Genomic DNA, 287,246 nt, shown 5'->3' on the forward strand with positions numbered 1-287,246 from the left:
TGCTTCCCTAAGTATACAGCACCGGATGTCCCAATTTCCACAAATAAAACCCTTCATTTCTTCCAGGTTTGAATAGTCAAAGGATGCTTCCCTGGAGACAGCTCTGCTAATTTTTTTTTTTTTTTTTTTTTTTTTGCAGGCATTAGAACACTATTTAAGGAGTGTACATTTTCCAGTAAAGCAAATGATAAAAACTTTTTTCCCCACAAAGTGTGAGATGTTGGCCATGTGAAGATGTGGGGAGAGACAGGATGCTGTGAGGGAGAACAAACACCCTATATAAGGTGCTTGCAACAGCCTTGGGGAAATATATAGAATTTAACACTTTGGAAACAAAAGAAAACTTCGTTGATGATAATTCCAGGAAGGGTGGTTTAAAAGCCAAAACTTAGTGCAAATAAAAATCCCTGGACCAGCTCCTCTGGAGCCCACAGTCCCTGCACAGGCAAATCAGTTTCAACAAATATATTGTGCGTCTCTTGTCTGCTGTGCAGCTAACCTTCACCTCAAATTCACTCTTGGCCAAGGATTGTACAAAGTGCCTTGCATTATCTCATTTAGTCCTCTCAACAACCCTTTGAAGGAGGTACGATTATCATCCTGGTTTTATTGATGAGGAAACAAAGGACAAAAAAAATTCAGTAACGTCCCCAAAGTCACACAGGGCATAGGTTAGCAGAGAAAGGACTTGACCCCAGATGTAGTGCAGAAACCAAGTCTGATTTTTCTTCTCCATGGCTGCAGCTGTAGACTCTCTTGAACTGGCCCAGGTTACTAAGAAGAGCAATTCACATTGGAGATTCACTGGGGAATGAGTTCAGCCTTAGGTAAAGAAGACCACAGTGGTGGTGGAGGGGGGCGAGTTTTTCCTACTAGGTCAGGAACAGAAAAACTGTGTCCATTGCCATCTGTAGTGAGGTTTCTTGTGTTTGTGTGATATGCTGGGAGGCATTTCTACTTCTGACCCCTGAGCATCTCAAATGACAGCATTTCGTTGTAAAGAACCCTCAGTGCGATTCTGCTGGAAAACTATGTACGTTTTATGCTGTTGAAATGGATTTTAATAGGTTGATTCTTAGGGAGTAAGGGCAAAAGCCTTTGTCTAAACCAGTAATGTAAGTCCTGAAACCTAGGATGGACTTGCTTGCCCAAGAGAATATGGTGGAAGCGGGGTTCTGGAACATCCGAGGTATGCGGGCCTCTCACTGTTGTGGCCTCTCCCGTTGCGGAGCACAGGCTCCGGACGCGCAGGCTCAGCGGCCATGGCTTACGGGCCCAGCCGCTCCGCGGCATGTGGGATCTTCCCGGACCGGGGCACGAACCTGTGTCCCCTGCATCGGCAGGCGGACTCTCACCCACTGCGCCACCAGGGAAGCCCCACAGCAGGGTTATTCTTAATAAGCAAAACAACCCAAATGCTCATCAGAAGGAGGATGGACAGATGACGGAATTCACCAACAAGAACGAAAAGACAGCAAAGATGCGGCTTCCCTGGTGGTGCAGTGGTTGGGGGTCTGCCTGCCAATGCGGGGGACGTGGGTTCATGCCCCGGTCCGGGAGGATCCCATGTGCCGCAGAGCGGCTGGGCCCGTGAGCCATGGCCGCTGGGCCTGCGCGTCCGGAGCCTGTGCTCCGCAGCTGGAGAGGCCACGGCGGTGAGAGGCCCACATACTGCAGAAGGAAAACAAAACAAAACAAAACAAACAAAAAAAAGACAGCAAGGATTAGTCTCAAAACCCTAATGTGGAGCAAAGAAAGCCAGACACAGAAGATGGCGAACTGCAGCGTCCACCAGTAAAAATCTGCAGTAACATGGATGGACCCAGAGAATATTATGCTTAGTGAAATAACAGAGAAAGACAATACTATATGATATCACTTACATGTGGAATCTAAAAAATAATACAAATGAATGTATATACAAACAGAAACAGACTCACAGACATAGAAAATGAACTCATGGTTACCAATGGGGAGAGGAAGGTGGGGAGGGATAAATTAGGGGTATGAGATTAACAGATACAAACTACTGTACATAAAATAGATAAGCAACAAGGATTTACTGTATAGCACAGAGAATTATACCCAATATCTTATAATAACCTAAAATGGAATGTAATCTGCAAAAATCTGAATCACTATGCTGTATACCTGAAACTAACATGATATTATAAATCAACCGTACTTCAATTTTTTAAAAAAAAGTTCAGAAGCCATCTATGAAGTTTAAAATTCATAAGTTCAAAAACACTTCTTTCTATGACAGAAGTCAGGATAGTGGACAGCTTTGGAGAGAGGTGGTGGATGGAAAGGGACATGGGGGTTCTCTGGGGTGCTCGTCATGTTATGATTCTTTTGTGGGTCTGATTATACAAGTGTTTATTCACTCTGTGATAATTCACTAATTTGTGCATTTTCTGGGTGTATGTTCAATAAAGTGTTCAAAAATAAAAGTGCTGCTCTGCCTCCTGCCAAAACACTTTTTCACACACTCTTGCTCTACCCGGAATTCTCTACCCTCTCTTAGTCTTTCTCTGGTTAATTCCTGTTCAGATCTAGCCCAGACCTTCCGTCATTAGGAAACCCTTTTCCTATTGTATCAGTCAGTCCTGGCTGTGTAACAAACCACCTGAAAATGTGGTGACTTAAAGCAACAATCAGTAATGAGCCCATGACTCTGTAGTTGCCAATTTGGGTCGGTCTAGTGCTGGTCTCCCCTGGGCTCACTCATGTAATCTGCAGTTAACTGGCACCTTGGCTGGGCTGGCTGCCCCAGGGTGGCCTCCTGTGTGTGGCAGTTGTCACACTGTTGCTGGGAGCGTCTCAGTCCTCCTCCATGTGGCCTCTCCAGCAGGCTCGCTTGGGCTCGTCACATCATGATCTCAGGATTCCAAGGGCCACAAAAGAGGGCACGCCTCAACACACAAGAGCTTCTTAAGTCTCTGCGTGTGTCACATTGGCTAATGTCCACTGGCGAAAGCAAGTCACATGACCAAGTTCAGATTCAAGAGGTGAAGAAATAAACTCCACCTCTGGATGGGAAGAGTCATGGCCATACCTTCTAAACAATCTGCCCTGCCCTCACCCCACACAGAGAACAGCTTCCCTGTTATATACTCTCACACTCCCTGAACTTGCCCTCAGTGGGGCTCATCCCCCTGTAATTGACTATTTTTACAGTGAGTTGTTCATGACCTTCCTCTCCCACTTCCCTGTAACTCCGTTCAGGCAGGGGCTGGTGTGTGGTCACCGTGGCCGGCACAGTGGCTGGGACACGATGGATACTAATAAATATTTGGAAAAGGAAGTAAAAAGAAGAGAAGGAAATAAGGGAGAGAGGGAGGGAGGGAAGAGGAAAGGGTGGAGCATAAGACAGAGGAAGGGAGGGAGGGAGGAAGTCTTGGGGAAATGGAAGCATTTCTGTGGCAGAGGACAGACTGGACCATCTCTGGGAGGCTGGGCACCATACGTATCCCTCCAACTCGCTCTTCTCAGGTCAGCCTCTGCATCTTGGTTCATCCTCTTCCGCCCATCAGCTGCCCTCCCACCTTCTCTCTTCTGCTTTCTTAGCCCTTGGTTCCTTCAACGGCTCAAGGGCCCCCACCCAATCCGAGCAACTTTCCACTCCGTCCCTTCTGAATATCTGCATGGCTCAAGTGATCCCTGGCATTCACCGCCCTCACTGTCACGAACACGTGCCTCTTCACAATCTCAGTTCAGTATCCGACCAGCCCCAGGAGGAATCTAGGATGACCGTATCGATATTTCCATTAAATGGATGACAGCAAGGGGCTCGGGGAAGCTCTACATCCATGGTCACCTGCCAGGAAGAGGCGATGTGGGGATTCAGTGTAGGCCAGTTTGGCTCAAGGCCCCCCAAACTGTGATGCCCTCAGTGAGACCGCATGCCCCTGAAGGAAGAGGCTTCTTCCTCTGTCTGCATGGGACTGGGTTCATTGCTGGGCGAGGCCCCGAGCTGGGAGACTGGGGCTCGAGCAGTTTGCCCTCATGGATGCTGGAGCTGGAGGACCTGGGCTCTGCCCTCTGGGTGATAGCAGATGGAGGGCAGCCAACAGGAGGAAGGAGGGGTGCTGAGATGAAAGGGCACTGGGGCAGACCTACAGCTCCCTGGGCAATGCCCTGTGGGCGGTGAGCAACCTTGTCTCAGTTGGAGTGTCAGAGGGAGCCCAGTGGCTTGTTCAGAGAAGAGGTGAACTTGATTCTCGAGAGGGGAAAAGGCTTCCAAGGCCACACAGCAAATTAGGGCAGTCTGGGAATCCCTGATCGGGGCCAGGGCTTTCCTGTCACGCCCTACCCTTCCTTACTGCTTTCCCAGCTCCTCCTCCCTGCCCCCACACCCAGCTTCCAGCTAGGCTTGCAACCAGCCCAGGGGATGAGACTAGTTATTTTTGTTTGTTTGTTTGTTTGTTTTTCGTTAAACTTTATTTTTTAATATTTGCTTTTGGTTGAGATATAATTAACAGATAACACTATTGATTTTAGGTGTACAATGTAATGATTTGATACATGTATATATTGCAAAATGATGACTACCAAATTTAGTTAACATCCATCACCACGCATGGTTACATATTTTTTTCCTTGTGCTGAGAACTTCTGTTTTATTCTCTTAATGATTTTCAAATGTACAATGTAGTAGCATTAACTCACTTTAGTTTTCTGAACATAGTTATAACAGCTGCTTTGAAGTTTTTGTGATAATCTAACATCTGGGGTCCGTAAGAGACGGTTTCTATGGACTGTTACTTTCTTGTGTATCTGGCCACACTTTCCCCTTTCTGTGCACATCTCATCATCTTTTGTTGATTACTGGATATTTTAGGTAATGTTGCAAATCTGGATTCCGATCCCAAGAATGGCATTTGTTGCTGTTTGCTTATCTGTTTAGTGACTTGCCTGGACTAATCATTCTTTGGGCTCTCTTTTCCTGCATTAATAGGCACAATGTATTAACATTTTTGTTTTCATTTTTAAGACTTGTTTCTTAGAGATCTCCCTGGATCAGCATAGCTTGTTGGTTAGCCGATGAATGGTTAAAGGTTAGCCAATGATTGGTTAAAGGTTGAGCTTAAACACTTTGAGCCGTTAAGTCTTCCATCCCTTTTTTTAAAAACATCTTTAGCGGAGTATAATTGCTTTACAATGTTGTGTTTGTTAGTTTCTGCAGTATGGAAGCAACCTAAGTGTCCATCGACAGATGAATGGATAAAGAAGATGTGGTACATATATACAATGGAATATTACTCAGCCATAAAAAGAAACAAAATTGAGTTATTTGTAGTGAGGTGGATGGACCTAGAGTCTGTCATACAGAGTGAAGTAAGTCAGAAAGAGAAAAATACCATATGCTAATGCATATATATGGGATCTAAGAAAAAAAAATGGTTCTGATGAACCTAGTGGCAAGACAGGAATAAAGACACAGACGTAGAGAATGGACTTGAGGACACGGGGAGGGGGAAGGGTAAGCTGGGACGAAGTGAGAGAGCGGCATGGACATATATACACTACCAAATGTAAAACAGATAGCTAGTGGGAAGCAGCTGCATTGCACGGGGAGATCAGCTCGGTGCTTTGTGACCACCTAGAGGGGTGGGAGGGAGACGCAAGAGGGAGTGGATATGGGAATGTATGTATACGTATAGCTGATTTACTTTGTTCTACAGCAGAGACTGGTTGTTGAAAGAGTCAGTTCCTGAGACACAGGACAGAGGGGAGAGGCAGAGGCAGCAGGTGGACGCTGCCAGGATCGATTCCATAATAAGCCTTTGTGGCAGGTCTGTGGCCATCTTTAGAGCTGAGCTTCGGTATAACCTGCTGGAGGAGTACAGGTGTGCTGGTTAACCCTAACCTGCGCCCTGGGGCAGGTCATCAAAGTAACATAACCTGGAATCGTGCTCCACGGAACAGCAAGCCTCAAATAGGGTTTGTTGAATTGGTACCGAAGGTTTTAGCTAATTAGCAGAGGAGCTGTTGCAAATGCTCTCTCACTGGTGAGATTCTCAGTGTGCAAGAAATTCGTTTACTGACTGACATCACACGGGTCCCTCCTCTCTGCATGAACCAAGTTCAAGGATCCTGTGAGCCCAGAGGCCTCATACCTTCAGAGGTGCGCTCAGGCCACAGCTCCAACTGGGCCCGTGCCACTTGCTGGACAGGAACTCTGAGATCACTAGGAACCTCGGATCCTACCTTCCCTCGAGGTCCAGCTTTCAGAAGAGGGTCAGACATGCCTCAGGGCCACTCTGCCCTGTAGGGCACTTGACAGATGCTCCAAAGGACAGTAAGTGGTCCTCACTCTGTGCCTGTGATGTGCCAGGAACCGCTCTCCATGCTGTTTATGTGTTACTTTGTTGAAAACTCACCATGGTGAGTGGATAAGCTGTGGTCCATCCAGACGACGGAATATTATTCAGCACTAAGAAAGAAATGAGCTATCATGCCTTGAAAAGACATGGGGAAACTTATGTATTACTAGGTGAAAGAAACCTATCTGAAAAGGCTGCACAATGTAGGATTCCAACTATGTGACAGTCTGGAAAAGGCAAAATTATGGGGATGGTAAAATGATCAGTGGTTGCCAGGGGTTAGGGACTTGGAGGGATAAATAGGTGGAATGCAGGGGGTTTTTAGGACAGTGAAACTAGTCTGTATGACATTACGATGACGGATGCATGTCATTATACGTTTGTCCAAACCCATGGAATGTATAACATCAAGAGTAGATCCTAGTATAAAGTATCTGCTTTCGATGATGTTGATGTGTCAGTGTGGGTTCATTGATTGAAATGAATGGGCCACTTGGTGGGGAGGGGCTGTAGATAACGGGGGAGCTGTGCATGTGTGGAGGCAAAGGTTATATGGGAAATCTCTGTACTTTCCACTCAATTTTGCCATGAATCTAAAACTCCTTTTAAAAAATTTCTATTAAAAAAAACAAACAGGGCTTCCCTGGTGGCGCAGTGGTTGAGAGTCCGCCTGCCGATGCAGGGGACACGGGTTCGTGCCCCAGTCCGGGAGGATCCCACATGCCGCGGAGCGGCTGGACCCGTGAGCCATGGCCGCTGAGCCTGCGGGTCCGGGGCCTGTGCTCCGCAGCGGGAGAGGCCACGGCGGTGAGAGGCCCGCGTACCGCAAAAACAAACAAACAAACAAACAGCAACTCACTGTGACACTATGACACCCCATGTCACAAAGGAAGAAGTTAAGGTACAGAGTAAGTCCCTTCCGCAAGACCTCACAGTGAGGAGGGGATGGGGCTGGGATTTGAACCCGGCTGTACCGTCTGCTGGCCGAGGCTGTGCTGCGGACCATGACATGGGGCAGCCTCCATCCTGCAGCTGGGAGCTGGAGGCCTGTGCAAAAGCAGGCTTAGGTGGCTGAGTTTGGAAAAGACCTACAAATGTCCCTCCTTGACTTCCTACCCTCCGTGGCTCTGGCGCTGAAGACCGGTTCCTGCCCTCACCAGGCCCTCCAGCCTTAGCCCCCATCTCTCATGCTTGCTCCCTGCCACGCTGGGCTCCTGGACCACACCAGGCACTTACACACCTACCATCTCTGCTCATCTGACTCGCCCTCTGCTGCCCTTCCCACCTCTGCAGCCACGGCCCAGTAGGTAAACACCTACTCAGGTCTCATGACCTCTGCAAAAGGAGTGAGACTGGACAGCCTATGCCCTTTGGGACAGACTGGCCTGAGGTCCTCCCTCACTTGGCCTCACTTTGCTGTGTGACCTTGGACAAGTGACCCAACTTCTCTGAACCTCAGTTTTTTTCATCTGCAAAGCAGGACAATGATGCTCACCTCGTGGTCGTTGTATGGGTTAAAGAAAATACACATCAAACACCTGACAGAGCTTCTGCTACATAATAGGAGTCCCAAAAATTGTACTTATTTTCAGGAAACTTTTCCTGCCCCATTTCCCCAGGAAAACTGGACTCCATACACATGTATCTCTACCTGTAACATCTGTGTGCATTAACCTGCAATAAGAAACCCACTACTATCTCACTACCCTGGGTCTTTCTTTGTTAGCACTTTTAATGGGCTGGTGCGATTTATTTGCTTCTGTTTGTCTTCTCTCTCCTCCGTACCCTTGGTGCTGCAATCCCGGAGGCGCAGCTCCTTGGGGGCAGGGATCTTGTCTGCCCTGCTCATCGCTGGATCCCAGTGCTTAGAAAGCTGCCTGGCATTTGGTAGCCCCTCAATTAAAGTTCATCGGGGAAATGAATGAATGAATGAATGAATGAAGAAATGAATCCATGCTCATCTCCTGCATTCTTCTTATTTCTGCATCTGTCCCCAGGTCTTGGCACCATGACTAGCATGGCTGTCCCACTGTGAATGTAGAATGACTCTTCTTATCAATACTTTATTTTTGCATTTATAAAATACAGCGATCTAACCAAGGCATCTGATCAACATGAACGAAGCCTTCCATGGAACTTAAACAGGACTGATGGGCATGGTATGACCATTCCCTTTCTCCATTCCTTACTTGCTAGAAACTCATCCATCTCTTCCCTCGGCCTCAGCAAATCTTTGGTAAAGAGATTGGCAGAGACCTTGCAGTCCAAGAGGCCTGGGTCTCCCTTCAAATGTTCAACTTTGATTTTACAAGTTGCCATTCGCATGCTTCCAACTCTGTTTGATTGCTGGAAATGCACACGGTCATGAAATAACACCTGAGAAAGGACATTATATGAGGGGGATTTGTGGTTGGGGGAGGGATTATCATGTTTCCAAGATTTTCTAGGTGAGACCTCAGGACCAGAAAAATCTGTAGCTCACTCCTGACCTACAGCCCTTTACAACTGAGTGGAAGGAATATTATTGCCGCAGAATATCTTTGCCAGGAGGTACCGTGAAGTGATAGAGGCTGCCACCCCACGCACCCGTGCCTAATTTGGGAAGGACAAGAATGCAGACACACGAGAAGGGGTGACCTTTTCCAGCTAGGGCATATGGGCAAACTTTGGTACCACCTCTCCATTAAAATTGATGTCCGTCTTAATCGGCAGTGATAGGGGGATTTTTCTTAAACGCTGCTAAATACAAAGAAGGGCCCACAAAGAACGCCCACTGTGATGTTGCACAGCCGGAAAGGGTTTCTGGCAGCCCCTACCTGCGAGGAGAGCCCATTTCCTGACGTTGGTTGACGGGCATCTGGAAACCAAGAGTTGTCTGCACATTGCCTATACGTGTCGTCCTGGCCCCAGAACCATTATTTTTTAAGAAAATCAAAACTTAAAGCTTCATCCCTCTCAGGAAGAGTGAGGGGGAGGCCGCGAGCCAGCATCTGGGAACTTGCTCACCCCCCAAAAACGACTTCAAGTGAATCCACATAATACTCTTTCAGAGGATGAACAGAACCGTCTGTAGGGCCCAGGGAGCCTCACTGAGGAACTCCACACGACGTCCTCCTGGAGGGATGCGGTGGCCCCGTCGGTGCCAGTGAGTCAGGCTGCTTACCTGGGACGTGCAGCACAGCCCCTGAGCTGTGACTGCCGTCGCCACTGCGGAGCCACGCACACCTGAGTCGGATCCAGTAGTGAGCACCACTAGTGAGCCGTTTAGGTTCTCTGCGACTTGGGTCCCATGTGGAAAATAGACTGGCCGTGAGGATTGTGTGAGAATGAATATCCCTATGGCTCACCTCTTTCTTCCTGGAAGGAAATACCTTCTGGACTCAAACAAGCAGCCATGAACACCTAGCCCTTATCTAGTCCCAGATGCACAGCCATCCAGCTGTCGTCTGCATGAGGGATGGTCACAGTATCGTGCGACACCCTGTGGGCTGTTTACCTTGTGCGGGGCACACACAGCTACTCTGTTTGTTTGTTTGTTTTTAAATTTTAAATTCATTTAAAATTTTTTAGCCACGCTGTGTGGCATGTGGGATCCTAGTTCCCCAGCCAGGGATCGAACGCATGCCCCCTGCATTGGAAATGCAGGAAATGCAGGGTCTTAACCACTGGGCCACCAGGGAAGTCCCATGCACAGCTACGCTGAATCAGCACCACCTTCCAGTTAGAGGGGTATCATTGTCTCCATTGTACAGATGCGGAAACTGAGACTCCAGAGGGGAAGTGTAGTAGACGTGAGTTGATTTTTTCTGACCAACATCGCTTCCCACTCCTTCTCATAGTGGTACCCTGACTTCTCTGGGAGGAACTGCCTCTTCTGGGAGGAAATGTGCTGGCTGGTGGGATTATCAATGAAGGGACCCACATCCTCTGGCCAAGGTCCTTTGGCCAAAGTCTTGCCCTGGTCTGGCTCAGCCCATCAGAGGCTCTCTCTCTCTCAATCCCTGGAGTTTCTATCTCAAAACCTGAAAATGGCTGAGGCTGAAACAGCCCAGAGAGGAGGGTGGGGTAGCCTGCCAGGGAGACACTCTTGCTGGTTCCTGATGCTTGGAGTCCCATGGAGCCCCATCCCCACCCTGGGCAACCTTATCCTGCCTTCACAGTCTGGTCCTTCACTTTCCTTTTAATTCTGAAACCCTCTCAGTCCTGCCCTTTTTTGCCTAAGGTAGCCAGATGGCTTTCTGTTGCTTGCATCCCCCAGACTCTGGCTGACACGGGAAGTGAGTCCTGAGGGTCACGCAGTGGATTAGTAGCAGAGTCAAGACAAGGACCCACGTTGCCAGGCTGCCAGGCCAGTGAGCTTCCCACCATGCCGCATGGCTGGCCTTGGGGAGACCCTTCTGTGAGTGGTGGGTGGGGATGGCATCAGCAAAGGGTGGTAATGGGAACACACGTGAGCTCACTGTCATGGGCCTGTCGTGGAGGCCAATGTGCTGGGGCAGAGCTTTGAAGGCATCCAGTGGAAGCAGACTTGGGAAGCCCCAAAGCTCCCGTCACCACACCTTCTTTTATCATCTTTTCATGGAACATCTTTACTGCTCCTGTCAGCAAAGTACTTTGCTATTCAAGTCCTCAGCTCATCACAAATTTTTTTTTTTTTTTTTGCAGTACACGGGCCTCTCGCTGTTGTGGCCTCTCCCGTTGCAGAGCACAGGCTCCGGACGTGCAGGCTCAGCAGCCATGGCTCACGGGCCCAGCCGCTCCGCGGCGTGTGGGATCCTCCTGGACCGGGGCACGAACCCGTGTCCCCTGCATCGGCAGGCGGACTCTCAACCACTGCGCCACCAGGGAAGCCCCATCACAAATTTTTGAAAGCAAAAGTGGAGACCTTCCTGAGACAGGTTTCCTCGTTTTACTTAACAGTGGGGCGATGTTGACTAAGCTCTAGCATTCTGAACATTCCCTCACATCCTTCCTGGTTTGGAGTCCTGCCCTGGCCCCCACCCCTCAGGCAAGTCACCTGAACTTTCTCACCCTCGGCATGTCCTGGACCAGCCACGGGCTGTGACAGAGGCTTTGGAATCAGAGAAATTCCTGTTCACTGTTCTCACCCTTACACTTACTTCACTTACCATGTGACACAGGACAATTTACTTGAGGCTGTGAGTCTCAGCTTCCGAATCAGCAGAAAGTGAGACTAACACCATCTGTCGCGTAGTTTGGGGTGAGAACGATGAATTGTGTTCGGGAACGCGACACGTGGTGTTTGCTTGGCCTCCATTCAGTGCCCCGTGCCCCTTCCTTTGGCCAGTGGACCTGAACTCCTTACAGCTGATGACCCACCAGCCAGAAGCAGATCCAGGTCACAGGAGCTGGCTTTGAAGAGCAATTCCCATACCCGCCTGTGGCCTACACTGTTGATTGTCTACACAGCAGCTGCTGCCAGCCTTTTCTTCCCTGCCCACTTCCTCTTCCAGTAGCCGGAAATCCTAGATACTCCCTTTCCCAGACTCCTTTGTGGCTATGAGTGGCCACATGAGCTGGTTTGGCCAATGAGATGACAGAAGTTTCCCTTTCATCTCATTGGCCTCTAGGGGGCCTCAGGGAAATACTTATTTCCCCTAAAAAAGTGAGAGGCTGTGGGAAAAGCCCCTTTTCTTCCTACCTGTGGGTGTCTTCAGGTGAAGATGCTAGGGGCAGAGCCCAGGCCAGGGCTGGCTTCGAGGGTGTGTGGTCACTGCAGTCACTTTGAAGAGCCCCGTGCTTGGGGTTTCATACTCTGGTTGCCGTCCTAAAATTCTGAATAATTTTATCTTTGAGTTTGTGTTTTGTAAGTGAAGTCTGAAGGGACAGTGGTGCATGTGCTGGAGGCTTGGTTTCCCCATTCCCACTGCCTTCCCAGGGGGAGTCTTGGCTGCCTGTTCCCCACCTCCTGCTGCTTCATGTCCCAGCTGGTCACCAAATGTCAGTCTATGGTTGGGGGAGAGGACCCTGGCAGTCAGTGTGTCCAGCTGCAGGGCAGGACCCCCAGTCACCCTTGCGCCCTCATGAGGAAGCACAGCATTAAGTAGCAAATAAAAACGCCAAGACAGGTTGAGAAAGAGACTATGAAAGAAAGGAAAACGTTTTATATTGTGGTATACTTTACAGTACTTTTTTTTCCTGCTTTTTAAATAAGGGGCCCTGCATTTCCATTGCACTGGGCTACAAAAACTACATAGCTGGCACTGGCTGAGACAGCAGGGTGGAGATGGCAGAGACTGAGGATAGAAAGGAACTGGATTCCTGATGTGTTGAGCTGTTAAACCAGCCCCCTCAGCTGCTGACTGAGATAATCATCTTCATTGTTTAAGCCACTGTCAAGTAGGCATCTTGTTACTTGCAGCCCAAAGCCATTTCATTTTTTACTCTCGGGATGATGCATTCAATCCTCTTTGACCGGCTGACTGATAGCACGAGAAGCAGCAGAGTCTGTGTGTTTCTTATAGACAGTGAGGGCACCGCTCAGATCACCAAGCAGCCCTTAGACTCGGACCTTTCATTAGCAGCAATAATAATTTCATGATTCATATTATGGTGCCGTCTTGTACGATTCTGTTGTCAGTATTATTTTGCTCACTTTTCACATGTGGAATCAGAGGCTCAGAGAGGTTAGGTAACTTGCTTAAGGTCACACAGCTCATAGGTGTTAGAGGCAGAGATCAGATCCATGATGTTTCATGTCTAGAAAGATGACAGTCTTTCCACTATGTCCAGCCTTGAAGGAGTTATTTGCTCCTGTACCATTCCCTTGTCCCTGGTACCTGCTGGAATTCTGATACATACCCCACACTGCTCTAGGGTTCACTCTCTGGCTGCCCATCTACCCCAGGACCTTCTCCCCAAAGCCACTGCCAGGACCAGAAGGCAGTGAGGCGGCATCAGACACCAGCAGGGCCCTATACCTTTGTTCAGGCTCCTGTAACCTATCAAGGTCCCCTTTGCTTTGTTCTCATGCCTGAAGCGAGGCCTTCCTCTGGCACAACATTTACAGCCGTGCCTTCTGGTCAGGACCCCGGGGCAGAGGGCTGATGCCCACCTCTCTGGCGAGGCACAGCTGCAGCCGATGGAGACAGAGTCCAGAGCCCACAGTTATTTTCCTTGCTGGGCACTAGAACTCAGCTTCTCTCCCCACATATTTTTCCAGGACCTCCACTTCCTATTTGTCCAGAGAACATTTCCAGATTCCCCTTTGCTTGTCTCTGGGTCAGCAATCCGTGCTGAAGCCTGAAGTGTGGTAGGTGGACACCTTGGGATTCTCTTGGGTCTCCCCCCAGCCCTGCCAGGATGCTCTTACGCGCGCTGTCAGAAATGCGCTTCCACGGCAGTTTGGGGGAAGCCAGGCAGCCCTTAATGGTAATAGCTGTAACTGCGGCCAATTTGGGGTAATTGATGGCATTTGCCAGGGAATTCCTGCCTGTCACAGCAGCTCCTTCATGCTGCCTTTGATCTCTACCAGTCTCCGTGAGACACGAAATATTGTTGTGTCATCTTCAATTACTCCAGGGGGCAGCGTGGCCTTGACCTTGCCTCCAGACGTCCCCAGCCCACAGGAGGCAGCAGCAGCCACGGAGGAAGGCTGGGTGGTGAGCCCGGGGAGTCCCGGGGGCCCATACCTGGGGACCGGGCCCGCTGGAAACTCAACTGATGCCATGTGCTAAGATGGGACTCCAGAGCTGAGGGTCCGGGGGAGGGAAACGTGCTGGCAAATCATAAAAAGCACAGGGCGCTGAGCACCTCTTTGTGCAAAGCACCTCTCCTTTCTTTAAATCTCTCCGCGTCTTCTCCGCCGGGACATATAATTACCCCTGGTTTATATAGAGGAGGAGCCTGAGGCTCTGAGATCATCGTAGAGCAGGGAAAAGCCAAGGCCGGGTGGGGAGGGGAGAGGGGATGGTGCGGGGAGAGGGTCCGGTCCAGGTTTGCCTGGCTCAGGGCCGGAGATCTTTCCACATTGCACAGCTCCCTGTATCTGTGGGTGAGATACCAGCTCCATCTTCCCTACCAGGCTGTGAGCTCATTGAGGACAGAAATTGGGTCTCATTCAAATCCGTGCCCTCCCACAGCTGCTAGTACAAAGCCAGGCTCAGCTTAGTGTAGTCAAGCCCTGGGATCAGTTCCCTGGTTTTCTTTTTTCCATCACACTCACTTCTTGGTGATCTAATGCAGGCTCCTGGCTTTAATATATCAGCTTTACCCTGACGACGCCCACATTTATGTCTCGTAGATCCAACTGCCTACTTGATATCTCTTCTTGATGTCTAACAGACATCTCAAATTCAACATGTCCCAGGCTGACTTTCTTGTTTTTCCTCCAAAACTGGCTCCCCCAACAGTCTTCCAGATCTCAGTATTTGGGTACTCTCTCTGTACCTAGGACACCCTGTCAGTTTTACTAAAAAATAAAAATGAAAAAAAATAAAATTCCACCACCCAGCCATTTCTCCCCACCTTCCATGCCTCCATCCTCGCACTGAGATTATTACAGTTGCTTCTGGACTAGTCTCCTTGTGTCTGTCCTTGCTCGCCCACGGCAGACTAGGCTCCGTCCAGCAGCTGAACGGCTCCTGTTGTCCAGATGTCGATGTTTTTCTGCTCCAACGATCCTGTGGCTTCTCACTCCGCCAGGGGAAGATTCGTGAAGGTCACTGACACAGCGCCTAGCATCTGTGTAAAGGGAGTACCACCATCAGTGGAGTGATAAAGGCCACGGCATGAGCCTTGGACGCACAGGGCAGGGGGATTCATTCTGACTAGTGTGGATGGGCAAGCTTCCAGGACGAGATGTCATTGGCCTTGAACCTTGAATCATTTGATGGTACCATCAGGAGTTTACGACTGGCAGATAGCAGAGTCCTCGGGGCTGCATGCTGACCAGAGTCCACTGAGGGTTGATCCCATCAGAGAGTCTGACCCAGCCCCTGAGTGTACGCATGTTCACACCCACAAGCCTTTCCTGCACTCCTGCTGTGTGCCGGCCCTGGGCAGGTTCTCAGCACGCAGCCCAGGACTCAGCATCCTCACTCCCCAGCATCATGGAGCCTCTGTTCCCCCCTGGGGTAGACAAATAACGAACAATACACAAATGGGAAGGCTCTTTGCGAGCGGCACAAGGATTATTATTATTTACGTGCAATAATAAATAAATACCTGCACCAGCTCTTAGCCACTGCCCTGGGTCACCAAACGGAAAGGCCTGCAGAGCCACAAAGAGGTCACAGGCGGATTTCCTACTTTCAGGGCTGATTCAGGACCCACCGCTTCTCGCCTCCCAGGCCGGTGAGCACTGACCTCGATTGCCTGTTCTAGTGAGTTTGTCCTGCTTCTCCCGACACACCACCCGCGCACTGCCCACTGCTGCCCTCCGGGCTGAGGTGTGCTGGGCATACACCAAGAGACCTTTGCACTGCACTTGGGAAAGTTATTTGATGAGAAACTTTTTGCGTTTTTCTTTTCTTCTTGCCACAGACTTCTGTATACATAGCTCTGCAAACTGCTGGCTAGTTCCTTGTAGAAGCCTAGGTAATTTTTATTCTCTGCCTTCCTTCTATGTCAACTCCTTCTAAATAGTTCTAGGGCCACTTCCTCCTTTCTTTTTTTCCAATTGTACATCTTTATAACTATGTCTGCACCTGTGTTTATAGGCGTTATGTAGGTGTCACTCCCTCACCTTTATTTAAGCATTTCAAGAGGAGGCTGGGATCTGAAGCGACAAGTGAGAATTGTCTGTTTATCTACTTAAGACCTCAAAAATAATTCAGAGTGAGCAGGTCAGGGTCAAGGTGATGCTTCCACAAAATCGAATTCCAGACCGAGGAACGTGCGGTTAAGAATATCAAAGTGCTGACTCTAAAACTCTGGGAGCTCAGATGCTGGCCCTGAATTTCACCAGCTGAGAGCATTCACCCAACCCACTTTGTGCGGAAGGACTGGGTAATGTGGTGGAGACCCCATGGGCTTTGGCCTTGGCCAGATTGGGGTTCAAATCCTTGCTCTGCCAGTTTCCCTGGACTAGCTCTTTAACCACCCTGGCTGTGGTTTCCTTGGTAAATAGTAATGATGATGAAATTTACCCGGCAAGGTCTTGGGAAGATTGTGTCATAAAGCTCACAAAGAACCTAGCACAGGGCCAGACACATAGCTGGCACTCAATCCCCTTTATGGCCCGTGGCTGGACTCTGGAAATATCAGGCATGTGGGTGGCGTTGGGCAAATGCACAGCGCTGCATTGATGGGTTGCAGTTTCCTGCCTGGGGCATGTTGTCTTGCAGAGAAAGGGCTCTGGGAAGGATGGACTGAGAAATTGGGCTCCCTGGGCACCCACTAGCTCACACCCAATCACCATCATGATGGATGAGTTTTCCCAGGGCCTGGCGTGACAGCTTGTGAATTTTGCAGAAGTTTTGCTTCGGTTTTTTTCCTTCCACTAACCTAATGGCTGGTCACTTTGCATTTCTGTGCCAGCCCTACTTTGGTAAGCAGAGGAAAGAACGTGGCATTTGGGTCAGTTTCTTCAGATGGTAGAAACACTGTGGGTGAGCATAAGAGAAAGGACACAGATTCCTTTGCTCAATCAACACGTATTTATGGAGTTCCTAGTAAGTGCCAGACACTGTTCCAGGCACTGGGGATATAGTAATGAACGGGATGAAGACTCTGCCCTCGCGGAGCTTACATTCTTTTATGGAAGGCCGAATGAACAAATACATAAGTAGTTAATAAAATATTGGGTAGCAATAAGTGCTAGGAAGAAATACGAAGCAGGGCAAGAGGTTGGAGAGGAATGAGGGAATGGAATGGGGCTGTTTTAGGTAGAATAGGTAGGGAAGGGCCCTCTGCAGAAGTGCATTTGAACAAAGACAAGAATAAGGATATGAACCATGTGAGTATTTGGGGAACAAACTTTTCTGGCAGAAGGTAATGACCATGAGGTGCTGTATTAGTCAGCTACCGCTACAATGATGTTGCATAACAAACACACCCCCCAACTCAGTGGCTTAAGACAACAATTATTGATTCTTGATGATGTCTCTGCAGATCTGCTAGTAGGTGGCTGATCTAGGGTGGCCTCAGCTGGGCTTGGCTCTAAGGTACATATCTGTGTCTCTCATCCTCTTTGGATCAGCAGGCTAAGGAGGGCATGTTCTTAAGTTGGAGGCAGGAGAGCAATAGGATGAGCAGAAAGAGATGAGTTCTCGTAGAGTCTAGCTTTGGAACTGGCGCACTGTGGCTTCTACCCATATTCTATTGATCAAAGCACATCACATGGTCATGGTTAACATTAATGGGGCAGAGAAATATACTAAATACACTTTAACTCTAGTGGAAGCAACTGCAAAGTCACATCCAAAGGGCATGAATAGAGAGAAGGTGAAGAATTGGGAACAGTGATGCTATTTGCCACAAGCGAGAAATAGTTTTGTGTGTTTGAGTATCAGCCACAAGGTCAGTGTAGCTAGAATGGAGTAAATGAGGTGGAGAGAGGTAGAATTTAAGGTCAGTGACCCGGGCAGGGCCAATCATATACAGCCTTGGCAAGAATTTGGACTTCTGAGTAAGATGGGAAGCCACTAGAGGGCTGTTTGTCTTTCTTTTAAGTTTAATCAAGGTATATCACATACTATGAATTATACAAATATTAAGAAAACACATCAGTCGGGACTTCCCTGGTGGCACAGTGGTTGGGAATCCACCTGCCAATGCAGGGGACATGGGTTCGAGCCCTGGTCCGGGGAGATCCCACATGCCACGGAGCAACTAAGCCCGTGCGCCACAACTATTGAGCCTGTGCTCTAGAGCCCGGGAGCCACAACTACTGAGCCCACGTGCCACAACTGGTGAAGCTCACATGCCTAGAGCCCGTGCTCCACAACAAGAGAAGCCACCACAATAAGAAGCCCGTGCACCACAATGAAGAGTAGCCCCCACTCGCCTCAACTAGAGAAAGCCTGCATGCAGCAACAAAGACCCAAGGCAGCCAAAAATAAATAAAAATTAAAAAATAAAGAAAGAAAACACATCAGTGATAAGTTTTTACAAAGTGAAAGGTAGTTTCGCCTATTTTTAAACTTTATATAAATGGAAATATACAGTACATATTTCTTTGTGCCTATCTTCTTTTGACAAACCTTGTCTATGAGATTTATACACATTCATATATATAGTAATTAGGTCCTTTTTTCCCCCATCACTATATATTTTTCTATTATATAACTATAATTTATTTATCCATTCTATTGTTGCTAGTCATTTGGGTAGTTTCCAGTTTGGAGCTATTAGGAATAATCCTGCTAACAATGTTTTTGTTCATGTTTCTTGATGCACGTATGTAAGCATTTCTGTTAGGTATGTATCCAAGAATATGTAGTATGAGTTCATAGTATATTTGTATGGTCAACTTTAGTAGATATGGCCCAAAAAAATGTCATTATTAGACATAACTATCACAAGTATCTTCTCCCATTTTATGGCTTGCCTTCAGACTCTCAAAAATATCTTCCAGTGAACAGAAGTTCTTGATTTTAATGTAATTCAAGTTATCAGTCTTTTCCTTCATGGTTAGTGCTTCTTATATTAATTTAAAGAAGTCTTTGCCTAAACAATTTAAATAAATTTTTGCCTACACAAAGATCATGAAGATATTCTATGTTTTCTTCTAGAAACTTTATTGTATTAGTTTCAACATTTAAAGACTCATATTGAAAACGTTTAATGAACTCATACAAATCAATGACAGACAAACCTATTTTTAAAATGAGTAAAATTCTTGGATAGGATCTTCACAACAGAGTGCTTCCAAGTGGCCAATAAGCACATGAAAATATGTTCAACATCATTAGTCATCAGGGAAATGTCAATTCAGACTATCTGAAATTCCACTACACATCCACCTGAATGACTAAAATTAAACAAAACAGAAAATACCAAGTGTTTACGAGAATGTGCAGTAAACTGTCGGTGGGAAGGCATACTAAATGCAAACATTTTGGAAAACTTTTTGATGGTTTCTACTAAAGCTGAACACACAATATATCCTATCAATAAACACATCAGGTGGGCCCAGGTTGAGGGTCATCCCACAGAATTGTTGAGGACATAAAAGATAGAAAAGAATGAGAACCCATTTCAGATCAGAGGAGACTGCAGCTAAATGACAACAAAATGCAGCTTGAGGTTTTTCATGATCAGACTCTATCATGATGGTTTTGCTTCTTCTTTTACAATCTTAATATATTTTTCTTGCTTTATTGCATTGGTGAGGACATCACCTGAGAGTTGTAAACAAAGGAGTGGCATGATATTATTTATTGTTGTGAAAGATCATATTGGCTGCTGTGTGGAGAACAAATGGGACATAGTGGACCAGCAAGGAGGCCAGTTACGAGACTCTTGAAATAATCCAGGCAAGAGATCACAGTGACATGGACCAGGGCAGGAGCAGGGAGGAGACAAGTAGTCAGATGCCAGAAATGTTTTAAAGACGTCACCAACAGAATTTGCCAATGTGGGTATAAGGGGGAGAAAAAAGGTAAGACTGACAATGTGAGGTTATTGGCCTGGATGAACAACGCTGTCATTTACTGAGATGAACAAGGCCGGGAGACCTTAATGTGGTTAGATGAGAAGTGAGAATCAAGAGTCTAAAGTTTGAGATATCCAAGGTGGGGAGATATCAAATAAGCAGTTGGCTTTGTGAAGCTCAGAAGAGAGAGCAGGGCTGGAGATAAATATTTTAGAGTCATCAATGTAAAAAGATATTTAATGCCTTGAGAATGGACAAGGTAACTAAGGGTGTGGATGTAGGAAGAGGAGAGGAAAAGAGAGAAGAGAGGAGAGGGGAGGGGTGGTGAGGGAAGGGAAGGGAAAAGAAAGGAAAGACCAGAGGAGGACAGAATCTGGAATTAGAAGCCAGATAAGTGGGAGGAAAGTGTGAAATGAAAGTGTGGTGTCTGAGAAAGTGTTTCAAGATGGAGGAAATAGTGATCAACCATGTTAAATACTGCCCGGAAGATGAGGGTGAAAACTGACCAGTGGATTTGGCAAATTGAAAGTGTGGTGTCTGAGAAAGTGTTTCAAGATGGAGGAAATAGTGATCAACCATGTTAAATACTGCCCGGAAGATGAGGGTGAAAACTGACCAGTGGATTTGGCAAATTGGAAGTTCTAAAGACTTGACTAAAAGTAAGACTAGGTAAGTGAATTTCCTTGTCAAACGGTCAAGGATCAATGTCAGATGCAGAGCTCATAATCACAGTCACTAGTACTCTACAGGGAGTAGGTCCCCCACACCTCTTGACTCACAAGAATGGTGACCCCAGTGAAAAGTGAAGGAGCGACCATCACACCTCAAAGCACCGACTGTAATAGTCTCGGAACCTTGGGACTTGCCAGACTCAGGGCACCTGGATGCTTTGCTGTGAAGACCTGAGATGAACCACACCCTTGCTCCCACTCACCAGTCTATATTTCTGGGTGAATGGGGTAGTGAAATCTAGATACAATTTTATGCAGAGAAAATCCCCAAGCCTTATTTGGCCACCAAGTCCTCATTCAAATGCTCAGCAGGGGTGGTAACTTAGGGCAAAATTCTTTGAGGAAAATTTCACTTCTTCTCCTATCACATTGATGGATGGATGGATGGATTGGTGTTTTGACTCTCTGATGTATCCATTCTACATTCACTCATCAATCATTCATTCAAGAATCCTTGCTAAGTACAGGCCCACTAGAGCTATGTTAATGCATAAGCCATGGTTCCAAATCCTCTGTGTGAGTGTGTGTGTGTGTGTGTGTGTGTGTGTGTGTGTGTGTGTGTACATGTGGGGGGCATGACATCAGGTGAAGGCCATGCAACGGGTGGGATTAGTGCCAGGATAAAGGCAGATTAGATGCTGCAGGGAGCATCAGAATAAGAGAGGGGTCAGCTTCATCTGGGGAGGTTGAACAGTCTGCCAGTGTGGCCATGGGTTGACAAGGGCTAGAAGGAAGGCGTTAATTCTCCAGACTGAGAGTGGGATGAGAAGGCATCCAGGGGAGATGAAACAGCACGGGCAAAGGCAAGAAACTGCAAGGCATTTGGAAAGCTTCAACCATAAACGGAGAGCAGCAGAGAGAAACTTTGCAAGAGCTGAGCCTGGCCAGGTCATGATAGTAATTATTAGTAATAATAATAGCCCTGGCTAACATTTATTCACTTAGCTGAATAGCAGAACTTGTTGCGTGGTTGCTGTGCACTAGGCCCTTTTAAATGGAGAGAACATTATATCCTGTAGTGTTTACGCAGAACTATTTTATTCTCTGTTTTTATCAAGGCCCTGAGATGATGGGTCCAAGGAATAGACTCCCGCATTCTAAAGGGGATCCCAGACCACCTAGGCGGAGCTTGCCAGGCAGCGGGCCGACAACTGATGTTGTGACCTCTGTACGCTCGTCCACCCCAGAACAGAAAGGAAAAGCCAGGAAATTGGAGTTCTTCAATGAAGAAGTCCCTGTGCATGAAGCCCCCTCCCACCTCCACACTCCTAACCCCTCCTCCAATCAGGAGAAGCGGGTGGTGCTTTCCTCTCATCTAAGGCTAGTCAGGAGGGGCTTTGAGGAGATCTCAGAGAGCATGACATGTCTGACAACTTCAGGGACACCGTGGGCTGGTGTCTGACTCGACCTTATGAAACCTCAAGGGCTTTAAGAGGCTGCTTGAAGTGGCTTTGGCAACAGAGGAGGGGACAGTTCAACTGTACTTGTGTCGATAATGGGACAAAGGATGCAGAAGCGTTCCCCAGGGAACACAGTGCTTCCAGCCCTTCATTCCCTGCATCAGGCCCTAGCCAAAGCAGGGAGAAGCTTTAACTTTGAATGAAGTTAAAAGTTTTGACTATTATATTGAATGAACATAATATTTACCAAAATGAGACCAGGAGACCACTGTGACCCTCAGATTGTTATCAGTAGTGGTATTATCCAAGAGGGAACAGATAAGCCACAAGGACTGCCCAAGATTTCATCCAGTGGCAGGAACAAGCCCCCAAGAGTAGGTTTGAACGAGGCTGTAGAAGGGGTGATGGAGTGGCTTAATAATTACACCTTCAAGTTCTGCCAGGTCATGGCACAGTTACAGGCCTTCCAGCAGTGAGATGAGGTGGGACCTATTATTATTTTACACATGAGGAAACTGAGGCACAAGGGTGTTGAGAGGATAGACTGGAGGTGGTAGAGGGCTTATGGCAGCTCCAGAACTTCAACATAGGACAAATTGATGGGTCTTCCTGAGAATGGAGGGATGAGATACTTGTATTAAAGCTGTTCGCATGACAAGCAGGCTGTTTTCCTCCTGGATTGATGTGGAGTGGCTTGGGAGGGATGAGGCTGGTGGAGACTGGAGGTGGAGATAGTTAAGGCCCCCCACAAAGCTGGCTTTGGGGCTCCCACTGGGTGAGACCCAGGGCAGTGCAACAGTCCTGGGGTGGGTCTGGGTACACAGACCCTGCACTTGGGATGGAGGTGCCAGGAGGAATTCAGCAGATGCAAAATGTTGGAAATTTACCCTGGAGTGGGGCTGGAGAGAAGAGATTGCAGAAAGAGCCTCAGATTTCTGCTTCTGAAAAGAAGCAAAAAGAAGCAAATTTCATGTAGGCGCAGAGAAAAAGCCAAACAACCACATGTCCAGCAGCCTTAGAGGTACAGGGGGAAACTAACAAGGTAGAGGGGGAAACTAACAAGGTAGAGGGGGAAACTAACAAGGTACAGGGGGAAACTAACAAGGTACGGGGGAAACTAACAAGGTACGGGGGAAGCTAACAAGGTATAGGGGGAAACTAACAAGGTATGGGGGAAACTAACAAGGCATCTAGAAACAGAAGCCCCTGGGAAATGGAGACTGGGCGCTTTTGTCATCTGCACGGCCTGGGGGACAGAGGCAGGAGCTGGGGAGATGGCACACAGTGGGAAATCTTCAGCCGCAGCCCCTTCTCATCAGTACCCCCTCCTCCTAGAACAAGTTTCCTTCCAGCTGTGTCACCCTAAGAAACACTATCTGGCCTTAAGACAGCTTTCAGATGTTTACACAGGTTTGGAGAGGAAACCAAAGGCCCACCCCTAGAAGCTCACCCCCCCCCCCCCACCAAGGGCTGCTGCTTTGAGCTCCTTTACAGCAGAAGGGGTAACCCCGCCCCTCCATCAGACCTGCTTGGCCAGAACTCCAGGAAATGACCTATAGATTCTAAAGATAGTCCTTATTTGTTTAACATTTTACTCGCCCCACCTGGCTCCAGGGATATTTACAAGTGACCATTATATGGCGCGCGCACGCGCGCGCCCCCCCCCCCATGTCCCAACTAAGCCTACAGCGTCTACAGCAATTTTGCACATCAGCCTCCCAACCAGAGGGGAACTTCGGAATCTGGTGCAGCCCAAAGGCTTGGAGGACAAAGATGCGGGCAGGTCTGGAGTCCCAGCTGTGTCCATGACTGCGGGTCCTTGGGCAAGTCACTACTTCCCTCTGACAAACGACTTTCCCTTCTGTGAAATGGGCATGCGATTCTCACCCTGGGGTCTTAGGAGGTGGTTATGAAGATCAAATGAGACAAGGGGTAGGGCTTTACAAGTGGTGAAGTGCACGTTCAGGTAAAGACGTGGATATTGTCCTAAACCTACGAGTACCTCCCTCTCCTCTTAATAGTTTATGATGGTTCTAGAGTCTGCGTGAATGGGTGCTGCAGCTGGTGTGGGTGTAGGACCAGAGCACAGTAGGGAGGTGTTCTTGGGACCCTCCTGGCTAGCTGTTCTGGTTCCCAGGGGCCAGGTGAGGGAAGGTGGCTGGGTCAGCAGAAGCGACACTCAGAGCAGATCTGCTAAGGTGCCTTTGTGCTTGCGCTGAGACCTGCGTGCTCTGCTCCAATCCTCCAGCGCCCTGCGCAGGGCGGTTGCGTGGGAAATGCTTCGTTCAGACACAGGCAGCTGGTAAGTAGCAGAGCTGGGATTTCAGTTCGGCTTCCCTTCAGTCCCGGCTCCTGCTTCTGCCCCCCACTTTTGCAGCATCACACCTGTGATGTGCGGGATGCCACCCCAGCAGGTGGAGCACGTGGCTCTGGCAATCCAGAAGCATCATGTTCGAGAGTCAGCCTCCACAGACATTTACTTCCCAGATAACTGACAGTTCCTTTAAAACCTTGACCATCTTGTAAGTCTTTTTGGTTAAAAACTTTCTAAATCATATCATATGTGTCTCTACTGCTTCAATAGAATACAGACAACCCTCAAGTTTATAATACACTTCATTTCCAATGCAAAGATACTGCCTTGAAATAACATCCACCGAATCTGATTTCTCTGTAGAAACAATGTCATAATGATGGGCTACATCCCTCACCAAGGACCCAAGGCCCACTCTTTGATAAGAATGAACAAATGATCAAATTCAATTCACCACTAATTAATGCAATTAGCTATTGTATCTCCAATACCTAGCACAGTGCCTGACAGTAGATGCTCAGTAAACTTTTGCTGAATTAATGAGGGAATAAATATAGGTGAGATAGAGCTATAAAATAAAATGCGATCAATAACAACATTTACTTACTATATCCCCCAGAGGAGGGGCTGAATGCCAGGGAACACTGAGATGCAAGATGTACTTACAGAGTCTGGAGAAGTTATCGGAAGCCCGTAGCCAGAGGGAAAGGGAGCTGCGTGCAACATCAGGACCAAATAATTTCAGCTTTTCTATTTCTTCTTGATCAGTTTCAATAGTTTCACTTTTTGAGTAATTACGCATTTCCTCTAAGCCGTCCAATTCATTGGCATAACGTTATTCATTATTATCCATTTAACGTTTATAGCATCTGTAGCAATGCTCCCTTTTTCATTCTTGATATTGATAAATTGTGTTGGTTTCTTCCTCTCACTATTTTCTTTATCAATCTAGCTGGGGATTTATATGTTTTATTAATTTTTCAAGGAAACAACTTTTGACCTTGTTGACTTCTGTTATTGTTTGTTTGCTGTCTATTTCTTTGGTTTTGACTCATTTTTATAATTAAATTTCTGCTAAAGTTTAATTTGCTCTTTTCCCCTTAGACTGTTAACCTGAAAGCATAGATCATGGACTTTAAAACGTTATTCTTTTTATAATATAAGCATTTATAGATGTACATTTTCCTCTAAGTGTTTCAGCTGCATCCCTCCAACCTTACTATGATATATCTCATTATCATCCAGTTTGAAATATTTTCTAACGCCCTTTGTGACTTCTTCTGACTCATGGAAAGAGGAAAATATAAAAACATTAAAGAAGAATCAATGGAGGTGCTTTTCGGAGCCATACTGGAGCCCGAGGCAAAAGGAGAAATCAGGAACACTGATGTTGTCATTATTTGAAATTTTGATGTTTCGTTCCTTGTGGATTTTTTTAAATATTGCCTTAAAATACCATTTACCTTGATTACAGAGTTTCTTGGTGCCCCTTAAATTTTGCACCAAAGGTGAATGCCTCACTTGCCTTTCCCTACTCCTGGCCCTGGTTCTATGAGTTCCTGGTCAAATAATTGTTAAAACCTCCAACTATGATTGTGGTTTTGCCTACTTCTCCCTTTTATTCTTTGAATTTTTGCTTCACTTGTTTTGAAGCTCTATTACCCATACATATACATTGAAGGTTGTTATGATTTTTTTATGAATTGATGGTTTTAACACGAGATGTTCCTCTTTTTCTCTGGCAATACATCTTAAACTTGACTTTGTCTGCTATTATATTCACACTAGCTTTTTTGTGCTTAATGTTTTCATGTTATGTACTTTTTCTCTCATTAGACTTTCAGATCTGTTTTCTTCATTATATTGCAAGTTCTATCTTGTCGACAGCATGGAGTTGGGTCTTGCTTTAATTTTTTATTGTTTTTACTCTTTAATCTAATCTGACAGCTGCTGTCTTTTAATTAGAGTGTTTATTTTATATGTAAAGTAATTATTGATATGGTTGGGTGTAAGCCTTCATTTTCTACTTGTTTTCTTTTTTGTCTCTTTTCCTCTTTGTTTCTTTATTGCTCCTTTCAGTCTTTCTTTTGGGATAATAGAGTATTTTTTAGCGTTCCATTTTCTCCCCTCTAATTTACACTTTAGGATTTATACTATTTTTTAGTGGTTACCTTAGGTATTATAATATGTACCCTGAACTTATCACAGTTTACATTGAATTAATATTTTACCATTTCACGTAAAATGCAAGAACTACAATGGCATAAATTCATTTATTTTCTTGTCCTTCTGTGCTTTTCTTTCAACTATTTTACTTCTACATAAGTTATAAACCCTACAGTACATTTAAATATTTTTTGCTTTAAATGTTTAATCATATTTTAAAGAAATTTTTTTTAAGAATAGTCATTTATGTTTACCCACATATTTAACATTCTCAGCGCTTTTTTTCTTCCTTTAGATTTGTATTTCCATCTGTGTCAGTTCTCTTTTTTTTTTTTGCGGTACGCGGGCCTCTCACTGTTGTGGCCTCTCCTGCTGCGGAGCACAGGCTCCGGACGCGCAGGCTCAGCGGCCATGGCTCACGGGCCCAGCCGCTCCGCGGCATGTGGGATCTTCCCGGACCGGGGCACGAACCCGTGTCCCCTGCATCGGCAGGCGGACTCTCAACCACTGCGCCACCAGGGAAGTCCTGAAAAGCCTCTTTTGCTTACTCCTTGGAAGCAGTGTGATGTAATGAAATGGAGGCAGGCCACAGAGTCTGACTTGCTCTAGGTAAAAATCCTGACTCTGCCGCCTGGCAGTTTCATGAGCTTGGTAACGTACCTTACCTCTATGGACTCAATTTCCTGGAGAACGGGGCTGACCTGAATCTCCAGATGACTGTAGGGATGAAAGTGCCCTGCACGTCTCCTGGCACATGGTAGGTGCTCACCACGAATGACTTTCCCTCCCCCTCTTCTTTTCCTCCTGTGTGGAGAACAGCGGTCAGCTTAAGGTACCTCTAGATAACAAAGTAGGATGTTTCTAAGTGTTAATACACACTGAGCCAATTTGCTTCTTAATTTTTCTTCCATTGTATACGCTCTTAACAAATTATGAAGGCATCAGAGATTCTGTTGAATATTGCAAACACTTCTCTTGTATGTCCACTTTGTAGTATACACTCAGGGTGAGTGTCTGGGAGTGTACCAAATAACAGAACGGGCAGGATCTTGTTTATGGGTTAATGAAGTCCATCCATTTACTCTCAGGAGACTGTGTAAAGGCTGGGGCACCATCTGACATCCTTTATGGGCAGCACTGGGGCAGATGTGTGGAGGGTTCACCTGCCTTCAGTGCAGTATGGCGTCCAGCAGACCAAGCACCGTGCAGCTGCCTTCTGCTAGATAGTTGGGTGATTCCACAAAAGGAACATCGGACTTCCCAGCTTCTGGCCTCAGAGCTGACTCTTCCTCACATCTGCCTGCTTCACTGCCCTTCCCCTGAAAACTTAATTTAAAATCGAGCAGGGCTAGGGAGTTGCTGCTCTGGAGTGCTTTCAGGAATTATCACAGACTCTTTTCAAAGTGTATAATGTTCTTAAACTGAGAGGATAAAGGGATTAAAATTCTATACATTCTAGAATCCAGGCTTGGAAACTCTCCTGAGAAGAGAAAAGCCTGGTTGGTGGAAGAGAAAACCCTGTTGTAATATCTGGCAGGTGTCTTCAAAGGCCAGCACACTGCCCATTCACATCCAGGCGTCCACTCATTTATTTTTTCATTCATTCATTCATTCATGCACGTTTATTCATTCAACTGTTTGTTCACTCATCAAACAAATATTCCTTGAGCGCCTATTATGTGCCAGTCATCGAGGCAGGTACTGGGATTGCTAAGGTGCATGAGGTGACCCAGCTTTGCCTGCTCAGTACTCACGCCCCATTCTTTTGTTTAGGGAACAGACCCAGCTAATGGATACAGCCTTGGTGGGGCTGTCATCCAGGTGGGTCTGTCCTTCTGTGACCCAAGAGTTTTCCCCTGGAATTTGCATACGGAGCAGAGTGACTTGAAGCTGACAAAGGGCTATTGTTTATTTATGGCCTTGGCACCTAAGAAGACTCTCCATGGGCTTCCCTGGTGGCGCAGTGGTTGAGAGTCCGCCTGCCGATGCAGGGGACACGGGTTCGTGCCCCGGTCCGGGAGGATCCCACATGCCGCGGAGCGGCTGGGTCCGTGAGCCATGGCCGCTGAGCCTGTGCGTTCTCCACATGTCCCTGCAGCCTCGAGCTCCCTCACTCCTCTCTGAATCCAGTTTTAGATTTTATTGGGATTCTTCAAGCTCTCCCAAATTCTCCCGATCAACTTGTTTTTACATAAGTAAACCAGTGTTTGTCTCTGTTGTTAGCAACCCCAGAATCCTAACATCCTCCCTGCCCTCCAGGAGCTCACAGTCTAGTGAGAGAGACAAGTAAACAAATGGTTTAGGTTCAGGGTACTCTGCTTGTGATCATATTGGAGGCTCTGGGAGCCCAGAGGAGGGGCCCTGATTAATTTCCCATCCTTAGTTCTCTTTAACCAAAGAGCCCTGAAAGCTACTCCCAGGGGTTCTGGTTATCCATTGCGGTACATAACTAACCATCCACAGTTTGTGGCTTAAAATAGTGACGCATCTCTCATGATTTGACTGGGCTCAGCTGGTTGGTTCTTGCTTAGGGTCTCTCATGCTGTTTGCATATCAGAATTTGGCTGGGGTTGGAATTATCTGCAGACTTTACCTTGCAGATGTCCAAGATGGCTTACACAGCGTGATGACATGCTGGCTGTCAGCTGGGAGAGCAGTTAGGGCACCCCAAAATGGGCTCTCCATGCGGGGACTTCTTACAGTGTGGTGGTTGTGTCCTGAGAGAGATCACTCCCAGATCAATCCAAGAGGCCCCAGTGGATGCCACATGGTTTCTTATGACCTAGTTCTAGATCCCAGACACATTCCATGGGTCAAGCAAGTCAGAAAGGCCAGGCCAGATTCAGAGAGAGGGGAACTAGACTCCACATCCTGATGGGAGAGTGGAAGAGTCACACTATAGCGAAGCATGTGGAATGGGAGATACTGTTGTGACCACCTTTGGAAAGTAAGATCTGTCTCACCAGGCAGTCCTCCTAGAACATTCCCTGGGCCACTGACATGACCCAGATAGGTGGTGGATCCTTGGTGTTTGATCTCAAGTCTCTCCCAGATGTCAGATGTGACTCATCATTTTGGAAACACCAGTCCTCAGAGTCTCCTGGCATCATCGTGAAGCTTGGTAACAGTGTCAGGCCAAACTTCAAAGTTTTAAATCCATACTCTTGGGGACTTCCCTGGTGGCACAGTGGTTAAGAATCCGCCTGCCAATGCAGGGGACACAGGTCCGAGCCCTGGTCTGGGAAGATCCCACATGCTGCGTAGCAACTAAGCCCGTGTGCCACAACTACTGAGCCTGAGCTCTGGAGCCCGCGAGCCACAACTGCTGAAGCCCACGAGCCTAGAGCCCGTGATCCGCAACAAGAGAAGCCGACGCACCACACTGAAGAGTAGCCCCTGCTCACCTCAACTAGAGAAAGCCCAGGCGCAGCAAGCAACAAAGACCCGACGAAGCCATAAATAAATAAAAATAAATCTTTTAAATAAATAAATAAATCCATGCTCTTTCTATACTTCACTCTGCCGCTATTGTCGTAAGGCAGGTAGCATTACAAGTGAGGAAACAAGCTCAAATAAATTTCTTATTCCAGTCACTTGCTGTGAGATTTGAACCCAGATCTTTGAGCCGCAAGGCCTGGATTGCTTCCCTAGGAGTTGCTTTTGCATTGCTATGGAAACTGGAAGGGCTTGGGGTGAAGACTCAACAGATCTTGGCTTAGGTACTCCATAAATGCCAGTTGAATTGAAAGAATGATGGATGAATTAACGCATGAACTAATGAACCACCAGGCACTCTGCTCAGGATACTTTCTGGACCTTTGAAAACTCAACAGCATCTCTTATCGTTCTCATATTATGTACTTTCCTGCAGTTCAAGGAGATGAAATTCGCGTTGGCTTCCGATTGAGATTGCCAGGAAAGTGAGCAGGCCTCCCGTTCTGTTCCTCTAGCACTTGGTCACGCTCTATTAGGGTGCCCGCCTCCCTCCCTCTCTCCTTTTCTCCAAGCTTCCTCCACCTGCCTTTCTCCACTGAACACACCGAACCAGGCGCTGCCCTTGCACTTAAGAGTGTGGACGTGGCCGCGGTGTCTTGCCATATGTCATCTTATCTGTTTACACTGCTGTGATAACTTGACGCAGACGTCACGTCTTACTCCCTGCTTAGGTAACCCCCATGCCTTGAACTGGGTCTGAGCCACAGGACAGTGGCCAGTATTTATTGGACGGATAAACAAATGCACAAACGTTCAGAGTGAATGACTTTGGAAAGCCCGCAAGTGCTGTTCCGGTTCAGTGAAAAGCAAACATTTGGCCTCAGCTGGGGGTTCCTTCCGCCTTGGGTTCCTGGGTCATTTCAGTTCAGGGCTCCGTTAAGGAATGTGGGGTTTTGCCTGTGCTGGGCAGGGTTGCCCTCTCTGTTTGAGAGCAGTCAGCCAGCGATGGGTGCCTTAATTAGGGCTGGCGAGGGGCCCGGGAAGGCTTTCTTTGTGGAAGTCCCCACGGCCCAGGGCCTGAGACAAACGCGCGCCCCAGGCACGACCTTGATCACGGACCCACAGCGGCTGCGTCTGGCCTCGGACAATGCACAATGCGCGCTCGCGGGGCCACAGGCGCTGCATTGAGCCGGCTCCGGGCACCCCGGAGGCGGGTGGAGAGCGCAGAGCTATGAGGATTCTTTGTTCAGGGGCAGCTACTCAGCCGCCCACACAAATATGCAAGGACTCCCTCACCCTGGCGGTGGATAAAACCCACCCGCGCACCCCAGAACCAGAACCAGAACTGCCGCTACCAAGGAGGGCTGGGAAGAGGGGACAGAGCCAGGTTGGTCCTCGGCTGGGGGCGGAACCACGCACGTGTGATCTCATTCCTTAGAGGGGTCCTGCAGGCACCGGCCTTGGAGTCTGTTTTAAGGTGGGGAAATTGAGGCTCAGAGACTCCAGAGCGCTTGGTCAAGGCCAAATGAGGGCGGCTGATCCTAAGAAGGACTGGAACGTCCGCAAACGACAGGAGCGCAATGATTATGACCCTAAGAGCAACGGTGATGAAGATCCCGGAAGGATACTTTCCCTTGTTTTAGAAAACAAGGCTGCTGTGTTTCTGATGGGAGCTCTGCCTGAGGCAGGCCAGGTAATGCAGAGAATGTGGGCTTTGAAGCCAAAGTCCTAGATTCAACTCCCTGCTCTGTTTGCTATAGCTGTGTGACCCTGGGCTGGTTGTCTAACCTCTCTGTGCTTGGTTTATATTAGTACCTACTTCACAAGCTGCTTGTGAGGATTAAATGAGATAACACATGCCCAGCCTGCACACAGAGCCAGGAACATGGGCTCCTGGTCATGGCTTCGTTGCCCAGGTTATATGGGGACCCACACAGGGACTCTCAGAACTGACACATGTGGGCCTCAACATAGCCAGGTCAGGCCTCTCCCCCTCTAAGCTTCAGTTTCCCCATCAGTAAAATATTAGAAGGCAGAAGAGCTGGACTAGCACGGGCTTCTCACACTCAGCAAGATGGACATCTTAGTTCAAGTACAAAGGCCAGGTCGTTCTTTGTGGTGGGTGCTGTCCTGTGCGTTGTAGGATGTTGAGAGAATCCCTGGCTTCTACCCACTAGATGCCGGTAGTACCCTCTACCCCTGCCATCTGTGACAATGAAAAATGTGCCCAGATGTTGCCATATGTTTCCTGGAGCAGAAGATGATGTTCTCTCCTCTGCCTATCAGAGCAGGTGAGGAGAAGGCAGTGCCTACCTGCACCCAAGGCTCTGCTGGGGACTGCAGGTGGCATGATCACAGGGACCTCATCTTCAGATTGGAAACACTCAATAAGCATTCACACAAGAACCAAATTCTGCAGGCCTTCACCAAGTGACTTCTCCAGGCCAGACCCTAGTGGGTCCTGAGGTCCAAGGTGAGGCGTCACCCCCTCCAGGAAGCCACCTGGATTCTTCAGGCTAAGTTAAAGTCCTTCCTCTGTGCTTCCAGACATCATCTCCCTGGCCTCCCAACAATCCTTGGAGATGATTTTTGCAGATGGGGGATTTGAAGCTCCGTCAGAGATGGGGCATGACTTGCCCAAGGTCATGCTGCCACTTAGAACCTGGCCTCTCCCCAGTAGGGCCCAGAATCTGCATGACTCTATTTGGGGGTGCTGTTGAAGGCTGGGCCAGCCAGTCAAGGAAACCCTGGATCCTAGGGGAGAGGCAGCCCAGCTGGAATGACAGGATATGAGGCTGTGCGGGTCAGTGGAAGGAGCCGGGACCTGGGATACAGAACCCCAGCTCTGATGCTCATTGTACTGTGTGGCCTCTGAGCCTTTCGCATCTGTCAAATGGGCATAATTATGCCTAACCCAGAGGCTTCCTGTGAAGTTTTGGTGAAGTAACACAGTTAAAGCGCCTGGCACACAGTAGGTGCTCAGTAAACAGCCACTGTAATGATGGTTACTGTTATCATCCCTAAGGATGCAGGGCTGCTAGGGAGGCCTGGCCTGGGCAGCCTGCAAGTACCAGCTCCCTGAGTCTGCTGCAGGGCTGGAGACAGGGCCCCACCCCTGGGGAGTGCAGGGGCAGAGCCCACACAGAGGCAGGTGTTTGAGCTCCGCCAGTGTGGAGGCCACGGTGCCCTCTCCTGGAAAGTCTGCAGAGTTGGAGGGGCGCCCGGCCACCTTGGCATGGCTGGTGTCCCTGCAGGAGTGACCCGGGCCTGGCTGGCACCCCCACTGGCTGGCTTGGCAGATCCTTCCAGCCAAGGAGCCGCTCACAAAGGTCTTCCTGAGCTGGCCCCTTTCCCAGGTGAATCCTTTTGTCTCGGCCGGAGGAGCCGCATCCCGCCAAGGACTGCCTTTCTCGGTTCAACCCGGTTCATTCTCCCGTTTCTCTAACTTAATGCCAGCATCTCTCCTCTTGAGAACAAAAGTAGAGAAATCTGTTATCATCTGACCCATTGGCTCTATGTAATAAGCAGAGCAATGGCCTCCACGGGCACTGGGCAGGGGTCTGGGCACAGGCTCGTCTGCTGAGAAGTTCTTCATCACATAAAGGGGTAGTGTTCGTCTTTCTTCAAGTCCCTTTCAGCCAATATTTAACAAGCTTGTCATGGAGCAGACCTGAGCCTAGGCATCCAGCACTCAGAGAAGACTCGAGAAGGGCAAGTGTCCACCCAGCTAGAATTTCACTAGAAATGGTGACCTCTCTAGTCCCCTGGGCATTTCCACAGAAGGTGAGGGCAGCAATGGGACTCCTGGTGCGCTTGCTCTGATGTTAGGATGGCCAGTCAGGAAGTAGCCTTGACTCCTCTCCTGCTGTTTAATGAAACAAGCAAATGCGGTCCTCTGGCAGCCAGACTTTATCACCCAACATGGCTAGAAACACGATGGGATCTCCTGATCCCAGGAGTGACTTGCACGTGGTCTATGGTTTTCCAGGTCCAAAGGGCTGCTCCGTCAGACATCAGCTTCTGTCTGCGATCAATCAGTGATTTGCTAAGTCGAAAAGAGACGGGGAGAGAAGATGAGGGATGCAGTGGTTTCAGATGCCCTCATTCCAGGTCCATCCCCATCTGTGCATAATTGCAAGGAAGGGCTATGTGGTTGAGCCGCAGTCTGCAGCAGAGGACAAAGAGATGGGCCATGTGGGTTGCAGCCTGCCTTGACCCCTCCCGGCGCTGTGACTAGCTCAGTGTATGTAACGACTTCCTCTTCCCTTAACTGAGTGAGGAGAATGTCTGTCTCATGGGGTGTGCGAAGCTTCAGGGAGGCATAGAGCATTCACTAAGTGGACCTCTCTGCTCTCTTGATGACAAACTCAGTTCTAGTCACATCAGCTGATGGCTGCCAGGACGTCCCATCGCTGCTCTGAGCTTGGGGAGCTTTGACTAGCCAGACTCCAAGTCCCCCCAAGTCCTGCGACTGACACTTTCCTCTTCTTGCCACTCGGGGGCAGCGAGCACGGGTTTCCCAGCACCAGCGGATCCCAGCTCTGGCCCTCACCGGCTCCACCTTTCCAGTCTCCCTTTCTCATCCTTCCCCTGCAGATTTTCACGACAATTAATTTTCACCAGGTGCGTCCAGCCTCCGGCACACAGTGGATGTTCCATAAATGTCCGCTCCTTTCCTTCCCTCCCTCCCTCCCTCCTTATTTCCCCTCCCCCCCCTTTTCTGCCTCTGGTCCATTCTCTTAACTTTTAGTTTGCCTCAAGTGACATAAATAATAAATGACTCCTTCCCCCACCCTGTGCTTATCAGTCTTTAGGCAGATTACTTTCAGGTGGTAAGAATGATAAATATTACTTGCAAATTTCTCATCTTTTTTCTTAAAAGGTTTTAAAACCCTCACTAATATTAGAATTTCCCCCAGGAACTAAAAACTATATTCATTCAATCAAAAGCAGTATTCTCAAAAGGGGTGGGGAGTGTTTGCCCCACCAGGATGCATTTATTGTTGTCACAATTGGATGGATGGGTAGAGGTCATCTGGTGGGTAGAGGCCGGGATGCTGTTAAACATTCTACAATGCACAGGACAGCCTCCCAACAACAAAGAATTATCTGCTCTCAAATGCCAGTAGTGCCGAGGTTGAGAAACCCTGGTCTAAATTAGCAGCCACGAGGGACGAAGCATCTCCGCTGTAGGAGATGGTCACTGCTAAACCACCAGGGCTCCGGATCTCCCCATTTCCGGGATGATCCGTGGGAGGAAATTTGTATCTGCCACGTCCGGAAACAGAATTCCTGGGCAATCGAAGCCCTCTGCATCTTTCCCTGAGCATTTCCAGACCCTGTGGGCATCAGGGTTAGCTGGGCTTAGCGTCAGAGGCCAGCCACAAATGCTGCTTCTCTGCCCTCCAGCTGTGTGCCGCTGGGCAGGCCACTCAACATCCCAGGTCTTAAATATGAACCTGTCTGTTAGTGGTTCCCAAAGAGTGGGCTGACTCTGGAAGCCCAGGGGTGACTTGGGTGGCACAGGAGCTGTCGCTTTAAATAACACCAGACCACAACGCGAAATAACTTTTCCCTTTTGAGTTTGCTTTCAAGCCTCTGGTTAAGTCAAGGAGAGAGTCTCTGCTGGGTGATGCTCTGTCCCGAACACTTCTTTGACCTTCACTTATCTCCCTCTGGGAGCGGGCAGGCCCAAGTTCAGAGCCATGGGCAGGTGATGGCTCCTCAGGTTGGAATTGAATAAACCTCAGCTCCCTGTCATCCAATACTTTGTTAGGGCTGCAGTCTTTTCACAGCAGTAAAGCTTCCTCCGAAGGTGAATTTTAGTAAAGTCGCCAAGTAGATCTAAAGGAAAATATTTCGTTAATAGCAGCCTGGCTGATACACAGAAGTGGCGAGTTCATGCCAAGTGTCCAGGAAGGCCTGGGGTTTGGAGCCGCCAGAGGAGAAGGCGCTGTGCTCCATCCCGCAGCTGCAGGCTCAACTTCCTTCTATGAAAAGGGAAATAACCATCCGTTCCCTCCTGGGCCATGAGGATGTGTAACAATCCCGCAGCGTGGGGCAGGTGACAGCGCTGGTCCCTCGTCCCCGCACACCTGTGACAACCTCTGTGCAGTCGGTCCCCTGTCTCAGGGAGGAGGGCTGCAGCCGTGTGCTTATGCCCTCCTCGGGGCTGGGGCTCAGACGGGAACATTGCCCACGTGCCCCACCCCACCCCATCTCATTTAATCTCACAGTACATCTGCCAGGAAGGTCTTATGTACCCACACTTTATAACAAGGATTCTGTGGTTTAGGGCGAGGTAGTCCCAGCTCGAAGGCTGCGTTGGTGAATATATAATAAAGTCAGGATTCAGACCCAGCTCTGTTTCTCTTCAAAGCCTGTGCTTTTCCCATCACACCCCCCGTAGAATAGGCTGCCCTTGACCCCAACCACCTGTGATCACAGTGAGCAGAGGGTCACGGTTAGAGTCCCCAGCCAGGCCACGGGTCAGGACCGCTACTTAGAATGTCACCTGGAGCTCCCTCCGTGCCTGTACCTCCCCTTGACCTCTGTACACACATGTGGGGTGGAGCAGACAGTGCACCCTCTCTCCGACACACCCCTTTAATATTTACTGCTAAGTTCAGCACACGTGTTGCTGCTCTAGGCATTTGTGTTCTGGAAGAAACCCTGGTTTTGGAATGCTGAGCTCAAATCCCAGCTTTCCAGTTTCCGGCTGAAGGACTTCTTTGGATCCAGTCTCCTCTCTGTAAAATAGACATAACAATAGTAACTATCTCATATAGTTGATGTGAGATTTACCAGACTATAGAGTTGACATGTAATAGTTGATCCTCAATAAGTAATAGCATTTTATTAATAATTAAATAAAATGCAAGTGCAATTAAATGCAATTAAAAATAAAATGCAAGTAACCGTAGCTAACACAGTTCACACCAAAACCAGAGCCATGTCAGCTTAATCAACAGTGTGGAAAGTTGTTGGATGGAATTTTTCATTAGGATAATTCAAAGCTAAAATAATAGATGTGATTCGGATTAGCATCTGTTTTATTGGTACCATCACCTAAGAAATTAAATGCGTGTGTGTTTGGTTATTTTGTTTGTTTGTCTTTTGACCCTACTAATTTCTAGAGTTCCAAGAGATGCACCTTTATTCTCAACGGCTACCAATCAGCAGTCCGCTTTATTTCCTGTTTCAGCCAGCGTGGAAGGAATTTGCTGGTTTCTTCTGCAAAATAATCATAGCCACTGTTTCCCCTTCCTTTTCTGCTGACAGGATTGCCAAAGGAGGAGGCTGCCTGTATTTGCCCCTCTGAGTCACTCTCCTCCTCCTTGGCGCCTCAGTTTTTTCGTCTAGTAAAATGGGTGTGATAATTCTGGCTGGTTTCCACAAGTTTCTGTGGGGCTGATCACATGACTGAAGACTGTCTTTCCATCAGAGTCAGTGCACTGTCATTTTCATTCATTCAATGGTTCATTCATCTTACAGACACTTTTTAGGTTCCTCATCTGGGCCAAGTGCTGAAACCACAAAGGTGAGTACCAGAGCATTCCCATCTTTGTGTAGTTGAAGTCGGGAGGGCCAGACACAAGTGACCATAAAATTGCAGCAGTGTGAGAAATACTGTGATAGTCAGTTGTGTAGAAAATGATGGAACCCTATGGAGACAGAACTAATCTCTTCAAGGTCAGGCTGAATAGTGGTGGGGAAGAAGGCATTGGAGCAGGGTCTTTTATTTTTGGCTGTGTTGGGTCTTTGTTGCTGCACACCGATTTCCTCTAGTTGTGGCGAGTGGGGGCTACTCTTCATTGCGGTGTGCGGGCTTCTCATTGAGGTGGCTTCTCTTGTTGCAGAGCACAGGATCTAGGCACGTGGACTTACAGTAGTTGTGGCTTGCAGGCTCAGTAGTTGTGGCTCGCGGGCTCTAGAGCGCAGGCTCAGTAGTTGTGGCACATGGGCTTAGTTGCTCCGCGGCATGTGGGATCTTCCTGGACCAGGGCTCAAACCCACGTCCCCTGCATTGGCAGGCGGATTCTTAACCACTGCGCCACCAGGGAATTCCCCCCTGAGCTGGGTCTAAAAATTCAAATAGGAGTGAGTGTGATGCGTGAACAAGAAGAAGATTGGGAGGGGGTGGGGCTAAAGGTGAGTTTAGTAAGAATTTTTCAAACTGCAGGTTGGGATCTTCCTGAAATCAGTAATAGGTCATGATAAAATGGTAGATATTTTAAAGAATGGAATGGAATAGAATAGAATAGAATAGACTGTTTTAGGTGTGTTCGTGTGTGTGTATGTGTGTGTGGGCGGGGGGGTATGCACTACTTCCTGTTATAAAATATTCTTACTTACATAAATTAAAACCCTATGATCTAGATGGAAGTCTGGATGACCTCCATCAGTGGCGTGCTGGTAAATTTTTAACAATTGGCTCTCTAGGGAAAAAAAAGTATGCATACATTTATATATATATAAGTTTATTTTACATTTTACTGATACAAAGGATGTGTAGCACACGATTTACAAATAAGAAAGTATCTAATAACCCTTATTGTAAATTCTGTATATCCACTGGATTCCCACAGAATATTTTTGTTAATGTTGGCTGAACTTTTGTATCTGTAACCAATCTATGGTTACATTTCAATCATAATTTGATGAAACAGATCACAAGTAAATGTTTGAGTGTTATCCAGTTCAGTGAAAAAGTGGCTCACATCACTGATGAAGTAGTATAGTTCCCACATGAATGTTGGTTGATATTTTCATTTACCTTAATTAGTAAAACAAAAATAAAACAACGAGGGCTTCCCTGGTGGCGCAGTGGTTGAGAGTCCGCCTGCCAATGCAGGGGACACGGGTTCGTGCCCCGGTCCGGGAAGATCCCACATGCCGCGGAGCGGCTGGGCCCGTGAGCCATGGCCTCTGAGCCTGCGCGTCTGGAGCCTGTGCGTCTGGAGCCTGTGCTCCGCAACGGGAGAGGCCACGGCAGTGAGAGGCCCGCGTACCGCAAAAGAAAAAATAAATAAATAAAACAACGAGGCCGTGTCAGAACTAAACTCATTAATCAATGATGTAAGCCTCTCCTTTGCAGAAATAGATAATAGTTTTTGAATTCCAGAAAGGCATTTTCTCAGTTGTTTTGTGCTGTTCACAATGTAACAGCCACAGATGAAATGCACTTTTAATCTTGTCAGGAAAAATTGTGGGAGATTTTTAAATGGGTAAAAGAGATTATTGGATATTCTTTTTTGGGGGGAGGGATTGTCTCATCATACAGAGGTGTGTGCCTTTGCTTGTCTTTGTATTTTACGACTCAGCAGGTACATTAACCTGTAGAAAATGGAGAGTAATGCAAATGTTTTATGTCCGTGGCTATGCAAATAAATTTTGTTGGGTAGAAAATATAAATCACTGTAATGCAAATCTTCATGTGAACCAGTAATAGTAACTTCTTACTATTTCTTCACTAATTAATGAGTTAGGTAAAATATTTCACTGGTATTTATTTTATATCTAGATGAGGGTCATGATTTTATTTTTCTTGGAAAATCACCTTGTAACAATATTATTAACATTCTCTCCACCGCTTTCTTCAGTCTAGACCATGAATAAAGCAATAATTCAGACTCTCATTTTTAGCACTTACTGATTCCCATGGTGTAAATGTTCCTACAGTGTTGATCTCAAGCTCAGAACGTGAGTGACTTGATTGAACCTGAAGTTGGAAGTGATGTGAGTAGCACACGATTACATAACATCACCACCATACACCTACAATAAACTAACCCCAAGAGCATAGTAAAATGTAGTGGAATAATCAGAAAATGATGTCTTGAGTGTCTGTTACCAATATTTTAATATAATTATAAGCATATAAACTTAATTTTTATTGTATTTTGAGATTGTATCAACAATCTCAAAATTCCTAAAATTTAACAATGACCTCTCATGAGATCCCTATATACCAAAAAAGGAGTTTGTTTTGCAAAGCAAAAATTCCAAGCAGTGAATTTAAGTGAAGGAACTAGGTAAAGATCTATAAACAGCTGGATAATTCTTTGATTTCCACCTAATCGGAGCCTAGGGTAGTGTCATCCCAGGTCTTTACCTGCTGGGGAGGCTTCCCAAGGTGACATGGCCAAGTGGATCGTGTCCCACCGGTGCACCCCTGAGCCAGTGGGACTCACTCCTGCATAGCCCAGGGGCTGCGGGGTGGAGAGGGAAACAGAGTCCCGCCCTGGCCTGGGAGTCGGGAGAGCCGGGTCCCAGCCTTCACCTTGCTGTGGGCCCCCGTCTCTCTGGGACCCAGTGCCCTCTCCAGGGAGTCAGTCTTGAGTAGGAGCAGGCAGGTAACCTACGTAAGAGAATCCGCTGATCCTAAGATCTTAGGGGGTCGAGGGCATGGGTTGAAAATCAGAAGGGCACATGCCCTGCCTACGAGCATTCAAATTTAAGCATCTAAAAACTACTGTGAGCTGCTGACCAGCCAGACTTGGTCCGTAGGCTGCCAGTGTGAGACCCCACAACTAGATTCGTAGGGCCAGTCTGGGTTGACACCCACCGCCAGGTGAAGCCTCAACCTTCTCCCGCGCGCCCAGTCCTGGGTGTGGGTATGAAGCCCACCGTTCATACCCACACCCAGGACCAGGCTACGGAAGGGCTCAGGAAATGTTTGCAGGGGTGTAGCCATGGCACTAAATACATTATCTGGGGATACGCTCAGTGATTGGGAGCTTGCCAGCTGAGACCATTTTCAAAGGGGAAAAAAATGTCTTTGAATTAGACGGTCAGTTTCTCTGGACTCCAGAGGGTACAAATCAGCTTTTCCCCATTTCCCTTCAAACAAGTGTCTGTATCCGTGGTAAGCCGAGAATAAAGGAGCCGGCTTACATTTCAGAGTCATAGGGCAGAAAAATGGATATATTTAAACCCTAGAGGACCCCAGGATGACCAGCGCTCCCACCAGGAGGGGTGGCAGGGCTGAGATGGTGGAGGGAGCACAGATTTATGTCTCCCAACCAGAACTCACTTTTGCGAGGCCTGGTTCACTGGGTGGAATTGCAGGAAACACAAACGTGCCATTTACACGTGTTACTTCTCTCTCTGCAAGGCCCTGTCGATTGATTTGCAAGTTAAATGTATCCGGTTACAGCTGCACCATACAAGGCAAACAATCTTCCTTTTACAGAGTGTAACCAACTGCCTGTTAGGAGAACTTTTGAGGACGATCATGCTAATGATGTAATATAACATAACATAACATAGCATAACTTAGCATAATATCATATCATATAATATAATGTCTATTTTTGGCCTCATTACCAAAGATCCCCTTCTGTAGTCTCAAATGTCTCGTGCTACCCTAAATTTGAACACTCATGGACATGTAGGGCTGCCAGATAAAATACAGGACACCTATTTATGTTTGAATTGCAGGTAAACAATGAATAATTTTAGTCTAAGCATGTCCCATGCAACACTTGGGAATACTTATACCACAAAAGTCTTCATCGACTGTCTAAATTTCAAATGTAAGTGGGCATCCTATATATTTATTTGCTGACTCTGGTAACGCTACGTACACATAAATGCACACATTTGTGCTGTGACTCTGCACACAAAAACACCCACTCTGTGTACACAATATGTGCTCACGTACACATAGGACTGGTAGGTCCAGTGCCCATGTATTCAGATGTGCACGTGCACACGCACGCACACACACACACACACACGCATTTCATCCTCCTCTGTCGCTGAGCACATTTGGGTCCCCAGGGCGTCCTCAGAGTTGAGTTTACAACCACGGGGTCTCTGGTTGCTTCCTGAGGCCAGTTCCTCCCAACTTTCTCCAAGAACCTGCAGTTGCTGGGTCTTTACTCCTTCCTGAAGGTCCCCTGGATTTTACGGCTCTCGCCTGGTTTTGGAGCTGGGCCCGGGCAGGGCAGGCGGCTTCCCTTCCTGCTCGCTGACCTTGGCCTCTTTCCCTAATGGTGTCTCCATTACTTTCTGGCTTGTGGGCGGCTGGCTGGTGAGCCTTCTTGGGACAGGCCTCTTCCCTTCCAGCTCCCCAGCTGCTCATATCCTGGTTTATGGCCCCAGGGCCGAGCCTCGGGGCCTGCAGGCTGGATGTTCTGAGATTTTTATTGGCATCTACATCAAGACGAGGGCCATGAGGGTCCTTCGGGCCTTCCTGAGCCACTTTATGGGAGTCGGCCTTCCAGACACGCAGGGGAGCAGCGATTTCCAGGGGAATCTGGCTTCTCTGCTGGGCTCACACCCTGTTTCCTCTGTGTTTGTCTTGGCAGTGCTGGGCCTGGCCTGTTTTGATCCCCACCTCGTGTTGGACCCTTTGTGGCTGCAGGGGGATGAAGTGGCACGAGGTGACCCCCCTCCCCACAGCCCAGGGACAAGGGCAGGTGGAACAGAAAGCGCTCAGGTCCCTCCAGTGCTCTGGGGAAATGCTATGGAGTTTGAACACGTTAAAACACAAATAAAAGCCCCTCCAAACCATCTACACCTTGGGAACCCAAGCTCGCCTGTGAGGAGATTGAGTGTCCGGGTCTCAATGACTGTCAAGCCCTTTGGGATCCCAAACAGGAAAAAGAGGTGGGCAGGATTAGTATTCTGCAAGGGGATTTAAATTTTAAAACCCCACTGTGAGTTCGGGTCACTCTCAGCTCAGAGCAGCGGAGTGAAGGAAGTGCTGTGGGAGAGATTGCCCTTCCCAGAGGCTCCCTTGTAGGCCTTTCTCCATCTGGTGAAGCCCCAAACCAAATGGACAACCAGCCCACTCTTCCTAACAGATTCAAAGTTGGTATTAGGGACCAGACTGCATTCCCCTAAATTCATATGTTGAAATCCCATCCGCCAGGACCTCACAACGTGACTGTATTTGGAGATAGGGCCTTTAAAGAGGTGATGGAGTTTAAATGAGGTCCCAAGGATGTACCCTAGTCTAGTCTGGCAGGTGCCCTTGTAAGAAGAGGAGATTAGGACACAGACACACACGGGGAGACCACGTGAACACACAGCGGGAAGACGGCTGTCTGCAAGCCCAGGTGAGAGGCCTCAGAGGAAACCAACCCTGCCGACACTTTGGTCTTGGACCTCCAGCCTCCAGAACTGTGAGGAAGATAAATTTCTGTTGTTTAAGCTGCCCCAGCAAACGAATACAGTTAACAACGAGAAGGAAGTCATCAGGTAGAACTGATGGTGAGGGAGCCGCGTCTCAGCTGAGTGTGAGAGTGGGGATGCTCACGGGTCCGTCCAGTGCCCAAGGTGGTGAATTGTACCCGTCCACCCCAGATTTGCAGCTCATCCTGGCTGCCCTTTGCTTTCATCACTCACTCACTTGTGGTTTGGGTTCCCTGAGAGGTGGTCTCTGAGGCTTGGGTATAAGTGGCTTATTGGGAGGTGGTTCCAGGAAGCACGTGAGGGGATGGGGACAGGAGGAAAGCCCCAAATATGTGAGCTACTGAGTGGTTATTGTTTTAGACAATAAGAGGTCGATCCTGTTGGAGACCCTCTAAGATGCTATTTGGAGTACCCCTCAGAACCATCCCAGCAAGGGGCAGGAAGCTGGGGTGTCTTTCCAGCCATCCTGTCCCTCATTTGTGGACCCCCGTATATCTACCCCAGGGTTACTCCAGCTGCTGGAGAAGGTGGTCAGGCCAGAGATGCAGGAGACCACGGGGGGCAGGAAGTGTCTTCCCAGGGGGACTGAATGATGGATGGGGCACCAATGGCCTCCACTCATCGACCTGCATTCCCTCAGTCTCCCGTGATCTCACTGACCCTACCCTCAGAACCAGCCTCACCCTGGACCTTCTTGGTTCCACACTGGGCCCTTGGATCTGCCGACATCTGGTCTCTCCAGGACACCCCTGGACACTCCAGGGCACTCCTCCTCTTCTGCTGAGGACCCTCACACTTCCGGAGGGTGAGTGACCCCCCCATCACTCACCAGCCCTGTGTGACACTTGGTGTCGCCCTGAGGCTGTGAAGTTTCTCCAGGTTCAGCCTCTCACAGGGATACAGCTTTTCCCTCCCTCCCTCCTATATCTGTTGAGCACCTACTAAGCAGTGGACACTAAATGCCTGCTTTGTGCCCAGCAAGATGGCAGGGGACACTAAGAGAGTAACTCGGGCTCTCTCCCCTTTGAGGAGTTCCCAGTCTGATGGCGAGAGCCAGCTTTGCCCCCCTTGCTCTGCAAATAGCAGTCATCCCAGCCCAAACCACTCTTCCTCCTGAAAGTCTAGAGCTGCACTGTCAATTCAGTGGCCACGAGGGTCACGTGTCGGGGGAGGGAGCCGGCGGGTCAATGTTCCAGCTTTGCTTCCTTCAGGCAGAGTTCTGTGGGGTGTTACATACAGATGCCTCTCAGAGGGGCCCCTGGGATTGGGCCCGCACACCTATAGCAGCCACCTTGGGCAGGCTCCCTTGTTTAGGCCCCTCCTCCGTCCTGCCTCACTCTCCCCACCGTCTTCTCATCCCTGCTTCCCTGGATCGCCTCCCAAGTAAACTGCTTTCACCTAAGTCCATGTCTCAGGCTCTGCCATCAGAGATTCCAAATTAAGACCCCATCCCTCTGTGCCCAGTGCTGGAGTGTGATGTGTGTATGGTACGATTCGAGTGTATCTGCTTTGCCATCTTAGGCAGGGGATTAAGGACCCCAGCTGTGGTCACACGGCTTAGCTGCCTTCTTTAATCTGGCCATTTCAGTAATAAGCCTGGTTTTTTAAAAAACTCTGTCTGTCTGGTTCCTGGATCTATTTCTCAATTGTTTCTGAACACAAAGAGAAAAGAGGTATGATGAATTGGCATTTCCCCAAACCCCAATATTTATACGAATATGACTATCTTTTTACTTTGTTTTTTTAAATTTGATTGACATATAGTTGATTTACAGTGTTATGTTCATTTCTGCCGTACAGCAAAGTGACTCAGTTATACACATATATATTCTTTTTCATATTCTTTTCCATTATGGTTTATCACCATAAGGATTTCCAGTATTTCACCTCCTATCAAATCTTCAAGGTACTGAATATAGTTCCCCGTGCTATACAGTAGGACCTTGTTGTTCATCTATCCTATATATAATAGTTTGCATTTGCTAATCCCAAACTCCCAAGCCTTCCTTCACACTTACTTTGTTATTTTAAATCAATTTTACTGAAATATCCTTTTCATGCAATCAAATATACACTTTGACGAGTTTTGACAAAGTAGGTACCTCAGTGATCATGACCCCACGCATGACGGAGAATAGTTCCATCATCCCAGAAAGTTCCCCTCTACCCTATCTCAGCCAAACATTCACACCCACCCCAGCCAGGCAGCTTCTGATCGATTTCGATCTCTCTGGAATAGTTTTGCCTACATTGCAGGCTCATGTGCGTGGAAGCATATAGAGTATCCTCTTCTTTCACAGGTGTCCCTTCCTTTTTACCACCGAGTTGTATTCTATTGTAGAGGACTTTATGAAGTCATGTTTCATTTCTCTTGGGTAAATACCTAGGAGTAGAACTGATGAGACATATGGCAGGTTTATGTTTAACTTTACGAGAAATTCCCAAACTGTTTTCCAAAAGGGTTGGTCACTTTTACACTCCCAGCCCCCCCATGGACATTCCGGTTCCTCCTTGTCATCTCCAGCCCTTGGTGTTTTCAGAATTTAAAAGTTTAGCTGCTCTGGTGGACATGTAGTGGTATCTCATCTCTACTGTACATTCGTATCTTCTTTTGTGAAATGACTGCTCAAATATTTGCCTGTTTTTAAAATTAGGTTGTTTGTTTCTTTATGTTGTAAGAGTTCTCTATATTTTTTGGATGCAAGTCCTTTATCAGGTGGATGGATTGCAAATATCTTCTCCCAGTCTGTGCTTTGCCTTTTCAGTTCTTTCATGGAGTCTTCATTGTTGTTGTTGTTTTACAATTAAGAGAAAAAGGGCTTCCCTGGTGGCGCAGTGGTTAAGAATCCACCTGCCAACGCAGGGGACACGGATTCGAGCCCTGGTCTGGGAAGATCCCACATGCCGCGGAGCAACTAAGCCCGTGCACCACAACTACTGAGCCCGCGCTCTAGAGGCCACAAGCCACAACTACTGAAGCCCGCATGCCTAGAGTCCGTGCTCCGCAACAAGAGAAGCCACCACAATGAGAAGCCCGCGCACCGCAACGAAGAGTACCCCCACTCACCGCAACTAGACAAAGCCCGGTGCAGCAATGAAGACTCAGCACAGCCCAAAAATAAATAAATAAATGTTAAAAAAGCTCTATTTTCTTTTTTTTTTTGCCTTTTGTTTTTAAATTTATTAAATTTTATTGGAGTATAGTTGATTTATAACATTGTGTTAGTTTCAGATGTACAACAGAGTGATTCAGTTATACATATATATATATTCATTCTTTTTCAGATTCTTTACCCATATAGCTTATTACAGAATATTGAGCATGTTTTAAAGTGTTTAACAGCTTTATTGAGGTATAATTTATATACCATAAAATTCACTTGGTTTTGGTGCACATAAATGGTGTGCGGTTTTTTTTTTCCTTTCGCTATTCAAAAAGGATGGAAACTATTTACAGGTTCAATCCAATGTTCTTACCGATACTTTTTTTTTCTAGGGGAGTGGAGGATTGCTAGTTTTTTTAATGTGTGATTTCAATAGAAATATTTGTTCAAAATCATATAAGAAATATATGCTTCTTAAATACAAATGGTGTAGACAAAACTAAGTTAGAGATGCACCCAAGTTCACCTTCAGCCTTCTGGTAGTGGCCAAAATATGATGTTTGTCTTCAGCTTTGTCTTGGCCTTTGGAAACTCAGATAGTTGATGCCAACTTCAATATCATTTCTGGCATCGCTGAACTTGTGTGTGGCCAACAATCATGTGGTTGCATCACATCTAATCATCATAACAACAGCAGTGATATGAACAAGGCATGACATTCAGATTCATTCACCACTAAACATCCATCTTGAAATATAAACAAGACTTCTTGGTGCAACTTGGTGTGAGAATCTCTTTTGTGCTTTATATGTTGAAATTCTATCAATGAGTTGAAGTAAAAAACGTGTATTATTGTATAAATGTGCTCCAATAACTATGAGGGTGAAAGTTGTTAATTTTAGGCACAAAAATTATTCTGAACTTTCAAATAGTAAAATAAATAGGAGAGTAGCTGACAATGTGAGTGGTAGGAGAGACTATGTGAGCTAGACAACTTTAGGAAAAACACTATATCCTTATACCATTTTTGTGAGCCAAAATATTATAAAACCTACCTTGGTTGAATGCAAACATCTCTTCAGTGAGTTGGGGCCCCTCAGTAGAGGGACCACAAACATCTCATTAACTGATGGTTCCATCAACTGTTTCTGTCAGCACTTCAAATGTCACTGTAGTTTTAACAGAAAATTGTAACAAGTTTTTAGAGAAAATTATGCATGGCTTTGGCCTCCTCTTTGGCTGAAAAGATTCTTTAAATAGACTTTATTTTATTTTATTTATTTCATTTTTTGTGGTACGCGGGCCTCTCACTGCTGTGGCCTCTCCCGTTGCGGAGCACAGGCTCCGGACGCGCAGGCTCAGCGGCCATGGCTCACGGGCCCAGCCGCTCCGCGGCATGTGGGATCTTCCCGGACCAGGGCACGAACCCGTGTCCCCTGCATCGGCAGGTGGACTCACAACCACTGCGCCACCAGGCAAGCTCCTTAAAGTGGTTTTAATAGACTATGTCTTGGTGTTGGTTGTTCCTGGTCAATGTTCTTAGGTACACAGTGTGCTCTTTCAGTATGAAGCTTTCAATCTTTTTCTTTCAGGAATGTGGTCTTGAATTATGGTTTTTAGTATTTCTTCTATATTCTTGCTTTGGTTTTCTTTTGTAGGGTCTCCCATTATCTGTATATTGTACTTTCTTTGCCTATTTCCACTATTTCACCTCCTATCAAATCTTCTTTGCCTCTTTCTTCTTTTTCATATTTTAAAAATCTATCTGCATCTTATCTTCTATTTCCCTTAAGCCACGTTCTGGCATGTTGTTTGCTGTGGTTTCTCCCATTTTTGTCTTCATTTCTAAAATGGTTTTTCCTTCTATTTCCAATTCTTGAGTTCTGTCTCTTTTTTTTTTTGGTTTTTGAAATATAATTTATATATTTTTGTGTCTTGTATCATATTATGAATGACTTTTAGTTTTTTAAAAAATAATAGTAGGTTTCAGTTTTGACCTATTTTCTGAGCATGTCTTTCTTGTATGCTTCATTGTTTGTAGGTATATTGTTCTCCTTATTCTCTTTCTTCTTATATTAACTTGGTATAGGATTTTCCAAGATAATTTTTGATTGCTCATTTTAATGTTAATTTAGTTTCCATGAACTTTTTCAAGGGACTATGGTTCAGATAACTCTTCTCAATTTGCAGACCTTCTTCTTCTGTTGTTTTCATGTAATATTTTAAAATGTGGTATCCAGGGCTTCCCTGGTGGCTCAGTGGTTAAGAATCCACCTGCCAATGCTAGGGCACATGGGTTCGAGCCCTGGTCCGGGAAGATCCCACATGCTGCGGAGCAACTAAGCCCACGAGCCACAACTACTGAGCCCATGTACCACAACTACTGAAGCCTGCGCGCCAAGATCCCGTACTCCACAACAAGAGGAGCCACCCCAATGAGGAGCCCATGCACCGGAACAAAGAGTAGCCCCCGCTCGCCGCAACTAGAGAAAGCCCATGTGCAGCAACGAAGACCCAACAAAGCCCCCAAAAATAAATTAATTAAAAAAAAATGTATCCAGCTGTCTGAATTTTCTGACTGTTCCTCCCCCAACGTTTATCTGTCTTTCTCTTTCCATCACTCTGATTGTTCCAATATTACTGTTTTGATTCCCCTTCTAGCAATTTCTTCTCAGTGCAGATCCCAATCCTATGCTTTTTCTAATACACAACTAGAAATGAATAGATCCCTGACTTCGAACTTTTCCAAGGAATTTCGTAGAGTATTTCTGAAGGTGAGATGCCTACATGTAACTGACAAAGAACAAATTGGAGGCAGCGGCTTCCCTGTGTGTGTGATGTTCCTCAAATGAAAAGACAACTAACCCACAGTAGGGCGGCAAGTTTAGCCTAGATATGGGAGAGCCAGAGTTTGACTTGGGCTCTCATAGGAAATGAACAACTCCAAGTACTTTCCTTTGGGTGAATGTCTGTTCTGAAGCCCAGACGTACTGGACTTGAATTGTTTAGGGCTTTCCATTGACGTAGCGAGCGAAGTTCACTGTGAATCTAAAAGGGTGGCCAAACTGGTGATGATATTTATGATTGTGGCTTAATTCATTTAGTGGGCAAATACTGGGTGAGCCTCTACTGCGGGCAAGCCTTGTTTCGGGGGCTGGGGCATACAGGGACAAACAAGACAGATGGCGTCTGTTCAAGTGAACACTGTCCTCTTCTCCTATTCATAACATTAAAACTTTATGCACCTCTGTAAAATATCTCCAAGCCTCTAAACTCACGTTTTTGCTATTGGGAATAATGACTCCTGAGTTTAACCTTGTTGAAAGTAGAATCCTAACAGGAGGATATGTGCATTTCTTTCTTCTAAAATGCACACACAAAACCCAAACCAACAGAACAGAGTATGGTACTCATGTCTCAGTTTCTGGTTTTAATTTTCTCCTTTGGGGCCCAAATCAGATTTGAGTTTCTAAGGAAGTTTTATCAGTGGTGGAAGTGAAGTGGGGATTTTATATTGCATGGAACTCTCCCATTTGAAGCCCTTGTGATGAGTGGGTATCATCTTCTGCTTTTGAACACATGTTTCTATGATCTCCAAACCGGCCCATCAGTGAGGCCTGACTCTATCATGAAATGTGATAAGTGAGGCCAAAAGGTCACCTTTATTGTTCAAGGGAAGGCTAAAACTTCACAAGGAAAACATTTATTATCTGAGCACTTGCTGGCAGGATTTACAACTCTTGGGGAAGAGGAGAGGGTCATCAAAGTGCAGTATCTTGGTTTCCCTACAATTAGGGAAGCAGAAGCTTCCAAAATAGGATTAGTTTATCAAATTGTGTTCTCTGGGTGGTTTGTGTCCTGAGTCAATTCAATTCTCCCAGCATCATTCAGCTCCATCCCTGGACTGGGGACCAGACTGATTCTCCCGAGCCGAGACGGTCCCAGCTTTTAAAAGCAGGCCGAGGGGGAAGAGTAAACTAACATTCACTGGTCGCTTTCTCTGGACCTGGCCCAGGGCTTCAGTTTGTCTTTACAGCAACCCCAAGGGGGATGACAGGCGAGGGACTGGGAGCCCCAAGGGGTTGTGCAAGATCAAATGGGGTCAAGATAGGACTGGGCCAGTTCTGCCTGTGTCCATGGCTCCCACGTAGAAAAGAGGTAGGCAGGGGTGGTGGAAGCCTCATGTTCAGTCCTAGTTGTATGTGAAAGCTCTGGGGGAAGGGAACATCTCACAGCAGATCATCTGCTGCTTTTAGGAGTCTGAGCCATCCCACAGTTTTCATATGATTGAACAGATTGAGGGCTGGGGAGGCAGAAGAAAGAGTCTTGACCTGGCAGCAAGCATGGATTGCTCTGTAGCGAAAGGCAGAAGGCAATTTGCTGCTTTTAAGCACCAGGGAGCAGGACTCAGTTTCCCTTCTCTGCTTCCACCCGCCTCCACCCCCAGGCCCGGGCGTTTCAGAGCCAGGCTCTGTGTCTCCATCCTGCGCCTCTCCCACAGTAAGTCCGGCCCTGCCCTGGGCCGGTGTGTGTGCCAGGAGGGAGGAGAGTGTGTGCCAGGAGCGCCAGTGGACCCTCCAGCCGAACTGCGAGTCTGGCTCTGTGCCTTTAGAGTCCGAACTCAACGCTTCTCTCTCGCTGGGCTGTGGGAATAACCTCCTAACAGGGCCCCCCTCCACCCCCGCTGTTTCCCATCTTGCCCCTCCAGCTCGCCCTCCCCACCAGCAGCCACGGGGGCCTTGTCAAATCCCTGAACTGGCTCAGGCCTGGCGTGTGGAATCCGACCAGGCCGCTCCCTGCAGCCTACGAGGCCCCGTGCCACCTCCTGCCAGCCTTGCCAAGAACAAATCCTGGAGGCCCGTCACGTGCCAGGCACTGTGCCAGGCTCTGAGCTCTCACCACCGAACGGAACCAAGTCCCTGTCTTCCCGGGGGCTTACAGTGTAGCGGGAAGATAAAGGTAGCATCAGACGAACCTGTAGGGCAGGGGGTGACGGGAGCAATAAAGAAAACCCCAGCATGTCAGGGGTCTGCTGTGTGACGGTGGGGTGCTATTTGAGAAGGGGTGGCAGAAAGGCTGCTAGGACAAGGGGACAGTGGGGGAGGCCTGAGGGAGGAGAGGGCATGCGCCTGCTGGGCTGGGGACACAGGGCCCCAAGTCGCAGGCTTTCTGCTCTTCCTCACGTCTGCTAAGCTACGATCCCTTTCCCACTCCATCCCGCCCGGGCCTCTGCACACCTACAGCCCACGTCTAGTCTAGCAGTGGTCACTTGACCCCCACCTGCCCACTCACCTGTCTTAGCAGAAGAGACATCCCTCTTCTATTCTGGGGCCAATCTCCCCCTCTGTGCTCTGGATCTGTCCCCAGAAAGCAAATCAGCCAGCATCTCTGCTCCACAGGTACCTAAGATGGCAGTGCAGGCAAAAGGCCAGCAGGGGAGGGGAGGCGGCGGCTCTGGGAAGTACGGGTAGAGCTGGAGGCCTCACTGGATGACCAGCCGGCCTTTTTGTAAAGCTCCCCTTCCTGAGATTTATACCAAACAGCCCCAGGCAAGCCCAACCCCGCAGCCCCACTGGGGCGCCCAACCCTTCTTCCTTAGACGTCCGGGGGTCCCTGGGCCTAGAGACCTCCCGGATGGATATCCTTCCTACCAGCCCCACTGGGTTGAGCAGGACTTTCTCATGGTGGGTGGCAGAACCTTAGCTCAAACTGCTTAAAGTAAAGATGAAGGTGTATTGGCTTGTGTAACAGAGTCCATGAATGGGGCTGGCCTAGGGACTAAAATAATGTCCCTTCATCAGGCCTCCATTTCCCTCTGTCTCTCTCTTTGGGACACACACACACACACACACACACACACACACACGCACACCTGTGTGCTTCTCCTTGTATGGAACCTAGTTTTTCCACTCCAGGTGAGCTGCTCCGCCCAGTAGGAGGAACGGGTCGTAGCTGCAGAAACCTCCAGGTGAGAGTCATCCCGGCTCAGCCATCTTGAGGTAAAGGAGGCCTTTTCCCTCCCAGCCTTTGTATGGAGAATCCCAGCTGGGGACTGGTCAAACTGGGTCTCCTGCATTTCTTGTAGCATTACCCCAGGATGGCCAGAGAGATGGGAGGCACAGATTGCCCAGGTCTGGGTCACGTGCCCACCAGGAGCTGGTTGGCAGCTCTACTAGAATCACGTGCCTGGAGGACAGAGCAGTTCAAAGAAGGATGATCCTATTTTAATAAGACGTGGGGAGGGGAGACTTCCCTGGTGACGCAGTGGTTAAGAATCCGCCTGCCAATGCAGGAGACACGGGTTCGAGCCCTGGTCCAGGAAGATCCCACACGCCGCGGAGCAACTAAGCCCGTGCGCCACAACTACTGAGCCTGCGCTCTAGAGCCCGCGAGCCACAACTACTGAGCCCGCGAGCCACAACTACCGAAGCCTGTGTGCCTAGAGCCCGTGCTCCGCAACTAGAGAAGCCACCGCAACGAGAAGCCCGCGCACCTCAACGAAGAGTAGCCACAACTAGAGAAAGCCCGCGCGCAGCAAGAAAGACCCAATGCAGCCAAAAATAAATAAATTAAATAAATAAATGTTTAAAAAAAGAAGACGTGGGAAGGGAAGCTGGGCGAATAAAAATAGCAGCTGACCTCCTCGCCACCTCTCCTGCGGGTGGAGGTTGGCAGGACTCCTGGGTTTTCAGAGGTATTTATTCCCCCTCCTCATATTTCTAGTCTAGCTGTACTTTATCTGGCAGGTTCTTTTTCTATCTTATTGTCCGGTGAGTGCCCTGGTACCGCCATGAAAGGTATCAGAGTATAAATACACGCAGAAGTGCGATAGTGGACATTGTTGATTGGATTTCTCACTTGGGGTCAACGTGGCCTCCCTTTAGTCTGGGCTGGGAACATACATATCTCCCCACCTCTGTTTTCCTTTTTCTGAAGGTGGTTGAGTCCAGATTCCCTAAATATTAATTCAGCACCTACTAGATGCCCAGAGCTTTCACATCTAAGCCCTGCTTATAGCAGAGGGAGCAAAGCTGAGAGGTGAGTGCCGTTGTCTTAGTGTCTTGGGGCTGCTGTCACAAAGTACCACACGTGGGGGTGGATTAAAAGAACACAGATATATCCTCGTAGAGTTCAGAAGGCCAGAAGTTCAAAATTAGGGTGTCGGCAGGGCTGGTTTCTGCGGAGGGCTGCAAGGCAGAATCCGTTCTCTGCCTCTCTCCGAGCTTCTGGGAGTTTCCAGCATCCCTTGGCGTCCCTCAGCTTGTAGATGCCCGACTCCAACCTCTGCCTCCATCATCAAGGGCCATCTTCTTGTGTGTTCTCACATCGTCTTCTTATAGACAGCGGGCACACTGGCTTAAGAACACATCCTACCCCATCGTGAATGCATCTTAATTACATCGGCCACGACCCTATTTCCAAACAAAGGTAACATTCTGAGGTACGGAGGGTTAGGACTTCAACATGTATTTTAGGGGGCAGCATGATTTAACTCCTAAAACCCACTGAGTAGTGAAGCCAGCCTCAAACCCAGGTCTGACTGCAGAGCACAGGCTCTTTCGGCCTGAAGGTGCTAATAATGACAGCAGGCATTTTCAGGGTGCTGCTCTGTGTAGGCCATTCCTTACCTTTTGCCATTTTAAAATCACAACAGCCCTACCAGGTAGGCATGGGTCCATTTTCCAGGTGAGGAAGTTGAGGCATGGAGAGGCTAAATGTCCCAGGTCACACAACTTCTTAGGAGCAGAGTTGCGATTTGAGCTCATTGGCCTGGCTCCACCCTGCTGAGATAAGGGGCACAATATAAAGATTCGTAAAGTGCCCTGGGAAACCTGGGTGGATAAAGGCCTCGGCCGTCTGCAGATGGTTGCGGTGGGGCTGGCAGAGGGAAAACATCTTGAAATCCTTCCTGGAGGAAGTGACATTTTAACTGGGTCCAGAGAATGGGTCAGATTCGACTGTGCAGAGATGGCAGAGAAGGATGTTTTGGACAAGGCAATGAACAGAAGACCTAAAGGCAGGAGATTATTGGGGGGAACAAAGGGGGACCTCTGTCTGGCTAGTCGAGAGCCCAAATATTCCATGAGTATAAAAGGGAAGAGGGTATCTTTAATGGGGATGAGAACGGAGTGTCCGTGTTTACCCTCCAGATCCTGTTCTAATGGAAATCCACTTCCAAAGCTGCTTTCCACCCAAAAGCAGTGGAATCCCCAACAAACGGGGCCAGCTGAGGGGGCCCATTGCCCTCTCCTTTCCCCGTTCCCACCGTAACCCCACCCAAGCCCAGAAACCAGAGAGCTGTGGAGGGGCCAGTTCGGGCTCCGTCTCCAGAAGGCCGAGCTGAGATCTATTCTAATTCCCCAGAGAGAAAAGGTTTCCAGTGTGTTTATCCCGTTGCCATGGGTTTGCCTTCTGCGTCATGCGCTCTGTCTGTCAGACATGACAACTGAATAATATTTTTATTTTTAGGCATGGGTCACCGAGCCTTTTCATTCTACTGCCGGCTTCGCCCCCGCACCAGAACTCCAGGGAACTTGGCCCCTGGATGCCTGGGAAGCGAGTGGCGGCGGCAGCGTGCAGGGTGGGTGGTCGCTCTGTCTTGAGCCAGACACTGTGTCCTGCAGGGAGAAGATCCCGTCCTGGTGGGGGGTCTTTTCTGCGTCTGGGCAGAGCCTGGCGACTGCAGCTGGTCTTGCCAAGACCTGGGAGCAGCCGGGCCCGTGTGGCAAGGTTGGCACTGGGGGAGGGCAGGTGGGCTGGGAGGGGAGACACTGTGGGTGGTGAGAGGATATCCGCGTGATCCATGGCGTGCGATGAGGGTGACGGGGTGCAGGTGGCCATACGTGGAGGCAGGAATCAAAGCGGGGGACTCAGAAGTCAGACTGTCACACTAGGGACCGAGACGAGTCAGGCAGGGGAAGAGGTCCACGCCCTGGGCACTGTCAACATTCAAGGCCGGATCATTCTTTGTGGTGAGCCGCTGTCCTGTGCGTGGCAGAGCGTTTAGCAGCACCCCTGCCCTCCACGCACTAGATGCCCATAATAGTACATAATACGGTGGCCCCAGTCGTGACAACTAAAAATGTCTCCGGGTGGATATTGCCAAATGCTCCCAGGGCTGGGAGGGGCAAAATTGTCCCTGGTTGAGGCTCGGGGGACCTGGAGACTGAACAGGTTTGGGATCTTGGGGGCAGACCCACATGCTGCAGAGTCAACACAGATCCAATTATTGGAACAAGTGGCAGCTCCTCAGCTTGCCCCACACTGGTTAGGACCTCTGGTGGCAAACGACAGAAGTCAATTCTGGCTAACATTCCCCCAAAAGGCAACATATAGGTGGGATAGAGTAGGGGTGGAGGAACATTCCTTAAAAATAAGAAAAGGCTAGAAGATCTAGCTTAGAAATGGGCAGGAACCAAGGCAGCCTCAGTTTTGTGATCTGTATGATGGGCATAGTAACAGTGCCTGCCTCCCAGAGGCATTGTGGGGATTGACTGAGTTAATGACCTGACATATGGTGAGCACAATGAAAGAATTAGCTCTTCTATTACTGCTGTTGATTTCTGTTTGTCACTTCCCTATTCGTGACCTGGCCATTGTCTTTCTTTCCATTTCTATGTCTTGTCATCTTCTTGCCCCCAAAATGCCAGCCACCCCAAGGCAACTTCCCGTCTCTCAAAGGCTAAACCATTTCAAATTTCCACCCAGCTGAAGAAACTCCCGCGGAATTTGTTTCATGGTTCTGTTGCCGTCTTTCAAGTGTTTAGATGCAGGAGACAGGCCCCTTGAAATAGCAGGTTCCCCAGAAATAGTTCTCAGAGGAGGGGTTGCGTGTTAAATGCTAGAGAGCTTTCCCGAGAAATGATCTGTCACCTGCAACCATTTCATGGGCAGGTCAGGAAAAGCACCCCAGGCGGGCAAGACGCAGCCCTCCTGTGCAGGGCAGAGATGGGTGTCGTGCAAGGTGGCTGCCTCTCTTCTGCCCTGAACTTAGAAGAGGGAAAATCTAGGCAGAGTGTTCTAAGTGATGGAGAGAACCGTTCACAGTATTCCCAGAAACTTGCTGTTCGGGGAGCAATGGGGAGCAGGCAACGGCAGGAGAAAACCAGCGCCTCTCACCTCAGGCAGTGGGGGCTGTTTTCTCGAAGGGTCTTTCATAGCAAAGAGGTGAGAGGTTTTTTTGTTTTGTTTTTTTGCGTTACGCGGGCCTCTCACTGTTGTGGCCTCTCCCGTTGCGGAGCACAGGCTCCGGACGCGCAGGCTCAGCGGCCATGGCTCACGGGCCCAGCCGCTCCGCGGCATGTGGGATCTTCCCGGACCGGGGCACGAACCCGCGTCCCCTGCATCGGCAGGCGGACTCTCAACCACTGCGCCACCAGGGAAGCCCAAGAGGTGAGAGTTTTAACCTCGGGCCATTAGTGGTGTCAGAAGGCTGTAGACAGGTACCTGGCACTTCTCGTCACCTGGAAGCACCGTAGGTGAGGATGAAACGGTAAAAGGCTTCTTCTCTTCAGGGCGGACTGGGAAGCCAGTCTTGGAGGGAGGGCACAGCTGCCTTCAGCTAGGGAGGCACTGGACGTGGACCCAAGTGCTGTGTCTGTGTTAAGCCTACTTCATGTTGAATCTGGACTCCAAATTGTTACGCAAAGAGTAGTCACTGTAGGTAATTAAATATTTTTGCTTTTATTCAACAGCAATTTCCAGTTCAGTAAAGAAAGCCAACTTCATCAATCCCCTGACGCTTCTTCCTCTGTCCAGAGCAGGCCCAGCTTCAGGGGGGACCCAGAACAACACTTATCCCTGGTCCCCAGGGGTGGCCCCCAGAATGTCAGGCAGAGGGCGGGGCTGCACGGAGCCACCCCATGGTGGTGGGTGCTGACTGATGGAGAACCTACCTTTGACTGTCATGACACTTGGGTTCAAGTTCAGGCTCCACCTCAAACTCGCAAAAGTAACTTCACTGAGCCTCACTTCCCTCGTCTGTAAAATGGGCATGAGAATCTCTGTCTTGAAGGGAGGCTGTGAAGCTGAAATGAGATAATGAGTGTTAATGGTTCCCAGATATCAGGGTGCACAAGAATCAAAGGGAGAGATGGTTAAAATGCAGGTTCTCAGGCCCATTAGGTTTTTGTCTGTTTGTTTGTTTGTTTTCTCATTAAGTAAAACTAAACTGGGGCTCTGGGACATTCTGACAAGCTTCTAGGTGATTATCACCCAGGTGTGTCAGTAAGAAACACTGACGCTTAAAAAGGATTTAGTACCGAGCCCAGCATATAATAGTCCTCAGTCCATGTCATTGGGAGTTGCTGTAATTATTATTCTGTATCATCTATTACAACAATAATGGAATGTGACAAGCTATCCCCCAACTCCAGCTGCTCAGAACAATCAGCATGTATATGGCCGGTGAATAGGTGGGGTCAGCGACTTAGACTGGGCTCAGCTGGGTGGTCCTTCTAGTTTTGGCTAGGCTCACTCACAGGCCCAATGTCAGCTGACTGTCAGCTGGAACCACGCGGGACCCTGGCCGCAAGACTCTCATCCTCCTGCTGGCTAGCCTAGGCATGTTCCCGTGGAGATGGCAGAGGTTCAAGTACTTCAGGCCTCTGCTTACCATCGCGTCTGCCTCCATCCCAGTGGTCAAAACAGGTCACCTGGCCAAGCTGAGAACTGAGGCATGGACAGCAACCCAGCCAGAGTGGCAGTGGGAGGGTCCTGATAAGTGACATGCCCGAGGGAGAGGATAGAGGGAGAGTGATGATTCGGGACACTCAATCCATCTATAGCGAGTATTGTTTTAGAAAATAACAGAACTGCACCTTCTCTGTCTACCAGATTTGTTTCAATGATCATGCATTACATTTTTAATCAGAAAAAAAAAGTGTTATTTCCACTTTGAAACAAAAATAGTGCTTAGGAAACAAGAGAGGATTATTTTGAGGATTAAAGGTGATTTAAATATGTCAACGAAGGGCTTCCCTGGTGGCACAGTGGTTGAGAGTCCGCCTGTCGATGCAGGGGACACGGGTTCATGCGCCGGTCCGGGAAGATCCCACATTCCGCGGAGCGGCTGGGCCCGTGAGCCATGGCCGCTGAGCCTGCGCGTCCGGAGCCTGTGCTCCGCAGCGGGAGAGGCCACAACAGTGAGAGGCCCGCGTACCGCAAAAAAAAAAAAAAAAAAAAAAAAATATATATATATGTCAGCGCATGATGGAATGCGTTGTAAACTGCAGGGAGTGTGGAAGGATGGTTTGCCCAGAAAGAAGCCCCCCCGCAGAGTATGAAGAGTTCTTTTCTCCATCAGGCCTGCGAGCTGCTCTGGATCCGGCTGAGACGCTCAGGCATCACCCATGACATTAGGATAAGAGGATAAGGTGCCCCCTCACCCTTCTGTAGCCCTGGAGCTCCCAGGGCTAGTCTCAGGCGGCAGCGCTTACTCACCCTCAGGGCTTCTCTTTACCTTCCCTTTATCCAGGTCTTACCAAGTTATGCATGTGCTCTTGTCCCCCAGGCTGAGTGCACCTTGGAGGACAGCACGTCCTAAAAGTGGTAACGATAAAAACAAGAGAAACTATGTTTTGAGCACTTGCTATGTGTCAGGCACTGTGCTTTTTATATATTAGCTCACTTAATGCACCTGTGAGGTTGTGCTTTACTTTCCTATGGCTGCTGTAACAAACTACCACATACCTGGTGGCTTAAAATAAGACAGGTTTTTTATCTTAATAGTGGGCTTGATAATCTTACTAAAATTCAAGGTAAGTTTGAAAATTGGGCCAAAATCAAGGTGTCAGCAGGGCTGTGTTCCTTCTGAAGGCTGCAGAGGAGAGTCACTTCCTTTCCTTGTCCAGCTCCTAGAGGCCACGTGCATCCCTTGGCTCGTGGGCCCCTTCCAGCAATGGGGATAAAAGGCTGGCTGGCTGGCTGGACGGATGGATGGACATCCAGAACGTCTTTCGTCTCCTCGAAGTCTCGTCTCCAAGGCTGAAACAATTGCCAAGCTTCTCTCATCCCCGCCTCTACAGATGTCATTTTATTCTACCTTGCCAGCATCGGGAGGCGTCTCGCTGAGCTTTGTGGGCGAGAGCCCATTCTCTTTCCAAACCTCCCGAAGAAGCAGTCCTCTTCAGTTATGGGAAAATAACTACATTGTTTAATCACCAGTGATGTCAGTCAAGGAACCTTAAAGAGATTAGTTCTGCTTTTATTTGTTGAGACAATGGAGAGCATAAAATATTTAACAGCATCATAATGTGGAACAGATGGGAAAGATACTGCCTTTCAGGGCCTCCCTATGTCTCCCACCTTCCACCAACAGCCAAAACCAGGAGGCCATTTAGGACAATTTATGGGCTGGAAGGCAGCCAAGGGACTGCTTGCCCAGGGGCCTCTGGTACCCGCCCAGCCCTGATAAGGCCTACAGGGATATTCACTGAAGAGGATCGAGTTACAATCCTCTGAGCACTGGAAATGCACAGTGCATCCGGATGCGACTTTGGGTTCAAGTCTTTGCTAGCTTTGTGCTAGTTATCAAAGAGTGTTTTTCCACTAGTGCTGACTATGTCAGGGAATTTCCACCCAAAAAACCCAAAAGCTTGAAAAATCACCAAGGAGTAAGTTTTCATTTTGTTATGTGCTGTGCAACCTTGGGCAAATTTGTAACCTCTCTGAGCCTGTGTCTTCTGTCACAAAAAACGAGAGAGGGGCTAGCTGCAAGAGCCATTGTAGAGCTTGAGTGAAATAATGTTTGTAAAAGCTTGGTGATGGGCACGTAGTAGGTGCTCAAATTGATCTCAGGCCGAGTGGATGAGGGACCAGGTTTAGAACAATGGGTCCACTGAGAAATATGTCACATGCACATGGTCTGTGGATCTGCATTCCACACAGACTTTTAGAAGTTTTGAACTAAAAGGAATCTTTGGGACTATTTAGACCAAAGGATGCAAAGTGAAGTCTTGGGGCCACATCCAGATGAAAGACACACACACACACACACACACACACACACACACACACACAGTTTGCACAGGTATTTTTTAAGTATTCAGATTAATTGCCACTTAAAAATTGTATTTCTTTTTAAACATTAAAATCTGAAATCTTGAATGATCTCGAAACTGTCAGATGCAGGGACCCAAAGCTCGCATACCCACATGACAACAACTGGACAGCGTCCCCAAAACCTTCCTTCACGATATCTTTTACACTTTGTTTAGTCTCTCACTTGGGCTTCCTGTCTGGATTCTGCATGCACGTGAGTTTATGAGGCCAGATTGAGGGCAATCCCTTCACTTTTACAGGTAAAGAAACTAAGGCTTAAGAAAACAATGCAAATGTGAGTCCCCCCATCCCCTCCCATAACCAACGCCCCTCACCCCCCCCCATGAGATCTTGGAGGTCTTTGTTTAATTACACCCTCAGAGCCTTTCTTAACACAGTGCTTTGGGCAGTCATTCAAGTAACCTATCAGATACCTCTGGGCTAAGAGATTTTGTCCAAGATCCTCCAGTTCTGCCCTATTAACCTTAAGGTCTTGTTCTTTCTTCTACACCCAATAAATAGTCTTCGGGGTTAGACACAATAATACCTTTGACGTCTTTTGGAAGAACCAAATAATGTGTGTAAAGGTGTCAAGCAAAATGTGACTATTTCATTTTATTAAGCCTGGTATGCATGGCCCATCAAATAAAGGCCTCCCTCCCTCCCTTCCCCAACTCCTGCGTCAACTGGAGTTTTGACACGGGTTAAAATATAACTTGTGGGAGGTTTTCTAGCAACCTGACTACACGTTTTGTGTTTGGCCCCTTGAGCCCTTGGTCGGGGTTGGACATACCTTTCAGCAAAATCATGATTGTAAGATGTTTCTTTAATTAAATGCAATCTCTTTCTTTATAGTCCCTGCGTTTCTGACCCCCTCCCCGACCCCAGCAGGCAAGCTGGCGGGTGCTCACGGCTCTGATTGCTCCCGGACCCAACCCTCCAGACCTCGCCCATCAAAACGCTCCTTAACCCACACAGCAGTGTTTTTCTTTTCAAGCCCAGTTGTAAAAAAAAGAGACAGAAGTCCATTCATTCTCCTTTCCTTGCCCAGAGTAATCCTCAAATTATGCACAATATCCGGAACAGAGAAATGGCCCCAATTTTAATTTTCTGGTTTCTTGAAGAGCTGACTTAATTGGGCTGAGAGTCAAGGAGGGCTCCCCCCAAGGATGTGCCCCAGAACTGCAGTGGGGTTCCCACTTGAACGACCCATGAAAAGCCACGTGTGTCCATGTGGGTCTGTGCATCTGTTGGTGTGGTGTGTGCCTCTGTGCGTGGTGTGTGTCTGCATCTGTGTGTGTCTGTTTGTGGTGTGAGTGTATGTGTGCATCTAGGCATGTGTTTGGCGCGTGTGTGGTATGTGTATGCTGCCTGCAGGTGTGTGTGGCGTGTATGTGCAAGTGCGTGCATGTATCAAGGGTGTGTAGTGTGTGTGTGTGTGTACATGTGTGCCTGAGTGGCTCATCGTCCACGGCCCCGGCATGAAGGATGAATCGTGGGCTCCATCCGGAGGTTCTAGACTCTGCCTGGTGCCTTGTTCTCTCCGCGTGTTCCTTGTGATGATGTGAAGGGTGGTTTGAAGAGGTTGCCATGGGCGATCTCCAGAATCATTCACACCCAAATCTCCACTTGACAGGGAGGGGTCCGAGGAGCAGAGAGGCAACTTGAGTCGCCAAGAATCACAAAGCAAGTTGGTGGCCATCGCTGGGGCTGGAAGCAATTTCTCCTGATGCCCGATCCAATGTGCTTTCTCCCTGATCCCCTTCAGGGGGGTCAGGGCCAGCCTGCCAGGGAGCTGGTCTTACAGAAGGACGTGGGTGGGACTGGCAGGTGTGAACAGCTCAGATACGAGGAGTAGCTGGGCGGGAAATTGTGCAAGCAATACCATAAGCGTGAGTTGACAAATGCTTCTCTAAATTGCCAAATGGGAAATATTTTAGACTTTAACAGGCTAAGAGACACACTTGAAGATATTACATAGGTACTTACATAACCATTTAAACAGATAACCATTTAAAAATTTAAAAATCACTAACCGAAATTGACTCGCAGGCTAGCCCCTGTTTTGGAGGATAGAAGCATCAGAACTAATAGACGAATCTGAATTTATGGAACCAGAAACTGGACCAAAGACAACAGGGTCAGAGGCAGTGGAAGAGAGACGGGAACAGGGAACAAAGAACAAGGGTGGGCGTTGTGTGAGAAGGTGCAAAACAATGGTCACAAATTGGCTTCTGGAATTGGGAGGTCAGGCCCCTGGTGTAGGAGACTATCATGGAGTGTTTTCAGAGGAGGGGCTGCATCTCAGCATCACAAGATGAGTCAATGGAGAGAAATTCCATGGCGAGGCAGTGCTCAAGTGGCCATGAGCCCATCAGCTGCTTGTCCCACCTGTCCATCACACAATGTCTGATCCCAGTGCCATTGCCCAGTTGCTGGATGAGTGCCCAGGCCCAAAGTCCTTGCCCACTGTCCAATTTGGTCCCCCTATGAGCCCAATGCACATGTGATCCACACCCCAGGGCACCTACACCTGCACAGCCCTCTCTCCCTCAACCCACGCCCCTATGGCCTCACCTGGAGGCCCGTATGACCAGTTGTCTTTGGAGCAGAGAGTTTGGCCTTGGAAGATATGATGGAACCAGCCAGAAGTATAGTTCTATAGGATTATAACCCTGCTGGAGGGTGGTGATGAAAGAGAGTGGGGAAGGGAGAGCCCCACACACATGTTTCAGCTGCACCTTTTTTGTGGTCCCTTTTGCCTGGGAGAAGCGGCTGGGAGTACAAATTTACACGGATTGGTGGGCAGCAGCCTGCACTAGAAAGTAAGCTCCAGGAAGGCAGGAAGTTAATGTTTTGTTCACATTTATACCTGATATTTGGTAGGAGTTCAATAATATTCTTTCCTTCAATATTCTTTCCTTAATTCTTAACTTGACTTAAGGATGATCAAGGGCTTGAAAAGAATAAGATTAGGGATTGATAACAAAGAGGCTTGAGGAAGAGATTTGTGGGGAGCCCTTTAGGAGTGGATCTTGGGTGTAAGAGTGTGGGTGGTATCTAGAAACTTTCACCAAAAGTCTGTCCATGCAGAAGAGGTTCCTGATAGGTGGACAAGGCAGTCCATCCCATGGACATCACACGGTCTCTTTCCCCAGCTACCCCTGTGCCCACTCATGAACCATGTGGGCATGGTGGCAGGGATGGGGGTGCTTAAACTTTTAATTTAATTTGCAGACTTCAGGACATCAAGCCAAGACTGTGAATGAAACTGAAGAAAACTGATAGAGCGTAGAAATAAGAAAGCTGGCTAGTGATACATTGCTATGCATGTACCTGTTTGTACAGAGGTCGCTCCATTAGATGGAATGTGATCTTATTATTCGTGCTGTGGTTTCTATTTGGACGTTTAGATATGGAAATGGGAGTGTGCACAGATATTAAGTCTCCAGAGGGGTGGACTGCGGGGCATCGAATGGATGTTGCCCATTCATCACCCATTAAACTCCTTGCAAGATGCCTTCCTGTAATGCAGAAAGGGTAAAGATAAAATGACATTTCCTGACTCCTTTGCTGCCAATTCCAAATGTGACCTAGATTTCACCCACTCAGATTCTCCTGCACAACCCTCAGGATGGAAGGGAAGCACCAAGGAGACAGCCTGACATCAGGTATTTGTTTTGCTGCTGAGGATGGCCATGGAGACAATGAAGCTCTTCACTCAGCAGTTTCCTGGTCCGGCAGCTTCTTACCATGATGAGGGCCTCTTTCTCCCTCATGGACGAGGCAGAGTGGCTGTAGGGCCAGAGTTACTCCTGGAATCTCAGACGACAGCCTACTGCTTCAATCTTTTCCAACAATTTTGTAAGCCACCTGATACCTCATAATAAATCCTTTTCTCAGACTAGTTAGAGTGGATTCTGTTGTCTGCAACTGAACCCTGACTGATTCTAGAATCTCCCCCAAGTATCCCCAGGACACTTGCAAGCCCACAGGGGACACCCCAAACCCCTAGCAGTGCTTGCAAGGCAGTACTTTGGGATCAAATTAAGTATTCTAGAAACTCCAAGTTCAGATGGCTAAAACAAGACACTTCTGAACCTGCCTAGCATGACTGAGGAAGCCGCTGGGATGGGAGTTGAATAAATAGCTCCCACTGTTGTGTTTATTCTGTGCCAAGCCCTGTGCAAGCTCTTCAGTACTGTCTCATTCATCCTCACAACCACATCCCTTTGAATCATTCAGGAAGATTGAAGAACTTTCTCAAGGTCCATTATCTTGGAGATGCGGTTGCTGGGAGCCAAACATAGATCAGACTGACTCCAATTCTGCTCCTAGAACAGCTTCATCCCTATTTTAAGGCGGCAAGTTAAGGGCAAAATCAAACACTCATATTTTTTTTTCCAAGGCTATAAAAATCTACACTTTAAAAAATAAAATCTATTTAGGAATAATTTTAGAAAAATTGCAAAAAGAGCACAAAGTTCCCATACACCCTCCACCTGATCCCTTCTAAGGCTCCCATCTCACGTTACCACGGGACATTTGTCAAAACCAAGAAATTAACCCTGGCACGGATTTGTTAACAGGGCTGCAGACTTCATTTGCATTTCATCGTTTTTTTGGCCAATGTCCTCTGTTCTAGGATGCAGTCCAGGACACCAAATTCCATTTGGCTTCCTTTTTAAAAAATTTTTACTTTTTGTCTTCCCATCACCTCATTCCAAAGCAGAAGGACCTCCATTATTTGCAGATGCTCGAGGACGGGAACCACGCACTCTCCAAGTGAGAGGGACTGTGCGGCAGGACAATTTGAAACAATTTCCCTTGATGCCCATTGGTAGAGAAGCCCTCCTGTTAGAAACTGACAGCAGAAGCCACAGTGAAGACCAAGTGGAAGCCGGGAGCAGGGACCAGGATGCATGCCAGAGGGCAATGGCCGTACAAAATCCCAGCGATGGAAGCCCCAACAAGTGGACCCTCTTGATGCATGGCTGGGGGAAGCAGAGTGGAGAAAGGTCACTGCAGGAGCAGCTGGAGCCAGGGTTGGCGAGACAGTGACAGAAAAGGCCAAGGCCAAGTAGCTGAGTAACGTTCCCACCAAGGGGTTTCCACGAAAGATGATGAATCTCTCCTATTAAACATGTCACGGCTGGGCTTGGAAGACACAGATGAAAACAGAGGTAAGATAATTACTTCCATAGCATGCCTGGTTGTGAAAAAAAAAAAAAAAATCCATAGTCATAAAAAATGAGTTAATCACCCAGCCAGGAGTAGGAGAGAGAGCTCTGTAAAGATTTAGAAACCGTATGTGTGTTTAATATAACTTTCACAGTGGGCTGGATTCCCCCAAAGATGCGAAATTAAAACGAAGGAGACTGAATCTAGTTTTCCCACTGAGTCAGTGTTTTAACACTTGAAGTTTCTGACCCAAGATTTGATGTCTCCGTTGTAGAAAGAAACAGGTACACCGTGCTTAGTTACCATAGACAATGCCCGGCACACTGTTCCATTATACGAATCAAAGCTTAAAATCAGCTACACCGTGACCCATTCCATATTCACCTAAGGGGCAAGGGACCCCAGCAGGCAAAGTTCTGTCCCTTCAGAGGATATGCTTTAGTTTTTTGGACAACCAATTAGGAGGGAGGGGCCTCCGTATCCCCGGCCATTTGACTACAAGGATTCTTTGAGGGCATGTGGTATTACGCTGAGACTTTAGTCAATGGTCCTGAGATGTCTGGTGACTCCCTTCTTCCAGCTGTAAATTCCTTGTAGCAAACAAACATTGTTCTTGCTGCAGTCTGATCCTTTGATCTTTGTCTGCAGAAGTGCTCCACCAAGGAAAAACTCAGATGTATAGCACAGGGAACTAGACTCAGTACCTTGTAATAACTTACAATGGAAAAGAATCTAAAAAAGAATATGTGTGTGTGTGTGTGTGTGTGTGTATGTATGCATTATACTGGAATCGCTTTGCTGGACACCTGAAACCAACACAACATTGTAAATCAACTATATTTCAATAAAAAAGTTTTTAAAAAAGAAAAAATACATTTAAAGTAAGGTGTGTTAAGACAAAGAAAAAAAAACCCTCAGCTACTGATTTCAACAATGTCGAACTCCAGGGCATGTGCAGTGGAACCTGAATCTAGAAAGTTCCAAGTCTTTCTCACTCACAGTTCTGGATGCCGCTTAGGTTGAGGCAGAGTCTAGAACCTTGTTCTACCTTATCCCAGCATTTTAGGAGTACGGGGTTGCAGACACATCACTTCTCGCCTGAGGTGTCCTTCTCTCTCTCCTCCCAAAAGTGAGGAAGTTTTCTTAAGATAACAGATTAGAAAAAGTATTACATGCATTATTAAAACAATGGCAGTTTTTTTTTAACTTGGGGAATCCATTATGCAAGAGGCAGACCCTTTCTGTTTTCAAGCCTTCTTATGGAACGTGTTCTAGACTGAGGAGTGCACATCCGTGCCTTTGTCAGCGGATTCTGGACCTAAATTTTCCTTTTCTTGGCAAGCCAGGGCCCTAGTTAGGAGCCTTCATTAACTGGGTTCACTTGCTGGTTTCTTAGACCTTTCCTCGAACCTGGGCACGGGACTCCCCTTCTCCTGATTCTGCTGTCCCCTCTGCTGCAGCTTCCAATGCACTGTCGGTTGGGAAACCAGATCCCCAAACCTAAGAACAGTTTGTTAAACAAACCGTCACAGTGGGGTTTTGATCTGGGGAGACGGGCCTGCTGTTACCTCCCCGCAGCCTGGATCTGCCTGGGGCCATCTCTCTACTCAGAACGCATTTTGGAATTCCCACAATTTGCTTGGCCTGCCCTCACCCCTGAGACTGTGACCCAGGAGGTCTGGGGAGATGCTGCCAAAATTTATGAAGATGCTTCCCAGGTGATTTGATGCTCACATTGGATTGAGAGACACTATTGCCTTGAGTTCAACCCCTGAATAAACCGGGCCTCCATTCTGCCCGGAAGTCAGAATTTAACAATGAGTCGGCCTTAGCCACATGGCATCTTTCTCCTTATAATCTCTTCCGACAAACCGTTTTACCTCAGAAAAAGAACTTCCAAACCACACAATGTTTCATAGGCCAAAATAGAGATTTTTATTTCCAAACATAAAGTAGATACGTTTTAGAAAACATAAAGCAATAGCGAAAACGTCAAACCATCTTTGAGAACATGGCTACTTCCAACTTGAACAACAGAAAGGGGATGAAAACTTCACATGACTTTAAAACACAGCACTGACAAGAAACTAGAGTCCCTCCCCCCGCCGAGCAGGGAAGGCAGGGGAGGCTCTCGGCCGGCTTTGGACTTGATATGAACCAAGATAATACACACATGTTCCAAGACAGTCATTTGCTCCCACTCTGCTTGCCTTTCCAGAAAGCTTAACTTACTGCAAACGTGTGTTTTACAATCACAAATAATATGACGGGAGTGGATATGGTCCCTGTGTCTACTGTTTACATAACAGAACATTTTAAACAATGACAAAAATTTAGTTTGCTTTTGACAACAAAACCCACGGACACAGCATCAAACATACACACACACACACACACACACACACACACACACACACACTCCACCATGCCCTCGCCTGGCTCACCGTGCATTAACTAGACCAGTCCAGCCAACATGAATAGCTAGCTGGTCAGTACTAGGTTAGTGTCACCAGGTCTTCAAGAGCAAAGATGGGCTGACTTGGCCTCTGTGGACTTGACTGACGGCAGACAGACTGCAGGGAGGCAGTGATGCCTCCAGGTGGGGTTCTGAGGAGGTCTGGTGCCCTCTGGTTCCTGAGCCCTCCCTTTAGAGGGTGACGAGAGAAACTAACCAATCCACCAGGCTCACCTGCTTTGGAGTGAGAGGGCTGGTCTTCTGGAAATGGAGGGGAAAGTGGTCATTCCTCCAGAGCTGGTACTGGAAACTTGCCATTTTTCCTCCTTCTGGTACTTTAGGTGCTCAACAAATGCTATGAACATCACTAGTTTCTTTCTTCCTTCCTCTCTCCCTCCCTTCCTCCCTCTCCCTCTCTCTCTCTTTCTTGATTCTAGATGCAACTTTTAAAACTAGCCAATCCATTTACTGGTTAAAACTAGATTGTGTACATCAATAAACAGGTTATTTCTACCCTCACAATTCTTGTGTTGACCATGTATACATTCAAATCTTGCCTTAAACATTTTCTAAAAGAAAACATGCATGAATATAAATAAGCAAGTGAAAAGAATAAAAGCGGACACTTCCTCAGCGGAGTCCTACACCATCAAAGATAAATGAAAAGAGAATGCAGAGCTAGTAACTGCACGTTCATATATACTTAGATCATAAATGTTTTAAGAAACAGTGGTTGAGAGCAGAAAAATGGACAGAAACCAAGATATATTTATCCGCAAGCTGTTAAATGATCATTTCCTGGGTTTTTAGCATCTTTGAACGTCACTGGTTTCTAAAACACACAGACAGACACACAGAGCAAGAGAGAAATGGGCAAATTAGGACCCACTTAGCTAAGTCCTCCTCTAAGCGCAGGTTGCATGCTAGCCAGAGCAAAAGAGAGGGCATCGTTTTCCAAACCAGCCTGAGGGAGTTTCCAGATGGCAGAGATCTCAGGGGGTCAGCTGACCTTCCCTTTGTGTGGAGAACAGCCGGGGGAACAACCAGTTGCTTCTATAAGAGGCATAAAATGCTGGAACCTGGGGAAACATCCTGGGTCCAGCATGGTCACCCTGAGGTTCCCAGAGACCACAGGCTGGTGGTATCTGTTGCCCGGAAGCCCAGGGCTGGAAACAAGGGCTGCGTAGCTGTGCTTCTGGGTGGAGATGAACACGTAGTACACATACACACACATGCACATATATGTGTACACACACACACACACATTCACACAAAACTTCCTCTGTCCACCTCTTCCTCGCCTGTAAAACTCTAGAACATGCAAGGCCACTGCCTCTGGAGAGAAATGCCTCTTTTTTTCTCCAGTGGAAGGAATCAGAACAGCGACATCCCAAAGCCGGCTCTGCCCTCCAGCTGTCCTGCAAGAGGAGGTCTCTTTCTGCTTTTCCAGGGGATGGTAAGCACCCTGTCTCTGTTCCCCAGCACATCACCCTGGTGTTGTCAGCTCTCTGGGGCAGTGGGCATCAGAAGGAAGCCCTGCAACCCCTCCGCTGGAACATTACCCTCAACTAGCTAACCGGCTGCCCAAGTAGCAGCGGCCCAGGCCTGCCAAGGAAACGAAAAGTAGCTGGGGCTGAATTTCCACAGCGAGGCCTGGAGCCCATCACCCCGGGGCACAAGTCCCGAATCAACCACTCGCTCACAAGCTGGTTGCTTTTAGGCAGGCTGCTAACCCTCTCTGTGCTCTGGTTTCAGCATCTAAAAACAAGACCATGACTCCATGGTGAGGGTTTTGGAAGGAGTCAGGGCCATCTTGCAGGTCCTCAGTTTGTTTCTTCCCTCCCAATTCCGTCAGAATAGGAAGAGGGGCTGCCACCCTGTGCTCTGGTGGCTGAGCTTGGAAGTAAGCGTTCCTGAAAGGAAGCCTGGGACCCTTGGGGAAACTGAGGTTCCTCTGTATGACTACTGTCCCCTGACTGAACAAGCTGGTTGGGTACCAACCTGTAAGCAGCTGTCACATTACTATGACAACCAAAAGGCAGGCACTGGAGGATGCTGAACTGGCTGACTGTTCTTTCAGGCTCTGGGTGCTCTGATTTGAGATCTGTTTTTAAACCATGAGCTTTTGTCTTTTAAATTTCTTTTTAAAAATGAATTCCCCCTTTTGCTTACTTTGACGAATAGAAGGCCTTTCTCTTGTAATTGAAACCGAGGGAGAAATGATGATTTAAATCCTTTGAATCTGCTCCTCTGCTGGAGGCTCCGTCAGTCGGACGCTGGGAGCCACCTGTGGCTGTGTCCTCCCACGTTCCCTTTCCAGGCCTCAGCGGTTTGCTGGAAAATGGGGGGAAGGGGGGCAGCCTGGAAACGCTCAAGAGAGCCTCTCTTTCCAGGATTTGCACCCAGGAGTAACTCATGTTCCAGAAGAAATTAAAGCAACTACAAATTTCCTAGGCTGGATACAGACACACAAGTGTTAAAAAGCTTATCCCTGAGCCTACATGGCCAGGATGGGTGGCGCGTGGAGGGTTGCCCCTGCACACACTCTGGCCAAGCGGGGCACTTGATTTATTTTGGTTTATTTACCTGTTCCCAAGTCTTGCAAGAAGGTGGACCTAGAAGTGTCCTGAGCGTGGAGGGAATGGCTGTGACACCTTGGGGAGGGAGAGGGACTTGAAAAACTCAGGGACCCCCGTCACCAGGGGAGGCAGGTGGGGGGCAGTGGTGGAAGGTCATTTTCACCCCTCAATGATGAACACCCCCAAATTCTGCTGACAGAGCAGGAGACCAAGACATGGAGAGGGTCAGGGTGACTGGGGCCGAGACACCTAAGTGCCACCCCAATCCACTCTACCGCTCCTTGTCGCTAAGAGATGCCCATTTTGTTGGAGGATGTGTTTCCAGACTCCTGAGAGATGCAGGGGAACCATGTGACAGTTCTGACCAGTGAGATGTCGACAGACGTGTCTGGGTGGGGCTTCTGGGAAAGCTCCTGAAAAGAAGGGCCCATGTATTTAATGCTGGGCCTGTGCTCACAGCTCATGGCCCGACCACCTCTCCTCTGCTGCTGACCCAGACAGGTGACAATCCTACTGGGGTGAGAGAAGCAGGGGGAGACGCCACGCCATTCGCTGAGTTCCCAAGAGAGAGGGAATTAGGGTGCATTCCCGACTGGGCTGGGAACACAAGAGGCTTGCTGGGGGTCACTGTGCTGCCACCAGTGAGAGACACTCAGGTAACAGACTTCAAAGGAAGTCGCTGGCATCTCGGGATCCACAGAGCTAGCAGGGACCTCTCCCCATCTTCCCACTGCCCCAGACGTGGCCACCCTGGGGGAGGGGTGTCCCTCATCAGGGGAGACAGCTAAGGAGGGTGACAGCAGCTTTGATCAGGTTCACCTGTGTTTCTCTTTTCCTCCTCCCCTCCCCCTCCCCCTTCCTCCGTCTCTCTCCTCTCTCTCTCTCTCTGTCTCTGTCTCTCTCACACACACACATACACACACATGCACGCACACACCCCTGGGCTGGGCAGTGATGTTCACACTTCTTACCATCTCTCTCAGTCTGGGGGACAGAGGAAAAATAAACACACGAAGGTCCCCCTGCGACACCCTTCTAAGAAGGCACATTAAAGCTCTTCGAGGTTGGTGCTCAGGAAGCTAGAAAGTCATAAAAATCAGTTGTCTGCACCCACTTTAAGCAAGAGATGACACTTGAAAAGCACCAGTAAATGACGGTTATATCATATTGGCCCCGCATTTATATGAAAGTAATGAAAATATCCTCTTTTTTAAAAAAAGTTATGCCAACAAGCTCTATGGCATCACTGTCAAAGTTTAAAAAATATATGCAGACACTCCCACCCAGCAGCCCACACATTACACTTCTCCCCCGAGCCCACATGCAGGACACAATGGTGTTCACATCCTTCGAGCTTTTTCTTTCTGAAGTTACGGATGGGGTGGGGGGGATGGGGCGACCGCGAGCAGGGCGCCGCCTGGGGGTAGCGGTGACCAGGCTCAGCTCTGGCCTTGGCCACCTCTTGCTGTGTGGCTGTGGGTAAGTTGCTTCCCCTCTCTGGGCCGCTGCCTGCTCGCTGTGAAGTGGGAGAGTGGGAGAGGAGATGTTCAAAGGCCCTGGCCACAGCGCTGACCTTCTTGGGCTGGACCAATGCAACCCAGTGGGCATCTGGGCTCAGCTGCCTGGGCCTGAGGTCTTGGTTCACACAGCCCCTGATTTTCCAGTAAAGCGATCGCCTGTGGAGAATGGCTTTGTGGCTTGGTTTCTAAATATCTGGAGAAAAGTGTGCTTTCTGAGTCAGTGCTGAGAGCCCTTCTCGGTGACGCTGTTTTCCCGCCCTGTGGATGTCCAGCTCTTTCTAGTTACAGGGACGCCGGGGTCCCTGCGCTGAGAGCTGTGCTGAGGCTGGGCCTGCGCTGGAAAGGACGGGTCCGTGTGCTCCAGAGAGCAGGGGGCAGCGGCACGTGCTGGGGGTCTGGACCCTCTCGGGTCTTCGGTTTCCCCTCTGTTTAAAGGTCTTTCTTGGTCTATAACACTGTGATTTCAAAGGCCTGAGGAATCCCTTCTTGGTCTCCTATGCATAGCTGAACAGACAAAATCAATTTGTAAAGAGTGGGAACTAAGCATTTTTTAAAAAGGAAAATTTTGTGTTGATTTAGGGAAAATATGATCCAGTTATGAAGCGCTTAGGAACCATTCCAGAATTCCTCGGGGAGGAAGGGATGTATTTCCAGCCTCAGGCCCCAGGTGGTTCATGGGCCCGACTGCCAAGCCCCTGCAGAGGGGGCCTGGTGGGGCGCCTGGCCCCTGGGTCCCTTGTGGGCACATGTGTGGGACACAGGACCCACCTCTCTCCAAAGTCCCTTCTGGGAGGAGGAGGGAGAGCCCTTCAGACAGGCTGAGCTCCACGGCGGACCTCCACTCTCTACCTTGGACCCTTGATCTCTGGACCCTGGCGTGGCAGATGCTCCCCTCTGTCCCTTCAGCCCGAGTCATAGATGATGAAAAACCCAGCTTAAGAGCAACGGAGGTAACACATCTTCCCTGGCACTGTCAGGTGGGTGCTACACACAGAGTGCGCTCATCATTCTGCGTGGAAAGCTTAATAAGCTTCCTCTCCTTCATTTTCTCCCTGAACAGAGCAGAGAACACGTGGCATGATCTAACCATTCCCTGAAGACGCACTGTCCTGACCATGAACCTTCATCACTGGTCTGGGCTGTTCGGGCTCCTTGAGGTCCCCATTCTGCTGTGCTTTCTTTTTCTTTCTTTTTTTTTTTTTTTTTGCGGTACGCGGGCCTCTCAGTGCTATGGCCTCTCCCGTTGCGGAGCACAGGCTCCGGACACGCAGGCTCAGCGGCTATGGCTCACGCTCTGCGGCATGTGGGATCTTCCCGGACCGGGGCACGAACCCGCGTCCCCTGCATCGGCAGGCGGACTCCCAACCACCGCGCCACCAGGGAAGCCCTCTGCTGTGCTTTCTTAGTTCTGGGTCTGCTCTTCGGAGTTCTTCTTTTCCTCCCTTAATTTCACTCTATCACTTGCCACTTTTCATTGCTGCCATTGAGCCGGCCTGGGATCGGCACCCTTTCTGCTTCTAATCCACAGCATCTAATCTGCTGTCATTCTAAAACATAGACAAGCATGGTTGTTCTCACTGTACCTAGAGTTAAGAGTCACTGGGCTCTGAATGAGGGCCAGGGTTGCTCTTCTATGCTGACAGCTCAGAGTCCTCTTCATGAACATCTGGGTGTAGGGCTTGGCTTCTGGATAGGAGGTGGTCATAAAAGCGACCTGTTATTGTTCCTGCTTTCCAGGGCTGACTGCAGACCAAGGCCAAAATGCCACAAGATCCCACTGGACAAAAACACTGCTGGGAATTTTCCCAAAGACAAATAGAGGTCATATATGAAATCATACATACTGAGCATTTACATAGAGAGCATATAAAAATGCTATGCATTATTCCCTAGTCCCACATAGAACATGTTTAGTATAAATAGACGAAGACAACACTGTATAAAAAGTACTTTTGCTCTGGGAACATCAATACAGTATTTACATGGATGCAGCCCGGCAGGCTCTGGCCTGCCCCTGTTTCCAGTTTCCCCAGCATCTTCTGGAGGAGGCTGGGGCACATGGAAGTTTGGAGAAGAAAGTCCCCGGAGCGCCGCCAGGGGGCTAGGTGGGCGGGGGGCCGTCGTAGCGGAGAGTGAGCGTGAAGGAGCGGGCAAAGTTGTTGGCCAGCGTGCAGCTGCGGTCCGCCTCCCTGACGGGAAGCAGGAAGAGCAGCAGCAGGCAGAGCAGCAGCAGCAGCTGCAGGGGGAGCGCCACGCAGCACACCTTCCGGCAGAGGGAGCCGAGCCCTCGCCACCGCTGGGTCTGCAGAACCAAAGCAGGAGATGTGAGTGGGCTCCGGATGAGCGTGGGCTCGGGAGGAGAGGGCTGGGATGACGCAGGAGCAGCAGTGGCTCCGGGAGGACTCTCCAACCGCATGGGCCTCCGTTTTCCCATCTGTGAAGTGGGACTAATGTCAGTTCTGCCGGAAACAAAGATCTCTAGTTTTCTCAAACCACTCAGAAAGGAAGAGGATAAAAAAGTTACAGGCTTTGTCCATGATTACATAAATCTTTGCCAGGTTATAAGAGTTGCGGGTGTGAATCTTAAGAAGGTCACTCAATCTCGCTAAACTTCAGATTTCCATCTATAAATAGGGGGAATAATGGCACCTACCTGACAGAGTTGTTGTGAGGATTCAATGAGACAGAGCCTGGCACAGAGCAGGTCCTCAAAGCTGCTGCCATTATTATTAGGCATCATTACTACAATCACCATCTTTGGTGCATGTGTTTGGCCAATGCGGTGAAGCTACCATCTGTGGGATTATGACTAAAGACCTCTAAGTCAGAATCCCGCACAGGCAGAACCATGCAGCAGCACTGCAGGGCCCCAGTTGGCCAGTTCCCCTCTGTCCCCGCCACGTGCCCCAGTGTGGAGCCCCCCTCTTCCCAGGAAACAGGGGTGCTGGTGGAAAGGGTGCTGCCCCCTCACCCATTACAAGACACATTCATGGGGAATGTAAACCATTTGAAGATGACCTACTTCTGGGTCAGCGTTTCATAAGTAGCAGAGCAGCTCCCTTGCTGCAATCTACTGAACATCAGCCCTTGACACAGGGTTTGAAAAAATAACAATAAAAGAAAACAAAAACTATCACCATCTAAATCACGGTCACCACCGTCACCACCATAATCTCAATTTCTTCATCTCCTCCTCTTCCTCTTTCTTCTTCGTTTCCTCCCTCTCCTTGTTCATCATCAACACCCTCAATATCACCTGAATGCCAATCTCACAAGTCCAAACGTCTAATGGGTTTCTTTGCTGCGACGTCCATGAAAGCAGCCACAGGACATTTCCTAAATTCTAGAGGGACTGGCTGGGTTGCAACTTCACGGGAGTGCAGAGCCAAGAGCTGGCCACCCCGTAAAGCGGAGGCCCCACACTCAAGATACAGCACGGTGCAGGGCAGGGGCCCAGTTCTCAGGAGCTTGGCCGACTGGGCTCCAGTGAAGACTCTGTCACACACTAGCTATGTCAATACCTTCTCTAAGCCTCAGTTTCCTTCTCTGCAAAATGGGGATAAAACACCTACCCCCATTTTCCAGGTTGTGGTGAGGACTCAAAGCAAAGTACATTTATATACCAATTAAAAAGTATATACGCTCTTGGGACTTCCCTGGTGTTCCAGTGGGTAAGACTCCACGCTCCCAAGGCAGGGGGCCTGGGTTTGATCCCTAGTCCGGGAACTAGATCCCGCACGCGTGCCGCAACTAAGAAGTCCACATGCCACATCTAAGAGTCCACATGCCACAACTAAGAAGCCCGCATGCCGCGACGAAGATCCCGCGTGCCGCAACTAAGAGCTGGTACAGCCAAAATAAATAAATAAATACATAAATTTTTAAAAAAGTATATACGCTCTTATTACTAGTACTATTATTATAGAATATACCTACTGGCTCCCTGAAGAACCAAAGGTTCACTTTCCAGGGTACCAAGTCAAGTGATAGTGATAATGATGCTGGGGAGGATGGGCATGATGATAGTGATGCTGATGGTGGCGGGGATGATGCTGAGAGGAACTATGCAGGTGTTTCTGCGAGGTTCTGACCTGAGCACTCCTCTCTCTCTACCTCTCATACCTGAGTCATCTCACCCACTCTCCTGCCCCAACTATCTCCTCCAGCTTGATAACACTTGACCCTATGCCTCCAACTCCAGGTGTTCTCACTCACCAAAGGCCCTAGACACTGATTTTGTAGAAACAGACTTCTTATAACCCACACAATGGAGAAGCATTGCTGGCTGCATTTATCTCAGCAGTGACTTCAGGAGTGTGTGTGTGTGTGTGTGTGTCTGTGTGTGTGTGTGTGTGTGTGTGTGTGTGTGTGTGTGTGTGTGTGTGTGTGATAAGTCATTTAAATAGCTGAACGATGTCCACAGAGGAGACAGGATCTTCCCACAGCTGCCAGGCTGGGTCAGACCTGGCTGCCACGTGCTCTTACCCACCTACTCGACTCGTGTAGCAATGCCTCAGTCTCTGGGGGTCTAACTTGACTCTTTGACACTTCATGTTGACTTTGCCCGATTCCAAATCTCTGACCCACCCAGGAGAGGGAAAGAGGGCGAGGCAACATGTAGGCCCCCCCGCTAGCCTGGGTTCACACCACAACTGAAAACCTGTAATTAGTGGTCTCCCAAGTGGAGATCTGTGTCTAAGGGTCCTGTTTGCTTCTCCTTTCTCAGAGCTAACACTTTGCTTATTTAAGTGAGGAGTTGTGCCTTGGCCACGATCCGCTGGGGAAAACAACTCTGAAGGTCCAAAGCATGTTTGCATTTACAAGTGTTGACAAGGGGTGATCTTTTTCAAGGAGTCCTGCTGCCTGCCCCATGTCTATTCACACAGAGCTCACATCTTCGTTTTGAGGGACCCGAATTCTAAAATGCCCTTTAAAATAGAAGACACACTTTAATATGATTCTCAAATGCTTAGAAAACAAATGTGTGCACGCACACACACACACACACAAATAGGCATGAACTACTGTCTAAGAAGCCAACAAAGAAATTGACAATCTCAGCTCTTCCCAGATCTGGGAGATTCTCTGTGCCTCAGTTTCCCCATAGAAAGTACTACGTGTGTCCTGCTCTGTTAGAGCTATCCAAAGAGAGAAGGGGCTTCCTCGGGAAGTGATAAGCTCCCCATTCCTTAGGGTGTGGAAGCAGAGCGTTGATAGCACATGGTGGTGGGGAGGAAACAGGTGATGTTGTGGAGGGTGATGAAATGCTTGAGTCCTCCAATATCTCCCACGAACCTGAGACTCTGCAGTTTTGAGGAGTTCAGGCAAGATGAGTTTATCACAGTAAATGTGACTTAATCTTCTGCCATTGATGAAAAAGGATGTAGGGGAAAGAAAAGGCTTGGAGTCCTGGGTTCTAACCCTGGCCCTGTCACTTCCCAGCTGTGTGACCTAGGACAGGTCACTCAGCCTCTCTGAGCCTCAGTGCCTCCATCTGTCAAGGCAAAGGGAGACTGACACCTGCCTGCCAGAGTCATAAGCATAAACAGGGCAATGCAGCTTACGCTCAACATGCAAATGATGAGCCAACATGCCAATGGTCCTTGGCAAATACTCATTCCTTTACTCCTCCAACTGCCCAGGGCAGATGGGCAGCTTCTACTAGACCCCTAAGCTTCCCCCTGCACCCGGGGTGCCAAGAATCAGACACTATCAACCTCCTCAGCCCCATCAGAAAGGAAGACACTGCTCTCCCTAAACGCCATCTCTTGGCCCCTTAAAGGCCCTCAGATCCTCCTGCCACAGGGCCTTTGCACAGGTTATCCCTTCTGCTGGAAGACCCATTTCCCCCCTTTCTCCAATGCACCTGGTTAGCTCCTACTGATCATTCTAATCTCAACTTGTGAGTCGCTTCCTCTGGGGAACCTTCCCTGCCTCTAAACCAAAAAAAGGCCCATTCCACGTTCTCACGGCACCAATGCCTTTCCTCTGGGTTACCACTTAAAGTCTGTGTTGCCCTTGGCTCCTTGGAGGCAGGGTCTACATTAGTTTGGTTCATCGCTGTATCCTCAGCAATGTGCAGTAAATACCTACTGAATGAACGAAACAATGAATAAGAGGCTCTTTCCCTTCCTGTGCATCTGGCCATCTGCTCCTCCCTCGGTGCCTGTGGTGTGACCACGCAGACACTCACTGACCTGTCAGTGAACTGTCCACGCTGTCCTGATGGCTCCCCCAGAGCATCTGGGCTCCACACGTGAATGAACAACACTGAGCACACCCCAGCCCCGCGCTCAGCTCGTCTCCTCACTCACGGGCTTCCTGAGCTCCTGCCCAGCTCTGGGAGGTACCCTGTGCCCATTTCTCAGAAGAAGAAACTGAGCCCGCAGGAAATAACTAGCCCAAGGTCACATGGACAGGCTCAGATTGCCAGCATGGCTCCACAGCCAGGCTCTTCCCACCATCCCATGCGGCATTTCTCATAAGAAGCAGCAGCAACAATGACAAAAGTCCCCCTGGGCCTCTGTTGAAGCTGGTCCCACCCTGACCCGGGGCCCTGGGTATGGAAGTCCCACGGCAACACCACTTCGGCTTGCAGAGTCTTTCCCAGGAGCTAGTTCGGTCTCATTCTCCAGCACAAAGACGCTTCCAGGCCAGTGCCAAGAGCTCAAGGTGATGGGCAGGGGCCAGCTTTTTTCTGGCTATTCAAGATGGACCGGCACCAATGCCCCTCACTAGACTCTCACTTGGCAATGAGTTCAGTCCCTGAAGGTCCCTCTGACAGACGCCAAGCCACATGCTGGCTGGCTTGCTCCCACTGGCGTTCCTCGAGAACCCCCAGCAGGGGGCTGCGTCTCCTTGACTGGTACAGGGAGTCTCAGGACATCACAGATCTTGGGCTGGGTCCTGCCCACAGCACCTTGAATATCTTCGTCACCAAGTTCTTGGTGCCGAAGCACTGAGTCAGAGCCCAAACTCACTCCCCAGGATGCTCAGAGGCGGCGGAGAGCTCCCACCCAGGCACAGGAGGGCCGAGGCTGGGGAGGGGCGGGGTTAATGTTATCTCCTACTGGGCCAGCCCTGCATGCGATGGTCAGGCTACAGAACTGTGTTTTTCCAGCCCCCTGGCTTGGTTTGGGGGAGGATGAAGATGAGACGGTCTGAGCTGGCTTTTTGGAGGTGGTTTGGTGATTGATGGGAAGAACCTCTGGATGAAATGATCGGACTGAGGAGTGACCTTATTATTACTCAAGAGAGGACAGAGCCCCATTCAGCAGCAGATGTATGGACACAAGGCTCCCTTCCCTTCCCTTCCTTCCCTCATCTTTCCTCATCTGAGATCCATCCATGACCAGGCTCTTTTGAGTCTAGGACAGAACCCAGGTCAGGGAGGGTCTAGGGTGACCCAGAGGCATCCAGCTTGGGAGACTGGGTAGTGAGGATGCTTTGCTGATATGGGGAACGGGGTTTGGCTGGACACAGGGAATACGGCGAGGTCAGCTTTAGACATGCTGAGTCGAGGGGTCTCCCGGGTAAACATCCCACATCTAGCTTGGGCCTTGGCACTGAAGCTAGAAGGAGACCCAGACCAGAGGTGGACCAGAGAGAGAGAGAGGCCTAGAGTTGGGGAACAAAGCCACGGCAGGAAGGAACTGCTGCGGAGAGAGTGAGTCGTGAGAGGGAAAGAGGCCCCAGAGAACCCGGTGGATGTGACCATGTAAGAAAGAGGCGCTGTATTTCTAGGGTCTCTGAGCAGTTAGTTCTTATTAATTATAAAAGAAATGAGAGCAGTTTCACAGGCGAGAAATTTGACAGTCATCACCCTCATCACGTGATCAGAATCAGCATCACCAATATGGGGGTGTATCAACATCACATGTGCCCAATAAGATGCAGTGAGAACACAGCATCACTCTGGGATATGCCTTCCAGAAATGCAGAGCAGGGAAACACCGGGGAAACCCAAAGTGAGGGACATTCTACAGAATATCTGGCCTGTACTCAAGAAGGTCAAGGTCAAGAAAAACTGAGGACTGGTCCCAGCTTAGAGAGACTAAAGAGGTGTGATGACTGCATGTAACGTGTGATCCTAGGTTGGATCCTGGACTGCGGAAAAGGCTATAAAAGACTGTAAATGGTACATGCCTACAATGGAATGTTATTCTGTGTAAAGGGAAATGAAATATCAGCCACAAAAAGGCATGGAGGAAACTCTAGTGCATGTTGCTAAGTGAAAGAAGGAAGAAAATCAGTGGTTGCTGGGGCTCTGGGGGAGGGGAGAGGGATAAAGAGGAAGAGCTGAGAGAAGGTTAAGGCAGTGACACCATTCTGCGTGACACTGCAACGTCATCAGACATTTGTCAAAGCCCACAGAATGTGCAACACAAAAGGTGAACCCTAACGTTAACTATGAACTCTGGTTAATAGTGATGATTTTTTAAAACCATAGCTATTGAATGAATAATAAAGTGAACTAACAAATGAAAAGAAAAAAAAAGCATAGATATTGTGAGAGAAAGTTATTGCCTAACGTGGAAAACTCACTAAGAGATTTAGTGAGTTCTGAGATTTGGTCTTACAATATTTCTTCTGCTCTACCACGCTGAATGTAAGGTGCAGCACTATTTTACACACGGCTAAGAAAGAAAGAGACCCAACAACCAACATGGAGCGTCTGATTGGAGATCCCACCTAATGCCGGGGCCACACGGGGCTATGCGTTCAGGGTCAGGGGGAACCGAGGGTTCATCGCGCCCCACCGAAAGGGGAAGCAAGGAAATCCCAGGTCTTATCTTGGCACCGGGTGCGGGCAGGAAATAAAGTCTACCCTGAGAATTTGAACCTCAGTCCAGAGCTCCCAGAGGTGGGTCATCTAAATTGACACAATCAGTGTGGTCCAATGGAAAACAAAACTCAACCTCCAAGGAGAGATTTTAATTTAAAGAAATCTCAGGTGGAAAGTGTCCCGGGTGGCAGAAAAAAGTAAGCCCCAGTCTTCGCTGGAAAAACTAGATTGTAATAGGACACCCCATTCCCGAGAGGTGAAAATGTGAATAATTATGAGTCTAAAACCTGTGAATAAAATGCCACTCTCGAGCCTCTCACCATCTGGACCCGTCACCCAGAGGCCACAGCATGGGACGCCCGGGAGGAATCTGCTCTCCATGCCTGCACACGGGCATGTGGCCCCGCCCAGTGCACGCCGGCAAAGGCAAGCATTGGCAAATCTGCTCCTCAACTAACAGGCTGTCTCAGGTAGGACCCCTTCCCTGTACCAGCGCAGGAATTCAGTCGACTCACAGCCCAACAGCAGCTCGAAAAGCAATGACATTTCATGTGTCTGATTGCTTCAAGCAGACGTATCCGGTGGCACTGAGCTGGCCAGTGTGTAGGCAGCTGCAAATTTAATAAATCTTAATTATTCTGTTTATATAAACAAGCAGGCTGAAGCCACTGACGTAGTTGGAGCTTTCAGTGGCTTGGTGTGTAGAGAGAAAAAAAGTGTGGAGAGCCAACTGCTCATAAATAATCAGCTTTGGGGCAGGGTTTTCTTTTTTTTCCCCCCCTTCCCTTTGGACTAAAACTAATATATGGAATGTTTTTAAGTTGGCAAGATTACAACCTCGGAAAACAGCACCTATTTTCTACCTGTCAGACCTGCGTGTGTATGTGCGGAGCCCCACGCACGCATGTGCGCACCCCTCCCAGCCAAACAACACCAGAGCCGCACCAGCAGGAGGAGCCCCCCCACTGCTCCCCCCAGAAGCGGCACTATCCCTCTGCCATCGGGAAGGGAAGCAGAGGCAGTGACTGCAGACCCTCCTCGGTCCTCATTTACATGGCAATTAAGAATCTGCTGGTCTACGATAAGAACTATTAGTTCAGCGGACCCGCATTTTATTCCTTGGAAAACCCTGGTTAAGTGACTCGCCAACGGTCACACACACTGATGGTGGATCCTGGACTCAGATCCAGAGCGTACAGCAGCAGTTCTCAAAGTCTGGTCCCCGGGCCAGCAGCAACAGCGTCATCTGGGAGCTCGATGGACATGCAGATCCTAGGCACCCCCCCAGACCTAATGCATCAGAAACTCTGATGTGGGACCCAGAAATCTGTGCTGAAACAAGCTCGTGTGAAGGAACCCCAGATGCCCCTGCAGATCGGCTTCCCAGTTGCTTCCTTCTTCACAGGGGGCTCAGACCCACGAGCTCAAAAGCCAGCCAGCACTGAACTCAAACTTTCACACACCCATTTGTTTCTAAATGAAGCCTGAATAAGAAGATTTGTTTTAGCCATTTAGAGTCTGCCTGCTTTGCATATCCCACGAAACTGTGCCCAACGTGGGACAGTCATAGATAAGATCAACCCTGTAGCTGTAAAGACCTCAAGCCCCTGCTGTCCTTGGGCGGTCCCTGGCCAGAGACTCGACATCGTGCGGGCAACACCGGCTGTGGGTGTGAGCCTCTCTCCCAAACCCCTCCACCCAGCACTCCCCGAGCAGGCCTTTGCTCTGGTGAGCTATCCCCAGTACCTGAAACAGTGCTTGGTACAAAGTCAGTGCTCAGTACGTATCTGTGAAATGAACGAATGAGGAGCCGGTCAATGAACCTAGGGTGGTGAACATTCCACATGAACCTGCCAGGGACCTGAGTCTGCGCTGCAGGGCTGGTGTCAGCCAGCCAAGCGCCCCCCTACTCAAAAACACCACAGGACCCAGACATGGCTGCCCCTGGACTCTGGCCTGGAGCCACATAGATGGGGCTCCCAACCAGAGTGGCTTGAAGAGCAGGAGTTGGAGACAGCCTGGACACCGGGCCCTGAGCCCCCCTGTGCCACCAGGAGTCACAGGCTGGGCTGTGTGCGCCACCCTGCCTTCCTGCCCTCTGTTCTTCTAAATCAGGGGGGAAAACCAGGGCTTCCGGTCTCCTCTAAAGAACGAACAACAGTTCACATGATCTTCAAAGTTCGTTCATGAAGTAAATAAAGTCGGCACTGATGGTTCCATTTTACAGATGGGGAAAGTAAGCCCCAAGAGTCAAAGCAACTTGCCCGAGGCCGCAAAGCTGGTGGACGCCAGGCCCAGAGCGCAGCATTGGTCTTGTGACTGCCCCAGCCAGTCCCGGGGACACCTGCCGTCGCACAGATGGAGACATGAACACCAGCTGGAGACCAAGAAGTCCAGGTGGACAGAGCCCCTGGGAACACAGACTGCAGGGCCTGAGAGGTCTCGTGGCCGCCGGGCTCTTTGGAGCAGAGCGTGCTGCAGGCTCACGTCATGAGCCAACGCTTGTCAGGACAACAAGTGTGCTCTCAGAAAAGGTGGCGCTGGGGACACCAATTTACACGGGACTTTTCCAGAAGGGGGGAGAGCCTCCAGCCCCCAGGGATGCTTTCTCCAAGGCACAGAGTGGATGGTTACGTGTGGGCTTAGGAGGCAGAGGCCAGAGGGCACTCAGGAGCCGTGCGCCTTGACTGGACACGTCACTCCGATCTTGCCCTCCCTTGTTTGCCTCATGCTTAACATGGCGGTAGTGATGCCTGCTGGGTGTCTAGGGGACAGTTGAATGAAACGCCCTCACCGCGATTTGGCACAGAACCTGGCACACACTGGATGGGCAACACGTAGGATGTAGAGTAATAATTCTTATTCCTCGTTATTACCATGATTACTGCTGTTACTGTCGTTACTTTGGCCTTCAAGCCCCGCGGGAGGGGCTCTGAGTGCTTCACCCCTTCCTTTTTTGTCCCCCCCGGATGCCCGTCTACTACTCAGGTGGCCGCGAGCTCCAGTGACCCGGAGTGGTCCAGGTTTCCTGGGACCGTCCCAGTTTACGACTGCTGTCACAGCAGTGTCCTTGCTCACTCCTCCCGTGTCCTGTCACAGCTGAGAACACTGTGCATCCCTGACAGCAAGGACCCCCGGGGGCCCAGCACTGTGCAGCCCAGAGCCGATTCCCCAGAAACGTCCCTCAGACCTCATGGAACCTTCCAGAAAGCCCAGGGGTCCTGCCCCAGCATCACAGGCCCAGCAACCCTCCAAACGCCCTGCCCTCTAGCTGTGTGGAGCAGATGGCAGACACCATACCTTTTGGAATCCAGTCGGCTCCCCTGGAGAATTCTGCGTCTGTTATTTTAGGTAAGGAGAGGAAAAGGGAAAAAAAAAAAAAACGAAGTTAAGTGAGTGAAACTTAAATCCCAGCAGAGCCTGTAATGGAATATTCATTTTGTCAGGGGAGTGTTTCTTTAAAACTTGTGGTCATCTGGACAGGCTGAACCAGCAGGTGATTCAATTTAATGAGCTTTTTAACGCGCATGGGGCCCAGGTGGGGATCCTGTCTGGGAAGCCCTGGGCCAAGGCCACGGGCATGCTGACCTGGCTGGGGCTGGGGTGACACCTAGTGGCCGACATGGCTGTTTCAGGGCCAGAAAAGCTGCAGCCCCAAAGCTTGGAGTCTGGGGTCTGAGGGCCTAAAGGGCCCCAGGAGGCCACCCACCCTGTCCTTGGATTAACCTCCGTGCCTCAGTTTCCCTATCGGTTCTCAGGGACTAATAACGGTGCCGTAATGAGGACATAGCATTTAATAAAGACTGTTACGAGTTTAGCTATTGTTATTGTTTTGTGTGAGACCTGGGGGCGCCTAGGGGGAGGGTGCTTCCTCAATGTCACAAAGCAGGTTAGTGGAGGAGGGGGCCTAGATCGCAGGTCCCACTCCAGCGTTCCCTCTGTCATGCCTCCAACACCAGGGTGCGCTTAGTGCTGGCTTTGCCCCTTCCTAGCCATGTGGACTTGGGTGAGTTTTTTAACTCTCAGAGTCTCAGCCCCACTCTGGAGGCTGGAGCTGCAATTACTCCGGCAGAGGGCTGCTGTAAGCACGGAATGGGACGATGCACGTCACGGTTTCAGGTTGGTAAGTAGCAAAGCTGTCGTTATTGGAGCTCCAGCCTCCATGGGTGGCAGGAGGGCCAAATGACACATTGCAAGTCACGCGCCTAGGACCCCTGAGTCTCCGTCTCCTCTCTCTGGGTGGTCCCCTCAGCCTGGTCTGTGGAGGCATGGGGCAGAGCGGATGCGGGCCCAGCTGTGTCTCCCCAGGGCCTGGGACCTGTGCATCCTCAGCACGTACACGCAGGTGGCCGGAGTCCTTTAGTTTGGACTTGTAGAGCATCCACCGGTAGCGCAGATCCTCCAGCTTATCTGAGGACCCCCTCGCTGGCCTGAGACGAAGGAGGTTTTCAAAGAGATGCTGACCTTCTGGTACCCGAGCCTCCAGCTCCTAGAGGGAGAAAGACAGGGTCACGTGTGCCTTCCAAATGGCCGAGGAGGTCCCACCTGGTTGGTCCGGAGGAGCCATTCAGATTTCACTTAAGAGGCAGCCCACAGAATAAGGCCCTGCGTGATAAACTCGGGAGGTTGAACGCTACACTGAAATGTTTTCACTGGGGGAAGACAAGGTCATATTTAGGATTCTGAACGGTCACTCTGGCTACAGAATGAGCCATTACTGAGATGCGGACCCAACAGGAAGGAGGGAGGCCAGCTTGGAGGCTATTGTCATAGTCAAGGTCAAAAATGATAAATGCCTAGATTAAGACAGTGGTAGTGAGGAAACAAACGACAAAAACCCAGGGGGTGGAATCAAGCAGGGCTTGGCGACTAATTCGATGTGGGAGAAGGAGAAAGATTTGTGGTAGATGGATTAATCCTCCAGCCCCCTGCCACATCCACGCCTTTTGCAATATGACTTTGCAACATTTCCCATCAAGAGGTGGAGTCTATTTTCTCTCCCCTTGAATCTGAACAGGCCTCGTGACTTTCTTTGTCCAACAGAATGCAGGGGAAACGATGTTGTGCCAGTTTCTAGCCTAGGCCTGAAAAGGCCCTGCATGCCCCCACTCGCTCTCTCAGACCCTGCCTCTGTTCTGGGAAGCCCAGGCTGCCCTGCAGGAGGATAAGAGATGAGTGGTGCACCTCGTGCTCATCTCGAATAGCCCACCGAGCTCCAGAAGACAGCCACCCTGCTGGTCTACAAATATGGGCACCCAGCCAAGATCAGAAGCGATGCCCGCTGACCTCAGTCAGTCTGAACTGCCAAACTTCAGAATCATGAATTAAATAAACAGTTGTTCTCTTAAGCTACAAACTGTTGGAATGGCTTGTTCCATAGCAAGAGTTAACCGATAAAAGAATGGTGATTAGTGGTGATATTTTCCAAGTTGGGGACTACAGCAGTAGGCTGAATGAAGAGATGAACGAATGGATGGTTCTTCTAAAATATTGGAAGCAAAAAAGTTTTCTTCTTCTTTTTTTTTTTTTTTTTTACAAATTTATCTATGTATTTTTTGGCTGCGTTGGGTCTTCATTGCTGCACGCGGGTTTCTCATTGCGGTGGCTTCTCTTGTTGCGGATCACGGGCTCTAGGCGCGTGGGCTTCAATAGTTGTGGCTTGTGGGCTCTAGAGCGCAGGCTCAGTAGTTGTGGCACACGGGCTTAGTTGCTCCGCAGCCTGGGATCGAACCCTTGTCCCCTGCATTGGCAGGCAGATTCTTTACTGCGCTACCAGGGAAGCCCTGAGGCAAAAAAGTTTTAAAAACTATTATTTATACACAAGCCAGAACAGCTCAAGGGCTATGTATGTGCTCCTGTTTTTAGAACTCCCTGGCGACAAGCACATCTCTGGGGGCAAATCCTTCGGAAACAGGGCCTTTCCTTGGGAACAAACCTGCAGTTTTGTTTCTCTGGTCCTCAGGTCCTTGGCGGTGGCAGTTCTCATGGCGATGATTCTAACCAACTTGGAATTATCCACCTGCAACCAGTGCTCAAAGCTCCTCAGGAGCTGGGAGAAATCTTCACAGCTGTCTTTCTCCTCCTGAAGCACATTTGTCTGCGGGAAGGCACAGCACAACCAACACATCAGCGTTTTTGAAAACAGTCCACTAGCCACATGTCCTGGGGATTCCATCTGAGCAGAGGGGTGGGGCCAAGGATGCCCAAACGGTGATAAGAGACACCTAGGGGTCGGGGGGGGGGGGGGCGGGGATGAGGAATGCATCTCCACTCAATGTGGCCATGTTTAGGGGCCAAGGACATTCCTCACCGTCACCTCCCTGGTCTCCTGGAGACAGCCAGCATCATCCCTTACCAGAATGTCTATAACAGTGGTCACCTTCTGCCACTTTTGTCCCCCCCAGGCTATGCGGCCAGAGTGATCTATCTAAAATGCAAGGCCACTCAGCTGAGCCTCACTTATACACTTTAGTGGCCTCTCACACTCCTTGATGTGGCCTGAGAGCCTAGATTCCGGCTCTGCCTGGCTCTGCAGACCGTGCCACCTGCCCCATCCTCTGAGCTCTCGGCCCCTGGCGCCGGTGCCCTCTCCCTCGGTCTTTGCACACATGGCCTCCTCCGCGTGGGATGCACCCCCTCCACTCCTCTCCTCGACTCCCACTCGGCCGTGAGGATCCCCCGACATTTCCTTTCTCCCAGGAGGGCTTCGCTACCCCAGGTCACATCACTCTGCAACAGGCTGCCATAGCGCCTGGCCCCTCTGCCTCCGAGAAACGCATGTTCCGTAAACCCTTATTCTGTTGCCTTGTGGTTCCCACTTCCTTGCTCCTCAAAATGTGCTCCGAGGCCCAGGAGCCTAAGCATCTCCTGGGAGCTTGTAGAAATGCAGAATGACGGGCCCCAGCCCAGACCTGCTGAATCAGAATCTGCCTTTTAACACGACCTGGTGGCACATGACAATCTGAAAAGCTCTGTGCTGGATTCTACGTTCTCTGAGGGTTGGAAGTGTCTCTGTTTTATTGACAGCTGTGTCCCAACTCCAAGCACAGTCCTCAGAACATAGTAACAGTCAGAAGTGCTTTCTGGATGGGGAAATGAAAGAATGAATGGGAAAACAACTGAATGGACGTGTTGTCTTTGAAGAAAAAGGAATGGGTTTCTTTCCAATGTGGTTTCGTTTTTTAAAGCCACCCAAGGGAAGGGACGGATGATACTATGTAGGTAGGTTAGTTCTTTTGACAAAATACAGTTTAGGGCACAAAAAATACCCATCTTGTGTGCTTTCCGTTTGCATCTGGGGTCAGCAGGAAGCTTCCAACCCTGACACTCCTCCCTGCAAAGGCAGTAGCCGGGGTTTCTGAGGGTGAGGGCCTGTCTGCCCGAGGGATGCCTGGGACCTTCCCTAGTGGGGACCCCTGGGTCTGGGGTCTCAGAGTTCCTCTGTCCAGTGGCACAGGGAGCTCTTGTGCCACTACCGGACAGGCTCATCTGAGATGGGACATGGTCCAGTCCTGAGTGGAGCATGTGGCCCCAGGCAGGGAAGGGACTTTGCTGGAGACAGCTTCCCACCATCAATTGACTCGGGATCTGGTCCCTCCCCGGAAGCCCCACTAGACGGACTCACCTGACGGTGGTGTCGGAAAATAAGATCCATGGGGGTGATGAGAAACCCAGTCTTTGGGATGTTGTTGGTGAAAATCAGTTTCTTCCCCGAATCCACTTCCATCCTCTGCAGCTGCCGGTTTCTGATGAGGCTGAGAAGACAAACCAGCCCAGTCAACGTGGTGATGGGATGGGGACTCCCCGGGTCACAGGAGAAGGAACAGAATCAGGGCACCAGGCAGTGGGGGCCGACTTCTGGTCTTCCCAAGCCCACGCCTGTCCTTCGGGTTTGTCAGAACCTCCCCAGGCCATCTGCATCTCCAGTTTCCTGCTAGAGACTCACGTTACTGTCATCAAGGTGCATATACCCATCGATGCAGGTGAGGCCCAAGCCAGGAGGGGCTGGAGGCTAATTCCCGAGCTGAGGCGTTTCCTCGCTCTTAGTGCCTCTACTTAGAATTGCCTGGAGATGCCTGGAGGCAGCTGGGCCACGCCTGGCACCCAGACCCCAGCCTTCTGTTCTAGGAGCGCGGCTGAGCTCTCCCTGGCTGGGAAGGGGGCTGTCCAAGACCAGGCGCAGAGTCGGGAGCCCTCTCACCTCAGCAGGCTTCCCCTCAGCAGCCTCAGGGCCCCCCAAGACTCCACCAACTCCTGAAGCTCCTTCTGGACCACAGCAGCCCCCTCCGGAGAAGACTTCTCCATCACCAGCCGGCCGCGTGCTTCAATCAGGGGCAGCTGGGCCTCCTTCGCGGGGAATTCGTCCAGCAGCTTCTGAAGGACGGACACACACACACACACACACACACACACAGAGTAAGGTAATGGGGAGGCGGGAGGGTCTCTGCTCCCCAAACCTGCTTTTTTGGGATGCAGGGGACAGAATCTCTCTGTGGGGAGAGGCCTCTTACCTCGACATCGACCTCTCGGGACTGGGCATCCCATGGGCCCGTGTCCACGCGGTGGGCCTCCAGCTTCTGCGTGAGCATGGAGATCCACTGTCGCAGCTCCAAAACCTCGTGGCTGAAGGTGCAATGTTCCCGCACGCTCTGCCGGCACGTGTCCACAAGGTCCTGCAGCACAGCCCCGGGGGACCCAGGCTGAGACCTCACCCTGCAGGACCCTCAGCCCTGCCGGAGCCCCAGGGGAGGATGGCCCCCAGGGCTCCCCATCCAGCCAAGAACATGAGCGGTTGGTCTTCTCTTCTGCACAGCGCAAGGAATTTACCCCAGAAAGACCAACTCTGGTTTAAAGTGCTTATAAGCCTGTCCTACTTTTATGGAAAGTACCAGGTCTGGGTGAGGGTGTGGGCAATGGGAGCTCACGTCCGTCACGGGTTTGGGCGTAAACTGGTACAACCACTTGGGAAGACCGTAGATCTGTATCTACTGAAACCCAACACAGGCACCCCTATGACCCAACCGTTTCATTCCTGCATGTAACCCATCAGATGTGAACGTATCTTCACCAAAAGGCACGTGTGTGCTGTTACTGGTGAGAGCCCCAGACTGGAAACTACCCAAGTGCCTGTCAATGGTAGATGGATAACTGCATTGAGGTACATTTACAGGAGGGAATAGGTCACCTCCGCCGCAGCCGGAGTGAACAATCTACACAACAATCTAGTGTAACGTTATGGATGGATTTACAGCCATCGTGTGGAGACCTAGAAGCCAGAAACAAAATGAAATACGCTGTCTTCATTTGAAGTAACGTATAAAATCAGGCAAACCCAATCAATGCCGTGCCAAGTCGAAGGTCAGGGTTACTTGCAGGTGTCAGGCAGCGACTGGAGGGGGCACGAGGACAGGTATTGTTCTGTGCTGTGATCTGGGTGCTGGTAACGCAGATTTTTTTGTTTTTACAAATGCATTGAGCTGCATAATTAGATGTTCACTTTTCTGTATATGATTTACTTTGATAAAAAGTCTTTCAAATGGTCTTGCTTTGTTTCCCCTCCCGCGAGTCTGGGACCTTGTTCATCTCTGTCTCCACAAAAGGTGGGTGCTGTATCCAGCAGAGTAACCATTCTCTGTCCTCCTGGTCACGCAGCCTGAGACCCTCGAAGCCCCTCCCTCTCAGCCCACCACAGGCCAGTCAGACCCCAGGGTCTGTGGTCCCCTCTCTTGCTGTGATTCTCAGTTTAGGTCCTTGTGATTCTTTGCTGGGCCACCGCAGGGCCTGCCTTCCTGCATTCCAGACACTGGCTGACACCACTGGCTGCCACTAGAAGCTGGGGACTTCCCTGCACTGTCACTACTACCGTCTCCTCCTGTCCCCTGTGCACCAACATCAGACGCAATGCCTTACGCAATGGGGTATGTGCCCCCCAGGGGGACAGGAAGATCTCCTGGGCTACGGGGGAAGGACTTACTAGAACTTACTAGACTTAAAAAGCACCGAGCACCAAAATAATAAAAGAAGGGCAATACTTCTTTGAAGAAGCATTTAAACAATAAAGAAGTATGAGAGAAATGGAATATCACCACTTTGCAAGCCTTGCGATGCTCAGCTAATACTTCTTCTAATTATTATAACAATCCATTAGCTCATCGTTTGGATGTAGGCGTGAAAGCTGATGTCTGCTGCTTCTGTGGGCTCTGCGGGCCCCTGAAGAGCAAGCACAGTGATTCCTACCTATTTCTCTACTTTCCCGGCCCCAACCTTGAGACCACACGCTTTTAATTTATTAAGTGGAATTAAATGCATTCATCCAGACCTTATGCCTCGATTAAGACCAACAATGCAGAGCTAACCCACACCTCGCAAGGTCTTCTCATGTCCTACTGATGTCCACAGAGATGAAAAAGCTGTTTATCGTGACCCGAGCTTAGAGTCTTACTCCAGCACTCTCATCACTAGAGGCATTTGTAGCTGTTGCGTAGAGCGAGTGCGGTCTGACCACCTCCGATGTCTTTGGTGTAGCCTTCTTGGAGTACCTACTTCATCAAAAGGCATTATTTTATTTTATTTTTCTAAAAGGTTATTTTATGACACAGGCTTTTTTTTCTCTTTTAATGTATTTATTTATTTTTGGCTGCGTTGGGTCTTCGTTGCTGCATGCAGGCTTTCTCTAGTTGCAGCGAGCGGGGGCTACTCTTTGTTGCGGTGCGCGGGCTTCTCACTGCGGTGGCTTCTCTTATCGTGGAGCACGGGCTCTAGGCGCATGGGCTTCAGTGGTTGCAGCACGTGGGCTCAGTAGTTGTGGCTCGCGGGCTCTAGAGCGCAGGCTCAGTAGTTGTGGTGCAGGGGCTTAGTTGCTCCGCGGCATGTGGGATCTTCCCGGACCAGGGCTCAAATCCGTGTCCCCTGCATTGGCAGGTGGATTCTTAACCACTGCGCCACCAGTGGTTTATTTAAAAATAAATTTTATCTATTTTATAAATTGAAGTATAGTTGATATACAACGTTTCAGGTGTACAGCAAAGTGATTCAGTTATATGTACATATATATGTGTATATATATATATATATTCTTTTTCAGATTCTTTTCCATTACAGGTTATTATAAGGCATTATTTTATTATAATTACTCTCCTTTTATTTCTCTTTTTCATAATAGAAAAAGCGTTATATTAAATTTTAAAATTGTGCAGGTAACTCTGTGATTCAGGGTTGCAAAGAAGATGTCAGGAATATTTGTTATTAACATAGGGCATGCAGGGTCCGGAAGGGTGGAGAACCCTGCCTTAGACTAGCGTTCTTGAGCTGTGGCTGCCTGACAGCTGGCTTTGCACGCCGGGGGCACTTGTTACAAACGCAGACCCAGGACGCCATTTAAATCGGTGTCAGGGTGGGGCTGGAGCCTGCATTTCAACTTGTCCTCAGGCCAGTTTTGAAGGAGCCATCCCACTACCCACACCTACTGGCCGTCCCACCACCAAAGGGGCATCGATCCTGCGTGGACCCCAGCAAGATCCAGGTGGCCACTAGAGGGCACTGCATACGGGGCTTACGGCCACCAGGACCCACCTTTCAACCTGGCGTTACCGCCACAAACGTGACGGGGACTGCTGCGTGTGTGCAGCCTGGTCCGTGCTTTGGCTTCCTGGCACATGTGGAATGGTATGCTTAACTTGTTGCTGACTCCGTTGTTCATCTACCCACCAGAACTTAAACCCAGGAGAGCAGGGGCCTTGGCTGTCCTGCTCGTGCTGCCTCAATCCTTAGAGCCCAGAACACTGCCTGGCATACAGGAGGTGCTCAGTAATTGAGGTGCTCCTGAATGAATGAGGAAGGGAAGAAAGGAAGGGAGAAAGAAAAAGAAGGGTTGGAAGGAACAAAGGAAGAAAAGAGGGAGAAAGTCCCCAGGAGTGTCAGATGTCTCTGTCACAGCACAGACCCTCTGCTGGCCCCTTACCTCCAGAGACCTGTGCAGGGTCTGGTGGTCAGAGGAGAGCTGGTCCATTCTGTGGTGGTGGTGGGAGTTCCCCTGGACGAGAGGCCTCATGGCCTCCATCTGCACCCCCAGGTCCAGCCCCTCCTCCTGTAGCCCCTGCAGGAGAGGAAGGAATGAGTGGAGCGCGCTTTCCGCTTCTCCTTGTGGAAGCTGATCAGGGCGGGGGCTCCGAGTGGGAGAGACTGGGAGGGTCCCGGGACCGTGGGACTCCCCCTCTCCATCCGCTGCACCATATGGCTGTCTGATGGGCCCATTCTCAGGACTGGTGAGAATTTTAAAAATGAGATGAAAACATTCTGAGACACCATGAAAATAAACTGCTAAAGACCAGAAGGCATCTCTGGGGGACAAACTCACGTCTGGACTCAGACTTGATGACCACTTCTTAATATGAAAAATCACATCTCAGCTTTAGTTTTAAAGCCCCAAATGCATCATTTTTAATACCTTCCAAAGAACATTCCCAGTTATGTATGAGCTGTGCCTGGGTTTTAAAAAGATAATTGTTGTTTCACGTGCATTTTAAAAACCGGCAAGCTCCTCACGTAGCCAACAATTATTCATGATCAGCCTACGTACAGTCCAGTGTGTTTTCAAACATTTATTCTTAATCCCCAAATCATTTATTTAACTGAAGGCCTCTGGACTCATTAGGAACACTTAGTGAAGCAACTTTAAAAGTAAATATTCACGTTAGACTTTGGAACCATGGAGTAAGCAAAAGGACAGCCTATCATTTTGTTAGGCTCAAGAATCAGCCATTTGGAGGTGCTAAAGGCCTTGCTGAGGCCAGGAACCATCAGGTATATCAGCAGAGATTCATCTGAGATGAAAGGTCAGTTCTCAAGGGAGGGTCTAAATATCGGGCTGGCCGCTGCTTTGCTGGTTACTGTTACTGCAGGGGGCTGCTTCTAGGCACAGCTGAGTATCTGAGTAGAGGTGACTCAGGCCCGACAGACCTCTTACCTGCAACCTCGAAAGCTGGGCCTGTTTCCCAGGAAGGTCGCGCTGAAGCCCATTCTCAGCACGGACCCTGATTTGGAGGTCTGAGAGCCTTCTCTGCAGGGGATCAAAAGCAGCTCCGAAATCTTTGTGTTGAGCGAGTGAGCTCTGCGGAGACAGAACAGGCAGCACACAAATCAGCTTTCTTCTCAGGCTCCCAGTGGTACAACCTGACACTCACAGACTAGCTGCTCTATCTCCAGCCTTCTCCTGGCTGGCTCGTACTCACTCAGGCACCACCCCCTCCAGGAAGCCTTCCTGGAGCCCTTGAGGGTGTTTGACTCCCCTCCTTGAGGACCGTAGTGTCCTCACCTGACAGTTGTTCTGCCTCTAGAACAGGGGCTGGCAAACTACATCTCCTACCACACACCCCAAGTCCCAGCAGGGGTCTGTGTTTGTAAATAAAGTTTTATTGGAACACAGCCACACCCATTCGTTTACTTTCATGCTACAGCGGCAGAGTTGAGAAGCTGCAACAGAGACCACTTGCCCTGCGAACCCTCAAATGTTTGCTAAATGTTTGCTCCGTGGATTAGATCAGACCAGGGATGTAATGCTCTTAGCAGGTGCCAGGCCCCTGGTCAGTGCCCCAGAGACCATCTCTTTCATCATCATCATTATTAGATGCTCAGCAAACATTTGTTACCTAAAAGAAACTGGCCACAACATCCCATGTTATGTCTTTGATTTCGTGTGACCGTTTAGAAGTGTCCCTAATAATACTAGCTCCCAGCTCTCCAGTGGTTTAAAGTTTACAAGTGTTTTTCTCTGCGTCTTCTTATCTGACAGTCCCCAGCTCTTTGCAGAAAACAGTTCGACTTGATCAGTGAAGAAGGGAATTTGGGGGCAGAGGTGGGAGGCCGACAGGTGAGAAGGATCGCACCATAATCCTACCCAGATGATAGATGAGGGGCCTGAGGTCATGGGGGACAAAGCGATATGTCCAGGGCCACGTGGTGGCCAGAGGCAGAGCTGGGGTCAGGATGCAGGGTTGCCCTTCCTGGAGGGCCAGATCGACGGCTGAGGGCCGCCAGTGGCGCTCACCTGCAGTTTGCTCTTTCTCTGCAGAAGCCGGTTGTGCAGTAAGTCTCTGTCCCTCACGGAAGTTGCCACCTGCTCCAGCAGGGCCGTGGCTCTCTCCTGGCCAAAGATGCCGCCCAGCAGGTCTTTCTTCAGCTGCAGCATCGTCAGCTCCTCCTTCAGGCGGGAGCTTTCCGCCAGGGCCGCCTAGGGGAGACAGGGCCTCCGTGAGCCGCGGGGCAGGATGAGGCTGGAGATGGGGCCAGGGGCGCACCTGTCCTGGCTGTGCCTACTCAGGAGGCTGGGTCTTGGTGCTGGTTTCCAAGGAAACAGCAAACGTAAGGAGAAACGGGCTGGCAGGAGGGCGGTAGGAGGCCCTGAATGTCAGGGTCAATCTGATTCCTCTCTCACCTCCACATCCATCTTATTACCAAAGCCTGAGCAAGAATTCTACCTCCTACATGTTCCGGAAATCCGTCCCCTCTCCATCCCCCACCACTGACTGTGCTCACCTGAACCCCAGAAGCTCCTGACCGCCTGCTGCCTCCCAGCCGCCCCCCCAAATTGACCGTCCAAACTGCAGCCGAACCCCAAACTAACCAGTCTGATCCTCTACTCAGTGATCCTCTATCACCGACAGCAGTGGGCCATCCCCCAGTTGGTGTATGGGACATTTCGAAGGGGCTAAGGGCCTATGGGATCATGATTAGAGGAAATTCTGGAAGCCTTCCCAGAGGAGGTGGCACCTGAGTGAAGTCGTGATGTGTGGGAGCTCACCGGCCAGAGGGGGAGGAAAAGGGGACTCAGAAGCCCTGTGTAATGGACAGCTGGCTCCTAAGCAGGCAGCCTGAACTCTGCACAGCCCAGGCCCCACCTCCTCCAGGAAGCCTCCCCTGACCACATTCCCAGCCTACATGCACTCTTCCTGCCCCCAAAGCCTTGTTCCTCGCTTCAGGCTCCTGCTGATCAACAAGCTATTGGGGACAAATACCTCTTGCTTCTCTAACTGAGGGCACAGGGGCCCTGGAGGCCAGGGGTTTGGTCTTCAGCTGGCCAGAGTCCTTCCATTTGATATCTGATGATGTTACAGAGATGCTGAGCTGGGCACGGGGCTGGGAGAGGGAGAACTAAGACCCCAGCCCAGGTGTGTGGTTTGCAATTAGCTACACAGAGGTCAAGCTTCTAGCTGTAGGGAGTCACCTTCACCCCCTTTTCACCAGACTCAGACACAATATCATGAGGGTTAAGAATTCAGGCTGGGGAGTTGCAATCATGAGTTTGGATTCCATACTAACTGGGAGAATTTGGGCAATTCCAAGCCTCGGTTTCCTCATCGGTAAATTAGGGGTAGTCATACCCTAGCTCACGGGGCTGCCGTGAGGCTTAAATGCCCAGAAAGCATTTAACATACTGCAGGACCCAGAGTGAACACACCATAAAAGACAGATCTTCTCAGCCATTATTATTTAACCAACTGTTATGTGTTGAATTGTATCCTTCAAAAAAGATATGGTGGGAAAAAAAAAAGAAGACTCATGGGGAGAAGATGGCCACGTGATGACAGACACGGAGATCAGAGTGATGGACCTACAAGCCAGTGAACACCAGCGACTGCCAGCAAATACCAGAAGCTAGAAGAGGTAAAGGAGGATTCTCCCCTAGAGCCACTGGGAAGAGCAAGGCCCTCCTGACACCTTGACTTTGGACTTCCAGCTTCCAGAACTTTGAGAGAATGAACTTCTGTTGTTTGAAGCCACCAGTTTTTGGTGCTTTCTTGCAGCAGCCCCAGGGAACGAATACACCAGCCACGCCCAGGTTTTGGCTGGAGCTTTGCAGATGCACAGGCTGCTCCGAGGCTAGATGCAGGAGCTGAGTCAAGACAAGAGAGAGCTGGCAGCTCGAGCCCTGGCCTGTGAAATCCATCCCGCCCAGGTGGGCCGGTGGGAGTGATGAAAGACATACTTCCAGCCAGCAAACAGCGTCCAAACGTGAATAAACCAAAGTCCTGGCCCCGAGTGTTCCAACCCACTGCTCCGCGAAATTCCCGCACTGGGAGTCCTGGGTCATACTCGAGAAAGACGGGACCTCTATCCTGCTTCAAGGAGGTCCCGGTTTGCTTTCTGCCTTAGTGGGAAGGACAGGATGAAATATAGTTGTGATGCAGGTCAAAGCCAGCCCTGTCACTTAATGGCTGTGTCACATCGAGCAAGTGGCTTCCCCTCTGGGACATTTGTTTTTCTCAACAGTCAAATGATAATAAGTGTTCTGAATGCCTCGCAAACCTATTTTCAGGAGCCAGAGTGAAGACATGGATAAGAACATTAGACAAGAGTCTAGAACCCACCATTCTGCCCCCAGCTCTGCTCTCCTCAGCAGCCTGACCTTGAACAAGCTCCCTAACTTCTCCCTGGCCCCAGTCCCTCATCAGTAAAATGAGGAGAATGGTAGAAATGGAAACAAAAATCCATGTACATAGATAATCAACACGTGCTAATTATGGCAATGAAAACTGGAAAGAACCTAAACAATCTAAGTGCAGAAACTTTAAAAAAAAAATGACATGCCCCCAAGTGGAATATTCTGCAGCCATTTCAAGTGACAGCTTTACTGAACCATTTTAAAGGCCGCTGAGAAGAAGTTCGTATGTGTCAACTGAAAGTATCTGAATATACAACCATACAGCATGAGCTCAAATACACAGTGAGGATGCACACTTGCAGTGGTGGCACCCACCTTGGGGCCATGAAGGCAGACGTGGTTTAGAGCTGGAAAGAGCTTGGGTCCTGGAAGATACTGCTGAGCTATCAAGCCAGCTCTGGGACGACCTGAAAGTCTCCGTGTTTGTTTGTTTGTTTAATTATTTAATTTTTTGGGGGCCGCGTTGGATCTTCGTTGCTGCTCGCGGGCTTTCTCTAGTTGAGGTGAGCGGGGGCTACTCTTCGTTGCGGTGCACGGGTTTCTCATTGCGGTGGCCTCTCTTGTTGCAGAGCATGGGCTCTAGGCGCGTGGGCTCAGTAGTTGTGGCTCGCGGGCTCTAGAGCGCAGGCTCAGTAGTTGTGGCGCACGGGCTTAGTTGCTCTGTGGCATCTTCCAGAGCGGGGCTCGAACCCGTGTCCCCTGCGTTGGCAGGCGGATTCTTAACCGCTGTGCCACCAGGGAAGTCCCGTCTCTGTGTTTTAAGCCACCACTGATCAGGTTTTCTGTCACTTGTCACATGCATCCCAACTGACACACAATAAAGGTAATGGCCTGACACCCTGCTGTTTCTCAGCACTGCTCAGGCTTCCACCTGAGGACTGCCTGCAGCAGGGTCCTAAAGAGAAAGGCTGAGCGCAGATCTGTGCAGTCCTGGAGCCACACCAGGCACCAGGCTTCACCTCCTTCCCAAGAACTGACGGTGACTTTTGTCGCTGATAACTACAAGTGTTGACATTTCCTGTGCACTTAGAACTCACCAGACAGGGTACAGTGGGCTCCACCCAGACATCTGGAGGACCCAGAGACACGCCTGTCCCTGCGGGGGCGTCTGAAATGCTATGGTTGGCTGGTGGCCTCCCCCAGCTGCACCCATCAGCCCTCCCGACAGAGCCATGCAGACCTCAATCTGCGGCAGGAAGGTGTGGATGGAGGGCGGGTCCGGCAGGCTGGCGGTGACGTCCACGATCCTCTGGGCCAGAGCCCTCCACAGCTGCAGCTCCTGCAGGGGCCGCTGGAAATGCCGCCACAGGTCCACGCCCGCGGCATTACGTAGCCTGCTGCTCTTGGCTTTCATGCTGTGAGCACCGTGGAGGGGGAACCGAGAGAGGAGAGAGCGGGTCAGTATAGGAGCAAGGCCGCTGCCCAGAACCCAGAGCGCCCGGCTTGTGCTGCTTCCAGGGCGGGCACTCTCCTCTTCTACGGACTACTGGGCTGTCCACGGGACCCTGAGGCCTATGCTGTCCAGACAAAAGGGCACTGGAGGTAAGCCAGTCCTCGAATAGACTTGCATCCCAGCTTCTGGACCAGAGAAAGAGTCAAGCCTGGAAGAGGAATTATGGAGCCCCCAGGCTGGTACCGCCTGCCCCCAGGCACCTCGCGGAAGCAAAACAAAATACTTTCTTGAGTAGGATGCCATTACTTGAGGCCCAAATAATTTCTACAGATAATTTTTCCAATCTACTGTCCATTGTATAGCACAGGGAACTATATTCCATAACTTGTAATAACCTATAATGGAAAAGAATCTGAAAAAGAAACGATATATATGTATAACCGCATCACTTTGCTATACACCTGAAACGAACAAAACGCTGTAAATCAACTGCATTTCCAAAAAAATACATATATATATATGTACAGATGTAATGTCTAGCACCCAGTCATAGATAACCAGCACCTGCCCCCTCCACGAGAGCAACGAAGGGGAGGGAGACCTCGGCCACCCTCTCCCACGGCCACTTTATGCACAGGAGGTTCAGTCTCACCACCACCTCAGCATCTTGTGGAGGATCCAGGCCCTTGTTCTGCGTGTACACGTGTAGGGCCTGTGCACACCGTGGGGCGAGAGTCACCTGGCAAGGCAGGAGGTCCCTGAGTTCCTTCTCGAGGAAAACCCCTGCATCAGAGGCAGGAGGATGAGAAGTGCTACAGGGGCGGGGACAGCTGGGCTGTGTTCCAAACACGCCTGAGCCTCATGCAGTAAAAACAGGTAGCGATTCTGAATTTACACTGTGCCCAGCTCCACACAGGGTGGATATTTGAACTGCGGGTCTTTGCTGGGCTAAGAAGCTGGAGATCTAGCCGCGCCCGAACCCATGGGTGGACACGGAGGTAGCGGCTGGTCTGAAGTCAGGTCCAGCGCTTACATCAGCACAGCCGTCAGCAAGTGGGGCACAAGGCTGGCCTAGTGAAAAGCCCTCCCCTTCGGCCATTACATAGGGGACCCATCCCCCGTGCGAAGCTGCATAAGGAGACTTGATGGAAATAAGTGAAGAGGCCACATAGCACAGAGAAAAGCAAAGTTCAGGCCTCTTTCTGGGAGCAGAATGGAAAATACTTCGAAAAGGGGTCAGTACCTGAGTCCAGTGAGACCCTATAATGGCCAGTCATTGATAAGAACAAGAATTATTTGTTATCAGGCAGTAAGAGGTGCAAGCGCCTCTGCAGCTGGCGTCAGATGGGCAGAGGCCCTGAGCATGAGGTCCAGGACCACCCGCGGCCCGCCCGGTACCTCTGGTGCTCCTGGATGGCAGAGACCACGCTGCCCGCGAGAGGCTGCGGGTCCTCGGGGAACACGATGAGCTCCTTCAGCCGGGCCTGCAGACGGTCCACCCGAGGCTCCTCCGCGGCCAGTGCCGCCCGCGTGGCCTGCAGCAACAGACAACACCCGACGGGACAGGTGAGCTTCCGAGATGGGATGGCGGTGTGTGCGCACCGGGGTGAGCATATCCTGTGGAAGTGGGCCAGCCTGGGGGAAAATGGTCCCCCAGGGGAGGGACAGGGGCCCCGAGAGCTCAGCCCCTGCTCTCCCTTGCTCTCCCGCTCCGTGACCCCAAACACATTTGCTCTTTTTTTTTCTTTGTGGTACGCGGGCCTCTCACTGTTGTGGCCTCTTCCGTTGCGGAGCACAGGCCCCGGACACGCAGGCTCAGCGGCCATGGCTCATGGGCCCAGCCGCTCCGCGGCATGTGGGATCTTCCCAGACCAGCACACGAACCCGTGTCCCCTGCATCGGCAGGCAGACTCTCAACCACTGCACCACCAGGGAATCCCCTTGTTTGCTCTTGATGAGCAGGTTTTTCTCTTTATCATCACCTACCTCACAGCCTTGCCATCGACTAGCACCTAATCATACAAATAACTAATACTTAGGGAACAGTGATGACGTGCTGAGTGCCCTGTGGTCCCATTCATTGAAGCCTCGCCATGGTCCTAGACAGTAATTCTCTGTGTCCCCGTTTTATACACAAGGAAACTCTGGCCAAGAGTTTTCTGACAGTTGCAGAGCTGGGAAACGGTGGACCTGACATTGGAGCCGGGCCCTCTGGCCCTTAACCTGCCCCTTCAGCACTGAAGATGCTCTGTGAATCCACTTATTGTCGGCAAGAGGATATTTCCACCCAGCAGCCCAACCACTCCACTCAGCCACGTTCAGGCACTTCGGATGCGGCCTCTTCCTGCTATCCTGGGAAATGTGGAGTTTGATCCTGACCTTGACTCTGGCTGGTCCCATGCTCAGTAGGAGGCAGGGTGGGGGAGTGGAAAGCGCACGGGCTCTGGCAGGACACAGGCTGGCCTGGAAACCCACCTCCAGCCCTTCCCAGCTGCGCAGCCTTGAATCGGTCCTGGTCCCTCGGGGGTAAAACGGGGCCACCCCCGCTTGACAAGGCACCGGGTACAGGGCGGGAGCATTTCTCACTACATAAACGCTAGTTTAAGAACAGAGATCTTCGAACAAGTTCTGAAATTCCCCTTCACTGATTTCCGGTTAGTCATATCTTGGTCATAATTGACACTTGAACCGGGTGGGACAGGCAGCACCTGTAGGGATGTGGTCTGCCTCCTGCCTCGGGAAAGGCTTCCTGAAACATAGCCGGGCATGGCCAGGTGGCGGCTGTCGGGACACGGGAGTGTTGGCAGGGCTTTCCAGGCCTTACCCTCCCCAAACTCCATCCCTGCCAGTTTGCTTGCTTTGACCTTGGCCCTCACCTAGAACTCCTGCCAAGAGCCATATGTTCCCTGAGTCCCGATGCTATTGGCAGGTGCTGTTCTAAGCACTTTTGTTTTCACAGGTTCATAAGGAATGTGGAAGGCAGGTCTTATTATCATCACGTCCATGTCACATTTAACTGAGATTAAACGAATTCTCCCCGGGAATTCCCTGGCGGTCCAGTGGTTAGGACTCCGCGCTTTCACCAACGAGGGCCGGGGTTCAATCCGTGGTTGGGGGAACTAGGATCCTGCAAGCTGAGCGGTGTGGCCAAAAAAAAAAAGTAATTCTTCCAAAGCCAGCCAGTCGGCAAGGAGAGGAACCAAGACTCGAACCCGGGCAGTCTGATCCGAAAGTCCCCGCCCTTCACCACCGCACCACACCACCCCTGCCCTGTGCCAAGGCAGACAATCCTACAAGGGAAACAACTCCCTTTGTACAAAGTTGATCACTGCAGTGAACCTGGTCTCCTACAAGGCTGAGTGCTGTTAAAGAGCACGGATGCTTCGTTTCTACCTACACACAAATATTTCTGCATATGAGCAAACATTAGAAAGAAGAGGGGAAAAAACAGAACAATCTGGAGTGGAGGTAGGGCCTGGGGGCTTTCCTTTTAGATCTTTCCCCTAATGGAATTGACAAGCTAGCCCTTTGAGTTAATATAGTAAATAAAGGACTGCAGAAGGGTGTTAATCCTTATTTGAAAAATCTCTCTGTCCTCACGTCAAACCTCTTGTGAGTGTGCACATGGGTGGGGAAGTGGGAGGGTGCTCCGAATGGACACCGTGTCTGGGTTGGAGTGCCCCCACCCTCCCCAGGATGGGCATCATCTGCTGGGCCTCCTAAGAGCCCTGGTTATGTTTGTTCCTCATCTTCTCTACACTGAGAGCCTTGCCTCTGACCTCACACTCCCTGCTCTGTGCTCGGAAAGTGCTCACCACATCCTACCATCAGGCAAGCGAATGGCAAACTTAGAGCCGGTCCACCTCTTATTTACCCACCAACTCATCATGTGAGGCTGGGAATGTCGTGGGGGGGGGGGGTGGAAATCTCTCCAGGCCTCAGTTTCCTCATCCAGAAAACAGGTACAAACAACCAATTTGTCTACTGTGCTCGGGGCACTGAGATTATCAAAAATCCAGGAAGACCAGAGCCAGGGTGCTTGAGACTAAGCGTGATCCTCCCGCTGCACAGATGCCCCAAGGCACACACGGCACCGGGACTGGGCCGAGGCTTTGCCAAACACTGCTTACCGAGTAGCGTCTCCAGCGGGCCACCAGCTCGTCCTGGGTCCCTGCTTTGGCCGCGGGTTCCAGGTCCTCCTCCGCCAGCCTCTGAAGGCCCTTCCTGAACTCTGCCAGCTCGGCCTCCAGCTGCCTCTTCTGCTGCTCGTAGGCTTCCCTGGACCAGAGCAGGCCCCGCAGCCGCCCCTCCTCCCCCTCCCAGAGTGCACGCAGCTTCTCCAGAACATTCCGCATCTCCTCCAGTTCTCTGGTGATCTTCTCTGCACCCAGAGGGGAGCTGCTCTGGATGACGCCCCCGGCCTGCTCCTCCAGCCTCCGCAAAGACTCCTCGCCCCTGGGAAAGTCGCTGGCGATGTCCTAAAGCAGGGAGGCGGTGGGAAAGAAACCCGAGGGGAAAAAGAAAACACGTGCTGCGTCTCCCAGGACCGCTGGGAGCGTCATGCCCAACGGTAATTCCTATTCCCAGGCTAGACCCAAGGCACCTTTCCAAGGGGTGGACTGTCTGCCCTTGTAACATTCAGGATGTGATTCCGTTACCATGTCATTTACAAGCCGTGTGATTAAGTGAAGGGGAAAGTCTCTGCTGGGTGCTTCTCTGTCTTTAACTCTCGGACATTTGTTAATCTTTGCTTTTTTAACAGAGACGGAGGCAGCCTCAGGCTCGAAGCCTTCAGCTGCCAAAAGTATGGAGCAAATAGAACCTAACGACGCCATTTGGCCTCATTACATCTATTTGTATGGCTACCTACCAATTATGAATGAGTATTGGTATTCCATTTATGACAATGATATAAAATTTCTTTTTAAATCAGTGTTCATTGCCTTCTAATATTAAAAAAAAATTTTCGGTAAACACTTTTGTCTGTTTTATTTAAAATACCTCCAAAATATTTTTTTCACTTTTTTAGTGAAGTGCAACTTACATGGAGTACAGTACAGACTGTCCTTGACTTAAAATGGTTCGACTCACGATTTTTTTTACGCGGGTATGAGAGCAATATGCATTCAGTAGAAACTGTACTTTGCATTTTGAATTTTGATCTTTTCCCAGACTAGTGATATGCAGCACGAGGCTCTCTCGCGATGCTGGGCAGCGGCAGTGAGTGTAAACCAACATAGTTTTCACTTTCACTATGGTATTCAACAAATGACATGAGGTATTCAACACTTTATTATAAAACAGCCTTTGTGCTAGATGATTTTAGGCTAATGGAAGATGATCTGAGCACGCTTAAGGTGGGCTGGACTAAGCTATGATGTTTGGTAGGTTAGGTGTCTTAAATGCACTTTCGACTTACGATATTTTCAACTTACGATGGGTTTATTGGGACGTAGCCCTACTGTAAGTTGAGAAAATCTATATGTAGATCTTAAGTGTTACTGTTCAAAGAGTTCTGAGAAATATATATGCCCATGCAGTCCACACTGTTATCAAAATATAGCATTTCTAACATCCCAGAAGATTCTAGAACTTCATCTATTTGAAATCATAGAATATGTTATTTTTTGAAACTGGCTTCTTTCACTCAGCATAATGTTTTTTAGATTCTTCTCTGCTGTCGGGTATATCAGAACTTCATTCCTTTTCATTGACTAATATGTCTTTGTACATATATTCTATTCTATGACGTGTTTATCCAATACTCTGCGGATAAAAATCTGAGTTGCTTTCAGTTTAGGGCTGTTATGAATAAGGGTGCTGTGAACATTCTTTTACAGATACCCACACTTTTCAAAAGTTCAATTTAGGGCTTCCCTGGTGGCGCAGTGGTTGAGAGTCCGCCTGCCGATGCAGGGGACGCGGGTTCGTGCCCCGGTCCGGGAGGATCCCACGTGCCGCGGAGCGGCTGGGCCCGTGAGCCATGGCCACTGAGCCTGCGCGTCCGGAGCCTGTGCTCCGCAACGGGAGAGGCCATAACAGTGTATATCGCTTTGCTTTTACAGAAGACCTACAGTAGTACCTGTTTTCGCTACCTGAAAGAAATCCAAAGAGGATTTTAGCTTTTGCGAGAAAAGGTAATGACTTCTCCGCTTGTTTTCTGTTTGGTTTTCTTTTTAATTTTGTGGCCGTGCTGCACGGCATGTGGGATCTTAGTTCCCCAACCAGGGATCGAACCCGCCCCCCCCTGCAGAGGCAGCACAGAACCTTAACCACTGGACCGCCAGGGAAGTCCCACTTCTCTGCTACACACCATTTCGGCTCAAGAACAGTTCCATAGGAACACGACTTTCAGATAGTGGGGAAACTGCACAAGTCATACAAGATATTTTGTGGCCACTGTTCATTGGTTTTTTCAAAAGAGAGTCAATTTAAATACAAATATTAAATAAATGGTATAGGTGCTGTAGAGCTGTGTCAAAAATTATAAAGTGGTCCTTGAATTATTGAAGATAATCTACCCACTCACTTTACAGAGGGAGTCGGAAGCTCGTTCAGGATCACAGCAAGTCAGGAAGCCCAGAGTGGACCCAGCTTCTCCTGCAGGTTAGATGCTTACGCCAGGGTTCCTTACCTTCACATACTGACATGTGAGGTCAGATAACGCTTTGCTGTCGGGGGCTGTCCTGTGCACTGTAGGATGTGTAGCAGCACCTCTGGCCTCCATCCACTAGATGCCAGGAGCACCTCCACTCCCAGTTGTGACGACCAAAAATGTCTCCAGACATGGACAACGTCCCCCATTTGAGCCCAGCTGGTCTAGACCATGCTGCTGTGGCCCTGGGTTTCCAAATGCCCTGCTGGCTCAGAGACTTCCATAAAGCAGCTGAGGCCCCAAGCATGGGATCTACACCACATCCCATGCTTCTCCTCTTGTGGGGTCTGTGTACAGGGATGTTTGTATCTCCTGGGACCTCCCAGCCCCATCCTATTAAATAAACCCTAACAGAGACCCGCCAGCCATGAGCACTCCCTCCCCACTCTGGCTCCTAGCACCATCCTATTAAATAAACTCTAACAGAGACCCGCCAGCCATGAGCGCTCCCTCCCCACTCTCGCAGAGACTTGCCGGGGGTTGGTTACCTGCAGCGCGGAGAGACGGTCCTCGGTGCTCAGCCGGCACTTGCGCCCCATGCAGCCGTGCACCCGCTCCACCACCGCCTTCAGCCACAGCTGGAACTCATCCACGCTCAGCTGGAAATGTTCATGCTCCTGGGTCACCTGCTCCAGCAGGTCCACTCTGTTCTGTGGGAGGGGAGGAGAGTCACTGGCCGTAAAGGTCCCCAGCCCAGGCTGCCCCTCGCCTGGCCTCCCAGGCTTTAGAGACCAAAACATGCCAGCACTGGGCTTGTCAACCACACAGTGGGCTTTTCTTCCTGCCACGTCCTAGGAATGGCACTCAAGATGGGGCCGTGGTAACAACTACATAACACTACCATTTGAGCACTTCAAGGTGCCGGCGCTGCCCTAAGAACTTTGTGTACAAGATCATCTCACTGAATGCTCCTGACTGCCCCCATAATGTGGTACCATTATTATCCCAGTCTGATAGATGGGGAAACCAAGGCACGGAAAGTGAAATGACTTGCCCAAGGTCACCTGGCTAGGAAAGCACCAAGATTCCAACCTGGGAGGCAAGGCTGGGCCAACGCATCTCTGCTCCATTGCGACTATGTCCATGGGGTACGAGAGTAAACAGCAGGCTGCCCCCCATTTCCCCCCGAGTGTGGTGATTTGTCTGCATGTGTTGGAATTGCCTCTATTTTCAGACACTCCCACTGAAGCTCTAACCACACAGGGGCAAGATGGTGTCCTAAGGGTGGGTGACATTTGGGGAGATAACAGTGTCCTGCTATAAGACCTGCTGTGTGCCTAGAGATTCTGATTTTCAAAACACACCCCTGATTACAGCACCATCTCTTTAAACCCCTCCACTGCTCCCCACTGCCCCCAGGCCCAGGTCCAAGCATTGTAGCCTGGTGGTCAAGGGCAGGACCACACGATGCGGCTCTGCAGACCAGCGGTCAAGACCCTGGGCTTGGGAGCCCACTGCCTGGGGCTTCACCCTGGCCCCCCTCGAGCTTGTAATTAACCCCTCCGTATGGTGTGGTTGATAACAGTAACTGCCTCATCAGGGTGGCATTAACTGAGTCAGGGCTCGCACAACCCCAGAACAGCACCGGACAGCTAGTAAGAGCTTGAGAACTCTGAGCCATTGTTTATTGTCACCTGTGTCCCTCTGCTCTTGTCACACCCCACCAAGTGAGAGGTGCCCACGTGGCAATGCTAATCTCCAGGCCCCACCTGCTCTGAGGCTTTGCCCACTGCCCCAGGCTGTGGCTCTCCCCCAGCCTTGTCTACCGAATTGTCATCTGGTGGGGACCAAGCGCTCCCTAAGGACACGGGGGTTGATTTCATCTCCCTGGTCCCGCTCAGGGCAGGCTCTGAGACTAAGTGCTTCCTGAGTGGCCAGATGTAACTAAGTGTGGGGTGTGTGCCGGGGGAGGGATCTCTCCAAGGAGAGCCAAGAAAAAGGAACCAGGGGACCTTCGTTTAATAAGCACCTACTATGTACCTGGAAATAGACCGGCATTATCGTATTTAATATCTTCACAAGGATCCCAAACTGTCCCATTATGCGAGTATCCAAATGGGTGTCGGGAGGTAACATAACTCTTGCAGACAAGATTTAAACGCCAAGATCAGACTCCAGAATCACTGCTCAGGCCCAGCGGGTGGCAGATTCTCTCTTTCTCGCAGATGGTAGATACTCTGGGCTTTGCCTGCCACGTGGTTTCCGCTGCAACTTCTCCACCACTTGTGTGCTACTTACATTGTAGCACCCAAGTGGCAGCCACAGGCAGACACACAAAGAATGGCTGTATTCCAACCAAATGAATCATGGGCACTGAAATTTGAATTTCCTATCATTTTCACATGTCATGAAATAGTCTGCTTTTAATTTTCCCCCAACCATTGAAAAATATAAAAACTATTTTTGGTTTACAGGTCATAAAAAAGTCAGGAATTGGGCTGGACTGAACCTATGGGCAGTGGTTTGCTGACCTCAGCTCTCAGCCATGGAGTCAGGCCACGTTCAGGAAGGTCCTGACCTTCTACGAGGCTAAGTCAACCATTCTCAACTGGGAAGGGTAGACGGACACGTGGATTTGAAAAACCCCCCTGGCTATTTGTAGGTGCCTTCCCCTCCCGTGGAGAAGCCCCTCACCAAACCTAGAAACACCAATTCATTTAAACCTTTGCAACACCCATGGCAAGTAGGGGAAAATATCCCCATTTCAGAGATGGGGAAACCAAGGCACAAGATCAAGTCCTTCAGTGAAGAACTGAGAATCCTCTCACTATGGGAGGGAGGCTCAGCGCTTGACAGATGGGAAACACGGGGCTGCTTGAATTCAGAAAGTGGACCAAGGTCCAGTGACCACCTCCTTCACGTTTCCCCTGCTGCTCCCCGTCCCCCGCAGGGTTATTTGCATCCACCAGAATCCTCCCCGAGCTTCCTCCATCCACGAGAAGATTCATTTACGGAACAAAGTGGGTCAAGGATACTAAGCAGAGAATAGGGGCTGGGCCCCTGGTTGACACGGATGGTGATAAAGGTTGTAGTGCAGCAAACTCTCCAATAAAAGTGCCGGCTGGCGGCTCTGTGTGTGTGAAGAATGAGGTGCTGGCACTGGGGGAGATCCAGAGTAAATAAAAGCCTCTGTGACGGTGAGCAGGCGGCTAGGAGAGGAACGCGGCCGAGCAGGGCAGGCATCCAGCCGCGCTCTGTGCCAGGCGTAAAGAGATCACAGAACACAATTCAGCCACGGGCGGGCAGGGCACGTCGGAGGAATGTCGGTGACAAATGGGAGAGGGTTCCACCTCCTCTCGTTACACCAAACAATCAAACCATCTGTGTGGGCAGAGTTGTCAGGAATGTCAAAACCCAACCAATTAACAAGGGCGGGAGTGGATTTGTGCCTCTGCAAAGGGCTGCAGGAAGGGCTCTGATTCCTGGCCGAGATGCCAAACAAACACAGCCACAGAGGGAAGCAGGGAGGAGGAGGGTGCTACTATCTGCCTGGCCCTTCAGAAAACAATCATTGGATTAAAAACCATCAGGCAAAGTAAACAAGCAGGCCCCGCCCACGGGCAACCAGCCTGCTTTGTCTATTCTCGGCTTTCAGTGGCTTTCTGCTGGCTGTGCCACTGCTAATTCCCGGGCTTGGCCACTTTCCCTGATCAAGAATCTCCCTTCAGGGGGTGGTCACGAAGGATACAGTCCAGAGGTGACCCCCGCTGTGCTTCTGTGGTCCTGTCCCTGTCAACACCAGAGGCCTTGCTAATTAACATATTGGAAGTCAAAACTGGATTTTTAGAGGCAAAAGTAGTGGCTTGTTAACCAGCACAAGAAATGATGAAATGGGCTCTCCTCGGTGAAAGTTGAGATATTAATACATACGGTATCTCCTATGGCCTGAGATGCATCCTCCGCAAATTCACACGATGAAGCCCTAGCCCTCAATGTGATGGTGTTTGGGGGCAGGGCCTTTGGGAGGTGATTAGGGTTATATGAGGTCATGAGGGTGGGGCCCTCAGGATGGGATGAGTGCCCCTATAAGAACAGACACCAGAGAGCTTGCTGACCATCCCTCTCCAACATGTGAAGACACAGCAAGAAGGTTACCATCTTCAAGCCAAGAAGAGGCCCCTCACCAGGAACCAAATCTGCTGACACCTAGAGTTCGAGCTTCCCAGCCTCCAGAACTGTGAGAAACAAATTCCTGTTTTTTAAGCCACCAAGTCTATGGTATTCTGTTCTGTCCACCCGAGCAGACTAAGACAGTATCCCAGGGACGTTTCCCACCCTTTGAATAGTCCGGGACCTCTAGGGGTCCCTGCGTGGCTCTCCTGCTCTCACTGAGGTGGGAGGATTTCAGTTGCCTGCCTCAGGGTGGCTTTCTCGTCTGACTTTAGTGCAAGGTGAGACCTTCAATCAAATGTACAGAGCAGGTAACCAGGAGGCATCCGGGCTACCAAGAATCTCTGAGGACTACTGGACATGCAGTGTCCCTCACCCTGCTTAGGGTGGAGCCAGAGTGTCTTCCTTTCGTCTGGGGCTGGAAGGCCCAGTATGGGGTATGCCCCGGGAGGCTGACGTTGGGGAAGCTATATCCTATTTCACTAAAGAGGACCCTAAGGGTGATATAACAGTTTGCCCCTCTCAGTAGCTTCTGTCTCCTGAAGGTCAAGGCATCATCTGGAAGCTATGACTGTTCTCACCAACAAAATGCACATGCACATGACAGTTTGAGTATAACTTCAGAGGCTCTGTAGGGGCCTGCCCTGGCCTCTCCCTCTTACCGCCTTTCAATCTTCTACTGCCGGCTCTGGGAGAGACAAGAAACAGCTCCCCATTCACCACCCCTACCCCCAACCCCATCCCGAGAGCTAACCGGGCTCCCTGTGAGTTAGAACACAGCTCCCAAACCCCTGGCAGCCAGGAGCAGAAAACCAAGGGTCTGTGAGCTTCAGCCAACAGCTCAAAAGGCCAAACTGAACGGCCTTCTCTCATAGGGTCCAGTCACCCTGCACACCCCCCAGTTTCCACACTGAGGTCAAAATTCACCAGCCCGTCTGGCAACTCGGAGGGCTTCTGCCAGGGCGGCAGCTTCCCCCCACCCCTTCATCATAGGCAGAGCCCCCAGGCTCCTGCCCCCAGGACGCTGCCAGCTGGGCTCCGCCTCGGGAAAACCCTTGGAAACAACCTGCTCCCTCATCCAGGGGCTCGAAACCTCCCATGTACCACTGCGTCCACTTTCTGAGCTGGACCCGCAGGAGCTCTGGCGGCCCCTGATCTCCCCTGATGGACACAGGTGCAGCGACTCACCCAGGACCCGGGGAAACCACCAAAGGAGGACCCCACATAGGGAGTCGCCTAGGACTTCCGGTTCTTTCTGATGGGCCAGGGGTATCTGACCCTTAGATTATTATTATTTTTTTAATTAAAGTATAGTTGATTTACAATGTTGTGTTAATTTCTTCTGTATACAGCAGAGTGATTCAGTCATATAGATATATACATTCTTTTTCGTATTCTTTTCCATTGTAGTTTATCACAGGATACTGAATATAGTTCCCTGTGCTATACTGTAGGACCTTGTTGTTTATCTGTAGATTATTTTTTAAGTCAAAATTTTAAAAAAGGGCCCAGTCACACCTTCTCTACTTACCACATAAGAAGGTTGGGAGGCTCAAATGAGGTCAAAGCCATGAAGGGACTAGGAAAAGATAGCATTCGCCAATAAGAGTTGTGATTTCTATGAATTTTTGGATCCAGTGAGGGGAGGGTTCCCTGGAGGGACGATGAGAATCTCTGAGGTGATCATTTCTTAGAACTGGTGCTCACCGGTGCCCCAGGCATGCCCCTTCCACACACATGCGTGTACACATACACACACACACAAAACCACTTTCCATTTCCTGCACGAGGCGCTCTCTGCTGATTGGCACAAGCACCTGTTTCTTGTAAAGTCTCAGCAGCAAGGAGGCCATGGGCCAGGCACCTCCCCTGCCTGAGCCCGTGGGGCAGACCTGGAGAGAGAATTGCTGTTAAGCAGGCTCTAGACACTTGGATGCCGTGAGGGAGGACCAGCTGGCTACAGCTCTGAGAGCCAAGCTCCACCCCACCTGCCTGTCCTCCGAGCCTCCCAGCTGCAGGGGCGGGGTTCTCATTCATTCAATGAAGGGCTCAGAGCACCTGATACGTGGCAGACACCATTGTTGTCGCTATTTCTTCTCACTGCTACCGAGAGCACAAGTCATCCTTTATTCTGGGAAAATGCCTGCCAATTTCAAAGAGCTCACATGCAAACTCATTCAGTCCTACACCCTGGCTCCAGGTAGGGTGAGCACCCTGAGGCCACACAGCTGGGAAGCAGCAGAGCCTGGCTGGAACCCAGGTCCCTTTCCAAGCATTCTGGGGCCAGCGTCCTATTCCTACTCAAGGTTTCTCAGATCTCTGCTTATTATAGAACCATTTCCCATAACTTGAAGGACCCAGGAGACTTCCACCTCCAGCAACATGGGAGAGCTGAATACCCTTCCACCGTAGCCAGCCAGAAATGCTGGATAAAATGTAACAAGCATCATTTAAATGCAGAACCACGCACACACCGCACACACCAAGGTAAGAGATAGCCCGTGGACCAGATGCAAAGATGCTATGGAAACCACGATGCTAAACCCACATATGTGCTTGACGTCTTCTTGGGTTTAATGCTCAGGCTGGAGGAGGAGGTAAGACTCTGGGCCCAGGGCGGCAGAGACCACGGCAAAAAGGCAGAATACTCAGGGGACTCCCCCTCTGTCAAAGGGTGAACTAGAGAAAAAAACCTTCCCACCAGCGCAATACAAGACAGAAGCATATGTGTTTCAGCCTGGGGTCTGGCTGAAAAGACAAATGAAAAGATAGTCACCTTTCAGAGTATGGAGCCAGGAGCCTCTTGCATCATTTTGGCTTAGGGTTCAAGTGCAGAGAACCCACTTGATCTAGGAACCCCCAAAACATTTCAGTGACACTCAATGGGAACCCTGAAGGCAAATTCCCATGGTAGCCTGGCTGAAGAAAACACAAGCTCTCTGAGGGCCAGGCCCAGCCACGGGGTTCTGCAGATAAGGCCCCACATAGGATGAGCTCACAGCTCAGAATTACGAAGTCTCCAAGGAAATGATCCACCATGTCAGGAGACGCAACAGACGGCAGTATCAGGCCAGGAACTTCAGCTACTAGAGCAGCCTGACGATTATAAAATGTGTATGATTAAAATGACTACAGATAGAATCCGTACCTGAGAGGAGTGCCAAGTTTAAGAGAAAAAGGACAATGAAAAAAAGAGGGGCTTCCCTGGTGGCGCAGTGGTTAAGAATCCGTCTGCCAACGCAGGGGACACGGGTTCGAGCCCTGGTCTGGGAAGATCCCACGTGCCGCAGAGCAACTAAGCCTGTGCACCGCAACTACTGAAGCCCGCGCGTCTAGAGCCCGTGCTCTGCAACAAGAGAAGCCACTGCGATGAGAAGCCCACACACCGTAATGAAGAGTAGCCCTCGCTCACCGCAACTAGAGAAAGCCTGCGTGTAGCAACGAAGACCCAATGCACTAAAAAATAAATAAATAAAATAAGGAAATTTAAAAAAAAAAAAGAAGAAAGAAAGAAAAAAAATGAATGACGGATATAATACAAAACCAAATAGAATTTCTTGAAACAAAATTGAACTTAATAACTCAATGGACTGTTTAAACCAAGGCAAGAATGAGGTAAGAGACAGGGACAAAGAATGGGCAGAGGAATTGGGGGAAGGACAAAAGAGAGCAGAGGAGGAAAGCAAAGGAGAAGGACTAAAGGGCAGGAGGACGGAGGGAAGGAAGGAAAGAGGGAGGGAGAGGGGAGGGGAGCTGGGTGGAAGTGAACCTCAAAGTCCATCAGTCAGTCAGTCAACATACACTTACTACGTACCCACATGTGTATTAAGCATGAGCAACGCTGGCCATACAGATAGTAGATAATGTGTCAATGGGTGGATGGATAGTGGAGGGGTGGGTGAATGGGTAGGTGGAAGATTGACAGGTAGGTAGTTATATAATGCTTGGGTGAGTGGATAAGGGATGGGTGACAAGTAGATAGTGAGTAGGTAAGTGGGTGAAGGGGTTAACGGTGGGTAGTAGATAGTGGAGAGATGGATGAGTACATGGGTATGTGAAGAGTACATAGGTGGGTTGATGAGTAGGTGAATGAATAGATGGGTGGGTGATTAAGTGGCTGGAGAGAGGAATAGGAGATCTAGTTAGGTTAGTGGAGAGGTAGATGGGTGAGTGAGTAAACAGATGGACAGGAGGGTGGGGAGATGGATGGGTGGATGGGTAGGTAAGTGGATGGAGGGGTGACTGGGCAGATAGTACATAAGAGATTTGGTGGTTAGTTTAGAGGGGAAATAAATGGGTGAGTGGGTAGACAAATGGATAGCAGGGTGGGGAGATGGGTGGATGGATGTGTAGGTAAGTGGATGGAGGGGTGAGTGGGTAGATAGTAAATGAGGGATTTAGTAGTTAGTTTAGAGGGGAGATAGATGGGTGAGTGGGTAGACAGCTGGATAGGAGGGTGGGGAGATGGGTGGATGGTGGTGGGTGAGTGGTGTCGGGTGGGTGGATAGTAGATGGTGGGTAGATGGATGGATGGATAGATGGTGAGGGAGCAAACGAGTGGCTGGACGGGTAGATGGGAGCAGGTGACGGATGAAGGGTGAAGACAGCCCGCTGCCCGCACCCACCTGGGCTTTGGTCTTCACCGCGTCGTACTTGGCTTTCAGCTTCTTCTGCGCGGCTTCGTCCACGCTGGGGTCCCCGATCCTGTTGAACAGGGAGGCCGCCTCCTCCAGCAGCCGGTCCAGGAGCGTGGCCTGATTGTCCACGTTCTGAAGCAGCACCTGGGCGTGGCTCAGCTGCCAGCGCTTCTCCTTCAGGCCCAGCTGCAGCTCCACAGGGGGCTCGAGCACCACCGTCATCTTCTGGAACCAGCGGTAGAACTCATCCCGGGCCAGCAGGTACTCGCTCCAGTGCAGCCACACCCACTCAATACGGCTGTAGGCAGAGGCCACGGCCATGAGCATCCCCCCACCAGGCTCATGGGCGGGGAGGCCGTGCTGCTGCCCCCTCCCCAGTACTGGGGGGCTGTGGGAGGGGGACACAAGGACACCCTCTCGGGCCTCACCCCAGTCCTGGTAGACAAGACCCTCCCATCTGGGAGACAAGCTCCATGGGGCTAATGATCAGGGTGGCTCAGATTCCAGACCTGCTCTGAGAACCCCCAGCCTGCTGATGCCCTGAGCCACCAGGACCCCCAATTCCTATTAGTGATGCACGACGATGCCCACAGTTGTTTCTCTCTGGTGTTGGGACTCCACACACAGTCACCCTGGCTCTTACCACATGGGTGCCCACTAGCAGTCACGAGAAGACTGCCACGGGGAGTGTGTCTCTTAACTTGCAGAGTACAATAGGATCTGTGGGCTCGTCACTGCTCAGCGGGGACAGAGGGCTGGGGCCTGTGCACGGGTCCCAGGCGTGCCATGAACTCGCTGCATTACCCCGCCTCTGCACCCGCCTCAGTTTCCCCGTCTGTAACGTGGAGATGGCCCTATCGGTCCAGCCAACATCAAGCTATTCGTTTGGAATTCCAAGTGAAAGAGTTTGAAAAGCAGAAAACACTGAGTAAAGTCCCCCCAGTCCACTCAACATTCTGGTTTCATAAAGACGGAGAAGATGCTGGCAGCTCCTGCCCACTGAGGACCTCCTGTGTGCCAAGCGCTGTGCCTGGCTCTCGACATTTGCTATCCCCCGCCATCCTCCTAAAAACCTTCAAGAAACACTTGACTATACCCATTGTCCAGATGAGGCGCCTGAGGCTCAGGGGTCAAGTAACTTTCCCAAGGCCACACAGCAAGTAACCAGCAGAGCAAGAGGCGATCCCAGGTCAGGCAAAGCCCCCGCCCCTGACCTGGCTCCCTGGTACAAGCAGAGAATCTGGGCTAAAGCGCTAGCAAGGCAACAGGCCTTCTTACCCGCCGGGGCCATTTGGCCTTTCTGCTGGAGGATGCACACGCGGCAAGTCTACCAAGAATTAATTGTTGGCAAAACACGATGGGCTCCCACTGTCTATTACCCTCATTAAGCTTGATTATAATTAGAAAGAGGCAGGCAGGGTTGACTGACATCCCAAGAGAGCATCCTGTTCCCACTAATCCCAGGACCGAAGAAATGTCCCTTGGGCAGCGGCCCCAGGCCAGCGTGGTGGTGGGCACGGAGGGTCGGCAGCAGCCGCAGACAAAGGCCTGGAAAGGTACCCAGCCACCCTACCTGTGACAGTGGGTCATGTAGGTGACCGTCTCCTCCCACTGCGCTTTGACGTCCCTCAGCCGGGCCAGGATCTCGGGCTTCTGGTCCTCATGGCAGCATGCCAGGAGGGCTTCGGCCGCCCGCAGCACCATGTCCACCTTCACGCGGCCCTCTGGCTCTAGCTGGCATATTTTCTGTTGTGGACACAAAGCCAGTTCCCAGAAGTTAGACAACACGCCAACAGGCAGAGCCTTGGGAAGACAGTGGCAAGACATGGAAAGAGGCAGGACTTTGAGACCAGAGGAGCTGGGGTTCGAATCGCAGCCCCTGCCCCTCCTCCTGTGACCTTGGGCAGGCTGCTAAGGGCTCTGGGATGGGAGCGAGCGGCGATGGAGATTAATCAGCACAGAACCGCCCAGAGCTGTCTGATGATAGGAGTGCCCTCCCTTCCCCGATGGGCCTGTTTCCAGCTGTGTGAACCCAGAAAAGTTTCATTACTTCCCTGGCCTTGGTTTTCTTGTCTGTAAAGTGGGTGTATAGTAGTACTCAGCTCTCAAGATTTTTTTTTTTTTTTTCCAGAATTAACTGAGAAAATGCATGTAAAGTGCATGTCCCAGTGTGTGGCACCATGAGAATCTGCCTCTCAGGCCCACTGCAGGGAGTGGGCTTGGCCCAGGTCCCCAGCCGAGGCTCGGAATTATCTCTGAGTTTGCAGTTGGCACCAGGGCCTCGCTCCCTCAGCTGTTCCCACCAGTGACCAAACAGGAACACGAAGGCAGGCCCGTTACTACAGGACACTGGGCTCCTCTGATGGGTGACTGATTCGGGACACCCCACGGCCTTGCCAAATTCCCTGAGAACCACCCGGCAGCCCAAGATTCTCCCTGCTCTCCCGGACTCAGGGTCGGACCTGCGTTGGACTGACCGTGTCCCTCCCAGCCACCCCGGGTTCCCGTCCCATTTTCTCTCACAGATGGTTCCCTATTAAACGTCTTGCATATCTAACCTCACCTTGGCCTTGGCTTCTTGGAGGACCAAGGCTGATACACAATGCCTGGCAAATAGTAGGTTATCTGGTAACATTAGCTGTTGTCATTATTCACTGTTATTATTCTAGTTCTTTGGCAACCAAAGCTTGGTCTCTGCAGTCAAAATAAGATTAGACTCCAATTCCAGGGCTGGTCTCCACTACCTGTGTGACCTTTGTCATGGTACTTAAACTCTCCATGCCTATGAAATGGGGGAAGATAATGGTTAACGCCACCCAAGGTTATAGTGACATTGCGAGATACACTAGCACATGGCCTGGCCCACACTGCATCTCCCATCACTCCAAAATTGTTAACCGTTACCGCTATCTTTTGCTTACCTTCTGATTTTATTTACTGACAGCACAGCGTTTGCCTAAAGCTCCAGCTGTTCCCCAGCCTGTCTCCCTAAGGCTGGCAGTCAGTTTTCTTAGACTGATGTCCCAGTGGGCTGGCCGTCTGAGCCTTCACTGTGGGTGGGGTCGGGGAGGGGCTCCTGCCGTGTCCAGGGCTGCCCCACTGACAACTCTGTGGTCCCAGGCAGGTCACTCAGTCACTCAGAGATGGTGATAACAATCTCTGCTTTGTCTATCTCATAGGATTATAATATTACTTTTCAAAAACACTATTAATTAGAACATAGATATGTTAGTGTACTTTATAAACCACTGAGCGGTTATGCAGACCCTCCCCAACACGTGCAAACGGGCAATGGTCCCAGTCCTTTTTTGTTACCTCGTATGACAGTGGTTAACGATGATGATGACATCGATGATAGTACAGAGCAGCGGTCCCCAAGCTTTTGGGCACCAGGGACCGGTTTCGTGGAAGACAGTTTTTCCACGGGTGGTGGCAGGGTGGGAGGTGCTTCAGGTCGTCATGTGGGCAACGGGGAGAAGCAGATGAAGCTTCGCTCGTGTGCCTGCTATGCAGCCAGTTTCCTAACAGGCCACAGACGGGTACCGGTCCCCGGCCCAGGGCTTGGGGACCCCTGGTATAGAGGGACTTCCCTGCCTATGCGTGTTACCAAAGAGTGAGGTTAGAGAACCTCCTTACGAGGGCTGTCTCTGTGCTCTGAGTGGGGTGTAGAGAGGTAGCGTGAGGAGCAGGGAGGTTCCCCCAGAGAGGAAAAGAGCGTTGGTTTGGGGCTTAGGGCTGGGCCCAGCAGCAGGATTTGCCGGACCGTAGCAGGTGACGGGGACAGCAGGCGCCCAGCAGGGACCCCAAGTCCCGCTCAGCAGTGGGCAGCAAAGTGGCGGACAAAGGCACCACAGTGACGAGTGTGGACCAAAGACCCAGGGCCGCCGTGGAATGTTCTGGGCTGAGTAAGATTACCCACCCCCTGAACAGAACATTTCGCACCTCTCAGAAGAAGGGGTCCCCCAGCATGGCTGAGGATGAATTTCTTGCCATCCAGTGAGATTTAATTTGATTAGAACTAATAATAATAGGGCTTCCCTGATGGCGCAGTGGTTGGGAGTCCGCCTGCCGATGCAGGGGACACGGGTTCGTGGCCCGGTCCGGGAAGATCCCACATGCCGCGGAGCGGCTGGGCCCATGAGCCATGGCCGCTGAGCCTGCGCGTCCGGAGCCTGTGCTCCGCAGCGGGAGAGGCCATGATAGTGAGAGGCCCGCGTACCGCAAAAAAAAAAAGAAAAAGAAATAATAATAATTCAGGATCTGATGTCTCTGACACCCAGAGTTGTGGCGTAGACCCCATGCCCAACCCCCAAGCTGGCAAGATGGGCACCAGGGTGATTCCACTTTTACCAGTGGGGGCACCGGGGACCCACAGAAACCTTAGCTTTGCAGAACAATTCTCTGCAGCAGTTAGCGAGGCCTCCTCTACAGGGGCTGCCCAACTTAACCTCAGTCGGAATCCAGCTCCGTGAATGAAGGGAGACAGCAGCGTGGGGAAGAAACTAAATTCAGTCTCTCTCTGCCACACTCACAAGGAACCAGTCCAGGGTCCTGACGGTGTGACCTCCTCTAGGCCTCTGGACCTTTGCCCTCCTGATTCCTGGCCAGGGAAGCACAGGCTGGACCAGGGGAACATGGGAGATGGGGGGACCCACCGCTCTTTGCAGGGGAGTGAGCCTGTTGCTTCCCTGCAAAGAGAGAAGAGCTGGCCAGTCCCAAAGGCCGGCAGAACATGAGCCCCACCTGGCCTGAAGCAGAAACCCCTGCCCCCAAACCAAAACACTGACCAGAGGCATGTCTGCTGTGGGACCAGAGGCATGTCTGCTGTGGGACCAGAGGCTAGAGCTGAGCTGGCAAAGCCAACCTTCGAGAAGCAGATTCCACCCTCCTTCTCTGCCCTGATGATTCCGCTCTTTGGCTCGTGCGTGGTTCTCCTACAGCCCCACCCCAGCAAGGACGCAGTCCAGGAGTGCCTGGCAAGGGACACGAGCCAGCTGGGAAGGGGGTCATTGAACTGTAGCCACAAAGCAATTCTGATTCGAGGGAGCCAGTGAGGGCAAAAGTTAGGCGTGGTTTGGGTGGAGGGAAAACCTCAGCAGGGAGGAGAAGCAGTTCAGGAAGGCTGGAGGAATGTGGTGAGTCAGGGCTTTCCCTCAACGCAGTCACGGCCAGATGGGCGCTGTCCTGGGTAATATGCTGAGTACTGTGCTGAGTGCTCTGCTGGGTACCGAGCTGAGTACTGTGTTGGGTACTGTGCTGAGTACTGTGCTGGGTACTAGAGTCCAGGAGGAAAACAAACATGGCCCGATGCTTGCAGGCTGTAAGGGGGTCTGCAGACAAGGGCACAGATGACTGTGAAAGAGCCGTGAGAGACCCCAAACTGGGAGCTCTGAGGAGGGATGTGGGCAAACCAAGAAGGCCTCATGAGGAGGTGGCGGTGGCACCAGGCCTCAGTGCTGAGCAGACATTTGAGCCAGCAAAGCTAGGAAAACACGGCGTGTTCAGGGCATCCGGCTTTTGGAAGCCAAGTCCTAGGAAACGTGGCACGTCTCTGACCATAAAGAGGCTTGGAAACCAGTAAGGAAACAGCCTGGCCTAGACCCCAAGCGCAGAGCCGCGGAGGGCAAAGAGACAAGATGCTGCGACCTGGGAGACCAGCCGCTGTGGGCACCGGCGTGGGCTGGGAGAGTCCACAGGCTGGTGTCCCTGCATCGAAACCACGAGAAACAACCTTCTCCACTGGCTCTGCCAGCGTGCCCTGCACCTTGCCAAGTGCGCCAGTAAGTCATTGGCCTCAATCTTCCCACCCTCCTGCAAGGTGGCAACTAGCACTTTCCCCAGGAGTGAAGCTCAAAAGGCACTGGAAATTCTCCCCAGGTGCCACAGCCGGAGCGGGGATTCGAACCCAGGCCTGCAGGCCCCAGACCCCAGCTCTCCCCCTCCCCCAGGCTCCTCCCTCCCCTCCCCCTGGACCCCCATCCTGGCTAACTCCTCATTCAAGCCTCAGCAGTGAAGTCACTTGTCCCCAGAGGCCTTCTCTCAGTGACCGGTCCCTGCCGGGGGTTCTTCCTGCACTTCACAGCTGGGAAAATGAGGTGGCAGGAGGGCATGGGACCCGCTCCTGGCCACACAGCTACTAAGCTCCAGAGTTGGATCAGAACTCGTATCCTGGTCACTCGAGCCAACAGCCGCTTGGGACGTGCGTCACTGAGCTGGTGGAGGGATCGCATGGGAGACCCCAGCCCCAGGGGAGGTCCCACGGGCCAGCAGGTGGAGAAGGCTCTAGCTGCTCCCTTTCACCAGAGGACAAGGGTGAAATGTTTTCTTATTGCAAAACTGGTTTTGAAACATCAAAGCACACAGAAAACAAGCGGGTCTGAGCCCCGTAGGAGAGCACGGTGGTGGGGCACCCAGGACACGGCTCCCTTGACCTAGGCTCCAGGCCAAATCCCTGAGGGCTCACCTGATGGAAGTGCTCCCTCGGCTTCCAGAACCCGGTCACCTTGGCCTTGCCAACAGCTCTTCCTAAGGGCCGCCCTTGCCTTCGCCTAACGAAGCCAGACCCACCACCAGGGGGTAATGAGCTGTCAGCAAATGGTGCAAGGTCCAAAGGGATTAGCGCGCTAAGACAGCAAGTGCTGTGCAGGGCTGCCAGGAGCTGGGGCTGGGGCTGGCGGAAGGGGTTAGGAAAGACACGTGGATGAGGGGACGTTTCATTTCACATGCACACCCACACCCGAACGAAAGGGGGTTCCAACTAGAGGCAACAGCACACACAAAGGTTTGGTGATAGGAAATCTAGGAGGTTTTCTGCCAGCGGGAGAGGATGTGTGCCTGGGAGGTCGGCTGGAGGGGGAAGCTGAGGCTGGAGAAGAGGGTTGTGGCAGATAGGTAGTGGAGGACATTTGATGCCAGGTGAAGCTGGGTTTTCTCTCGCAGGCAATGGGGAGCCATAGAAGGTTTTAGAGGAGGAGAATAACTTCACGAGACCCATGTTAGGGATGCACCTCGTACATACTTGTGCGGCTGCAGGATTAGGTGTGTGCCTGTCCCCGTGATGCCGTGAACCCGAGCGTAGGGTGCGCCTCATCCCTTCCACCGCCCCAGGACCCCACACGGGGACGGTCAGTGATGCTCTGGACTCAGCCCTGGGTTCAAGCCCTAACAAGATCCATTCCTTCCATTCTGGCCCACCTCTGTGTCTAGGGATCCATTTCACTATTGAAAAGTGGGGACAATACACCACGATCACAGGGCTTTGGGGAAACTAAACATGAAAGCTGATAGTACAGGCTTGAGCACACAATAGTTGCTGAATGAATGTCAGCTCCCTTCTCTCAGTGACCAGGCAGAGTCATCTTTTGATAACGAATATTGGTGACAATAATAATGATGATGATGACAGAGGCCAAGACTGACAAGAGAAGGGGCTTTGGCTGTCAACTCCTCTCCTCACCAGGCTTGCCCCTGACCTTCCAAATCTCCAACCCATCACCCGCTCTGTTACAGAGGAGGGGTCCTCCTTGGCTCCCTGTTCCAGGCTCTGGAACCACTGACCCCTCCCCACCTCTCTGGCCCTGACCCCTGCTTCTCCCTGATGGTTGATGCTGTCCCAACACCAACATCGGGGGTGTCCCACATGTGCCCCCAGCTGTGCCCACCTCCAGGGATTTTCCTATTCTGTTTGCTCTGCCTGGAGCCCCTTCCCTCCCCTCCCCGTGGATCCCCGAGTCTGACTAACTCCTCATTCAAGCCTCAGCAGTAAAGACCCTTGTCCCCAGAGGCCTCTCTTGACCCTCTAGACTGGGGGACGTGACCTCCTCGGGGCTCCCCGTGTACCCTGGGTTCTCCACTCACTTCACCGTCCAGTTGAGAAGCCTCTGACCAGGCCACTCAAGAATGGTCACCCCTCCTTTCTGCCGTGACGGTCCCCTGGGCAGGGCTCTCATCAGCTGCATCAAGTATCTGCTCATGGTTGCTATAAAAGGACAAGTGGTCCAGGGTGGTGCGTGCTAGGATGGTGCCACACCAAGAGGGAGGCCGAGCAGGGATGGGGGGCCTTTCCCCCTGGGACAAGCGGGAGTCTCTGTGCCTACCTGGGAGGAGTTCCCTGAGGGCAGGGACCAGGCACCACCACCTGGCATCCCAAGGGTTCGAGGCCTGGCACAGGGGAGGCTGACGGAAATCGTGACTCAAAGTGGAGGGTCTCAGATCCTCTGGGGTCCGACCAATGAAGGACTGGGAAGGACTAATCTGAGGGCAACTGGGATGACAGGAAATGCCAGAAGACACTGGAGGGGACTGGGGGTGGGGGAGGGGGAATAGAGAGGGTGCCACTGTCACTGTCAACTCAGGTCATTTGCATCCAGCCTCACAGGCAGCACAGGGCTTTCTCTATGTTAACATCCATCAGCAACAAACGCCTCCTCAAGGCAGCTTGTGACCCACCCTCTCAAAGTCAGCATCCTGACACAATGAGCTTCACCTATTCTAGAAGGGAAGTGAAGAGAGGTCCAGCGGGGTCACAGGGCCAGCAGGAAGCAGAGCTAGGATTTGAACCCAGGACTTCCAGACTCCAAAGCCTGTCCTCTCTCTAGTCCAGTGAGCTGTTCTACTAAACAGAATGCCTGAGAAGCCACAACGCCCTGCACCCTGATGCTGGCAGAAGCACATGATGCTGTAGGGAAGCAGAAAGCAAATTTGAAAAGGAGTCAGAAGACCAGAATTCCGGGGTGGAGTGTCCTCCCCAGAGGCCTTTGCAACTTGAACAAGTCACCAGACCGCTCCAAGACCCAGTTTCCCCACTTTTAAAATGCAAACCCTGGGTCCTTCTTCATACTGTGTGGTGACACTTAAGCCGTTGGCCCTGAAAAGGTAATATCGATTCTTAATTTTAACTGTCCACTTCCAAAAAGAGCATTAGATATTTTCAATAAAATGTGCAAAATCAATAAGACAGCTCAAAAAAAAAAAAAAGGAGAAAGAAAGAAAAGACAAGATACAGGGACGTGGGTGTTGGGGTCAGCTCTGTTTCTAGCCTGTTGGGGGGTCAGTTTGTGCAGGAAGAGGTAAGCCTCCCCTTAAATAAAGCAACCATTGTTAGGTGATAAATTAGAATTGTGGCATATCCCAATGGATATGACCTGAGAGACGTTAAGTCAACTGCTTTACTTACAGATGGGAAACTGAGGCCCAGAGAGGGACAGGGATGTGGCCGAGGTCACACAGCACTTTAGATCAGCGTGGAGACTGCAACCCAGGTCTGACTCTTAGTCTAGAGTTCTTCCCCCGGCCCCTGGCCCAGAGCAGATGCCCTCAGGTGGGGGACACCACAGTGCTGGGCCAGGCACTGGGCATCGGCACTTCCGGTCAGGGTAGCACTGAGCCTCTGCCTTGTGCCAGGTCAGGGTACAGCTGGACTATGAGAGCCAAGGGAGGGGCCTCAGCTGCAGAGAAGCAGAGAAGGGGCAGGAAGCAGGGCCTGGGCCACCTGGGGGTGGAGACCATCCCGCTGCACGGTGCCCCCTTCCAGGATGGGAGAGTCAGACCCTTACAATGAAAGTATGATCCTAGGACCCCCAGCAAAGGTGTCACCGAGAGCACGTCAGAAATGTCACATCTCGGGTCCACCCCCAGCTCCTGGATCACAAGCTGCACTTAAACCCCAGGAGATTCAAAGACATCAGATTTTGAGAAACACCCGTCTAGTCCGCTCTGCTACGCAACAGCTGGGAAACCTGAGGCCTGAGAGGGAGGGACCGGGCCAAGGCCACAGGGTTATCAAGGCCATGGTCTCTGCATACCTCGGTCTCCCGCAGCCTGGCCTCCAGGGCTGTGCGGGGCCCCTGGGTGTTGTCATTGATCTGCAGCCGCTCCTGCACAGCCTTCATCCACTCCTGGGCGTCCCCCATGCTCCTGGCGAAGCCCTCCTGCGGTTGCTGAGTCATGGCACCTGCAGGGGCTGAAGACAGGACCACACGAGGTCAGGCGCACAGGTGAGGAGGGCGGGGGGAAGGCGAGCTGTGGAGAGAACCCAGCCAGCTGATGGCGGCGAGGGTCGGGGAGCCTGACCCTGGGAATGGGGCTCGCCCTCCACCCCCGGCACCCCTTCTGATGCTCCAGCTTCGGTGCCAACAGCCAGAGGCGATCGTGTTTGTCAGAGAGCCAAAGGACTGGAAATGGGCCGAGAAGGGAAACAGGTCTGGCCTCTCCGGGGGCTGGGCAGGGAGAGCGGGCCCAGGGTGCCCGGTTGGCAAAGACTCCCTTTGTCTCAGATTCCCTGCTCCCCTCTGACGCTAGCTTGGCACTCAGGGCCAACTGTCTCCTGTCTTTTTGGCTGGAAACCCCTCCAAAAGTGGATCCTAAAACACACACAGGCTGAGATGTCTGTGACAGACACTGAATCTTGATCTGAATGGATCAAAAAGCCTCAACCTAAGAAACACAGTTTTTGGGCATTGGCCAGGCTGACGCCAGCCCCTGAATCTCACCTGAAATTAATATCTCAGGTTGGGGGATGGCCCGGTGAGCCAGGTGTCTCGTGGCTACTTCTCCACCAAACCTGGGTCCCTGGCAGATGCTCCTAAGTGTTTCCACTGAGCTACGCACCACCTACCTCTTGGCAACCACTAACAATCAACTGACCTAGCATCTGAGCTGACACCCACTGCCTTCGGGGATGCCCGCTTCCTGGCATAGGTCTCCCAGCTAAACCAACCGCTTTGCTATCCCGTCCCTCCTCTCTTTCCCTTACCTTCTAGCTGCGGATACAAGGTCTCAGATTTTCTCATGTAACTTTCTTAAAATCCCATTAAGCCCAAGAAAAACTCTTCTGTATTTCAGTTCTAGTTGTCTGCTTACGGCAACTATAACCGGCTTTGGATTAAAGTTATTTATATCTGCATCTTAGGTGAAAGGATTGTGTCTAGTTTATCCTCAAATCTCCCACAATGCCTAGCACAGAGTAAACCCTCTGCCGATGCTGAAATAGCCCAGCGTTGGCATAAAGCGTCATGCACCCAAAACCAACCACAGCATTTGTTAAAAAGGCAAAACAAAACAAAACTAGGAACAACCCAAATGCCCAACAATAGGAAATTAGTTAAGGAAAGTATCACACACTTGCACTTCAGAATATTATGCAGCCCGGGCTTCCCTGGTGGCGCAGTGGTTGAGAGTCCGGCTGCCGATGCAGGGGACACGGGTTCGTGCCCCGGTCCGGGAGGATCCCACGTGCCGCGGAGCAGCTGGGCCCGTGAGCCATGGTCGCTGAGCCTGCGCGTCCGGAGCCTGTGCTCCGCAGCGGGAGAGGCCACGACAGTGAGAGGCCCGCGTACCGCAAAAAAAAAAAAAAAAAAAAAAAAGAATATTATGCAGCCAATAAAAAGTAGGATTGAAATGAATTTGTGATGGAGAACACTTGGGCTCTAATGATAATATCAAAAAATGCAACAAAATTTATACTTAGTAGCCCCAGTTCTACAGCTAATAAAAACAAAACAAAACAACCACAAAAAAAACATGCTCATAGAAAAAGGCTGGGAAATCTCGCCATTACGATGCCCATGTAGGGACTTCCCTGGCGGTCCAGTGGTTAGGACTCCGCACTTAAACTGCAGGGGGCATGGGTTTGATCCCTGGTCATGGAACTAAGATCCCGCAAGCCACGTGAAGTGGTCCAAACAAACAAACAAAAGCCAATGCCCGTGTGATGAAGCGGAGAGAGGGGTGTGGGCAAGTGGCTGAAAGCATCCCACGTGACCTCGGGCCTCTCTTTTCCTGGCACGGTGTCTTCGGAGGCCACGTGGCTAAGGACCATTGTCTGGTTGGTGGAATCACAGTTGGAAGTTCTTCTGTTTCCCTATTTTTCCTCTTAGGCACTTTTTGAATTTTCCAGAAAGGGCAACCGTTACTTTAAAATAAAAAAAACCAAATAATGTCTTAACATTGGCTGAATTGTCTGTTGGCCCTTTTTTCTCAATCATCAGTTGGTTGTACAACAGGCGTTGACTGGGAATGTGGGCATCCCGCCCTTCACCTCTACCCCTGCACTGGCAGCTCTGCGATCAGATTGCGCGATGCACGCTGGGAGAGGGGAAGGACGCCACCAGCGAGGGGAAGGGAGTGGGTGACCCAGGGTGGGCTTCCCTCTGGGACCTCGGTCCTCAGAGCTCAGTCTCCCAATTTTCTTCCCGAGATGTTTTGATGTTTTTCTAACAACTAAATACGTTCCCTGCAGCCACTCCCTGCCTTTGAATGCTTCGTTTGAAAAGCACGTTAGAATGCGCAGGCATTTAAATTGGTTCATTGTGGCTTTAATCTCTCGTCTAGTGTGTGACTTGATTGGCTTCCAAAAGCTCAGCTTTTATTTTTTACAAAGCGATGAATGGGAGGAGCCGAAACTAGCTCCCAGGGTTTCGGATGACAGGATGCGGAGCGGGGTGGATGCTCTAAACACCCAGAGGCAGCGAGGTTTGGAGAACCCTTCTTGCAGTTGGAAATGCCCAGGGCCTGGGAGGTGTGATGGTTTGGAGACCCCAAGGTACTCAAATGGAACACTAGGGGTCCGGCAGGGTGGGGCGGGACTCGGGTGGACCTCAGACCCACGGATCAGCCTCAGATGGGGGCTTCTAACCTTGGAGGGGGGACCACTAACTGTCAGCTTGGTGAAGCTGCCGGCAGAGTTCAAGAGACCAGGGCCTCTTGGCCTGTGCTACCAAACCACTTCATTCCAGGTCAGTGAAACACACAGGAATTAAACACGCATTTCTAGCTAAGCCAGATGCTACAACCACAGAAGCGAATAAGTGGGCACCACCTCTGCCTCAAGAAGCTTCCAGGGGGCTTCCCTGGTGGCGCAGTGGTTGAGAGTCCGCCTGCTGATGCAGGGGACACAGGTTCGTGCCCCGGTCCGGGAAGATCCCACATGCCGCGGAGCGGCTGGGCCCATGAGCCATGGCCGCTGAGCCTGCGCGTCCGGAGCCTGTGCTCCGCAACTGGAGAGGCCACAACAGTGAGAGGCCCGCATATCGCAAAAAAAAAAAAAAAAAAGAAGCTTCCAGAAGAGAAGCTGCACATTGAACACCTGTGTGGGCTGCAGATGGATGAACTGCAAACCAGGGTGGGGGATTTGAGGGGAGGGGGATGGAATTCTACTGTGGACCCCTTCTTGGAATAAAGTCTTTAAATGCTGAGAATAAACTGCAAGAATTACAAAGGAAACCAATCATATTAAAACATAGTTATCAAAATATCAAAAATCGAATTTATCACACACACCACACACTACCTTACTAACACATTAAATCACAAGATCTAATGACAATGGGTCTAATAACTACTGGAATTTTGAAATACTGATGGGCATAAAATACACTTCAAGAAATCTACAATGACTGCAGTGCAACATAAAAATATATGTGACGAAGTTACAGCCACTGCTGATAACAGAGTAGGCTTTGATTTTGTTTTGCGTCCTGCATAACTGAAGAAATTGCCATTAGTTAGAGGTCAGTAGCAATTCTATCCATAGCCCCCTGTCAGTACATGGACCTGGGTTAGAATCCACAACTGATGGAAAGGAGAGCCTGCTTCCTTACACAAGTTTAAAAGTTTAAAGTTAAAAAGCAAATGAGCAGCTCAAGAAAAGCCCACTCACAATTGGTTTATGGACCAGGAAGACATCCCTCCTTCGCATCCCTCACCAGGAACATCATGGATTTCCCTCCGTTTCCTCAATGGACTGCAACAGCTTCCGGCCCCTCTTCCCATCCCTTCTCCGGGCGGGAACCAGAGCGGGCTTCCTAAAACACAAATCCAGCTGACCATTGCCCTGTTTAAAAGATGCGTTGCAGCGGTCTTCCGACCGACCCCCAAGCCCTGAGCGTGACCCTGTTTCCAGCCTTGCTTCCTGCCATGTCTCCTCACAGCCAACCCCAGGGCAGATGTGCAGTTCTTAGCGCCTCTCTGACACAGCCAAGACAATGACCTCTGTTCCCTCTTCTAGAAGCGAGCCCCCTCCCCCAAGCATTGCTGTCCGGCGTGGAACCCCAGAGCACCGTGACCACCAACTATATTTTCTGGGCAGGCCACCTCCTCTCCTGCTGCCTTTCCACCTCTGCACCCCAGTGCTGGAGCATCAAGTTACCAGCCCTTCGTTAATGTCGACTGAAAGAACAAATAAGCCAAGGAGATGACCCATAGTACTGGGCTGAGCAGGGTGGGAAGCCTTCCACAATGTGACAGGGAAGGTAGGAGAAAGAGCCCTGGGCGTGGAATCTGCACATTTGCCCTGAGCACGCCTTTGCCTCTCTGGGCCTCAGTTTCCCCATCTGCACACTGTGAGTGTTGAACAGAGGGTCTGTGAGGGTCTTTGAGGTTGTGGGTTGGAAGGGTCCGTATTACTGAGCTCTCTGTGAGCCACGCCAGCTGGGGCCTAGGCATCAGCCTCCGCCCTCAGACTGTCATCCTGGTCTGGGCCCTGGTCCCCTTCTCTCCCCACGGACCCCCCTCCTCGGCCAGTTCAGAGCACCCCTTCCAGCATCGTGGCCCCTCTAAGGCAGGCCGAGGTGAGTAGCCTCCCAGGGCCACGTGGAGACTCCGAAGGAGGTGGTCCTGGGGACCTTTTATACAGTGGTGGGCACACTTTTTTTATAAAGGGTCAGGTAGTGACTATCTTTATACTTTATCTATATACTTATAGTATATACTCTGCAGGTCATATACAGTCTCTGTTGCATATTCTTCTTTGATTTTACAGCCCTTAAAAAAGGTAAAACCCATTTCACATTCACTGCACCAAAACAGACGACTAGCCCAATGTGGCCTATGGGCCACAGTTTGCCAACTTCAGCTGTAGATGCCCCAAGGCTGTAACCAGCAGCTGCAGGGAGCCACAGCGGCCAGCAGGCAGAGTGAGCGGCTAAGTGACCCACAGGCATGTGTCCTGGGATTGGACAGATGTTGAGGCCAGAAGGACTTATAATTGGTCCTGGTGGTCTTGGGCCCGCTATTCACGAGCCGTGTGACATCTGGCCAGTCAGTTAACTTCTCTGAGTCCCCATCTCCTCACCTGGAAATGGGGTTTAGTCCTTTTGGGATGCTATAATAAAATATCACAGACCAGGTGGCTTACAAACAGCAGAAATTTACTTTTCACAGTTCTGGAGGCTGGAAGTCTGAGATCAGGGAGCCAGCACAGTCACGGGAGACCTGGTTGCAGACTTCTCATTGTATCTTCATGTGGAAGAAGGGGTTAGGGAGCTCTGTAGGGTCTCTTTTATAAGGGCACTAATCCCATTCATGAGGGCTCCACCCTCATGCTAGAACAGGATTAGAATCACCTCCCAGATGCCCTAACTCCTGACACCATCACATTGGGGGTCAGGATTCCAACAGGTGAATTCTGAGGGAACACAAATATGCAGACCATGGCATGGGGACAACACCTAGATTTGGTTAATGAAAAAACCTCCTACCCAGCACCTGGAACACATTCCATACTTGGAAGCAGTTCTGTTTTTACCCCAAATTCCTCTGGGGTCAGGTGGAGGGCTTTCCTTCTTTAGAAACCTGCATCCAGACGGAGGCTCTCACACCATCCCAAAGGTGGGTGTGGGGTAGGAATGGGGGTTACTAGCCATAGACTAATGCATCTGTGCATCTTAACAGCTGCTGGGTGCTCAGGCTTCAGAGACGAACCAGGTAAGGCTCTGGCCCATGGGGCTCCGTGTCCGGTGAGGGGTCCAAAGTGAGCTTTGAGAGAGGGGAGTGCAAGCTGAGTGGGAGGTGCTGCAAGGATGCTGGGGAGGCTCTCGACACACTGGGGGATGGGGAGGCTGGAGCTTGAGGATGGGGGGAGGCAATGAAGGAAGCAAGGGTCAGATCAGAGCCCCAGAGCCATGTCCAGGAGGCTGGGCTGGTCCCTGGGGGCAATCGGGAGCCAACATGGGCTCAGGTGGGAGTGACAACACTGATTGAGGTTCAGGCGAGTCACCCTGGCTGGGGTGGGCGCAGAAGGGAAGCCCTCGCCAAGGGGGTGGGGGGAGGGGGTCAGCGCAGACACGGGCAGCTGCATGAGGCCAAGGACCAGGCGGGAAGGCTGCAGGAGCGAGCATGGCAGGCACGCCTCTCTGGGAGGGAGGGGGACTCTCATCGTCCATGAGTTTGTCCTTCTTGGATTGGTTGAGTGGACACAGGATTTTAAAAAAATGGAACAATGCATTTTCCAAACATTTTGGCAAAAAAAAAAAAAAAAAAAAATGCTCAGGCCTTTTTTAAAAAGCTGTTTCCATTTCCAAGTCCCTTCTTGGGTAGCAGCCCTGGGGTGCTGCTGCAGGCAGCAAGGGAGTGGGGCTCCAGATGCACCTCTGGGCTGTCCCTGAGGAACCAGAGACAGGATGCAGGCCCTTTCTGGTTCAGGCCGGCGCTGGTCTGCTGCAGGAGATGGTTAGAAAGGAAGCAGCCTTGGTTTTCAGCGTCCCGTGTGGTTATCACAAATGACAGCCAGAAGAGAAATGATCTTTTTTCCTTGATGACAGACAAGCCAGGGCAGGGCAGATGACAGAGCAGAGGAGCAGACTCAAGAAAGAGCATGTGTTCCGATGCAACCCGGGTGAAAAGGCACCAGCCTGGGAGACTGACGCGTCCACAGGAGGTGACCGGGGACACAGCTCTCCCAGAAATGGACTGTGAGGCTGTACTTCAGGGGAGGCCAAGAAGGTTCCAGAATCTGAGCTCCAGGCCTGAGCCATCGAGTCAAAAGGGGAGAGCTCAGTTAGAGTCACAAGGAGGCCTCAGGGTGAACGCGCAGGCAGAAGTGCTATAAAGCAGTGTGCGGTTGGATGGAGCGGCGGGGGGGGGGGACGACGTGATGCAGACTTGGAAAAAAAAAGCCAACCAGGGAAGAGAAAAGGGTGCTGACATTTCCACCATGAAAGGCCTACGTCTGTGCTAAGCACTTGTCTACAAGTCATCCATTTGGTCCTTGAGGGTGGGTCACACAGGAGGGAGCAGAGGTAGGGCAGCAGGGCATCCTCTCAGGCAGAGAGCTTCTGCTGATTGGCAGAGGGACCTCAGAAGAACTTCCTCCCCCCCCCACACCGACCAGCACCTTCCTCTTAGAATATTGGGGGCCTCATCAGGCACCTGCTCAGAACCAGTGCTCAGTGGGCAAGGCTGCCGTCACCTTCCGCAATCGCAGACAAGAACACTGAGGCTGGAGTGTCCAGGGCACAGGGCCATCAGGGCAGCACTGAGATTTGAACTTTGTTCTGTCAGATTCCAAAGCCCAAAGACCGTGAGTCTGGTTGGACAGGGTTCAACCAGGCAGAGTGAATCCACTCTGAGTCCAGCTGTGAACCAGAGGGACCCGGCTCCATGGGGGTGAAGGAGCTGAGAAGCTGCCAGGAGACAAAAGGGAACCCAGAGATCGGCTACTTCCACACCTTGGCTGGAGGGGGCAAAGGAGGAGGTGATGTTACCAGACCCGGGCTGGGAGCCTCTAAGCGGCAGGAACTGGAGCCCCAAGGGAGGCATCACCCCAGCCAGGGCGGAAAGGCTGCTGTGGGCGAAATCCCTGGGCCAGCACAGGGGAACCTGAGCGATGCAGCCCGCAGGGGTCAACCCTCCTGTGACCCAGGGGACGGGAAGGAAGGTCTCCCAGCCCCGGCCTGCGAAGGCTGCCCATCTGTAGATGGAGAAGGACACCAGTTCCCTTTGCCCTGATTCCGGGCTGCCTGAGCAATGGGCCAAGCTGCAACTTGGTCTGCGGGGGACCAGCCTTGCAGGACAAAGGACAAGTTACTGGCACTGACACTGACCATTTGCCGGGTTGACCTTGAGGGGGAGTCCACGGGAAATAAATCAGGGCTCAGAACCCTGTGTCCTGGGGGCGGCGGGATTAGAGCCCTCCGTCCTCTCCCTTCCCCTTCCTGGGCCTGGGAAGCTGAGGCTGCAGGATGGAGGGCCCTACTTGGCTCTGTGGTGCCAGTGGTAAGGGTCAGACACCCCATAAGGACCAGGTTGGGACAGCTCCCCGCTCCAGCCCCTCCAACACCATAACGGCAATGTAAAACATTCTCTGGGAATGTGCAGACACTCTAATACCGCGTGCCATTCAATGATCTAGACACTCCAAGAATCCCGCTTAAGACGTAACCAAACCCCATTAGGGAATGCCCCTAAAACACGACACCAAATCCCTCCCAAGCACAGAGAGGGGCAAAGTCAGGTTCAAAGAGTGACTATTATGTGGCTGACATTATTAGTACCATTTTATAAGGACGTAAACTGAGACTCAGAAAAGCAAACAGCCGGCCAGAAAGTGGTGGATCCAGGATTAACAATAATAATTCTAACAGCCCACGGGCATCTTGCATTCTGTACGTGCCTGACTCCGTGATAAAGGGCTGACAGCTATTAACTTATTTATCCTACAAAGACTAATGAGACACTTATCCCTATTTTATGGTTGAGAAAACTGAGGACCAATGATACTAAGAACACTGCTCGAAAGTCAGATGGATGTTAAGTAACGGGGACAGGACTGGAACACAGGATGGCCTGAGTCCAGAGCCTTTGCTCTTAAACACCACGGTGCTACCCGGCTTCCACGCCCCCGCCTGTACCCCCCAGAACCCACTGAGAGCCGTCCACGCCTCCTGTGGGTCGTCTTCTATGAGCATCCGAGCTCCAGGAAGGTGCGCAGGGTGTCAACCTGGGGCTCCGCTCGAGAATCTAGAATTGGATTTAATAAACTGAGGCCCCGGCTGCCGGGCCGTCTCAGTCCTACGGTGTTCAGCCACCCTGGCCCTCTGCCAACCCAGCTGCCCCCTGGCATTTTGCTCTAGAACTCAGAACCTTCAGGATCCAGAACCAAGCAAACCCCAGCTCCCACGGCAGGCCCTACAGGCAAGTGCGCTTGCCCCTCCAACCTGGCCAGGGGCCCACACACACAGACGGACACAGCGCCCCGGCACGGGGCACACTCCCTTTCCCGCGACACGCTCGCCTTTCCTGTGACTCACTCCTGCGCTGCCACACACAGTTTCCACCCTTACTCACTCCCACTGCTCTCCCGTACACAGATGGGATTTCAGGAACCACGCAGCTGGTTTTAATCCCAAAGCCTATTCCAAGTGAATTCTGGGAACTCTTTTTTGTTTACTTATTGCAGATAATGTTACGGAGAAGCCACAGCTCAGAGCATCGTTCAGAGCGCCAGGATGGTCCTGGGCCGTGCTCTCTCATCTGGCATTCACAGAAGGTGATTTTGAGAGCAAAGTATGTAAGAAGCAGGGACCGGCACCCTCCGCAGCATCTTAATGGGTCATTGGACCAGGAACTCTCACACCATCGTATTTAATCTTACAACAGCCCTCCCAGGTTGCTGCATCTGGAGTTGGGAACAATTACTGGGGCTCTATCCCGTCAGAGATAACCACAGGCTTGCAGGGATTAAGGGACTGAACCAAAGCCACACAAACTACAGGGCACCACAACCCACCCTCTGTCCATGGGCTCGTCAATGTTCATACAAGAAACCCCGCTTAGTAACAGGGTTCTGGGGTCCACTTTACAATTGTAGCCACAAAGGGGACTGCTTTCAAGACGAGTGCTCTGAGAGGGATTCTCACATCAGCTTTGCCATCACTGACAAATGGTATTTGGTAGTGAAAGCCCACTGTGCTCTGGCCCACCTCCTTTCCCAGATAGCTGACTATAAAACAGCATTTCCAGTCACTCTGAAATTAACTAAACCCAAGCTCTCCGTCAAAAGGCACAGCGTGGAGGACGCTAGGATTTCTACCCGGGAAACGCTGGCCTTGCAAAGCACAGTCAAATATGGATGTCTGGGAGAGGGAGAGAATGCAAAGTGCAACTCTAAGAGAATGGGGTACCAAAGGCCCGACCTCCCAACTAGGACAGGGGCATCCCTTGGGCAAGGCAAGTGGCTCCAAGGTGCGGGGCCTCGGCTCCTTGGGCCAGGTGTGATTGGCTCAGGCTGCCGGGAGGGCAGCCAATTAGAGGGCACGAAGCGGAGGGCTCCCTGAGGGGGTTCTGAGAAGCATCCTACCAGCAGCCCTGGTCGCGTAGTCCCAGCCGGCTGCTGGGAGTGTGGCTAGGGGCGATCAGAGGCCGGGGAGGCAGGGACTGGCCATCAGTCGCGGGTCAGAGAGCAGCAGTGAGCAAGGCATCACACTAGTCCAGGACTGGGTGGGACACCGAGTGCTGCGGAGCGCAGGCGTGAGTCTGGGCAGACCAGTTAACGCTGCCCAGCCTACTGCTGATTCGGAAACGGGAGCTCTAGGTCGGTTTTGGTTTTTCACACTGTGGGTCGTGGCCCAACCCCATGCCTTGGCAGTGAAAGCACCCGCCGCACTCCCAAGTACCCTGTAGATGAAATCTCCAAGGTCTCGTCCCACCAGCGAGGGTTCCATCTGCCGTGTGGCAAGGCCCATCCCAGGTCCTGCTGAAGAAGATCTGGCCAAGGGGGTGGAGCTTCGGATGGATGTTGGCCCCTTGTCCCTGCGCCTTCCCTCCTCTCCCTTCCCCAGCAGCCCAAGGCAGCGTCTTCCGTGACAGCATGGCAGTGACAGATGTCCTCACACCTCCTCCCCAGGCCTCTCTCTTATTGGCCCTGGGAATCAGGGGCCCATGCCAGGCCCCCAGCGCCTCATACCTTCTCCTCAGGTGGGAATCTTCCCTGCAGAGGGGTGATTCCAACAGTCACCCCTGAACCCACCAGACCTGCTTTACCTTCCTGAACATCTCCCATGGAAGCAGTGCCCCTTCCCTGGACTGTCTGCACCACAGCCCAAGGGAGCGGGTTCAACCACAATGACCACACACACCTCCTGTGGCCCTCAAACCTGAATTACACATGAACAGACATAAATGTCCTTTGACAGATGAATGGGTAAAGAAGATGTGGTACATATATCTATATGTATATCTAGATATGCAATGGAATATTACTCAGCCATGAAAAAGAATGAAATCATGCCATTTGCAGCAACATAGATGGACCTAGAGATTATCATACTAAGTGATGTCAGATAGAAAAAGACAAATATCATATGATATCACTTATATGTGGAATCTCAAATATAACACAAATGAACCTATCTATGAAACAAAAACAGACTCACAGACATAGAGAACAGACTTGTGGTTGCCAAGGAAGGGAGGGTGGCCAAGGGAGTTTGGGGTTAGCAGATGCAAACTATTATATATAGAATGGATAAACAACAAGGCCCTACTGTATAGCACAGGGAACTATATTCTATACCCTGAGATAAACCATGAGAGAAAAGAATATTAAAAAATGTATGTATAGGGCTTCCCTGGTGGTGCAGTGGTTGAGAGTCCGCCTGCCGATGCACGGGACACAGGTTCGTGCCCCTGTCCGGGAAGATCTCACATGCCATGGAGCGGCTGGGCCCGTGAGCCATGGCCGCTGAGCCTGCGCGTCCAGAGCCTGTGCTCTGCAACGGAAGCGGCCACAACAGTGAGAGGCCCGAATACCGAAAAAAAAAAAAAAAAAAAAAAGTACATATATAACTGAATCACTTTGCTGTACAGCAGAAACTAACCCAACACTGTAAATCCACTATACTTCAATTAAAGAAAAAATATAGTTGTGAAAAGAAAAAGAAAAGAAAATTATGGCTGCACAATAATATACTTTCAGAACCACTCTTATCAAGAAGACTTCAGAAATGAGAGCTTTCTACTAGATGAAAACATCTTTGTATTCAAAAGCATTGCATCAAGATATAGGGTTTTTATTTTTTTGTTTGTCTTTATTAGATAAAAATTTCAAAACTTCTCATAGAACTCATGGTCTTGGGGCTCCCCTGGAGGTCCAGTGGTTAAGACTCCGCACTTCCATTGCAAGGGGCACGGGTTCGATCCCTCGTCCAGGAACTAGGATCCCACATGCCGCTCGGTGAAGCCAAAAAAAAACACCTCATGGTCTCCAGAGAAATCCTCCTCATACCCCAATCTGAGAAACCCTGGCCTGGAGGATGAAGGGGACTCCTCAGGGACCCTCAAGGATGAGGCTCCTACCTAACCTACAGCCCTGACTCACCAAGGTGCCCCTGGTCCCTGCACGCCAGCTGTACCACACTGCTGAAGTTTCTAGAAGCTTAGAATCTTGAGTGCTGCCTCCCTAGCCTAGTTCTGCCTGGTGAGCCTCCCCTACCCCAATACACACCTCCTTCTAGCAGACTCTTCCCTGTTCTTTCAAGATTCAGTTCACTCACAGGGGAAACCCTTCCAGCTTCCTTCCCCCCATAGTAACAGCTCCTCCCTTCCTTGGGTGCCCACGGGACCCTGTGCATGTTACCACTTACTATCCGTTCACTAAACACTCTGAATTTTCCCATGGTCTCCATCCAACAACCCCAGGAGGAAGGTACTACTATCAGTTCCATCCCACAGTGAGAAAACTGGAGTTTAGGGAGGCAAGGTGAGTAGCCATGAATCCAAGACGGAACCCAGAAGATTGACCCCACACTTCATGCTTTGTTGTTCGTATCTGTTGACACAAACAAGTTCTCTGAAGGAGGGCAGGGTCAGATTCATCTTACTGATTGACTGGAGATGGGGTGGCCTTTGTTTTTAACAGGTTTATTTGGGGGTAAAATTGATAAACAATAAACACATTTCAACTGCAGAGTTCGACAAGTTTTAACATATATACCTACAAAACCATCACCCCAATCAAGATAATGAACACACCCATTACCCCAAAAGTTTCCTGATTCCACTTCTAATCCTTCCCTCCTGCCCACACCCTGACCCAGTCAACCGCTGATGTGCTTACTGTCTCTAGAGGTTAGTTTGCATTTTCTGGAGATTTTTACGTAAATGGAATTTTATATATATATATATCCACACATGTATATATACACATACATATATATACACATATATGTATATACATGGGGGGCAGGTGATGTGGTCCTGGCTTCTTCCACTCAGCATAATTAGTCTGAGATTCATCCACGTTGTTGCCTGTATCAGTGGTCCATTCCTTTCCATTGCTGCGTAATATTCCATAGTGGGTGGAGACCCGCCGATGGACAGTTTTTGGCTATTACAAATAAAGCTGCTCTAAACGCTTGTGTGTGGACATACACTTTCATTTCTCTTGCAAAAATACCTAAGAGTGGGACTTCCCTGCTGGCGCAATGGTTAAGAATCTGCCTGACAATTCGGGGGACACTGGTTCGATCCCTGGTCCGGGAAGATCCCACATGTCGCGGAGCAAGTAAACCCGTGAGCCACAACTACTGAGCCTGCGCTCTAGAGGCCGTGCTCCCCAACAAGAGAAGCCACCGCAATGAGAAGCCCGCGCACCGCAACGAAGAGTATCCGCTGCTCGCCACAACTAGAGAAAGCCCGCGCGCAGCAACGAAGACCCAACGCAGCCAAAAAAAACAGAAAATAAAAAAAATAAAAATACCTAGGAGTGGAGTGGCTGGATCAGATGGTAGGTGTATGTTTACATTCACACTATTTTCCAAAGCAGCCACGCCACTTTTCATTCCCACCAGCAGTGGATGAGAGTTCCCGTTCCCACACGGCCCTCTATGGTCAGTCTTTTTAATCTTAGCCCTTTTAACCAGTGAGTAATGAAATCTCATTGTGGTTTTAATTTGCAGTCCCTAACGGCGAACCGTCTGATTGCCTTTGCGTTTGTACTTTAGGACAAGTTACTAAGCTCCAGAGTGCGCTCAGCACTTCCCAGGCTCCTCCTCCTTTAAGGCTACCGTGCTCAGTGCGGGCCCGGTAGGCTGGAGGCTAAGGGAGTGAGGAGGTGAGTGATGGGGAGACAGCCAGCAGGAAGTTGCTCCAATTTCGAGGGCGCTGCCGGCTGACTCCTTGAACCAACAGCCAGGAGTGTGTAAAAACAGATAAATGGAGTCCCTCACGTGTGCGTGGGGCTCTCGGAGCTCCCAAAGAGCAGTGCCATGGGGCCCTTATCCATGCTCCTGCGGGCCCCTGGTTCAGTAGGGACCTGGATGTCTGCTCAACAAGTCGTGCGGCTGCCACGGGGTCTCCCAGCGTCCAGGATGGAAATCAACAACTTCCGAGTCAGTAGTCCAGCACCACTGAACTCAGCCTGCTGTTCTCATTTGAATGTGAACTGCCCATCTTGATCACTGCTACCTTGATCAAGGTACCTGAGACAGACACTGACACACAGTAAGTGCTCACAAATGTTCACGGGTGGATAGATAAATCTGGAAAATACAAAGAATAATATTTACCCCCATTGGCATTTAGTAGGTACTTGATAATTGTTAGTTCTGGTCTTTTTATAAATTTAATTAATTGATTAATTGATTAATTTTTGGCCATGCCCCGTGGCTTGCGGGATCATAGTTCCCCGACCAGGGATTGAACCCAGGTCCCGGCAATGAAGGCGCTGAGTCCTAACCACTGGACCGCCAGGGAACTCCCTGGTCTTTTTTATTAAAAGGAATATGTGTGAAGCCAGAAGGAGCATCTTACCAGCCTTATTTGGTCCTCAATATACACAAGCTGCAGGTTCAGGGAACCTTGAGAAAGGCAGGGATGGGGGAAGGGTGGACACCAGCACAGACTCTGTTAACCCCCAAATCAGAGTCTTCCTTCAGGCCATGGGTTGGGGGCAGAGCAGGCCCCAAAATGGAATTAGGGAGCATGGGGTCCAGCGCAGGCTCTGCCACTAACCAGCTCCAAACACCAGTCTCTTTGGTCAAATGAGAGCAAGAATTTCTGCCTGACCTCCTCTCTGAGATGGGGGAGCTTTAAACGGGAAGATTGTTTTGAAGGGAAGGGGCACATCCGATTCACCTCCGGGCTTTTTTTTTTTTTAAACAGAACAGCTGTTAGGAAGGGACGTATACACTGCGGAGAAGCTCTGCTTTATTCAAAGGCACAGAACCGTAATGATCATCAGGCAACCTATAGGCTAATTGTACCATGTTCCCATGTCACACCGTGTAATAGCCATGGGCTATAGTAACCAACTGTGTAGCAGGCCTAACACTGGGGTCAGTGCTACACCGTTCCAAGCTACAATTCCAACCTGTAATAACCAGAGACCTTAATAAGAGCTGGCTCCTTGTACCAGGCCATGTTCCTAGAGCACCTTATAGTGCTTTAGAAACAAATAGGCTACCGGGTAGGTGCTAATATAAAACCCCATATTAGAAGGTAAGGAAGCAAAGCACAGAGATGTTAAATGACTTTCCCCAAAGCGTGCAAAGCAGGGACTGAAACTCGGGCAGCTTGGCTCCAGAGCCTTTTCCTTAACCACAGCGCCTTGCCCGGAGACAAGAGGTCAGTAGTCGCCTGGTCAGTGCATTAGGGCTGGTTAAATGCAAGTTAAGAAGGAGCTGCTGCTGGACGGCATGTGGAAGAGCTGTGAAATATACTACACAGCTCACCCGACCATTCTTCAGATACTGCCCAGAGCAAGCGCTCACATTTGGGCCAGGCCTATGGCCCTACCAGCAATGCCGAGTTTTGCCATCTGCCCCCCTCCCCCTGCACCTGCAGCCCTTGGGACACAGTGCCAACCAGAACACACCACTCAGCTCCACGACTGTTATTGACGTGTCTGTCTTCCCATTAGACTGTTGCTCTCAAGGGCAGAGGCTGTGTCTCATCTGCTCTGTATACCCAGGCCTGGAGCACAGCCAGCCTGGAGGAGGATGGCGGTGTTGCTTACTAAGTGAGCACAACACTAATATTCTTGGAAAAGCAGGGCTGGCTCCCATGGGGCCAGGCCAGGGTAGGGAGTTCCTGAAACTGCCCACAGGTTTCAGACTGGCTCCAGATCTCAGGCTGCAGGGCTAGGCCTCATGGGACACCCCCAGGAGCCAGTGAAAAGTACTGCGGAAACCTCCCTACATTTCCGCATGTAACAATTGGACCAGGACTTCCCCAGCGGTCCAGTGGTTAAGACTCCATGCTTCCACTGCAGGGGCTCGGGTTTGATCCCTGGTCAGGGAACTAAGATCCCACATGTCATGCAACTCGGACAAAAACAGACAAACAAACAACAACAAAAACAATTGGACCCCCTCTCAGGAATCTTCTTATCTAGCTGTGCCATTTTACAGATGGGGAGACTGAGGCTTAGAGAAGGCGAGAGACCCACCCAAGATCTTGCAGCAGCTCAGTGGCAGAGCTATGGCCAGGACTCATCTTGGTATAAAAACATCTCTGCCTCTGAAGGAAAGCATTACATTTCTTCAAAATAACCCACGGATAAGAAACAATCAACTCTCATATTTATAGACAATTAATTTTCAACAAGCGTGCCAAGACAATTTAACGGGAAAAGAATAGTCTTTTTAACAAATGGTGCTGGGACAACTGGATATCCACGTGCAAAAGAATGAACTTGGACCACTACCCCACACTATATACAAAAATTAACTCAAAATAGATCAAAGGCCAAATTGTAAGAGCCAAAACTATAAAACTCATTGAAGAAAACGTAGGTGCAAATGTTCCTGACCTTGGGTTAGGCACTGATTTCTTAGATGTGACACCAAAAGCACAAGCAACAAAAGAAAAAAAGAAAGATAAACTGGACTTTATCAAAATTAAAAACGTTTGTGTTTCAAAGGACACCATCGAGAAAGTGAAACAACAACCCACAGAACGGAAGAAAATTTTGCACATCATTTACCCACTAAGGGACTTATATCTAGAAAGACAAAAACCCAATTATAAAATTGGCAAAAGATCTGAATAGACAGTTCTTCAAAGACGACGTACATACGAATAGCCAATAAGCACATGAAAAGATGCTCAACGTCATTAGCCATCAGGGAAATGCAAATTAAAACCAAAAGGAGATGCCACTTCCCATACATAAGGATGGCTATAATCAAAACAACAGACAATAACAAAGTATCGGTGAAGATGTGGAGAAAGGGGAACGCTCTTATGCTGCTGGTGAGAATATAAAAAGTATAGCCACTTTGAAAAGCAGCCTGGCAGTTCCTCAAATGATTAAACACAGAGTTACCACATGATCCAGCGATTCCACTCCTAGGTATATTCCAAGAGAAATGAAAACATATGTCCACACAAAAACTTATACACAAATGTTCATGAGAGCCGAAAAAGTGGAAACAACCCAAATGTCTGTCAACTTATGAACGGATAAATAAAATATGTTACATCCATACCATGGAATATTACTCAGCAATAAAAAGGAATGAAGTAGTGATGCGGTTACAACATGTAAGAACCTTGAAAACATGATGCTAAGTGAAAGAAGCCAATCACAAAGGGCCACATCTTGTATGGTTCCACTTACACGCAATGTGTAGAACAGGCGGGTCTGTAGAGACAGAAGGGAAATGGGTGGTGCCCAGGGCTGGGGTGAGTGCATGGGTGGACCGGGGATTGTGCGGGTTTGGGGTGGGGTAGTAAAAATGCTCTAAAAATGACTGGGGTGATGTTTTTACAACTCTGTGAATATACAAAAAGGCATGGAATTGTACACTTTAAATGCACCCATTTAAATGGTATACTGTGAATTATAGCTCAATAAAACTTTTTCTGTAAAAGAAATAATCAAAATCTCCAAACTAAGAGGGCCCTTCAAACAGACCTAATTTAAGCACCCATTCCTGTGAGAAACAGACCCACCCCCGTGAGAAGTTACTCAATTCAATTGACAGCATTTGCTGAGTTAACACTAAAAATATTTTTTATACTTGAGAGGCAGGTCTTTTTTTTTTTTTTTAGACAAAATAATTTAAATGTTCTTAAATATTAAGAACATAAAATATCCAAAAACTATGACAATATTTCTGTTTTACATTATGGACAATTACAGAGAGAGAGATCAGAGACATAGATTTATGTTAACATTAAGAGTGACAAAAAGAATTCAAGACACAAAAATGACAGGGGAGAGCCAGTGAGAGGCAGGTCTTAATGCTCATTCCCATTTTACAGACGAGGGCACTGAGATGGAGCAGTTTCGTGCTCTGCCCAAGGTCCCAGAGCTACTAGTTAGGAGATAAGGAGTCAAATCCAAGACCAGTCGGCTTTAACATCCAGATGTACACAGCGGTGAGCCAGGCGCAGGCCGCGGGTTATAAACACGGTCTGCGTGACCGCAGACTCTGAGGCTCTTATATGCTCAAATGGAGCGGCACATGAGAAACTCTCGGAGCCTAGAGAGTGGAGCAATGATGCTGATTAGGGGATCCAGGGAGGGGTTCACAGACGAGGGGACACATTGACTGAGATGGAAGGATGAGCAGGGTCTGGATAAGATGACAAGTGCGAAAGGGTATAACAAGCTGTTGGAGCAGCATAAGCAAAAGCTGGGAAAGTGCAACGCCAAGTTCACGCTGCAGAGTGGGCTTGGGAATTGTTAAAGGAAGCTGTGACGGACAGGCAGGCAGGGGAGTGAGAGGGGTGCACTGACTTCCCTCTGTGGGCACTAGGGAACCAGCGAGGGTCTGTAAGCAAGGGAGTGGCGTGCTCTGATCAGTGACAGACCCACAGGCAGGGAGGGCAGCGCCTGACCAATTGTCTGGAAACAATGTTGCACTGAAAAGGGTCCAGGCAACCTGGAACCTTCAATCACCTGCTAGGAAATGCTTTGTAAAGTGCTGTTTGACCCCAAGGCATTCTTTTTATTGGAAACCTGCTCTTCCACAAAGAAACCAGAGTTCAAGTCCAAGGATCTTTTCTCCACTGCTGACTGAATGTGCAAATATCTGATCAGCTGTGGGGAGCGGCTGTCATTCCTCCCCACGGTGTCTGCCCTTGAAGCTAGTCCCCACGACCCCCTCCCAGCAAAGCCCCCAGCCTCGCACCCCAGCCTCGCACCCCAGCCAACACTGTTTGGTGGGTAACGAGTGTTCTGCCTGCTCCTACCCTGTCCCCACCCCAGGTCATCTGTGACCTTATGATTGCCCTGGGTGAGTGTCAAGGTCATCATGAGTCTTAACTTTTGTATGCCAAAGGAGGCCCCTGTGGGTTGGGGAAAATGTCACCCAGAGTTCCCATGTATGAGGCTACCTGCTGGGTGCCAGGTGCTGGGCAGGTGCGGTGCATCCATTACCACCAACCACCAAGGCAGGGGCGACCGCGTCACCTTACAGATGGGGAAACTGAGGCTCAGAAGGGCCAGCTCTCCTGCCCAGGTCAGACAGCTACCGAGGCGCAGTCAGGGGCAGGCCCGGATCTGCTGGGCTCCAGCGCCCATGCCGTGCTGCAAGACGGCCAGCAAAAGGAGGAAGTGAGTCAGGAAGGCAGAAGAAGGAGGGTTCCTTTTTGAGTCAGAACAGGATGTCCCATCCCATAGCCGACTGATACAGAGGCCGGGGGTGGGGGGGCAGATGAACCCCTGCAGGTCAGACTGACGAGGTGCCCAGGCCAAGTCCTCTGCAGGGAGCGTGCCTGAGATGGGGGACTAGCTGAGAGGCATGCCCAGTTTGGGCGGGACTGCGATGGGCCCAGTGATGCCAGGCCTCTCAGTGTATGGCTCGAAATGAATCAGGCCAGATGGGGCACCAACCAGGCTGTGGAGGCCCGACCTGGGTTTCCAGGAACTGACGGCCGAGAAAAACCCAGCTCACCCTCACTTCTCTCCCTCTGTGCCTCTCACTCCATCCAGCCGCCAGGCCAGGTGATGATGAAGGGCGTGCCCTCCAAGGACCCGTGTGAACAGGCAGAGAGAGGGGCCCATCTCACCTTCTAACCCAGAGCCACACCAGGGCCAACTTCCCTCTGTTCCAGAGCTTGGGAGACGCTTTATTCATTTAATGACAGATCTTGTTGCAACGCCTGCTCCGTACCAGATGCTGTGGTTGGTGAAGATCAGAGAGGTGAACAGGACCGACCAGATCCTGCACCCTTGGGTCACCTGACAGCTCAGGCTCCCTTCCTTCTGCTGGAAGGTGGACACAGTGTTCAGAGTCTTCTCAACACCCTCCCGGCCCCCGCAGTCTCTACAATACGGCATTTCTTGACCTGAGACCTTCTGGTATCCACTAGCTCACCTCACAAGTGTCCCGTGGGTAGCACTCACTAAATTCACTTTTCAAAATGTGTCTGTGACGACTTCCCTGGTGGCGCAGTGATTAAGAATCCGCCTGCCAATGCAAGGGACGCTGGTTCGAGCCCTGGCCCGGGAAGATCCCACATGCCACAGAGCCATTAAGCCCGTGGGCCACAACCGCTGAGCCTGAGCTCTAGAGCCCACGAGCCACAACTACTGAGTCCACGTGCCACAACTACTGAAGCCTGCGTGCCTAGAACCCGTGCTCCGCAACAAGAGAAGCCATGACAATCCGCACTGCAACGAAGAGTAGCCCCCGCTCACCGCGACTAGAGAAAGCCCGCGCACGGCAACAAAGACCCAACACAGCCAAAAATAAATAAATGTATTAAAAAAACACAAAATGTCTCTGTGGACCAGGGGTTTTAACCTGCCCGCCTCCCCGACAATGGGTGAGACCCCCTGGATTAGGCTATGAGGGCTCCCAGAGCCTCCTGACATCTTATGCAGCATCTTGTGTGTAGGCTTATTCTCCTGGCAAGGTCTGCAGGTCTCATCAGCTTCCCGAAGGCCCCCTGACTAGCGCTACACCAGACTCATGGTGTTAATTATCAACATTTCTCCTTGTAAATGACCCAGAATATTCCCTGGGGTGGATGTCACAAACTTTCCTTAATCATTTCCATTTTGCTGGACAGTTATGTCACATTTTTGTTGTTTTTCTCAGTTCGGCTAGAACATTTGCAAACTTATGACTGATTTAACATTTGAGCAAGATGTGTACCCCCCTGGCCACAAAGCAGAGCCCTAACCTACTTTAGTATTATCCCGCCCAAGAGGTCTTTTTCTGACCGGGAGAATTCATTTTTCTCTTCGGCATCAGCAGCTGGCCTTCTTTTCAGGGCTGTTTTCCACAAAGAAACAAAGTTTGTGGTCACATGGCTGAAGCTGCCTGGTGTGTAACAAGGAGGACCAGAGACTAACCAAATCTGGGTGATGTTGGGTGGTTAGGCTGGGCTGGGCAGGGCGGGGCTCACTCCTGGTGAGTCACTGCGCTGGACACCCTCCGCCCACCACATGCACACGCGCGCGCACACACACACACACACACACACACAGTCACGGTCACAAAGGCCTGCCTCTTCCAGGACACTTCCTAACAGCTGCTAAGCATTTAGACCCTAGAGCCAACTGGCTGAGCAGATTCAGGCCTAACTTTGCTGCTGAAAAACAATGAGGCCTCAGTCAAGTGGATTCAACTCCTCTGACTTCACTTTCTCATCTGTAAAATGGAAGTAATAATAGTATGAACTTCTTTTCACTGATCTGATTAAGTGAGTTATACTGGTAAACGGTGCCGGTAACCAGTAGGTGCTATATAAATGTTTTAGATAAATATTGAGAAAAAAAAGATGCCACTTAACTGTCCAGCAAAAAGAAAATGGTTAAGGAAAGTTGATGACATCCATCCCGTGGAATATCCTGGGCCATTTACACTGAGAAACGTGATGATTAACACCATGGAATAATGCTGTGTCTGAAGAGAAAAAAGAGCACGTTGCACACTATTTATAATAGCCAAGACATGGAAGCAACCTAGATGTCGATCGACAGATGAATGGATAAAGAAGATGTGGTATACACACACATACACACACACACACACACACACACAGTGGAATACTACTCAGCCATAAAAAAGAATGAAATAATGCCATTTGCAGCAACATGGATGGACCCAGAGATTATCATACTAAGTGAAGTAAGTCAGACAGAGAAAGACAAATAGCATGTGATATCACTTACATGAGGACTCTAAAATATGACATAAATGAACTTACAAGACAGAAACAGACTCACAGACATAAAAAACAAACTTATGGTTACCAAAGAGGAAAGGGGGGAGAGGGATAAATTAGGAGTTTGGGATTAGCAGATACAAACTGCTATATATAAAATAGATAATCAACAAGGTCCTACTGTATAGCACAGGGAACTACTATTCACTATCGTGTAATAAACTATAATGGAAAAGAATATGAAAAAGCATAATGAATCACCTGGCTGTACACCTGAAACTAACACAACATTGTAAATCAACTACACTTCAATTAAAACTCTTTGCCCTCTAGACCAACGGTTGAAAAGTTTTTCTGGAATGGGTCCGACAGTAAATATTTTAGGCTTTGTAAGCCAGATGGTCTCTGTCACAACTATTCAAATCTGTAGCTGTAGCGTGAAAACAGCCATAGGCAGTATGTAAATGATGAGCATGGCGGTGTTCCAGTAAAACCTTGTTTACAAAATCATGTGGCATTTGGGCTGTGGGCTGCAGTTTGCCAACTCCTCTTGTGCAAATTATACAAAAACTGTGTGAGAAAAGATAAAGATTGAAAGGAACACAGGAAAAAGTAGAAGGTTCTCTTAGAGCACTGGAATCACAGGCACATTGTTTAAATGTCAATTTCTTTAAGGTGGTAGTAGTAGTTTTTTAAAAAATTAAAGTACTTTAAGACTGCGTACATTCTAATAACAAATTAAGAGATCTCACAGTTCCATTCGACTTTTTAAAATAAGTTAGAATTAGGAAGCCCAGCTTTCACATTATGCTGTATAGAAAACGTAGTCCATGAAGTATGGCCAGCGTGGGACTGAATCTGGCTTCTTTATCTACTAGCTGTGTGACCCCAGGCAAGTTTATTAACCTCTCTGTTCCTCAGTTTCCTTGTTTGTAAAGTGAGGATACCAATGGCACCAGCAAGCATACAAAGGCCCGGCACTGGGCTTCCCTGGTGGCGCAATGGTTAAGAATCCGCCTGCCAATGCAGGGAACACGGGTTCGAGCCCTGGTCCGGGAAGATCCCACATGCTGCAGAGCAGCTAAGCCCGTGCGCCACAACTACTGAGCCCACGTGCCACAACTACTGAAGCCCACGAGCCTAGATCCCATACTCCACAACAAGAGAGAAGCCACCGCAACTAGAGAAAGCCTGCACACCGCAACGAAGACCCAACGCGGCCAAAAATAAATAAATAAATTTAAAACAAAACAAAAAAAACGAACAAAGGCTTGGTGCTGAGCCTGGGGTACAGTAGGCCCTCAATACAAAGACGTGCCTTTCAGACCTACAGGACCCACAGGACCCACACAGGCAGGATCTTGCTGACCCTGGGTCTGTGTCATCACCAGGATCAAAGCAGACTAGAAAACCCAGCACGCTTTACTTCTCACCTAAGAAAAATACCCTCCTATGGTTTTCAGGTTTGGTTTATAAAAGGATACAGAGCAACTTGAACCCCACTTTCATTTAATAAATGGCACCCCAGCTGTGAGAAGAACAGCCAGAAGAAGGCAGGGTTTGTTCCAAATGGGAGTTTTCGGAGCAAGGGAGTTCTCGGGGCTGCCCTGGCCGAACCCCTGGGGAGATCCACGTCCCCACAGGGGCTCAGGCCCAGCGTGCTTCTTCCTGGGGCCTGAGCCCCTGGGCCCTGAGTCTTGAGGAGGCAGAGGGAACAGAGTCCTCTCTTTTTGGCAGAAAGGGGCACTTAGGGTTCAGAGTCAAAGGCCCTTCTGACTTAATCCCTCCAAGGCTCCACAGCCCGTACCTGAGAAAGTCCACAACGTGTCCCAGGACAGTTGAGGTCCTTCTCCATCTATCTATGCAGCCTCACCTCCCACCGATTCCCACCTCCTCTTCCTGAACCAGAGCTCCCTGGGGCTCCCTGTACATAGCATGTGGCTTCCCCCCTCAGTGCTCTTCTTTGCCTGCCCACATTCATTCATCAGTTCTGGCACCACTGCCTCCAGGGAGCCCTCCAGGATTTTTCAGGGTGTACCGGGCTGGGAACTAACACTGTTAAGCATGTACCAGGTGGCAGTCCCCATGTTAGGTGTTTACACACAGCTTATTGAGGTCTCTCACCTCTTGTTAAGTAGGAATGATTGTCTTCTTTATATAAAGAAATCAAAGTGGTTCAGTGACCTGCCCAAGGTCATACAGAAGGTATCCTGCTGCCTTGTTCTCCCCAACAGCCCCTTAGCAGAGCCCAAGAGGTTTAAAACTGTCCGCACTCTGCTGGAGCTGCAAGGTGGTATCCACTGAGCTATCCAGAAGAGTTCATCCTCCTTATCTCGATGCCGTGCCTGATATCTGGAAGCCTCAGAGCACCACTAAGCCTTCCCCCAGGAGCCTTCACCTCCCAGGAGTCCAAGGTCAATCGGTAACAGGCTGTGCAGATTATAATTAGCACATGCCAGTTCCTTCCCAGGCTTCAAGACGCCAGTTTTACGATGTGTCTGTGTGAAGCCAAGGGCAGCGGCCTTGGGGACTGATTAAGTCTTCAGTCCTTGCCCTCTGGGGTGGGGGGCAACATGAGGGGGTCACCAGCAGGGGTGAGTCACGTCCTTGCAGACACAGAGGTGCCACCCAAGCCCCTTGGACCTCAGGACCAGGGGCTACCAGTACTCAGGCAGCAGGGAGATGCCACCTGGGGCTCTGGGGAGCAGCGTGTTTCCCGGGCATGGGGCACTTGGCCCTGCCAGACTCCACTCCTCCCTCCCGGAGGGGACTGTGTCCAGGGCTGAGCTCCCCGTCAGTCCCAGCAGACAATAGCTTACTGTTGTGTGCAGCGCTTGGAAGCTGACCAAGCGCATCCCCCTCCTTATCCCCCTGATGGGAGGGAGTTTAATCCCTTTCCTCCTGGAGGAATCTGGGCTCCCCAACAATCCCTTAGCAGAGCCCATGGCCCTCCTGCTGCTGCCCAGCAAGGTCACCGCGCAGTTGGGGGAGAGAGGCGGTCAGCATGTGAGCCCCATTCTTTGCACTCCCGCCCTGGGGACTGGGGTCAGACACACGGGGCCTCCCACACCCGGCACAAACAGCACATGACCTCCTAAAATGTGTTTTTCCCCTCCTGTTGCACAATGCTAGCTTTAGTGGATTTTCTTGCAAGGACTGATGGCCTACAAGATTTGCATGAAAGGCAAATGTCACCCTCCCCGAGCTGACCGCACTCAACAGTAGGGCCGCCACCACTCAGGGGAAGGTGTGTCCATTCTGCATGTACAGGAGGGGAGCCACACGTGCTGGGCCTGAATCACTTCCCCTCCACGGAACTGCAACCTCCAGCCTGGCAGCAACTGGCCAGGACATGTGACCTTCGGATACGGTCTGTTTACTTATTGCTTGCTTGTTGAAGCTAGATGATTCTAGAACCTTCTAGAATATAAGTTCCATCAGAGCAAAAGTGTTGCCAGTCGTGTCCACTGCTCCCGTCCCTCTGCCTAGAATAGCGCCTGGCATGTGGTAGTCCCTCGGCAAGGAGTTGGTGAGTGAATGAATGAATCGCTGCTCTACATATTCAGCGCCACTCATTTGTTCAAGAAACCTTTACAGCTGCCAAGTGCAGCTGAGAAAATACGAAGCTGGGACCTTCCCTTGAGGAGCTCATCGTGTCGGGGGTGGGAGGGGAAGACGAATGAACAGAGAAGGCCAGTTAGAGTTAAGGTTCAGCTCAGAGCGGACACAGCGTGGTGAGAGACTGCCAAGGGAGGGAAGGGCATGCAGGACGGGGAACAGCATGTGCAAAGTAGCAAAGCATGAATTGGCATCTGAGTCATTTGTCCCCAGCACGGAGGAAATGGAGGCGGAGACCCTCAACCCTCATTCCTTCATCCTATAGCATTTACTACCTGCTCTGTGCTCAGGGACAGGCAGAGGCTGGCCCGAGGACAGGGTGGTTTCTGTCTTCACGCGCTCACAGACTCGGGGGACAGCAGAGCCAGTGATTCTGCGTGCACAGGGGCTCTGGGAGCTCAGAGGAGGGGCAATCAAGTCTGAGGGGGCACTGAGGCTCAGGGGGCAGGTGACCCCTCTTACACTGTCCATTGTGACCCAGACTGCCCAGCGCCACGGTCAGGATGGCAAGACTCTGACTAACTAGGGTGACCCAAGTGTCTTGGTTTGCCCGGGGCTTCCCCAGTTTTAGCTCCAAAAGTCCTGTGTCCCAGGAGACCCCTCAGTCTTGGGCAAACTGGGAACAACTGGTCACACTTACTTCCACCTGCATGTCCCCTCCCAACACCCCTCCCCCGCCAACCTCTCAGCCACTCACAGGTGAGGGCTGGATTTTTAGCAGCCAGTGTCCAGGGCAGCTTTTCCCCGGGTAACCGAGTGGGAACAGAGGGCACAGCGATGGGTGAGTCTAATGCCTGTGTTCCTCGCTTCTCTGGTTAAGTCTTCAGACAAGTGCAGGGGCACAGAAAACACTGGCTCGGCCGCCTTCCCAGGCTGCTGCAGGCTCCCTGGTCCCTTCACTGTTTCCCTTGTCTGAGTTTTGCCTCCCGAGGCCTCCCCTATCCAAGGTCAGGCTTCCTCCCCAGACTTCCTTTGTGTGTTCAGAGTGAGACCCATTGCAGGCGTCCAACACACACGTGCTGGGCTCAAGAAACAGGCAGCTAATGACGACTTTTCCATCTCCATTATACAGAAGAGAAAACCAAGGCATAAAACTGGTCAGGAATCCACCTCTGCTATTTATTTCCCAAGATCCTGATGATTCCATTACTCGAAAGCAGCTGACTTAAATCCTGCCTTCTAGAACCCTCCCTACTAGCCCTGCAGAGACACACACCGCAGACGTTCTCTCCCAGGAGGACTCAGAAAAACTTAAAATCTTGTCCAGATGCCTGTTTCCACGCTGGGGCTTCTAATCCAGAGCTCCATGCAGAGCAACAAAGTTCCCCCTAAAATATTCACAGAAACCCCTCAGCCTGGTGCCTCCCCAAGCTGCTAGAGGGCTGTGAGGTCCCCCAAAGGATGCTGGTCTCCCCAAGAACCTGAGGCACAGCATGCAGGAGTTATAAGAGCCTGGCTCTAGAGGAAAAGACCATTAAATTAACCACCTCCACAAGTCCCTAGAGAAACTAGATTTATTCTCCTGTCTGGCTGTCTGCAAGGGCATCACATAGAGAAGGCTAGGTCTTTCAAGTCACAGTCTTCAAGCTCTACCATTTTTTTCTAGCTTGTGTCCTTGGTCAAGCTCTGTAACTTCTCTGGGCCTCTTTCTCCATAAAGTGCTAAATAAGATCTACTGTGCAGGGTTGCTGGATAAAGGGATAAAGCATCCCTGTACTCTCGAACTCTATGGAAGTGAGAGGAAATAGCTGACCTTCGTGAAGGGTGTGCTATGTGCCAGAAGTGAACTGTCTGGCATTGATTTGATCGGTCCCACTATTACTGCCTCTACAGATGAAAGAACTGAGACTCAGAGAGGCTAAGCCATCTGCCCAAGGCTCCACAGCCAGCCCAGGACCAGTGTTCTCCCTCCGTCTTCACCACTAGACCTAATATTTGTTGATAAATGAACTAAGTACAGTAACTAATACTAGGTTCTACTTTAACTAACAGACATGAGACTCAGACCTGTTTCAGCGCCCTATTTGTAAGAACTGAAATGATTAGAACAGTGACTTACATCTTTAAGGTCCACCCTCCACTGCAGAGAAGGTTTCTAGAGCAGGGGACTGCTAAACCGTGGCCCACTGCCTGTTTCTGTACAGCTCTCCAGCTGAGTGATGTTTTCATTTTTAAATGGTTGGAAAAAAATCAAAAGAAGAGTAATATTTCATGACAGGTGAAAATTACATGCAGTGCAAATTCCAAGTAGTTTTATCGGAACACAGCCCGCCCATTCATTTCCAAAGTGTCTACGGCTGCTTTCTAGATACAATGGAAAAACTGAATAATTGCGATGGAGACCAAATGGTCCATGAAGCTAAAAATATTTACCATCTGTCCCTTTACAGAAAAAGTTTGCTGACCTCTGTTCTATCAGCTCAAGGGAAATACCTCACCCCAACCCTACCTATCAGCATAGCATTCTTCCAGGTCTGAGAATCCAGAGGACTCCTTACTACTCCTTTCAGGAAATATAATAGTAGGCAGTCCCTGATATCCAGAATGGGCTGATCAGGCAAAGTTTTCCAAATGCTGAGAGCCGTGTCTTCAGCAGTTTTCCCTCTGGAGCTCCCCTTACTTAGAGACACTCAGGTAGTGTTTGTCACTAAGGTGAGGTCTTCCCAGCACCGTCAGGGACATTGTTGGAGCCACCTACCCATGCCCTTCAAGACGGTACCGGAATCATACCTGGATCCTGGATTGGGTTCCACCCTCCCCAGGGGCTGCCATGGCCTGAATCCCTAGAAGACAGTTCAAAGACAACAGGAACCTCACAATCACTCTGAAAGAAGGCACACAGGCCAGCTCTCCAGTGATAATAGGTAGGGGCCCCGGCACACAAGCAGAAAAAGCCGGCTGGGGTCAGGCAGGGTCTGTTCACCTGAAATTCTCTTTCTGTTTCGCTTCGGGAGAGTTTAAAGGGCAGCTGTGGTGAGCACTCCTTGGCTCCATCAGGAAGCCAGGCTTTGAGGGGCCCTTGGAAGTCATCTAGTTCCATGTTTTTACACACTTTGGCCATTTGTGCATCATCACATCCATGATTTTTTTTTTTTTTTGCGGTACGCGGGCCTCTCACTGCTGTGGCCTCTCCCGTTGCGGAGCACAGGCTCCGGACGCACAGGCTCAGCGGCCATGGCTCGCGGGCCCAGCCGCTCCGCGGCATGTGGGATCCTCCCAGACCGGGGCACGAACCCGCGTCCCCTGCATCGGCAGGCAGACTCTCAACCACTGCGCCACCAGGGAAGCCCACATCCATGATCTGGGCCACATCTGGGGACACCTGCACTATTATTTTTTCTCGTTCGTTTGTAAGAAATTCAACCCGTTGAAACTTAAATTTATTTTAAGAGGAGACCTTTTATTTTTACCTTAAATAGAAAGCCAGGGTGAGGATCGTTTGCCGTGTATAGAACATCAAAAGGAATAAATGCAATGACTATAAACGCCATTTATTTATCTCTATCTGGTGGTCAGCACATAAAGAGAGATGGGCGTGTGTCAGAGAGGTGTCAGACCAGATTAGCTCCACACGGAGACAGTCTCTGCACAAAATCCTGTGCTTCGCAACCATCCCTGTGCACCGAGAACCACCTGGGGAGCTTTGACAAAATACAGATAAGCAGTCCCAGGTCCAGAGACTCACCCTTTAGCCGAAGGCGGCGCCCAGGTGATTATGAGAACACAGGATAATCAGAAGGATTAAAAAGAAAAAGTCCGGGCTTTCCTGGTGGCACAGTGGTTGAGAGTCCGCCTGCCGATGCAGGGGACACAGGTCCGGGAGGATCCCACATGCCGTGTAGCGGCTGGGCCTGTGAGCCATGGCCGCTGAGCCTGTGCGTCCGGAGCCTGTGCTCCGCAACGGCAGAGTCCATAACAGTGAGAAGCCCGCGTACCGCAAAAAAAAAAAAAGAAAAAGTCCAAAGGAAGATGGAGAGGAAGACAGAAGGGAGTTATGTCACCTGTGCTCTCACTTAGCGCACCGCAGTCATCCTGTCAGTTACTAGTAGCCGCCTGGTCCAAACTCAGAGCTCTGACCTAGTTTAAGCTCCCTGACTGTATTGAAAAGGACCCCAAGGCCAGACTGGGAGTCAGACAATAGGGCCTGGAGTGGTGACATTGACTTTTTTCCCATAATTAATTCTATGAAAGAACAAAATTGCATTGGCCATTAGGGATGGCTGGGACCTTGGGAAGGAAACGAATGACTGAGGTATGCGGTCTGCACCCTGTATACCCCAATAAGAGTCCTCCAAAGGGGACAGGCTTAGGCTGGGTCGACTCCAGCCCATCACGCCCCCCCTGGACGGGCCTCGGCCAAGAACACCTGAGCCTGGGCTGACTCACCAGCAGCTGCGCTGGACCCAACAAGTCCAGTGCTGGGGCCGAGGCAGGCGGAAGTGCCGAGCTCCCTTCCAAGTGACCCGAATTGTCACCAAAGTCACCTCCCAGCTAGGGAGCGCCTCGGGGGAACGGGGAGCGCTCGGGAAGGCTGGAGAAGGAAGAGACCGGAACTGGACCAAGCACCTGCTTGGAGCTGGGAATGCCTCGTAAACCTGGGATCACATCTGCCCCTCACACCAGCTCTGCAGGGAAGGTGTGACCAGACCCCCTGAACCGGCGAGTTGTCCAGGCCCGTAGAGCTTATGTGACTTGCCAAGACCCCACTGCAGGTGGCAGAATCAGGGTCTCAGCCCAGGTCTGTCTGACGTCACCATTCCAGGCTGCCGGCTCCACACCTCAGGCCCAGGAGCAGAGAAAAATCAGGCAAAGTAGAAGGTCTGTCCTTTGCATAGGAAGACAGGTGACACCTTGCTCTGTGGGCTACACTAGCGTTTAACAATCCCTTAGCTCCAGGCGGGGTTTTGTGGCTTGCGATACCCGCTCACACATACCAAGCGCGGTGAAGAGTGTAGCACGTGTGCCCCGCAACTTTGCAGAGAAGGGAACTGAGGCCCAAAAGGACAAAATTAAAGGGTCCATCATGGGGCCTCTCCCAGCAGCCTGGGAGCTGAGCCATAGTCCCTGGGATGGGACAGTCTGTTTAAAGCATCCACCTCCCCCCACCAGACTGCTCCCATCCAGGGCAGGGACATGTCCATCTCAGTCAGCGCATTGAAGGAATGCGGCTGCCCAAGGAGAGCAGCTTCCAGGGTGGAAGGGCCCAGATCTCTGGCACAAACGTGTGCCTCTACGGCTCCCGAAGCAAAGTTGGCTCCAGCCAGGAGCCGATTCCAATAGGAGACAAATATAGGAGACCTCTCCTCCCTTCCCCAAGGGAGTAAGCAGCAACGAGCAAAGACTTAATCTTTCAGGAGGTTTTATCCAGAAGGAAATGGGGATGAGACACCACAAGATGGACTTTTTAAAAAATCCATTTTCTAAAATTATTTCTGAGCAAAGTTGAGTTTGAAATCAACAAACCGATAAACAGGCCAATTACGTAAACCAGGCTCGACGGCTGCCTGGCTCTGAGGAAAGGAATGTAACCTGGCAACCCCAACTGGCTCACATCCAACCTACAACCACCGGCTCGTGGTCACCAAGTTCGGACAGCTGGTGAGCCAGCCGCAGGTGGAGATCCTTGGGTCCGAGCTAGCAAATGGCGTGTGCAGGGCAGGATGCTCCAGGGTGGGCCCCAGCTCTGGGGAACCCGTGGCATTCCTGAACCCCTATGACACTAGCCACACAGAGAGGATTTCCTTTGAGGAATGGCCTGGCAGTGTGAGAGCCTTTGGGGATTGCAGAGAAAGAACTAGAAGCCTAGTAAGGAGGCCTGAGTCCTGGGTCTGACTCACCGCGTCCTGCCCAGTGCACTCCCAGCACGGAAAGGCCAGTGTAGACCTGCATGAGCTCTGGGATAAATTAGTCTGAGTTCAGTTCTTAACTTCACTGGGAGCTAGCTGAGGACAGGTGAGTTAACCTCGCTGTAAACAGGACTGTCAGAGCACACGTCATGGAATCGTTGTGAAGGTAAAGAGAGAAAATGCAGAGAAGCTTCAGTAAGGGCTGAACAGATGTTAACTGACATGACAAACCAGGCAAGGGGGCTCACGGCGTCCCATCCAGCCCATCAGCTTAGACATTTTCATTCATTCATTGATCCATTCATTCTTGCGTTCCGTAACTACGTGTTGAGCAGCTACTATGGCCAGGCTGCTCTGGGGACAGAAAAACAATCTCACCCTCCTGGAGTTTTCAGGTAGATGAGACAGAAGCTAAACTCATTGTAAATAAATAACTAAGATAATTTCAGGTAGTGTTAAGTGCTAGAGAGACAATAAAATAGGGAGATAAGGACATGGTAGAGAGGGGCAGGGGATGGAATGGGCATTACTGGTGGGCAGGATGACCCCCTGGAGGCTGTGACTGTGAGGTGAGATTTCCAGGAAAAGAAGGAGCAGCACGGAAAGGAAAGGCCTGGGGGAGGCACGCTTCACGCAGGGGTAGGAGCAAGAAGGAAGACCGCCGAACGCTGGGCGTGAACAGGAGAGAACAGACGGCAGGTCTGAGTCCCAGAGAGGCCGAGAGACGTGTCCAGAGGTCCAGGGCCGGCCCGCGGAGAGTCCAGAAAAATGGACGGTTCTCCAAGGAGAAAGTCCCCTGAAGAGGGCCACAAAGGGAGAGAAGGCGTGGGGCACCTTCTCTCCCCAGCCTCGGGTCACCTTTCTCCTCTGTGTCCTGGGAATTATTAGGATGTACCCTGACTGCTACACTCAGGGGTGGTGTGAACATCAGCTCCCCTCAAGTTTGTAAGATCCTGTTTTAAACCGTAAAGGCTTTTCGCTAAATAATAATAATGAAAATAATAATAAGCTCTTTCTGGTTGGGATGTGAGAATAAATAATCCTCTATCCCTGCCCTCCAGGAGGTCATAATCTAGCAGGAAATCAACACGAAAACTGAAAACTACCTATCACTTGCAAAGCGCAATGAGACCATGAAAACAGAATCACCAACCCTGACCGGGTAGTTGAGGAAGACTTCTAGGAGGAGGTGATGTCTGCCAGGTGTTGGTGGGGAGGCAACAGCGGGGCAGAGGTAACCTCTGGAGCACAGTCTGGAGGTGGGAAACATGAGCCTCCTCCCAGGCTGGAGGCTTGGGACTTAATCCTTAGAGCAAGGGGGCGGGGGCATTGGAGGTAGATAAACAGGGAATCAGCTGATTAAGTGACCTGACCCCTCCTGGGAGGGGCAGGGGGGCAGACTGCAGCGGCCAGACTGAAGGTCCCCGAATACCTACTGTGAGGCTGTGGTTCCTGGATGAGAGGAAACATTCAGACTTCAAGGCACCTTAGAGATCTCCTAATTCCAACCTCCCTTTTTAAAGGGCAGGAAACGGAGACCCGCCCAGGTGAAGGTCAAACAGGTCTGTGAATGAGGGCGCCTCCTAGCATCACAGAAAGGCCAGCTCTTTGCAGCAGCAAGGAAAGGGTCTCCCCCAGTGAGTCAGCCCTGCTGCATTATTTCAGCAAATGTCACTTGGGAGGGGCTCAGCCCTTTCCAGATCTCAAATAAAACTCTTGACTTAAGAGTTCAACCAGCGGCCACGGTGGGCTTCGGCATCTGAGGAGTGAAGGGTGTGCTCACAGCACACTTAAAACAGTCTCTCGTCTCTTTAGTACTCCCTTGGGGTGAAAATCCTGCCTCATCAATTACCTGTCACGTGATTTGGGGCAAGCCGGTGAACCTCTCTGAACGTGTTTCCCCGACTGAAAACTGGGGATCACCACATCCATGGCACAAAATTGCTTTGATAACTTATAAATATATCCAGCATGCCCCACAAAGAGTAGGAGGAACCCTAAGAGGGCTTCCAGGAGGAAAGGCACTGCTTGTATGTTTCTGTCCGCGTAAGTCCTGGAAGTGCTGTGGTCACCGCTTCTTGTAGCTCTCTTCTGACTTTTTAAAATTGAAACGATCGCATCAGTTTAATCTCAGGTATACCACCCATTTCCCTGCCTTGTAGTACTAGTAGGAGTAGCAGCACAGGTGTGGTGGGTGGTGTCCTGATGAGAGTCACGTATGTGTAGCAGCACAGAGCGAACTGTCTTCTCTAACTACCTGCCTCACATTCCCTCGGCCGTAAAGCCAGCGGATGGGTCCAGGGGACCTGAGGTTCCTCCCAGCTCAAATACGTCAGGATTTTCTGATTTCAGAAGCATAAATCATGAGGCCAGGACTTAAAAAACCCTGTTGAATCATCTGAGATGGTGGAGTGTGAAAGTCACTCTCTTGTTATGACTTCAGAAGAGGGAGATTACCTCTACTGAATGAGGAACCATGTGTCTGTTATACAACACGATTTGTGTTGGTTCCATTTTTTAAACCCAGGCAGATTAACATTTGAATCTCTGGGAAGAGTGTGATTTTCTAAGACAGCTTTGTGAAAATGCTCTATATTACCTTCTAATTTTACCTGTATGTACGATTTGATATATAAACAATGGAATATATATTGTATTACATTATATATGTATTACATCTACATATTATATACATTGTATATATATATATGTTTCTTATTTGCAAGTGATGAAGCATAAAAATATTTTTAAATAATGCCCACGAGCCCACAGAAACAGTGGAGCCCACTGAGAATGGAGCAGGCTGACCCTGCACCCTCTCCCCCACCAAAGATGGCCACCTTGGTTTTGCATTATCATTCCCTTGCCTTTTTTTTTTTTTTAAACCTGCTTAACTTTATGAAACAGGATCTAGGTATAGAGGGGTGCATGAAACATACCTGTACTCACAAGTAATTACAAGGTGAATTCCCTCATAACCCCGCACCCCCCACCATGACCCTCTCAATCCCAGTCTCCTCTCCCCCCAGCCCAAGGTGACACTTGACTTTTATTTAAGGTAATCACCTTCCTGCTTTCTGCCACCATTTTACATCTCATGTATATATTACATGGGATGTATATATGTTAATCAACTCATGTCAGTGTGCTCGTGTTTTGACCTTTCGAATTTCCTGAGCAGCCTCTGCCTTTCCCCTGAGTCTTTCAAAGTTTTCTGGGTATGCTAGGATTCCCTTTGCCAGATCTGCGGCCTAGAAATCCAGGCAAGAGGTGCAGGCCACGCTACATTGTTGCAGCGACATTAGGAGGATTAGTAACAATAAAACCATGATAGCGCCTCTTTCTGGTGTGTCCCCACCATGCTGGGCAGTCTGCTGAGTGTTGTCCCCAGTTGTCTCATTTATCCTCCCAGCAACCCCACAGGAAGGTGTTGGGGCCTCTTAACTCTGTTTGGTTTTTTTTTGCGGTACGCGGGCCTCTCACTGTTGTGGCCTCTCCCGTTGCGGAGCACAGGCTCCAGACGCGCAGGCTCCGCGGCACGTGGGATCTTCCCGGACCGAGGCACGAACCCGTGTCCCCTGCATCGGCAGGCGGACTCTCAACCACTGCGCCACCAGGGAAGCCCTTAACTCTGTTTTGATGATGACAAAATCAAGGCTTCTGCTGCCAGGACCGCCCGTCCCCCCATCTCCTTCCTGGCTTCTCACTGCCAGGGAATTCATCCTTAAGTCTTGAAGCAAAGATTCCTTGGACGGTGGGTAGGGGCCGAGAGGGTGGACAGACAGTTCCCCAACTTCCATCGGCTCCTCCCAGGTTCCTCTCTCTGTGATCCAGCTGGGCTACTGTTAGATATTACAGGAAAAAAAAAAAAAAGTTTGGAATCCACTTCTTCCAGCAAATGCCAATGTCTTAATGTTGATTGGATCCTGCCTCATCAGTACTGTCCTCCTGATAATTGACGTATAACACTGTCCTTGTATTGTCTGAGACAGGCAGTGTGGTGGAGTGAAGAGCATCAAGTCAAAAGCCCTGAGTTCAAGACCTGTGGTTGCCAGGGGGGAGGGGGCTAGGGAAAGGATGGAGTGGGGGCTGGGGTTAGGACATGTAAGCTATTATATATGGAATGGATAAACAGCAAGGTACTACTGTATAGCACAGAGAACTATATTCAGTATCCTATGATAAACCATAATGGAAAAGAATATTAAAAAAAAGAATATATATATAGGACCTCCCTGGTGGTTCAGTGGTTAAGAATCCACCTGTCAATGCAGGGGACACGGGTTCGAGCTCTGACCCGGGAAGATCCCACATGCCACAAAGCAACTAAGCCCGTGTGCCACAACTACTGAGCCTGTGCTCTAGAGACCGTGAGCCACAACTGCTGAGCCCTCGTGCCACAGCTACTAAAGCCCACGTGCCTAGAGCCCGTGCTCCGCAACAAGAAAAGCCACTGCAATGAGAAGACCGCGCACCGCAACGAAGAGTAGCCCCCGCTCACTGCAACTAGAGAAAGCCCGCGCGCAGCAACAAAGACCCAATGCAGCCAAAATTAAATAAATAAAATTTTTTAAAAAAGAGTACATATATATGTATAACTGAATCACTTTGCTGTACGGCAAAAATTAACACAACATTGTAAATCAACTATACTTCAATTAAAAACAGGAAGAGGAAGAAGGGGAAGGAGGAAAGAAAAGGAATGAAAAATAAAGCCCCGAGTTCAAATCCTGCCTCCACCACTCCCGGCCTCTGAATCTCTCTCCTCATTTGTCGCTGGGCCAGGAGTGGCAGCCTTGCCTGCGGTCAGAATCCTAGGAGGTGAGAGACAGGAAATGCTGCCTAAGAGCCCGGAGTCCCCTGTAGTCCCCTGCTGGTGCCTCTCAAATCTCTGCCTGGGTCAAGGACCAGCTTTCAGTGCCAGAAGAGCTCGGAGGGAGATGATCAAGGCCACCTGCCATTTGACAGACATGGGGACATCAAGACAGGGGGAGAGGGTGGAACTGAGGGGGAGGAAACTTAGGTGTCCTAACCAGACCCCATCACCCCAAACTGTGACACCTGCTCCCATGTGCTGAGGCTGACACCGCACGGAACACTGTTGAAGGGAAGTCCCATTTCATTCTCTCAGCGGGCGCTATGGTCATCCCTTCTCGTGGGGAGGCAAATTGAAGCTCTGAAAGGGGAAGTAACGTTTCCACGATCACCCAGCTGGGAAAAGGCTAAGGCAGGGCTGGAACAGCTAGTCTGACGTCCACCCTCATTTCTAACAGCGGAGCAATAGGGGAGGCCCTACTGCCCACTGGGCACCCAGGGGCTCCAGGGCGCTTTGGAGGTTGTGCTGGACCTGCCCGGTCTTGCCTCCCCAGAATGGAGGTCACCCTGCAGCTAAGCCACGTTCCCCCAACAGTCGCCGCCCCAGGTTTCTGCGTCACAAGGCAGAGTGGCCACCCAGGCAAGGACAGGTCCCTGGCTGTGGGAAAACATGCAAAACACCCGGGCTAGAGGTTTGTTCCCGAGGAGACAGAAGGAACTCAAACTTCCCCTGAAGGGTGCCTGCGTGGGCGAGAGGCCAGCCTGCACCCTGGGGCAGAAACCTGAGCCCAGATTCCCACCACTCCCCTCAGTGCCGCCAGCAAATCCTCGGGTCCCCTCCTCAGGAACCCCAGCGAGAGGAATGAGTTCCAGAAATAAGCCCTCGCAGCCCACACCCCCTCCAGCTGCCCTCCAAGGGGCCTCTCTGGCTGCAAATGATGCCCCAGGGCCAGCAGGCTTGGCACAGCTGTGGCCGGCTGCCTGAGGAATGCACAGACCCACACGTGTCAGAGAGCTCCGCTGGGGCATGGTTACAGGAAACAGGGCAAAACAGCCTGTTGGCACAGTGCACTCCCCCTCTGCCTCCCAGCTCCTGACCTCTGATAGCTGTTGACTGTCCCGGCTGTGCAGGAGGCAGGGCTGGACCCTTCAAGAGACAAGTTCTGTTTTTGGCTGTGTGGCTCTGGGCAAATCACTCCCCCTCTCTGGACCAATCACTCCCCCTCTCTGGACCTGTTTCCTCTGGATGAAGGAGGCTGTCCTGTCAGGCTCAGAAGGGCAACGATTTTGTGACATGCTCCCTTTACTGGGAGGACAGTCACTTTTCCCCACTGTCTCCTCCTGCCCTTCTTCATGTGAAACGAGGCATGCCCCCCGCCCTCCACCCCGGGCACATCAGGCTCCCCCACTGGCAGCCCTTGGCTGTAAAAGGCCCCTCATTAGTGCCGGGAGGAACCTGGGAGAGGGTCCCAGGGCAGCCTTGGGCCAGAGCTTCAGGGCCAAAGTGATAAAACAATAACATTTATTATCACCCCACCGCAGCTGGAGTTCCCCGCCTTAGAGTTTTGAAGCGGAGGTCAGTGGGCTGCACTGGGCACTCACTGCTCCTGGGATGACCGACAGGCCACGTCCACCAGATCCACTGTTTGGAGTCAAGATCTGAAGATTCTAAGAAGAGTCAGCGTCCCTTCGGGGCTCCTTCATGCCCTACAAGAGGTTTCTGCCCTCACTCTCCCCTTCTTTAGAGATGTGGGATGAGGCCCAGAGAGGCTGAGAAGCTTGCGCAAGGCTGCACAGCCGGGGGTTCTGAAGGAAACTGATCCTGCCTGCGGTGCGACTTCCTCTTCCTACCGTGGGCTCTGGGCTCTCTCAGGCACTACGGAGCGAGCTCGTGGTCGCCCGGAGCGGCTATTCCCGCCGGCGTTTACCGCCCGGTCCGGGGACACGCGGCGGCGCGAGCCCTTAGCGACAGGTCCGCTCGCCCCAAGCGGAGGCAGAGCAAAGATTGGAGGCGGCGCCCGGCCCTCCGGGGACGCGCTGCCCTGGACTTAAGGGCTTTTTCTTGGGGACCGAACCTCCAGGGTTGCGGAGCAGAAAGGCTAGGGGATTTCGCAGGCGGCAGGAAACGGTTGGGTTTAAACTAAAAATACCCGCCCGCCCGCAGCTGTCACGCCAGGGCCCCCGCCCCCGAGCCGGGCGCGCCTCCCCGGGTCCCCTTGACTTTCAGCGACCCCGATCCCTGAGGGACGCGCCACGGCTGGGCCGGGGGGTTGAGGACCCGACCCTCTCGGTCCCCGTCCCGGCCTCCCGGCCCGAGCCACTTACCCGGCCGGGAGCTTGCAGGAGCGCGGTGCCGCGGGCACTCCGGGCAGAACCGCCCTACCCCTCCCTGCGTCCGGAGAGGCTCCGGGCTGGGCGGGGCCGGGGCGGGACCCGGACACTCGCCCCCGCCCCGCCCAGTCCTCTGGGGACCCGCCAAGGGAGCCGCCCCCAGGCCCCGCCAAAGTGGCGGGACGAGAGAGGGACGCGCCGGGCTCCGCGCGCTCGGCGGAGGCCCCCGAGGCTCGGCCCCAGTCCGGCGGGCGGAAGGAGCGCTGCCGTGGGGGGTCGCCACTCTCACCCCAGGCCTCGCGCCCGGGGCTGCCCTCTCCGGCTCGGGAGCCGCCCCGAGCCCCGCCCCGCGCCTGCCTCCGCCCGGGTCTCATCCTTGGGGCTGGCGCGGAGCTGCCGCGCCCCGGGGGAAAGTTCGCTCTGCGGACTTCCTCTGTGCGTCAAGCCTTGGGGAGGAGGCTGGGGACCTGGGAGGGCTTGCCCTCTGGGAGCCGAGATGGGAGCAAAGGCAGGGGCACCCCTCCCGGAGGCGCGAAATCCGAGGAGGAAGTGACACTTATCAGCCAGCCTGACAGAGGGGGCGCCCCATCCGGCCCCTCCCACCCCACAGTCCCAGAAGCCACCGTGCGAGGGATCTTCGCGCCCCCGGCTCGGACGGGAGACCCCCAGGATGCCGAGGGGAGGCGAGGGGGGTGAGTCACGAGGAATGTGAATCCCACCCATAAACAACCTCCTATAAACCCGAGGCGCTAGAATGTGCCTCCCCTCGGTCTCCCCGCGCGACCCGCCCCCCAGCGGACACTTCCTCCCACGCGTTCGCAAACCCCTGATCCAGGGACTCCAAGTCTTTAACCTTACAGCAGAGTCTAAATCTTATCTGCCTCTGACTTTGTGCTGCCAGCACATTCAGGCCTTTGGACTGTCCCCCACCTCAGCGCCGATCTTTATCCGAGTAATCACAGGTTTGCACGATCGGGTCCGCCTCCTTTGGATGGGGATGAGAGCCGCTCACGAAGGCTACAACTTGCAGAACTCTGTACCACGTGGACTCCAGTCTTCACAATTCAGGTGTGGCTACGCCCATTTTGCAGATGAAGAGTTAAGTAAATGTCCCAAATCTAATGCTTCCCAGAGGGTGTTTTCCTCTTTGGTTCCTTAGTGAGGCTGGCCAGCCCTCTATCAATGTTTGTTGAATAAATCAGTGTAGAAATCAACGTCCTAAGAGAAAGATTAAATTGTAAAGCAGGACCAGATAGTAAGAGTGAGTGTGTGTGTGTGTGTGTGTGTGTGTGTGTGTGTGTGTGTTTTCCAAATGCAGGGCAACGTAGAAGGATGCCAAAGCTCAGCGTTAACGCTGGGAAGACCTAGCCTGAGCTGAATGCCTGAGTGTCAGCCACACTTCCTTAACTCAGAACCCATTCACTCAGTTATAATTATTCACAGGGTCAGAGGAGATAACACACAAAGGGCCTCTTTCATCCTTGCCCTTTGATTGTTCGAGGTGTCCAGTTATGTTTGTCGTTATCATCCTGACTCCAGCTGATACGCTGCTGCAGGCTTTGGGGTTGCAGCAGTCTAGCTGAAGGTACAGACAGCGGTCAACAATTATTATAATACTGGGCATCTGGATAATGTGCTTTGCTTTTCCAAATGCGGTCATATGTATCTGCTCGTGAAATCTCTGCAAAGATCTCCCAGGTAATTAAGAAAAGTTTCCTGAGTTCTCTCATGATGGAAACAGGTCAGGTGATGTGCACGAGGATGAAGACGGATCCACCAACGCTCCTGAAAGGGTGAGGCCCTTCAAGTCAGTTTCCTGCAGTGAGAGACAGTTTGACGCAGTGGGGAGTCAAGAGCTCAGGCTCTGGTGCCAAACTGCCCAAGTTAACGACTTTCAGCTCATTACTCAACTTTAGCTTCCTCTTCTGTTAAATGGGTCTAATAGTAACAACCTCTCTTGAATGGTTTTGTGCCTGGTATTGTGAGCACCCAGCTCACGTGAACTGCTCTGGAGATAGTAGGATCACTGTGGTTCCTGGGAAACAGCTATTTAGTCTTTTTTTTTTTTTTTTTTTTTTTGCTGAGCCATGTGGCTTGTGGGATCTTAGTTCCCCAACCAGGGATTGAACCTGGGCCCCCAGCAGTGGAAGCTCAGAGTCCTAACCACTGGACCGCCAGGGAATTCCCTATTCAGTCTTTCATCAGACATTTCCTGAGCGCCTACTATGTGCTAGTCCCTGGGAATATGGAGAAGAATGAGTCATTCTTTCGGACGATCACCCGAAAGGAGGTCACAGGGCAGTGATTCTGTGTCCAAGGGGCTGTAGCCTGAACAGGGTAGTGTGGTACACAGATGGACTGTTCTTCTCACTACAGAGCACCTGTCAGAGCTGAGAGACCCAAATCCCAGGCCCAGCTCTGCTGCTTGACTGAGGGAACCTTAGCAAGCCGGGTAACCTCTTAGAACCTTGGTTTTCCCATCCGTTAAATGGCGATAGCAATAACATTTCATAGGTGAGAATACATGGGATAAAAATATTGTATAAACTGCAAAATACCATGCAGACGTTACTAGTTTTATTATTAGCTTGACCCTTACAGGGCCTAGTGCTTTCAGTATAGTCCTCCATTGCTTTCCTTAAGCCTGACATAAAAACAGGAGCTTCCTTTTTGTTCATTAGATGGCAGTCTTTCGTCTGTCTTTTCCCCCTCCAGTCCTACTGTGTGCTCGTAGGGTGAGCGGATGCACCAGCCTGGTTTGTCAACCTCTCTGAGTCGGCTGCCTTCCCCACTGGCAGCTGCCACCCAGTAACTGAGTTGAGGCACCCCTGCCGGATGGCAGTCATCTCAAGCACTAAGTCCATGTGGAAGGGAAAAAAGTTGAATAAACAATGCGGGAGAATGGGGGAGTTTGCAAGTAGGAAGGCTATAAAAACTTCGTCTTCAGCATTACCCACTGCTACAGAAAGGAGTGGAAATGAAAGCTTATCTGGAAAGAACATTCTGGCAAAGGCAGGCGGGAGAGCCCCTCTGTCATCTCTGCAATTGAGCACAGGAAACCCCACCCAGCCTCCCTTTCAGACGTGGCCCAGAGAAGGAGCCACAAGGAGGCCCTAAAATGATGCCGTTTGGAAACTGACTCATTTGGCGATGGGGGTTGTTTGTGCAACGTTTGAAAAGTCTCCCCAAGAGTGAAATTTTTTGTTCTTTCTCCACGTCTCTCCCCTGTGGCCAGCATCTCTACCACCACTCACCTGGAAGCAGGGGCCAATTTAAAAGGCCTGGGGAGGTTATTCAGGTCTGTTTCACATTTGCCTTGGCTAGCTAGCTTCAACAGCAATCCTCAAGTCTTAGTTTGTGTGATTCTTAGTTGTTTGTGTGTTCAGTCTCTACAGAAAGATAACAAGGAAATGGCTCTTCTGACTAATTCAACCCCTCATGTGCGAATGGGTAAACTGAGGCAAGAGGGCAGGAAGGAAGGACCCTGCCCAGGGTCCAAGGGTGGTCATTGGTGTTCTGGAAATTTATGTTTCCATTTCTCCATCCCTAGCCTGGCTTCCCCCTTGGTGACGACTTACCTAGTGCTCTTGGCTAAGCATAGATGAAAAGCTTGCACTGGGGTAGCCATTTCTGTGACGCCTCATCAGAGATATCCCAATCTGGGCGTGGACAGCTGGTTCTCATCCTGGCTCTGCTCTCATTTGCTTCCTTCTTTGTTTCCTCCTTTGCCAATTCTCCTAGTGTTAGTCTGTCTTTTCCCCCTCCAGTCCTACTGTGTGCTCGTAGGGTGAGCGGATGCACCAGCCTGGTTTGTCAACCTTTCTGAGTCGGCTGCCTTCCCCACTGGCAGCTGCCACCCAGTAACTGAGTAGGGGCACCCCTGCCGGATGGCAGTCATCTCAAGCACTGAGCACGGTAACTGGAGTAATTCAGGCTATTCCGCTACATACACGAATTATGCTGCTGCTTTAAAAATTAATTTTATTTAAGTATAGTTGATTTACAACGTGTTAATTTCTGCTGTACAGCAAGGTGATTCAGTTATACATATATATATACATTCTTTTTCATATTCCTTTCCATCATGGTTTCTCACAGGATACTGAATATCGTTCCCTGTGCTATACAGTAGGACCTTGTTGTTTATCCATTCTATACATAGCAGTTTGCATCTGCTAATCCCAAACTCCCAATCCACCCCTCCCCCATCCCCCCTTGGCAACCACAAGTCTGTTCTTTATGCTTGTGGGTCTGTTTCTGTTTTTTTTAAAAAATAAATTTATTTATTTTTGGCGGCGTTGGGTCTTTGTTGCTGCGCGCGGGCTTTCTCTAGTTGAGGCGAGCGGGGGCTACTCTTTGTTGCGCTGCGCGGGCTTCTCATTGCAGTGGCTTCTCTTGTTGCAGAGCTCGGGCTCTAGGCGCGCGGGCTTCAGTAGCTGTGGCACGTGGGCTCAGTAGTTGTGGCCTGCAGGCTCTAGAGCACAGGCTCAGTAGTTGTGGCGCACGGGCTTACTTGCTCTGCGGCATGTGGGATCTTCCCGGACCAGGGCTCGAACCCGTGTCCCCTGCGTTGGCAGGCAGATTCTTAACCACTGCGCCACCAGGGAAGCCCCCTGTTTATGTTTTGTAGATAAATTCATTTGTAGCATATTTTAGGTTCCACATATAAGTGATATCATATGGTATTTGTCTCTCTCTTTCTGAATTGTGCTGCTTTTATAAAATAAAAATATGACGTGCGTCGGAAGCACAGGACTGGATCCTGGGTTGACTGGGTTCTAGCCCTTGTTAATGCTGCTAATTAGCTGTGTAACTTTGGGTCACTTCTGAGTCTCTGAATCTGTGAAATGAGAGAACTGGAAAAGATCACCTCTAAGTTACTCCTCCCAATTTAAAAAACAATGTGAAAAAAAAAAAAAAAAACAATGTGAATCTTGATTGTACTGGATAATAATGTCATTTAGCATGACTGTTAAACACTACTATTATTATACTCCAAGGAATGAGTAATAACAGAAATAAAAATGTTAAGGTAAAGTCGCCATCTTTATTCCTAAAAAATAAAATCCTTCTGAAAGAGCCTTGCTATATTCCGCTCATCAGTGAGCGGGCCCATCTATTCTCTCTGCTTTTGCTTAAGGAACATCTTAAGTGGTTTTTAATTAATTAGATATTGTAGATTATAGAGGTAATCGTAGATTATTGTAATTGTGAGGTAATTGTAGATTATAAAGTTGTATTAAATTATACAGAGAGAGTCCCCTGTGCCTTTTACCTCGTTTACACCAATGGTAACATCTTGCAAAAGTAGCTGGTACAATATCATAACTAGGATATTGACACTGATGCCATCAAGATGCGGAGTATTTCCATCGCCACAGGATCTCTCATGCGGCTCCCCCCTCCTGCCCTCATCCCCTCCTTAACCCCTGGCAACCATTAACCTGTTCTCATTTCTACAATTCTGCCGTTTCAAGGATGTTATATAAATGGAATCATTTATAACCTTGGAATCATGTGTAATCTTTTGGGACTGGCTATTTTCACTCAGTGTAATTCACTGCTGATTCATCCAGGTTGTCACTGTATCAAGAGTTCATATCTCTTTATTGCTGAGTAGTATTCCATAGTATAGATGGATCATAGTTTGTCTAGCCGTTTACCTGCTGAAGGACCTCAAGATTGCTTTCAGCTTGGGTTCTATTGTGAATAAAACAGCTATAAACATTTAGTACAGGTTTTTGGTTCAAGGTAAGTCATTACACTTAAGTTTTAACTGTTAGTTATAGTACCTGTATACAATACCACACCACCAGAATTTTTCCTATTTATTTGTAGTGATGAACACACTTCAAGGATGTTGAAGTGTCTAGTAACTGCCCAGGACCAGGAAGTTGTGAGCTGTGGAAATTCAACAAAAGCAAACTACATGGTTCCTACCATCAGGAATTTACAATCTATTGGGGAAGCAACATTAAGACTGAAACATTTGAAATAACATTGAAATAACAAGGCAGCACTGCAGGTCATCAGATGCTAGACAGCACGGTACAAAATTGACTCTTAGTGGAATCCAGAAACGGGAGAGAGGAGTGAAGGCTCGAGTGTTTGGGGAGGGCATTGTGGATAAGGTGAGATGTGAGCTACATCTTGAATGATGGACAATAATAATGATATTTACCATCTATTACGGGATTACTGTGTGCCAAGCACTGTCCTCTGACTTTACTTATATTAACTCATTTAGTCCTCATCAAGGTAGCTACTATTATCTAATTTTACAAATGAGGGAACAGAGAGGGTAATAACTGGCTCATCATCACACAGCTATCACATGACTGCCCTGGGGTACAAACCCAGGCACTCTGCCTTCAGCCCACACTCGTATTAATAATCACTGCCCCTTCCGTCTGCCTGGTAGCAATAGCAGAGGGCCATTTTCTGGTCATGATTAAATTCCAATCTGTGTCTTAGGTTATATTTTTACACAGAGCCACAATGAACCCCAAACATTACAGCTCTGGCTTCATTATTGTGATGCGTTCCTTATGGGTCAAGGTTACTGATGAGAAATTAGAAGTACTTTGCAAAGAACAGCACCAGCCTTAGTAACGGAAGAGAAAGTCTGCACATAATGAAGAGGACCAGCCTGGAGGTCTGTTGTGTGTGCGTGTGTGTGTGTGTGTGTGTGTATCAGGGCGTGTAAACAGCAGGATTGAGCCCTCCAGTTACACTGATCACCTGCACATGCAGTGAGAAAAACATCAGAGCTTGTTTCGTATGTACCATGAAACACGCAGGGCTGGCTGAGCTCATCTCGTATGATGACTGTGGTTTTGAGTTCTCTGAACTGCTCTGTACTAGGGAAGTCACAGGCACGCTCAGCGATTTCCTTGGTGCTGAACACGTGAGATGTGTGATTACTCTTCTGTCACAGCCTTGACAGCTGCTCGGCTTTCCAGCTTCACTGTTTTGCCTTAAACAATGGCACGGGGCACACTAGGAACCTGGCTTATTTGTTTGATTTTGTTTTGAAACCTGAATGCAGCCGTGATAATGTCAGCGTTGCGAAGCCAGGGGTGGGTGGGGTGCGGGGGTGGGGGGGGAGAGAGGGGCATGGGGAGGGGGGAGGTGTCGCAGAGTGAAAAGCTCATTGGATGGAAATCTCCTGACGTGGTACCTCCGGGGCTAGGCATTCCCCAGCTGGCTGAGGGCAGGGCAGGTCATCACCCCTCCACATCTACAAAATGGGGCCAGTTCGTGCCCTGGGATCCCCGTAGGAGCTGTCATGAGGATCGCAGAGAATAAGGACCGTGAGAATGTGCTACAAACTTGAAGTTCTGTGCAAATGTGTGCTATCTTGGGAAATGAAACCCTCCAATGACTAGGCTTGCCAACCAAAGTTCATGGCAGACCAACTCAGGAAGAGGCTGTGGGTAAGGAAGACGTCTCCATTAAGGAAGAGAAATCTTTTCTTGTTTTTGCTCCCTGGAGACATGTTTTGGAAATCTGCTGAAACGTTCTCTCCTTGCTTTCGGCAGCCTTGGCTATTCTGAACATGTGATAATATTAGAAGCTCAGTGTGATAGGCAGAGTGCCCAGGATGGGCAGCGGGGGCTCTGCACCCAAGTTAGGGCAAGAGAACTGTGCAGGGCATTTGTGCCACTCCCATCACCATGCAATCGGCTGGGCTCTGCTCGGGGGAAACCCACACTTGGGGCATGGCTGGCCCCTCTACTGGACTGGCGAGGCTTGTGTCAAATAGATCCGCACACCTGTATGAAACCTGTTGCTCTCGATGACAATTCTTGGTGTTTCCCCAGCAGAGGCCATTTCACTGCAGGAGCTTCTTTCCAGCAAACCTTAGAATCTTGCTGCAAACTGGCCCCAGACACAGGCAGCACAAACGCTTTTCGAACTGACTGCCACAAGTCCTTGCACTGCGAGACCCCGGCACCTGGCCTGGAATCTTATAGAACTTTAATCCTCATTTTCTTCTTTGATGCTGTCGAGTTGGTGTGCAGAGAAAAACGGCAAGTACCACCAAATGCACCTGCTGGCTCTTCAAATCGGTACTCAGCAGACAGAAGCAGCCCCCGTGAACAGGCAGGAGAGAGCAGCACGCACACCCTGTGTCCTTGGGTATTTCAAAGGTCCTTGCTGATGCTGCGCCAGCGGGATTAATTCACCTGCTTCAGCAATCAGGGCTGTTTCATCATCCCAGCTGAAATGTTTGTTTGTGTCACTGGCAAATCTGGGCAAAGGACTGGACCCTGTCCGCTCAGTTTACACTCTAAGATGGCCTGAAACACAGGTGCACGCCCACAGATAGCAGCCTGAAGACACTATATCCACTGGCCCAGCTCCTTCATGCTCCAGAGACTCGAGAGGTTCAGGGAGCTGCCCAAGGCTGGGGAACACCCTCATTGCCCAGCCCACAGCCATGCTTCGCTTACCTCCACTGCCAAACCCAGGGGACACTTGGGTCCTTACCTGGCCTCTCTCGGCTTCTGACAGCCCTGACGGGGCTTCTCTCCTGCAAGTGCTTGCTCATTTCTCCTGCCTCCTTTCTCGTCTTCGGGCCTGTCCTTCCCTAACTGCACACATCCCCCAGCTTTCATCCCTGGTTTTTCCTTTTTCTTGCTCTCCCTGCCCGAATCTCTTTTACCATCAGGTCCAGACCTGCCCGGGCAATCATCTCCCCCAGTATTTCAGACATAACCTAATGATTTAGATAGATGCCCCTCAGATTCCTGGAAACTCAGAATGTTCAGAAGTAACCCATGACTCACCCCTTCAACCCTCCCTCCTCCTCCCCCAGTATTTCCCATATTCCTCAGCAGGCAGGAGCTCTAGCGGCTAAGCCAGAACCTGGGAGTAAGCCTGAGTCCTGCCCGCTTCTTCCCAGCCTCGTCCCCACATGCACCAGCCACCAGATGCTGTCAATCCTCCCATCAAAGTGTGGAACGTGGCTTTTGCACTGCTGCCCTTCACCCCTAGCACACTAGCCAGAGCGTGGGAATCGTTCCATCTTACAGGGGTCTCCGGACTGGCCTCCCTCGGTCAGTCTGGGCCACCTGCAATTCACCAACATTCCTACCAGGCTCATCTCTCAAGAACTCTGCTGCTTACACTCTGTGATCTTCTCTCAACCCAAGGACAAAATCCTACTGCCTGGTGTGCCCCCAGAGCACGCCTGGGCCTTCATGCCTTTGCCCTGGCTGTTTCCTCTCCCTGGAATGTCCTTCTCTTTCTCTTCATTTTTTTTTGTCCTTCCCTTTTAAATAGCAGCTCTTTACCTCTTCGTCAACACTCAGTTCAAACACCAGCCCCTCTACCGACTGGCTCTGACCCCTGAGGCCCTGACTGGCTGTGTTGGGGCCCACACCCTCAGCCCTCTCCAGTACTTAGTGACATTCTTGCATCTGTCCTCATCATAAGATGGTGAGGTCCCGGGCAGTGGGAGTGTCTTACTCCACTCCATGTCCTGCTTAGCACAAGCTCTACGGCCAAATGTTTCTCTCCCTCCTATGGCATCTGCGGTCAGTATTGTGAGTTTCACGCAGTTTGGGGTTTCTGAGATACTGTCCTATATTGCTTACCATGTCACGTGTTCTCCATTCAGGAGTTATGCATTGAGCACATACTAAGTGCCAGGCGTAGTACTAAGGACCAGGGGTGAAAAAATGAGTTCTGTTGGACTAGAAGCTGATGGTCTAGTGGGCGGTAGGGCATAAAATTAAACTGTGATACACAGAAAACCCCTAAAGGGTTTCCGTCCCCAAAAGTAGTAAAATGGGGCTGAGTGGTAGGACGCACAGTGGTTATATTCTTTGATGACTGTGTATCCAGGGTTTGCAGAACTGCTTTATGCGCAGCTGTCTCCAGGCCTGATGGTAGCTGAGCTCTCAAGCCCTAACTGATTCATACAGTTTAGAAAAACCCAACTTTATGCCCATATTATTCAACACCTCACCACCTAATTAAATGTGTTAAGTATTTCTAAGTGCTCATCATGGGCTAATATGAGACACATAACAGAAGTAGAATAGGGACTTCCCTGGTGGTCCAGTGGCTAAGACTCCGTGCGCCCAATGCAGGGGGCCCGGGTTTGATCCCTGGTCAGGAAACGAGATCCCACGTGCCGCAACGAAAGATCCTGTATGCCTCAGCGAAGATCCTGAGTGCTGCAACTAAGACCCGGCACAGCCAAATAAATAAAGACATAAAAATATATTTTAAAAAAAGTAGAAATAAAACTCTGTTTATCTGTCATAATGAGGGAAGAAAGTATTCCTCTGAAATTTATTTAACACAACCCCCTTAGGCCATGAGTCTGTATAATTTTTGTTGGCAATCTAATATATACTACGTTTCCTTGACTTCTTAACCAAAGCACATGAAATACCATTTCCTTTTCTGGATGATTTAGAATTACTACACAGGGCTCTAATGCTCAAGGAACTGTGACATGTGAGGGATGTTTCCCCTGCTTACACCAAACGCTTCCAGAATGTGACTTTTCAAAAAAAAAAAAGAGGAAAATCCTCAAATATCTGCTTCTCAATTTAAAAAAATCTCCTGTTAACCTGTTAGTCGTTGCTTCTTCCTGCTTTTAGTGCTAGCCTTTTAAATTTACTGCTCCTAATCTGCTGTGGCTGTAATATTAGAAAACTGAGAGAGTAAACCATTCCCTAAAGTTAGAACAGGACTTGGACGGGAACTGAGAGCCGTTTCCTAGAAACCGGCTAGACACTGTGTGCACTGAACCGACAGCACTTACTGGCTCTTGCTGCCCCTGCTTCCTAAGTAAGACAGACTAGTGCCCCCTACCTGTCTCGTGGGGTAAGGCAGAGACTCATTATGAAATGCTCCAAGTTTCTCAAAATACAGAATGATTTTGAAAGATGATGGGTTATTTTTCAAGAAGGGATTAAAAAATCCCTTCAAGGGCTTCCCTGGTGGCGCAGTGGTTGAGTCCGCCTGCCGATGCAGGGGACGCGGGTTCGTGCCCCGGTCCGGGAAGATCCCACATGCCGCGGAGCGGCTAGGCCCGTGAGCCATGGCCACTGAGCCTGCGCGTCCGGAGCCTGTGCTCCGCAACGGGAGAGGCCGCAACAGTGAGAGGCCCGCGTACCGAAAAAAAAAAAAAATTTAAAAAATCCCTTCAAGTAGGAGGGTATTATTGGCCCTGTTCCCCACCAGCCGGCAGTATGCATGAACCATCACAGAGCCGCAGCTGAGCAGTATGAAGAGATGAACCAATGGGAATAGCTCACCAAGTGGACTGACATGTGCTTAGTTACCCTAAGTGCAGGCCACTGGATGTCTGGAGAGGGGAGAAAGCCTGCAAGTATGTCACCTTCTCAAGGCTTTTGATACAAAATTTTCTTGGTGACTCAATTTTGCAAGTGCAGCCTATGCAAAATGCTCCTCCCTTCTTTTATTTATTTATTTATTTATTACAGTGTAACTGGTTTATAATACAGTCTTTTATTAAAACTCCAAAACTCTGGCTCACAGAAATTTGGTATCAATTAATTCTATCTCAGTAGAGTACACTTTCAAAAAGTGTAAAGTTTAGAATTAGCAAGTGGGATTTTTCTGGCCATAAGAGTAGGAAAAAATATTTTTTAAAATCCTCCAGTTTTTTTCCTGCAAAGGAAAATGAACAGTTAATGTCAGCCCATTTCCAACCCACTCCCCCAATCCGTGAAACTGGGGTCCTTCGCTAGCTACTTTGTTGAAGTAGGCTAGAGCAGTGGATTTCCATGACAGCAAGATTTAATTTTTAAGCCTGAGATTATGAAGGCTCAAAGGCTGAAGTGTGAAATGAAATTCTGACTCAACATAATGAATATTTATGGCCTTGGCAATACATCTTAGCCATCATTCAAAGGAAAACAATAAAATTTTCTCAGTGTTCGTCTGGCCGCAATCTCAGTGATTATCAGAGGAAGACACAGACTCCTGCCAACAGATAAATCTTCCTAGCAAGTGTGACACACAACAGTACTGGCTCCTTGCTTTCTGAATTCTGTGGTCTGGGCACCTTCTCAGAAGTCGCTGGAAATGTAATAACAGTTTGAATCATGGAATCTATCTGCTTGCAAAAAAAAAAAAAAACATAACACAAAACATTAAAATCTTTCACTAAACAGACAGTTGAGGAAAATTCAACAATTCTTTTATCACCTTAAGTCTTAACATGTTTTATGATTACCACTTAATTCTTAATATTACCTGACAGGAGATATGATTTGGGCTCTTTCCCTCGAAATAAAGTTCTCAATAGAACAAAATCCAGCAGATGTCTGAGTTTAAAAGCCTATATATAGCCAGAGACTTCAGGCCTCACTGAGAAAAAGCAGCATGGGGACAAAAGAGAATGAAACTTCCAGAAGTGAAAAGCTATGGGTTATTTGTTTCCTTGGAGTTTTGCATTGAAATTGTTGTCAGTTTAGTTTCACAAAGCATAAAAATCACATCTGTATCCAATACATACATACCCTGGAGATAATTCAGGAATATTTAATTTTCTGTGGGACTTGCTGGCTTTGCTACGATTCCACAGTAAGATTTAAGAAGTGCTTGTGAAGGTAAAAAGAGGAACCCAAAGTGCTCAAGTCTGTCAAAAAGATGTTATTAACAATCTTTCTTTTTTTACTTCTGGTTCATTCTTTTTTTAAAAAAATAAATTTATTTATTTTTATTTTTGGCTGAGTTGGATTTTTGTTGCTGTGCACGGGCTTCTCATCGCGGTGGCTTCTCTTGCTGCGGAGCACGGGCTCTAGGCGCGTGGGCTTCAGTAGTTGTGGCTTGTGGGCTCTAGAGTGCAGGCTCAGTAGTTGTGGTGCACGGGCTTAGTTGCTCCACAGTATGTGGGATCTTTTAGTGAAAAGAGAACTTAATTTAGGGACCAAAATGCCAGAGAACTATTATCCTAGGGCTAATGCAAGTTTCAAATGAATTCATGTACACAAAACCAGTTTGTTGCACTACACATGCATGCCAATATTTTGGGGGTAAATGTCTAGGAGCAGAGGAATAGAGTACAAAGTGATTCACTAAAACTCTGCAATCCTTAGATAAAGACATCTTGAAATAGGCATTACCTTTTGCAGATGTCACAAAGACATTTTTCACAAATCCAGGAAGGGGAAGATGTAAGGGGCAGAAAATTCCAAGGAAAATCCAAAAGAGCTTGTAAGTGATGCTTAGGACTGAAGCCAGGCCTCACACCTCTACAGTCCAAATCCCAGAACAGAATCAGGCTCTGCTGTGACATCCAGGCTTTTCGTAAGTGCCTCTTCAGGAATCCATTTTCACCTGTATCTCCCACAGTGTGTTCTAGACTGAACTAAATTTACAGGACATCATTTCTCTTCATTCTACCCAGAGGAGGAGAGCCGGACCTTTGTGATAGAGTGGAAGGGGGCCCGAATGAGGTCTCCCTTCCTGCCTCTAGGCTGAGCCCACATGATGTGAGAACCTGCGATTAGCAAAACTGAGGCCACTCCCATGGCCAGAGAAGTATTTATAAACCCAGCTGTCTTGTCAGATAGAGGAAGTGAAGATCCCAAAGGCATTTCTTTTCTTTTCTTTTAATATTTATTTATTTGGTTACTCTGGGTCTTAGTTGTGGCAGGTGGGGTCCTTAGTTGTGGCATGTGAACTCTTAGTTGCGGCATGCACATGGGATCTATTTCCCTGGCCAGGGATGGAACCTGGGTCCCCAGCATTGGGAGTGTGGAGTCTTAACCACTGCGCCCCCAGGAAGTCCCTGCAAAGGCATTTCTATCTTTGCATTACGGGTCAGCAAACATTTTCTCAGGGGCTGGGCACTGCCTCGGTTTCTCACACATAACAATTACTTCTTAGGGAATCACGTTAATTCCAGGGTTGCAGTGATGCTCTAAAATTACTGAATAGCTAAGGGGCACCACAGAGAACGGTCTCAAGCTTCAGCTTGGGTCTATGGAAATCTGGGTCTCGAATGCCATTTCAGCTCAGGAATGTTTGGTGGCTCAACCTGTTGTACAACACCTGCAGCCACTCTTCTCTTAAAATGACACTCACAGAATGCTCTGGCCAGCTCAGACCTAGACACTTCTGGGTCATGTGCCCTATGCACAACCACCACACCCTGTCAGAATGCAGCGTGACCTTTAGGACTGAAGTTAGGGTACGAAAACACTGACATGCTAAGTGTTCAAACAAAGTTTCATCTTAGGCTCAATAATCCTGACTCTTCATTTAGAGCTGATATATAGAAAGAAATGATCTCAAATTTATAAGGTTTTAATTATGGGTTCAACAGTGAATTTGCTTTTGGTGGAGTGGGGAGAAAGGAGAAATTTTACTAAATATAGTAAAGGCTTATCTATAAATAAGCACAGGGAAGAAAAACATTTTTAGGATGCCTGAGTCAGCATGTTTACATGGTATGATTATTTAGTTTGGGGTCTAATTACACTTTGTGACCCCAAATCCTAGGATTCTCCTAAGTTTCCTGTACTTCCCACCCCTACCTCCCCATTAATGTCCACATGGGAGATCACAAACTGTGATAAAGATGGTGACTTCCATGTTCAAAACACCCAAATGGGGCTTCCCTGGTGGCGCGGTGGTTGAGTCCGCCTGCCGATGCAGGGGACACGGGTTTGTGCCCCGGTCCAGGAAGATCCCACATGCCGTGGAGCGGCTGGGCCCGTGAGCCATGGCCGCTGAGCCTGCGCGTCCGGAGCCTGTGCTCCGCAACGGGAGAGGCCACAACAGTGAGAAGCCCGCGTACCGCAACAAACAAACAAAAAAACACCCTAATGCATTTGAGCATAAATGCAGATTTCTTACAACTGTTTAAGAAGTGTATTTTTATCATACTTTCTCACTACAGAATTTCTAATGAGAAAGCTCGTAACTCAAATGCCACATCATATATAAGAAGTTGGTGCTTTGGAAGAAATATTTTGAACACTATTTTCTTCGATTCTTTAAGTCACTGATGTTTGGTGCTAATACTTGATGAGTGGTTTTAAGTCAAAGACAGAAAGCAGTATGTTCAACACATACAACATTTTGCATTTTAGGTTGCTTTATTAGAAACTTAAATTTAGGTGCATTGTTTCAATTTCTCTGGTCTAGATACATGATCTTTTTTCCTGGCCTTGGTCAATACTATCAAAGCCATCCCACTTAGCTCCCTGAAAGAGCCCCGACTTGCTTTCCTTGCATTTCATGGATGTCCTTATCATACTCGACTGTACACAGCAACTCTATTATAAATTTGGAGAACACAGGCTTTGTATTCTTCCTGCTGAAGGACTACTCTTAACCTTTAATGACAGCTGTATTTTCTCAATTTAATAAAATGTCTGCCAACTGTACTGGCAAAGCCAGTATCACACACTAGATAAGTTACATGACACTCCCCATGACTAGCACTACGTCTCTGGATCCTCACATCGTAAGTTTGCAAATTCTTCTCCCTATTCCAGTTAACGCAAGAGCGGAATGAGACAGTTCAGAGTAGGCAATAAACAATTCAGGTTTTCTGGAGTGAACTGCCAATATTTATTAAAAAAAAAAAAACTAAAACAAACTTACCAGAACATAAGTATGAGTAAAAGTTAGGTGACTTTGCAAATAATATAGCCCCTACTGTTAGGTGCACCAGATGCTGGACTTTTGAAACAACAGTTTCACATCGCTTCCTGTATGTTACTGTCCTGTATATTTCTGTATGATGTTTGTTCCTCTGATTTACCTGGAATCAATGACTCTAGAGGGGAAAAAAAAGGACTCTTTAAGAAGCTGATCAATTTTGGGTCCCACATTAGAAAACTACCAAACATCAATAACAACCACGGGGATAAAACAAATACGTCACTGGGGAGCACTTCTGAGTAACATCTTGAGTTTATTTTCAGCTTACTGGCCTCAAGTCTCCCGGTGAACGATTATTTGGAAGATTCACTTGCTGTCAGCACATGTACTAATTTTCTGATTTTTAAACTTGAGCACCTCCAAAGCAGAACCAGGTCACCTCCAGCCACAAATTTTTAAATACTTAGGGTTTAAAAAGAAAGTAATTTGTAGCAGTACTTAGTGTCCAACAGAAACCACTCCATCTGTTAAACAACATCTGACTGCAAAAGCTTCTCTTACTGTCGGTTGATAGATAATGACATGGCACAGCCATTATCACCGTGGCAACAGTAATCGGAAACTATCAGAGGAAAATTGCACATGGCACTGCTGTCCCTTGAGCAGCCATGCCTCAGCTTCCTCTGGAGAATGCTTTCTCTGCAAGTCTGGTGTGCTCTAGGGTACCACCAACCCAGCACCGCTCCAAGACTACAGACCACGTGGCGATTTCACTGAGCCCCGCTCTTCTGGGATCATTCTTTCCACCAATGTGAGCACCTGCTAGGTTCCAAGCACTGTTCTACGTACTGAGAATACAGTAATGAATGAAGTCGACAGTCTGGGAGGGAAGTCAATAAACAAGTTAACAAATATATGTCAAGATGTACTAAGCACAATGGATAACAGAGAAAGCAATGGGCCTAGAGAGGCTTCCCTTTCCTCCTCTCTACCCTCACATTGATTTGTACCTGCTTCTCATTTCTCAAGCTCTGGGCACAGGTCCCGCGCCGGCACCGTGCCTTGCACGCAGCAGCTGCTCAGAAAACGTCTGTCGAATGAACCAATTCCTTTCTTAGTTCCCCATTCAACCTTTCCTGGGCCCAAGCCCAGGGGCTTAGGTCGGCTGGAAAGTCAGCGAAGCCCCGATCACACAGACGAGAGCTCTTTACAAACTTTAAAAATCAAAGTTGTTTTAGTGAAATAATCGCGCTGCAGAGGCGGGAACCACGGGAAGGGGTCTGGGCCTCTGCTCCCACGGGGGCAGCGGGACCACAGGAGGGCTGCGACACACGGCCCGGGCCCCGACGCCGTAGCCCCGGGCAGGCCTGGCCGCCAGAGCCCGGCGCAGTCCCTGCTCTCGCCGCGAACAGCCGCGGCCTTACTGAAGCTCCGGGAAGCTCACCTAAGCCGGGAACGGCGGATCCAAGCCTGCTCCAGCCCCCCCACCACCCGGAACGCCAGAACCAGCGGCCGGCCAACCGCGCTGCCGTGGCAACGCAACCTCCGCCCGCACCGGAACCGGAACCTTCATCTGGAAGTGACCCCTTCCCGGCGTTCCGCGGAACGACGAAACCCCGCCCAGCGCCTGTCCCAAGTCCTCCCGGAGCGTCCCAGCAGGCCCGTCTACCCTTCAGAGAGAAGCCGTCTTCCCTCTCGTTTCGCCTCCCCTTGCCTCGGAGCGTGACCCTGATGGACATCCACTCTCTCCAATCAACTGACAAAACGGTTTCCGTAGGCGATAGAATGCGGCTCAGGCGTAAGGACCGCCTCCAACCTGTCGGGGCGGGACGAGTAACATGATTGGTGGAATCCAGCAATTGAGGGCCAGGGTTCTCCAATCACGGAGAGCTTTTTGTCGCCGGTCCAATGAGGGCCTCCGGGGGGCGGGCCTGGCCTCCGCGGGCCGGGCCCCGGGAAGGCTTCGGCTGGCTCGCCCAGGTCCTTGGCGGTCGAGAGCTCAGGCCAGCGTGCGGGGATGAGCGGGTCCCTGGGCCGGGCGGCTGTGGCTCTGCTCCGCTGGGGGCGCGGCGCGGGCGGCGGCCTGCGGGGCGCGGGCGTGCGGGCGGCGAGCTCGGGCGGCAGCGGCTCGTCGGAGCACCTGGACGCGCTGGTGAAGAAGCACAGGGTGGTGGTCTTCCTAAAGGGGACTCCGGAGCAGCCCCAGTGCGGCTTCAGCAACGCCGTGGTGCAGATCCTGCGGCTGCACGGCGTCCGCGACTACGCGGCCTACAACGTGCTGGACGACCCCCAGCTCAGGCAAGGTCAGAGCCGGCTGGGGGCGGAGCTGGGGGGCGACCGGCCGAGGCCACTCTGCGGGGTCGAGGGTCTGTCGGGCAAGGTTCGTCCGGGGGCTCGAGGGGAGTTCAGACACGAGCTTCCACACGGGTCTAGGGTGGGGGCCTGATCGACTTGAACTGGATCTCGAGGATCTGGGCCTCTGGGCTAACATGGGCAATGGAGTAAGTCCTAGCGGTTCCCCAGTCCTCACTCTGAGCTGAAAAAGGCATTTCGGGGCCAGTGCTCTTCGGCTGAATCCAAGGAGCGTGGTCAGCAGCCTGACTCCCTGCTCTGCAGGGCTGGGAAAGTGGGCGGAGAGGGATACAAGAAGAGCCATTAGAGGTAAGCACTTCGGGGACACTTTGAGGGGCTGCCCTGCCTCGTGGATAAGGGGAGGTGCTGTTGATGGCGGGGGGAGGGTCGAGGTTGCCCTTGTCTGAGGCTAGGGGCTCAGAGGCTGGCCTGTCGTGCCTCAAGGCTCGGGGTGACAGGGACCGTTCTCTGTTGCTGCTACAGGAGCGGTTGACACAGCTTTTGGACAGGTGTTAGTTGGGATCTGGTGTGGGAGAAAAAGACATGAAATTTATTTTTAGATACTCAAGGATGGGGGAGATTTGTGGTGGCTAGGGATTGGAGAGGCTTGTGGGGAGAGGGACGAAGAATGACTTCTGGGCCCTAGCTCACTCAAACTTGGAGCTCCAGGAACCGGTCAGGGTCTGGGGCAGACACAGTAGTGTCTGTGACTTTTCAGTGGCCCAGAGGGGAGAATGGAGGGCCCTGACAGTTAACTAGCATCTTTTCTGATGAGCACCTTGCTGAGAACCTTACCTGCATTCTTCTATTTTATCTTAGTGCGGGAGGAGAGAGAGGCCAGAACACCTGGGTCTGTTCCTTGGCTGGGGTGGGTGGGCTTGTTGGAGGCATGGGGGGACCGTGCCTGTACCCCCTGAAGGGTGGCATTCCAGTTAGACTTTCAGTGACTGAGTTCTCCCCGAGTTTCCTGATGTTGTTTAGTGACAGTGTTCTAAAAAGTGTTTTAGGGCCTCAAGTTCTATGGTAGTCTACATTCAGAATTCTGTATTTTGCTCTTCTACATTTGAAGTTGTCAATCATAGTCATTCCAACAGAGATGGGACAGGCTGGCGTCAGGGAAAGGCTCTGGGTTAGACTCCTTTGGCCAATCAGCTGTGCAACCGAGGCAAGGTACATGACTGCATTTTCCTTTTCGGTAATATGAGGATAATGAAACCACACTTGGCAAAGGTTTTGTGAGGAAAAAAGGGAAAAAAAAACTTTTAGAAAGTGCCTTGTCCTCTTATCTCGCACTCAGAAGGCATCCATTAAATGGTAACCATTTTATTATTAGCACTTTATGGTTTTAAAAGTATTTTTTCCCATGGAATCTAATCCTTATAGAACTCTCGGTTTTGGTGGATGGAAACAAGGGGTGAAGCAGCTTAGCGTTACTGGGAGGCACACGTAATATTTCCATGTGCTGTGCGCATGGCCCTCCCCCTCCTGGAGTCCTGGAATGCTACCAGCTGCTGGCTTTCTTCACAGACAGGGTGATCTGCAGGCGTCTTCTTGCAGCAGCAGTGGCGTCTCTGCCTAAAAGATAAGATAGGAGAAACCACTCTGTAATCTTTCTGCTGGGACCTTGCCTCAGGCCGCTTGCAAATTGCCACTGTGGTCCTTATTAGAACGTTGTGTTGTTGATATCTTGCTTAGCTTAAAGTTTTGAGAGTCTTTGGTTTATGAATTTCTGTTCTCCTGTTTAATATAACCAGAGATGGTATAACTGAATCACTTTGCTGTACACCTGAAACATTGTACATCAACTATACTTGAATTAAAACATTTTTCTGAAATATAACCGGAGATGGGCTATACTGGAATATGGCCAGTAAACTGAAAGTCACAGCAGGAATAAGAATGTTTGCCGAGAGCACTTATGTATCTGACTTCCAGTCTTCTGTTCTTAAGTGTTCAAACAATAGCAACGGGAATTTAACCCTTAAATTCCTTGACCATTGGGCTTCATCAGACCATTCCTTTTAGTTAGTGAGTGTGTTGCATACATATTGAACATAACACGTCTTTGAACATAACCCGTCTTTCGTTGCCTAGAAAAGTAAACCTTAGGGTAAGTATTAACCTCTAGACTAGGGCAGGGTGGTGTAAGCACGTTGTTAGAGTGGGCAGTAGTTTAGCCAGGGTGAGGCATTGAAACATGAAGGTTCTTCATCTGTTCGCTCTCCACACCTTCAGCTTTACCAGGAGAGACTGACAGGCTGTCTGATGCTTGCTTTTGCCAACTAAAGATATGTCTGTGAACTTTTCCCAGACCCAAGGTCACTTCTAGTAACAGGATAGGGGCTTCTGCAAAATTGGCCTTTCCTGTTTTCTTGTGCCAGAGAAGGCTGAGTTTTAGAAAGGACCCAAGTCGGAGGAAGACCCTCAGACACTGTCTCCTAGTTCTGGGCACTGGGTCCAGGGAGTATGATGCACAGAGGTGTCAGCCTGAGGCCTGAGACTGAGGCAGCTTTGCGTTTTGGCCTTCCTCAAGGTTTGTTCCTTTCTAAAAATCTGGAGCACCCACAAGACGGCCACATAGGGTCACGGTGGATGGATGTCACCATATCCTGCTCTTGGTCTTAACAAAGACTAACCTTTACTTTCAGTTGCAAAAGTAACATGTGCTCATGGGAGAAATTTGGAAAACACTGAAAATCTAAATAAAATGAAAATCCCCTGTAATTCCGTATAAACCATTATTATTAACATTTGGATCTAGTTTCTAACAGTTTTTTTTTTTTTTTCTTTTTTAACAGAGTTGAGATCACCCATGTCTATATATAGCATTTTGCCCTCCTGAGAGCAGGGAACGTGTCTTCTGCGACTCCCTGAGCACTGTGTGTGATGCTTATGCAAAGCGAGCTTTCAGTGCGTGTTTTAATGAATAAATAAATGCTTCTTTTATTTATCATTTTATCATAAACTCTCTTTCCTGCTCTTAAAAACATTATAGAACTCGAATTTCTGCCTACTCAGATCACCACTGTATTCCTCGAGTCGGGAACAGCGTCTGTTGAATGAATACCCATCATCCTATTGTTGAATGGTTATTAAGTATTTGAAAATATGCCCAGCCTTTCCAGTATCAAGGAATTTCAGGCAGTAGTAGAGCTATGACGTTGGTAAGCATTAAAAAGCAGATAACAAGTGTGCACGGGTGTCTGGTGGGCAGGTTGTATGCTGCAGATGGGGGTATAAAGTGGCACCCGCACTTGGAAGGAGTGACTATCAGTACCCAGTCAAGTTGAAGGTGAACAGAGCTGAACACCCAGCTCTTTCACTCCCGGCTATTTAGGCTACATCAGGGATCGACAAGCTTCCTTGTAAAGGGCCAGAGGGTAAATAGTTTAGGCTTTGGGGGCCTGGTGGTCTCTGTTACACCTATTCAGCTCTGCTGTTACAGTGTACAGCAGTCAGGGACAACACATAGACGGATGAGCGGGGCGAAGTTCCAATAACACTTTATTTACAAAAGAATGTGGACCGGCTTTGGCCCGAAGGCTGTAGTTTGCCACCCCTTTGTCTAGAGAGACTGTCCCCTGCATGTGAGCTAGGAGATGCATGTAAGGGTGAGCACTGCAGTGTTCCTTGTGATAATGAAAAGTGGGCAAGAACAGATCTTGGTCTGTTAGCAGCAGACTGAAGAAACCAACTGTAGCTTAGTCATGATGGAAAACTAAATTGTGGTTAAAATGAATTAGATCTAGGGACTTCCCTGGTGGTGCAGTGGTTAAGAATCCACCTGCCAATGCAGGGGACACAGGTTCAATCCCTGGTCTGGGAAGATCCCACATGCTGCGGAGCAACTAGGCCCATGCACCACAACTGCTGACCCTGTGCTCTAGATCCCGCGAGTCACAACTACTGAAGCCCGCGTGCCGCAACTACTGAGCCTGTGCACCGCAACTGCTGAAGCCCGCGCGCCTAGAGCCCATGCTTGGCAACAAGAGAAGCCACTGCAATGAGAAGCCCGCGCACTGCAACGAAGAGTAGCCCCCGCTCTCCACAACTAGAGAAAGCCGCACAAAAACAAAGACCCAACGCAGCCAAAAATTAAAAAAAAAAAAAAAAAATGTATTCTCAAAAAAGGCGATGCTTAGTCAAAAAGCAAGTTACAAAAAGGTAATTGTGGCTTAACGTCGTTTGTGTCTATAAATGTTAAAGATGTGGAACAGTCCCATGGATTGCAGATCCATGTGTCGTGCAGGTGGGGCTCACAGTGGGGCAGGAATGACAGATGCCAGCCTCCGGCCAGAGACCACCTCTGGTGGTCAAGAACCTGGCCTTTGGACTCCTGGACACCTGGACTCAAATCCTGTCTCTACCGTATGTCAGCACTGTGACGCTGGTTAAGTTATTTAACCTCTCTGAGCCTTCATTTCTTCATCTGTAAAATAGGGATAATTATACATAACTTGTAGGAATTTTGTAAAGATGAAATGAGATTAGATATGTGAAAAACTTAGAGTATGAAACTCAGGAACCCTTAGCTCAGTAAATGGTATTTTTATTATTGCATTGCATGCTTCACTGGTATGCATTCTTTCCTGCATTCTTTCCCTCTGTTTACTTGCGTACATTGTCAGGAGAGCATTTCTGTGGAGGGTGGGGTAGAGGACACTGACGTGGAGAGAGTAGCCACAGTGCACCTGGCGCTGTGGGAGCTTAATTCATTTCACCAATTATATCTTATTTAATCTTCATAACAAATATGTGAGGCATAGAGTTATTCCCATTTTACAGAAAAGGAAACAGGTTGAGAGATGAGCAGATTTATCTGAGACTGTATTTACAGGCCAGCCAGCCACAGTCTGCTGACCCCAAACCAGGGCCTTGACCCTCTCGGCACCGTGGTTTACTTTTTGGCAGGCAGTGCTAACATCATTCTCTTAAGTTAAGGAAGATGGAGAAATACGTGATTCCAGGAGGAGGTGACATGACTTGCCCGAGGAACAGAGCCTCGTTAAGTGGCAGAGTTGGCATCAACCTGTGTCAGACTCTGAAGCTCGTGTACTGAAAATCTACCACAAAAAAAGAAAACTATAATCGTGTTGCTCTTACAATTATTGTCCAAACCAGGAATGGGGTCCAATATTCTGAAATGTCATGAATTTTGAAAAGTACCTTTTGAAAGTTCTGCAAGGGAATTTTCCAGAACATTTTCTCCCCTCTCACTTGATACTTCAGAACATGACATTTTTTTGGTGGGGCAGTAGGTGTATGTAGAACAGATTTTGTAAGACAGCCTCCTAACTCCCAGTCCTAGTGTTACCTGTTATATAACTTGGCAGTCACCATTTTCTGTCCCAAACTGAATCACAGTTGGTCATCTATAAAATATGGTTATCATTAAAATCCATTCTTGGGTATGCTTTTCTAATTTTCAAGAGTTGCTCTCTGATTCTGAGTTATTCCATGTGATATTTACAAGAATTATCACTGTATATTGCAGTTACTGAAAATTTAAAGGGTGAGAAAAATGAGCCATGTTTAAACAATTAATTGTGAATTGACAGAATTTGTTTTAGTTTTCAATTTATGAATGTAGTCTTACTGGAAGTTTCTCACTTCACTCTGTAGGAAGCAATTTGGGTATTTCCTTAAATATTTAAACTTGTAATCGGACTTTTTAAACATGGAAAATGGCATTGTTTTTAGGAGAGATGCCAGAGCTTTGCTTTGACAACAGCCACCTGTAACACTTGATAATCTAAAAATTAAAGAAGTAGTTAAGTTTAATTTTGATAAAGTATCAGCTGGTAGGCACCTTGGATGCTGTCACGATGCCATGTGTTCTGAGGTGGGTTCTTCTGAGTTCTTGAAGTTATTAGGACAGTCACAGGCCAAGGGGTTTGGAAGGAGTTAGCCTCCCTTGCATGTGACTGTATGTTGGATGTTCAGGATGGTGGAAAGCCCACTTATTTTTGGTAGTTTTGGCGGTTAGGATGGATTTCCTTCCTTCCCTTATAGTTGAGGTGTATGGTCTGCAACAATGTAATGTTTAGTTGTTGCCTAACGCTTTGGTTGAGTGTAGTACCATAAAAACGATTGATGAAAGCAAGTCATTCTTTTACTCAACAAAGATTTTATTTTAAAAAATTGTACTTTTTAGGATAAAACGTGGTTTTGGGTGGCCCTCAGATGGCAAATTTGTTTTCACCTTTGGTTTGTTTCAAAAATTGTAGGCACTCGCCAAAAGAATCAGTAGATATTCATTGCCATGAAAAGCTTAATACAGTGTATTATTAATTGGGAAAAAAACCCAGATATAATATTGTGCAGATAAATGGTTCATGTACATAAATGTAACAGATGTTTAAGAAAGTTTAGAAGTAAAAAGTTCATATTCTGAACGTTTCTTTATCTCCCCCCATCATAAAGTAAAAAAAGATGTGTTATTGGAAACGTAAAGTTAAGTTCTGATAGACTCTTTGTGTTTGAGGGTAGAGTTTAAAAAAAAAAAAAAATCCAAAATGAAGAGCTTACATGCTAAGTAATTGTTTATGTAGCACCAAACATCAGAGTGATGAAAAACTTGAATTCAAAAAAAACCAAAAAACAAAAAACTTGAATTCATCAGGTATTCAAGTATAAAGGCATTCTGATGGTTAATGGAATTTGCCCTTTATTGGTAACCTCCAAACCTCTAGCTGATTTTTTTTTTTAAACAGAAACCCAGAGTGGCTTAGAAGTGAGCTTTTCCGGGCCTATAACGTTGTAACCATTTCTCTCTCCATGAAGTCTGTCTGCAGAAGAAAGATAAAGCTCTCTACTGGGGGCCCTCTAGCGCTGTCGGTTAGAGCGAAGTTGCTGGTTTTTTTTTTAGAAAGCAGTAACTTTTAAAAGAGAAAAACACATGGTATCTTGGGAAGGTTATTTGTAATATAACTCATATTGGTAATCTTATTTGGTAAAACTCATCTGATAATAAATGCTAGGGCATCAAGAAAAAGGTTTTGTATTTTTAGTTTGTTTACACAAAAACCACCACTTGACCGATTTCTAAAATTTGTGTAATACTGTCTTTTGCCTGAAGACTTTGTTGACTTTTCTGTTTCATTTATTTGTACATTTAAAAAAGTATACTTCATCTCAACCTCTGAGTAGAAAAGGAAGTAAAAGGTAAGGAGGAATTTAGAAAAGAGGGAGTGATCTTTTCTGCCTTAAGATTGAAACCACATTTCCTTCCTAGCCATCATCCTCGTGGCGCAGCACTGCACAGAGTCATCCCATGGCTTCACTGTCCCTGAACATGCTTCATCTCGGTGTGTCCTCAAAGCCGTTGTCTCTTGGGCGGGGAGGGGGTCTCACCCCGTGGCCCTGTGCCCAGCCCAGGACGTGGACCTTCGTGAGCTTTGGGCCTTTCCTTCATTTCACTCAGTCCCTGCGAGTTCTGTGCTGAGTCAGATCAGCTGTCCCATGGAGAGCTCATCTGAGGGGCTGAATAGGACGAGGGCCACAGTCTAGCCACAGGAGAGGGATTTTTCTTTGGGTTAAAGAATTATTAAAGATCAAAGCCAATGACTCAGTGTCTGTAAATTCACCAGCTGAGACAGGCACGGGAAACATTAGGTGGGGGCTGCCCAGTGTGCCAGTGAGTTACCAAGACGGATCCACGTTCAGTAGGCCATTTGGGAATGGAGTGGCATTTCTTCCGTTTGTTTGTTTTGCTGAAAACGTGGCCCGCAGAAGCATGGGGAATATAGCCTTCTGTATCTTGTGTCACTTGCATTAACCAGTCAAGTTCTCTGCCATTAATCCAGGGTCGATTGTGTGTCAGGTAGTTTATGAGAGCCTTACTTAACCTGATTCTCATCAAAACTTTGTGAGATAAGGGTGGAAACAGAGGTTGGAGGCCTCACTTTATAATTGGAAGAGTCAGCGGTCCATTCAACTCAAAAGCTTATGCTCTTTGTAGCAAATACACGGTCCCCCAGCGATGGGGAGCCAGGAAGGGTTACGGGGTGTCCCTAGGAGCAGGGAAACGTATTTTGCCGTACAAGTATTTGACCACTGACATGACGGTTAAATGTTCTTTCCCCGTAGGCATTAAAGACTATTCCAACTGGCCCACCATCCCACAAGTGTACCTCAACGGCGAGTTCGTGGGGGGCTGTGACATTCTTCTGCAGATGCACCAGAATGGGGACCTGGTGGAAGAACTGAAAAAGCTGGGGATCCGCTCCGCCCTCTTAGATGAAAAGAAAGATCAAGACTCAAAGTGAGGGTGGCCCACGCGAGGAAGCCGCTGGTGTCAGAATCTCACTGCCAGAAAAGCCTTCCTGATTCTGGGTTTTGCTCTTCAGATGACTGTTTGCACTGATTCCTCCAGTTTGCAAACAGCCTGGTGATTTTAGCATGTCTGGTGTTTGAGCAAGGAATATCCTACCGTGAACGTAATTGTAACCACTGCACTGTCATAATCAATGTTGTACGACGAGATTGCTGTACACACGATTCCTTCTTATGTTGTCCTTTGCTCTTTGCTTGATTCAGGAGTAAACCTAGGAGCTTTTGAATCATCATTATTATTCATGAGTCCTCTGCAAATATGTCAGTCTGCAAAGATCATATACCCCCCCGTCCCTAATTTTTTGTAACTTGTTCTGTTAAGAAAAATGATGGACAAGGAAGAAAATAAGATAACCGGGGTGTTGTTTTTTAAAATAAACTGCCAACCCAGGGATACCACGTGTGAGTTGTTAATCTGAATAGCAATAAGTATTTGTCTTCGTCCGTTTGGGATGCTATAACAAAATACCGCAGACTGAATGACTTATAAACAGCAGATACTGATTCTCACAGTTCTGGAAGGTGGAAGTCCAAGACCAAGGCTGTAGCACATCAGGTGTATGGTGAGGGCCTGCTCCTGCTTCACAGACAGCTGTGTTCCCACTGTGTTCTCACAGAAGCTCTTTGGAGTCCCTTTTATAAGGGCACTAATCTCATTTATGAGGGCTCCACCCTCATGACCTAATCACCTCTGAAAGGCCCCACCTCCTAAAACCATCCCTTTGGAGGTTATATGTCAGCATAGGAATTTTGAGGGGACACAGACATTCAGTCGTTAAGGACTTTTAGCACCTCTGACCTTTTGATTTTAGGAATTAAGAGTGATTCTCATTCATACTCTTCTGTTAAATTTGCCACAAAAATTGCCATCAAGCTGTACTCTAATTTTTCGAAGGGAATTAAGTGTTGTGAACACTGAGAGGTGTTGATGATCCAGTTGGAGGCTTGGGCGGACTGGCGAGAAGTGAGGTGGGGAGGCTGGAGGGGGGCACCCCGCTCGCCCTTCTCTGAAGACCTGTGCTTGGCCACCTGCGCTGCACTTGGACAGGGAGCAGCATTAGCAGCCGTCCAAAGAATGGGATCTCATGAGTCTTTTATTCCTTAAAAATGGGGCCTTTGGGCTTCCCTGGTGGCGCAGTGGTTAAGAATCCGCCTGCCAATTCAGGGGACATGGGTTCGAGCCCTGGTCTGGGAGGATCCCACATGCCGCGGAGCAACTAAGCCCGTGCGCCACAACTACTGAGCCTGCGCTCCGGAGCCCGTGAGCCACAACTACTGAAGCCCACGCGCCTAGAGCCTGTGCTCCGCAACAAGAGAAGCCACCGCAATGAGAAGCCCGAACACCGCAACAAAGAGTAGCCCTGCTTGCCGCAACCAGAGAAAAGGCAGCACGCAGCAATGAAGACCCAATGCAGCCAAAAATAATAAATTAATTAATTAATTAAAAAAAAGAATAGATACCTAAAATTAAAAAAAAATAAAATGGGGCCTTTATAAAAAAGGACACAATTGTAATCATAGCCAAGATCTTCCAGTATGTGGTGTCTTTTACCAAGACTGTGCTTCTCCACCTAGGCTGGAGGTGGAGCTAGAGGTAAGCTTGACAGCAAGCGACTCGTGGGAAGAAAGCCCATCCTGTCACCGTGTGCCTTTGGGTCCCCAGAAGCCTTCATTCATCTCCAAGGGCTTAAACAGAGCATTTATTTAGAAGCACATCTTTACAGTGGCAGAGGTAAGAAGAAGATGCATTTTTTAAAAAATTGTTTATTTATGTTTGGCTGTGTTGGGTCTTCGTCGCTTTCTCTAGTTGCGGCGAGCGGGGGCTAGTCTTCGTTGTGCTGCGCGGGCTTCTCATTGCGGTGGCTTGTCTTGTTGCGGAGCACGGGCTCTAGGCGTGCGGGCTCAGTAGTTGTGGCTTGTGGGCTCTAGAATGCAGGCTCAGTAGTTGTGGCGCACGGGCTTAGTTGCTCCACGGCATGTGGGATCTTCCCGGACCAGGGTTTGAACCCGTTTCCCCTGCCAATGCAGGCAGATTCTTAACCACTGCGCCACCAGGGAAGCCCGAAGCTGCATTTTTTAATGAAAAGAGCAAAAATGACAAGGAAAGAGGGATGGCTTATTTCCCCGGAGCTGTTCTGGAGGCTTGTTCCGTGTTGATTATTGAGTTTACATGAGTGCCACTTGGAAAAGCTCTGAAGACGGACAGACTTGGTGGGTAAGGACTGACCTGCCGGGTGGTCTTGTAGCCCACAGCTCCTGGCTCCATCCTTCCCCCAGAGGTTGTGAGATTCCCAGGAGAAAAGAAAGGCAGGTTGTAGCCCATCCCCACATCCATGGGGACTGTCCCACATCCATGGGGACTGCCCTACATCCGTGGGGACTGCCCTACATCCGTGGGGACTGCCCTGTCAGGTGAGAGGACTGCCCCTCGTAAATTACAGAGCTCAGGGCTTCAGGGAAAAGAAAAGCAGATTACTGCCACAAAAAGTTTTACATTACGGGGCTTCCCTGGTGGCACAGTGGTTGAGAGTCCGCCTGCCGATGCAGGGGACACGGGTTCGTGCCCCGGTCCGGGAAGATCCCACATGTCGCGGAGCAGCTGGACCCGTGAGCCATGGCCGCTGAGCCTGCGCGTCTGGAGCCAAAAAACAAGTTTTATATTACGTGCATTGTATGCTGCATCCCATCAATACCTTTCGGGTCTGCTCTAAGCTAAGAGCTTACACAGACCCTTAGAGGAGGTTGGAGCTCACTTGTTGGAAGCACTTCGCTTTACAAATGAATGTGAGGGCACTGGAAGGAAGCCCTGTGCTCAGAGCTGCCTGTGCTGCTGCCACGTGGTGGCCGACCGAGGCTGTGACCTTGTCCTTTGGAAAGAATACCGTTAACAAACCACTTTTTACTGTCCCTGGATGAGTACCAGGCCATGGGGCACACACATGAGTCTGCAGAATTGTCCCTTGCCTTCACATCTGGTGTGTCATAGGGTACCTTTCCATAATTTTGCTCCTTTTGGCTTTTCCTTAAACCTGCCTATGTCCCCTTAGGGTTCATCTAAAAACTGAAATGATAAGAAACTTATTTGTAGGGAAACATCAATGTAGGAAACCTCCCTGGAATATTAGCGCTAGGGGAGAGCTGCTAGGCGAAGAATTTGACTCAGATGCTTATGAATCATAGATCATATCAGTCACCAGAGAGCTTAAAAGTTTAAGGAATCACTGAGCTCTACAAGAAATGGAAATGTTCTTTCCAAAGTTAATGAATCCTTTTCTTCTCTATGCTTGACAAGTCGCTGCCAAGTGGGAAATTGCAGATGCTATCTGATGTCAGTCTGAATAACTTTAATGATCTGCATAATTAGAATTCACTGTGATAATTAGAACAGTGGCACCAAAGTTCATTGTACACACAGCAATATCACACATCATCTATTTAAAAATGCAGGGTCCACTTCACGGCTTTCCACTACAGGACACTGGCTTGTATCATTTGATTTATGTCACAACTTCAGTCCTGTGTTGTTAGACCGTTTAGAAATAGATGAAGTTATTTTAGAACACTTGTATGAGTTGAGGTAGTTTTTGTCTTGTAAGCTGGTAGTTACATAAATGTCATTACACTTCATTTAAGTTTGGGAGGTATTTTAGAACAGCAGGTAAGTTTTCAGGCGTCTTGGGTTTCTTGTATTGGCCCTATTGAATTGACTTGGGTAGAATCTGGGACCTCAAGCTTTCCTGTAATTACCAACGCCCCAGCAGCTAGCTTGAGAAAGAGCTCTTGTAAATTTATGAATGAGCTTGGTTATTTAGAGGAAAATTGTTTCTTGAGAGGTTGGGTCCCTTGGTGTTCGTGACAGGAGAGATCGGGCTAAGGGTTCAGAGGATCGACCTTCGTGCTGGCCAAGTTATGTTGGAGTACATTTAAACCAGAGGCAAGGAAGCTTCCAGGTGGGGTCCGGAGAGTCACGGACAGGCAAAAATAGATACCGGTGGATGGTCACACCAAAAGGAGCTGATTTGATAGCTATTAAAAAAGATAGATTTCTTAATCCAGTTGAGAATTTTTTTTTTTTTTGGCCGCGTCAAATGCGGTTCCCTGCCCAGGGATCGAACCTGTGTCCCCTGCAGTGTAAGCGCGGAGTCTCAACCACAGGACCGCCAGGGGGGTCCCATACAATAGCTAATTTGAGGGAGAGGGGAGGAACAGTGAAAGGGGGAAGAGCTGTTGTCACGCCACCCATCAACGTGGCCAAGATGGACTTGTGGGAGGTCGCATCCCGTCCTGTTTCCTGAGAGCAGTGTCACTGCAGGTCTTCAGGCTGCATGGGCTGTGCAGCTGAGCTGGGAGCAGATCTGGCCTGAAAGCCTAAGTGCACCTTGCTTCGAAGGCCTTTTCCCTGACTGCAGCCAGAATGGCCTTCCACAGACACACTACTTACACTTCTCACTCCCCTACTTACAGACCTCCCAGGCCGCTGCCCCAGAAGGCCTTCCCTCACCTCCCTGCTTTGTCCCCATGGCACCAGATTGTCATTGCCCTTTTGCTTGGCTTCACTCGAGAATCCGCTACTGCTAGCATATGTAGTGCTTAGAAAAATGTGTAAAAAATAAGCAAAGGATTCTCTTTCTCCATTCCGTCCTGATGAGTCACAAGAAGCGTTAGGTCTTTACAGTTCACCAGGGTAGCAGCACAGGGCAACCCCTAAGAGCTTGGGTTTGGATCAAACTTCCTGGATTCCCATCCCATTTCTTCCCAGATGTGTGACTGGCCTCAGACACATTAATAACCTCCCTTGCCTACTCTACTGAAGAGGACAGTGGGGAACGTCACCTACACCAGGCTTGTTATGAGATGGGAGAATCCACGTCAAAAGCCAAGCCCATAATGAGCTTTCCAGACAGGTTAACCTCCATGGTTACCTTGGACTAGATCTGGACTTGACTGCGGTATATTACTCACCATCATTGTTAGGCTTAAGGGAGTAGAGCTAAGTCCATATTTAGTAACAGGCCATTGTTTGGTTGTCCCCAGAGCATGGAGACTCATCTTTGAAGGTCAATGACAAGATCTAATATTTGTGATCATCTCAGTGGAGTGTACCCATTATTCAGCTGTTCTTGGGGCTGGAGTCGGGAGGGCCCTGAGACAGAATTCCCTGTAAATTACTTTCCCAAGACTATAGTTGGACTTATTGCCACCGAGTTTTAATTTTTTTTAATAGTATTTCTATTTCATGCAGTGGGAAGTCTGTACTGAACTGATAGGTTAGAATAAGCTTTATTGTGTGGAGGTATGCTTGAAAGAACACAGTTTAACCTTGAGTTAATTCTAATTTATCAGTAACAAGGATTGTCATGCTGGGTTCTACTGTACCCAAGTAGTAATTTTCACAGGGATACATTTTGCCAGGAAATAAGAGGCTGATAGGTTCCCTCGTTCACAGGAAGTTAGGTGATGAACTGCAGAAAATATTTCCAGATTATTGGTAGGTCCGTCTAGTCCTAAACTGACAATGAGCCTTGGTAATCAGCAACAGGGATGAGCCAGCCTTCTGGGGCGTCCATGCTAAGCCCTAAGCCCTAGACTATGCGATGGGACCTCTTCCCACTCTAGACCCCAGGTCTGGGGCTGAGCCTTCAGCTGGGAGTCAGGTACCCCTGTCCCTACCCTGAGCCAGGGCAGGCTCAAAATACTTGGAATCTGAAGGGGAACTTCAGCAGTGCCTTTTACGTATAAGCTGTAACCCTGAGAACCAAGAAGCACATTTCCCATTATCCTGGCTTTTTTTTTTTTTTAATATTTATTTATTTATTTGGTTGCACCAGGTCTTAGTTGTGGCAGGCGGGCTCCTTAGTTGTGGCTCGCCAACTCCTTAACTGCAGCATGTAGGCTCCTTAGTTGTTGCGTGCAAACTCTTAGTTGCAGCATGCATGTGGGATCTAGTTCCCTGACCAGGGATCTAACCTGGGCCCTCTGAATTGGGAGTGCAGAGTCTTAACCACTGTGCCACCAGGGAAGTCCTATTTTTAATTTTTAAAGGAAACTCCAGACTGTTCTGCGTAGTGGCTGCACCAATTTACATTCCCATCATCTGAGAGATATTTATTTATTTATTTTTTTTTTTTTAAACATCTTTATTGGAGCATAATTGCTTTACAATGGTATGTTAGTTTCAGCTTCACAACAAAATGAATCAGTTATATATATACATATGTTCCCATATCTCTTCCTGCTTGCGTCACCCTCCCTCCCACCCTCCCTATCCCACCCCTCCAGGCGGTCACAAAGCACCGAGCTGATCTCCCTGTGCTATGCGGCTGCTTCCCACTAGCTATCTACCTTACGTTTGGTAGTGTATACATGTCCATGCCTCTTTATTGCTTTGTCACCGTTTACCCTTCCCCCTCCCCATAGCCTCAAGTCCATTCTCTAGTAGGTCTGTGTCTTTATTCCTGTTTCACCCCTAGGTTTTTCATGACATTTTTTTTTTCTTAAATTCCATATATATGTGTTAGCATACGGTATTTGTCTCTCTCTTTCTGACTTACTTCACTCTGTATGACAGACTCTAGGTCTATCCACCTCATTACAAATAGCTCAATTTCGTCTCTTTTTATGGCTGAGTAATATTCCATTGTATATATGTGCCACATCTTCTTTATCCATTCATCCGATGATGGACACTTAGGTTGTTTCCATCTCTGGGCTATTGTAAATAGAGCTGCAATGAACATTTTGGTACATGACTCTTTTTGAATTATGGTTTTCTCAGGGTATATGCCCAGTAGTGGGATTGCTGGGTCATATGGTAGTTCTATTTGTAGCTTTTTAAGGAACCTCCATACTGTTCTCCACAGTGGCTGTATCAATTTACATTCCCACCAACAGTGTAAGAGGGTTCCCTTTTCTCCACACCCTCTCCAGCATTTATTGTTTCTAGATTTTTTGATGATGGCCATTCTGACTGGTGTGAGATGATATCTCATTGTAGTTTTGATTTGCATTTCTCTAATGATTAGTGATGTTGAGCATTCTTTCATGTGTTTGTTGGCAGTCTGTATATCTTCTTTGGAGAAATGTCTATTTAGGTCTTCTGCCCATTTTTGGATTGGGTTGTTTGTTCTTTTGTTATTAAGCTGCATGAGCTGCTTATAAATTTTGGAGATTAATCCTTTGTCAGTTGCTTCATTTGCAAATATTTTCTCCCATTCTGAGGGTTGTCTTTTGGTCTTCTTTATGGTTTCCTTTGCTGCGCAAAAGCTTTTAAGTTTCATTAGGTCCCATTTGTTTACTTTTGTTTTTATTTCCATTTCTCTAGGAGGTGGGTCAAAAAGGATCTTGCTGTGATTTATGTCATACAGTGTTCTGCCTATGTTTTCCTCTAAGAGTTTGATAGTTTCTGGCCTTACATTTAGGTCTTTAATCCATTTTGAGCTTATTTTTGTGTATGGTGTTAGGGAGTGATCTAATCTCATACTTTTACATGTAGCTGTCCAGTTTTCCCAGCACCACTTATTGAATAGGCTGTCCTTTCTCCACTGTACATTTCTGCCTCCTTTGTCAAAGATAAGGTGACCATATGTGCGTGGGTTTATCTCTGGGCTTTCTATCCTGTTCCATTGATCTATATTTCTGTTTTTGTGCCAGTACCATACTGTCTTGATTACTGTAGCTTTGTAGTATAGTCTGAAGTCAGGAAGCCTGATTCCTCCAGCTCCATTTTTCGTTCTCAAGATTGCTTTGGCTATTCGGGGTCTTTTGTGTTTCCATACAAATTGTGAGATTTTTTGTTCTAGTTCTGTGAAAAATGCCAGTGGTAGTTTCATAGGGATTGCATTGAATCTGTAGATTGCTTTGGGTAGTATAGTCATTTTCACAATGTTGATTCTTCCAATCCAAGAACATGGTATATCTCTCCATCTATTTGTATCATTTTTAATTTCTTTCATCAGTGTCTTATAATTTTCTGCATACAGGTCTTTTGTCTCCTTAGGTAGGTTTATTCCTAGGTATTTTATTCTTTTTGTTGCAATGGTAAATGGGAGTGTTTTCTTGATTTCACTTTCAGATTTTTCATCCTTAGTGTATAGGAATGCCAGAGATTTCTGTGCATTAATTTTGTATCCTGCTACTTTACCAAATTCATTGATTAGCTCTAGTAGTTTTCTGGTAGCATCTTTAGGATTCTGTATGTATAGTATCATGTCATCTGCAAACAGTGACAGCTTTACTTCTTCTTTTCCGATTTGGATTCCTTTTATTTCCTTTTCTTCTCTGATTGCTGTGGCTAAAACTTCCAAAACTATGTTGAATAAGAGTGGTGAGAGTGGGCAACCTTGTCTTGTTCCTGATCTTAGTGGAAATGCTTTCAGTTTTTCACCATTGAGGACGATGTTGGCTGTGGGTTTGTTATATATGGCCTTTATTATGTTGAGGAAAGTTCCCTCTATGCCTACTTTCTGCAGGGTTTTTATCATAAATGGGTGTTGAATTTTGTCAAAAGCTTTCTCTGCATCTATTGAGATGATCATATGGTTTTTCTCCTTCAATTTGTTAATATGGTGTATCACGTTGATTGATTTGCGTATATTGAAGAATCCTTGCATTCCTGGAATAAACCCCACTTGATCATGGTGTATGATCCGTTTAATGTGCTGTTGGATTCTGTTTGCTAGTATTTTGTTGAGGATCTTTGCATCTATGTTCATCAGTGATATTGGCCTGTAGTTTTCTTTCTTTGTGACATCCTTGTCTGGTTTTGGTATCAGGGTGATGGTGGCCTCGTAGAATGAGTTTGGGAGTGTTCCTCCCTCTGCTATATTTTGGAAGAGTCTGAGAAGGATAGGTGTTAACTCTTCTCTAAATGTTTGATAGAATTCGCCTGTGAAGCCATCTGGTCCTGGGCTTTTGCTTGTTGGAAGATTTTTAATCACAGTTTCAATTTCAGTGCTTGTGATTGGTCTGTTCATATTTTCTATTTCTTTCTGATTCAGTCTTGGCAGGTTGTGCCTTTCTAAGAATTTGTCCATTTCTTCCACGTTGTCCATTTTATTGGCATAGAGTTGCTTGTAGTAATCTCTCATGATCTTTTGTATTTCTGCAGTGTCAGTTGTTACTTCTCCTTTTTCATTTCTAATTCTATTGATTTGAGTCTTCTCCCTTTTTTTCTTGATGAGTCTGGCTAATGGTTTATCAATTTTGTTTATCCTTTCAAAGAACCAGCTTTTAGTTTTATTGATCTTTGCTATCGTTTCCTTCATTTCTTTTTCATTTATTTCTGATCTGATTTTTATGATTTCTTTCCTCCTGCTAACTTTGGGGTTTTTTTGTTCTTCTTTCTCTAATTGCTTTAGGTGCAAGGTTAGGTTGTTTATTCGAGATGTTTCCTGTTTCTTAAGGTAAGATTGTATTGCTATAAACTTCCCTCTTAGAACTGCTTTTGCTGCATCCCATAGATTTTGAGTCGTCGTGTCTCCATTGTCATTTGTTTCTAGGTATTTTTTGATATCCCCTTTGATTTCTTCAGTGATCACTTCGTTATTAAGTAGTGTATTGTTTAGCCTCCATGTGTTTGTATTTTTTACAGATCTTCTCCTGTGATTGATATCGAGTCTCATAGCGTTGTGGTCGGAAAAGATACTTGATACAATTTCAATTTTCTTAAATTTACCAAGGCTTGATTTGTGACCCAAGATATGATCTATCCTGGAGAATGTTCCATGAGCACTTGAGAAAAATGTGTATTCTGTTGTTTTTGGATGGAATGTCCTATAAATATCAATTAACTCCATCTCATTTAATGTATCATTTAAAGCTTGTGTTTCCTTATTTATTTTCATTTTGGATGATCTGTCCATTGGTGAAAGTGGGGTGTTAAAGTCCCCTACTATGAATGTGTTACTGTCGATTTCCCCTTTTATGGTTGTCAGTATTTGCCTTATGTATTGAGGTGCACCTATGTTGGGTGCATAAATATTTACAATTGTTATATCTTCCTCTTGGATCGATCCCTTGATCATTATGTAGTGTCCTTCTTTGTCTCTTCTAATAGTCTTTGTTTTAAAGTCTATTTTGTCTGATATGAGAATTGCTACTCCAGCTTTCTTTTGGTTTCCATTTGCATGAAATACCTTTTTCCATCCCCTTACTTTCAGTCTGTATGTGTCTCTAGGTCTGAGGTGGGTCTCTTGTAGACAGCAAATATATGGGTCTTGTTTTTGTATCCATTCAGCCAATCTGTGTCTTTTGGTGGGAGCATTTAGTCCATTTACATTTAAGGTAATTATCGATATGTGTGTTCCCATTCCCATTTTCTTAATTGTTTGGGGTTTGTTATTGTAGGTCTTTTCCTTCTTTTGTGTTTCTTGCCTAGAGAAGTTCCTTTAGCAGTTGTTGTAGAGCTGGTTTGGTGGTGCTGAACTCTCTCAGCTTTTGCTTGTCTGTAAAGGTTTTAATTTCTCCATCAAATCTGAATGAGATCCTTGCTGGGTAGAGTAATCTTGGTTGCAGATTTTTCTCCTTCAACACTTTCAATATGTCCTGCCACTCCCTTCTGGCTTGCAGAGTTTCTGCTGAAAGATCAGCTGTTAACCTTATGGGGATTCCCTTGTGTGTTATTTGTTGTTTTTCCCTTGCTGCTTTTAATATGTTTTCTTTGTATTTAATTTTTGACAGTTTGATTAATATGTGTCTTGGCGTATTTCTCCTTGGATTTATCCTGTATGGGACTCTCTGTGCTTCCTGGACTTGATTAACTATTTCCTTTCCCATATTAGGGAAGTTTTCAACTATAATCTCTTCAAATATTTTCTCAGTCCCTTTCTTTTTCTCTTCTTCTTCTGGAACCCCTATAATTCGAATGTTGGTGCGTTTAATGTTGTCCCAGAGGTCTCTGAGACTGTCCTCAGTTCTTTTCATTCTTTTTTCTTTATTCTGCTCTGCAGTAGTTATTTCCACTATTTTATCTTCCAGGTCACTTATCCGTTCTTCTGCCTCAGTTATTCTGCTATTGATCCCATCTAGAGTACTTTTAATTTCATTTATTGTGTTGTTCATCGTTGCCTGTTTCATCTTTAGTTCTTCTAGGTCCTTGTTAACTGATTCTTGCATTTTGTCCATTCTATTGTCCATTCTATCTCCAAGATTTCGGATCAACCTTACTATCATTATTCTGAATTCTTTTTCCGGTAGACTGCCTATTTCCTCTTCATTTGTTAGGTCTGGTGGGTTTTTATCTTGCTCCTTCATCTGCTGTGTGTTTTTCTGTCTTTTCATTTTGCTTATCTTACTGTGTTTGGGGTCTCCTTTTTTGCAGGCTGAAGGTTCGTAGTTCCTGTTGTTTTTTGTGTCTGTCCCCAGTGGCTAAGGTTGGTTCAGTGGGTTGTGTCGGCTTCCTGGTGGAGGGTACTAGTGCCTGTGTTCTGGTGGATGAGGCTGGATCTTGTCTTTCTGGTGGGCAGGTCCACGTCTGGTGGTGTGTTTTGGGGTGTCTGTAGACTTATTATGATTTTGGGCAGCCTCTCTGCTAATGGGTGGGGTTGTGTTCCTGTCTTGCTAGTTGTTTGGCATAGGGTGTCCAGCACTGTAGCTTGCTGGTCGTTGAGTGAAGCTGGGTGCTGGCGTTGAGATGGAGATCTCTCGGAGATTTTTGCTGTTTGATATTATGTGCAGCTGGGAGGTCTCTTGTGGACCAGTGTCCTGAAGTTGGCTCTCCCACCTCAGAGGCACAGCACTGACTCCTGGCTGCAGCACCAAGCGCCTTTCATCCACAGGGCTCCTTAATTTGGGATGATTCGTTGTCTATTCAGGTATTCCACAGATGCAGGGTATATCAAGTTGATTGTGGAGCTTTAATCCGCTGCTTCTGATGGGTGGTTGCCATGGTCAGCTGCTAAAGATAAATCCTCTTCTTTAAGCCCATCCTGCCCCACAGATAGGAAATTCCACTTTTTGTTGGACTAAGAAGCCTCCAGCTGCCCCAGCGCCACACTGGAAGAGGGCCTGTTTTTTTCCCTTTGTGCTTAGTCTAGTTTCACTCGCTCACAGGACGCCACGTGCATAGGCCTCACACCGGGCACCTCCTGAGAGATATTTAGACGGTAGAACTGGAGATGCTGGGATGAGGGAGAAGCAGACCTGAGTATGAAGCCCATGGCCTGGGAACTGACATTTCCTGTGCCAGTCATGGGATTCCAGACCTTTCTGTCGTGTGGGGCTTCCTGACACCAGAGACCACCGATAGTGTCAAAATGCACAAGCAATGGGTAGTGTTCCCATTTACATGGGTGTGGTGGGAGTTTGGGAGAGGAAGTGAGAGAGGTGAACCTCGGCATCTTATTAAACTTGACAGGAGACCCACCGAGTGTGTAGATGGTGAGAGTCACGTGCTATCAGAGGGCTGCCAGGAATCCTCCGTCAAGTCCAGTCCTGTGAGAGGGGCTTGGAAGCCTGCACAGCGTGAGCCCCGGCTTTCTAACTGTCGCTAGTGCGTGCAATAGATTTTCATTAGCGTAGGTGCTGTTGAGGTCTTTGATCAATCCTGCCATCTGGTCCAAATAACTGACCCGTCACTTTGAGGTTGTCTAAACCCTGGTAATAAACAGCGGGAACAAGAGGGGGCTTAGAATGTAGTCTTCAGGGCTCAGCCTCCAGTTTGGGATAATAAAGCTTCTTGCGGAATTTACGCAGGTCTTCTTGGCCCTTGGCATTAAACGGTCTGTGTGTGTGTGTGTGTGTGTGTGTGTGTGTGTGTGTGTGTGTGAAATAATTTTTTTTTTAGAATAACAAAAAATATTTTACTAAAACATAAGATTTACAGAAGTTTCCAGACAAGCCATACAAAATGGTCACACGCTTTTTCTTGAAGGGAGGATTCTACACTTGACAGCAAAGTCACAACGTTATTAGTGAGGGCTGTGATGTTTGTTTAATGTTCCCATTTTGGTTCAAACAATCAAGCTTGTCCATCTACAGTGTCTAAATAAAGTTAGACTTGGCTAGAGAGCATATTCTAAAGAATGGGTTAGCTGCTTTTTTTTTTTTTTTTTTTTTTTTTGCGTTACGCGGGCCTCTCACTGTTGTGGCCTCTCCCGTTGCGGAGCACAGGCTCCGGACGCGCAGGCTCAGCCGCCATGGCTCACGGGACCAGCCGCTCCACGGCATGTGGGATCTTCCCGGACCGGGGCACGAACCCGCGTCCCCTGCATCGGCAGGCGGACTCTCAGCCACTGCGCCACCAGGGAAGCCAGGGTTAGCTGCTTTTAACCAATGCAATCAGATCACCATAAAAATGGGGAAAGGAGCCCATAAAATTCAAATAAAACTACCTTCCCCCGACCACCAAAAAATAATAATAATAAAGAAAAACACCCACACCCCTGCAGCTAACCCTGACAACTACCTTCATTCACAGCGCTTTATACTCAAACCATGATGGGGAAATGAATAAAAGCAGAGAAGGGCCACTGCTTTTAAACGTCTCGCAACAATCCAGATGACACTTCTAGCCTCTGCTCCTGCTTTACAACAGTGAGTCAGAACAAGACATAGATTTGCTACTGTGCATTCAATCACCAGGGGACTGAAGATGTCTGGGCTTTTATTCTGTAATGTTTCTAAGACTGTGTCCATTAAATGCGAACAAAAAAGGAAGAAGTCTTGGCAGAACAGGAGAAGTGACGCACACTTGATGATCGGATCGATTTCAATATTATTCATGGCATATAGCCTAGTCCATGCTCTAACTGTTTCTATGGCTTGGGCTTCGTTGGTCTTCCACTGCTCTGCTACATCATCTGCTGACGGGTCATCTGGGTCGGGAGCACTTAACAAAGCCTGGATCGATAGCAGGACTGCGCGGATCTGCAGTGCTGGGGACCACTTATCTTTCAAAATATCTAAAACATATTCTGCCCAACTTGTCTACATTAGGATGATAAATTTTGGTCATGAAACGTACTTTAGGGGCTGCCATTGGGTATTCTTCTGGAAGGAATAGTTCAAGTTTAAAAGTTCCTCCCTCAAAGGGGGAATCCTGAGGGCCAGCAATGACCACATGAAAATAACGGGCGTTGCTCTCATCTGGTTCTGCTTTAATGCCGGGAACTGGCTCTGCCAGCAAACGCTGGGTTTCCTTGATAATCGTGCAGGGCAGCCCGGCCATCTTGTCAGATCCCGAGTTCGGCCTCTGGTCTCGTCTCTGGCTCCGCTCGCCTCACGCACGAGTGTGTGAAATAATTTTCATGTGGGGGGTTATTTATTAAATTGCAGCATTTCCCCATTAATACATGTCTTCCAATCAACCGTTTTTGTTAGAGAGATCACAGCTCTGCTAGCAGTGAGTTAGGTTTTCTTAGAAATCAGTAATCAGTCCCATAGCATTTCCCAGGGGTCTGGGGTTTCTGCAACAACATTGGAGGCATCAAAGGGGAATGCAGAGAGTCTAAAATCTGGTTGAAAAAATCTGTATTTAAATGCCCTCTCAAACCACTGACACAAGTATAGACGTAGATATAGGTACATGTATAAATTATAGATGCATCTGAATCTGTCATCCTTGGAGAGCCTTTGTCGCCATTGAACTCAGCTTTGTCATCTCTAAAATGGGGTTAATAACAGTCTCTACCTTATGGAACTACTATGAGGATGAAATGAGATAATATCACCTAAAATTCTTGGCAAACGATCACTTATCTTTCATGTTTTTCTTTGTTTTTTCTTCTTCAATTTTTTCTTAGTTATTCTTTCTAGCTTCCTCTTCCTCATGAACTTCAGAATCATTTTGTCAACAGATTCCCTTTTTTTTTTTTTTTGCGGTACGCGGGCCTCTCACTGCTGCGGCCTCTCTCGCTGCGGAGCACAGACTCCAGATGCGCAGGCTCAGCAGCCATGGCTCACGGGCCCAACCGCTCTGCGGCATGTGGGATCTTCCCGGACCGGGGCACAAACCCGCGTCCCCTGCATCGGCAGGCAGACTCTCAACCCCTGTGCCACCAGGGAAGCCCTGTTGGAAGATTTTTAATCACAGTTTCAATTTCATTACTTGTGATTGGTCTGTTCATATTTTCTATTTCTTCCTGGTTCAGTCTTGGAAGGTTATACCTTTCTAAGAATTTGTCCATTTCTTCCAGGTTGTCCATTTTATTGGCATACAGTTGCCTGTAGTAGTCTCTTAGGATGCTTTGTATTTCTTCAGTGTCTGATGTAACTTCTCCTTTTTCATTTCTAATTTTATTGATTTGAGTCCTCTCCCTCTTTTTCTTGATGAGTCTGGCTAGTGGTTTATCAATTTTGTTTCTCTTCTCAAAGAACCAGCTTTTAGTTTGATTGATGTTTGCTATTGTTTTCTTTGTTTCTATTGCATTTATTTCTGTTCTGATCTTCATGGTTTCTTTCCTTCTGCTAACTTTGGGTTTTGTTTGTTCTTCTTTCCCTAGGTGTAAGGTTAGATTGTTTATTTGAGATTTTTCTTGTTTCTTGAGGTAGTCTTCTATAGCTATAAACTTCCCTCTTAGAACTGCTTTTGCTGCATCCCATGGGTCGTCGTGTTTTCATTGTCATTTGTCTCTAGGTATTTTTTGATTTCCTCTTTGATTTCTTCAGTGATCTCTTGGTTATTTAGTAACGTACTGTTTAGCCTCCATGTGTTTGTGTTTTTAAAGTTTTTTTTCCCTGTAATTCATTTCTAATCTCATAGCGTTGTGGTCAGAAAAGGCGCTTGATATGATTTCAATTTTCTTAAATTTACTGAGGCTTGATTTGTGACCCAAGATGTGATCAATCCTGGAGAATGTTCCATGCGCACTTGAGAAGAAAGTGTAATCTGCTGTTTTTGGATGCAATGTCCTATAAATATCAATTAAATCTATCTGGTTTATTGTGTCATTTAAAGCTTCTGTTTCCTTATTTATTTTCATTTTGGATGATCTGTCCATTGGTGTAAGTGAGGTGTTAAAGTCGCCCGCTATTTTTGTGTTACTGTCGATTTCCTCTTTTAGAGCTGTTAGCAGTTGCCTTACGTATTGAGGTGCTCGTATGTTGGGTGCATATATATTTATAATTGTTATATCTTCTTCTTGGATTGATCCCTTGATCATTATGTAGTGTCCTTCCTTGTCTCTTGTAACATTCTTTATTTTAAAGTCTATTTTACCTGTTATGAGTATTGCTACTCCAGCTTTCTTTTGATTTCCATTTGCATGGGATCTTTTTCCATCCCCTCACTTTCAGTGTGTATGTGTCCCTAGGTCTGAAGTGGGTCTCTTGTAGACAGCATATATATGGGTCTTGTTTTTGTATCCATTCAGCAAGCCTGTGTCTTTTGGTTGGAGCATTTAATCCATTCACGTTTCAGGTAATTATAGATATGTATGTTCCTATGACCATTTTCTTAATTGTTTTGGGTTTGTTTTTGTAGGTCCTTTTCTTCTCTTGTGTTTCCCACTTAGAGAAGTTCCTTTAGCATTTGTTGTAGAGCTGGTTTGGTGGTGCTGAATTCTCTTAGCTTTTGCTTGTCTGTAAAGCTTTTGATTTCTCCATCGAAACTGAATGAGATCTTGCGTGAGTAATGAATCTGAATGAATCTGAATGAGATCTTGAGTAGAGTAATCTTGGTTGTAGGTTCTTCCCTTTCATCACTTTAAGTATATTGTGCCACTCCCTTCTGGCTTGTAGAGTTTCTGCTGAGAAATCAGCTGTTAACCTTATGGGAGTTCCCTTTTATGTTATTTGTCATTTTTCCCTTGCTGCTTTCAATAATTTTTCTTTGTCTTTGATTTTTTACAATTTGATTACTATGTGTCTCGGTGTGTTTCTCCTTGGTTTTGTCCTGTGTGGGACTCTCTGAGCTTCCTGGACTCAGGTGGCTATTTCCTTATCCATGTTAGGGAAGTTTTCGACTATAATCTCTTCAGATATTTTCTCGGGTCCTTTCTCTCTCTCTTCTCTTTCTGGGACCCCTATAATGCGAATGTTGTTGCGTTTAATGTTGTCCCAGAGGTCTCTTAGGCTGTCTTCATTTCTTTTTTCTTTATTCTGTTCCACAGCAGTGAATTCCACCATTCTGTCTTCCAGGTCACTTATCCGTTCTTCTGCCTCAGTTATTCTGCTATTAATTTCTTCTAGTGTAGTTTTCATTTCAGTTATTGTATTGTTCATCTCTGTTTGTTTGTTCTTTAATTCTTTGAGGTGTTTGTTCTTTAGTTCTTCTAGGTCTTTGTTAAACATTTCTTGCATCTTCTCGATCTTTGCCTCCATTCTTTTTCCAAGGTCCTGGATCATCTTCACTATCATTATTCTGAATTCTTTTTCTGGAAGGTTGCCTAACTCCACTTCATTTAGTTGTTTTTCTGGGGTTTTGTCTTGTTCCTTCATCTGGTACATAGCCCTCTGCCTTTGCATCTTGTCTATCTTTCTGTGAATGTGGTTTTTGTTCCACAGGCTGCAGGATTGTAGCTCTTCTTGCTTCTGCTGTCTGCCCTCTGGTGGATGAGGCTATCCAAGAGGCTTGTGCAAGTTTCCTGGTGGGAGGGACTGGTGGTGGGTAGAGCTGACTGTTGCTCTGGTGGGCAGAGCTCAGTAAAACTTTAATCCATTTGACTGCTGATGGGTGGGGCTGGGTACCCTCCTTGTTGGTTGTTTGGCCTGAGGCAACCCAACACTGGAGCCTAGCTGGGCTCTTTGGTGGGGCTAATGGAGGACTCTGGGAGGGCTTATGCCTAGGAGTACTTCTCAGAACCTCTGCTGCCAGTGTCCTTGTCCCTACCGTGAGCCACAGCCTCCCCCGCCTCTGCGGGAGACCTTCCAATACTAGCAGGTATGTCTGGTTCAGTCTCCTCTGGGGTCACTGCTCCTTCCCCTGGGTCCCGATGCACACACTACTTTGTGTGTGCCCTCCAAGAGTGAAGTCTCTCTTTCCCCCAGCCCTGTCAAGGTCTTGCAATCAAATCCCACTAGCCTTCAAAGTCTGATTCTCTAGGAATTCCTCCTCCTGTTGCTAGACCCCCTGGTTGGGAAGCCTTATGTGGGGCTCAGAACCTTCCTTCCAGTGGGTGGACTTCTGTGGTATAAGTGTTCTCCAGTCTGTGGGTCACCCACCCAGCAGTTATGGGATTTGATTTTACTGTGATTGTGCCCCTCCTACCGTCTCACTGTGGCTTCTCCTTTGTCTTTGGATGTGGGGTATCCTTTTTTCTGAGTTCCAGTGTCTTCCTGTCGATGATTGTCCAGCAGCTAGTTGTGATTCTGGTGTTCTCGCAAGAGGGAATGAGAGCACATCCTTCTACTCCACCATCTTGGTTCAGGCAAGACTGGTAGTTCTGAGAATGCTCTTATACCTTCATTTAATTTCTAGCTAGCGATTTCCTCTCAGACAAGAGCTGTGAAAGCTTAGCGCACTCTCCCAGGGTGTACTTTTTCTATACTTTTTCTGTACTTTTTCTATAAGTCTGTCTTAGACAAACTAGAGCTGGTGGATGGATGACTCCTCTGGTTACAGCTGCGAGAGGAAGCTCAGCTCGTTATTTTAGACCTGGCCTCAAGAACTGTCTGGACACTTTTTCCATAAAAGGTAAATATTTTCGGCTTTGCCAGCCATGTTGTCTCTATGGCAACTCCTCAACCCTGCAGTGAAAGCAGCCCCGGACAATACGGAAACAAGTGGGCGTGGCTGAGTGCCCAATAAACTTGGTTCACAAAAACACGTGGTGGGCTGGAGCCCCAGACAATATGGAAACAAGTGGGCGTGGCTGAGTGCCCGATAAACTTTGTTCACAAAAACACGTGGTGGGCTGGGTTTGACCAGCCGTGGTGTAGGGCAATGGTTAAGAGACCAGGCTCTCGAGCCAGGCTGCTTGCACTCAAATCCAAGCTCTGCCACTTTTTATCTAATAGCTTAAGTCAATTATTTAACCTCTTTGTGGTTAAATTCTTTTGATGGTTCATTTTATGTGTCAACTTGACTAGGCTAAGAGATGCTTAGATGGCTGGTAAAACATTAATTTTTGTTACCGTCTGTGAGGGTGTTTCTGGAAGAGATTAGCATTTGGATTGGTAGACGGAGTAAAGAAGATCACCCTCACCAATGCAAGTGGGCGTGATCCAGTCCATCAAGGGCCTGAATAGAGCCAAAAGACAGAGCAAGCACAAATTCACTGTCTCTACTTGAGCAGAGACATCCACCTTCTCCTGCCCTCAGACATCAGAGTTCCTGGTTCTTGGGCTTTTAGGCTTAGACTGGGAGTTACACCATCTGCCCCCTTGTTCTCAAACCTTTAGACTTGGAATGAATTACGTCATCAGTTTTTATGGATCTCACCTTGCAGATGGCAAGACTTTTCAACTTCCATAACCCCATGAATCAATTTCTATAACAAATCCCTTATTTCTCGCTCTCTCTCTCCCTATATATCTTTCTACTGTCTATCCCATTGATTCAGTTTCTCTGCAGAATCCTGACTAATACAGTCCCCCGATATCCACCCTCCCCCTTTTCGTAGCAGGGAAGTTTTTAGCTGGGCACATGGCATCCCAGAATAAAGACTACATTTCCCGGCTCCCTTGCAACGATGTGTAGCCATGCACTTATGTTTTATTCAATGGCATCTAAGCCGAAAGGTCATGAATTCATTTCTAAGAAGTCTTCCTTCAGAGACAGCCCTTCTCTCTGCTTTTCAAAAATCCCTTCTGTCATGCTGCCTGCACTATGGTGCTGCCAGTGTGGTCCCTGAGGGTGAGGGACACCACCCAGAGACAACAGCGTGGTGAGCTCTGAGTGAGCTCTGAAGACTCCCCGGAGCAGAGACTCCATGTGTGTCCAGCTGAACTGCCGAGAGAAACACAATTGCCATTGTTAACTAGGGGTTTGTGTCACTCACAGCTGAACCTAAATTAGCTAATGCCTTCTTTGAGCCTCAGTATCCTGTTTGTAAGGTGGTAACAATAGTACTTCCCTTGGGGGTTTGTTTTGAGGACTTAATGTAACAGCGCATGTAAAATGGTTAGAAAAGTAATAGGTGCTCGATAAATATTAGCTGCTATTTAACCCACATAATGACTCCATTACTATCTGCATATGCTGGATTAGAAGACTAGGGTTCAGGGAGATTAAGTTAGAATTATATTCATCTGCTTTTAAAAATAAATATGCATACCTAGTGGCTTAAACAAGGTAGAAGTTTATTTATTTCTTTCTTTCTTGCTTGTGAAACAGCCCAGGGCTTGTGTGTCAGGTCCTCAAAGCTCTCTGTGTGCTCAGATCCCCAGTCTTTTGGGTATAACCCTGCTCCTCATGGTCCAAGGTGGCTGCAAAAGCTCCTATCATCACATCTACTTTCTAACAGGAAGATGGAGGAAGGTACACAGAAGGGTGCACATGCTTAGCTTAAAAGACCTGTTGGAGGTCACACTCAACACTCTGCCTACCTCTCATTAGCCACCTTGTGGTTTCATGGGCACACTTAGAGGCAAGGAGGCTGGGGATGTATAGTTTTTTAGACGTAGAGCAGCCTCTACTGCAATGAATTGCAGAGTCAATATTTAATTCCAGGACCCACTCATTTCAAAGCCCATGTTCCAATCTACTGCCTTGCATTGTTTCTCATCTCTATTTGCCCTTTCAGTGGGTTGTGGAAAGAGCTTGGGCTGACAGTCAAATTCAGGTTTCACCACTTATCGGTTGTGTGATCATGGGCAAGTCAGCTGAGTTCTTGGTGTCTCATCAAAAGGCAGAGACCACACGTACTTCCCTCTGGGCTGTTGTAGGATCACATGAGATTGCCAACAGCAGGAGCCCAGATTTGGGGGACTACGGTTTTTTTTGCTTCATTTTGAGCACCCACTGTGTGCCTGGTATCCACTGAATTGCCTAGAGGTAGAAAAATAATGGATAACGAATGTGAAATACTAAGGGACATGCAAAGAAGGGTGATTACTTGAGCGTGATTGCATTTGATTGATTTTTCTGTCCTCTACTGCAGACGGGCAACGAGCCCACTTGGCTTCCCCAGAGAGCTGACCTTGTGCGGACTCCTCTCCGCGAACCAGGGCCAAGGCCCAGGGCCACGCATGGAGACTGGCTGGGAGCAGATGCAGGAGGGGTGAGCCTGGGCGAGGACTCTCTCAGCCGCCCCAGCGGGCACCCCAGGCACACTAGGATGGGGGGAGGCAGGGGGCGGGCTGGGCCTTACGCTGTCAGGGGCAGGGTGGGGACAGCACCCTGAGCAGGATCCCGGCCCGCCCCCTCCCAGCAGCTCCAGGAAGTGACCTTAATTCGATGGCAGGGAGAACTGCTGACACACACGGTGACGTTCCTCTGGGCAGGTGCAAAGGCAGGGAGCTTTCCTCTTCTCTCAAGGCTTAATATCTCTCTACTGAGGGCAGGACCCAAACCATGGAGACAGAAAAGCCTGTGTCCCAGCTTCCCTGGCATTGAGACTCACATTCTGATTTCAAGGGGTCAAATTCCTCCATTTGTCCTTAACGCTTCACAACGTTAAACACTGACACGCTTTGTTCCTCAAAAGACAGTCCTGCTGAGCAGTTCAGAGGGATCAGGCAATCGTTCTCTGTAAAGGGGCAGACGAAACACATTAAGGAGCGGGTCCGAGGGCCTCTGTCACCAGAAACGGCACGGAAACGAATAAATCAGCGTGACTGTGTTCCTATAAAACTTTATTTTTGGACCTTTGAATTTTAGAACATTTTTACTTATCATGAAATATTATTAAAAACCATTTTTTTCAACATTAAAAAATGTGGGGCTTCCCTGGTGGTGCAGTGATTGAGAGTCCGCCTGCTGATGCAGGGGACGCGGGTTCGTGCCCCAGTCCGGGAAGATCCCACATGCTGCGGAGCAGCTGGACCCGTGAGCCATGGCCGCTGAGCCTGCGCGTCCGGAGCCTGTGCTCTGCAACAGGAGAGGCCACAACAGTGAGAGGCCCGCGTACCGCAAAAACAGCAAAACAAACAAACAAAAAATGTGAAAACCATTCTTGGCTTGGGAATGTCTCCTTCTCAGACTCTATCAGGGCTTCTCTGCCTCCACCCACGACACTCTGCCTACTGCTCCCCAGTGGTCACCACTGCCCCCAGGATGGAGGATGGAGTGACAGCTCCTTACCAGGCACTCAAGGCCTTGCAGGTCCAGCCCCGCCAGCCTCCTTGCCTCCCTGTCTAGCTCTCTGCTCTGGCCTCCCTGGCCCCCTTCCGCTCCTTTATGGGACAGACCCTCTCCTGCCTCTAGGCCTTCCCAGGGTCTGGTCCCTCGGCCTTAGCACTCTGACCCCCACCAGGATTTGCCTATCACCCCGGTCCCCCCAGATTTCAGCTGCAAGTCACTTTCTCAAAGCCTTCTTTCTCATTCTCCATTGGGTTAGACCCTATTACACATCCCCAAAGGTCCCTGCACCTCCTTCCTGCAATCAACATCCTTGGAATTCTCTGTTTACTACCCTGTGCCCCGCGAGAATAGAGGCCCATTGAAAGCAGAGATGTGCCTGTCTTGCTCACTGCTGTACTGTGGGACACACAGTAAGGGCTCACTGTTCACTGCAAGGAAGGCTGCTTCCCTGGTCTTTCCCCTTGGCCCTTTCATTCTCCCACTAGCTTCTCCCTGGGCCATCTTACCCAGCTCCAGATGCCAATATCATCTCCCGCACAGGTTTTCACACTTTCATGGGCATCAAAACCACCTGGAACTAGTTTCAACGCAGCTTCCTGAGGTCCATTCCCATCAATTCAGACTTGTTAGGACTGGTGTGGACCCCAGGTACCTAACCACCCTGACACCTACCTCCCCACCACACACATTCAAAACCAAGAAATGCTCATGTCCAGCATTCATGGATCAGGCTTTGAGAAATGCTCATCTATAATAAGCTGATGTTATTAAGCATCTTGAATAAATGAATGAATGAATGAATGAGGGTTCTGCTGCTCTATATCCAAGGACAGACACCTATAGGCTTCAGTGGAAACAGGGCCCTTAGTTCTCCTGAAAACTCCCATGGAGAGGTTGGGCAGTTATATGCCCTGTTCATTCATTTATTATAGAATGTAGCAAATACTGTTTGTTATAGAAACAGTAACAAACAGTAGCAAATACTGTTTGTTATAGAAACAGCACTCCGGAGGGACAAGCCATTGGGCTAAATACGAAAATGTAATGGTTCATAAAAACAGACATGATCCCTGCCTTTATGCAGGCTATATTCTATTGAGGGACACAGAATGATCAGAGTCAAACAAATATTTAATTAGAAATGGTAATAAGTGCTATGATGACAGGGAAGTGAGGGGGAGGGTACTAGTCACCTGCTCTCAGACCCATCGCCTGCCCCTCCTGTTGTGGTAGCTTGCCTCCAGCGATGGCCACCGTCAATTCCTTCCTTCCTTGTACCCACATGACACTACCCCATTGGGAGGTGGGGGATATTTTCCCGTCTGATTGAATGTGGGCTAGCCTGTGACTGCTTTGATCTGGAGATCTAATAATACAGTGGAAGTGATGTTCGAGGCTAGATCATGAGTAGTCTTGGACCTTCCTCCTAGATTTTTGGAAATGCTTGCTCTTGGGACACTCCTTCTTGGAATCCAGTCATTATACTGTGAGAAGCCCAAGGCTCCTGGAGCAGCCACGTGATTGACAGCCGAGCTGCCATTCAGCTATAACTCTGTGAGACATCCCAAGTGAGCCCAGCAAATCCACAGAATGAAGAGAGATAATAAATTGTTATTTTAAGCCATTACGTTCTGGGTTGGTTTCTTACACAGTAATAGATACTGAGAGAAGAAATTAGTAGAGGGAAATGAGGTGCTGATCTGTTTGGGACTTTGTGGCAGGTGAGAGCTGGAAGGATTTCAAACAGAGACTGTCAGTGAAGGTTTGAAGGACAGCAAAGAAATTTTTATTGGAGACTGGAAGAAAAGAGATGTGATTTATACACTTGCAGCGCAATTAGTGAGATGGTTGCCTGTGTCAATTTGGAGCATAAAAACTGTACCTAATGAACTTATGGGTCTAGCTAAGGAGGTTTCCAGGTGGAATGTTAAAAGTGCCAACTGGGTTCCTTTCAGCTACTTATAAGATATGGATATAGATGGATGAGCTGAAAGAAAAAGGAGCTGTTTGGTTTTCACAGAATTTGGAGGAAATATAGAGTACTCAGGGCAATCTTTCCAAATGACAAGATGTTTTCAAAGTAAGAAATGGCCTCATGGCAAAGATCAAATCCGGGGACTACCAGTAAAATATCACCTGTCAAAGTTAAATGAAGTCCAGGGTGCGACTGTAAGACCTTTTCTTAAGATATCAGGAAGATTTGGGACTTCCCTGGCAGTCCAGTGGTTAAGACTCTGCGCTCCCAATGCAGGGAGCCTGGGTTCGATCCCTAGTCAGGGAACTAGATCCCACATACATGCCGTAACTAAGAGCTCATATGCCACAACTAAGAAGTCTGCATGTCACAACTAAAAGATCCTGCATGCTGCAATGAAGATCCCACATGCAGCAGTGAAGATCCCGCGTGCTGCAACTAAGACCTGGCACAGCCAAATAAATATTTTAATAAAAAGATATCAGGAAGATTTGAGGATGTGCTTTGTAGACCGTCTCTGTTAGACAGGAGGACTTCTGACAATCTTAGGAGGCATCTTTTATACCATTTCTGCTAGACAGCAGGGCCCTTTTTCTAAAAAGAATCTCAGAGGTGTTGTCCCACAGCAGCCTCACAGGTAGCCCAAATGTAGAAAGGTGTATCCTAGAAAGAAATGGGTATTTTATACTTTGATAATAGGAAACCCACACGAATTTTAAAGGAGATATATCAGCTTAGACTGAAGGGACAGAGAGACAGTTCAAAATGAAAAGACACCTTTTGGGTCTGAACATAGTATAGGCATGAGGCAGGTTGAGAAAGCAATTTGACTGTGCACATGGACCATTTCTTTTGGAAAAGGAGGTGCTGCCAAAATCTTGGCTCCCTGTACACCAATGCCAAAATGAGATATAGAGACAGAGTTTTGGAGGAGAATGAAAGGGTGGCTTTATTCTTTGCCAGGCAAAGAGAGGAACACAGTAGGCTAGCACCTCAAGAACTGTGCCCCCTTCCCTGGGGAATAGGGAGAGGTCTTATAGTCAGTGGTCAGGGGTATGCAATAAGGATCAAGGCAGTAACAATCCTGCATTCTTCTTTCTTCTGCAGAGTTTCAAAAGGGTAGGGTTGATGACAGGATTAGGGTGTGTGCAGTGTCTCAGGTGGTCTCCTAATCTCCATGAGCTTCTTTGGTCCCTTTAATCTTGCCTCAGGTGGTTTCCTGGTTGCTCCTCCCTTGATTTGCAACTGTTCAAGAATCTGCCCTTTGGAACACAGGGAAGGTCATGGAGGCTGGAGTCTTGCCTACAAGAAATGGGGGACAAAAAGACCTCCATGCCTGGGAGCCCCCATAGGACCCCGCTCGGTTTCAGAAGGATGATTAAGAGAGCAGAACCCAGAGCCCGGAGTCATGGAGAAGCATTCCCAGGGAGCAGGACTGGGTTTTATTCAAGGAACTAGTGATGTGAACGCAGTTGCATTTCAGAATTGCTATGGACCAGGGACCCCTAGGTGCCTCCCATCCTCCTCACTTCTTGTTTCCCCCACCGCTTCTTGATTGGGAGTGTTACTACATTTGTCCTTTGCTTGTATCACACTACGTTGGGAGTGGGAAAATGAAGGGAGACATAATTGTCTCTTTAATTTTCAGGTCTTCAGATTGTGAGGAACTGTACTTGAGCTGCACCAGAGGAGGCTTGTCTTAGTCTGCTTGGGCTGCTGTAAAAATGTACCACAGACTCAGCGGCTTATAAACAGCAGAAATCTATTTCTTACAGTTATGGTGGTTGGGAACTCCAAGATCAAGGTCATGTTCTGGGGAAGGCCTTCTTCCTGGTTCATAGCTAGCAGCTTCTTGCTGTGTCCTCACATGGTGGAAGGGGTGAGGAAGCTCTCTGGAGCCTCTTTTATAAGCCACTAATCTCATTCACTTAGGCACCTCCCAAATTCCCTACTTCCAAATACTATCATCTTTGGGCATTAAGATTTCAACACATGAATTTTGGGGGGGATACAAATATTTAGAACATAGGAGCTTCATCCACAGCTGAACCTGCTTTATATAATGGGGCCCTAGACCTTGAGCCTGAATTCAATTCCATAATGGAATGAAAGTTTGGGTATCTCACAAGAAGATGAGTAAATTTTGAAAAATTTGCAAGGGACGTGAATTGTTGTGGCTATAGAATGGATGATAGTAGCTTGCCTCCAAAGATGGTCACCATTAATTCTTTTTCTCCCTGTATACACATGCTATGTTCCCACTGTTCAGTAAAGTTTATTCTTTTAACCCATCAAGTCCAACTTGTGCTTTGACCAATAGATACTGCAGAGATGATGTCCAAGGCTAGGTCATAAGAAGACTTACACTTGCTCCCTGGGTCTCCTGGAAAGCTTGCCTTTGGTATATTCCCTTTGAGAATCTAGCCGTCAAGCTGTGAGCCATCCCCAAGCCATGTGAAAAGGCCCTATGTCAGAGTTCTGGCTGACAGTTCTAGCTAAGCTTCCAGCTGACAGCCAACTTCAACCAGCAGCCCTGTGAGCATGCCATCTTGGAAGTCTAGCCTAGTTAGGCCTTCATGGAACTGCAGCCCAGCTATCATCTGAAACTAGATGAGATACCTCAAGTGAGAACTTTCCAGCTGAACCCAATGAACCCCCAGAACCATGGGTGATAATAATAGTTTTAAACCACTAAATTTTGGAGGGGGGTTGATGTAGCAATAGATAACTAGAACATATTCTTTGCTTGGTATCAAGTAAACTTAAATTTCCTAGGCCCCTTTGACATCTTGGTTCTCAGAAGTTTGGGCCAATGGGGGGCACTGGTGGGAGACTGGAAGATGGAAGGAAGGGAGAAGCCAGGTTATTTCCTTTCCCTCCCTCTGTGCTTTGGGTGGCGTCTCCTGCAACGGCTGCATCCCTTCTTTGCCTCTGTCTCTTATCAGAGAGACCCTCCCTCTGTGGTCCCAGCTCCCAGTAGGCAGCCCTCACTGGATTCTAGCTCCAGCCAAACTGCCTCACCTTCTGGCTTCTGGGAAATATCTGTTATCCTGCTGACCCCAAAAGCGGTAGCGGCTCCCTACTGTGTAACCAATTCCCACATTTAAATTCCTTCTATTTGAAACACCTAGAGGGGTCTCTGTTTTCCTAGTTGAACCTTGAGCAATATGGCATTGAAGAGGAAAACATGATCTAGCCTAGCGGGTCAGAAAGGCTTCCCAGTTTAGAAAGGGATGTTTCAGCTAAGCTCTGATGAATATGTAGGATTTCTGGGCATTGGAGATAAGCAAGTACGAATACAAATGATCCAAAGGGGAAGGCAGATCAGCGTATGAGAGGTACTGGAAAATGAGCAATGTGCCGTGCCACAGAGAAAATGAGAGGGAGTATGGCATGAGACGAGGCTGGAGAAGTTGCAGGATTGAGAACCCCTGGAGAATCAGGGCTTCTCAATCCTTGGTGCTATTAGAATCACCTCACCCCAGGCTAACTGAATCAGAATCTCTTAAGGATTGGGCCAGCAGGATTATTATATGCAGTCCGGGCTGAGAACCAGCCCATGCAAAGCATTGGAAGCCATGGTCTTTTTTTTTTTAATAAAAAATTTTTTTTTTTCGCCACACTGCAAAGCACGTGGAATCTTAGCCACCCCAACCAGGGATTGAACCCTCAGCCCCTGCACTGGAAGCATGGAGTCTTAACCACTGGACTGCCAGAGAAATCCCAGCCATGGTCTTTATCCTTGTCAATGGGAAGAGCCAGAGTGGGGGTGAACTTTCTGGCTGTTGAGTGAGGAAGTGATTAGAGGGACCCAGAGCGGAGGCAGGAAGACCTGTAGAGGCTATTGTGAGAGTTCAGGGAGAACTGATGTGCTCCTGGCTTGCTGATGGTGGACGTGGACAAAAGATGACTCAGTACTTGCGGGGCTAGGTTTTCTGAATTTCTCACTCAGGTCTTTATGTTTTATCACCTTGCTCTTCATTTTCTTCTCCCCAGTGGTTCCCTGTAGCTGGGCTCTGTACTCACGTCCACCTTCCCTAGATAGCTTCCTTCTAATGAGCCCTGCCCGGGGTCTACCACTCCTCTTTGCGGTAGATGATGCAGCCATCTCAAAGCCCTGCAGGGAGCTGACTTTGGCAGAACTTGGGAGCCCAAATCCTCCAGGACTCTGTAATTTTAAAACGACTTGAATTTTGATTGTATTTTGGCAGTTTCAATTAGAAATGAGAAGTATATGGAAATAGAACCTTTGGCCAGAGAAGAACCTCAGAGTTTAAAGTCCTTGTAGATGGCCTTTTCCAAACCCTGGATTTCATAATCAGAGGAGATGCGTGAGCTCCCAGGAGTTCAAGACCCAGACCCAGCTAAGACTTATTGCTTGGACTTTTCTTCACATCTTGCTGTACTAGTGATTTAAGACCATGAATTTGCAAATACTCTGCCTGAAGTTCATTCTTAAGCTCTGGAGACCTCACCCTGACTCCCAGGGCCGTAATTATCATAAGAGTATCCCAAGGATAATCTTTTTGTAAATTTAAACCAATGCATTTTCATTTCCCAGTTTCCCTGTAGCCACTCCCTCCAGGGGAGCCAGGAGGCTTATTGCTCCAAGGCAGGAGAGGTTTGCAAGACCTGATTTTGAAAGCACTTAAGAGAGAGAGAGAGAGAGAGAGAGAGAGAGAGAGCGCACGAGAGCGCGCGAGGATGTGCTAGGATTGCTTTATCTCTGTCTTTAGCATATCAAGGAAAAAGCCCAGTGGCTCTCAGAGATGGTCTGTATAGGAGGGGCCTGGGAGAATGAGGATCTGGAGAAGTAAAGCAAAGAAAGCAGTTGGCCCCTGGGGGCCTGGAGGATTATGGGAAAGGAAAGAAGGAGGTGTGAGGGGTTGGAAGGCAAAGGAGTCAGAAACCTGTTTTCTGATTTTAATTCTTGGTCCCAAGGCTGGAAGATAGGGGAGAGTGTTAGATCTGTGCGGATGTCAGAAAGGTAAAGGGGGGCTGGTGACTATTCCCCTGGCCCCCACCTTCAGAAAGTTGCCAAGAGGGTCAGCCAAGGGCACATCGTTGTAGCTCAATTTGGATTTTTTCAATTCCAGGAGTTGACCCTTCTCTCATAGTTATTGGTCGTTAGTGAGGTGTCTCTTCTGATCCTGTTGAAAACCAAAGTTATAGGAATAATTCCTGTGTCTCCTGTCCCTTTTGTGAGGGGGAGACAGCCCAGGATGTCTGCTCCGTGCTTCTGCCAGCTTTCCAGGCAGACCCTTCATCTCTGCAGCAATTACCAGCTGATCATCTCCCCAGTGCGCCGTGTCAATATTTCCTGGAGTGCTGCCTAATGACATGTTTATAGCCCAGGGCCTCCCAGTTCCATAGAGTCCCCACCACAGCCGCAGTGAGGACTCCCTGCTCATCAGTAGGGCTGGGCAGTGTGGCTGCGGACAGAGGGTTGAGCTGATGGAGCCCGAAGGAGATCACCTGGTGCCCCCAGCCCATGTGGTGGAAGGGACCAAAGCTCTGAGAGGACAAGAGACTGTCTAAGGCTGTCCTCCCCACTCAGCAGCCAGGGGCCCTCGTGGGTAGTGAGGACCTGAAATAGGGTGAGTTGGAACTGAGGCGTGTGAGAGTGTGAAATGCAGATAGAGTTCAAAGACCGTAATCCAAAAAAATATATATCTTCTTAAAGTTTGAAAAATATTTTATATGATTTTAAAGGTTACTTTACAGTTATCACAAAATATTGGCTATATTCCCCGAGTCGTACAATACAACCCTGAGCCTGTCATACACCCAATAGTTTGTACCTCCCACTCCCCACTCTTTCTTTTGAGACATGATTGCTATCTTTATCTTATTTATTTATTTATTTATTAACATCTTTATTGGAGTATAACTGCTTTCCAATGGTGTGTTAGTTTCTGCTTTATAACGAAGTGAATCAGCTATACATATACATACATCCCCATATCTCCTCCCTCTTGCATCTCCCTCCCACGCTCCCTATCCCACCCCTCTAAGTGGTCACAAAGCAGTGAGCTGATATCCCCGTGTGATGTGACTGCTTCCCACTAGCTAGCTATTTTACATTTGGTAGTCTATATATATGTGCACACCACTCTCTCGCTTCGTCCCAGCTTACCCTTCCCCCTCCCTGTGTCCTCAAGTCCATTCTCTATGTCTGCGTCTTTATTCCTGTCCTACCCCTAGGTTCTTCAGAACCATTTTTTTTTTAATTCCATATATATGTGTTAGCATACGGTATTTGTTTTTCTTTTTCTGACTTACTTCACTCTGTATGACAGACCCTAGGTCCATCCACCTCACTACAAATAACTCAATTTCGTTTCTTTTTATGGCTGAGTAATATTCCATTGTATATATGTGCCGCATCTTCTTTATCCATTCATCTGTCGATGGACACTTAGGTTGCTTCCATGTCCTGGCTATTGTAAATAGAGCTGCAGTGAACATTGTGGTACATGACTCTTGTTGAATTATGGTTTTCTCAGAGTATATATATACCCAATAATGGGATTGCTGGGTGTTATGGTAGTCCTATTTTTAGTTTTTTAAGGAACCTCCATACTGTTCTCCATAGTGGCTGTATCAATGTACATTCCTACCAACAGTGCAAGAGGGTTCCCTTTTCTCCACACCCTCTCTAGCATTTATTGTTTGTACATTTTTTAACGATGGCCATTCTGAATGGTGTGAGGTGATACCTCATTGTAGTTTTGATTTGCATTTCTCTAATGATTAGTGATGTTGAGCATCCTTTCATGTGTTTGCTGGCAGTCTGTATATCTTCTTTGGAGAAATGTCTATTTAGGTCTTCTGCCCATTTTTGGATTGGGTTTTTTGTATTTTTTATATTGAGCTGCATGAGCTGCTTGTAAATTTTGGAGATTAATCCTTTGCAGTTGCTTCATTTGCAAATATTTTCTCCCATTCTGAGGGTTGTCTTTTCATATCGTTTATGGTTTCCTTTGCTGTGCAAAAGCTTTTAAGTTTCATTAGGTCCCATTTGTTTATTTTTGTTTTTATTTCCATTTTTCTAGGAGGTGGGTCAAAAAGGATCTTCTGTGATTTATGTCATAGAGTGTTCTGCCTATGTTTTCCTCTATGAGTTTTATAGTGTCTGGCCTTACATTTAGGTCTTTAACCCATTTTGAGTTTATTTTTGTGTATGGTGTTAGGGAGTGTTCTAATTTCATTCTGGACAGCTGGACCAAATTTCTTCTCTGATTGCTGTGGCTAAAACTATTTACATTTAGCTGTCCAGTTTTCCCAGCACCACTTATTGAAGAGGCTGTGTTTTCTCCATTGTATATTCTTGCCTCCTTTATCAAAAATAAGGTGACCATATGTGTGTGGGTTTACCTCTGGGCTTTCGATCCTGTCCCATTGATCTATATTTCTGTTTTTGTGCCAGTACCATACAGACTTGATTATTGTAGCTTTGTAATATAGTCTGAAGTCTGGGAGCCAGATTCCTCCAGCTCCATTTTTCTTTCTCAAGATTGCTTTGGCTATTCAGGGTCTTTTGTGTTTCCATACAAATTGTGAAATTTTTTGTTCTAGTTCTGTGAAAAATGCCATTAGTAGTTTGATAGGGATTGCATTGAATCTATAGATTGCTTTGGGTAGTATAGTCATTTTCATGGTGTTGATTCTTCCAATCCAAGGACATGGTATATCTTTCCTTCTGTTTGTATCATCTTTAATTTCTTTCATCGGTGTCTTGTAGTTTTCTGCATACAGGTCTTTTGCCTCCTTAGGTATTTTATTCTTTTTGTTGCAGTGGTAAATGGGAGTGTTTCCTTAAAATCTCTTTCAGATTTTTCATCATTAGTATACAGGAATGCAAGAGATTTCTATGCATTAATTTTGTATCCTGCTACTTTACTAAATTCATTGATTAGCTCTAGTAGTTTTCTGGTAGCATATTTAGGGTTCTCTATATATAGTAGCATGTCATCTGCGAACAGTGACAGCTTTACTTCCTCTTTTCTGATTTGGATTCCTGTTCTTTCTTTTTCTTCTCTGATTGCTGTGGCTAAAACTTCCAAAACTATGTAGAATAATAGTGGTGAAAGTGGACAACCTTGTTTTGTTCCTGATCTTAGTGGAAATGGTTTCAGTTTTTCACCATTGAGAACAATGTTGGCTGTGGGTTTGTCATATATGGCCTTTATTATGTTGAGGTAAGTTCCCTCTATGCCTACTTTCTGGAGGGTTTTTATCATAAATGGGTGTCAAATTTTGTCAGAAGCTTTTTCTGCATCTATTGAGATTATCATATGGTTTTTCTCCTTCAAATTGTTAATATGGTGTATCACATTGATTGATTTGCGAATATCGAAGAATCCTTGCATTCCTAGGATAAACCCCACTTGATCATGGTGTATGATCCTTTTAATGTGCTGTTGGATTCTGTTTGCTAGTATTTTGTTGAGGATTTTTGCATCTATGTTCATCAGTGATATTGGCCTATAGTCTTCTTTTTTTGTGACATCTTTGTCTGGTTTTGGTATCAGGGTGGTGGTTGCCTCATAGAATGAGTTTGGGAGTGTTCCTCCCTCTGCTATATTTTGGAAGAGTTTGAGAAGGATAGGTGTTAGCTCTTCTCTAAATGTTAGGTAGAATTCGCCTGTGAAGCCTTCTAGTCCTGGGCTTTTGTTTGTTGGAAGATTTTTAATCACAGTCTCAATTTAAGTGCTTGTGATTGGTCTGTTTATATTTTCTGTTTCTTCCTGGTTTAGTCTCAGAAGGTTGTGCTTTTCTAAGAATTTGTCCATTTCTTCCAGGTTGTCCATTTTATTGGCATAGAGTTGCTTGTAGTAATCTCTCATGTTCCTTTGTATTTCTGCAGTGTCAGTTGTTACTTCTCCTTCTTCATTTCTAATTCTATTGATTTGAGTCTTCTCCCTTTTTTTCCTGCTGAGTCTGGTTAATGGTTTATGAATTTTGTTTATCTTCTGAAAGAACCAGTTTTTTCTTTTTTCTTTTTCTGCTCTGTGGTAATTATTTCCACTCTTATCTTCCAGGTCACTTACCTGTTCTTCTGCCTCAGTTATTCTGCTATTGATTCCTTCTAGAGAATTTTTAATTTCATTTATTGTGTTGTTCATCATTGTTTGTTTCATCTTTAGTTCTTCTAGGTCCTTGTTAAACATTTCTTATATTTTCTCCGTTCTATTTCCAAGATTTTGGATCATCATTACTATAATTACTCTGAATTCTTTTTCAGGTAGACTGCCTATTTCCTCTTCATTTGTTTGGTCTGGTGGGTTTTTACCTTGCTCCTACAACTACTGTGTGTTTCTCTGTCTTCTCATTTTGCTTAACTTACTGTGTTTGGGGTCTCCTTTTTGCAGGCTGCAGGTTCGTAGTTCCCGTTGTTTTTGGTGTCTGTCCCCAGTGGCTAAGGTTGGTTCAGTGGGTTGTGTAGGCTTCCTGGTGGAGGGGACTGGTGCCTGTGTTCTGGTGAATGAGGCTGTATCTTGTCTTTCTAGTTGGCAGGACCACATCCAGTGGTGTGTTTTGGGGTGTCTGTGACCTTATTATGATTTTAAGCAGCCTCTCTGCTAATGGGAGGTGTTTTGTTCCTGTCTTGCTAGGTGTTCGGCATAGGGTGTCCAGCACTGTAGCTTGCTGGTCATTGAATGGAGCTGGATCTTAGCATTGAGATGGAGATCTCTGGGAGGGCTTTCGCCATTTGATATCACATGGAGCCAGGAGGTCTCTGGTGGACCAATGTCCTGAACTCGTCTCTTCCACCCCAGAGGCACAGGCATGACTCCCAGCCAGAGCACCAAGACCCTGTCAGCTATACAGCTCAGAAAAAAAGGGAGAAAAAAAGAAAGAAAGTAAAATAAAATAAAGTTAATAAAATAAAAAAATTGAAATTATTAAAAATAAAATAAATTAAAATGTAATAAGAAAAAGAAAAGAAAAAGAAAGAAGAGAGCCACCAAACCAAAAAACAAATCCACCTATGATAACAAGCACTAAAAACGATACGAAAAACAAAACAAAACAAAAAATGGACAGACAGAAGCCTAGGACAAATGGTAAAAGCAAAGCTATAAAGACAAAATCACACAAGGAAGCATCCACATATACACTCACAAAAAGAGAAAAAGGAAAAAAAAATATATATATATATATATATTAACAAAAGGAAGAGAGAAACCAAATCAATAAACACATCTACCAATGATAATAAACTCTAAATTCTAAACTAATATAAACATAAAACCAGAGACAAATTAGATGCAGAAAGCAAACCCCAAGTCTACAGTTGCTCCCAAAGTCCATCGCCTCAATTTTGGGATGATTCGTTGTCTATTCAGGTATTCCACAGATGCAGGGTAAATCAAGTTGATTGTGGGGATTTATTCCACTGATCCTGAGGCTGCTGGGAGAGATTTCCCTTCTCTTCTTTGTTCTCACAGCTCCCTGGGTTCAGCTTTGGATTTGGCCCCGCCTCTGCGTGTAGGTCGCCTGAGGGCATCTTTTCTTCGCTCAGACAGGACGGGGTTAAAGCAGCAGCTGATTAGGGGGCTCTGGGTCACTCAGGCCAGGGGGAGGGAGGGGTACAGAATATGGGGTGAGCCTGTGGTGTCAGCGGTCTGCGTGACATTGCACCAGCCTGAGGCACGCCGTGTGTTCTCCCGGGGAAGTTGTCCCTGGATCACGGGTCCCTGGCAGTGGCGGGCTGCACAGGCTCCCGGCAGGGACGGGAGCTGTGGATAGTGACCTGTGCTTGCACACAGGCTTCTCTGTGGCTGCAGCAGCAGCCTTAGCATTTCATACCTGTCTGGTGTCTGCGCTGATAGCCAAGGCTCACGCCCGTCTCTGGAGCTCATTTAGGCGGTGCTCTGAATCCCCTCTCCTCGTGCACTCTTTTGGGAAGTCTGAGTTCTTCTGCCAGTGTTCAGTAGGTGTTCTGTAGGAGTTGTTCCTCATGTAGATGTATTTCTGATGTATTTGTGGGGAGGAAGGGGATCTCCACATCCTACTGCTCCACCATCTTGAAGGTCTCCCCCACTTTTTTTTTTTTTTTTTGCGGTACGCGGGCCTCTCACTGCTGTGGCCTCTCACGTTGCAGAGCACAGGCTTCGGATGCACAGGCTTAGCGGCCCTGGCCCACAGGCCCAGCCGCTCCGCAGCATGTGGGATCCTCCCAGACCGGGGCACGAACCTGTGTCCCCTGCATCAGCAGGCGGACTCTCAACCACTGTGCCACCAGGGAAGCCCTCCCCCACTCTTATATTGCCCTTCCTCCCTTCCCTCTTCCCACTGGTAACCGTTGGTTTGCTCTCTATATCTGTGAGTCTGCTTCTTTTTTGTTATAGTCACTATTTTGTTGTATTTTTTAGATTCCAAATATAAGTGATATCATACAGTATTTGTCTTTCTCTGTCTGACTTAATTCACTTAGCATAATACCCTTCAAGTTCATCCATGTTGCTGCAAATGGCAAAATATTCTTTTTTATGGCTGAGTAGTAATCTATTGTATATATGCACCACATCTTCTGTATCCATTCACCTGTTGATGGACACTTAGGTTGCTTCCATATCTTGGCAATTGTAAATAATGCTGCTATGAACATTGGGGTACATTGTCTTTTCGAATTCGTGTTTTTGCTTTTTCTTGGAATTGTTAGGTCATATGGTAGTTCTATTTTTAGTTTTTTGAGAAATATCCATACTGTTCTCCATAGTGGCTGCACCAATTTACATTCCCACCAACAATGTAGGAGGGCTCCCTTTTCTCCACATCCTCACCAACATTTGTTATTTGTGTTCTTGTTGATGATGGCCGTTCTGACAGATGTGATGTGATATCTCATTGCGGTTTTGATTCGTATTTCCCTGATGATTAGTGATGTGGAGCATCTTTTCATGTGCCTGTTGGCCATCTGCATTTCTTCTTCTTTTTTTAAAAAAAAATTATTTACTTATTTATTTATTTTTGGTTATGTTGGGTCTTTGTTTCTGTGCACAGGCTTTCTCTAGTTGCGGCGAGCGGGGGATACTCTTCTTTGCGCTGCGTGTGCTTCTCATTGTGGTGGCTTCTCTTGTTGCGGAGCACGGGCTCTAGGTGCATGGCCTTCAGTAGTTGTGGCATGAGGGCTCAGTAGTTGTGGCTCGTGGGCTCTAGAGTGCAGGATCAGTAGTTGTGGTGCACGGGCTTAGTTGCTCCGCGGCATGTGGGATCTTCCCAGACCAGGGTTCAAACCCGTGTACCCTGAACTGGCAAGCAGATTCTTAACCACTGTGTCACCAGGTAAGTCCCTGTATTTCTTCTTTGGAAAAATGTCTATTCAGATCCTCTGCCCATTTTTTTTTTTTTTTTTTTTTTTGTGGTACGCAGGCCTCTCACTGTTGTGGCCTCTCCCATTGTGGAGCACAGGCTCCGGACGTGCAGGCTCAGCGGCCATGGCTCACGGGCCCAGCCGCTCCGCGGCATGTGGGATCTTCCCGGACCAGGGCACGAACCCGTGTCCCCTGCAATGGCAGGCAGACTCTCTACCACTGCGCCACCAGGGAAGCCCTCTGTGCATTTTTAAATTGGGTTGTTTGGGGTTTTTTTTTTTGATGTTGAGTTGATGTTGACTACAAAATATTGATTACATGTTGTGATGATAATGTTTTGAATATACTGGGTGAAATAAAATACATTATTAAAATGAATTTTACCTGTTTCTTTTTTCTAATGTAGGTACTGGAAAACTTTAAATTATGTGCCTGTCTTGCATTATATGTTGATTCGATGGTGCTGGTCTAGGTTCTCACAGGGAATTAGTGGCAGTGGATGAGAGTGTGTGTGTGTGTGTGTGTGTGTGTGTGTATACTGTGTGAGTATATGTATGTGTATGTGTTTGTGTATATGTGTGTGTGTGTGTCTGTGTGTGAATGTGTGGGTATATAATGGGGGGTGGGGCATGGCTGGGCGTGGGAAAACTGAGCTGTACAGTCAGGGTCTATAACCCTGCTCAAAACCTGGGACATTTTCATTTCAGCATCTTATGCTCTGGCATCTATTACATGCCATGCACACATCACACACAATTTCCTTAAACCCTCAGGGGCACACAGTGATCTGGGAAGAACCCTCTTGCCTGCACAGGCTCAGAGGGGCTGAGGAACTCATCAGGTCACACGCTGAGAAGTGATGGGAGGGGGCCACGATGGGATTCCAAGCCACCGTCCTCTCCACTGCAGGACCAGACCCTGCCTTGAACATCTTCCAGTCCCTCATGACACCAGCCCTCACGCAGAGGCTGGGAGAGGGTGGAAGAAGGGGCTGCAAGGGAGGATTCAAAGTGAATTCCATGTTGCTGTGACCCAGGTGCAGGGCCAGTGCACATCAACCCCTGTCCCCCCATGTTCTCTCCTCACAGCCACGCTGCTTCAGCGGTCAGGCCTTGCACTTGGTCCCAAATTCATAAAGATCAAAGAAATTGCAATGTTATTCGTGTCTGTTCTTTCAACATGTGTAGAAATAAATACTTGCATGTTCAAGAAAAAAACGCAAGTCCGTGAGTGCCTGGGACCAGCCTGGGCTCAGATGCTGATTCTGCCTCTTTGTGGCTGTGTGACTCTTGCCTCCATCTCCGCATTTGTGTCACGGGCCCCTGGTGCCTGCCTGTGTCGGGAGTAAGTGAAGTGATGCTGGTAAGATGCTGGCCACAGACTAGATGCTTAATACACAACACTTCCTCTTCCCTTCCTCTTTAGCTGTCTGTTTAAAGTTCTCTTCCCAACTGCTCAGATGTGATGATTTCCTCTTCGATGATTTCCTAGACAAGTCTAGATGGGTAAGAAGCAAGCAAACACAACCTCGAAGAATAGTAAGTTATCCACAGCCACTACTTTTTGTATATTTTATTGACGTGTACTCGATTTACAATGTGTTAATTTCTGCTGAACAGCAAAGTGATTCAGTTATATATATTCTTTTTCATATTCTTTTGCATTATGGTTTATCACAGGATACTGAATCTAGTTCCCTGTGCTACACAGTAGGACCTTGTTGTTTATCCATCCTATACATACTAGTTTGCATCTGCTAATCCCAAACTCCTAATCCACCCCTCCCCCACCACTCTTTTGCTTGGGAAACACAAGTCTGTTCTCTATGTCTGTGAATCTGTTTCTGTTTTGTAGATACGTTCATTTGTGTCATATTTTAGATTCCATGTATAAGTGATATCATATGGTACTTGTCTTTCTCCTTCTAACTTCACTTCCTTCCTTGATGGTGTTTCAATATAGGAATCATGTCATCTGCCTCTTTGCATACCTCTGTATTTGTTCGTCATTGCTATGTAACAAATTATCCCAAAGTGGATCATACGGTAGTTCTAATGTTAATGTTTTGAGGAACCTCCTTACCGTTTTCTGTTGTGGCTGCACCATTTTACAATCCCCTCATAGTGCACAAGGATTCCAATTTCTCCTCATCAATACTTGTTATTTTCTGATTTTTTTGGTAGTAGCCATCCTAATGGGTGTGAGGTGGTATCTTGTGGTCTTGATGTGCACTTCCCTAATTATTAGTGATATTGAGCATCTTTTAGTAAGCTTATTGGCCATTTGTATGTCGTCTCTGAAGACATGTCTCAAGTCCTTTGTTCATTAAAAAAAAAAAATTTATTTATTTAATTTATTTTCTTAGTTGTGTCGGGTTTCAGTTGCAGCATGCGGGATATTTTGTTGTGGTGCTCAGGCTTCTCTCTAGTTGTGCCTGCAGGTTTCTCTCTCTAGTTGTGGCACATGGGCTCCAGGGTGAATGGGCTCTGTAGTTTGCAGAACACTGGCTCTCTCGTTGAGGCATGCGAGCTCAGTAGTTGTGGTGCGCAGACTTAGTTGGATCCTGTGGCATGTGGGATGTTAGTTCCCCAACCAGGGATCGAACCTCGTCCCCTGTATTGGGAGGAGGATTCTTTACCACTGGACCACCAGAGAAGTTCCCCTTTGTTCATTTTTAAATTGGGTTTATTTATTTGTTATTGAAGTTTTTACATTTTCAATGGTTAAAAAAGAAGATTTTGTGACTTGTGAAAATTATGTGCAATTCAAATTTTAATGTCCGTAAATTAAATTTCATTGGGATACAGCCATGCTCACTTGTTTATATTTTGTCTGTGGCTGCCTTTGTGCTACAGCAGCAGAGTTGAGTGTTTGCAACAGACTGTATGTTCTGTGAATCCTAAATATTTTACTATCTCATCTTTTACAGAAAACGTTTGCTACTCTTGGGCTAGGATGTAAGAGGTAAAGAGAAAGCCTTCTGAGGCCTGAAGGCAGGGTGTTGTTGCCTTCTGAAGACAGTCGGGGGCAGCAGAGAGCGGATGTGCTGGAGATTCCATATGGGTTCTGCAGCCCAGAACCACAGGGTGGATTCTGCCCAGGGTACCAGGGCTCATCGGCTTGGAAGCGTTGGTGGAAACCATCAGGATGCGTGTGAGGCTCAGCCAGGAGAGAGTAGAATCTTCCGGGGTCTCCCTGCCCTCCTCCTGCTTTCCCATCTCTCCTTCAGGTAGATGCCCGATTGCTCTTCCCCACAGGCATATCTGGCCCCACCACTTCCTGCTTGACCCTCTTCACTGGCGCTTTCTGCTGTCTTAGAGATCAAGTCCAAGTTCCATAAGTCTGGCTCCCAAGGCTCCGTTTCTCTCTGCCTTTATTTCTTGGTCTTCATCGCTTGGTTCCATCAGTGTGAGCTGACTCCAAACCTCACACTCCAATAATACAAACACCACGCTCCCTGCCCCTCGTGGCATTTTCTGGCCTATGCATCTTTGTTCACACCCTCTGATGGCATGCTCTCACCCTGAACCCTGGCCCCTCCACCTCTTTAACCCTGATAACTGCCTCTATCCTCCTTCAGGCTCAGCTAAGCCTCCACCTCCTCCAGGAAGCCTTCCATGACCACCTACTTCCACCCCAGGCACAGCAGGTACCTCTCTTCCAGCTCCTTTAATTCTCAGTGTCTACCCCCCACCTAGTACCTTAAACATGGCCACAGGTGAGAGAAGGACCAGGACCTAGGGATCTTTGGGTCCCCAAGACCTATTAGAGTTTCCAGCACATAGCAGGCTCTCAGCAAATGTTTGGAATGAATGAATGAATGAAAGAATGAATTGAGATAAGAAAGGAGTAAGATGTACAAACAACTATATATAAAATATATAAAATAGATAAACAACAAGGACCTACTGTATAACACAGGGACTATATTCAGTATCTTGTAATAACCTATAATGGAAAAGAATCTGAAAAAGAATATATATATACACACACATATTTATAACTGAACCACTTTGCTGAAACTGACATAACATTATAAATCAACTCTACTCCAATAAAAAAATAACTAAAAAAAGCAAGGAATGAGATCCCTTCAAGTCCAAAAGCTGCTTTGGCATCGTCCCCCATTTTCCCAGTGAGGCTGTACCTGGGCAAAAAGAGATGCTGGACATTGCAAATCCCTGCAGATTTGTGAGCTGAACTGGTTAAGAAGTATCCCTTCTGCTGCTAGGAAATTTTACCCAGTGGGGTTGAAGCCTGAGGCCCTCCCTGCCCCTTTTTGCCTAAACAGTCTCAGGTCAGGTGCATTTGGCACTTGAGACGGCCCAGTTGCCATGGGGACCCCAATGATCACTCGTCACACTGCCCTCTGCAGCTGAGCAAGGTGGTAATGTTCTGTGACAGTATGGACACCCACTCCCCAGAGCAGGAGGAGACCAGGGCTCAGAGGCAGAATAAGCTTCATGGGTCCTCCTCTCATCCTGTCCCCCTCCTTGGACTGGGGCCCACCAACCTGGGGTGGATCAGAGCCAAGAAGAGCACTGGAGTGGGCATCAGATGACCTGAGTCTGAGGCTGAGCTGTGCTGGCAGTGGCTGTGTGACTCTGGGGAATCGCTTGCCCTCTCTGAGCCTTGGCTGTAACCTCCTGGGGTTACTGGAGGAAGACCACATGAAGATTTATCTGCGAGGTCTTTCTACAGTGTCAGTGACTCTGAAGATTCACAGGTGGCTACTGGGCAGGCCCCACAGGACAAAGCTACCACACACGTAAAACCTCTTTAACGGCCATCCAGAACCATTTAAAGGAAGAGAACCTTTGAAATTCCAGCCAGGTTCTCAGATGCACCTGTAGCTCTAGAGTCTTCCAGCGTGCTGACTCCACAGCTCAGCTCAGAGGCTCAAACTCATTTTAGAATTCGCTGGAGGAATTACTCACTATACAAACAGACTCCTCCTGTCAAGTGCGATTTGTAAGTATCATTTACAAAAGGAAGTCAATTAAAACTTTCCCTGCTGACTCAGGCCTTCATGCCCCTGCCCTCCCTGGCCCGGCAGAGTGTCACTCTTTTTTTTTTTTTTTTTTACATCTTTATTGGAGTATAATTGCTTTACAATGGTGTGTTAGTTTCTGCTTTATAGCAAAGTGAATCAGCTATACATATACATATATCCCCATATCTCTTCCCTCTTGCGTCTCCCTCCCTCCCACCCTCCCTATCCCACCCCTCCAGGCGGTCACAAAGCACCGAGCTGATCTCCCTATGCTATGCGGCTGCTTCCCACTAGCTATCTATTTTACGTTTGGTAGTGTATATATGTCCATGCCTCTCTCTCGCTTTGTCACAGCTTCCCCTTCCCCCTCCCCATATCCTCAAGTCCATTCTCTAGTAGGTCTGTGTCTTTATTCCTGTCTTACCCCTAGGTTCTTCATGACATTTTTTTTCTTAAATTCCATATATATGTGTTAGCATACGGTATTTGTCTCTCTCTTTCTGACTTACTTCACTCTGTATGACAGACTCTAGGTCTATCCACCTCATTACAAATAGCTCAATTTCGTTTCTTTTTATGGCTGAGTAATATTCCATTGTATATATGTGCCACATCTTCTTTATCCATTCATCTGATGATGGACACTTAGGTTGTTTCCATCTCCGGGCTATTGTAAATAGAGCTGCAATGAACATTTTGGTACATGACTCTTTTTGAATTATGGTTTTCTCAGGGTATATGCCCAGTAGTGGGACTGCTGGGTCGTATGGTAATTCTATTTGTAGTTTTTTAAGGAATCTCCATACTGTTCTCCGCAGTGGCTGTACCAATTCACATTCCCACCAGCAGTGCAAGAGGGTTCCCTTTTCTCCACACCCTCTCCAGCATTTATTGTTTCTAGATTTTTTGATGATGGCCATTCTGACTGGTGTGAGATGATATCTCATTGTAGTTTTGATTTGCATTTCTCTAATGATTAATGATGTTGAGCATTCTTTCACATGTTTGTTGGCAGTCTGTATATCTTCTTTGGAGAAATGTCTATTTAGGTCTTCTGCCCATTTTTGGATTGGGTTGTTTGTTTTTTTGTTATTGAGCTGCATGAGCTGCTTGTAAATTTTGGAGATTAATCCTTTGTCAGTTGCTTCATTTGCACAGAGTGTCACTCTTTAAAGAGGTATGTGGCTTTTAGGACTAATATTGTGAGAATTCTCCTTTCCTCTATTAATTAGATAAGATCTGGGTTTGGTTGAAATCTTTTGAAGTTTCAAGCTCTTGCTGTTGAGCTCTTTTTCCTTAGAAATAAATGAAGATGGTTCTTTATTTCTTCATTCATTCATTTGTTTATTCAACAAATGGATGCAAGCTACTCATCTCTTTTGAGTTTGTGCTTGAATCTCACCTTCACCATGAGGTTTCCCCAAATACCTGTTTGTTTGTTTTTTTTAATATTTATTTACCTATTTGGTTGCGCTGGGTCTTAGTTGCGGCTCGTGGGCTCCTTAGTTGTGGCATGTGAACTCTTACTAGCAGCATGCATGTGGGATCTAGTTCCCTGACCAGGGATCGAACCCGGGTCCCCTGCATTGGGAGAGCAGAGTCTTATCCACTGTGTCACTAGGGAAGTCCCCCCAGCCACCTGTTTAATTAAAGCTGCAACCTGGTCTCCCCACAACACTGCTGGTCCCCCTTTCCCTGCTCTCTTTTTCCCCCCATCACCTCTAACAGACAAAGTAATGTACTTATATATTACGTTTATTGTTTATTTTGTCTTCCTGACTAGAAGTTAAGTCCCCTGACAATAGGGATCTTTGACTACTTTTTTCACACATGGACCCAACTGCTGGGACAGTGCCTGGTGAATAGCAAGTAATCAATGAATAATTTTTAATGAATGAATGAATGAATAACAAGCTATGGACTTATAGGAAAAGACCTGAGTTTTCAGTCTAAGACAGAGAAGACAGTGATACAGGCCAATGGAAGGAAGCAATGTTTATTGAGTGCTCTCTGTGGACCCAACCTTTACGGTAAGGGATCTTTGTCACTTAATCTTCACAATGACCCTACAAATTAAGTGATTGTTCTATTTTCACACAACGAAATGTCTGTCTAGAGAAGTTAAGCTATTTGCCTTAAGTCACAGCTGGTATGATGTGGATCTAGGTTGCAAACCCAATGCTATCCTACTTTAAAGTTCCAGGCACTGCAGCATGCATGTAGGAACCAATGCACTGGGGCTTCAGGGAAGACTTCCTGGAGGAGGTGGCTTCTGCACCATCTTGAAGACACGACACGGTATGGATATGCAGGGATGAGGTGCAGGTACTGTTATTTGTGATAGAGAAAAGGGTGAGCTGCCAGCCTAGAGAGAGGGTCATCCAGGGAAGGAGCAGCGATCAGAGCCCAGGCCACCTGGGAAGGACAGTCGTGGCCAAGAAGATCGGAAAGCCAGAGTGGGGTCAGGCATCAGGTGAGGCTCAGGTCCAAAACTACCACTTTAATTTTCAATCTGCAAAGCTTTCATATATACTATTGAAAGATGCACCATTCTCCCTAAAGTCCTTAAAATAGTCACAAATCAGCATTTCTCTGCTTTACATCCCCTCAAAGGAGGCAGATCTAAGATGTACTGACACAAAATAGAATTACCTTTTGGGTCTTCTGGGCCAACGGTTATAAAAAGCCCATTTGGTGGAAAGTCCAGCTGTTGCCAAAACGTTTTTTAAAAGCCTCCAATTGTCACGAGTGCCTACCATGAGCTGGACGTTTTTCATCTATTATGTTTGATTTAAGTACTCTGAGGCAGGCGGCAGGATGGTCACTGTAAGGATGAGAAAATCGAGGCTCAGAGAGGTTAAGCTCCTTTTCCAAAGTCACAGGGCTCGTGGAGGCACAGGTAAAAGTCGCGAGTCTGCGCTCACTTGCCTGATGCTTCTTCTGCCCCTGATAAATGCACACATGTCCTTGGAAAGGCTGCTTTAGCGGCTGCCAACAGGGTGTCTACTGTGAAGAATAATTCATTTTAGGTCGCTGTGCCTCATCCTTTTAGGGAACTGTGGAAATGGTCCCTAGGAGCTCAACTTGATCCATTTAGCCGGGAACCTCCTGCAGGGCTGAGCAGATGAAGTGAGCAGGGAATCTGGGCTTCTGTCAACCTTCGTTTGATGGTGACAGTCTGGGAAAGCTAATGCCGAGGGAAGCATCATTTTCAGGACCAGAAATGTGCACCCGGCTTGCCCTGCCAAAGTCTGGGAGTTCTCCCATTATACATGCATCCAGCTGGATGTTCATCCACTGGGCTAGGTTCTAGGAATATGAAGATGAATAGGACACGAGCTTCGTACCTTCCAGGAGTTCCCAGCATAGGAGAGAAAACAGATGAGTAAAAAGGTCATCTTAGTACAGTTCCTCCCAGGCAGAGAAGCAGTGGTGAAAGATACTCCCAGGGGACAAATAAAAATTCTAGAAAATCGGAAGCTTTGAACCAGCCCCCTAATAGCTCTGGTTCTGGTCCATTACTCCAAATGGCCCAACAAAAAAGCAGGATGGGTTGAATTCCCTCTCCCATCTTCATTCTGAGAACAGCATTGTGTTCCTGGATCACTTTATTTCTACCCACTGCATGAGCTCTTCATCACAAACCATACAGTCCCCTAAGCATGTGTACAAGTGGTTTGGGGACCGTCTAATCCTAAGAGGCTCCCATGCACAGACTTTTCCACTGTGATACTGCATGTTGTTCTGGTTTGAGGGACTCATTAAATGACACCTCTCTTTCCCAGTCTGAGTTCAGCAGATGGAGAGCAAAATAGCACCTCTATGCATTAGGTTGGAGGATGTAATAGTTAGCTTTTTGCTTCATAACAAACAAGCCCCCAAAACTCAGTGGCTTATGACCAAAGACAAAAAAAAAACACCATTTACTTTTCTAACTCATGGATCTGTGTACTAGAGCAGCTCTGCTTCAGGCTGTGGGATGGGCTTATCTCTGCTCTGTGTGTCTCTGATGCTGGGACCAGGACATGCTCTTCTCATGGCAGGTGGCATAAATGCCAGGGACCAGCAGACACATGTGATGCCTCTTAAAGTCTCAGCATGGAAATGGCACTTTTACCCATATTGCACTGGCTAAAGCAAATCCCATGGCCGAGGTCAGCATCAGAGCGGCAGGTTCACCCACAATGAACCATTCCAAGAACAGGAAAGAAATCATACTTGCTGTGTGTAATGTGGCTTGGGTGCATGGAAACAAAGGAGATGTTGAACCCTTTATCAGAAAGTCCCACCCATTCTCATTGGCACAGCTTGACCACCACTAGCATCCCTGCATGGGGCCTGCCCCTGTAAACCTAGGGAAGGGCAGCCCAAAACATATACTTCCTGTGGGAACCTGGGTCACTCCCTGAGGAGAAGGAGGGAGGAAGGAGGGGCTGAGCTGGGCATGCCCACTTCCCCTCCCCCTAATCATAATTCATGGTATGAGTGAAGGTTGGCAGGAGGCCAAGAGTGCTACCCTAATTGATGTCCCTCAAAGTGGAAACAGAGCAGAAACAAGGTACCCTCCTTGTATATACGTGTGCACATGATACATCTTGGCACTTGACCTTCCACAGCCCACCAATGTAGGCGTACACCCTCCTTGCAAGGATGGTACCCCATAAACGGCCATTTGTTTTGAGGGTTGTGTTCATTTAATTCACTTGACACCCATCTATTGAAAAATCTGTTATGTTCCAGCAGCGTCAGGGATGTTTAAGATCGTAGGTCTGAGACACCCTGGCCTTAGGATTCCCCATCTCTTCTCATATCAAATATATTAAAACACATCCACCCTATGTAAAATTTTTCTTTTGCCTTAGAAGTTTGGAACGGCTTTTAAGGCCTTGGTTTTACTTTTTAAATTATTGGGTACAAGTCATTCTTTATGATCATCTATGATCTCTCAGCAACCACTGAGGGATTCTTGCAAAGAGAAAAAAACTACTCTACACACTTTTCCATTTATAATGACATTTTATGAACATTAAATGGAACAATGAATGAAACTGACTTATTGTTATGGTTAATAGACAAACATTAACTGTATTTTGCACTTTTCCCCCCAAATTTGGAGCTATCGTTGTTTTCAGGTCTCACGCATTTTTTTTTTCAGCTCTTGAGAATTTAGCTGTCTCTAGGCACTGTGCTTAGTTATCCCTCAAGGATGAGATAGCTCTGAGCACCGTGCAGGAAGCTGCGGGCAAAAGGGCAGGGAAGGTGGGAGTCCTGCCTTCAGGAAACTCTCAGTTTAGAAGGTGAAACAGAGATGGAACAATGTAAGTTACAATGGCATGTGAGAAATGGGATCCTAGGCCTGTGTCTAGGGTGTAGAGGGCACAAGAGAAGGAAGGAGGCAGCCAGGGCACAGACTTCTTGGAGGCAAAGAAGCTTGGCTGTGACCTGAAGAGTAAGTGGATCCCCCCAAAACGGCGAGAGGGTAAGCAGGGTTGGGGGAGAGCAGAAGGGAGTTTGGGAAAGGAATTGCAGTTTTAGGAAAGGAGGTGAGGATACATGAAAAACCATGAAAGAGCATGTTGGGAAGACTTGGGGTAATTTATTGCGGCTGGAGCACAGAATGGGAGGAGGCAGGTGACAAGCACGTGGCCGTGGGGCGCCGTCTTTGTAACCGAGTCCTGGCCAGGCCTCATCAATCTGCTGACCTGGCATTGTGATATGAAGGTGTAACTTCTGAGGTCTGGAATTTTCTTCTGTTAAAGTACTCCTGCACCATTTATGCTGGTTTTCTTTTTGGTAAAACTTTTTATTAATAGGTTAATATTCTGCCATTGCTTTTCTTTTACATTTTATTTATTTTAAAAAAATCTCTTGGGCTTCCCTGGTGGCGCAGTGGTTGAGAGTCCGCCTGCCGATGCAGGGCACACGGGTTCGTGCCCTGGTCTGGGAGGATCCTGCATGCCACGGAGCTGCTGGGCCCGTGAGGCATGGCTGCTGAGCCTGCGCGTCCGGAGCCTGTGCTCTGCAACGGGAGAGGCCACTACAGTGAGAGGACCGTGTACCGCAAAAAAAAAAAAAAAAAAAGACACACAGGCCGGATGTAGGGCTTGTTTTTATTTTTATTATTTATTTACTTATTTTTAAATTTCATTTATTTATTTATTTTTGTTTGCGTTGGGTCTTCGTTGCTGTAGGCAGGCTTTCTCTAGTTGTGAGCGGGGGCTACTCTTCGCTGCGGTGCGGTGGCTTCTCGCATTGTGAGGCATGGGCTCTGGGCACGCAGGCTTCACTAGTTGCGGCCTGTGGGCTCAGTAGTTGTGGCTCTTGGGCTCTAGAGCACAGGCTCAGTAGTTGTGGCGCACGGGCTCAGTTGCTCTATGGCATGTGGGATCTTCCCAGACCTGGGCTCGAACCCATGTCCCCTGCATTGGCAGGCGGATTCTTAACCACTGCGCCATGAGGCAAGTGCGAGGGCTTGTTTTTAACTCTTTCCTTCATGTCTAGGTAAACTCACTGGGGGCCTGGTTGCTTGCCCAGGCAGCCCAGTCGTTTAGATCTTTTCTCTCTTTCCTCTATAGCTATTAATTTCTTAACATTTTCATTCCATTGTCTTTTTCCTTTTCAGTTGGAAGTATGACCTAGCAATCTGTATTAGTTTCTTAGGGCTGCTGTAACAAATTACCATGAACTGAGTGGCTTAAAACAACAGAGGTTTATTGTCTCACAATTCAGGAAGGCAGAAGTCAAAATCAAGGTGTCCACAGAGCCATGCTCCCTCCGAAGGCTCCGGGGAGGAATTCTTCTTTGCCTTTTTCTAGCTTCTGGTGGCTCCTGCCAACGTTTGGTATTCCTTGGTTTGTAGCTGCATTACTATAATTTCTGCCCCCGTGGTCACATTGAGACAGACTGGGACCTGGGACCCTTTGCTGCAGTGCTGCAGTGATTGCACCTGGGCACACCTCTCCTTGAGCGACAAAATACAAAGAAACTGTATGGGACTAAAAATAACTGTGCGCACATGCGCAGTTGGGACAAATTCTGGATAAAAGATACAGAGACTGAAAAACCCACCTGCCACTTTTGAAGAGCCCCGAGCAGAAGCAGGGGGTCGGGAGCAAAAAGCTGTGCGTGCCCCCTGCACCCAGCGTCACCTAAGGGGTGGGCGAACCACGGAAGCCGCCCCTCTGGCCCGACCCCTGGGCACACCCCTACCCTCACCCCATATAAGCAACAAGCTCGCCCGGCCCCCGCTCAGGGAGCGAGCAAACAAGGGAACCTGTTGTTTGTTCTCCCTCCCCCGCGCTGCAGCAGGGGCCCCAGTAAAACCTTGCCGGAATTTCTTGTCCGGCCTCTGATCAATTTCTATTGGTTTAGGAGGCCGGAAAACCACTGGTCGGTAACAACATGGCCTTCTTCCTCTGTGTGAATCTCTGTGAACCCTTTTGCCTCTTCACCAGTCCTTGGATTTAGGCTCTGTTCTAATCTGGTATAACTTCATCTTAACTAATTACTTCTGCAAAGATCCAATTTCCAAATAAATTCACTCCCGAGGTTCTGAGTAGACATGAATTTTGAGCTCATACTCAACCCACTACAACTTCCTTAATTTGATTTTCGGCTTGGTCAATTCCGTCTTTAGTGCCTCAGATGTAGATTTCATCTTTGCAATCGCATCCTGGTTTTCCTGCAGGCTTTCATTGTTTCAGCCCATCTCTTCAGGTCAGCCTGCTGCCCTAGGGTCTCAGACTCATCTGAGGCTCCTTGACCCTCTTCTAGAGAGGCCATGTCTTCTTCTGAGACCCCCTGAAAATGATTCCTAACAGTTTCCTTCTGCTTAATGGAGAAAATAATTTTCAGAGCAATTCTCTCCTGAGGTTCCTTGCAGTGTGACATTTCTCTGTGGCTGTGTATTTTTAATGGGTCCGGGGTGGCTTTTCCCCTCTATTGACCCATTCTTTATAGAGACAGATTCCGTCTACCCAGGCCCTACACGTGTCCGCAGTGGGCAGTGTGGATTGCCTTTGGTAGAATGCCTAGAGAGCTAGAGCTACAGGAAGCGGGAAGGTACCTAACTCCTCTCCCCATCTCTGATATCCAGCCAGCATCCGCTGGTTCAGCTCTGCCGAGTTGGTTGAGACCTTCTCCTGTTCTCTCAGGTCTACAGGGAGGAACATTTGTGCTTCGAATAGTGGCTCCCATTCAAACCAGCCTGATCAGAATCACTTATGGATCTTTTCACAATTACAGATGCCTGGGTCCCATCCGTAAAGAGTCTGAGTGAGTAAGTCTGGGGAGGGGCTGGGCAGTCTGGGTTTGTAACAGTTCCCCAAGGGATGCTAAGACACAGCCAGGATTAGGAACCATGTTAGCACAACGATTTGTTCAAGTTTGTTTCCCCCATGGGGTTGTGTGCTCCGGAATAATGATGCACATCCTTACCCAGCATGTTACTCTATACCAGGCACTGTCTAAGCACTTCATGTATACTTACTCCTCACACCAACCCTATGAGGTAAGTACTATAATTACGCCCATTTTACAGATGGGGAAATTGAGGCACAGAGAGGTCCCGTAGGTAATAAGAAGTCGAGCCAGGATCTGAACGTCTAGGCTTAAATAATACTCGGCTTCTCCCTCCATGACTGCAGAGCCTGTGTTTGACTGGCTCACCCCGGAAATCTCAGTCCCCACGTAGCATACAGCAGGTACTCCATAAGTGATTGCTCTATGAATGACGTTCCCCTCTGCCAGACTGCTTTGCCCTGTGACAAGGCTGCTGGCCAGAGCATCTTGACTTCGACATGCTGCTGCTGGGAGCGCAACTGGGGGGAATCCAAAGGGAAGTCTTGACTGGAAGCAGGTGGAGGTGAGCCAGTGGTTATATTCCAGGAGGACGCTGAAAGACACACACTTACAGAACCCAGAGAAACAGGGGCAACGGGCAGTGGGTTGACAGAGATGGCATGTGAGCTGACTGGCCAAAGAGTGGAAGCCGGGACAGCTCAGCAGTGGAAGCCATGTGCTTCCCTGGGCAATGTGTGTGGCCAGTTGCTTAACCTCAACGGCGGGGTCTGAACAGGAGGAGCCGTGTCACCTTGGGCAAGTGTCTTAGACTTTCCAAGCTACAGTTTCCCTTACCTGAAAAGGAGATTAATGATATCCGCTGCTTCCCATCTTATCTCATTGCCAAGCACTTAGATTACTTCTTTATGAGCAATGGTGACAAATTTTTAGGTTCACAGCAGTCAGCCTGGGCATTCCTCATGGGGGAGAGGTGCCTTAGTAGAGCAGGGCCCCAGATAAGCCCACTGTGGTGCAGAAAGATGCTGGGTTTCCAGGGCTGCATGTGGGCGGGGGGGTGGGTGGGGGGCGGTGGAGGGGGTGGGGGGTGGGGAAGGGATTGACTGTTGCTCAGGAAGTGAGTGGGAGGAAGAGGAAGCGAGGAAAGGGGGTGGGGCCAGCGAAGGGCCTACAGTCAACAGTCAGAGAGGTTTCTGTGTGTCCTCCTGCTTGCTTTTCATTATTTTTCAAACTGTAGTTACAGTTACAATGACCATTTGTTTCTTTAAATGACCTTCAATGCAGACCAAGAGCCCTGGGCTGCAAAGCCCCCAGTTATTTAAAGATATAAAGATGTGGTTTAGGCATTGCTAGGTTCTGTGACTTGGGAAGATATCTTGGTACCAAAGGTGACTTTTCTTGCCCTCCTCCTGAAGTGATGGGCTCATTTGCCTCCCCACCTCCCTCTGCGAGAGTATAGATCAATCTAAATAACTTCACCAGTGGAGTGTCAGCAATGTTTCACTTTCCAGGTGGTTCCAAAAATGTCAGTGTCATTACTGGTGCTATTTTTTATCATTGCCCCATATTTCCATTTCCTCGGTGGGGATAGGCATCTCTTCCCAGTGACGCACGGGCTTATAGAGTCCTGGGGAGGGTGGCATGTTTGTGCAGTTCACCCCATCTTTCCTGCCTGTCCTACACTTGAACTTTCTTCCCCAAAGCCCAAGCCCTGTGTATTCTTAAAGACAAAATGCAGCCATCCCTCCAACAGGAAGTGAATGTCCCCTCTTCTAGGCTTCCCCATGTTTTGTCGGAATCCTTTGGTGGGTGGGGAACTCTCCCGCCTGCTGTGGTGCTGATCGTTCTTCAAGGTCAGAAGGACAAGGCCATCCTCCTCTTTTTTATTATTATTATTTTATTTATTTCGTTTTGGCTGCATTGGGTCTTCGTTGCTGCGTGCAGGCTTTCCCTAGTTGTGGCAAGCAGGGGCTACTCTTTGTTGTGGTGCACGGGCTTCTCATTGTGGTGGCTTCTCTTGTTGCGGAGCATGGGTTCTAGGTGCACAGGCTTCAGTAGTTGTGGCTCGCGGGCTCAGTAGTTGTGGCTCGCGGACTCTAGAGCGCAGGCTCAGTAGTTGTGGCACACGGGCTTAGTTGCTCCGCGGCATGTGGGATCTTCCTGGACCAGGGCTCGAACCCGTGTCCCCTGCATTGGCAGGCGATTCTTAACCACTGCACCACCAGGGAAGCCCTATCCTCCTCTTGAAGAAGAACATAGCAGAGTAGAAAAAGCAGATGGTTCAGGGAAATGGGTGCATCCTTTGGAATAGGGTTTGAACTCTGGCCAGGTGACTTAACAGGTAGGATGGATAAGTGATCAAGCCTGTCTGAGGGGGGTTTCTCCTCTGTAAGCCAAGTATCATAATCCCAGTGTCAGAGGTTGTGGGCGGGAGGCAGTGAGATACTCTCTATCAGGTGTCTGACACAGTGGCAGGAAGAGTGGGGACAACCAGGATTTATTGGTTTCTCTATTTTCCTCCTGTTGGGCAGGCTGACGGCACCCATGGAACTGGCTGTGGATGGAGGGGAGGAAGGAAAGGAGAGAAATACAGCAGGGAGTGGGAAGGAAGGGACCGAATGGGGAGGAAGGAAGGGAAGGAAGGGAAGGAAGGGAGGGATGAAGCAGAAAGGTACATGATGGAAGGTAGGACCATCAGACGTCCAGGCAGTTTCTGTGGTTGGACTACGGAGACCAGGGCCTTAACTAGGCTAAAACTTAGGCCAGGGCTGGCCTGCAGGGCTCAGCAGGGCTCAGCCCAGCCGGCAGCTCAGGTGAGGCTGTAGGTGTGATGGGAACATGGCTGGTACAGCCCGAGCGGAACAGGGCTATCATTCAGTAGGCAGGAGTCTGGTTCTGAGCTGTTCTGGCCTGAGCTTAGACATCCAGGCAGTTCTGGAGAGAGGCCAGAGGTTGGCCTCCTCCTGGTGGCTTTGAGGGAAGAGGCTTTGCGGTCAGGAAGCCACAGGTGAGCTGGCATCACCTCAGAGCAAAGCCCGCTCAGACTTAAAGGGCCAGATCTGTTACACCAGGACCGCTTCCCCCAGAGATTGGGGCTGTGCTCTTTAGGGCCCAAAAGTCCATTCGCCTCATCCATGCACTGAGCCTTTATTGAGGGCCTGCTGTCTGCAGTGCTAGATGCTGATGATGTAGCGGTGAGCAGCACACTGTCCCAGACTTGAAGGAGTACCTAGGTTAGTAAGGGGTCACAATACCATAAGTTAAGTGCTGTGCTGGAGATGGTAGGGGCTGTGGACGGTCAGGGTGTGTATCAGGGGACACAGTGTGCCCCAATCTTGCCTTGGAGGTCAAGGATGTCTTCAAGGTAGAGGTTACGTCTGAGCTGAATCTTTTGCTTGGTCGAAAAGGATGGAAGACTGTTCCATTTAGAAGATGCAGCAGAGCTGCCTTTGGGGGCAGGAAAGAGCATGGGGCCTGCAGCTGCGATGTGCTTTTATTATGACAGTAGGGGAGGCTGCTAGTGACGGATGCACGGATGCCGGGTGAGGGCCTTGACGATTTATGGTGAAGGCATGGATGGGTCAGTGATAGATGAATTTTGACCAGGGGAGTGCCTTGGTCTGGTTTACGTTCTAGAAGCATCGTGCTGGGAAGATAAGAGTGGTCAGGACCAGAGGGCAGGTGTGGGAGCGTGCACCAGGGTTCTAAGAGTAGAGGCGGAAAGGGGGACGCGGAGAGGGGAGATTAGGGAGGCAGAGTTGGCCTTGGTGACACCCAGATGTGAGTGTAAGGAAGAGTGAGACGAGCACAAGGGGACACAGAGGCTGCAGGACGGTCACCGGGGCTGCAGGGGAGACTCTGGAGACAGACCCCAGCCAGGAGGATGTTGGGAAAGTCAGATCAAGGCATGCTGCTGGTCGGAAGTAGAAGGGAGGTGCCGATGGAGTAAAGGGCCACACCACCAAGATATCCGGGAGAAATCTCCCACCCTTCGAGTTGGAACCGTGTCCCACAAAAGAAATGGAGGCAAATGACACATATGTGATTTCCTGAGGTGGTCTGCATCCAGGCCACGGGCACAGGACCCAGGCTTCTGCCCTTTGAGTTAGAAGCCTGTGAAGAAGCAGGAGCATCCGGGTGGGGGAGGCAGCCGCTGAAGCCCCTTTGGATTTCGGGTCAGCAGTTGCCGGGTCCAGGGTCCAGCCCTGGTGGTGGTGTCTGTGCCCGACACTGTTGGCGGCTGTGTCTGCAGTCAACTAGGTCTGCCGGGCAGTTTGGGGTCAGTCTCGGTTGTGTAGCCTACAAGCCCTGTTCTCTAACCTTCCTCAAGAATGCAACTTCCCAACGTCTTTCTTAAATTAAACAAAAAAAATCATGGTAAACTACGAATACCATAAATGTACCATTTAACTGTTTCTAAAGGTACGGTTCAGTGGCATTTCACACGTTCACATTGCTGGGCTACCATCACCATCTACCTCCAGAACTTTTCCACCTTTTCAAACAGAAGCTCTGTAACCATTAAATATCAACTTTCCATCCCCGCCCCGCCCCGCCCCGCCCCGCCCCGCCACTGGCAGTCCCAATTCTACTTTCTGCCCCTATGAACAGTATCTGTCCTTTTGTGACTGTCTTATTTCACTTAGCATAATGATCCTTCAGGTTCATCCATGTTGTAGCACTTGTCAGAACGTCCTTCGTTAATAAGCTTGAATAACATTGCATTATATATATATATATATATATATATATCTCTCACATTTTGTTTAAACATTCATTCATTCTTAAATTTTAAAATAAACTGTTAATTTCAGAATAATTTTAGATTTACAGGAAAGTTGCAAAGACAGTACAGAGTCTGTATACTTTACCCAGGTTCCCTTGCTGTTAACATCTTACATGAACATAGTACATTTGTCGGAACTAAGAACAATATCAGTACATTACTGTTAACTGTACTTTAGACCTTATGTGGATTTTACCAGTTTATACGCTAAGGTTCAACAGGGTTTGGTTAGCTGTGTGGAATGAGAAAAAGCCGGGGCTTTGGGCTCCGGTGGCTGAGTGGATGGTGGGCCTTGTGCTGAGATGGGGAGGAGGTTTGGTGGGGAAAGGGATGGAAGGTCACCAGTGTCTTTGCAGAGCTGTGATTCTTCCTGGGTCTTTACACAGGTCTGAGCTTGGCTGGGGGCAGGTGCCGGTAGGTCTTGGGAATTATTCTAGGAACCCAAAGCATCACTTCACCTGAGTCCTCCTCTTTCAGGAACTGTCCAGGGTAGAGAAGAAACTCACGGCCAGAGTCAGGTCTTGCCCGTGGGACTATACTTCCAGGATCCACACAATAGTTTGGACAGCAGACCCCACTTTCATTCTCCAATTTCCCACTTACAAGATTCATCAGCACCTACCTCCCGTTAATTCCCATGGAAACACATCTATGGCCTCTCCTCATCAGCATTCCACCTTAAAGCTGCCAAAGACTTCCCAGAGGAAGAGTAGAAAATTCTTCAGTCACTTCCCTGCTTGTCCTTCTCTCTTTAAGGAAAACCTTCTCTTCGGGGGCTGCAAGCACTGACTTGGGAATGAAGATTCCCTGGTCCAATCCTGGCTTTATTTAACTCTCAGGGTGACTTGGCTGAGGCCCTTCCCCTCTCCAAGCCTCAGTTTCCCCTTCGGTAAAATAAGAGGGCTGCTGTAGAGCAGTATCCTCAACCTCTACCCCACCAAGATGCTCTTTGTTTTCTGCCCTCAGAGGCCACATGTTTTTAAAAATTAACTTTTATTGGAGTATAGTTGCCTTACAAGAGGGCACATTTTGGAAAGATGTTGTCTGTCAGATGGAGCTGATTTAATAACATTAGGTCTTTCAGGTTTTATTAAAGACATTCATAACTTCCAACCAGACCTTCTGGTCACAGTAAAAGCAAACTGGGTTGTCATTTCATGCAAGAGCTAGTGCAGCCTCATTTGGCTGGGAGCACTGTGTTCCCTTTGGAATTTAAAAGCATTAAAAATCATTCTGAGCTCTCCATGACCACCCCTGGGAACTCAGGTTCAGTACCACTTGTTGTGTGGCAAGACCAAGGTATCTGGCCCATAGAACCAGCTCTGTAATTCCGTGAACTAGAAAGACGGTAGAATTTGGAGTCACTGACTGGAGTTTTTAAAAATTTCAAGCCTACTGCTTAATCTGGTGTGATCTTGGATAGTGTGACAAAAGCTCACACATTCTTTGATACTCCTTCCTTTAAAAGGTGGAGCTCAATCTCCCTCCCCTTAAGTGTGGGCTGGACTTAGTGGTTCTACAAATAGAATGTGGTAGAAATGCTGGTGTTACACTTCCGACACCAGATCCTGAAAGGCATTCCAACTTCCTCCTTGCTCTCTCTCTCTTGGATCACTTGCTGTTCTACAAATAGAATGTGGTAGAAATGCTGGTGTTACACTTCTGACACCAGATCCTGAAAGGCATTCCAACTTCCTCCTTGCTCTCTCTCTTTGATCACTTGCTCTGGAGGAAGACAGTTGCCATTGCTGTAAGGACGCTCAAGCGGTTTATGAAAGAAGTCCTCATGCTGGGGAACTGAGGTCTCCTGTCAACAAACATATGAGTGAACCATTCCAGAAGCTGTATTAGTTTTTTATGGCTACTATAAAAAATTACAACGAACCTAGCAGCTTAAAGCAACACACATTTATATTACAGTTCTGTAGGTTACAAGTCCGGCATGGGTCTACCTGGGCTAAAATCGAGGTGTCATCAGGGCTGTGTTCTCTCTGGAGTCTTTAAGGGAAAATCTATCTCCTTGCCTTTCCGAGCTTCTGTAGCCGGCCCATGTTCCTTGCCTTGTGGCCGCCTTTTCTCCATCTTTAAAACCAACAATGTTGCAACTTTCTGAGGCTGCTCTGTTGTCATATCTTTTCCTCTGACCTTCCTCTCCCATTGCCCTCTTCTACTTTTTTTTTTTTTACATCTTTATTGGAGTATAATTGCTTTACAATGGTGTGTTAGTTTCTGCTTTATAACAAAGTGAATCAGCTATACATATGCATAAGTTCCCATATCTCTTCCCTCTTGCGTCTCCCTCCCTCCCACCCTCCCTATCCCACCCCTCCAGGCGGTCACAAAGCACCGAGCTGATCTCCCTGTGCTATGCGGCTGCTTCCCACTAGCTATCCACCTTACGTTTGGTAGTGTATATATGTCCATGCCTCTCTCTCGCTTTGTCACAGCTTCCCCTTCCCCCTCCCCATATCCTCAAGTCCATTCTCTAGTAGGTCTGTGTCTTTATTCCTGTCTTACCCCTAGGTTCTTCATGACATTTTTTTTCTTAAATTCCATATATATGTGTTAGCATACGGTATTTGTCTCTCTCTTTCTGACTTACTTCACTCTGTATGACAGACTCTAGGTCTATCCACCTCATTACAAATAGCTCAATTTCGTTTCTTTTTATGGCTGAGTAATATTCCATTGTATATATGTGCCACATCTTCTTTATCCATTCATCTGATGATGGACACTTAGGTTGTTTCCATCTCCGGGCTATTGTAAATAGAGCTGCAATGAACATTTTGGTACATGACTCTTTTTGAATTATGGTTTTCTCAGGGTATATGCCCAGTAGTGGGATTGCTGGGTCATATGGTAATTCTATTTGTAGTTTTTTAAGGAACCTCCATACTGTTCTCCATAGTGGCTATACCAATTCACATTCCCACCAGCAGTGCAAGAGGGTTCCCTTTTCTCCACACCCTCTCCAGCATTTATTGTTTCTAGATTTTTTGATGATGGCCATTCTGACTGGTGTGAGATGATATCTCATCATAGTTTTGATTTGCATTTCTCTAATGATTAATGATGTTGAGCATTCTTTCATGTGTTTGTTGGCAGTCTGTATATCTTCTTTGGAGAAATGTCTATTTAGGTCTTCTGCCCATTTTTGGATTGGGTTGTTTGTTTTTTTGTTATTAAGCTGCATGAGCTGCTTATAAATTTTGGAGATTAATCCTTTGTCAGTTGCTTCATTTGCAAATATTTTCTCCCATTCTGAGGGTTGTCTTTTGGTCTTGTTTATGGTTTCCTTTGCTGTGCAAAAGCTTTGACGTTTCATTACGTCCCATTTGTTTATTTTTGTTTTTATTTCCATTTCTCTAGAAGGTGGGTCAAAAAGGATCTTGCTGTGATTTATGTCATAGAGTGTTCTGCCTATGTTTTCCTCTAAGAGTTTGATAGTTTCTGGCCTAACATTTAGGTCTTTAATCCATTTTGAGCTTATTTTTCTGTATGCTGTTAGAGAGTGATCTAACCTCATACTTTTACATGTACCTGTCCAGTTTTCCTAGTACCACTTATTGAAGAGGCTGTCCTTTCTCCACTGCACATTCCTGCCTCCTTTATCAAAGATAAGGTGACCATATGTGCATGGGTTTATCTCTGGGCTTTCAATCCTGTTCCATTGATCTATCTGTCTGTTTTTGTGCCAGTACCATACTGTCTTGATTACTTTACCTTTGTAGTATAGTCTGAAGTCAGGGAGCCTGATTCCTCCAGCTCCATTTCTCATTCTCAAGATTGCTTTGGCTATTCGGGGTCTTTTGTGTTTCCATACAAATTGTGAAATTTTTTGTTCTAGTTCTGTGCAAAATGCCAATGGTAGTTTGATAGGGATTGCATTGAATCTGTAGATTGCTTTGGGTAGTAGAGTCATTTTCATGGTGTTGATTCTTCCAATCCAAGAACATGGTATATCTCTCCATCTGTTTGTATCATCTTTAATTTCTTTCATCAGTGTCTTATAGTTTTCTGCATACAGGTCTTTTGTCTCCTTAGGTAGGTTTATTCCTAGGTATTTTATTCTTCTTGTTGCCATGGTGAATGGGATTGTTTGCTTAATTTCTCTTTCTGATCTTGTTACTGTATAGGAGTGCAAGAGATCTCAGTGCATTAATTTTGTATCCTGCAACCTTACCAAATTCATTGATTAGCTCTAACAGTTTTCTGGTAGCATGTTTAGGATTCTCTATGTATAGTATTGTGTCATCTGCAAACAGTGAAAGTTTTACTTCTTTTCCGATTTGGGTTCCTTTTATTTCTTTTTGTTCTCTGATTGCTGTGGCTAAAACTTCCAAAACTATGTAGAATAATAGTGGTGAGATTGGGCAACCTTGTCTTTTTCCTGATCTTAGTGGTAATGGTTTCAGTTTTTCACCATTATGAATGATGTTGGCTGTGGGTTTGTCATATATGGCCTTTATTATGTTGAGGTAAGTTCTCTCTATGCTTACTTTCTGGAGGGTTTTTATCATAAATGGGTGTTGAATTTTGTCGAAAGCTTTTTCTGTATCAGTTGAGATTATCATATGGTTTTTATCTTTCAGTTTGTTAATATGGTGTATCACATTGATTGATTTACGTATATTGAAGAATCCTTGCATTCCTGGAATAAACCCCACTTGATCATGGTGTATGATCCTTTTAATGTGCTGTTGGATTCTGTTTGCTAGTATTTTGTTGAGGATTTTTGTATCTATGTTCATCAGTGATATTGGCCTGTAATTTCCTTTTTTGTGTGACATCTTTGTCTGGTTTTGGTGTCAGGGTGATGGTGGCCTCATAGAATGAGTTTGGGAGTGTTCCTCCCTCTGCTATATTTTGGAAGAGTTTGAGAAGGATAGGTGTTAGCTCTTCTGTAAATGTTTGATAGAAGTCGCCTGTGAAGCCATCTGATCCTGGGCTTTTGTTTGTTGGAAGATTTTTAATCAGAGTTTCAATTTCAGTGCTTGTGATTGGTCTGTTTATATTTTCTATTTCTTCCTGGTTCAGTCTCAGAAGGTTGTGCTTTTCTAAGAATTTGTCCATTTCTTTCAGGTTCCCCATTTTATTGGCTATAGTTGTTTGTAGTCATCTCTCATGAATCTTTGTATTTCTGCAGTGTCAGTTGTTATTTCTCCTTTTTCATTTCTAATTTTATTGATTTGAGTCTTTTCCCATTTTTTCTTAATGAGTATGGCTAATGGCTTATCAATTTTGTTTATCTTCTCAAAGAACCAGCTTTTAGTTTTATTGATCTTTGTTATCGTTTCCTTCATTTCTTTTTCATTTATTTCTGATCTGATATTTATGATTATTTTCCTTTTGCTAACTTTGGGTTTTATTTGTCCTTCTTTCTCTAATTGCTTTAGGTGTGAGGTTAGGTTGTTTTTTTGAGATATTTCTTGTTTCTTGAGGTAGGATTTTATTGCTATAAACTTCCCTCTTAGAACTGCTTTTGCTGCATCCCATAGGTTTTGGGTTGTCATGTTTTCTTTGGCATTTTTTTCTAGGTGTTTTTTGATTTCCTCTTTGATTTCTTCAGTGATCTCTTGGTTATTAAGTAGTGTATTGTTTAGCCTCCCTGTATTTGTATTTCTTACATTTTTTTTTCCTGTAATTGATATCTAGTCTCAAAGTGTTGTGGTTGGAAAAGATACCTGGTACGATTTCAATTTTCTTAAATTTACCAAGGCTTGATTTGTGGCATAAGATATGATCTATCCTGGAGAATGTTCCATGAGCACTTGAGAAGAAAGTGTATTCTGTTGTTTTCAGATGGCATGTCCAAAAATATCAATTAAGTCCATCTTATTTAATGTGTCATTTAAAGCTTGTGTTTTCTTATTTATTCTCATTTTGGATGATCTGTCCATTGGTGAAAGTGGGGTGTTAAAGTTGCTAACTGTGATTGTGTTACTGTTGATTTCCCCTTTTATGGCTGTTAGCATTTGCCTTATGTATTGAGGTGCTCCTGTGATGGGTTCATAAATATTTAATTGTTATATCTTCTTCTTGGATTGATCTCGTGATCATTTTGTAGTGTCCTTCTTTGTCTCTTGTAATAGTCTTTATTTTAAAGTCTATTTTATCTGTTATGAGTATTGCTACTCCAGCTTTCTTTTGATTTGCATTTGCATGGAGTATCTTTTTCCATCCCCTCACTTTCAGTCTGTATGTGTCCCTAGGTCTGAAGTGGTCTCTTGTAGACAGCATATATACGTGTCTTGTTTTTGTATCCATTCGGCCAGTCTATGTCTTTTCGTTGGAGCATTTAATCCATTTACATTTAAGGTAATTAGTGATATGTATGTTCCTATTACCATTTTCTTAATTGTTTTGGGTTTGTTATTGTAGGTCTTTTCCTTCTCTTGTGTTTCCTGCCTAGAGAAGTTCCTTTAGCATTTGTTGTAGAGCTGGTTTGGTGGTGCTGAATTCTCTTAGGTTTTGCTTGTCTGTAAAGGTTTTAATTTCTCTGTCAAATCTAAATGAGATCCTTGCTGGGTAGAGTAATCTTGGTTGTAGGTTTTTCTCTTTCATCACTTTAAATATGCCATGCCACTCCCTTCTGGCTTGCAGAGTTTCTGCTGAAAGATCAGCTGTTCACCTTATGGGGATTCCCTTGTGTATTATTTGTTGCTTTTCCCTTACTGCTTTTAATATTTTTTCTTTGTACTTAATTTTTGATAGTTTGATTAATATGTGTCTTGGCATGTTTCTCCTTGGATTTATCTTGTATGGACTCTCTGCGCTTCCTGGACTTGATTGACTATGTCCTTTCCCATAGGGAAGTTTTCAACTATAATTTCTTCAAATATTTTCTCAGTCCCTTTCTTTTTCTCTTCTTCTTCTGGGACCCCTATAATTTGAATGTTGGTGCATTTAATGTTGTCCCAGAGGTCTCTGAGATTGTCCTCAGTTCTTTTCATTCCTTTTTCCTTATTCTGCTCTGCAGTAGTTATTTCCACTATTTTCACTTCCAGGTCACTTATCTGTTCTTCAGCCTCAGTTACTCTGCTATTAATTCCTTCTGGAGAATTTTAAATTTCATTTATTGTGTTGTTCATCATTGTTTGTTTGCTCTTTGGTTCTTCTAGGTCCTTGTTAAACGTTTCTTGTATTTTCTCCATTCTATTTCCAAGATTTTGGATCGTCCTTACTATCATTAGTCTGAATTCTTTTTCAGGTAGACTGCCTACTTCCTCTTCATTTGTTTGGTCTGGTGGGTTTTTACTGTGCTCCTTCATCTGCTGCATATTTCTCTGTCTTCTCATTTTGCTTAACTTACTGTGTTTGGGGTCTCCTTTCTGCAGCTGCAGGTTCGTAGTTCCCGTTGTTTTTGGTGTCTTCCCCCAGTGGGTAAGGTAGGTTCAGTGGCTTGTGTAGGCTTCCTGGTGGAGGGGACTAGTGCCTGTGCTGTGGTGGATGAGGCTGGATCTTGTCTTTCTGGTGGGCAGGTCCACGTCTGGTGGTGTGTTTTGGGGTGTCTGTGGTCTTATTATGATTTTAGGCAGCCTCTCTGCTAATGGGTGGGGTTGTGTTCCTGTCTTGCTAGCTGTTTGGCGTGGGGTGTCCAGCACTGGAGCTTGCTGGTCATTGAGTGGAGCTGGGTCTTAGCATTGAGATGAAGTCTCTGGGAGAGCTGTTGCTGATTGATAGTACGTGGGACCAGGAGGTCTCTGGTGGTCCAATGTCCTGAACTTGGCTCTCCCACCTCAGAGGCTCAGGCCTGACACCCGGCCGGAACACCAAGAGCCACAAGACTGCTATCTAGAGGCAGCTTTTTTCCAAAGTCACTTTTCTCAAGCTGTCTCTTTCCCTCCATGGGTGAAGTTATTTATTTTCCTTTGTGATTTATAAGAATTCCCCTTCTGTTTCCAGGGTTATTGTCATCAGCTCTTCAGTCAACACATCTCACAGTCCTGGAGACAAACACAGGAACTGCAACAACTCTCTCCAGCTAAACGTTTCCTCTGGGGTTGATCCTCTGTTTATTTGTGAAGCGTGAAAAGGCCAGGCTCAGAGAACCGGCAGTTGGGTTTTTTGGTCTCTTTGTATCTTTTGTACAGAAGTTGCCCCACCTGCAGCATGCGCACAGTTAGTTTTAGTTGCATACATAGTTTCTTTGTATTTTGTTGCTCCATGAGAAGTTTGTCCACGTGCAAGCACTGCAGCAAAAGGTCCCAGGTCCCAGCCTGTCTCATAACTGCTGTGAAGATAGATCATTACAATAGTGAATGAATGAATGAGTGAGTGAATAATGAATCATGTTATGTATAACCTATACATCATGTCACCTTTGCCCTGTATTTTGTGGGTTAGAAGCAATTCACAGGACACACCACATTCAAGGGGAGGGGACGCTGCTAGGGTGGGAACATCTGGAGGTGGGGGTCATTTCAGAAGCTGCTTACCACACTGTCCAACCCATATTTCATACACTGTGATCCTAACAGTTCCCCAAACCCTGTCATTCTGCCTTTGCACATGCTGTTCCCTCTGCCTGGAATTCCACTCCCTCTACCTTTGCTCACCTAAGGCCTCTGCTAAAATGTTCTTTCCTTTGGGCTCTGGCCAGCAGCACCCAAATCTGTGTTGCTTTCTTCTATCATAATACTTATCCCCCTGCATTGGTATTTTGCTGTTTATTTGTCAATCCCTCCGCCTCCATCAGCGCCAGAGACGAATGTAGAATCTACACAGGACCTGGACATTCAGGAAACACTTGCTGAATGAGTGAATGAATAAATGGATTTACGAGGCCCCAGCTTGGAACTCAGGACCCCGGCTCCCAGTTCTGGACCCTGTCCTGCCCAGGGTCTGTCTGCTGGATCCTGTCTCCCGGGACCCCCTCTGCCGTCTCTATAACTATGCTGGCGCCGTGTCTGATTTCCCCTAACTTTGAAATAACTTTCCCCCTGCAGTTCTCAGATGTACTTTCCTGGAATCTTTCTCACTGTTCTGAGCCTCCCTCCTCCCCCTGCTTTGTAACTCTGTGGCCCAGCCAAACACTGGAAGCTCATTATTAAACCGGGAGCTGCCTTATATTATCCCAGAGACTCCAGATGGAAAATATTAGCTTCTATCTTGACTGAGGACTGACATAGTAAAGGCTCCTTGAGCCGCTAGCTGTCAAGGAGAGGAATAAAAGATTTTCATCTGCATGAGTAATTGTTTCCTGTGTTATCCAGAGAGACTGTGGATTTACATCGCAGACGCTGTCACACTGGGCCAGGAGCAGCTGCTGTTGCAGAATCTAGACACGTACTTTCCCCCTCCTTCCTCCTTCTCCTTCTTGGAGTTGGTTGGAAGAGAAATTGGGGAGGTGAGGGGGCAGCAGGGAGTAGAGAGGGGCTCTGAAATGTCCAGAATGGGAGGAGTAGAGCCAGGAAGGTTCTAGAACAGAGTTGAAGACCAGACCCAGTGGAGGAGGCCAGGAAGGCTGGCCAAGCACGTATTGGTCGGCTGCCCCTCCTCTCTCTCCACCACACCCCTCCTCAATCCACCAGCCTGTCCTATCACCTTGACCTCCAAAACGTGACCCGAACCCAGCCCCTCCTCCTTTCTAGCCCAGGCCATGCACCTCTTACCAGGACCACTGCAACCTCCTCCCAAGGGGTCTCTGGGTCCTGCTCTCAAACCCTACAGTCCATTCCCCACACAGCAGCCAGACTGACCTTCTTATCCACAGCCAACACATGCTTCTCCTGTTTCTCATGGCCTATGGAATGAAATCTTGGCCTCTGGGGCCCTGTATGACCTGCCTCCCATCCCCACCTCCTAATCTCATCCGAGCTCACTCTTCCCTTCATCCCAGCCTTTGTGGTCCTCAAACACCTCAGGCTAGTCCTTCCCTTGGCATCTTCATACCGTCTGCCTGCCTCCTGGGAAGATGCTCCCCCAGGTCACGGAGTTCTGCAGAGAGGGCTTCCTGGACCACGTGGTCTGACGTAGAGCCCCCTCCCTCCACCACGCTCCATCCATTATGATGCTTTATTTTCCCCAGAACTCTTCACCATCCAGACTTACACCAGTTGTCTTTTCTTTATCATCTGCCGCCTACACCAGAATGGAGAGTGTTTGGAAGGGGAGAGATGCGTCTGTCTCCTTCACTCCTGAACCTGCAGCACCTGGGGCCATGCCCAGTGCCAGGCAGGGGCCCCATAAATCTTTGTTGAATGAATTCATAGAAGCCAGGTGATAGAAGGCCGAGGGAGGGAGACCAGCAAAGAGGTAAGTTTGACACCTAAGCAGAAGGGTGACTACCGCTGTCTGAGAACAGCCAATACACAGGGATTCAATAACAATAATAACAATAACAATCGCTTCTGCTGTGTTCTGGGTTGTGTTTTAGGTTCTGAAACAGTACAAAGCACTTTTATGCATAGAGGTTGGTTAAAAATCAATGAGACAGGGAGAGTCAGCAGAGGAAGCTGCTCCCGCGACCACCTGAAAGCAGGTGGACTTATGCATAGTGATGGGGAACACAGGACCCAGAGCCAGAGGCGACAAGGGGAAAGACATGAAAAACGACAACAAAGAAAAAATCCTGAACATTCACATCTTAAATGACTTCACGTACACATTCTCAGTAATCTCCTACACTTGCCATGTTTCATATGCCGTGAGCCATAATGTAAAATGTGCGTCACAAAGCTTCCAGTCTACACAGAATATAGGGGACTGATTTATATATTGAAAATTTTTTTATTTTATATTGAGTATAGTTGATTTACGATGTTGTGTTAGTTTCAAGTGTATAGCAAAGTGATTCAATTATACATATACATATATCTATTCTTTTCCAGATTCTTTTCCCATATAAGTTATTACAGTGAATTGAGTAGGGTTCCCCTGTGCTATACAGTAGGTCCTTGTTGATTATCTATTTTTATAGATTATTATCTATATATAGTATGTGTATATGTTAATCCCAAACTCCTAATTTATCCCTCCCCTGACGTTTCCCCTTTGTTTTCTGTTTGTGAGTCTGTTTCTGTTTTGTAAATAAGTTCACTTGTATCATTTTTTTAAAGATTCTACTTATAAGTGATATCATATGATATATGATTTATATTTTTAAAAGTGATACAGACCCTCTATGCAGTGGAAAAATCTCTAACATTCCTGGACCTTGCGTGTCAGGAAACTTAAAGAGAGTGAACCTCCAGAAGAAAGTCCGAGTGTCATAAAATGCAATCTGAGTGGCAACTTTTCACTTTAGTCCAAACAGCTCAGCTAACAAGCTTTGAAACCGAGAAGGTCCCACAGATATTTCAGAGCTGAGACGACATTTTTTGTTCCGGACAAATGAAGGTCCAAGTGATGGCTTCCTAGTTTCCTTGTACTACAGTTAATTCTTCTCCTAAAGGAAAAGATCTCTTTCCGATTTATTTCCCTTCTCAAAGCAGCATGGGTAGGAGAGATTCTAATAATTTTGTTTCCACACCACTACCGATCAAGAACAAGCCTGACCAGGGATGACAGCACATGTGTCCGTATGTCATCTCTAATCCTCACAAACCGAGGAAATAAGGCTCCAAGAGGTCAAGTAGCATGTTTGCCATCACAAAGCTCGTACGTTTCAGAACGCACATCCAAGCCTGAGTGTCTTCTTCCAAAAGATGTGCTCTTTGTATCGTTCTGCACGACTTCCCTGCAGCAGGCACGAGGCCATCGGCAACAAGAGTTTAGTTTTCCTGACATTTATCAGGCACCTGATGTGCCAGGCCTACTGCAAACACCAAGAAGATGTAGTGCATAGTCCACCTTATCCATCCAGCATCAGGGAAGTTGTTATCAGGCAGTGGGGCCCAAGGCAAAGCCCTGGGTCAGAGGCAGCGTTCCAGTTTCTGCAAAGAATGAGAGAGAGAGAGAGAGAGAGAGAGAGAGAGTGTGTGTGTGTGTGTGTGTGTGTGTGTTGGGGACTAGGATTGGGGGTGGAAGGTGCCCCCTGCAATGTCAATATTAAGGCACATCTTCTATGATGGAGGGACAGGGTGTGGGGCAGGGGCTCAGATCCTAGTTTCTGAGACCAGTATGGCTAGCAGACAGCCTGGAGATGCTGAATTCTCAGAGGCATTGGACTAGGCCTCCTTTACATATTCCCCTTCTCCAAATAAGGATAGAATTGGACTCAGAGCTGGTGCAGGGCTGAACTTTCAGGGGGATGAATGGCTGTAGGTGCTGGGAGAGGAGTGACAATGGATCATGGACCCAGTGGGTCACAGCAAGTGGGCTTGGCTGTATGTTGCACATCTGTGTACATCTGAGGGTTTCTCGTTGCTTCCACTTTGCCCTCGTGCCTGCCCATCTCCTATAGGAGGTCCCTAGAGCACCATGAAAGTTGGAATGCTGCAGGAAATCTCCTATTTCCTGGAGGCTAGGGAATCCAGTTCGGGGAATGAAGATGGACAGTGATTAAGTGGCCACATTTTTTGCTCTGTTTGTTTGATGAAGCCTGTTAGCTAGTCCCCCATGCCCCCATCAACAAAACACTCAGATTCTCTGATGAGAAAGACGAATGGTGCAGCAGGGCGCGGGGGGAATGCACACCATTATCAGAAGTTTAGGGGGAAAACATTTAGGAGATGAACGGTGGTTAGTTTCATTCCGCCCACCGTTTTAAACCTTCTTATGTCAAAAGGTGAGCATCACCAGTGTCAAGATGTGGAACCAAAGGGAAAGCCAAAGACTGTTAAAAAGCGGGAGGGTCAGCAGCATGAAACAACGCAGAGATGCCGGGACGGTGTCTTCCCATCGTCTGCCACCATTAGGAGGGTGGCCCATGGGACCTTCAAGACAGCACTTGCAGTAGAGGGTGTGGAGTTGAGGTGGGAAGGTGGTTGGCAGAAACAAGATGATAAGGTGCTCTGTAAGAGGCGTGAAGCTTGAGCAAGACAGTGCCTCTGGCTTCTTCTGGGAAATCTGGCTTCGAAGGGGAAGCTGGAGAGCTAGCACAGTACCCAAGGTAGTAGCCAACACCTAAAGCTCTTACTGTGCTAAGGACTCAGCCCACATGAGCTCTTCTCAACCTTACAACTACACAAAGTAGGCTGTGTTCTCATTATCCCCATTTGCCCCGCCAGTTACTTGCTGCAGTTCGCATGGCTAGTAAATAGCAGAGACGTGATTTGAACTCAGATAATCTGGCTCCAGGATGTGTTTTTAATCCTTCCACTCTGCTGACCTTCAACCTAGAAACATGGTGGTGAGGAAGCTTGTTTTAAAGGGTGGGAGGGAATGCATGACATTTGTATAAACACAGGGGAGGGAGAGATGGCTTAATCTCTTTTCCTCTTGAAAACCAGATAGTGGCTGGCATCCCTGGGACCTGAGATCTCCAAGCACCTATGACCGTGGCCTTGCATATCTGGCACTCTATCCATTACCCTTGTGCATTTCATCCCCAGAACGGTCTCCTAGACAAGTTGGAGTCTATAGGACCCGAGTTAATAAGATGATGCCCTATGTTATGATGGAGAAACTTGGAGCTGGGCCCTAGATGGGCTACAAGGATTATAGAAGTGAGTAGTATTTGGCAATGTAACTAGAGAGGTTGGCTAAGTTCCGTGGACATGTGTGCCCAGCTTGTGAATGCCAGCCTGGTTTCTATCAGTCAATGAATAGAGTTGCAGAGTGGAAGAAAGTTTGGACTCTGGAATCAGACACACTGGAGTTCAGATTCCAGCTCTTCTGCTCACCAGCTCCATGATCTTGACCAAGTGATGGTCGCTTTCTGAGCCTTGGCACCTCATCTCTAGAATGAGGAGAAGAGACCACACAGAACAGTTCCCATGGGAAGTTTATGACGCAGTAGCCTCCCTCCCCTCATCCCCCCAGGCTTTGATTGGAAGCTTGCTCCTTGCAAAGACCCAATTTCTTCATCATAAGAAGGCTGCCACTGATTAGGAACCAAGATGGCAGAGTAGAAGGACGTGTTCTCACTCCCTCTTGTGAGAACACCAGAATCACAACTAGCTGCTGGACAGTCATCGACAGGAAGACACTGGAACTCACCAAAAAAGATACCCCACATCCAAAGACAAAGGAGAAGCCATGATGAGATGATAGGATGGGTGCAACCACAGTAAAATCAAATCCCATAACTGCTGGGTGGGCGACTCACAGAGTGGGGAACGCTTATACCACAGAAGTCCACCCACTGGAGTGAAGGTTCTGAGCCCCACGTCAGGTTCCCAACCTGAGGGTTCGGCAATGGGAGGAGGAATTCCTAGAGAATCAGACTTTGAAGCCTAGTGGGATTTGATTTCAGGACCTTGATAGGACTGGGGGAAACAGACTCCACTCGTGCAGGGCACACAGAAAGTACTGTGTGCATTGGAACCCAGGGGAAGGAGCAGTGACCCCAGGGGATACTGAACCAGACCGACCTGCTAGTGTTGGAGGGTCTCCTGCAGAGGCAGGCGATGGCTGTGGCTTACCGTGTGGACAAGGACACTAGCAGCAGAACTTCTGGGATGTACTCCTTGGCGTGAGTCCTCCCAGAGTCCACCATTAGCCCCACCAAACAGCCCAGAGAAGCACCAGTGCTGGGTCGCCTCAGGCCAAACAACGAACACGAGGGAACCCAGCCCCACCCATCAGCTGTCAAGCAGATCAAAGTTTTACTGAGCCCTGCCCACCAGAGCAACACCCAGCTCTACCCACCACCAGTCCCTCCCATCAGGAACCTTGCACAAGCCTCTTAGATAGCCTCATCCACCAGAGGGCAGACAGCAGAAGCAAGAAGAACTACAATCCTGCAGCCTGTGGAACAAAAACCACATTCATAGAAAGATAGACAAGATGAAAAGGCAGAGGGCTATGTACCAGATGAAGGAAAAGATAAAACCCCAGAAAAACAACTAAATGAAGTGGCGACAGGCAGCCTTCCAGAAAAAGAATTCAGAATAATGATAGTGAAGATGATCCAGGACCTTGGAAAAAGAATGGAGGCAAAGATCGAGAAGATGCAAAAAATGTTTAACAAAGACCTAGAAGAATGAGAGAAGAAACAAACAGAAATGAACAATACAATAACTGAAATGAAAAATACACTAAAAGGAATCAATAGCAGAATAACTGAGGCAGAAGAACGGATAAGTGACCTGGAAGACAGAATGGAGGAATTCACTGCTGCAGAACAGAATAAAGAAAAAAGAATGAAAAGAAATGAAGACAGCCTAAGAGACCTCTGGGACAACATTAAACTCAATAACATTCGCATTATAGGGGTCCCAGAAGGAGAAGAGAGAGAGAAAGGACCCGAGAAAATATATGAAGAGGTTATAGTCGAAAACTTCCCTAACATGCGAAAGGAAATAGTCACCCAAGTCCAGGAAGCGCAGAGAGTCCCGTACAAGATAAATCCAAGGAGAAACATGCCTAGACACATAGTAATCAAACTGGAAAAAATCAAAGACAAAGAAAATTATTGAAAGCAGCAAGGGAAAAATGACAAATAACATAAAAGGGAACTCCCATAAGGTTAACAGCTGATTTCTCAGCAGAAACTCTACAAGCCAGAAGGGAGTGGCATGATATACTTAAACTGATGAAAGGGAAGAACCTACAACCAAGATTACTCTACCCAGCAAGATCTCATTCAGTTTCGATGGAGAAATCAAAAGCTTTACAGACAAGCAAAAGCTAAGAGAATTCAGCACCACCAAAACAGCTCTACAACAAATGTTAAAGGAACTTCTCTAAGTGGGAAACACAAGAGAAGAAAAGGACCTACAAAAACAAACCCAAAACAATTAAGAAAATGGTCATAGGAACATACATATTGAAAATTCCCTTAAACGTGAATGGGTTAAATGCTCCAATCAAAACACACAGGCTCTCTAGGTGGATACAAAAACAAGACGCATATATATGCTGTCTACAAGAGACCCACTTCAGACCTAGGGACACATACAGACCGAAAGTGAGGGGATGGAAAAAGATATTCCATGCAAATGGAAATCAAAAGAAAGCTGGAGTAGCAATACTCATAACAGATAAAATAGACTTTAAAATAAAAAATATTACAAGAGACAAGGAAGGACACTAAATAATGATCAAGGGATCAATCCAAGAAGAAGATATAACAATTATAAATATATATGCACCCAACATACGAGCACCTCAATACGTAAGGCAACTGCTAACAGCTATAAAAGAGGAAATCAACAGTAACACAATAATAATGGGGGATTTTAACACTTCACTTACACCAATGGACAGATCATCCAAAATGAAAATAAATAAGGAAACAGAAACTTTAAATGACACAATACACCAGATAGATTTAATTGATATTTATAGGACATTGCATCCAAAAACAGCAGATCACACTTTCTTCTCAAGTGTGCATGGAACATTCTCCAGGATAGACCACATCTTAGGTCAGAAATCAAGCCACAGTAAATTTAAGGAAATTGAAATCATATCAAGTATCATTTCTGACCATAACGCTATGAGATTAGAAATGAATTACAGGGGAAAAAACGTAAAACACACAAACTCAAGGAGGCTAAACAATACGTTACTAAACAACCAAGAGATCACTGAAGAAATCAAAGAGGAAATTAAGAAATACCTAGATACAAATGAAAATAAAAACACGAGGATCCAAAACCAATGGGATGCAGCAAAAGCAGTTCTAAGAGGGAACTTTATAGCTATACAAGCCTACCTCAAGAAACAAGAAAAATCTCAAATAAACAATCTAACATTACACCTAAAGGAACTAGAGAAAGAAGAACAAACAAAACCCAAAGTTAGCAGAAGGAAAGAAATCATAAAGGTCAGAGCAGAAATAAATGAAATAGAAACAAAGAAAACAATAGCAAAGATCAATAAAACTAAAAGCTGTTTCTTTGAGAAGAGAAACAAAATTGATAAACCATTAGCCAGACTCATCAAGAAAAAGAGGGAGAGGACTCAAATCAATAAAATCAGAAATGAAAAAGAAGTTACAACAGATACTACAGAAATAAAAAGCATCCTAAGAGACTACTCCAAGCAACTCTATGCCAATAAAATGGACAATGTGGAAGAAATGGACAAATTCTTAGAAAGGTATAACCTTCCAAGACTGAACCAGTATGAAATAGAAAATATGAACAGACCAATCACAAGTAATGAAATTGAAACTGTGATTAAAAATCTTCCAACACCCTACCAAACCACCACTGGCATTTTTCACAGAACTAGAACAAAAAAATTTCACAATTTGTATGGAAACACAAAAGACCCCGAATAGCCAAAGCAATCTTGAGAACGAAAAACGGAGCTGGAGGAATCAGGCTTCCTGACTTCAGACTATACTACAAAGCTACAGTAATCAAGACAGTGTGGTACTGGTACAAAAACAGTAAGATAGATCAATGGAACAGGATTGAAAGCCCAGAGATAAACCCACACGCATATGGTCACCTTCTCTTTGATAAAGGAGGCAGGAATGTACACTGAAGAAAGGACAGCCTCTTCAATAAGTAGCGCTGGGAAAACTGGACAGGTACATGTAAAAGTATGAGGTTAGATCACTCCCTAGCAGCATACACAAAAATAAGCTCAAAATGGATTAAAGACCTAAATGTTAGGCCAGAAACTATCAAACTCTTAGAGGAAAACATAGGCAGAACACTCTATGACATAAATCACAGCAAGATCCTTTTTGACCCACCTCCTAGAGAAATGGAAATAAAAACAAAAATAAACAAATGGGACGTAATGAAACATCAAAGCTTTTGCACAGCAAAGGAAACCATAAACAAGACCAAAAGACAACCCTCAGAATGGGAGAAAATATTTGCAAATGAAGCAACTGACAAAGGATTAATCTCCAAAATTTATAAGCAGCTCATGCAGCTCAATAACAAAAAAACAAACAACCCAATCCAAAAATGGGCAGAAGACCTAAATAGACATTTCCCCAAAGAAGATATACAGACTGCCAACAAACACATGAAAGAATGCTCAACATCATTAATCATTAGAGAAATGCAAATCAAAACTACAATGAGATATCATCTCACACCAGTCAGAATGGCCACCATCAAAAACTCTAGAAACAATAAATGCTGGAGAGGGTGTGGAGAAAAGGGAACCCTCTTGCACTGCTGGTGGGAATGTGAATTGGTACAGCCACTGTGGAGAACAGTATGGAGGTTCCTTAAAAAACTACAAATAGAGCTACCATATGACCCAGCAATCCCACTACTGGACATATACCCTGAGAAAACCATAATTCAAAAAGAGTCATGTACCAAAATGTTCATTGCAGCTCTCTTTACAATAGCCCAGAGATGGAAACAACCTAAGTGTCCATCATCGGATGAATGTATAAAGAAGATGTGGCACATATATACAAAGGAATATTACTCAGCCATAAAAAGAAACGAAATTGAGCTGTTTGTAATGAGATGGATAGACCTGGAGTCTGTCATACAGAGTGAAGTAAGTCAGAAAGAGAAAGACAAATACCGTATGCTAACACATATATATGGAATTTAAGGGGAAAATTGTCATGAAGAACCTAGGGGTAAGACAGGAATAAAGACACAGACCTACTAGAGAATGGACTTGAGGATATGGGGAGGGGGAAGGGTAAGCTGTGACAAAGCAAGAGAGAGGCATGGATATACATACACTATCAAACGTAAGGTACATAGCTAGTGGGGAGCAGCTGCATAGCACAGGGAGATCAGCTCGGTGCTTTGTGACCACCTGGAGGGGTGGGATAGGGAGGGTGGGATGGAGGGAGACGCAAGAGGGAAGAGATATGGAATGTATGTATATGTGTGAGTGATTCACTTTGTTATAAAGCAGAAACTAGCTCACCATTGTAAAGCAATTATACTCTAATAAAGATGTTAAAAAAAAAGAGGGATAAATAAAATTCATGGAGAAGCTGGCCATTGAATTTAGCATTTTCGAAATAAAGAGGTTTTCAAAAAAAAAAAAAAATCTTCCAACAAACAAAAGTCCAGGACCAGATGGCTTCACAGGTGAATTCTATGAAACATTTAGAGAAGAGCTAACACTCACCTTTCTCAAACTCTTCCAAAAATTGCAGAGGAAGGAACACTCCCAAACTCATTCTATGAGGCGACCATCACCTTGATACCAAAACCAGACAAGGATACTACAAAAAAAGAAAATTACAGACCAGTATCACTGATGAATATAGATGCAAAAATCCTCAACAAAATACTAGCGAACAGAATCCAACAACACATTAAAATGATCATACACCATGATTAAGTGGGATTTATCCCAGGGATGCAAGGATTCTTCAATATACGTAAATCATTCAATGTGATAAACCATATTAACAAATTGAAGAACAAAAACTATATGATCATTTCCATAGTTGCAGAAAAAGCTTTGGACAAAATTCAACACCCATTTATGACAAAAACTCTCCAGAAAGTGGGCATAGGGGGAACTTACCTCAACATAATAAAGGCCATATATGACAAACCCACAGCAAACATCATTCTCAGTGGTGAAAAACTGAAAGCATTTCCTCTAAGATCAGGAACAAGACAACAATGTCCACTCTCACCACTATTATTCAACATAGTTTTGGAAGTCTTAGCCACGGCAAGCAGAGAAGAAAAAGAAATACAAATTGGAAAAGAAGAAGTACAACTGTCAGTGTTGCAGATGACATGATGCTATACATAGAGAATCCTAAAGATGCCACCAGAAAACTACTAGAGCTAATCAATGAATTTGGTAAAGTTGCAGGATACAAAATTAATGCACAGAAATCTCTTGCATTCCTATACACTAATGATGAAAAATCTGAAAGAGAAATTAAGGAAACACTCCCATTTACCATTGCAACAAAAAGAATAAAGTACCTAGGAATAAACCTACCTAGGGAGACAAAAGACCTGTATGCAGAAAAGTATAAGACACTGATGAAAGAAATTGAAGATGATACCAAGAGATGGAGAGATACACCATGTCCTTGGATTGGAAGAATCAATATTGTGAAAATGAGTATACTACCCAAAGCAATCTACAGATTCAGTGCAATACCTATCAAATTACCAATGGCAATTTTTACAGAACTAGAACAAAAAAATCTTAAAATTTGTATGGAGACACAAAAGACCCCGAATAGCCAAAGCAGTCTTGAGGGGAAAAAACAGAGCTGGAGGCGTCAGACTCCCTGACTTCAGACTATACTACAAAGCAACAGTAATCAAGACAATATGGTACTGGCACAAAAACAGAAACATAGATCAATGGAAAAAGATAGAAAGCCCAGAGATAAACCTACGCACCTGTGGTCAACTAATCTATGACAAAGGAGGCAAGGATATACAATGGAGAAAAGACAGTCTCTTCAATAAGTGGTGCTGGGAAAACTGGACAGCTACATGTAAAAGAATGAAATTAGAACACTCAGTAACACCATACACAAAAATAAACTCAAAATGTATTAGAGACCTAAATGTAAGACCAGACACTATAAAACTCTTAGAGGAAAACATAGGAAGAACACTCTTTGACATAAATCACAGCAAGATCTTTTTTGATCCACATCCTAGAGTAATGGAAATAAAAACAAAAATAAACAAATGGGACCTAATGAAACTTCAAAGCTTTTGCAAAGCAAAGGAAACCATAAACAAGACAAAAAGACAACCCTCAGAATGGGAGAAAATATTTGCCAACGAATCAACAGACAAAGGATTAATCTCCAAAGTATGTAAACAGCTCATGCAGCTGAATAGTAAAAAAACAATGAACCCAATCCAAAAATGGGCAGACAAGCTAAATAGACATTTCTCCAAACAAGACATACAGGTGGCCAGGAAGCACATGAAAAGCTGCTCAACATCACTAATTATTAGAGAAATGCAGATCAAAACTACAATGAGGTATCAGCTCACAGCAGTCAGAATGGGCATCATCAGAAAATTTACAAACCATAAATGCTGGAGAGGGTGTGGAAAAAAGGGAACCCTCTTGCACTGTTGGTGGGAATGTAAATTGATACAACCACTATGGAGAACAGTATGGAGTTTCCTTAAAAAAACTAAAAATAGAATTACCATATGACCCAGCAATCCCACTACTGGGCATATGCCCAGAGAAAACCATAATTCAGAAAGACACTTGCACCCCAATGTTCACTGAAGCACTATTTACAATAGCCAGGTCATGGAAGCAACCTAAATGCCCATTGACAGACGAATGGATAAAGAAGATGTGGTACATATATACAATGGAATATTACTCAGCCGTAAAAAGGAAAGAAATTGGGTCATTTTTGGAGACGTGGATGGATCTAGAGACTGTCATACAGAGTGACGTAAGTCAGAAAGAGAAAAACAAATATCGTATATTAACTCATATATGTGGAACCTAGAAAAATGGTACAGATGAACCGGTTTGCAGGGCAGAAATTGAGACACAGATGTAGAAAAGAAATGTATGGACACCAAGGGGGGAAAGCAGTGCAGGGTGGTGGTGGTGGTGGTGTGATTAATTGGGCGATTGGGATTGACATATATACACTGATGTGTATAAAATGGATGACTAATAAGAACCTGCTGTATAAAAAAAAAAATAAAATTTAAAAATTTTTTTAAAAAAAGAAAAGAAGGAAAAAGAAGACTGCCACCAGGCTTCAGGGAATGACCCACTTACAGCCAATTGCTTCCTTCCGGGTCATTCTGATGGATTAAACGAAGGACCATTTAAAACCACGGCCCAAAGAGCCAGAGGGAGAGGCTGTGGAGGGATGATGCAGCTGGAGCCCCATGCATGCTCGTGGAAGCTCGGCACCACCGTCAGGAAAAACCCCAGGCACACAAGGGCGGCCTCAGCGAGCACTCGGCTCGCACGAGCCACCTTGGCATAGATGCTGACCTCACTAGGCCAATTACAAAGAAGACCTTCAAGTAAAGTACGATAATTAGAGCCCTGGGGGCCATCTGTTCTGCATGGGGCTTTGTCTATCCTAACCTCTCTCCTTTCACTGCAAACTCAATACCCAGGGCCTCTGCTGTGCTGTGAACACTCTTAGTTTTGAGTGCATTTTCTATAAGGTGTCGGCAGGAAGAGTGTCTGAATAAGTTCTATTCCAGCACACCTCTGGGTTCATGTTGGGTGTGGCTGGAGCTGTTCTGAACCAGGAAAACATCTGACTAAAGAATATTTCAGTCCAACAAGTATTGATATTTGCTGGGTCCCTCCTACATTTCTAGTGCTACATTTGATGCTGGAACACAGAGATGAATAAGAGATGGCATCTTACCCTTAGTTAACAAATTACCATTGACTGAGGCCCTACCATGCGCCAAAGGCTTTACAAATGTTATTGTTCCTTATGACAACTTATTAAGGTTGATACCCCATTCATGTTACCAGTGACGAGTAGGAAGCCTAAAAACGTTAAGTTACAGGCTCAAGGTCACTCAACTAGTAAGGGTTGGAACTAAGCTTTGGGTTCAGGGATGTTTGATGGCCAAACCCACATACTTTCAAATACTCTAAGGTACCTTTTTTTGTCAGGGAGCCAGGGTCGAGTGGAGACAAAGATATAAAGCTTTTTTTTTTTTTTTCGGTACGCGGGCCTCTCACTGTTGTGGCCTCTCCCGTTGCGGAGCACAGGCTCCGGACGCGCAGGCTCCGCGGCATGTGGGATCTTCCCGGACCGGGGCACGAACCCGCGTCCCCTGCATCGGCAGGCGGACTCTCAACCACTGCGCCACCAGGGAAGCCCAGATATAAAGCTTTCACTACTATCCAGTCACTAGAAACCCACATGCTATGAGTCAAGGCCAAGGGAGTTGGACGCTGTAGCAGAAGTCAGAACGGAAGGCGGGAAGCAGTTCTGGAGTCCCTGCCACAGGCTGGAAGCTGTGTGCTTCTGGTTTCCCAACTCATTTGCAAATGGAAAATATTATTATGGTTTCTGGAGGAATAGACACCCTTGACACCCTCTCTCTCCATTTTTATGGGGAGGGAGAAAGAATAGCAGGGTTACATGAATTCAACTCTTGATCCTCTTCCAACAAAGCTCTGCTGTGAAAGACGGCGCCCCAGCCCATACTCCATCCCCTGAGGCAGGGAAGAACTCAAAAGCCCCTCTGACAACAATGCAGACCAGATTGCAAGGGCAGGACAGGCTCTGTGTTAATGGAGAAAATGTTTCCTCATTTGGGCTTTAGACTGTCGTGTCCTATGGGGGAAAATGTTTGTCCTTGGGAGAAATGCCAACTTTATTGATCTGTTAATAAAAGAACTGGCAGCTTATAGTTCTTGCCGATGAGGAAACTCAAATCAGAGAGGCCAGGTTCACCCTTGGCCATCAGACTGGAGTCCCTCAGACCAATTGCACTTTCCCCCTTCCCCAGGCTTGTAAAACTGGGCAGTGCCCACCTGGCAGCACCCACCTGGCTGAAGCCTACACCCTGCTGTAGCCCAGGGGCCAGACCAAAAGGACACTCTGAAGGAAGAGGGAGGGGCCACGGGAGGGGAGGGCTCACCTGCGGGCAGGGGTGGAATCTATCCAAGTGGAGACTTAAGAAATGGGTGCTTATGGGGTGAGGGGTTATCCCGCAGGTGGGCAGGCAGGATAACGGGCTGGAGGGACAGTCCACTGGGGAACCTCTCCTTGCAAAGGCCAAAGTTCCTAGGTGTTTTTTCTTACAAAACTCAAGGGGAAGTCCAAGTTCTCCCAAACCCTAATATTTGTCTCTTCTGCATCAAAATATCCCTTCTGAAACGGACCCAACCTTCAGTAAAGAAACCTACATTGGCCCGCCTGCCTGCTGGGGGTGCTAGTTTTGTGGAAACTGACGCCGGTGACCTGGTTCCATTTTACCCTCTCCCAGTGCAGAAGGGGCCTGGCCAATAAGGCAAACCACGCCTCTTGTCCACGTTTCATTTTTGCAAATGCTTTTCCGGGTTTTTCTTTTTTTTTTTTTTTGCCGATATTATAGAGTTTTTAAAATGTATCTCATTTAAAAAGTTTGCATTTTCTCAATTCCTTGTGAGGTCGAGGTATGGCAGTTGGCCATTTGCATTTCCTTTCTGTGAACTTATCTGAGCCTTTCCCTATTTTTCCAATGAGTTGCTCCTTTTACTTATTGGTTTGTGAGAATTCTCTTTATATTCTGGAAATGAATAGTTTGCTGCATATTTTTAGTATTTTCTCATTTTGGTCCTTCTTTTTTTCCTTAGTATATTGCCATTAGAAGATATACTTTTGGGCATCTCAAGATGAATCAGTCTTTTTATTTGCCTTTTGCTTTGTGTACCATCTCTAAGAAGATTGTCCCTATCTAAGGATCATAAGTATATTCTCTGTGATTACTTCCTAATATTCGCTGTGATTACCTGCTAATAATTTCATATACAGTGTTTATTTTCTAGCGTTAGGTCTCTCCAAGCCATTTGTAATTTTCTTGTGAAAAGTGGAGGAGGGGAATTTCCTCTCACCCCCACTAATCTGAAACTCTTAAATGCATCTAACCCTGCTTCTCCTTCTTACCACAGTTACAATGGAAAGAGAATCCTTCCTCCCCTCAAGGGCAAGCCATCCACTTGGGTTCTCACCTCTATGCCTCCCTTTCTCAAGAACTTCCTTCAGTTTGTACCTTACCTGTCATCATCACCCCTTCCTTCCCTCTTGGATCACTTCCATCAGTACAAAGACATGGTTTAATTTCTTCCACCTTAAAAAAAAATACCTCCATCCTTTGGGGTAAGATGAAATAGTTTGCAACAGGACAGAGCTACAGTCAAGCCATAGAAGATCTGGATAAAAATAAAAATTGTATTTCCCAAAGCATTAGGGAGCTATGGAGCAACCAGGACCAGAGGAACTAAAATTCTGGAGAAGGGGAGACTTCTCAGAGGTGAGCATCTGCAAATGCTTTTCCCTTCTGGTCATTTGATGATTCTGGGTCCAGGCTAGAGGGTGAAATAAGGCTGGGTCACAGGGCTGGTGTAGAGTGACAAAACTGGAGGCTTGGGGGGCCATAAACGTCCAGCCAGATTCCACTCGAGACGAAACAAAGCAGGACCCTATGGTTCTTACCCCCCATGTCCTCCATCTGCCTTTTGTCTGTAGAGAAACGTTAGTCAAAGAATAAGTTTAATCAGAGAAGAGAGAAAATGCAGAAACAAAGGAAAACAGTCAAATGAGACCAAATAATAATAGTTTAGTCATTAAGCAAAGTCAAGGACTTTATTTCCTCCTCAAGGGCTACAGATAATATTCTGAGCCATATCCTGTGAGCTGTCTTATAGATACCAAAGCCACCTCCAGGTGGAAGAAGTTAACTACATGATGACCAGACTGTAGCCGTGACATAAGCTGCCACAATTCCGAGAACTGGCCTCAAGGAAATGGGAACAAACCGACCCTGAAACTGAAGATTAACTGTACTTAAAACAATCAAGATAATGCTGGTCAGACCACCGATGACCAATTTCAAGATGACTGTCACAGCTGACTGCGCTGTTTCTGCATGTAGCCCCCTCCCTCCGCCTATAAAAGCTCTTGCCCACTGATTGCTGGGAGGGGTAGTCAGCCTTTGGACATGAGTCCGCCCTTCCTCTCCCAGCTGCCAGCCTCTGAAATAAAGCAAACTTTCCTTTCCACCAACCTTGCCTCTTTATTGGCTTCAGAGCAGTGAGCAGCTGGACCTGTGTTTGGTAACAGAGATATGTGTTGAATTATGAAGCTGTGTGACGTCAGAGGCTGAAAAACTAAGCTGAAGACCTCTGAACACAGACTAGAATTCTCTGGAGTCTCTTGAAAAGACAAAGGCTCGCCAGGGGTTGGAGTGAGGACAACCTGGTAAGAGCTGAAAGTACAGGAGGGAGCAATGAACTGACATCAACCATCAGGCATCTGTGACTGCATTTTTCCTGAGGACACTGGCTGATTCTGATGCATTTGGCCAAAGTGGAGACTTGAGGGACCTCATACTTAGACCAGTGCCCTCTCCCCAAAGGGCTTTTAGAATAGAAGCGGCTCAGGGCAGGATGCAGAAGAGCAAAGCCAAGCCCCGAAAGACAGAGCAGAATCTCCTGCGGTCTCTTTGTGTCGAGACAAAGCCCCACCAGGCTCCTGACTGAGAGCCGCGCTACAGACATAGGGTGAACCTGAGGGAGGTAGACTGATGCTCACTGGAACTGGAACTGGACCTTGAGTCAATTCTGTTCTTATCAGAAGTAAGCCGTTCGGTACCTCACTCTATCTGCCCAGCAGAGGAAACAGTTAACTCCATCTGGGGGAAGACAATACTATCTAGAACTTTTCTGGGGTTTTATACCCACTATTTGGTATTCACTTAAAAATGACTCCCAAAGAAAAAACATGTAATTGAAAACCAAGTGAAAAAGCGGACTATAGAAGCAGACCCACTAGTAACCCAGAAGTATCAGAAAAGAACTTTAAAATCACTGAGGAGTATGTTTAAGGACACAGAAAGAATGATGGACAAAATGGTTCAAAAGATAGAGATTATCAGAGAAGTTTCAAATCTATAAAAAAAAAGCATCAAATGAACATTTTGGACCTGATAAATATAATATTTGCAGTTAAGAAATCAACTTATTGGTTTAAGAGCTGATTAGACACATCAAACGACAAGATTAATAATGAACTGTAAAATAAGCCGATAGGAGACATCAAAATTGAAGCTCAGAGAGGAAAAATGTTTAAGCCTCAAATAAAGCAGAACAGGGCATAGGAGGCATGGTACACAATTTATAAGGTGTAGCAAAGTGTAATTGGAAGCACAGAAGAAGAGAGAGAATGAGAGGAATAACTGAAGCTATAATGACAGGGAATTTCCCAAAATATTAAAAAAAAATAGAGTTAAGTGAATTTTTGGATGTAGGGACAATATACATAAATCAGTTGCTTTTTGCTATACCAGCAGCAAACAAATATAACACAGAGTTTAAAATAACACCGCTTAAAATAGCATTAGTCAAATACTTAAGAACAAGTTTAATAAAAATAGAGGAAAATTAAAGACAACCTAAGATATGGAGGGGAGGGACACACACTATCCTGAGATTGTAAGGTCCAATATGGTATGGATGTCAATTCTCTTCAAACAGACCTATAGATACAACACAGTCCCAATCAGAATCCTAGCAGGCTTTCTGGAGGAGAGGGATGGTAATAAACTGATTCTAAAATTCATATGGAATTGCAAAGGTTAGAGAATAGCTGAATTAGGGTTCTACAGAGATACAGGACCAACAGGGCATGTGTGTATATGTACATATATGTATACAGAAAGAGATTTATTGTAAGGAAATGGCTCACATGAATATGGATGTTGGCAAGTCCAGTATCTGCAGTGTGGGCTGTCAGGCTGGAGACCCAGGAGAGCTAAAGGTGCACAACCTGGAGAGGCAGGAGAACCAATGATACAGATGAAGTCCAAAGACAGTCTGCTGGAGAATTCCTCCTTGCCTGGGGAGGCCAGCCTTTTCAGTCTATTCAGGTCTTCAGCTGATTGGATGAGGCCCACCCACAATGTGGAGAGCAATCTGCTTTACTCAAAGTTCACCGATTTAACTGTTACTCTTATCCCAAAACACTGTCTAAGGTGACACATAAAATTAACCATCACAATATCCAGGCAATCTAAACGGAGAATAAAGCTAGGAGATTTATACTACAAGATATCCATACCTATTTTAAGGCTATAGTAATTAACAATGTGCTATTGACACAAGGATAAAAAAAAAAAGAATGGAATAGAAAAGAAAGTCCAGAAACAGACCCGTACATATATGTTCCAGATTTATGACAGAAGTGATAATACAATACAGGAGAGAAGGGATAGTCTTTTTAATAAATGGGATTAAGTTAATTTGATATTAACATGGAAAAAGATACTCTAGATCTTCTCCTCACATCACACACAAAGATAAATTGCATCTAAATATAAAAAGTAAAACAATAAAACCTTTAGAAGAAAACAGACTATATCTTCAATGCCTTGGAATAGACAAAACTTCCCCAAACGCTCATTATTCAGTTCCATGGCTGCGTCAAGTTTCTTTTATCATCCTGCCAATTTAATACTGTTGATAGTTTGAAACAAGCAGAGCTGGAACTTGGATGTTTTTGCCTGTAATACTGCCTGAACCATCTCCATCCAGTCCATTTCTAGGAATCCCTGATTACTGAGTCACTCTTTTGTTTTATCATTAGTTCAAACGTTTATCAAGTGTGTACTTATGCCATTTCCTTTCCCAAACACTGTCATTGCTCCTGATCAACTTGATCAAAATCAACTAGTTGGACTGGCATCCTTGCAATGAAGCGTCAGCATCCACCTCCCCACACATACCACTACCATATTCTCATCCTTCCTCTTATGATGAGCCTGCATCCTCAGCACTGGCTAATCCTCATTATTCTCTGACCTCCAAATACATCCTGAATGTCCCCTCTCCATGTCTTTATTCATGCTGGTGAACAACCCCATCTGTGCCATGCTGTTTCCAGGCTATCCGCCTCCAGTGTCCTGCCTGCCTTGGCCAATTTGGCCAATAATATGCAGAGATCTTGGTGACCAAGACGCAGCCTTCCAAGTCCTGCTCAGTGCCCATCTGCGGTCTAGAATCATCCCCTTAGGCTGAGGGCCCCAGCACCAGGACACCTGGACTTAAGGTTTGTGAAGGGCGCCCTCCGCTGGAGGAGGATAGCATTGGGTCCAGGCATGACTACACTGTCTTTTTTTTTTTTTTAACATCTTTATTGTAGTATAATTGCTTTACAATGGTGTGTTAGTTTCTGCTTTATAACAAAGTGAATCAGTTATACATATACCTATGTTCCCATATCTCTTCCCGCTTGCATCTCCCTCCCTCCCACCCTCCCTATCCCACCCCTCTAGGTGGTCACAAAGCACGGAGCTGATATCCCCGTGCGATGCACTAGCTATCTATTTTATGTTTGGTAGTGTATATATGTCCATGCCACTCTCTCACTTTGTCACAGCTTACCCTTCCCCCTCCCCGTATCCTCAAGCACAGCAAAGGAAACCATAAACAAGACCAAAAGACAACCCTCAGAATTGGAGAAAATATTTGCAAATGAAGCAACTGACAAAGGATTAATCTCCAAAATTTACAAGCAGCTCATGCAGCTCAATAACAAAAACAACAAACAACCCAATCCAAAAATGGGCAGAAGACCTAAATAGACATTTCTCCAAAGAAGATATACAGACTGCCAACAGACACATGAAAGAATGCTCAACATCATTAATCATTAGAGAAATGCAAATCAAAACTACAATGAGATATCATCTCACACCAGTCAGAATGGCCATCATCAAAAAATCTAGAAACAATAAATGCTGAAGAGGGTGTGGAGAAAAGGGAACCCTCTTGCACTGTTGGTGGGGATGTAAATTGATACAGCCACTATGGAGAACAGTATGGAGGTTCCTTAAAAAACTACAGATAGAACTACCATACGACCTAGCAATCCCACTACTGGGCATATACCCTGAGAAAACCATAATTCAAAAAGAGTCATGTACCAAAATGTTCATTGCAGCACTATTTACAATAACCAGGACATGGAAGCAACCTAAGTGTCCATCAACAGATGAATGGATAAAGAAGATGTGGCACATATATGCAATGGAATATTACTCAGCCATAAAAAGAAACGAAATTGAGTTATTTGTAGTGAGGTGGATGGACCCAGAGTGTGTCATACAGAGTGAAGTAAGTCAGAAAGAGAAAAACAAATACCGTATGCTAACACATATAAACGGAATCTAAGGGGGAAAAAAAAGGTCATGAAGAACCTAAGGGTAAGACGGGAATAAAGACACAGACCTGCTAGAGACTACACTGTCTTTACCAGGCTCTGCCCGGAGCTATCCTGGAGAGATCAAAGGGCTTCCCAAAGACTTTGGTGATACCCACCCTGGAGAGTGAATCCTTCAAATTGCAGGTACCAAAGATGGACACTTGGCCAGGAAACATTGCTGTATCTCAGACATGATATGGGCCTGCTGAAGGACAATGGTCCACATTTCTGTTCTCATAGCCCGCCAGTGATCTTCCTTCTATGCAGGTCCAAGGGGCCCGGGATGGAGCCCATGGCATGAGAAGGGAGATCAGTGAAGCACTTCTGTTCATTTTCAGTGGCGTGAGGTGGGGATGACAGTCTCTAGCTCATGGAGTTGTTGGGAGACGTAAATGAGAGAACACATGTACAGTGCCTCATGTGGCACAGATGCTCTGCACGTATTGACCAATTCTGCCCCTACCCCACAGACAGCCACATACCTGCTCATCTTGGAGTAAGGTTGAGAATACTCGTACATATCTGTGATATGGAGTGATAGAGATAAATACTAGTTGCATTCGTGTTACAAAGGGTGGACTGATGGATTTTGCTCAGGAAGAGGACAAGTCTGGGAGCATAGCTAGTACCTGGCATTTTGCGAGTACTCGCTATGCGCTAGAGGCACTGCTCTTCATACACCATCTCATTTCATCCTCAGAGTAACCCAGTGGGGTTGGTGCTTATAGCAGACAGGCTCTGGGGAACCCCCTTGAGCCCTGACTCCCGATATCCACATCCTTGTATAATCCGTCACCCTCCTTGAGTGTGGGCAGGACCTGCTCCTGACCAATAGAATATGGTAACAGATGTATGTGATTCCATGTATGTGATCGTGTTATTCAAGACCGTAATGCCCCTCGTCTCCTACGGCCACTCCACTCCCACGATAGAAGGAAAAACACCAGGGGAGGAGGTGGAATTGCTGTGAAAAGAGGCTCTGCCTCTACAGAAGCTGCACAGTGAGTTCCTCAGAGGCAGGCATCCTGTGTGCCACTTACATCAGCCTGCCCAGAGGAACAGCGTCATCTCATTGCTCATTCTCAGATGAATAAGAATCCCACTTGCGGTTTTCAACAAGAAAATGACCATATTCACGTTGCATTCATCAGAAGCCCAGGGTGCTTACCACACGGGCCTGCCTCTTGTGTCTGTGGCCTCCTGGCAAAGCAGAGCTAATAAGATGACCAGGCCAAGCGGGTGCTCCGGACCCCATGGTCAAGGATAGGGTGTGCAAGATGGCCACACACCCTCCCTCCTGTGGCCTGGTTTCCCTCACACTTTCTACGATCCCGATTGCAGATGCCCCTGGGGCACTGGCTCATTTTCTGTGGAGAGGGAGCCTGATTTGCCCAGGAGGTTCCTTGGCCAGCTCTCTCCAGGGGCAAGAATCCACTGAGCTCACTACCCCAAGGGTTCGCGATTGGGGTCCTGCTGAAGGAATGGCCACGGGAAGATGCCCTGGAGGAAGGTCAGGGCAGTCCCTGCCAGCTCAGAATCTGGAGCTCGGAGGTTTGCATAAGGACTGGCAAGAGCAGAGGATGCCAGCGATAGGCTGCGGAGGCATCAGCGGAAGCAGGGGAGCGTTGATCTTAAGGAACCAAACTGCCCCTGCGCAGAGGCCTGGGGTGGCTCTGTACCTGGGGAGCTTCTTATCCGCCGGGCCCTGAGGCTCCTGACTGCGGTCCGCACACCTCCAGGCAGGTGGGCCCAGGTCCTCCGACTTCTGCTCTGCGGCCCCGCCCCTGCCTGCCCCCAGAGGCAGAGGGCTCCTCCCCGCTCTGGCTCTGCCCCTTATTCAACCCCCTCGCACCCTCACACCTGGGCTCGCTGGTCCCTGCTGCCCCTGACAAGGCTCACGGGCCCCGCCCCCAGGATCCCCGGCCCCACCCCACTCGGGAGCCAGTCCAGTTAAGGAGGCTGAACACCTGGGAGGTTCCATGTGTGCCTCGAGGCCTGCGCTGGGCACAGCCTTGCAATGGAAGCAGAAGCTTCTCCGCCCCTTGGGTCGCCCCCATGCTGCCTGTGGTTCCGGAGGCCAGGCATCTACGAGGATGAGAATGGAAGGACCTGGGTGACTGTGGCCTTGCGGATCAGTCCCTCCCACAGAGCTTGGGGCAGGGGCTCCCCTGGCAGCACGGTGAGTCGTGGAACATGAGGGGAGGCAGCGGAAGGGTGGTACATGGACTTTAGCCCGTGGGGGCCCTGCATGTTATGCAATGAGGATGCAGTTCTCACTGGCGCTGGAAAACTCGGCCTGTGTGGGTTTGAGCGTGCTGACCAGGAGCCCCTGCCTGGAGGGGCCACAGGCAGAGCTTATCTACAGGAGATGATGCAGTCCTCCGTGGGGAGGCTGAGAGAGAGGTAGCTCAGGGCCTAGTGTTGCCCCTAGTGCATGCTGAAAAGGCTTCACACATCCGGCGGCTATTCAGGTGGGCTCTGTGGGATGAGTAGGAGTTCTCAGAAAGGAGACAGGACAAGCACAAGCAAAAGCATTGCAACCTAGAGCAGCAGGTGGGCCAACAGTATAAAATTTACCTTGGCTTCAGGCTCCTCACCTGCAAAATGGGAATAATCTACCTCTGTGGAGGTCACAGACACAGCTCACCATCTGAATGGCCTGGGCGAGCATTTGAGAGGTAACACATTCTAGAATTCCACCTTGGAAACTGATTCAGGAGCCTTGGGTGGAGTCTAAGACCCTTTATGTTTTAAAAGCTCCCCAGGTGATAAGGATGATCACTCAGATTGGAAACAGCTGCCCTAAACTAGGGGTTTGGATCACAGCCCATCTTTGAGGGACAAAATATAAATACTTCAGGGTAATATGCTAAATACTTATCCAGGTACTAAATAAACAATTCACGGTCATTTTAAACAATATAACACATTTCCTAGCTATCTTCAAATAGGAATCCAGAAAATTTTTTGTTGAGAACACTGAGTCTTTTCCACCCAATAAAGCATGCAGAAAATTCTGGACAAAATAGTTTAGTAAGTTTTCAAAAAGCATACAAATGTGTTCAATGGGAAAAGAATGGATTCTTCAAATAACTTAGCCATGAGTGGGGGAGGGGAACCTGGAGGCTGAGCATTGCTTTCACCATTTGAAATGATTATTTCTGAATAGTAGATCTGGGTTTTCACATGCAGTCTTAGGATAGGAGATGGCTTTCTGAGCATGATCGAATGCAAGGGTCAGCAAACTTTCTGTAAAGAGTCTGACAGTAAAAATTTTCAGCTTTGCAGATGGTAAAGACTCCATAGCAAGTACTCAACTCTGCCCTCTAGTGCAAATGCAGCCAGAGACAGCACACACAGGAAGAAGTGTTTGTTTATTTGCAATAAAGCTTTATTTACAAAAGCAGGTGGTGGGCCAGATTGGGTCCATACTGTGCTGACGCCTGATCTAAAGACAGAATCCAAAGGGAAAGAGATTTTGCCACATAATTAAAAATATCCCTCTTGCAAAACCAGCTCATAAAGTTAGGACAACAAACAGAAAAATAACTTGCAACATGTATGACTGATAAAGGGCTAGATTCTTAGCTCGGAAAAACGTTCAGCACAAAGACAAATACTCTGATAGAAAACTCTGTAAAGAACTTCCCATTTAGTTGCAAAGCACATGGAGCTTTGGTTATAGTTGTCTGGTGACTTTCCCTCGTTTTTATACCTTTCTGGATTGGCTGATTTTTTTTTTTTCTTTTAATGTTCACAACAAGTAGTGATGGCCATGATCAAAACTACAAAATATTTTTAAGGGAAAACCCATCACTCCCAGATCCTGAGGTCTATGGATATCTTATTTTTATTTATTTATTTTTTTAGATCTCTTATTTTTAGAAAGAGAATTTTTAAAACTATGGAAGTGGCCAAGACAGAGGGCCAACAGAGTAATCAGTGTAGGCCCAATGTTGCGGACAGGCTGGAAACAGAGGCTAACTTTTCAGGGTGTGCTGGGGTGAGTGGGATGCAGGTCAGTGGGAGGATGGTACAGAGGAGGCCTGGAGAGAAGTAGTCCAAGGAAAACCCCCAAGTGATGGTGCCAAGGCTCTGGGTGTGGGATTCTAAAAGCATGCCCATCGACCTCTGGTCTGGGCAGCCCACCAGCCGGGCCAGGGGATCCAGGACCCTGGTTGTGTGTGTGCAGCTCAACCATCCCTGATGTGCCCCCTCCTCTCTGGTCCCTTCAGCATGAAATCAGTGTCACAGTCCACATGTGGCAGATGCCAGTGCACCCCCAGACGCCCAGGTCCCCCAGCCATCTGCTCGTGTTCGGGCTGCCCCCCAAGTGGGAGCTCTACCCCGGGCGAAGGTACCAAGCAACGGATTTGAGACTCTGGGAAATAGTGGACCATGGCCAGGCAAGTGCATGGTGGCCCAGGTGAGGGGGATGGGCATTAAGTAGTGACCGTAGGTGTGCAAAGTGGGGCAAAGGATGGGAGGGATCCCTTCCCCGGGCCCCTAAATCCACAAACCCGGGTTCCCATCTGCTTCATTTGGATAGAAGAGCGTCTCCCAGGGGCTCTGATCACTGCTCCCCCGTTCTGCAGATCAACTCCATGGAGCAGCTGATCCTAAAACGTCTGCCAAGTGGGAGCCGCTGACGGGGCTGCTGTGTCAGGCCTGGAGCCTCGCAATGCGGACAGCGGACACTAGCAAGGAGGACGCCCCTCTTTACAGGAAGGCAATGCTGGTCACCTTGCCCTCAGGCTGCTCCCTGAGTTATTCTTACGTAGCCACCCGTTTACACCCCCTCCCAACCCCGGTGGATGTGATTTCCACCGTGGACAGGCCCCTAGTATGTTCACAAAACACTGAATAATGGTCATCATTTAACTCTCAAAAGAATTCTCTGAGGTGTACATATTAACATCCCGTGTTACAGATGAGCAAACAGGCTCTGAGGGCTGGAATGATTTCCCTGAAACCACAGAGCCTGGAAATAGCCGTGATCAAGCTTGGATCCAATGAACGTGGATCTCTAGGTCCGGCCGTGGCACTGGGGCGCCACAAGTCCAGTCGATGGCAGTGGCCTTCAGGGACCCTGCGTCGACCCACAGAGCCTTCTTCCTGAGACTGGCAGCAGCTCGAACTGCACTGAGGGCCCGGAGTGGGGCTTTTGCCCTCCTACCCCTGGTCCTGCTCTGACGGGCCACCGCCCGGCTCTTCTGAGGTTCCCTGACTGTCACCTTTTGTCTCCTCCCAAGCCCTGCTGGCCCTGTGATATTTATGCACTTGCTCTTTGGTTTGCACACCTACCAGGGCCTCCTTGGGGGGGCGGAGGCAGCGGGCCCCCTGTCCACTCTGCATTTCCCGTTTCCCTCCATCTGCGCTCAGGGTGACCTGCCATGGCTTCTCTTCCCCCTTTGTGTCCCTCACGCCGATCTTCCAGGTGCCACTCCCCCAAACACCTCCCCTCCATGCCCACCAGACCCAGTGCCCAGCCAGAGCCCCGAGCCTCCAGTGCAGCCTAAAATTGGAAACTTGCCCTCGGCCCTGCTTGGCCTCAGGCAGGGAGTGGCTTGAAGAGCGCCAGGTCTGGACTTGACACTCAGATGCGCCCTGAATGTCACTTTTGCTGACACTTTGGCCGGGAGTAGATCAAGTGCTGGGCAGGCTGTTAGCTCCTGAGCCTCAGTTAGCCCATCTGCGCAAGGGGCATGTGGAGCGACGGATTTGGCCTGTGGTTCTCCCGCCCCATCAGTACCAGGAAGTGATGCTGGTCCCTGAAGGTCGCCTCCCAGTGCTGGGTAATTAAACGTCATTGCTCGTTCTTCAGCCTTTGTGCGGAATCGGAGCTTAGCTTAAACTCGTTCCTAGTGTAGAAACGCGGCAGCTGACACTGAAGGTAGAACTGTAGTTATCCCTTTAGTTTTTTTCCAAGCAGGGAAGGAAGTTGGGATTGGCCCATTTCAGCAGCAGGACGTCGGCAGAGGGTAAGGGAGTGGAAGGTGGACTCTTCGTGAGGCTGGGCTATGAAAAGGCAAAGACTGTGGCAGCTGCAGCAGGAGATCCAGTAGCAGGCGTGAGCTTTCACAAGGGGTGATGTTCCCGCATGTCCTGGGTGAAGAGGGAAGAGCCCTTGAGCGTGGAGGGGTGAGGCAGAGTCCGGGGCCCTGACGGGTCTTGCCCTTGGAAGCAGAGGGAGGAAGAGGACGGCGTGGATGCAGGACAGGGCAGTAATTTGGTGACGGCAAGATGAGGGAATTCGCTCCCTCACACCCGTCATGAGAAGAGATCACCAACAGATTAAAGTCCTAACCTTAAAAATGAATCCGTAAAATTACTGAAGAAAGCACAGGGGAATATGTTCACGATCTTGGGATAGAAAACACCTTAAACAAGACAGAGAAAGCAAAAGACAGTGTGAGACAATTAACTTTCTCAAATTCAGCATTTTCTGTGTGACAAGATGCTAAAAAAGCAAGGGTGGAAATATCAGGACTAGATACAAAGCACTAGAGTGCAGAATACATAGAGAACTCCTAGAACTCCCTAAGAAAAGAAAAATGGGCGAATGCCAGGAATGAGCAATTTACAGAAGAGGAGACGCCCAACGTTGGGAAGTGCAGATTTCAGAACTCAGAAATGCGTATCCTCGATTTTGGCAGAAGTTAAGCCTTACATGTTGTGGGAGTGGATCGTTATAGACACCCTGGAGGTTTGGTGGACAATTCAGAAGCATTTATCAAGTTTTAAAATGGCACACAGAGCCATACCTAGAGTATTTACCAAGAGCAGGGTTTCTAAGCTCAGCGCTGTGGACATTTGGACCAGATAATTCTTCGTCATGAAAGGCTGTCCTGTGCACTGCAGGATATTTGGCACTATCCCTGGTCCCTGCCCATAAAGTGCTGGTAGTAGCCCTTTGCCCAACCCACCCACCAAGTTGTGATTGCCAAATGTCCCCCACCCCCACCCCGGGAGGGGTGCAAAAGTTTCCCCAGTTGAGAATCACTGCCCTAGAAAAACACTTGCGTGCATGCAGAAGAGGGAAGGGGAGGGAGTGCTGTGGTCACAACTCAAGTCCGCAGTGGAGGAGTGGTTAAGGAAAGGGAGACCCGAGAGCAGGGGCTGGGCTGAGCCCCTTCCACTTAGAAGCTCCTGTGATCTGACAAACTGGCTCTTTAGAAAACCCTCCTCCCCTCAGCTCGCCTTCCCCTCCCCTTGGCCTGAGATGGGTGGGGGCATGTCGGATGCAGCCTGCAGCCCAGCCACACACAAGGAAGGATTCCAGGAGACATACTGGGCAAGACTTTCCTCCTCCCTCCCCTTCCTGCCCCGACTCTGGGGCAGGAAAGGCAGCAGGCTCTCCTCTGCTTCTCCTAGGTCATGGAGCTCTGTTGCTAATATGCTCGAGGACAAGAAAAATCTGGAAATCCTTTCACAGGATGGCAGCCTGGCTGGCAAGGGTGCTGTGCTGCTGCGGAATCCAATTGCAAATGTCAGAAGCCTTTGATCTCTCTCCGTGTCCTTGGAACAAAGTCTAAGTCTGCCCTTCCCTCCAGGAGGTAGCTGTCTCAGGCCATCCAGGACAGAGGTTTGGCATGTGAGAGAGCAAAGAGAGCAGAAGCACATCGAAAGGTTTAAAATCACTCCCGGGGCATATCCAGGAGTGCTTACACCCACGAGCTCGAAGTCCACAGTGCGGTCTCCTCCATCCTCTGCGCGGTTCCTGAATGCGTGTCTCCATGCGTTCATCAGTGGGGTGTGGGTCTGTGGTGTGGGCTCCTGGAGTCTGGGTCTAACACCTCTTGACAGTTTGCTTCGGTGCAGGTGAGAAAATAGTTCTCAGTTCCATCTGCCCAGAGCTGAAGACTAAAAGCAGCTACTAGGGATTATGTTAATGACTTCGGGTGATGGACAAAGGAGAGGTTGTCCCGCAGAACACAGGGAAAAATATCTTTTTGTAAAGGATGATGGGCAGCAACAGGTGGTTTAATTAGTATGTATAGGAGCCTCGTATGTCAGCATCACTCACCATGAAGGATGCTCTCTGCAGGAGTGTTCTCCCTCCACTCGGCCAAAACCAGGGGTCATGTTTGAAAGCCCGCACTACCCTTGTTGCCTACGCACTGACCAATGGGAACAGACGCTGGGCACACATCCTGGGATGCCTGCATCCTGGCTGAGCCCAGGCCTGGCCCTTCCCAGGCCCTTCCCACTGGACATCTTCCTCCGTGGGAACGATTAGATGTTATGTGCCAGATCTCTCTGCCCCAGCCTTTTTTTTTTTTTTTTTTTTTTTGAGGTACGCGGGTCTTTCACTATTGTGGCCTCTCCCGTTGCGGAGCACAGGCTCCGGACGCGCAGGCTTAGCGGCCATGGCTCACGGGCCCAGCCGCTCCGTGGCATGTGGGATCTTCCCGGACCGGGGCACGAACCCGCGTCCCCTGCATCGGCAGGCGGACTCTCAACCACTGTGCCACCAGGGAAGCCCCCCCGGCCATATTGCTCATCTGTGTGTCTGTTTCTCTTCGTGTCTGGGAGCTCCTTGAGGGCATTTGGCCAAGTTCCACAAACATTTACAGAACCTCAACTCTGGGCCAGGCCTATGCTGAGTTGAAGGAAAGAGAAATGGGCAGGAATTCATCCCTGCCCTCAAGACTGAGCACATACCCAGGGGACTGTGCATCAGGGCTGAGTGCAAGGGAGGCCTATCAAAGTGTGTCAAGAGAAGGAGGGGGCGGGTGTCATGCAGCTGGGGGATCCGGGGAGGCTGCCTGGAGGAAGAAGCAGCGTAGAAGAATCCTCACCGTTACACCACGCCCTGCCATCCTCACAGCACTTTATGTTACAGATTCAAGGTGAAACAATGTGATGTGAAAGCTTGATCCTTAAAGCAAGCCCAGGAGGCAGGTCAGGCCCCGCCGTGTCTATTGTTCTACGTGAGGAACTCGGGCCTCAGCAATGCGCCCCGGTCCGTAGTCACCTGTGGCAAAGCCAGGGCTGGAGCTCAGGTCTCCCAGCTCCCCATCCCGGCTTTTCTCCTCTGCCCCACCAGGCAGAGTCTGTGGGAATGGAGAGGAACGGACAGATGCAAGAGCAGCTGAGGAGAGAGAATGGACAGAGTTTGGTGACCGAGCAGATGTGCGAGGATGGGAAAGCTAGAGACAGGTTGCCGCTCAGGGTCAGTGGTTTGGCCAGCGGGGTCCTGAGTTGGGAACATGCAAGGAGGCGAGGCAGAGATCCAGGGTCAATCAAGCCATGAGTTGGGTTTGGGATACTGAGTTTCAGATGCATGTGAGGTATCCATGTTGAAATGCCCTGGACACATGTGTGGGTCTAGAGAAAGGTTTGGGCTGAATTCATAGGTTGGGAGGTCATCATCAGAGGTCATTGCTGCCAGAGGAGAAGAGAGAACTATCTGGAACAGAGGTCAGCAAACTCTCTATACAGGGCCACGTAGTAAGTATTTTTGGCTCTGCAGGCCACGTGGCCCTTGTAGCAACTCCTCAACTCTGCTATTGTGGCATGAAAGCAGACATGCAAGACGCATAACAAATGGGCACGGCTGTGTCCCAATAAAACCTTACTTACAAAAACGTTCAGCAGGCCAGATTTGGCTCCCTGGCCATAGTTTACTGGCCCCTGATCTACAGAGCAGGTATGACAAGCAAATAGAAAAATGCCAGATTCTTAGCATGACAGAGAAAGAATCAGCAAAGAAAACTAAGTAGAAACAGTCCAAAAGGTCCATGCTGGAAGGCAGCCAGCTGGAAGAGAGAGAAAAGTGTCTGATGCAGAGAATGAGAAAAGGAGTGTAAAAAGGAAATACAATCTTCCTCTTAAAGATAGCAAATGGCTGAGAAAACAAGGCACCATCTTTGGCTGCCCAGGTGCGCAACCCCGGGGACACCACCCGTTCATAGTGTGAGGGAACGGTGCCCCCCAGCGCTGTGCATGATGGTGGCCTGCTCCCCTCAAATGATTTATAACCACACAGAACATAACAAATACGAGATAATGACCAAACACTAGAAAACACCACCACTGACAGTAAGTCCACAGGGACCTTGACCCTTGGCATTTCACAGGGCACCGTGCTGGTCACTCTATTGAAGACTTCGTGCTACTTGACCTCATGAGCAGGAAGTGGTCGGCACCCCAGCTGCCCTCATAAGATACACGTGTATCCAGAAATAGGAGCTAACCCCCCGTGAAGGTTCAGTGAGGTTTTAGGGTCCTGTGGTTTGTGGCAGGACAGGACATCTCCTCCAAGCTAGAACATGGCCTGCTTGAAGCGGGGCCCAGAGCAAGGGAGGGCTCTGCCACGGATCTGTCCTGCCATCAGGACCAAGTGATGCAGCAGCTCCGAAGGCAGTTTTCTGGTTCCCCGCTACGTGGAGCAGAGCGGCATTCTCAAGTGCAGTTCACGCTGCCCTCAAAAGCCAAGGAAGCCCACCAGTGCCAGGTCTCTTTAACAGTGGGAGACGAGAGGCGAGGGGAGGGGAGAGGTGTGAAAACTCCTTTAGCAGGATACCATTCACAGAGCCCCTGCCCCGCCAAAAAATCATAAAATGATACCACACAGTTCATTAGGTATATGTAAGTATAAATACAGAGAAAAAGGACGACGATGATACATCCAGAAATAAAAATAGGAGTTAGGGGACCTCTCTGGTGGTGCAGTAGTTAGGACTCCATGCTCCCAGTGCAGGGGGCCCAGGTTCGATTCCTGGTCTGTGAACCAGATCCCACATGCATGTCGCAACTAAGAGTCCGTATGCCACAACTAAGGAGCCTGCGAGCCACAGCTAAGAAGGCTGCCTGCTGCAACGAAGACCCAATGCAACCAAATAAATAAATAATTATTTAAAAAAAAATAGCAGCTAGTACACCTGGGTTTGGGGTGTGGTCAAATTTGTAATGTTTAATTTTCTTATAAGGAAGATATACTTATGTCTCACTTGTGCAATTAAAGTTGATATTAAAGAACTGAAAAACAACCTCCCACCAAAAAATAATTACAGGTGGTTCTCCACCTACTTATCTTCACTGCCAGTACCTCTTCATCTTCCTATTTCCTACCTGGACTAGAGGGTGACAAACTGTAGCCTATGGGCCACCAGGCCCCTGTTTTTATAAATAAAGTTTTATTAGCACACATCCACGCTCACCTTTATGTATTGCCAGTGGTTGCTTTCAACACGACAATGGCAGTTGTGTAGCTGCAACAGAGACCTTTATGGCCCACAAAGCCAAAAATCTTTACTATCTGACCCTTTACAGAAAAGGTTTGCCGGCCTCTGCCCTAGATGCCTTCATCGGTTTCTCCACATCCAGGCCTGTGCCTCTACAGTTCATCCTCTGTGCTGCAGCAGGAGGTGAGTCAGATGCTTCTTGGCTTCCCCAAGGCCCCTAGCACAAAATTATCTTCCTGGCCAGCAAGGCCTTTCTCAGGAACATGGGGCCTTGTCCGCCCCTGCCAGGCCTGCTTGGTGTTCCCCCCAGCTGAGAAGCCCACCCCTCAGCTCTCAGCACAGCTGGCACCGTCACCTCCGGTTCCAGCCCCAGTGTCGCCGCCTCAGGGGGGCTTGCTTGACTGGCCCACCCACAGTCGACCCTTCCTGCATCCCTGCTCACTGCCCTCTGTTAATCACCATCAAGGCACTTCCTTCTGTGCTGGGATGTGCACCTGCCGCGTGCATCTAGCTCAGGGCCAAGGACTGAGCTGAATACACGAATACTGGGAGCCAGAAGTAGGACGGATCCTGGCAACCTCTGGGCCACACACTTACTAACTTCGGGCAAGTAACCACTCTGCTGAACTTTATTTTTTCAATAGGAAATCGGGGATAGCAAGAGTACTTACTGCTTTGTGGGGTTAAAAGGAGATTGTTAATCATGTATCACACTAACTAGTCCCTCTCTGGACAGAGGAGGTGACCAAGGTGCAGAAAGGGGCTGGTGCAACTCATTCCTGCAGGAAGTTAGTAAGTTGGGGCTGAAACCCCAGCCTCATGACTTTTTGTCCTGCGTTACAGGCCGTCAGCCTCGCATTGCCAACCAGTGGGCTAATTACACCGAGCCTTTTGGAACTGAAGGATAGGGTCCCCCATTATCCATGGGGCATATGCTCCAAGGCCCCCAGTAGATGCCTGAAACCATGGATCATACTGAACTCCCTCTATATTATGTTTTTTCCTATATGTACATACCTGTGATAAAGTTTAACTTATAAATTAGGCACAGTAAGAGATTAACAATAATAACGAATAACAAAATAGAACAATTATAATATACTGTAATAAATAACTTACTGTAGATTTAATGCCTTTTCCATCTTTTTTTTTTTTTTTTTTTGTGGTCTCTCCCGTTGTGGAGCACAGGCTCCAGACGCGCAGGCTCAGCGGCCATGGCTCACGGGCCCAGCCACTCCGCAGCATGTAGGATCTACCCAGACCGGGGCACGAACCCACGTCCCCTGCATCGGCAGGCGGACTCTCAACCACTGCGCCACCGGGGAAGCCCACCTTTTCTATCTTAATTAAGCATTTATCATGCACTGTGGCCCTAACTTTTGTAGTTTGAGTTGCAGCAGCAAAATTAGCACGAATTTCTTTTTCCTTCTTCACAATTTCATGGATAGAAGATTCCTTCTTACTGTAGAGCTTAATGGTATGATTTTTTTCTTTCGTTATTGAGAACTTTCACCTTTTTACTTAAATGAAGCACTTTACCGCTTCTCTTTGGTGTATCCGAATTGCCAGCATCACTACTCTTGTGCTTTGAGGCCATTATTAATAGGATAAGCGTTATTTAACACAAGCAGTGTGATACTGCAACAATTGATCTGATCAGCAAGATGGCTACTAAGTGACTAACAGCTGGGATATGCTGGAAAAGGGATGATTCATTGTTCTACACAGGACAGTGTGAGATTTCATCAAGTTACTCAGAATGGCCCACAATTTAAAACTTATGAATTGTTTATTTCTGGAATTTTACATTTAATATGTTCTGACCCCAGTTGACTGTGGGTAACTGAAACCGTGGAAATCGAAACCACAGATAAGGGGAGACTCCCGTGGCTGTGTACATTTAAAGAATGCTGGGATTAACGAAAAGTCAGGATGCGATACTTACAAATCTCTGTCTAAAAGGATTCCTAGAAACGTGAGAGGGAAAAATGCATAATACACAAGTTTTATTCTTTTGTTTATATATACAAAGACCTGTGTTTTAAGTAGCTACAAAGCTAACAATACTGTTTTATTTCAAGTTTACTTTTCTTTCTGTGGTATTAACACCTGGATAGATTCATTCTTAGGTAGCTTGAAGCAACCAGGGATGGGGGTGCCTGTCACCTTGCTAAACAGTCTCCAAGGGAACTAGAAATGTTGAAAAAAGGCAGCTGTAACTTGGAGCAAAAATCGACCTAATTATTTGTGATTATATATGTCATGTTTTTTAAGGTGAGCCCCTCAAATAAACCAATTGTTTGACTCTTTTTTAAAAGAGCAAATTGTATTGTTCTTGCAATATATTTCGTCTCTCTCTCTTTTTTTTTTTTTTTTTTGCGGTACGCGGGCCTCTCACTGTTGTGGCCTCTCCCGCTGCGGAGCACAGGCTCCGGACACGCAGGCTCAGCGGCCATGGCTCACGGGCCCAACCGCTCCGCGGCACGTGGGATCTTCCCAGACCGGGGCACGAACCCACGTCCCCTGCATTGGCAGGCGGACTCTCAACCACTGCACCACCAGGGAAGCCCTATTTTTTATTTCTTTAGCTGAAGACCAAGTCATTCCTCCCCTCCTGTTTAAATAATATTAATAAAAATAACAGGTATTGACATCTGGTTCGTCCCTCAACTTTTTATGATTCCTTTTTTTAGTAAGGTAAAACTATCTTAGAAAGTTTAAAATGTTTTCCCCTTAAGAACGCCGTTAACGATACTTTCCATTCAACACAGAAAATTTCATAAAGGAGGAATATTACAACTGATCGAATCTACTATGTGCCAGACACTTTCCAGCTTTTAGCTGATTTAATAGTCACAATGACATTCTGAGATAGGTTTCAACGCACCTATCTTACTACAGTGAGGAAACTGAGGCTCTGAGAAGTGAGACATTTTACTGTGGGTCTGAGTAAGAGGTGGACTGGGCTTCCATCCAAGCGTGTTTGTTTCCAAGTCTGTA

The 287,246-nt window shown here is 48.1% G+C and overlaps 3 protein-coding genes, 1 long non-coding RNA gene, 1 other non-coding gene and 1 pseudogene across 14 annotated transcripts; 2 read left to right on the top strand and 4 right to left on the bottom strand.

Annotated features, from left to right (window-relative positions):
* Nucleotides 1–70,822: 70,822 nt before the first annotated feature.
* On the bottom strand, nucleotides 70,823–162,745 carry SYNE3 (spectrin repeat containing nuclear envelope family member 3). 6 transcript variants are annotated; one of them, XM_049705409.1, is made up of 19 exons: nucleotides 162,417–162,489; nucleotides 127,631–127,775; nucleotides 123,777–123,934; nucleotides 115,547–115,719; nucleotides 113,962–114,271; nucleotides 105,715–105,876; nucleotides 102,702–103,049; nucleotides 99,970–100,106; nucleotides 98,359–98,533; nucleotides 94,785–94,967; nucleotides 93,705–93,848; nucleotides 92,700–92,834; nucleotides 89,251–89,412; nucleotides 88,941–89,113; nucleotides 88,365–88,494; nucleotides 86,676–86,837; nucleotides 85,080–85,229; nucleotides 84,041–84,079; nucleotides 70,823–74,257 (listed from the first exon to the last, which is right to left on the bottom strand). In XM_049705409.1, exons 3-19 carry the CDS (start codon nucleotides 123,918–123,920, stop codon nucleotides 74,057–74,059), a joined length of 2,928 nt encoding a protein of 975 aa, XP_049561366.1. In that variant the 5' UTR covers nucleotides 123,921–123,934; nucleotides 127,631–127,775; nucleotides 162,417–162,489; the 3' UTR covers nucleotides 70,823–74,056. The 6 variants fall into 6 exon arrangements, with proteins under 6 accessions (XP_049561366.1, XP_004262421.1, XP_033275448.1 ...); XM_033419601.2 differs by lacking the exons at nucleotides 70,823–74,257; nucleotides 127,631–127,775; nucleotides 162,417–162,489 and adding exons at nucleotides 80,869–82,224; nucleotides 82,487–82,527; nucleotides 143,032–144,402; XM_004262373.4 differs by lacking the exon at nucleotides 127,631–127,775 and having other exon boundaries at nucleotides 162,417–162,745.
* Nucleotides 162,746–174,267: 11,522 nt separating this feature from the next.
* LOC117199580 (uncharacterized) lies at nucleotides 174,268–179,766 on the bottom strand. Of its 5 annotated transcripts, none has more exons than XR_007475292.1 (4): nucleotides 179,039–179,766; nucleotides 178,029–178,876; nucleotides 175,538–175,813; nucleotides 174,268–175,310 (listed from the first exon to the last, which is right to left on the bottom strand). It is a non-coding gene; the product is annotated as an uncharacterized LOC117199580 (long non-coding RNA). The 5 variants fall into 5 exon arrangements; XR_004480853.2 differs by having other exon boundaries at nucleotides 178,029–178,203; nucleotides 179,039–179,759; XR_004480847.2 differs by lacking the exon at nucleotides 175,538–175,813 and having other exon boundaries at nucleotides 174,268–174,528; nucleotides 178,029–178,203; nucleotides 179,039–179,744.
* LOC117200270 (small Cajal body-specific RNA 13) lies at nucleotides 178,513–178,787 on the bottom strand. Its single transcript, XR_004481745.1, has one exon. It is a non-coding gene; the product is annotated as a small Cajal body-specific RNA 13 (non-coding RNA).
* A 210-nt stretch (nucleotides 179,767–179,976) lies between the features above and the next one.
* Nucleotides 179,977–189,108, top strand: GLRX5 (glutaredoxin 5). Its single transcript, XM_004262374.3, has 2 exons — nucleotides 179,977–180,331; nucleotides 188,469–189,108. The coding sequence occupies exons 1-2, from the start codon at nucleotides 180,046–180,048 to the stop codon at nucleotides 188,645–188,647; spliced, it is 465 nt and encodes a 154-aa protein (XP_004262422.1). The 5' UTR covers nucleotides 179,977–180,045; the 3' UTR covers nucleotides 188,648–189,108.
* An 11,629-nt stretch (nucleotides 189,109–200,737) lies between these two features.
* LOC101270662 (ubiquitin-conjugating enzyme E2 N-like) lies at nucleotides 200,738–202,948 on the bottom strand (annotated as a pseudogene).
* Nucleotides 202,949–271,789: 68,841 nt separating this feature from the next.
* On the top strand, nucleotides 271,790–284,404 carry TCL1B (TCL1 family AKT coactivator B). Its single transcript, XM_049705416.1, has 2 exons — nucleotides 271,790–275,236; nucleotides 277,293–284,404. The coding sequence occupies exons 1-2, from the start codon at nucleotides 275,075–275,077 to the stop codon at nucleotides 277,485–277,487; spliced, it is 357 nt and encodes a 118-aa protein (XP_049561373.1). The 5' UTR covers nucleotides 271,790–275,074; the 3' UTR covers nucleotides 277,488–284,404.
* The last annotated feature ends 2,842 nt before the right edge of the window (nucleotides 284,405–287,246 follow it).

The sequence above is a fragment of the Orcinus orca genome, chromosome 2 (genome assembly GCF_937001465.1).
Source record: "Orcinus orca chromosome 2, mOrcOrc1.1, whole genome shotgun sequence".
Lineage (NCBI taxonomy): Eukaryota > Metazoa > Chordata > Mammalia > Artiodactyla > Delphinidae > Orcinus > Orcinus orca.

Bases quoted from the DNA above. Each gene is read 5' to 3' on its own strand.
- SYNE3 (XM_033419557.2), bottom strand. From the start codon at position 143,071: ATGGATGCACCGCACCTGCCCAGCACCTGGCACCCAGCAG. The intron at 89,413-92,699 runs GTAAGGGGCCAG...GCTGTGCTGCAG, and splicing joins CCCTGCACAGGTCTCTGGAG to GACCTTGTGGACACGTGCCG. The intron at 89,114-89,250 runs GTAAGAGGCCTC...TCCGTCCTTCAG, and splicing joins CCCGAGAGGTCGATGTCGAG to AAGCTGCTGGACGAATTCCC.
- GLRX5 (XM_004262374.3), top strand. From the start codon at position 180,046: ATGAGCGGGTCCCTGGGCCGGGCGGCTGTGGCTCTGCTCCGCTGGGGG. The intron at 180,332-188,468 runs GTCAGAGCCGGC...CTTTCCCCGTAG, and splicing joins CGACCCCCAGCTCAGGCAAG to GCATTAAAGACTATTCCAAC.
- TCL1B (XM_049705416.1), top strand. From the start codon at position 275,075: ATGGAAGCAGAAGCTTCTCCGCCCCTTGGGTCGCCCCCATGCTGCCTG. The intron at 275,237-277,292 runs GTGAGTCGTGGA...TGGTCCCTTCAG, and splicing joins GGGGCTCCCCTGGCAGCACG to CATGAAATCAGTGTCACAGT.